General features: G+C 46.2%; 2 protein-coding genes and 4 long non-coding RNA genes across 21 annotated transcripts; 2 read left to right on the forward strand and 4 right to left on the reverse strand.

Moving 5' to 3' along the window:
* Window positions 1-7,164: 7,164 nt before the first annotated feature.
* LOC106831246 (uncharacterized) lies at window positions 7,165-60,875 on the reverse strand. 3 transcript variants are annotated; one of them, XR_011499243.1, is made up of 7 exons: window positions 59,947-60,875; window positions 55,524-55,588; window positions 25,818-25,978; window positions 14,809-15,082; window positions 7,891-14,057; window positions 7,669-7,770; window positions 7,175-7,332 (listed from the first exon to the last, which is right to left on the reverse strand). It is a non-coding gene; the product is annotated as an uncharacterized lncRNA (long non-coding RNA). The 3 variants fall into 3 exon arrangements; XR_011499241.1 differs by having other exon boundaries at window positions 7,165-7,770; XR_011499242.1 differs by having other exon boundaries at window positions 7,165-7,770; window positions 59,834-59,964.
* On the forward strand, window positions 54,110-73,654 carry LOC139042490 (uncharacterized). Its single transcript, XR_011499244.1, has 3 exons — window positions 54,110-54,250; window positions 56,794-56,916; window positions 72,900-73,654. It is a non-coding gene; the product is annotated as an uncharacterized lncRNA (long non-coding RNA).
* A 29,304-nt stretch (window positions 73,655-102,958) lies between these two features.
* On the reverse strand, window positions 102,959-218,920 carry PFKFB3 (6-phosphofructo-2-kinase/fructose-2,6-biphosphatase 3). Of its 14 annotated transcripts, none has more exons than XR_011499245.1 (17): window positions 162,200-162,666; window positions 154,381-154,506; window positions 153,362-153,458; window positions 152,162-152,228; window positions 151,542-151,616; window positions 151,119-151,175; window positions 148,994-149,118; window positions 148,038-148,245; window positions 147,668-147,814; window positions 147,385-147,489; window positions 145,758-145,887; window positions 144,829-144,891; window positions 144,638-144,702; window positions 142,763-142,936; window positions 141,149-141,171; window positions 138,655-140,470; window positions 134,348-137,120 (listed from the first exon to the last, which is right to left on the reverse strand). XR_011499245.1 is itself a non-coding variant. In XM_044762362.2 (17 exons), the coding sequence occupies exons 1-16, from the start codon at window positions 218,770-218,772 to the stop codon at window positions 138,665-138,667; spliced, it is 1,521 nt and encodes a 506-aa protein (XP_044618297.1). In that variant the 5' UTR covers window positions 218,773-218,920; the 3' UTR covers window positions 134,348-137,120; window positions 138,655-138,664. The 14 variants fall into 14 exon arrangements, 10 of the variants coding, with proteins under 10 accessions (XP_070357086.1, XP_044618296.1, XP_044618297.1 ...); XM_044762362.2 differs by lacking the exon at window positions 162,200-162,666 and adding an exon at window positions 218,757-218,920 and having other exon boundaries at window positions 138,655-138,707; XM_044762366.2 differs by having other exon boundaries at window positions 138,655-138,707; window positions 162,200-162,701.
* A 128-nt stretch (window positions 218,921-219,048) lies between these two features.
* On the forward strand, window positions 219,049-237,494 carry LOC123281988 (uncharacterized). Its single transcript, XR_006521818.2, has 3 exons — window positions 219,049-220,198; window positions 221,720-227,452; window positions 233,518-237,494. It is a non-coding gene; the product is annotated as an uncharacterized lncRNA (long non-coding RNA).
* Window positions 227,188-242,242, reverse strand: LOC123281987 (uncharacterized). The gene is made up of 3 exons (XR_006521817.2): window positions 237,507-242,242; window positions 229,854-229,941; window positions 227,188-227,416 (listed from the first exon to the last, which is right to left on the reverse strand). It is a non-coding gene; the product is annotated as an uncharacterized lncRNA (long non-coding RNA).
* Window positions 242,243-245,929: 3,687 nt separating this feature from the next.
* On the reverse strand, window positions 245,930-273,803 carry RBM17 (RNA binding motif protein 17). Its single transcript, XM_044762069.2, has 12 exons — window positions 273,590-273,803; window positions 266,113-266,250; window positions 261,697-261,813; window positions 258,346-258,512; window positions 257,093-257,190; window positions 254,067-254,123; window positions 252,702-252,843; window positions 250,449-250,600; window positions 249,259-249,332; window positions 248,655-248,753; window positions 247,476-247,548; window positions 245,930-247,339 (listed from the first exon to the last, which is right to left on the reverse strand). The coding sequence occupies exons 2-12, from the start codon at window positions 266,233-266,235 to the stop codon at window positions 247,236-247,238; spliced, it is 1,206 nt and encodes a 401-aa protein (XP_044618004.1). The 5' UTR covers window positions 266,236-266,250; window positions 273,590-273,803; the 3' UTR covers window positions 245,930-247,235.
* Window positions 273,804-276,227: the final 2,424 nt, after the last annotated feature.

The following is a 276,227-nucleotide window of genomic DNA, read 5'->3' on the forward strand; positions in this document are numbered from 1 at the left end:
TTTTTATTTCATTTTCCAACTGTTTGGTACAAGCACATTTGAAATATAATTGATTTTTTGCATTAACTTTGTATACTGCTACTTTGCTTAATTTACGTATTAGATCTGATAGTTTTTTGTAGATTTTTAGGGTTTCCTGTCTAAACGACATGTTATGTGCTAATGAAAACAATTGTACTTCTTTCTTTACGATCTTTGTGCTTTTAATTGTTTTCTCTTGCTTCATTGCACACTGGCTAGAGCCACGCAATACTATGATGTTGACTAGAAGTGGTGAGCACAAATGTTCTTTTCTTGTTCCCAATTTTACTGTGAAAAAGATGAATATTTCACCGTAAAGTATGATGTTAGCAATAGAAGTTTTGTAGCTGCCTTTGTCAGGATGAAGAATTTTCCTCCTATTCCTGGTTTATGAGATTTTTTTCATAAATTGGATTTTAATTTTGCCCCCCACTTTTACCGCCTCTACTAATGAGATGAGTGTACACTTTTCCTCCCCTTTTTTCTGTTACTGTGGTGACTGACACTGATTGGTTTTCAAATTTTAAACTAACCTTGAACTCCTTGAATCAACCCCACTGGTCATGATGGATTCTCTTGTTATATATGGCGGGATCTATTTTTATAAATTCTGGTGCAAGATGATGATGGCTCCTTATGTTCTTTCTCCCCTCCAGCCCTGTGTTTCAGTTTCCTGTGGCTGCAGTAACAAATTTCCACAAACTGGTTGGCTTAAAACAACAGAGATTTATTCTCTCATGGTTCTGGAGGCCAAAAGTCTACAAATGGCACCACTGGGCCAAAGTCAAGATGTCAGCAGGTCCGCGCTCCCTCTAGGGGCTCCAGGAAAGAACTCACTCCTTGCCTCTCCCAGTTGCTTAGCTGCCAGCATTCCTTGGCTTGTGGCTGCATCACTCCAATCTCTTCCTCTATGACTGTGTTGCTTTCTCCTCTTCTGTATGTGTCAACCTCCCTCTGCCTCCCCCTTATAAGGATACACGTGATTGCTTCAGGACCCACCTGGACAATCCATCTCAAGATCCTTAAGTTAGTCTCATCTGCAAAGACCCGTTTTCTGCCATGTAAGGTCACAGTTCCAGGGATGAGGATCTGGTTATCTTTTGGGGGCCACCTTTCAGCCTGCCACACCTACTTTAATGTTGTGGGGTTTTTAGCATTCTAAAGACATCGTTCTATTGTCTTCTAGCTTACAATGTTTCAGATGAGAAGTCAGCTGTAATCATTATTGTTTTCCCCCTGTACATAATCTGCTTTTGTTTTTGTTTTTTTCTGGCTGCACTTAAGACTTTATCTTTGGCTTTCAGCAATTTTACCTGTGCCTTAGTATGATTTCATTTGTATTTATCCTTCTTGGGATTTGTGGAATTTCTTCAATCTGTAATTCGATATTTTTCACCATGTTGGGAAACTGTTGTGGTCAGTATTTCTTCAATTACTGCGTGTCTCATTTGGATGTGGTTTCCTCATTTTAATGCTATTACCATGAAAGTTTGATTGCATGGGCAGTAGAATGGGCAAGGACTCCTTATGTGTTCTTGTTTACTTTCATTTTTGTGGCTTGAAGTAAATACGTCATTCCATCCTCCTGTCTATTTTCTGTCATTGTTTTAAACAGCTCCGCAGTTACTAGTGTCAGCATATGGGTGCCTTTCCTTATTCCCATGCAATAGATTCTCCCATCTGAATCCCCCCTCTGTTCAATATCTCTGATGCAATGCCCATGTCAAATACATGCTACAAACATTATCCACTACCTTATAACTCACCTTTTAAATTTGTCTTGTCTCTTTTCTTTAGAAAAATCTTTAATTTTAATGTAGTCAAATTTACCAGTCTTTTTCCTTTATGGCTGAGGATACAAGGATATGCTCCTGTATTTTCTTTTGACTTCAAAATGTTTATCCGACTGAAATTTACTTTGTGTGACATAAGTAGTAATATAATTTTATTCATTTTCTTCTATTTGGACAACCAGTTGAACTGGCACCATTTATTGAATGGAAGATCCTTTCCCTACAGCTTTATAATGCCATTCCATCCTTCACCAACTTTCCATACATCCACAGGTCTGTCCTAGCTCTTAACTTTGTTCTTTTCTCTCTCTCTCTTTGAACCAATAGCACACTTTTATAAATGTGGCTTGATGTCTAATCTCACAAATATTATCCCTTGTCCTATCTTGGTTTTTTCCTTTTTTTGAGGAAGATTAGCCTTGAGCTAACTACTGCCAGTCCTCCTCTTTTTTGCTGAGGAAGCCTAGCCCTGAGCTAACATCTGTGCCCATCTTCCTCTACTTTATATGGGGGACACCTACCACAGCATGGCGTGCCAAGCGGTGCCATGTCTGCACCCGGGATCCGAACCAGCGAACCCCGGGCCACCGAGACACAGAACGTGCAAACTTAACCACTGCGCCACTGGGCCGGCCCCTGTCTTGTTTTTTTATTAAAAATATTTCTTGATATTCTTGACCTCATATATGCATATGCATTTTGGGATAAATTTGTCAAATATTATTTTTAAAAACATCCTACAGTGTTACTGTAATGGAATTTATGGATTATGTGGAAAGAAATACCATCTTTATGAGTCTCTCCATCCACAATCATGGCATCTGTTGTTTTATTTGTTGAGGTCTTATTTTTTGTCCATCAATAACATTTTATACTTTTTCCATAAAGATACCCTACAGCTTTGGTTAAATTTATTACTAGGTACCGTTCATTTACTATAAATGGTGTCTTTTCTTCCTCATACATTTTATAAATGGTAATTGCTAACCTATAGAAAAGCTATTGATATTTATACATTGAGCTTGGGTCCAGAAATATTACTAAAATTTCCTATTAGTTCAAATAGCTTTTCTGTAGTTTTCTTGGATTTTCTATGTAGGTAATCAAAGTATCTCAAAATAATGACGTTTGTCTCCTTTGCTTTTTCTAATTCTTATAAGTTTTTCTTCTTTTCCTTGATTTTTAGCATAGGCCAGCACCTCTGGAACAATATTGAGTAATGGTAATGATAAAGCCTTTTTATTTCTAAATTTAAAGGAAATTCTTTTAAAGTTTCATCATCAAATATGATGTTTGCTGTAGGTTTTTATTGGATTAAGGAAATTCCCTTCTACTCTGGTTTGCTAAAAACTTTTTGTTTTGGTTTGGTTTATCATGAATGCTGAATTTCAACAAAAACTTTCTTTGCATTCATTATGTTGATCAAATGGGTTTTCCCCTTTAATCTGTAAGTGAGGAAGACAACATTGACGAATTTTTCTGAAGTGGAGCCATCCTCACATTTCTGGATAAATGTGGACTGTACATTTTAATACAATGCAAAACTTGATTTGCTGATTTTTTCGTTTCTAACTTCATCAATAAGATTACTGTATAAATTTCTCTTCTCATATTTTGTACATCTTGTTTTAAGACAATGTTATACTAGTCTCATAAAATGAGTTGGGTATCATTTGCTGTCTTTCTAGTCTCTGAAAAAAACTTGATAAGATAAGGATTGCATGTTCTTTGAAGGCTTAGAAGCCATCTAGACATTTGTCTAATAGTTAAATTCATTAATGATTATTGATGAATACAGAATTATTATTCACTAATTTTATTAATTTTTATTTTTCTCAGAAATGTTTTATTTAAGCTTTGTTTTTAAAGCCACAGGTATGAAATTTTTCAAAGCATATGAAACTCTGCTCCTTCAGGATATTTGGGACTGAAAGTACTCCATGCGAGAGACAGGGCTGGAGCCTGGTACCCTGTTTGGAACTAAAGTTTGACTGAGGTTTCTCAGCTCAAGAAAATAACCTATAACTATGGAACCAGCTATCCTCTAGGGAACATTATTTTCCTGTGATGCAGGATGCTCTGACGGATGACTGAAGGATGGATACACGCATGGGAAAGTTCTTTGCCACTGGGGAAAGTGTTTTGTGCCACCTACCCAGCCCGCCATCACTTCTTTCTGCTTTCACTGCTGCCTCTGCTAATGTCCACTCTTATTTTTCTATTTTGTTACCCCATTTTCTTTTATTTTTTCCTCTTTCACTCTCAAGCTTATGATCTTTCTAGTGCAAAGACTGACCTTCCAGAGTATAGGCCATCAGGAGCACACTACATTCCTCCTGAACAGTGAACCAGCTCATCCCAGTATATTGGGTATAAATTCAGATACTGACTATTTTCCCAATCTATCACTTTTTTCTAGATTCTTAGACACTTCCTCCATATTGCAAAAAAAAAAAAAAAAAACGGAGGAGGTTCTTTGGGGTTTTGTTTCTTTATTTCTCTCTTTTTTTTTTTCTTTTTCTTTTTTAAGATTTTTTTTATTTTTTCCTTTTTCTCCCCAAAGCCCCCCGGTACATAGTTGTATATTCTTCGTTGTGGGTCCTTCTAGTTGTGGCATGTGGGATGCTGCCTCAGCGTGGTCTGATGAGCAGTGCCATGTCCACGCCCAGGATTCGAACCAACGAAACACTGGGCCGCCTGCAGCGGAGCGCGCGAACTTAACCACTCGGCCACGGGGCCAGCCCCTTTATTTCTCTCTTTTTTATCTTTCTTTGTCTCGAGGGAAAAGATGTAGAATGCTTGGAAATGAAAGGAACATGGAGAGGTGAGGATAACGGTATTAGGTTAGTTCAGTTAAAAATCTGAAACATCCAGAAGGCTTTTGGAGAGCCAAAATTTAACTAAAAGTTTATTGTTTGGTTTTGTAATGTTGAAGGTTTGTACATTTTATTGATCAGCTTAGACAAAGTAATCTTATTTATTAAAGAAAGACTAATTTGTTACAAAGAAGTGGATACTATTTGGGGCCTGGCCCCGTGGCCTAGTGGTTAAGTTCAGCATGCTCCACTTTGGTGACCCAGGTTTGGATCCCAGGCGCGGACCTACACCACTTGTCAGCAGCCATGCTATGGCAGCAACTCATACACAAAACAGAGGAAGATTGGCAACAGAGTTAGCTCAGGGCAAATCTTCCTGAGCAAAAAAAAATAGAAGTGGATACTATTTGGTTTTCCAAATTTATTGTCCTTCATAAATCTATCCAGAGAGACTAGACAACTTCTTTGTCATTGAGTGAGTTACTTGGTGGCTCCAACTTATTTTAGAACTGGAATCACGGGAACGCCAGAAGGTGCTCTTGGGCATGTGTGCAGAAAACAATTTCTTGTAGCACATTGAAACTAAGTCCCAGGTCAAAATTTCAAAGGGGATGTAAATTGGCCCTGATTTATCATCCTAATCTAGCCATGCTTGTGAGCTTCCCCAAACTCCTTTCCTTAGTTCTTTTCTTGCCTATCTACATCACACACATTTATACACTGGCACAGGGACACACATAGAGGCACAAAGTCCTACCCATTAACCCAGCCTCTGAATCGTTTCTAGGGCTGGGAAACCTAGATGCCTGGGCAGGGCTGGGTCTGACCTAGAGACAGCTGAACTGGCTTTACTGAGCAGTCCTCACACCCACAAATCCCTGAGTCTACGGATAATCCGGAAGCTGCCATGATGGCCATCAGGTGAGTAGTCAAAGAAAAGCGTACTAGATGCAAAACGTAGGCAACAAAGAGGAAAGGATGAGGGGTAGCTGGTACTGTAGTTAGAAAGAGACCACCTAGAAAGGTCATTCACCGAGGCATCCAGGAACTCACGTTACACCCCACAAGGGACCAGCCAACTCCCAGGGTCTAGCCTTCAGTAGATTTCAGAGCAAAGAAGATTACCAGGGACAAAGAGGGGCATTTCATAGTGATAAAGGAATCAATTCATTAAAAGGACTCAATCATTCTAAACATTGATGTAGCGGATTATAATTATATATATGAGCTTCAAAATGTATAAAGCAAAATCTATGGGGCTTCAAGGAGAAAGACAAATCCTCAATTTTCATCGGAAACTTCAACACATTGCTGGAAGGATGTGAAATTGGAGTTTCTAGTGATCAGGAGCCCTAGACTCCACATGCAGTAGGAAACAGTGAGCCCAAAACACAAAGCAGAGTTGAGAAAATGAGCCTTAAAAACAGTGCTTGGGCCCTGGATGGAGTTACATCTGAATATCCTCTCCTGACCTTCCCAGTTAGGAAAACTAATAAATTTCTCTTTCATTCAAGTTAGTTTGAGTTGGATTTTGGTCAATGGCAAATGGATGATTCATCAGTAGTGTAACATGCAAAGTTCATTATCTTCTGCTGTGCCTGTCCACCTCATCCTGCACCACAATTCTTCTGTGTTCCTGCCCCCTCCACTTCATATTTCACACACACACACACACACAAACACTCAAGAAAACTTCATTCACGTAGCTCTCCAAACATCCCAGATGCTTTGTGCTTTCTTACTTCCAGGCCTTGTGCCATGGTCTGAATGTTTGTTCCCTCCCAAAATTCATATGTTGAATCCTAACCCCCAGTGTGATGGTGTTAGGAGGTGGGGGCTTTGGGAGGTGAATTAAGTCATGAGGATAGAGACCTCATGAATGGGATGAGTCTCCTTATAAAAGCAGCCCAGAAAAGAGCCCACATGCCATCTGCCACGTGAGGTTTCAGCAAAAAGACCATGATCTTGGACTTCTCAGCCTCCAGAATGGTGAGAAATAAATGCCTGTTGTTTATGAGCCATCCAGTCTGTAGTATTCCTGTTACAGCAGCCCAAACGGACGAAGACACCTCGACACAAGCTGCTGCCTGGAAACCTTCGCCACGCACTTGAACTTCTACTCCCCCTTCCGATTTCTGCTGAGGTATCACCTCACCCACATGCCTTTTATGCCCCCACTTAGCCCCTTCATGCACATCCACCTCCCCTTGCGCGGTGTGCACACCCTCACCACTGCATTCAAAGTTACTTTCTTACTTGTCTGTAAGCTCAGCCAGCAATGGAATTTTCTCTCATTTCTCTTGTATCTCCAGTCCATTACAGAATTCCTGATACAATGTAGGCACTAAGGAAATATTTATGGAATGAATGGTTGGATGGATGCATTATTATATCCTTTAGAGTGATCTATTTGAACTTACAACTCTTTTTGGACTTGTGAAATCAAGAAAATGGTGCCTGTGGTTTTTCAACTTAGCTCATTTATCTTCTCAAAGGGCTTTTACCAAGGAAATAAAAGTTACACTATTTTTTTTAAAGATTTTATTTTTTTCCTTTTTCTCCCCAAAGCCCCCCGGTACATAGTCATAAATTCTTCATTGTGGGTCCTTCTAGTTGCGGCATGTGGGACGCTGCCTCAGCGTGGTTTGATGAGCAGTGCTGTGTCCGCGCCCAGGATTCGAACCAATGAAACACTGGGCAGCCTGCAGCGGAGCGTGCAAACTTAACCACTTGGCCATGGGGCCAGCCCCAAAAGTTACACTATTTTGCGTGTTCAATGTGTATTAGTTCACTTCAACTTTATGATTGTCATCTCATCAAAACAATTATTCCAGTTTCTTGTTCATTCCGCTTTTTAATTGCATCAGGATTTTACATGTTAATTATGTAATTAACTGTGATTAAATCATCAAGCCTAAAATGAATATCTCCCCACTCACATGAGACTTCTTAATTAATCTTGTACGAAGTCAACCAACCATTTGCATGTTGTAGTTGAAAAGTGCCATTAAAAAGTGGCTAGAACTCTAGTTTCTCACCTGCCTTAGCAGCGATGCAGGAATAGCCATTCTAATAATGATGCATGAATTCCTTAGTGCCTCACAGAGTTGGTCTTCAGGATGAACATATCACCATTAGACCTGCACAGAGATATATATTAGTGTCACAGTATCTGCATTAGCCAGGTTTCTCCAGAGAAACAGAACCAATCGGACATATACAGATATACAGAAAGAGATTATTATGAAGGATTGACTCACGAGATTGTGGAAGCTGAGAAGTTCCAGGATCCGCCATGTGCAAGAGACCCAGTGGTGTAGTTTCAGTCCAAGCTTGAAGGCCTGAGGACCAGAGGAGCTGACGGCATAAGCACTAGTCCAAGTCCAAAGGTCCAAGAACAAGGAGCGCGGATGTCCCAGGGCAGGAGAAGATGGGCAGCCCAGCTCAAGCAGACAGAGTGCGAACTCGCCCTTCCTCTGCCTGTGGAGTGGACAACGCCGCCTACAAGGCTGAGGGAGACCTTCTCCACTCAGTTTACCAATTCAAACGCTCAGCAGACCAATAGCTTATTGGATATATAAGAGAAATGGAAAAATTATCTTTCAATGCTTGACCAATCATTTTAAACATGTAGGGGGAAATAGCAATATGGACGGAGAAAACATAAGCAAATGAAACACGGAACAATTATTAACTGGAGGAAAAATCGAACAAGAAGTTGTTTGAATAACTCGGCTGAACTGTAAATGATATTTGCATATTCAGAATAACGTAAACACTGATGGTTGATTTTGAAAAACTGGGATATGACTTCACTGAGGGGACAAGGGAGGAGGGGGCGTGGTGACACAAAAGAGCTAAATTTCTAACTATCAATAAGAGAAAGTCCATAAAGATTGTCAAATATTGGTAAATTAAGAAACGGCAATGTTAGCACATAGTTTACAATGGAAGTTAGAAATAGTTAACATGCTAGACTCTGTACTAAGAGCTTTACTCATTTGATCCTCACAAAAATCCTATGAAATTATTGAAATTATGAAATCCTGTAAAGTTATTATTCTCACTTTAGAGACAAGAAAACTGAAGCACGGCCAGAGAAAAGGAACTCAGTACACAGCAGTAAGTCACAGAGCCAGGATATTAATCCAAACAGTCTTCCCCAGAAGCTGTGCTCTACACAATACTGTCTATTGTGCTGGAAAAACTCCTCCGAGAGTTTCAACAGTTGCCTCTGAGCAGCGACCTGGAGGTTGGGGAAGGTGGGAGGAAGTAAGGAAGGTTGAGGCAGGAAATTACTCTCGTTGAAGAACTTTTTTGAGGACTATGACATTTTTAACTTTATCCATGTTTGCAGCAGTTATCGATCTATTGTCTCTCAGCTCCAAATTCACCCTTCTTCACCAAGCTTTGTGATCCTGCAGCTGGTCCCAATATGCATTTCTCCGTTGAAAGCTGCTGCAAATATTAAGCTTTGTCCATAGAGGGCAGTAGAGGGACAGAGTGGGAGGCATGTGGGGATGGGCTAGTCTTGGTGGTTCTGGTGTACATTCTTTCTTTCTACGGAGCAGCTGACGAGCTGACAGAGCACATGAGAGGGCTACTGGTGGTCACCCTCCTGAGAGATTCCCCAGACTCTCAGTGGGCCAGTTCCTTTGGGTCATCACTGATATGTCCACCATCCATCATATGATATGTCCAAAGCAAAGGTCTCTGTCAAGCAGTGGGCCACTTCCCACAGACTGGCCTACACCCTCAACAAGTTTCTCCACCACGAGCAAGTGCACTTTCTGGGGCAGCCACACCCTCTCCCGCTAGCTCTCAGCCTCGGCTTTGGGGTCTGCCTTCCAAGTTCTTGTTCCTTCCTTGTCTTCGCTCCCTCTCGTGGTTGGGGTAGCAGCTGCTTCCTGCATCTGGGATTCCCATATTCCTCAGAGTTCAGTTTCACTCTTTCATAACATTCTTTTATTAGTTAATAACTTCTTCGTATTAAATTTTCCATGTTCCCAGAGAGGAAAAAAAGATGGCAGATCTCCACAAATCAACCAGCAGATTAAACGCAATTTCATTCAAACTCTCAGCAGGGTTGACGTGTGTGTTGGGGGGCAGCGGGAGATTTTTGCTTGGGGAACTATAGTTAATTGATCTTAAAATCAATATGGAAGAGTAAAGGGCAAACACTAGTCGGGATAATTCTGAAGAAGAAGAACATGGCGGAGAGACATGCCCTATTAGATAAGGTACCAATTACGCAGCTGTAATAATTTATACCATGTGGCCCGGGTGCAGAAAACTAGACCAACACAAAAGAAGAGCGAATCAAGATCTGGACCTGGACACGTGAAAAGTTCATGTACAACAGAGGCAGCACAATAAATCTGCAATAAAAATAATAACAGCTAACATTTATTGAGTCTTAACTTGTGACAGGAACTAAGTCTTTTAGATTTAACTCATTTAATTCCCCCAACAATCCTATAACACAGCTACTATTATTACTCTCACTTTACAGATAAAGAAATCAAACCCAGAGAGACTGAGTAACTTTCTCAAGGTCACACCACTAATGAAAAGTGAGGCTGGAGTTCAAGCAACCTGATCCCGTAACCCATTGCTTTAGAAGGGGAAGAATTTATTATTCAATAAATGGAGGTAGGACAACTGATTATCCATATGAAAGTGTAACTCATTCCCTACTTCACACCATGCACAAAAATCAATTGCAGGTGAATTAAAGATAAGGACGAAAAAATTTTTTCAACTTTCCAAAGAGTATATAGTAGAATATTTGCATATCTTAAGAGTAGAAAAATGGGGCCAGCCCAGTGGCTCCCTGGGTAAGTTTGCACGTTCCACTTCAGCGGCCCTGGGTTCGCAGGTTTGGATACAGGGTGTGGACCTACGCACCATTTGTCAAGCCATGCTGTGGCAGGCATCCCACATATAAAGTAGAGGAAGATGGGCACAGATGTTAACTCAGGGCTGGTCTTCCTCAGCAAAAAGAGGAGGGTTGGCAGCAGATTTTAGCTCAGGGCTAATCTTCCTCAAAAGACAAACAAGGAGTAGAAAAGGACTACATGAACACAACACAGACAAGATAAAACAAGCCATGAAGAAAACAAATTATAAATTTGATTGCATTAAAATATAAAACTTCTGTATGAAAAAATAAGTCATTTTAAAAGTGAAAACAAGCCATACACTGGAAGAAAAGTGTATATCCACTGAAAATTTCTTATCTGTAAATAACTCATGCAAATAAACAAGAAAAAGACTCCAAAATCAATAGAAAAACAGACCAAGGACTTGAACAAGGCTATTCACAGAGAGGAAAATCAAATGACAAAAGTGTGAAAACATGCTTAACCTCTCTAGTAATGAAGAGAAAACTTATTTTAAAAAAATAAAGTAGAATTTCACATCAGATTGGCAAAAAAAAATCTAAATCAGACAGTTGCAAGTGTTGGTGAGTATAAGAGGAAATGGGAATCCTCATACACTGTTAGAAAGAGTATAACAGGTCAAACTACCTAGAAGGGTAATTTGCATTTAAGATGCCCAAAAATTCTGCTCCTAGGTTGATGGATGTAACCCTCAATGACTGATTTTCACTGGTGTATAGTATTTCATTTGGGCAAACTTGCTATTATCCTACTGATAGACATGTGAGCTGTTTCCAATGTTTTACTGCTACAATATTGCAGTCAACACACTTGTCAAGGTTTCTTTTTTACGCTTAGGTGAAAGTTCCTCTGGAGTGCTGTGAGGACAAGCTGTCCATGGAAACAATTCCCACCATTTACTGAGGGCTTGCGTGCCAAGTGTTGTACCTGCACCCTTTCATTTAAAAGAGTAATCCCTGTGTTACTGTAGAATTTAGGTCTCTTCCTGCGACCAGAAATTCCGCGTTGGTATAATCTGCAATTATAATTGTAGCCACTGGAGGGCGACTTAAGTTAACATTATTTCACAGCCAAATTCTGGAACCACAGGTTAGAGCTCAAAAGAAAACCAGGCCCCACTGTGCAAACTTATCCTTTTAGGGATGCAAAAAAAAAATCAACCTGGCTAGTAGGTGGTGGAGACTTGTCTAGAACACAATTCTCAGTTTTAAAAGAATCATCTCAGGATGCTATTAGGTATAGGTATGTTCTAAGATATCTCCAGTTCTAACAAATTAATTCTAAACCAAGGATTTTAAAAAATATCATAGATTTTAAATCTACGCCATGCTTTAGACTTTGCTGTTTTACAAACCGATCTCAATTTCAAAGGGCATAGCTATCATTATGCTTTTTCTCCACTTTAATAAAATATGAAAAGTGTTGGTTACTATAAAGTCCAAAAAAAACAAATGGCCACATTGCCCTGGAGGATGCATGCTTCGAGTGCACAGGCTGTAGATATTCATCATGCCTGACTAGGAAACTCCACCAAGTTGAACCAAACTGAAATCATTGTTCCAACCAGAGGGTCTCATTGGCAACAGACGCCTTAGGTCTTGGAGCTGTCACTGTTTCCACGGATACAGTGGGGAACACGGGCAGTTTCATGAAGCAGCCATTTCTCCTGCATCTGCAGTTCAAAGCCCGGTGCCTCCCCTACATCCAGAATCACGTGAACGTCCATTTGGAAGGAGCGGGTGAAGAACTGGGTCAGCGACCAGGAGTGGTTGGAAAACATCAGGCAAACGCCCTCTTCCAAAATTTCTGCCTTCCCACCCACCCACCTTAACATTTTACTATTAAACATCTTATTTGCTTGTATTTTTACTGAGATGTAATCGACAGATAACATTGTATCCGTCTTAGTTGTACAACATAATGATTTGATATATGTACAGATGGTCAAATGATGACCACACTGAGTTTAGTCAACATCCTGGATCAGAAAGATCTTCAAGGTGTGGGAGTTCCCTGGTTAAAAGGCCAGCTGCACGGGGTAATTAACACTTAAGGTATTGTCAGTATGTGATTTGAGGACCTGCCAGAAGGGGAGCAGTGAAGCCTTGGGTGGGGGGGTGGCCAGGACACAAACAAGGAGAACAGCTCAAAAAAGTGCAAGTGAGAGACGGCCAAACACAGAGTTGCCTAAATGCACAGATTTGCCAGAAAGAAAACTACTTCCAGGACAAGCAAATCTGCACCTTATTCAGCAATCAGTATGGAAAAAAGTCCACCGGCAAAGAATTTGGCACTGCAGAGAATTTTTTATCTGACCTTTGGGACAATTTGAGCAAGGCCTCTAGCTGTTGCCCGCCTCAGTTTCCGTCCAGTATCACGCTCTCTCCCTCACAATGGTAAAGATTCTGCCTTCAACCTTGGCAAGGAAAGGGAAGAAGTGTGTACTTTTTATTCTTACTATTAAAACTGTGACCATCGTGGCTGGATTATCAGAATCTGTGGGTACTTTTTACTAGACAGTCTGCTTTTTTGGGTTTTTTTGGGAGGGAGAGGGGTTTATTTGGGGGTTTGGTGGGTGTTTTTTTTTTTTCCGGCTTTTGGCTTTTGTAGCCTGGTGTCTTCTCTTTTCTTCATGTGTACCTTTGTGTCTTATCTCTCACCATGAAGACTATAAAATCATGAAGACTCTTCTCAGAAGCCTTCTTATCACACATCTCTGTTGGCCTAGAAACTGTACTTTAGAAAAAATAAATATTTGTGTGTCTCATTTTAAGAACAAAGTATTGCTGAGGCTAATCATTACTGATTCATTCATTCAAGCAGTTACTGAACACCAATCATGTCCCAGGCACTGAGGACACAAAAATAAATTTGCATAATTCAAGCCCTATAGCTGTTTCCATTCCACTCGGGGAGATAAACACTGGATTGCAATACAGTGCGCTGGGTGCAATAATAAGATGTCCACAGATAAAAATCGCCGGTATTCTATATGAAATATCCATATATTACCTCTCCCAGCTTCGCTCAAGCCACTAGCGTGGTGAGAAGCCTTTTCTGTGGCTATCAAAGGTCCCATCTGAGACTCCCCCTAATGTCAGCAGTGAGCTGGGTGGTCCAGTGACCCTAGGCAGCTCTGAGGGCAGCAGAGCAGTGATGGAGACCTGGATGCTAAGCCAGACTCGGGGTATCAGATGGTACACTCAAGCCACTTGGATCCTTCTATAAAGAGAACACGCTAGAACCCCTTGCCTCCTTTCCTGGTTTCCAAGTAGAAGACATCGCCCAGGAGGCAGCCTTGTCTGGTTTTGACGAAGTGGCTGGCAGCAAATTCCTCAGTGTGGGTTTGATTACAGTGTCCTGGAGAAGCTGAGCCCCTCCTCCGCCCCGGCTCTGCCTCTGGGTGTTTACCGTCTGCAAATTGCTGGAAACTAGATGTTCCGGCACAGAGGTGAGTGATCACTTTAGGTATGAGAGCCACCCTCGGGGCTGCGCAGTGCTCACGATGTCCCTGGCTTCCTCACCTGGAAATTGATGGGCAGAGGAGATAAAACACAAAATAAAAAAGCATTAATGAAGGAACAGAAGATTAGGATGAGAGAGGGGAGGGGAGGAGAGGTGGGAGAGGAGCAGAAAGGAGGGAAGGAAAGAAAGATGAAAATGGTGAGGATCTAAGGTGCGGACACAAAATTAAAAAGTGGTCCTATTCCCTTAACAGAAGTCTCAGGGCAACATTGTTAACATCTTAACCTCACATCAGAAAGACTGCAAACAGAAAGAGCGGTGTCTTTGACATTTTAAATTCCCTTCATTTCTTTTGGTACAAAGAGGGACTGCCCAAGTGTCCCAAGCGGGGAAACGCTGGGTCAGGCTTTTATCTTTGTGTCCTTGGTATTTAGTACAATGTTTCACATATATTAGGTGTGAGGGAGGAAAGGAAGGAAGGGGTAGATAAGGCTTGGCTTTTCTTTGTAGCTTCTGTGTTCTTACAACAACTCCCTGCTGTAATATGTATATACATATTGACATTACTATTAGATTACATATTTACACATACACACACACCACATATCCATATATCTATGTAGTAATTCTGGACTGAAGTCACTAGAGGGAGGCAGAGGAACGTGAGAAAACTGTAGGTACTGCCACCCGTGGAACAGGACTGTCTGAGACTTGATCCGAGAAAGGATGCACTCCATTGACCAGCAGTGATTAGAAATCAGAAGAAGTCGATTCTTCTGCTTTGCCCTCAATTCCAAATGTGTATCCTACCTTTAATCAGTGTAAGCTGCACATTTCTTAAGAACTGATAAGAAAAAAGCTGCTTATCGTCCAGCAATGCAGAATAGAGTCCAAGTCCTAAAGGGGCTGTCAGGTCCTCTGGCGACGTCTCAGCAGCCGGTGTGACTCAGCAGGAAAACGTGTAGGAATCAGAGCTTTGGGACCGCTGCTCCCCAGGCTTCACTGAGCTATTTGTCCTCCTAGAACCCGAGTTTTTCTTCATCAGTAAAGCAGTGACAGTAGTGGTTTCCACCTTGTTGGGTTGCTGTATAAACCGATAAATGAAAAACTTCTTCATAAAACAGCAAACACCTACATGGATGTAAATCCAGTCATTATTATTAACCATGTGCTCAAGTCATGAGGTTGTCAACTTAGTCATGTTCTTAAAGCTCTCCAGTGAAAGAGTTCACAGACGATAAGTTCTGGAAGGGAAGGAACTACGGCCACTGCTCTGAGCATCTAACATGGTACCTGGTAAACAGGTCATTTTTTTTTAAGTTTCTTAAATGAATGAGTAAAAACACTTACAGGTAGGAAACCATATAATTTAACATCTAAAACAAGGCTTTTTCTTTTTTTTCTGAAAGGGAGTACTATTAGTAATTACTTCAGGAAAAGGGGCAAAAGCAAGACTGTCCCACTTACTATGCAGTGGGCACTGCCCTGAACAAATTATAGTATTAACTCATTTAATCTTCACAACAATCCAGTTGAAGTTGGTAGTATTATTAACCACATTCAACAAATATTTATTGAGCACCCACTACGTGTCCCAAGTCTTCTAGATTCTTAGGATACATCAAAAAACAACAACCACAAAAGCAGAGATTTCTGTCCTTTTTGTTTTTGAGGAAGATTAGCCCTGAGCTAACATCTGCTGCCAATCCTCCTCTTTTTGCTGAGGAAGACTGGCCCTGAGCTAACATCCGTGCCCATCTTCCTCTACTTTATACGTGGGATGCCTTCCACAGCACGGCTTGCCAAGTGGTGCCATGTCCGAACCCGGGATCCGAACCGGTGAATCCCGGGCCGCCGAAATAGAACGTGTGCACTAACCGCTGCTCCATGGGGCTGGCCCCAAGATTTCTGTCCTTTAAGGACAGGGAATAAGAAAGACAGACAGTAAGCAATAAACACAATAAGTGAAAAAATTACATAGCATACTAAAAGGTAATCGTGTTGTGGATGACAGAAAGAGAGATTGGGAGTGCTGAATGAGAAAATTTGGGTACACAAATATGTAATTTGCCCATCCTCTCCAGCTGGTTGTAACAGAGCCCCAATTCCAGCTTGGGCGATCTGACTCCAGTTTCCTTTAACCTCAATGCTGTTCCCTCTTTCAGTTCTGATATGCACCTAACCTTGCTCCGTATTCCAAATTCATCTCCTCCGGAAGTGGCAGAGAGGAGCACACAAAATCTGGTGATCCTTTCTTGAACTCAACTCGGCATCCTCCCTCTAGGCCAGATGTTTGCCACCACTGATGACTTGATTTGGGTTACAGCTGAGCCCACCCTGGACGCTGGGCCCCTGGAATTGCTTGCCTACCAAGCAGGAATGAAGGCTCCGCCTAGAGAACTCTGTGTTGCTGAGTTTGGAGAAATGGCCAGACAAGCCCACCAGACAGGAGGAAACAAACGACTGCAAGGGGAAGGGCCGGACTTTCCAAAAGTCGAAATTGCTTGAACTAACACTGGCAACTAAGCAAACTTGAGCCACTGAAAGCACGCGATGGTGAACTTCCCCTGCTCTCCCCACACCCCGGCCTCCCCACCCTGCTCTCTGTCTCCTGTGGTGCTTCTGGCCCTTCCTCATCTTGTGACTCTGGCAGAACTCCAGGGTGGTTATTCAAACTGTCTCAAGACACCGAGGACCAAAAGAAAAACAAAGGGTAAGTGCAGCTACAGGGCAGAGCAGACTGCCAAGAGCGCTGTCAATAGCCCAGGCTGGGCACAGAGCACAAAGGGATCTTTAAATGGGAAGATCAGCGCCCAGAAAGAGACCGCGCCTGTTCTCAGCCTCTAAGTCTGCACTGTGTAGTGAGACGCCCCAGCCACTAGCCTTCACATCATCTAGTAAGTAAATCACAGAAAATATTTTTTGAGGACCTACTGTGTGCGAGGCACTGCACTCACAATTATTTACTGATGTGGACACTATAGCTTTCACAGAAATATCCGTCTTTCTCTAGGCTTCCTTTGCATATCTCTTAGGTTGACAATCTCTAGAAAGTCAGCAATGAAATTCTAGTTAGTTCCTTGCTAGACCGTGAGCATTCTTAAAGCAGAGAGGGTGCCCCCTTTATCTTTCTCTCCCCAGTTTCTAGTACAGACCAAGGCAGTTGGGAATGCTGGGTAAATGTCTGTTGAGCAAATCAAACTTCTGAATGAAGGCTCTTCAAGAAGGTCTCCACAACCAGCCAAAGGCTGGCTCACATGCCCACTTCAAACGTGTGAGAAAACATATTATACAATATTCTCACCGTTGGAAAGCTGGGTATGTAAAGCTTTTGACCTCCACAAAAGAGTATCAACGTATTTCTGCAAACCTTTCAAAATCTAAAAGTATCTACAAAGGCACAAACTGTATGACAAACCCTGCATTTAAAAATAGGCACCATTTTTTTGAAGAACTACTAAGTTAGAGGACTTACATTCCTTGATTTCAAAACTTACTACAAAGCTACAGTAATCAAACAATGTGGTACTAGCCTAAGGATAGACATGGAGGTCAATGGAATGGCAGAGAGAATTCAGAAATAAGCTTTTACACTAGTGGTCATTGACGTTCCACAAAGGTGTCAAAGCAATTCAATGGAGAAAGAACAATGTTTTCAACAAAGGGTGCTGGGAACTACTGGATAGTCACATGCAAAAGAAAGAATCTGGACCCCTACCTCACACTATACACAAAAATGAATTCAAAATGGATCATAGACCTAAATGAAAGAAATAAAACTATAAGACCTAGAAAAAAATACGGGAGTAAATCTTCATGACCTGGAGGTAGGCGATGATTTCTTAGATATAACACCAAAAAGACAGACGATAAAAGAAAAAACTGATAAATTGGACTTCATCAAAATTAAAAATGTTTGTGCTTCAAATATCATTGAGAAAGTGAAAAGACAACCAACAAACCAATATTTGCAAATCATATATCCAATAAACGCCCAGTATCAAGAATATATAAATAACTCTTATGACTCAACAAGAAAAAGTAAATAATCCAATTTAAAAATGGACAAAGGGTTTGAATAGACAATTCTCTAAAGAATATACACAAATAGTCAATAAGCACATGAAAAGACACTCAATCATTAGGGAAATGCAAATAAAACCACCATGAGATGCTGCTTCACACCCACTGGGATAGCTGAAATTAAAAAGATGGACAATCACAAGTGTTGACAAGGATGGTGAGAAATTAGAACCACCATACGTTGCTGATAAGAATTTAAGATGGGGCAATGACTTTGGAAAACAGTTTAGCAGTTAAATGTTAAACATACAGTTAGCATATGACTCAATTCCTCTCATGGGTATCTATCCAAGAGAAATGAAGACGTATGTCCACACAAAGATCTGTACACGAAGCTTTATTGCAGCATTATTCATAATAGACAAAAAGTGGGAACAATCCAAACGTCCATCAATTGATGAATGGATACACAAATGTGTTATCCATACAATGGAATACCTTTCAGCAATAAAAAGGCATGAAGTGCTGATACATGCGACAACATGGATGAAACTCAAGACCACCAAGCTAAGTGAAAGAAGGAAGTCACAAAAGACCACTTATGGTATGATTCCAGGCTTCAGCCTATCGTCCAGCCTAAGCAAATCTATAGAGACAGATAGTAGATAGCGGTTGCCTAGGGCTAGGAATTGGGGCAAAAGGAAGTCACTGCAAATGGATACAGAAATTCTTTTGAGGGTGATGGAAATGTCCTAAAATTAGATTATGGTGGTAGTTGCACAACTCTGTAAATATACAAGAAACATTGAATGTATACACTAAAGGGGTAGATTTTGTGGTACGTGAATTATAGCTCAATAAATTCTCTTTAAAAAAATCAACTTTTGAGGAGAAAAAGACCTGCTTTTAGCTAAGGTGTTAAAGTCTAGCAAATAAGTGGAATTAATCTGAGGGCTACAGTACTTATAGATGGTTTTTTAAATGTAGTATTCATTTAAGTGTGATCATACTAGCAGTTATGTTCCCAGACCAGAAATGATACCACTATCAATAGCTATTTGATATTGGGCAGTTTTAGTATTTGTAAGTTTTTGTCCCTTGAGCTGGAACGTCTTACTACTTGGGGATTCCACTAAGTCTTCAGGCATCTTACCAATAGAGAAAATTAAAAAAACATTACAGTGTCATGTTTAGCTATGAAAAGTGGGAGGAGGGGAAGCAAAGGATAACTTATGAAGAATATACTGAGCATAGTTCATTGACAGACAGGGTCTCAGTGACACTGATAATAATGACAGCAGCACTGTCCTGGCACACAGAAGACCTTCAGGAAATATTCATGAAAAGAAGGCATGAAAAATGCATTTCTGGAGAAAAAAATTCCCAAGTGTTCAACCAATCTGACATACTCCTCCTTTGTTTCGAGAAAACAGATTATAAAATTTCCTGTGTTCTTGGAAGCGACGTGGATTTTCTTTCTCCTCTTGGGCTTTCAGTTGCAACTTCCTTTTTTCATCAGTTGTTGAGCTAAATTCATTTAATTCAACAGATTGTCCAGTGCGTATTCCTGTTGCAACGATTTGGCGCATATATTTACAACGAGTGTCTGAGAAAGCAGGTTCCCTGGTCCATAACACCGCCAGTCCCCAAGCTGTGCTCACAGTCAGGAACGAGGCTGCTCAGTGAGGCTGACAGCCAGAAAGCTGATGACTTGGTAGGTCTCTCCTGCATTTTTAGATATTTGCGTTATAATTCTTCCCACTTGTACTCCAAATGAGAAAATTAGAAAAATGACGGATCTAGTTCAAGGCCCCAAGCCATCAATGGTATGTTGTCTGACCTTTGCGTCAGCAGGCAGACTGTGGAGACACAACACATCTCATCTGGAGACAAGGCCTCCCAGCCTCAGATGTGAGGCAGATGGGGGAAGGCCTAAAGTGTGTCAAAGTGAAACTCACTCAGGTCTGTGCTAAACCCCACTTACCACCAAAGATAAGGAATAGACTGAAGGACAGCTTCACAGGTAAACTAATCAGGTGGTAAGAGTCCCATATAAATGGCAGGAGCAGCTGCCTCTTCACATGCATTCCAAGAAATCATTTCTCCATGTTAGTATGTGGGGGATACTAGAGGTGTGGATGAGAGGAATTATGTGGAAATATACATATGCTGAGACCTGACCCCAGCCCTCTTTCCCTATTTAGCTCTCAGAAGTCTGAGTCAGGCCTTTACTCCCGGCAAGAGATGGGTTGAGTATTCTGTGGACGCTGATCCAGCCAAGAAGACAGAAGAGCAGGACAGCCAAGGGAGTTCCCAAACTGGACAGCTCACCAGACAGCCCTTCTGGAAAGTTCTGTAAACACACGCCATCCACATGCACAAAGCTCTACCAACGTGATGCCCTCCCACTCTAAAATATCAGTCACGGGTGACCAGACAACTGAAGAAAATCTCTAGCAAGGAAGATAGAGGCAAATCTAATAAATAGAAAAAAGAAAACAATTTAGAGAAAACAGAGCCTATGCGTGAAGGACGAAATCAACTTCCAAAAGAGAAGCTCTCACTAACAGCTTTAGAGAGTGAGAACAAGAAACAAGAACATGTACTACATAAAAGTGAAGCTTGAACAAAAAAAACCCAGAATTTTCGAAAATTAAAAATTTAATCATAGAAATGGAAAAAATAAATTAGAATACAAATTGCAGAAATATCCTATAAAGTAGAGCAAATAAAATAAAGAGATGGATAATAGGAAAGAAAAGATATAAAAAATCAGAGGATCAGTCCTGTAGGTCTGGTATCTGAGGAACAGGAGCACAGAGAGCAACAACAGAGAAAACGAGGAGAGGCAATCGCCGGGGAAGTAATTCTAGGAAGCAGATCGGAATTGAAGGACACGAATTTGAAGATTAAAAGCTATCACTGAATATCCAGGAGGATGAAAGAACATAGTCCCCGACCAAGACATATTGTCACACAATTTCAGAACCCCAGGAACAAGAGAAGGTCCTACAAGCTTCCGAGTGGGATGGGGAACAGGTTATTTTCAAAGGCTCAAGAATCAGAATGGCATCAGGTCTCTCAGTCACATCCCTGGAAGTTAGGAGCCGCAGAGCAACGTGTTCAAAATTCTGATGGAGAAGGATTCCCAACCCAGACTAGTATATCCAGGTTACATCCCTCAAGAGTCAGGAAAGAATACAGACATTTTTGGACATGCAAGGTAACAAAATGAAAAAAATGCACCCCCCGGGCACCATTCTCAAGAAGGCATCAGTGCATGCTCCACCAACTTGACAGAATAAGCTGAGAAGGAGGAACTCAGGAAAAAATGGGAAACAGAGGATCCTGCATCAGGGTGAGGAAGGGAATCCCCAAGATCACGGTGCAGAGACATCCCAAGATGCCGGCTGTATCCCCAGCATGGAGCTCACCTGGTCGAGGGGTGGAGCAGATCAGAAGGCTCCAGGAGAGACCCCTTTAAGAAGATGAAATAGACGGAATGCTTGAAGTTTCTAAACGTCTTAAGGGGAGATTGAAAGAAAAGAATTTGAAGTTCTGTGAGTGATAGGTACACAGAAAACCAAGAAAATGAAATATCAAGCTTGGTTTAACTTCAGAGAAAACAAAAAATGTGTCAGAAAAGAAAAATACATAAGGTTTCACATTAGAGGAAGAGTATATGTGAGCGCTCTGTACTATTTTTGCAAATTTTCTATATGTCTCAAATAATTTCAAAAGAAAAAGCAATCATACTGCATGTAGCAGACTTAAAATGCTCCCTGTGTTAGTCCATTCAGGCTGCTGTAATTCCAACAGACACTTGTCTTATCACTGTTCTTGAGGCTGGAAGCCGAACATCAAGGTGTCTTCAAGATTGCTTTCTGGTGAGACTTCTCTTCCTAGCTTGTAGATGGTGACTTCTCCCTGCATCTTCACATGGCAGAGAGAGAGATCTCTGGTGTCTCCTTCTTTTTTTATTTTTGCTGAGGAAGATTAGCCTTGAGTTAACCTCTATTGCCAATCTTCCTCTTTTTTGCTTAAGGAAGACTAGCCCTAAGCTAACATCACTGCTAATCTTCCTCCACTTTATATGTGGGTCACTACCACAGCATGGCTGACGAGTGGTGTAGGTCCGTGCTCAGGATCCAGGGCCATGAACCCAGGCCACCAAAGCAGAACATGCCAAACTCAACCACTACACCACCAGGCTGGCCCTCTCTTCCTCTTCTAATAAGGACATCAGTTCTATCTGATTAGAGCCCCACCCTTGTGAACTCATTTAATCTTACTTATCTCCTTAAAGGCCCCATTTCCAAACAGAGTCACATTGGGGTTAGGGCTTCAACATGAATTTTGAGGAGACACACTTCAGTCCACAACAGCCCCCAATAATCCCTACCTATAGCTATTCACACCTTTGTGTGATCCTGTGGTAGACCGAGTCATGAGGTGGCCCTATGATCCCCACCTCCTGGTTCACACCCTGTGAGATCTCCTCCCCTTGAGTGCAGGTGGGATGTGTGACTTGCTTCCAGCCAACAGAATGCAGCAAAGTTGACAACAGAATGTGTGGGATTACATCCCGGAAGGTTGTCATGTTGGTCTTGCTGGAGTCTCTCTCCTTTGTTGGCTTTGCGGGAGCAAGAAGCCATGTGAGGGAGCCCCACATGACAAGTAAGTGTGGGTGTCCTCAAGGAGCTAAGAGCGGTCTCTGGCAGAAAGCCAGCAAGAAACTGAAGACTTCAGTCCTGCAACCACAAGGTTGCAGCCTCATTGCAGCTTTGTGAGACCCTCAACAGAGGGCACAGCTCAGCCGTGGCCAGACTCCTGACCCACGGAAATCATGAGATAATAAATGTGTGCTGTCTTAAGTCACTAAATGTGTGATAATAGTGTTATGCAACAGTAGATAACTAACACAAACCCCATCCTATTAAATGTGGTTGGACCTAGTGACTCACTTCTAAAGCCTAGAATAGAAAAGTGATGGAGTGTCACTTCTGAGATATGGTGACAAAGACTGACCCGTCTTGCTCTCTCCTTCTTTTGCTCATAGGGAAGGCAGCTGCCATGTTGTGAGCTGCCCTATGGAAAGGTCCAGGTGGTGGAGTTGATGTCTCTTGGCCAACAGCCAGCAGGGACCTGAGGCCTGCCAACAGCCATGTGAGTGAGCTTGGAAACAATACCCCTTGGGTTTATCCTTGAGATGACCCCAGCCCCGGCCAGCAGCCTTCATGACAGCCTGTGAGAGACCAAGAGCCAAAGGTCCCAGCTAAGGCATACCTGGACTCTTGACTACAGAAATGTTGAGATGATAAATGTTTCTTGTTTTAAGCTGCTGAGTTTTAGGGTAAATGGTTAGGCATAAGTCAAAACTAATACAGTATACTACATGGCTCAGCATGTAGATGGTCCCAGTAAAGTAAACACTAAAAATTCAACTGACCGAAACTTGAGACAACACGGGATGAGGAAGTTGTGAATGCACAGTGGGAGGTTGTGGGAAAGAGTTAAAGGGGCAAGTAAAAAATGGTGTTGAGGAATAAAAAACAAAGAAGTAGAAATAAATGGTAAAAGCAGTAAAAGTGACAGCCTCTGCAAAGAAGATAAGAGAAGGGGAGGATAGGGAAATGTTGTTTTTATTATGAACCTAATACAACTGTTTGACTCTTTAAACACAGTGTGTGTATAACTTTGACAAAAATTTAAGCTTAAAAAGATTTCTCACCACACAATTCAGATGTGATTCCTTTTTTTCATCTTGTCTCATTGAAATTGCTTTTTCTGTCTTTCACGGAGTGGAAAGACTTGGGCAGTGTTTCTCTGAGAAACTTTCCTTTCTATTATGTTTCGACCCTTGAGTCCTCACGCAATCTTTTCTAATGTTTACAACCTCAAACTTTTTCATTCTGTATCAAAGCTTCTATTTTCCTAAATCCCTAATCCTTTTGTCCATTTTTTTCTTTTCTTTGGCTTCGTGGATGTGTGTGTGTTTGTGTGTGTGTGCATGCTCCACACTGGGTCCTTTCCATTTCTTCTTTCTTCCTAATGAAGAAGGATTTGTAGAGTCTTAACATCCCCCCTAGTGCCTGGCACAGAGAAGGGAATCAATGTCTGTTATATACGTGAATGAGCCTCTGAATGGAGCACCACAGAGGCCTACGAAGTTCAAGAATTGGTGGAGCTGAAGGAGAAAGGGTGAGAAAACGCCCTTGGCTAAGGAGCCCACTTAAGCCCTTGTGAGCAACTGTGGTTGTTTGGCTTCCTGGCAAACTCCATGAGGCAGCACCAGGAGGCAACAAGTTGATAGCCAAAAGGAACAGAAAAGAGGCCAGGACTACAGCCAAAGAGATGTTGTGTTCAACACAGGCCAGCGATCAGCTCTGCAGTGTCATGGAGGAAGAAGTACTTGTCACTAAAGATGGCATCCTCCCCTCCAAAACAAACAAATAACAAACCAGGGCAAGGGAGGGAGGCCAGGGACGGGAAGCAAGGAGCCTCCAGAACAACAGGACTTGACTTCTGCATGGGGTGGTACTGTTGACCAAAGCCAAGTCAAGGAAACTCTCCCCAGCCAGCTAGGCAAATTCCTGTTAATCTGGGTCCTTGGACTGCCAGGAATTGATGACTCTCCTCTTTAGGAGTTATGAGGTTCAGAGACTGAAGAGAACTATTTACTTCTCGAGAGCCACCTGGGACCTTAGACATCATCTATCTAATCCAGAGCCTTTCAGATTCTTTGATTGGTGTCTGCCTGTCTCTCTGAGCCACCAGCTCGAGGGGTGCAGTGTCTTTGTCTGTTTTTGTTCCTCATTGATTTTCCAGCATCACACTCAGTGCCCGGAACATAACAGACACCCAATAAATATTGGACGAATGAATGAATGAATGAATGAGATCCCTGAGAGCTTGTGATGGTTAATCTTATGAATCAACTTGACGGGCCACGGGGTCGCAGATTAAACATTATTTCTGGGTGTGTCTTTGAGGGTGTTTCCAGATGAGACGAGCATTGAATCCGCAGATTCAGTAAAGCAGGTTGCCCTCCTCAATGTAAGTGGGCATCATCCAATCTTTTGAGGGCCTGAATAGAACAAAAGGCAGAGGAAGGAGGCATTCACCCTTTTTCCTGCCTCATTGTTTGATGGAACATCTCATCTCCTCTTCTCTGGCCCTCAGACTTGGGTTTGCCCCATCAACTCCCTGGTCACCGGATCTCCAGATTCGGAATGAATTACACCACCGGCTGGCTCCCCTAGGCCTCCAGTTCGCAGACTGGCTGGTCATGGGACTTCTCAGCCTCTCCAGTTGCATGAGCCAATTCCTCATAATCGATCAATCAATCTATCCCCCTCTTTCTCCCTCTCCCTCTCTCTCTCGCTCTCTGGTGATGTGACAGAAACGAGCTGCTCAACCTCCCCCACGCCTACCTTGAGCGTTCTACCTCCTCAGAGAGCTGCTCCTGGGATGGAGTGAGATAATACCTTAACAGCACTTAGAAGAATGTCTCAGGTAAAGTCAATTCTCCACAAATGTTAACTATCATTGTTAAAACATAGTGCTGCTCCTTTAACACACACACACACACACACTCACACACACGCGCAGTTAACACTATTCATGGTTCATCCATAGAGAGCAATCAGCCCTTCATTAACACAAGGGCTGAGCTAATCTGATCAGTATCCATGACCAAGTCTAGCAGTTAAACAAATGAATGCTTTATACCTTAAAACAGTTGCGCAACTAACATTGCTGCTCTTAGAAATAGCACTAAAAATAACAAAACCTACCATTTACTGGAGACACAAGCTTCTTTTCACACATCCCTCCTTGACTGTCCAGCATAGGCTGTGTGACGTGCCGACGTTTCCTGCCTCAGTAGCACGTTTTACTTCCCCTTAGCTGCGCTCTAGTTATTTGCACAGGATCCAGCTTTCTCTCCAGACCAGTGCTATTCAATAGAAATATAATGAGAGCCATATATGCAATCTTAAATTTTCTAGTAGCCACATTCAAAAAACTGAAAGAACAAGTGATATTAATTTCAATAATACATTCTATTTAACCCATTATGTGCAGTATATAATTGGTCCAACATGTAATCAATATAAAAAATTATTACTGAGATATTTTACCTGTTTTTGTACTAAGTCTTTGAAATCGGTGTATATTTTATGCTTCCAGTACATCTTCATAGGAACCAGCCACATATCAAGGACTCGATAGTCAGAAGTTGCTAGTGGCTACTAGGGCACATCTCGAAGGGCCCACAAGGGTAGGAACCTTGTCTTTTCTGTTCACTTTGTAAACTCGGGGCCCAGCACAAGGTCATTATATAACATAGTACACAGAAGGAGCTCAATAAGTGTGTGTTGGATGATTGGATGGATGGACGAATGAATGGGATTCTAAATGCATAGTTGATATAAAACATTGACCCTCTGGTCGTAATTGTGAAACAGATCTGCATTGATCAGCAGTGTCACCATGATCCAGCAAGTGGGCAGTGTCATTCTGTTGTCACTTGTGTTTCTAAACAGAAAGATAACAGGCTTCAGTAGAGAGTAGAAAATAAAAATGTTTACCAAAACCATGTTCTATAGTGACCTGGAGTTCTTTTCAACATATGTCGAGTTTTCCCATCTTTGAAGGTTTGGGAGGGGAGGGGGGTGGTACAGCATGAGAAAGTTTGAATCCTCACCCTGTCTCCCTCGAGCTGTGGGAACTTAGGCAAATCACTTCACCCTTTTATATCTCAGTTTCCTCATCTGTAAAACCTCATTACGTTGCTATTGTGAGGGAGCAGAATTGGCCACCCCAAAACACGTCTCTTTGGCTTGATTATTTTTAAGAACCAAAGACTCTGAAAGAAACTTTGACCATCCCATTAACTTCCTGAAAGAACTGAATATAGAAGGGCTGTTCCTGGAAGGAGCTAACACTGTAAGATAACTATAGGATGATACAAACCAGATGCGATAGACAAGGAGGAACCTAACAAGGGCTTTTTAATCAAAGTCCTCTCCATCTCTCATTTTCTTTGCAAGGCATGGTCAATTTTTGTTTATCAAACACTTGTTTTTCCATCTCCACGTAAATTGCCTCCCTCCCCTTTGAAATCCCAAACCACTATCCCCAACATCCTCCTTTGTCCTGAGTTGAAGATGATATTTAAGGTAGTGGCTTCTGCCACTTTGGTGAGCTACTCAATTTTCCTGGGTTTCTTCCATGTATACACGTTATTAAACTTTGTTTGATTTTCTCCTGTTAATCCGTCTCATGTCAATTTAATCCTTAGGCCAGCCAGAAGGACCTACAAGGTAGAAGAACAGCCCTTCCTCCCCTACCCTATGATGGTTAAATAAAATAATCCAGATAACATCCTTAGAGTAAGGCTTCAATAAGGGTGAGAAGATCTTCTTCTTATTTCGCATCCTCCAAGGCCCTACATTGGCTTTTCTTTTCCCACTGCTGCAAATTAGAACTCAGGGCCAATGTAGCCACCAGGGCCTCTCACCTAGCCAGTTTCCTTGGCACTCACTTCCTCTTTTCTTCATCTTCTTTCATCGCTCAGTCTGCCAATATTTGGTCTTTTCTATTTGTCTTTTCTACTTACCTTCCTAGTTCCAGGACAACTCATTCACTAGCCAGGTAACTCTCCCAAACTACCTCCATGTCGCCATCTTCCTTAAGATACCTTGGGTAATCAGTCAGAGAAGGTAGGTTTTCCCTCAATTTACTATCATATTCTTGAGGAACAGGACGGATGAAATTCTCACCTGTGTCTTTATTCCCCTCTACTCAACAGCGCACCTTAGCTATCACTTGAGTGCAGAACCAGTCTCTGTCCAAGAGCTGAAATGATCCCTGAGAATGCGAGGTCGAACTGCATCCAGGACTACGGCCAAGAGGCAGCTATGGGAGAGGCCAGAGTAGCTAAGGACAAATGTCACCGGCCTGTGAAAGACACCCAGAGAGCCTGTCTATGAGAGCCGAAAACCCACCTCCTTTGTTCCGTTGGAATTTCCACTGAACAAGCCATCCCCAACTTCTCCTTCTAGCTGACTCCGTCCTTCTAATAGATTCTCACCTAAGGAAGGAAGGCTAGCTATTCTTTGAGCCTGAGAGGGCCACAAATCCACAAGTCACGTATCTGTAAGCTGGCTAGCAAGCCGTAAGTAACCTGACTCAGTGCAAAATATATGCCCAATAAGTGTGACAGTCATTGGTTAAACCGACTAGTTCGTCTCCTGATGAGATCTGGTGTAAATAATTGGCTCATCAGGAAGAGGAAGCCAAAGCAAAGACATGTGGAGAAGCAGCTCCACCATGATAAAGAAAACCAGGGTCTTCACTCTCCATGCCACCGCAGCTCTTCGGAGGCAAACTGAGTGAGAAAGGAGAACTGGGTGAGTTTGTTCATAGCTCCTGGTTACACTTCCAAACCTTCTGCAACTTTACAATAAACCCCTTCATAGCCTGTGCTCCCTAAAAAACAAATCCTGAGGCAAATGTGAGATGCTGATGCTTTATGGACAGGTGGGTGCCATCCCAGGGCAGCAGGAGCAGGAGGGAGGGAAGGGAAGGGAAGTGAGAATGTGGGAAGAGCAAATACAGGTGTATGCCCCCCACTGTCATGGCCTCAAAAGAAAACACAGCTGGTTGTGCAGTCATGTGGGACATTTCGGGGAAAGTCTGACGGCATCACTGCACAGCACCCATCAGGGGTGGGGGTAGGAGGGAGGAGGGGAGGGGAGGAAGAGGAATTTGCATGCCAGCTGCTTCCGATCTCCGGTCTCACTGGTCAGGGCTCAGGGCAGGGGCATTCAGTCTCACCACTCTCCATCTCGTACCTTCAGATTGTTTTCCCCTCCTGGCATGTGAACCCACCTGCACTTCCAGGTGGAGTCCCTGCAGTCAGCAACTGGGCGCCTGGATCCCACTGCCCACAGCACCGCACCTCCCCTCAGTCTGGATGTGCAGGGAGCAGCCGGGGCCACCCTGAGACCATCAGGTTGGGACTGCGGATTAGACACCAGAGCCGCCCCATCTGCCACCACTGAGAGAGCAGATGAGGGCTGGAGAGGGAAGGCAGGTGGGCCGGGTGAAACCGGGAGGTGCCTGCATCCACGCAGCCCAACGTACCCCTTTTTAGTGAGGTGAGGTGAGTTGTACTTTCTTAACATTCAAAAAGCCTAACTCAAATTTGACAATGTTATTATCACCCTCGTCATCTCATCATGCCCCCTCACCTCAGTGCCAGCTACGATGACTTCCAAAATCAACTCAAGAAGAAGGCTATTATAGCTTCACACATTCCAGATTCAAGTCATCTTATTAGATAGCAGCACCATGAACCATCAAAACTTCCCTGAATGCAACATTTCCAAATGCAGAGACTGCCTCTTCCATCCAGAGACAAAGCATTCCTGGTCAGACGATGCTACCCCTCAAAAGTGTATACATAGAGGGTTCATCTTAAAATACCTGGAATTCTGCTAGTTCTGCCCATCGGTTCACCATAAGAAAAACATAACCACCAAAAAGGCAGAATCAAAGATCAAATAAAACAAGAAAGAGAAGATTGGGCTCCACAGACCCGAGGCACAAAAGTAGGCTCGTGAGCCATGTGGGAGGGATGGGATAGGACTCGCATACCGTACAAAGGGCGTGGAAATGAAGCTCACCCATCCCTTAGACTCAGAAGTTGTCAGTGAGGGTCAGAATGCGAAGTCTGAGAGCTGCAAACCCATCAATGTCTTTTTGAAATCCCATTTGGGAAACGTTGACTTGGAGGGTGGGTCATGAAAATGTCATTCACTTCCACGTAGGGTTATGTCAGCTTTAGCAAGTATTAAATACAGTACCAGCTATGAATGGCTTACCCAGCCTTGAAGGAAACAGACACTAACTCTGGATAGAGCTTAGAGTTTCTTACAGGTACATGTGGAAAGCTTTCTCATTGTTCTCTATGGTTCTTCAAATCAAAAGAATACTCAGCAGTCTCTACAGATGACATAAAACTTAGGAATTTGTGTTATAAAGTAACATGAGACATGGCAAGGGTTTGGATCTCATTAAATAATGTTAGATTCTCAATGATGCATAGATATGCAAAGTGTGTGTCACTACGTTATAGAAAGTTCCTCATGTGTGGTTCTGCTTTTCTGAACTATAGCACGTGTGTTCTATTAAGAGCCTCTTAAAGCAGATGGATAATTGTTTGTGTTCAAATTTTAAGCACTTCCTTATATTTTCTTTACAAAGGGCGGGATTCTGGGGTGAGAAATATTTCCTAAATCCCTCACCCACAAGCTTATAGGCATTATTGCCAATGAGGAGAGAAACAACAGCCAGAGGCCAGAAATGATGGGCATCTTCCGGGCCAGGAATCATATGTGATTAGCCAGGTATCACTAAGACCTGTGCGTCTACGGTGGACTAAGGGATGATGCTGAACAATTGAAAAACAATGTAACACTTATGCTAGTGGAAATATCGCTGGACTGCAGCCTTGTCTCTACCACCTTCCTGTGCATGACCTTAGTCATGGATTCACTTTTCTAGACGTTAGTTTCTTTCTATGTAAAACGAGAGGATTAGATCATACGGCCTCTACGCTCTCTTCCAGCTTTGAAATTCTATTCTCTAGAACAACTTGGACTTCCCTGGACATAAACTGACACGTTTTCAGATAGCCAAAGGCAAGATTTAGCAAAAATTAGTCACGGGGATTAATGCAACCTTAGAAGTAGGATAATGCACCTTCTAGAATAATGTCCAGACTTGGGTACCCCATTCATCAATAGGCTGTGTAAATATCATTTTCCAAACTTTTTTTTTATAGATTAATGATGTCATAAGAAAACAGTGTGTGTGACTCGATGGAAAATGGTTTACTACCTGTGACTATATCAGGGAAAAGGCCATAATTCAGGAGAGGAAACCTTTCCACGAGACTCCACAATGGCCAGCCTTTCCAGCAGCTCTGTCTCCTTCTTTGTCTCACAACTTGAGATGGACATGGGAGTTTGGGGTCCAGAGGACCATGGCATACACATGTCAACCACGGCAAAGGGGACCCGGAATGAATAGTGATATTTGAGGAGGGAGAAGCCAGTGAGTGCCTTACTGACAGTAAGGCGCTGCTCTCCTGTCTACGCAGCAGGAGCCCTTGCTGTGGTTCTCCACCACTCCCCATGCTCCCCACGGCCACTGACCACACATGGGAATCTCCAGGAGAGCTTGCTAATACAGACACCTGAACCCTAGAAACTGACGGGTCAGTCCGACGAGGTGACAGCCTCAGGAACGGGAGCTGGCTGTGGTTGTTCGGTCCGGGTGGTTGGCCAGGGTTTCCCACTTATTCTTCACACTCTGCCCAATCTGAAACATAAAATGCTTTCTGAGACTGAGTCAGGTGTTCTGGAAGGCAAGGGCTTCTCAGTGATCTGCAGATCTGAGAGGCTCTCAGGGCGGCTTCCAGAGTAAAGACAACACCTCGCACCATTGCTGGTGAGTTGGACTCGCACACTCGCTAAGACAATTGTGGGCAGGAGTTCTGCATCCTTTTTCTTTTCTTTTATCTTGGCCCTCTTCCTCAGTTCTGCTATCTCAGGCAAGCCTGTATCTCAGAGTTTTTACCAACTCCCCTGTGGACTGGGAGCTCCTTGAATGGCAAGATGATGTCCCCATCCTCCTGCTGTGCATGTGAGCAGGTGCTGGGCCACTGTGCGTGTCTGCTCACTGCCTGGTGGAGAACCCAGGGCCCAGGGAGGCAGTAGGCAGTGACAGAGGATGGCAAAGCTGCAGCTGTCGCTCTCTCCATCATTCCAGCCAGAGGATCAGCACTGGAGACAAACAGAGGTAGTTTCCACTTCTTTGGGTGGGGAAAGTTCCTTCCTTCTTAGGCTCCAAATTGAAAGCAATCTCCCCAAACCCCGGCACGCTCATGCTGCCAGGCCCCCATGTACCCTCTGCCTCCTAAACCCGAGCGGTCCAGTACCCACTCCATCTCTTAAAGCCTCTGTCAGACCCCTCCAGGCCCTGCACACTCAGCCAGTCCTTAGCTCACCCTGTAGTGGAGCAGCAAGACGATCAACGAGGTCCTTCAAAGGTAGTCATTTAGAAATGGCGGGGAGTTGCCTCTCAAATCCTGAAGCGGTGAGAGGCATGGGAAGGGAGAAAAGCTGGCCCAAGGCCTCCCACACACAAGACTCTTAGTAGAGAAGGCAGCCATAGGATTGGAGGGGCCTCCAAAAGGCTCCTTGGCCGAAAACATCTCCTTCCCATCAGGCTTATTATTCCCGATATAACAGCCAATTTTGTCACTGCGTAAGTCACTAGGCACTGTTTCGAGCTCTATCCTTACAGTGTGTTTTCAAAGGTGCTCTATTTGGTTAGCTGACACAATGGCGAGGATCCATCTAACTGTTTAATTAATGACAACATATTGCAAGTGCGACCTGGAGCAGGATCTGAGGCCATGGGACAGAGGAGAGGCAAGCCAGTGGGGCTGTTGGAGGCAGTCTGCCTGGTAGGGCCATGGGGCCACAGACAGGGCAGGAGGGTGCTGGGCATCTGAGAGGGAGCAGGCTCTGGAAGCAGGCCTCGAGGGCCACAAGAGAAATCCTTGTAAACCTTCACAACTGCCCAGGAGGACTCTGTCCCATGGGGACATTCCGGCTCCCCGCACTGAACGCGAAGCCCTGGAGAATGAATGGGTTCTGTTTGGCTTTTCTGAGATGCATCTTAATTCAAGTCCTTTAGCCTGAGTGAGTCAGAGGCAGGAAAGTCTCCAGCTTCACACCAGCTGGTACTTTTCCATCCCTTCCCCTGGATTATATAACATGGCACATTTTCAGAAACTTGGTTCTAGCTACAGAGAACTCTGCGCTAAAATTTTAACTCCCCAGTCTTCATACTCAAAAAGTTTCAAGAAAGGAGATGCTAGTATTTTTTGAGCTATGAGGAGTAGGAGCTGGTGAATCATATAATCTTCCTCTATGTAAAAGGAATAAGGAGTTTCACATAGCCATCTTGAAATAGCTCCTTCCTCTGCCTCATGTTTATACAGGACAGAGGAGAGAAACTGCAGATGGCTGGGTTTTATCTTGTTGCACGTGGGAAAGACCCCAGCTTGGAGATTTGAAGTATAGGGTCATATATATGGAGGTAGAACATTAGCTTTAATTCATACTAACATGTAGATGATTGATAGAGCATCCAGAGTAGATTTCTATAGCAAGGAGTTTTCAGGAGGACTCTTGAGAGAACTGGGCTCCTGAAATAAGGAGAGGTTGAAGCCAGAGGAGAGAGATGGAGGAAACAGAGATGGAGGAAAAGGGGCTCAGGGTGAAAAGGGAAACTGAGGCAGAGACTGTGTCAATGACTGTGAAGTTCATAGTGCAAGACGACAAGTTAAAAGGACCAGGTTCCAGGTCTCTCGTTTCCCACCTCACTTCTTAGAATGCCCAGCCTCATCCTCTTTGAGCCCTTTGTCCAAAGCAACCCCTCGTCCCAAGTGACCGACTGTGACCAAGTCCTCAACAGTCTAAGTGCCCAGAAGGAAAAAAGCCACAGCCCATTGCCAACTTCTCCTCCTCAACGGAGCTCCAGGCACAGCCGTGTGCACAGGGAGAAGCGTCCCCTTGTTGAATGTCTGCTTAGCTGCCAAAGCTCACGAAACCTTAGTCACAGCCCAAAACATGGAGCCAAAGCCAGCCAGGAAGGGAAAGCAGCAGAGGCGAGGGCAGAACGAAATGGGCTGCAGCTGTGCTGACATCCCCTGCTGGGCCCCCGTCGGCTCACCTCCCTCCTCATGCCCACGAGCACCGATATCTGGTGTCCAGGCCGTTCCCCGAGGGCCTTCAAATTTAAAAAGCCATAATTTTCAGCTGCCCTGCAGGGAAATGATGTCACATAAACTACGCGGAGAGCTAGAGCTTGGTTCTGGCCTACAACGTTCTAAGGCACCTCATTTGTGCAGCAAGTGGCCACCGCGTTCCTGCCCCCTGCTCTTGCACAACCTTCCACGGTGCCAGTGCGACATCCCTGTGCCCACACTTTCAGCTGTAGCTACGTTTTAGATTAATGTTAATCTTAGAGGCTGAGAAGCAAACGGTAAGGAAGCAGAAGAGTCTTGATAGACAAGTCTTCAGACCGCTCTCCCTGTGTCTAATCCTTGTCCTTCATCACGTTGGGGAAAGCGGCTTTCTTTAGAGCGCCCTCTACAGGACAACCACAGTTACCCCTCCAAAGACTCATCCAGCCAGCTGGCCGGTGGAGCAATGTGGTGCTCCCCTAGTCGTTCGCATCATAAATATCGAGGAACAGGGGGCCGGCCCAGTGGCGCAGCGGTTAAGTTCGCACGTTCCACTTCTCGGCGGCCCGGGGTTCGCTGGTTCGGATCCCGGGTGCGGACATGGCACTGCTTTGGCAGCCATGCTGTGGTAGGCGTCCCACATATAAACTAGAGGAAGATGGGCACAGATGTTAGCTCAGGGCCAGGCTTCCTCAGCAAAAAGAGGAGGACTGGCAGTAGTTAGCTGAGGGCTAATCTTCCTCCAAAAAAAAAAAAAAAACATAAATATCGAGGAACAGCTACACACTGAGTGCTTGCTCTATGCCGAACACAGGACTAGTCACCAAAGATAAACAAGAACTGGTCCCTGTCTCCATGTCCTGAGTCCTTTGGCAGTCTACGTGAAGACTGCACGCATCTCTTCCCAGCTCGCATTCAGAAACGTCATGCTGGTAGTTTGAAACCAGCCAGGGTGGGGATATTTACACGATGGAAATTGGCAACCATTACAGATCAGAGTTTTGTCGTTGTCGTTTTGGTTTCTGTTGCATGGGCGGTTTCTTTGTGAGGGGGTTTACCAGCACACCACTGGCTGGAATGGTGGTGTGACTGAAGGGCGACAGCAGAGAGCACATTTTTCTGCTTTTAAGGGATGGGGTAAGGCTTTACAGAAGAGATGACATACTGGTTGTGTATTTAAAGCTGAGTAAGACTTCACCGAGCCGCCAAAGAGGAACTAAGAATTCCAGACAAAATAACAAAAGTAGAGGCGCAGAAGTTTCCAATTTAAAAAGCTCCAGGGAGTCAGAGAAGGAAAACAATACAACCAGCTGTGCTGCCCAGGGAAGGGCTCCTGGCCTTAAAGAATGGGTAAGTCTTTGGCAGGTGGCTTGGAGGGGCATGGAGGAAGGAGCTGAGAGGGGCAGGCAGACACTGCCATCAGCACGAACAGCACAGAGCCAAGCTGGTCAACTGAGCTGGGGCAGAAAAGACTGACATGGCAAAAGGCAGCATCCTCTTTCTTCTCTTCTTCCCACCCCAGGAGGGCTCGGCCCTACCATGAAACGGAGCCCCCGTGGGAGATTTCACGTGTAGGGAGGAACACTGAATGAAGTTGCACAGAAAAATCACAGCTTCCACGTGTCTGCAAATTGCGAGGATAGAGAAGGAGGATCTGTCTTCAGTTCAGATCCTCAGCAGAATTTCAATTTCCCCAAATTTGGCACAAGGTCACAGTAGCTCCCCCAGGTGAGAAATTCCTTCTTTGAAAAGCAACGCTCATTCCCTTCCTTCTCCCCAGTAACATAAATAGTGAGAGGAGGAATCCTGTGTTTTTGTGGTTTAAAAATTAGCACAAAGACCACTATACACGTATTAGAACGGCCAAAATCCAGAACACTGACAACACCAAATGCCAGCGAGGAAGTGAAGCAGCAGGAACTATGGTTTCCATAGCGTCCTTGCTGGCGGGAATGCAAAATGGCGCAGCCACCTTGGGAGACAGTTTGGCAGTTTCTTACAAAACTAAACATACTCTTACCATACAATCCAGCAATCAGGCTTCTGGGTATTTACTCAAACGAGCTGAAAACTTAGGTCCACACAGAAACCGGCACATGGATGTTTATAGAAGATTTATTCATAACTGCCAAAACCTGGAAGCAGCCAAGATGCCCTTCAGTAGGTGAATGGATAAACAAACTGTGGTCCATCCAGACATTGGAATATTATTCAGTCTAAAAAGAAATGAGCTATCCAGCCATGAAAAGACATGGAGGAACCTTAAGAAGTCAGTCTGAGAAGTCCCGATACTTCATGATTCCAACCATGTGACCTTCTGGAGAAGGCAAAATATGGAGACAGGGAAACGATCAGTGGTTGCCAGAAGTTGACAGGGAGAGAAATGAACAGGCGGAGCACACAGGATTCTCAGGGCGGTGAAACTCTTCTGTACGATACTATAATGGTGGATACACATCATCGGACATATGTCCAAACCCATAGAATGTACAACACCAAGAGTGAACCCTAATGTCAACCAAGAACTCTGGGTGATGATGACGTGTCCATGCAGCTTCATCAGTTGTAACCAACGTACCGTCTGGTGAGGGTCGTTGAGTGGGGGGAGGTTGTACACATGTGGGGTCAGGGGGCATATGGGAAATCCCTGTACTCTCCCCTCAGTTTTGCTGTGAACCTAAAACGGCTCTAAAAAATAAAGTGCATTTTTTTTTAAAAAAAGACAAAAACAACTTTAGCACAAGGGAAGAAGCCTGAGCTTTTAAGTGGGCCCTGCTCCTCCAGGTCATCCGCTCCTGGCTCCTGGGGAGGGTTTGTCCCCTCAGTGGTGCCTGGCAGCCACCAGATGGCACTGTGGCAGCCATAAGTGCTCCCTTGTCTTGGAGACCAAGTTGACCACCAGCCTGGGTTCAGGCAGCAACGTGTCTTAAGGATTCAAGTCAGCAGCGATGGACAGATTCCTCAGGATTGCTGAGACCTGAAACTGGGAGAGTGAGGCAGGAGTGGAGAAAGCAGGAAAGAGAAGTCCCATGTGGGAAGGAAAGCGATGGTCACCTGTGACAGCCAAAGGTTAGCTCAAAACGTGCGAAGCCATTTCATCGCTAAGACTTCTCTGCAGACATTTTTAGTTAAAAGTGTGGAAAGAACAGCAAATTGCAGGGGTGCATTTCCATCCAGTTTGTGAGTGACTTTTGAGGACGCTTTAAGAATCCCCACTGGACTGTGAGAAGAAGTGAACGCAGCTCCAGAGAAACCAGTTCAGCTCCAGAAAAACGGTTTGACGGGGCAAACAGTGCTCGGCCCCGGGCCATCATCTCCAGGCTGCAGCCTTCTGCCTCAGCCCTCACAGCCCAGGGGTTTGGGTACTGCCTCTGCCACATCCTTCCCCTGGCCTTGCCAAGCCTCAAATGACTCATTTGTAAAATGGGGACAACATACAACCACCTTCTCATAGTCATTCTGAGCTAATTTACATAAAAGTGCATAGTGACCTGGAAAGTACTTTGTAATCATTATTTTAATCGTTATGCCTTCTACTCCCTGGCCCCAACAGCTGCTCCCACACCCACAGAAGCAGTCGCATTCACCATGGCTGGGCTTGTAGGGGCCTGAAAGGCCCTCATTATTTCCCGGCTGGGTCACTGCAATAACGTCCTGACCAGCCTCCCATTTAGCATCTCTCCAAATCCATCCTAGGAAAGGCGGCCAGAATTTTAAGGCATGGCTCAAATCAGGCTGCCCCTTGCTGGGATGCCTTCATTAGTTCTCCCATTGTCTTGCCTACGCAAGAAAGACTCCTTGTCTTGGCTTTCGTCTTCCACCCGTGTCCCCAGCAGGTGCCCTCCACTCTTGGACAGCTCACTGTCCTGTTAGTCCAGCCTTTTACCTCTTGCTCAGGTCTGCCATTGTTAATTTGCTTCTCCTGCCCTCCAGCTTCTCCTGGCAAAACCATACTCATCCTCTCTCTTCTACAATGACCTTTCTTTAAAGAGGACTTTCATAAGCCCCGTTCCCTGATCCTGCCTGCCATTGAATCCCCCCAAATCATACAGGTTTCATTTCTATCCTGGCATTATCTAGCACAGTTTGCAGTGATAAAGCCTTAATTGAACTGATTTGAGTCCATGTGCTTCACTTATCTCCCTACCAAAGTAGAAGTTCTCCTGAGAAAGCATGCTGGGCTGGTTTTCCCGATGTGCCTACAGCATCCAATACAATGCTTTGCACTTAATAAGAGATCAATTAATATTTGCGGAATCGACTTGAAGAAGTAGCCTAGGGCTGGCGTCTCGGAGGACTTGAGCGAGACTGGTGAAGATCTTAAGGCTAATTGTTAAGAATTTGAATTCGATGTGAGGTGATTACAAACCACTTTTTTAAATGGTTCAGGAGACACAGTATTTGTGCAGGGGTGTTTTTTCCACCCGACACTTACTTTTTCTTCATTTTAATTGCCAGGACTGACTCCGTCATTTCTATGTTGCAGTGTCTCATCCACATAATCGATAGAAATCTAAGATGCTGCATTTCTGAGCCTCCATTTCTACAAGCTACTTTTGCTTCTCTCCAGATGTTTTCAGGATTTGATGAAAGATTTTTCTAGAACAATGTTTCTCAAAGAGCGATTCCTAGACCCACAGCATGAGCATCACCGGGGAACTTATTAGAAATGCAAACTATCAGGCCTGCCCCAGACCTACTTAATCAGAAAACCATGGGCAGGGGTGGAGAGGAGAGCAATGGGTGTTTTAACAAGCTTTCTGGGTGACTCAGATACAAACTAAAGTCTGAAGACTCTGCTCAGAAGAGTGTCCTTGGATCAGCAGCATCAGCGTCACCTGGGAGCTTGTGAGAAATGCAAAATCTCAAGCGTCACTCCTACACTGCAGCAGTATTTGCATTTATAACAAGACCATGGGTGACTCCTCTGCACACAAAAACTTGAGAAGCGCTATTCCAGAACGCTTTGAAAAAAACATGCCTTCCATTAGGAAACTGTCATCCAGGAGTGTGGCTGATTAAAAATGGCCCCACATTTCTGCCACTTCTTCCACTAAGAGATGGTATCTCTCTCCCAGCCGCTTGAATCTGTGAGTGCCTGTGACCTGTTTCGATCAACAGATATGGCTGGAGTGATGCTGTGTACCCTCCAAGGCTGGGTTTTAAGAGATCTGAAGTGTCTGCCTTCATCTCTTAGGCCACTTTCTCCTGGGACCCAGCCAATACACCGTGAGAAGCCCTGGGAGATGCCATGAGGAGGAGAACTAAGGCACTCTGGTCCCGCCCCAGCTCAGCTCTCCGCTAACAGCCAAGTGGCAGCCCTGTGAGTGAGCCATGGAAGATGCTCCAGCCCAGGTGAGCCCACATGGAGCGGAGAACATCCCAGCTGAACCCAGTCAAGCCACAGACTTGTGTAGGTAATAAATGGTTATTGTTTTAAGTCACGACATTTGGGGTGGTTTGCTATACATACAGCAATAGAAAACGGAAAGAGTAAGCCAATGAGTGAGCCAGTCATGTGCCTTGTGAAGGCATCTCTTTGTCCAAAGTCACTACTAAATTATAAAGTTAGGAGGATTACAACTTTCATGAATTTTCCCTGAAATTCTCAGAAGTAGATAGTTGTAGCTACTTGCAAGATGAATAAGCCCATGAATTGAGGACTGCGCCAAGGAAAACTGAATTTCTGATACAGCACAATTCACATGATTTGACAAGGGACATTCACAGACTGGGTGAGCGCAGCCAGCCAAGAGTTGTATTCCTTTGTCCGGAGACATCTACAATATATCTAAGAAGTTCCTCGAGAATATAAATTGTTCACTTGAAAATATCTTACAATGTCAGTCAGCACTTCTGGCCAGGAAAAAGTTTATCTTCTAGAAAAACAAATTCAGGAAGCACACTATTTTGTAACTCTGGATTTATTGATAGTTAAATTTGAGTCAATCAATTTGTGTGGAGCCCCAAGTATATGCAAAGCTTAGACCAGGTAGCGAAAGTTATACCAAGTAAACTAGTGTTGGCCGTCAGAACCTTTAAACCCTAGGAGCATAGGAGACCTAGTGAAATACAGTGGAAAGAACATAAGCTGCGTTAGGAGACCTAGTGGCTAGTCCTGGCTTTGTCACTGGTCCAATCAGCCTCTGCCAGGAGCATGGAAGAGACGCTGAAATTATCTTTAATTTAAGAAAACAGAGGGGGGAGTGGTCATCACTGGATACAAATGCTCTACAGTTGGAAGCAGAATATCCGCAGGAGCCATGCAAGGCTGATTCCTGTCTGTCCTGTGGGCCACATGATCTCCCCTTCAAGGACCTTGTTCTCACTGAATGTACTCCATTCTCCTCTCTCCTCTCTATTTATTCATAGTTTATGCTCCCTCAAAGCTCCAACTGGCATGGCTTCCCCATTGCTGTCCAGATGTGGAAACATTATGACATTAGCATTTTCGGCTCCCACTTCTGGGCTCATATTCCTAAGGAAGACCATCTGATTGGCCATGCTCATGGCTCAGAGGTTGTGGGAAAACCAAGAGATTGGCTGGGCATGGGTCAGGTGACCATCCCAGCTCAACTGACGATCACAGGGAATCAGGGTCACAAAAGATGACCCCTTCAGGCTGCAGGTGAGGCAGTTCCCTTAGAAGGAGCAGTAATTAGAGTCCCTTCATAGCCACTGACCAGCTGGGACATTTGAGGCAAACACTCAGCCTCTTGGAGTTGGTGCTGCCGACTGAAAAAGGAGCGGTTGAGCTAGAAGCTCTCTGAGCCCTCTCTCTTGCGGGACTAATCCTGTCCCATAGAAGCAATGCAGAATATAGTGGCAAATAGAAGGGAGCCAGTCCTCCTGCATGGATACAGGGACTGCTGGCTACCCAGGACTCAAAACCAGCAAAGAACCAGAGCAAGGGGTATTTGCGGGAGCACCTGTGAAAACCCAGGCACCAGCTACAGGCCTGTGCTTCTGAGTGTTCACATTCCTTGGACTATATGCCTCCGGGACAACATGACTTTAGCTAAACAGAGTTGGCTGTTAGCATAGCTATGAAAATGGTGACAGAAACTCGGGACCCCCAGCTTCCCAATCCTGCACCCCTCCCCTCTCCCTGAATCACGGCCTTCTCTTATGGGATCCCCAGCACACTGCCTGCACGTATGAAGAATTCAGTGGTCAAAGTGTCACTTTGAACAAGTTACTTTTTTCTGATCTTTCGGTTTCCTAATGCCTCATTCTCCCATTCATAGTTATTGATCGAAACTAGAATCTGAAACATATCTTTCACACTTTAGTGTGAATTTAAATCAATGCATTCCCTCTCCAAAGGTATTTTTGCCTTTAGCCACATTTATGGAAGGGAAGGGGTTAATTTTAGGCAGGTAGGTAAGCAGTAAAGAATTCTTTCTCTTTCTTATGGAAAGGGTCTTTCTTAGCGGCATCTCTACAGAGACTAGTGGGACCCCCGAACTCTATGCTGTACATATAAGAAGCATATGAAGTGTAGGCAGAGACAGCATTCAATCAACAAACAAAGGATGAAGTCAGCCTCGTGTATGTCACCTTGGACCCTATGCAGAACGCCGGCACTGAGAGACATCTTGTCTTCATGTAATAATGTGTCACCCAAAGAGAGATGATAGGTGTCGAGTCATCAGAAAAGCAGTTCAGGGACTGGCCTGGTGGTGTAGCAGTTAAGTTCGCAAGTTCTGCTTCAGCAGCCAAAGGTTCGCCAGTTCAGATCCCGGGTGCGGATCTATGCACCGCTTATCAAGCCATGCTGTGGCAGGTGTCCCACATATAAAGTAGAGGAAGATGGGCATAGATATTAGCTCAGGGCCAGTCTTCCTCAGCAACAAGAGGAGGATTGGCAGCGGATGTTAGCTCAGGGCTAATCTTCCACAAAAAAAAAAAAGAAGAAGAAGAAGAAAAGAAAAGCAATCAAAGCTGTTCAGGGCAGAACAGTGTGAAATCTGGGGAGAAGTTTATTCCCGTCACTGGTCTTTGCTGGGCTCCCACTGTGGCCAGCCGGAACACCCATCAAGGCCACCACGTGGCTTTGTTCTGGTTCTATAGTCAGCCAAAACACGGCTGACCAGCTGACCCAGGCGTGTGAACTAAATGGTTATTGTTAAATAGCCTCTGAGGTTTTAGAGCTGTTTGTTATACGGCATAATCACAGCAAAAGCCTAACACAGGAAAAAAAATCAAATTTTTCCGCAAAAACTTCAGCATCTTCAGGATGTCGGGCACATACACACCAGACTCCAACGCAGAGGAACTGCTCCTTAGGGAAGCATTCATTGCAAAGCCGCGTACGGATCTGAGGATCGTGCGGTCTATGGAGCGCAGTGCCGTATTTCAGCAGAAAGTCTCTCGACAGGCCTCTGCTCCACAGACTCAAAGGTTAACCGCAGTTCATACCGGGAGACTCGGCACAGAGGCGCGTGCTGCAGTGGGGTCCTTACCAGAGTCAATTATGGTCCTTCTCAACCCTATTCATGCCATTGTAATAAAACGTTACATCACGGGAGGAAATACGAGCACAAAAGAGAGCGTTGATTCCGCGAAAACCAAGTTGAATGCTTTGTAAAGACTCAGTGATGCAAACTGATTCTTTTTTTGACTTTAGAAAACAACTTGGCAGTTTCTTTTTTTTTAACTATAGTAAAATACATCTAACTTAAAATTTACCATCTGTTATGCACTGAATGTTTGTGGCCCCTCCAAATGTGTCTTTGAAGCCCTAACCCCTCAGTGAGGCTGTATTTGGAGATGGGGCCTCAAAGGAAGTAATTAGGGTTAAATGAGGTCATAACAGGGGGGTCCTGTCCGAGAGGAATAGTGTCCTTGAAGAGACACCAGAGAGCTGGTTTTCCCTCTCTGCCCAGTCACACAGAACGGCCGTGTGAGGACACGGAGACAAGGTGACCGTCTCCAGGCCAGGAAGAGTCCTTACCAGAAACGGAATTCCCCAGCGCCTTGATCATGGACTACCAGCCTCCAGAACTGTGAGAAAATAAATGTCTGTTGCGTAAGCCACACAAACTGGGGTTTTTCACAGCAGCCCCAGCAGACCAATACACCATCTTAACCACATTTATGTGTACGGTTCAGCGGCATTAGGTACAATGAGCAAAGCTGTTTTTTTTTTTAATGCTGTTTAATTAGGAATGAGGCAACTGTAAAAAACTGGGGATAAAATCATAAAATTCTAGAAGAACTCTGCATTCAGACTGCTTTTCAACCACCTTTAAATTCTCACTCCTTTATAAGGACTCAAACTGGAAGACAAAGCTTTCTGACTGTGGTTTATGAAGAAAGACAATGAGAACTTTAATCAGTGAAACCATACTTAAAAAGCCTTACCCCAAAGAGTCAATAAGTGAGTGTTCCTGATATGCTTAAGTGAGAATGTTTAAGTGGGTTGGTTTTATTTTTTAAATTTCCTTCTTTGACTCTTTCAGTTGATCAGCCATTGCGGGAGTCGATCACGTTCAATAAGGGAGTTTTGTACAGATTCCATTCCACTTGGCTGCGTCTTTAAGGATGGATGGGTTTCCACCAGGTGAAGGAGGGAGAGAATAATAATCCACGTGGCGGAAACAGGTTGAGCAAAGTCACAGAAGCATGAATGCACCTGACATATTAGGAAATTGGTGAGATATGAGGTGCAACTGGGACATTGGGTCACAAGGAGGAAAAGTCAGAAAGGGACGCTGGTCCCAGATTGCTCAAGGCTTTGAAAATCATGCTCAGACATTTAGGCTTGATCCTGTGCGCAGCCACTGCGGATTTTCCTTGGGTTTGGTTCAGGCGCAAGCCCTGATTAAATACAGCACATGAACTAAAGGAAGAGATGACTGGGATCAAGTGTTTCCTGCAAGAGTCCCTCTCAGAGATAACAAAGGTCTGAAATAAATAGTAGTCGCAAAAATGGAAATGTGGAAACAGGCAGGCATTTTTTTCAAATAAAATTGACACTTTGTGAAGAAAAAGACAGAAGATGTTTTCAAGGCTGGTGCAGAGGTTTCTGGTTTGTTTCAATAATGGTTAAGGTCAAACTGGCAGGAAATTGGCCTGTAGCTTTCCCCCAAGCCAGTATCTTTTTCATGTGGATAAGTTCATTCTAACTGACTGCTGCATACTCCTCTGATATTCTCACTTTGAGCAGAAAGTGAAAAAAGGCTTGAAGTGGGAGAGTTCAACACCCCTTCTGGTTCACGGCAACCTGAAACATCGAGCAGAGTAACAGCCAAGATTCTGAATAATCCTGGAACCAGTTGAGTAGCCAGGCAAGAGCTGAGGAGCTGCCTCTGTTGTTCCTGTAGCATGACTTATTGAGAACATCGAATGTGTACCAAAACACCATGCCCTCAAAAATCCTCTTCCAATAGAGTTGGACAAAAATGCCATCTTTCCTTGCACATAAGTCTATTGTTAGGTTGAAATCAGTTGACTTCCGTTGCCTTGTATGAAATCCAATACTCCAAGATAAACCTCATCCACTTGGATTCCTTTTCCATACAGGAGTCCTTGGAGACATTTCCAAGAGAGTTTGAGTCCTAAGCCCTTTTTCATGCCTCCAAGTATTCAACGGTGGTTCCTTCACCATGAATATTAGCAAGCGTGTCTGTCGGCTACATCTTTTAATAATTGGCAGCATGAAGTTAACAGTATAATTACGTTGATCTTGCCTGTGAGGTGCTGATAGAATCCATTAAGAGAGATAGGCTGATAGATAAATAATTATAATATAAATAAAGAGTTAAAAATAGCATAAGGAGGGGCCAGCCTGGTGGTGCAGCGTTTAAGTTCGCACATTCCGCTTTGGTGGCCCAGCGTTCGCCAATTTGGATCCCAGGCCTGGACATACACACCACTTGGCAAGCCATGCTGTGGCAGGCGTCCCACATATAAACTAGAGGAAGATGGGCACAGATCTTAGCTCAAGGCCAGAAAGCGGAGAATTGGTGGCAGATATTAGCTCAGGGCTAATCTTCCTCCAAAAAAAAAAAATAGCATAAATAGGGAAGAGGTGAAGTGCTCCTGTAATTAAGAGGAACCAAAATTTTATCATCTTAACCTCATGAAAATATTAGTATTGCTTTACTCCACACGTCCTCCTCTTTCTTTCTAATTCATCTGATTCTCCTCGCTGGCCACTCCAAATGCCATTTCCTAAAATGGCCTTCGTGTCTTGTGTAAAGGTCTTCCGTTCTCTCTACCCCAGCACACAGTCTGAGATAGGCCATCTCTGAAGGTCTGGAATGGATGTGCATGCGAGGACTGGTTGAGCCCATTGAGGGAGGTCAAGTCTCATTCAAGTCATGGTCCAGATGGGATTTTACTGGAAATGGTCTGTATTCTATTGGGCGCTAACTTCCTAAAGGTGGCTAGAAAGAATACATGTTATGGAAAAATCCAAGAATGTCTAGACGTGGTAAAAATTCTAATGTTCCTCTGGCATGCACATCCAGACTCTCATCCTGGAATAGGATGTTGATCTGGCAAGGAGGCCTGAGTTCCTCTGAAGCATCAACTTCACATTCCTTACGTCCTTCTTGAAAGCTTCCATTAGAAATATCTTTGTTACCTTTTCACGATAGCTTCTTGGTCTGCCAGCAGAAAAATGCACTGAAGTCAGAGCAGTTAAGGTAAATTCTAGATGAAGGTGCTAAAAGTCCTCTGAAATTGGGCCTACAAACTAAATGTTTTGGGTTAGTTTAGAGGGAGTTTTTGCCTGAGACCAGCTCGTTTGATCTTTTCCAATCCTGGAATTCTGTAATCTTGCACTTAAAGATCAATGAAAGGGCTACAATCTATTAAATGCTTAATATACACCAAGTTCTTTACAGACGGCCTTGTATTTAATCCCCACCACACCCCTATGAGTAGGCACGAATAACCCCACTTTAGAGTAAAGGATCTAAGACTCAGAGAAGTAAGGTGGCCTGGGAAAGCCACACAGTGAGAAAGTATCAGATCAGAAATCAGAACCCAGACCTGTGTGATGCCAAAATCTTTACATTTCTATTAGAGACAAGATCAGTTCTTGGTGTGATGCCAGCAAATTGAAGTGTTTGAACACTAACTGATAAAAACCTAGGATCAGAAGGGAGTTTGCATAATAAAATGAAAACATCTCCATTGCCGGGAACTTATAATCTATAAAGCAAACACAGGGCATGCCACCCGGTAAGAAGGAGCAGAAACTGAACGTCTTTACTCATCTCCTTCCTGTTCCCGTCCTGAGGGAGGGAAGTCAGGAGGTCACGGGCTTCTGGGGTCTTCTCAACCTTTTCCCCCTAGAGTTGTCCTTAAGCGACTATCATAAAGAGGTAATACGGCTCCAGGTTTCAGCTATAGGGCACACTAGATATGCCCACCAGTTCTCCCACTGAAGATGAGTAAAAAGTGCTGGCAAAACAGCTCTTCCAAAGCCAGCAAAAAAGCAAAGAACACGGAGGCCAATGGTAAGAAACTCAAGGAGACAAATCTGCTCTCGCCTTGATTTTCTATACCCAGTGGATTCGAGCTGGGGCGTGCACAAGTTCCCAGGGTACGTACAGTACAGGGGATGGGGACAAAGCCCAGAGCCAGCTCATGGTGGCAAGGACTCTTCCAGAAAACAGCCCCAATCACATTCACTGTAAGGTGAAAAACAAAGAAGCTCACGTCGGGCTCCGAGAGCCCGTTATGAGAGGGAGGTAGAAGCACTGTTCTAGTCAAAGGACATCTTCACAGTGACAGAGTGATCAACACTAACCAGTTCCTGCCCTTCCAGACCACACAGAACCCGGCTCTTCAACAACGCATCCCTTCTACCACGGCCAGGCTAGAGCAGCACTTCTAGAACTAGAAAGAGCAGAGAAAGCGCTTGGAGCTCTTGTTGAAACACAGATTCTGGTTCAGGAGGCCTGGGGTGGGGCCTGAGGCTCAGCATCTCTCCTGAAGCCGCAGGAGCTGCTGATGCTGCTGGTGCACAGACCACACGCTGAGCAGGGAGGTGCTAACATAGACATAACCTCTTCTTTACACCATCTCCAGCGACAGAAACAGTCCAGCTCTTCTCTCACTTCCCCCTCCTTTAGATCCAGGTCTTCACCTCTACCACATCCGCTTCTTCCCAACCCCGGCCCCACGGCTCAGCCTTAATAACGAATAAGGTCCAGGTTGAGACATTGATTTATCTACAAGGACACTCAATGGGAAGTCCTGTCAAAGATATTATATTCCATTATACCTGTCGACGTTCTGCACATGTTGTCTGTTATTCTGTCACTGTTCCTCTAACACCCCCCAGACGCATAGCTCTCAACAGCTTGGATCTGTTTTGTCATTGCTGTTGTTTCTGTGGCATCTTCCAGGTTTAATTATCTTATTTCCCCCAAATTACTATAAGCCTTCAAAGGCAAGGACAACAATGCCGCCACCAGCAATAATAATAATCAACATACACCAGAACAGTTCTGCAATATGTATATGGACATACTTTCAAACCGCCACCTGACACACATCTGTTTTTTCTTTTTTAAATAGTTTGCATGTGTTGACAGTGGTTACTTTATTTTACTATTTTTTTTTAAGATTGCCCTTGAGCTAACATCTGTTGCCAATCTTTTCTTTTTTTCCTTCTATCCCCGAAGCCCCCCAGTACTTAGTTGTATATTCTAGTTGTAGGTTCCTCTAGCTCTGCTACGTGGGACAGCACCTCAGCGTGGCCTGATGAGCGGTGCCATGTCTGCACCCAGGATCCAAACCGGCAAAACCCTGGGCCACCGAAGCGGAGCGTGTGAACTTAATCACTCGGCCACAGGGCCGGCCCCTGACACACATCTTTAGAGCGCCAGCTTAAGCTTCACCTGCTCTGAAAACTCTTCTCTAGGCGGACGAGGAGAGCCCTACGAGGCTGCGATGTTTTGCTTATTTATAGATCTTATTTCCCGCTATAAAATCCTCGAAGATGGAAACCGTCTCACACACTGCAGGTTTGTGCCGCTCAGAATATCATCTCAAGTGAATGAGTGAACTGTACACTGACAACGCTCACATCCACCCTGTGAACTAGATCACTTTTTCCTGTCCCCGTTTCGCTGATGAGGAAACCAAGGCTGAGAAAATAAGCACACTGCCCGAGGTCACACTGGTTGCTTCTTCCCCCTCTGCCGCATTATCTGCTCCCCCGTAACTGCCTGTGCCTTTACGTGATCCCCCAAGGCAGGTTTTGCTGGATTTGCTCTTCAGTTGAAACAGTTTGACACGTCCTGCCCCCCAGGTGACGACCTGGTCACACACAGAAGTGTCATGAGTCACCTGAGCTCCCAGAGCTGGCCACCGGCAGGTAGTGAAATGACTCCCAGCCTGAGTTCCCATGCGTTGCCAGCATTCGCCTGACATCTCCACCCTCACTGGGGCCCAGTTTACGCATAGGGAGGGTCCAGTCCTGGTGCGGTTAGAGAGCTTAATTCTCATGGTGACTATCCAGGGTCAACTGTCAATTTCGGACTTGGAATTTTTAAAAGTGACTTTTCCTGGCTTTCAAGTGGTTTGAGTTTGGCAGAAAAACACTTAAAAATGTGTCCCATGTAATATTTTTTCCCTTCTTTGGCATTTTAAATTTTCATGTATTTAAGTGAAATTCCACATGTGAGTAAGCAGAAATTAACTCATCAAAATGAAAGCAGGCAGAGAAGCCAGTTATTTCACAGACGTTTTGGCAAGCCTCTCTCTCCTCTCTCCGGAGAGGCAGAACTGGCTGTCTGTTGATATTTAGCACTCAGGTGACGACATTTTACAAACCCAGCATCCATTTTTAGTGAATTATTGCACATAAAAGCCCAAAAGAGGTGAGGCACTCCATATTCTTCTTTACTGTTTAATTTTTGCCTAAAACATGCGTTGGTTTTATAATTTTTTTTTAGAAACTGAAGTAAATAAAAGAGTTCTAAAAATAAAGTTTTCTGTTAACACGCCAAGTGACCTGAATCCATCCAGTCATTCAAAATTAACAGACTCTTTGCACATCCAATAACTAAAGGCGAGTGAGATCGACAGGTCTCATCTATGACCGGGCTGCTAGGAGAAGTGGGATTCAGACAGCAAACGCCAGCCCAAATTCTGCCACAAATCGAAATAGTCATTCACGAGTAGGCAGAAAAACAGCCAATTCCTGTAAGCCCAACGAAGCACCAGGGCTCGGACCCTTCCGTGAAATATTAACTCAAAACAGATGTCACCAGATTCTAGCAGTAGTGTTCAGTGACTGTGCTAGTGGACCCAAGCTGCTAGAACCCTCTGTAAATACCAGGACACAGGACAAATTGGTGTACCTGGCTTAGACATCACTCCAAAGTTTATAATTTGCTAGCATTACCGGCTTCCTAAACTCTATTCATGCAAGGACAAGAGCGTCTTTAAATAGTTCTAGCCAATTTACGTGTCTTGAAGACTGCTCAATCCTCCAATGAAAAAATAGCCCCATGTATTTATTAGCCTCTTTAGGGAGCCCTCTAGGACCGACCAGAGATAAAGATCACAACGCCAACAGTAGTCCCTCAATGCCACCAAGCACTCCTAAAGGGTGTGTCCAGTTAAGGTATCTCAAATGTTAGCTAACAACCCCATACAGGATTAAGAACACACACATGCACACACACACCACCGTCTCTACTGAAATATTTCAAAGTAAACCTTAAAAGTAAAACATTTAAAAGTCAATTTTATGGACAATATTGCAGCTAGGTAAAATAAAAGAAGTCGACAGTGATAGACGGATTTCATAAAGGCACATAAGAGTATAAGGATGGAGTCTCCGGGCTCCTTCCATAAAAATGAGCACATTTTTTTTAAATCTTAGTTCGGTTCTTAATTATACAAAGAATCACAGCTTGGTCTCTTCCTTTTAAATCCAAACAAACCGAGGCACAGGTAAGTGACATGACTTACTCGAGGTTGTCCTGAATGAATTAACAGCAGAGCCAAAACTGGCGCCAAACTTCAGTCTTTCCATGGCTGCTGTGCAGCTTCTGAAATACATATATAAAAGTCATCCATAACTCTTTGTAGAAAATGTGTAAGAAAAAATCAAAATATGAAGATTTAATGAAAGGTCTCCATACTTTCCGTGCTCAGAGCCACTGTTGGTGCAGCTCCTTCTAGATGCTAACACAGCATATTTCCACACCTGCTAATTCTAATTTACAAAATTTATGTGACACTGTATGGATGGTGTTGTGGACTGCTTTTATTTAATTTGGTTTTATATTTGAAACTATGTCCCATAACATGTAATAGCCTTCAAAAACGCGATTTCTGTAATGGTCTCATGACAGTTCATTCTATTATCACTTATTTATCCATTGTTGGGCATAAAGGTTATCTCTAAGGGCTTGTTATAATCATTCTAAGATTAAAAATTTGCCCCTAGAACATAAACACTCTGAAGGTAGGGAATTTGTCTTATTCATCACAGAACCCTCAGCCCCCAAAGAGTGTCCAGCACATAGTAGAAGCTCAATAAGAATGAAGGGATGGATGGATGGATGGATGGGTGGGTGGATGGATGGATGGGTGGATGGATGGGTGGATGGATAGGTGGGTGGTAGGAAAGAAGGAAGGATGGACATGGATGGGTGGATGGAAGGATGAATGGATGGGCATGAATGGGTAGATACGGATGGATAGATGGATGGACATGGATGAATGGATATCAAAGGATGAATTGATATGGATGGATATTTGTATGCTTCTCTGATAACTTCTCGAAACTTTTAAGTTTGAGCATTTTCTGGCTAAGGTTGCCACACAAATTATAAGATACTAATTTACCTGAAATGCTTCATTGTCCAATATTATATTAAAAGCATTCGTGCTTTATCTGAAATTATTTATTTACCTGAAATTCAAATTTAACTTGACATACCATGTTTAGATTTGCTAAATCTGACAAACATAATTCTTGATGTACCACCTTCATAGAACAGGCTGCCTAGAATACTCTACTGGTCCCTGAGCAAAAACTCAGTCCTAAAGAGTCTGAACCTGTTGGCCTAAGACAACCAAAGAGTGAGTGATGTAAACAGCCACTATATTTTGAGCCCTGATCTTCATTAGTCAAGACAAATGAGAAAAACAATAGGAAAGAGAACACCCCATAACGACAATGCAAAGAGCCAGAGCAGGATCTTTCCAAACACAAATAGTACGAGCACCTTCTCAGCATTGCTCTCTCCTCTCTCCTCACCTCTCCTCCTTGACTTCTGACATCAGTCACTCCTATGCCTTCCTTCTGCTCTTGTCATGGCCCAAAAGTAACTACATGGTCTGGTCCCTGCCTCGCTCTTCAACCATTTGCCTCTCCCTACTCATTCTGGGCACTCCAGTTACCCTGGACTTGTTTCAGTTCCTCCCACATACCAGGCTCCTTCCTACCACAGGATCTTTGCATATGCTCATGCTTCTGCCTAGAAAGCCCACCCTTTCTCCTCCTCCCTTTTCCTGTTACTTAGTTAACTCTTGGTCACCCTTCATCTCAGCTCCAAAGTCACTTCCCCAAGGAAGCTATCCCTGACTGACTTTGCAGACTAGGTCAGTTTTCTTGGTTCTAAGCTGTTAAAAGTACTGTGTACTTTTCCTTCCCAGCACTTACCACAGTTGACATTTTATTTTTGGTTTTGTGATTATTTAATATGTATATCTACTAGAATCAACACTCCATGAGGGCCAGAACACCATGTCTCTTCTTGTTATCAGTCTGTTCCCTGCACCTGGCAGTTTCTTCCAAAATAAAAACAACTGGACACCCAATAAATCTGTACCAAATGGTGAAGGAAATCCTCTGGGCTTGCAAACATCCTACCACACACAGAGGAGCCCAACAGCCACTCCTGACTTGGAAGATTGACTCAGTCTAGGCGGGCAAGAGGAGGGAGACCAAAATCCACCTTCTTCTCTGCGTGAATGTCTGTGGAGCTGTATACAATCCCCACCCGCCACAGAAGACATGACATGGCATATGACTACAACGTTTGTGTGGTACAATGTGATATGTTCAGAGGCATATAAGCACTGTAATTTAGGAAATATAGGAAAATATGGAGGGAAAATTAAGATCTCTGTCCTGCCATTCAAGCTCACTTTTCTTCCAGCTGAGAATTTTCAAACTTACAGGTCTGTGGGGATTGTCACTCCTCCGCGTGCCTCCATGGCACCATTTTATCCCGGTTTTTCTCCTAGCTTACCCCCTGCACTGGATCCTCTCCCTCTAGCAGGCGTAAGCCTCTATTCTCCTCAATCTAAATTATTACAGAAATGTTCGAATGTGCGTGAAAGTAAAAAAGACCAGCACCCATCATCCAGCTTCAACAAAGACCAACACATGTCCAGCTTTGTTTCATCTTATACCCCACCGACTTTCCCTCCCACCACCACTGGATTATTTTGAAGCAAATCCCAGATACCATATTATTTCATCCATAAATATTTCAGTATATATTGCGAAAAGATAAACATTTCCCTGAGTGTCTTATAAATTTTTTACATAAGTGGCTTGCTCAATTTAGGATCCAGACAAGGGCTGCCCATTGCTTTGACTGTTATGTCTCTTAAGTCTCGAATCTACAGGTTCACCCTCCCTGTTCTCCTTGCACTTCATTTATTGAAGAAGCAGGATCATTTGTCCTATAGAATGTCCCACATCCTAGATTTTATGAATTGCATCCCCCAAGGTAACATTTAGCATGTTCCCCACCCCACTCCCAGCCCCATGGTTCCTGCTTGTAAACCGGCACTTAGATCCAGAGGTCTGATCAGATTTGGGTTTCACCTTTTGGCAACTATATTTCACAGGCAGCTCTGTGTACTTCCAATTATATCACACCAGGAAGTGCAAGGTGTCTGGCTCGCTCTTGTCTGATGTTAAAAATTAATCAGTGGGTTCAGGTGGTGCCAGCTTGATGCATCCATTATAAAGTCCCCAGCAGCTTTTTCACCCATTGGCTTTAGCATTTCACCACTGATGGTAATTACCCAGCTCTAGTGCATCATTAAAGCTTTCAAAATGGTGGTGTTCTATCATTCCACTATATTTATTAGCTGCATTTTCCCATAAAGAAGACATTTCCCTGATCAACACTTTGCTTACCATGAGCACAATTCATACAGGAAAATAGAATAAATGCTTGATATTTTGCCCCTTTATTTTACTAGTTTTCAGAATAATCAAAGGTGTTAGACTCCTTTGAAGGAAACAAGTGAGTTTAGTTTCGTTGTTCTGAGTATCATTATGAATTCATGGATTTATACATGTTTATGTGTTTCAATCCATTGACGTCATTCTTTGTGATGCTCACATTGTCCCATCTTTGGCCAGTGGCAGCTTCTGTGCCGTTTCGATAGGACCCCAGCAGTCATTAATGGCTTCCTTGCTGCTATGACAAGGTGTTCTTGGCTCCTCTTGTCCACTTCCTGACCCAAATCTGGGTCAGCTATTTCTCCAAGGGTGCCTCGTCCCTTATACATTCTTATTCGCCTCTGGTTTCAGTTTCCCCATTCGATAATCAGAAACACTGCAGTGGAACACTCCTGTCGAAGGGTCCAGAATAAGCCACTGTAGCATAAAAATTATTTTAAGCTGAAGGCATCTGAGTTCCTGTAGTCCCTTATCTGCCTGAAAGAACTCAACTGTCATAAATCCCGTCTTTGAGAGCAGCTCTAATCCTCTTGGAGACCAGTCAACACCACATTCAAACAGACATTGTCACAAAATTGTCCTATCTCCCATCCATTTATCTTTCCAAGTTTTTCCTCTCCAACACTGTTCTGATTTTCCTCCTGTACTACAGATCTATATACATAACGAGTGACTGAGTATTGCCATCTCTACATCCACTAGACATGTTTCAAATTCAGCTTGTTCAGATATCAATTCATCCTCTTTCCCCCACCTCTACCCTTTATTATGCACTTCATCAGTACTTGGGTATCAGTACTGGGAGCGAGGTCGGAGCAAGACTCTGCTAGAAACATACGGATTTTGCCCACACCCTCGTGAAGCGGTCCCCTGCGTGTTCTGGCGAAACCAACCTTCTAAGACACAGCGTGATCCTGGGCTCTGCAACATTCGTGCAATGTTTGAGGATTCTGAAACATGATGAGGACTCTCAACCAGCCACATCCGTTAATTTGCATGAGGCTGTGAGAAAAAAAATCTTTGAAGAAGTCTGGCTGTCGGGCAGGCCAGTGTAGAAAATGGCGAGAACACGGTTTCCTGGAGCATGAAGCTGTGTCTGAGCATCTTTTGACACCGTCCCAGGAAGAAGAGGCTCAGTCAGCTCTGAGAAGCCCCTCTGAAAAAGCTGGTGTAGGAGGGAGAGAAGTACTAACGGGTACAGGACTGTCCAGGTGAGCCCGGCATGGACACAGCACAGACATTAACCTGGGGCAGGAAAGGTACCAAGGGAAGAGGGCAAAGCTGTGGGCAACAGAGCAGGACAGCAACAGCCCCGAACTGAAGGACAAACCAAGGGGGATGACTGAGTTGGGTAGGGTTCCAGAAAAAGATTGGACATCCTGCCAGACACTCAAATGGGGCCTCGGAGCACTGAGATTTTGATAAATGTGAATTCGTACTCACTCATAACTGACATCTGGGACAGCCTGGGCACAAAAGCAACACCATCGCCTCACTGCCCAAGCCACACCCCGGCGCTCAGCACCTCCACTTCCCAGACCCCACATCCTATGGGTGACCCTGACTCCTTCTCCTTCTCTATAACACAGGTCTCTCCTGGATTACTGTGCCGCCTCCCAGCTGAGCTTTCTGAATTCAGTCGCACCCCTGCAAGTCCTCCTCTATTGCAGAGTACTCCAAACACATTTTATTTTGCCCTCCTAAATAAAGTGCAAAGATTTGAGCCCAGCCCCGAACACATTTATATTTATGCACAAATCGAAAATGCCCTCCTGAACCAAAATTTAGTTATATTTTAGAACATGCACAAAAGAGAAATTAGAAGAGAATGAGAAAAATAAACAGAGGGGTGCTAACATTTTCTTTGATTCCTCCCAATTAATTGTCTTACCAACCTCACCTGAAAACCACCTGCAAAGTAACTGAAGGAGCTCTGGGCTGGATGTGGGGTTGATGTCTTGCTTAGACTGGACTAGACTACTGATCCCTGAGAGTGAGTCTCAATTATCCAAAAAGAGATTATTCTTAGGGCTAAAAGTGACAGGAAACGGATGAATTAATAAATCTGTCCAAGAGGCCAGCCTCGTGGCCGAGCGGTTAAGTTCTCGCGCTCCACTTTGGCGGCCCTGGGTTTTGCTGGTTAAGATCCTGGGCGCGGACATGGCACTGCTCATCAAGCCATGCTGAGGTGGCGTCCCAAGTAGCACAACCAGAGGGACCTACAACTAGAATATACAGCTAGTTACTGGGGGGCTTTGGGGAAAGGAAGGAAACAAAAAGAAGATTGGCAACAGATGTTAGCTCAGGTGCCAATCTTAAAAAAAAAAAAAGAAAAAGCAATCTGTGCAAGATGTCGTTTGACAGCAGAGACTGAAGATAAATAAATTCATTTCCTGGTCCTACCATCATTAAATCCAGTCTATTTAATATACTCTTTGCCCAAAGCTAAACTAAGTCTTTCTGGCTGGATTTCAAATTTCTTACCTGGCTCTGGGAAATACACAGAATTGGGTGGCTACACAATCTTCAGGTTTGCTTGGGTGGTGACTCTGCAAAGCAAACATGGGTATTAGAGGCACAAAAGCAAAGGAGAGGGCTACCCCTCCTTGTGATGGGGACCCTGCTCCCTGGCAGCGGTCCCACCAGCCTACAGGCATTAAAAGGCAACAACAGTTCCTGCAAAATCAAACAGCAACTTAGCTGATCTCCAGCCTGGCTCTTAAACAGATCTACAGGCATTGTTTAAGACTTAGGTTTGCTTTTCCTGTTTTCCCATCAAAGGAAAATAGCCTAAAAAAAATAGCGTTCCAAGTGACCAAAGGTTAGAAAAATTGTCATGCAAGTGTTTTAAATTCTTTGTCATCCCTGATTTCTTTCACAACTGAGTCCAGTTCATCAGAGAGGTTACTGGCATAGGGCTTGACAGCTTAAATGGCAAAACAGGATGTGTCCCCACCAACGCCCCCGCTTTGCTGCAATCTACTGGAATTAATTGGTCTTGGGGTTTTTTGGTTAGTGGTGACAGTGGTTTTTTTTTTTTCCTTCTTTCTTTTTTACTTAAAGGCCTCAGACGGGCAGACATGTAAATAGCATCTCATTTGCATAGAGCTTGGCTGGGCAAGGTGAGATGAGGACACGCCGAGCTGCCTTCTTGGCAAGGGCAGGAAGTCAGCTGCAAGAAGCTACCACTTTTCAACCCTGGGTGGCTGTTTCTTTTTTCTCTCTCTGTCATTCACTTTGGAAGAAAACATAAGTCTAATTTCAAACAGAGCACAAAAACTTGGAAGGGGGGGAAAGGAAGGCAGCCAAATGCTTCAGGCGGGCCCCATCATTCTTGCCACCAATTTTTTTTTCTTACTTAATTAGAGATGCCAAGCCGTCAAATTGGAAATGTCAGAGGCTAGTTGAAAAGGACTGGGCTAGGAGTCCTCGGCCATGCCAACGATGGGTGGCAACGATTAACCGTGACAGACGGTGTCCCCTTTGCACACGCTGGGGAGTTAGCACCACGGGTGCGGTACCCTCTCCAGCCACCTGGGCAAGTCCAAATCTGAGTTTCTTTGTCATTCCACCTCAGAGAAGCCCCTTATTTCAAGGACCACTTCTGCATGAGTGGGTGAGAGGTTTGAGCAGAATGAGCCAACACTGAGAGAAAGGCTACACCATCTCAAAGCAAACTCGCTCTTTCTCACCAATTTTCAGATGTAGTTGAGTTCTCCCCAATTTTTTCTCTCGATTTGAATCTCTTTCACAGATAACTGCCTCCTTTCGGCTGACCCAGTAATTTGCAGCTCTGCTTTCTGGTCCCTGACACTTCAGCTAAGATGTGCCCAGAGACACAAATGAACAGCCTTGCTCTGATACAGGTGGCACAAGGGTAAGCAGGCACATATCCAAGGAAATCATATTTCTGTGGGTGGTATCTGACCAAGATTCATGTCATCTCTCTCAGATAAAACAGTGGATCCTTCTCCAACAGAAATGTATAACACAGTACATTAATATGTTGGCCTGTGACAAGGAACAAAAACTAGTGGGAAATTCCAACGCAGTAATAAAGTATGTGGTCATATTTAGACATGCATATAAACTTCATTTTTCTGAGAGCATTTCATCGTTTTTATAACAATCCTGAATTATCTTGTTCTCACGTCAGAGTGCGATGGACCTGGTACACTGGTAAAGGAAGCATTTTGAGACCTTTAGAGAGCTCCAAATGATGGAATCGAGATGTTTCTGCGGGTTCCTGACTTCCTCAACAGTCACATGCCCACTGAGTCACAGTTCTAGAAATAGCCACACCCCGCAAGTTGTCTTTTCAACTTACATTAATATTCTCTCTTGTATCAGATGTTTCTAACAAGAAAGAAATACTTTATGACCTGAAAAGCTTCATAGGATCTGCCGGTCCCCTCAACCCCTCACTAGCTAAATGTGTAATCCCAGATATCAGATGGACACTGTGTGACAGAGCACATAAAACTGTACCTCCAGAAAACTAAAACAAACTACATATTATGGACTTTCAGAATTGATTTGAAGATCAACACCAAAATACAACGCCCTTCAAAGGGCCAAGGGTACATGCTAACCTATGTAGTAGAATGAATTTGTAACTAAGATATCCAGCAAAGGACTAGCATCTAAGACGGAGTTCATCTGGCTTTCTTCTTCGTGGCTGTATCTGAGGAAGACAAGATTTGGCAGGTGCATATATTGGAACTGATAGAACAAGTCATAATCTAGCAGGGTTCCATTCTATTGACCATGGAGATGTGCATTTCATGAATCTTTGCTACTAAAAGGATTTCCGCTCATCCAATTTATCCAACAACTTTTAACATCACACCATTTTTCTGGGCTTCTTAAGGAGGTTATTAGAGGACAGAGTAAATAAAGATAGGTTTGCACAAGGCTTTTTACATCAAAGGCCATCAAATAATGCTTTTATAAAATCCGCCTTGCGTCTGGACAATCAACGCACGTTGGCTGGGATGAGTTCTCTATCTGCTTGTCATGCACACATATAAGCCACTGCAAGCCAACCTTGGAAAGTGTTCCAGGATGTAGGGTTCTTTAGAACTAGACAGACACATCCAAATCTTATTCTGCATTTAGCTCTTTGACCTTAGGCAAATCACTTAACTATTTTTAACCTTATTTCTTAATTTTTGGAATGGAGATAATAGCATTGACCTCATGGGGTTCTTGTGAGGATTATGTATAAAGTGTTTAGCACAGTGGCTGAAACACTCAATAAGTAGATGATGGATGGATAGCTAACTGGATGGATGCATGGATGGATGGATGGATGGATACAGAGAGAGAGAGAGAGATATTCAAATTTTTGGAGGAAAAGGTAAGCTTATTTCTTAGAAACTCTTCCTGCGTCAAATCATCCAATTACCCAAATGATAAGATAAATAGTTCTCAGTGTTTCACACACTGAAGTATTATTAATCTTCAGCTCCAACCTGATAATCTCCATTTCTTTACGGGAATTGAACTCATAATTTTCTCTCATTATTCTTGATTATCTCCTCCCCCATCCACAACTCAATTCTGCATGGGGAAATAACACTCAGAGGAGACAACAGGAGGACCTAAATTTTATTCCTTTCTTTGCTATCCAATTTCACCATGTCATAGTTATCCAACCTCATTTAGTCGCTGTCTATGAAAAAGATAGTATTTTTCTAGTTCATTGGGACAACAATAGAGAGAAATTTGACCATTTTTGCACAGAGCTATTGACTCCTTAAAATAAAAGAATATATTCGTTTTGACATATTGTCATCAACTACCGTTTGTATCTTCCACTACTTGCACAAGTCTATCCTCTCCCAGTCTTCTCCCATCCCCTCCAAACCTCCTTCATCTTTATCCTTAAATCAAACTCTACCTGCCTTTCTTTCATTGGCATCAGTGAAGAAGGAGTCACCACTTCTGGGATCTGATGCTAAATGACTGAGGCCAATTTCATAGGGCAGTATGGTGATGAATAAGAAAAGAGGGAAGTGGGAGCTAAACAAATTAGATGGCATTTAAGGTCATTTTCAACCCCCTGATTCTGAGATTAAGATGGATATTGAATAAGCAAGTAACAGCCTCTGACACAGTTCCTTCCCCGAACGATCTTATGAAGGCCTACGAGACAGTGGGGGCTTCTCCATCTGGCTCCACAGGCACCCTCCACCCCTGCCCACCTTCATGCCCTTTCCTTGTCTCCTCTCTGGTACTTAGAAGCATTCCTAGTCTCTGGAGGCAGCCCTCTAGCAAGCTTCTGTTGCTAAGGCTTGACTTCAGATGTGGCCAAGCTCCGCTTTCCCTGAATGAGACATCATCTCAAAACTCTCGAACTCCACTTCCTACTCCCATAGGGACAAACTGACAGAAGGGGAGACAGACAGGGAGCCAGGCAAGGAAAGGGAGAAGGGAATCTTTGATCTTGCTCCTAGTGTGGCATTCCTACCACTGAATTTTAATAAAACAGACTTCTGGTAGCTATGTCCTTTCCTTTGACCAACCTCAGAGCACGGCAAGCCCTTGCTGCCCTTTATAATTAGGAGGAAAAAAAAATATTACAACGCAAGAGCAAGAAAGACAACCCCACCCCGGCCCCCACCACCAGTTACTTCTTCCTTGCTTAGCCCTGAGATCACAGTGAGATAAAGCAGACCCAACCCTCGCCCAGCAGTGAGTCAGACTGTCTCCTACGTCCTTTATCAAAAATTCAAATGAGCAAACTGGCTACAGTCCTCCTCCTCCCCAGGGGCCTGGAGCCCAACACGGACCTGATGGAGCCAGGCTGGGCGGAGACAGAGCAAAGACCCTGTTGGGCTGACCCTGGAGCCAGTGACTCCACGTCTGAGAGATTCTGCTGTTTCAGACTTCACGCTGCACTCACTTTGTCGCCAGAGCGCTCTTTGCAGACTCACGGGGTCATATTATACGACCAGACTGGCACCGACAGAGCCCCTAGTTCAGCTCCAGCCTCCAGGTGAACCTGCTTCTAGACGCACCGGCATCACTGAAAGCAACACGTATACGCGCATGCTCACACACATGCATGTGCGCGCACCCGCATGCGCACATCCTTCACTCCCCTCAATGGGTCCTGTCTGTCTTCACCCTGCGTGAGTCCTGCCTACACTCTGGCCTCGGAGCCAGGGCCGGGCAGCAAGCAGGGGGGAGGGGGCTAGCATCGGGACAGTCTGCTTCCCCACTGCTTTCTCACGCCCGGGAGCTCTCAGGGTGCAGCCCCCAGAATCTGCCACCTCCCTCCATCACTGAACTCCTAGCACCCTTAGCCTAGTTCTAGGGACTGCCACCTCCACCTGTCCACCTCCTTGCCCACAGTGCTGGCCCTCTTCTTTCTATTGTCTTCTTTTAGTCTCGGGTCCTAGGACCGTCTGTGCCCTCCAGCCTGGTCTAAATCCCTGGGCTTTACAGCCTGTCTGCCCATATTCACAGCCTCACTGACGCCGGCAGCTGAGATCTTTCTCCATCCGGGGTCCCCGCTTCCATCACTCCCACCGGCAGACGCCGAGTCCTCAGTTTAGACAGGTCATAGATTGTTACAGGCGCTATCCTAGTCCAGGTTTCTGAGTGGTACCTTCTCCTCAACTGGAAATACCAATTTTTAGTAGCATTTTTCTTTAGAAAGTTCTTACATATTTAGAAAAATCATGATTATTTATTCCCAAACTAACTCCTCTCTGATACCCATTTCTGGGCCAACTGGAGCGCATCCAGGAAACACAAACTAATTGTAAGCTCCAAAATAAGTCTCCTGTAATGAGAGAGAGAAGGAAGTCCTGTAAATATACGTGCGTGGTAAAGTAGCTGACGTTTTTATGACTGTTATAATATGAGACTGGTATTACATCTCACTTAAAGATGAGAATGTTTGCCGTCTGGGTAGTTCACTCTTTCGCCTGCTAATATCTAAGCTTCAGACAGACTAGTTACAGGAAAAGGCCGGCGGGGGGTGGGGGTGGGGGGGGGGAGGGTTACAATTCAAACAAGTAGAATGGAATGGGAAAAGCCTTCATAGTTTGAGGTACGTGGTGGATCTAGCTACTCTGCTCCCCTTTCCTGGCCATCATGGTTGGTTCTTTTTCTGTCTCTTTCTCATGTTCAGTTTCCCCAAGCATAGTGGAAGTGCTAGGACAGTTAAGAAGGCTTGATCCTCAGAGCGCCCCTGGGCTCAAGCCCTGACCTCTTCTCCAGGCACCCAGACAGCTGGTAGTCTCCATTTTGCAACTGGGAGAATCAGGAGTCCGTGTGACTGGCAGGCACTACGAGGCTTCAGGGTCTGCCCTGTGCACTTGGTTTCCGTGCATTTTTTTATATCTAGGCACTGGGGACTCTCATTCAAGTGCTCACGTCTCTGGTTAAAGAGAAAAGTAAGCTGATTCACTGGAATTCAAGGTCAACCTGTCCGATCTGGTGTAGGCATGTTGCATTTCTTGAGCTGCATTTCTTCTCACTGGTTGACACTCTTTGCTTGGGCAGCCTCATCTGATTCTACGGTTTTCAATAGTATCTCTCTTCTGTCGTCTTCCAGTGCCTACCTCTTATGTCGTTCTGAGCTCCAGTCCTGTATATCTAATCCTTATTGGACAGCCACACTTGGATCTTTCATAGCGACCTCAAACGTAATGTATCCAAACCTGATCACCTGAACCCCCAACTCCCAGCCTCCCTCCGGTTCCAATTAAGTTCCTCCTCCAGTGTTCAACATTTATAAATGGTATTTTTAGTTTCTCACTGCTCATGCCAGAAACCATGGTGATGTGGTCCCCGACACTTCCCTCTCCATCTCTCTCACCACTACCCCCATCTAGTCCAGCAGAGTCACCCTCACAAGTGAATTAGAGATCCGTCCACTTCTCCTGGTCTCTGCTGCTCCATCCTGATCCGAGCCATCCTGCTCTCTTTCTGGGGCCACACAAGAGCCTGGAGGCAGGTCTCTCCTGCCCCCTATTTTGCTTCCCACCCCCACACCCCATCCCCAACTTCCTGTGCAGCAACCATAACAAACCTTTTTTTGTGGTGGTAAAATATACATAAAATTTACCATTTTAACCATTTTTAAGTGTATGGTTCAGTAGCATAAGTACATTGTTGTGGAACCAGCATCACCATCCATCTCCAGAACCTTTCATCTTTCCCAGCTGAAACTCTGTACCCATTAAATAACAACACCACCCCATTCTCCCCACTCACCCACCCTCCAGCCCCTGGTAACCACCATTCTGCTTTCTGTCTCTACGAATTTCACTACTCCAGGAACCTCACGTAAGGGGAATCTTCCAGTATTTGTCCCCTTGTATCTGCCTTGGTTTATTTAGCAGAATGTTTTGAAGCCTCATCCGTGTTGCAGCTTGTGTCAGAATTCATTTCTTTTTAAGGCCAAATAATATTCCATTGTACGTATAGACCACATTTTGCTTATCCATCCATCTGTTGACAAATATGTGGGTTGTTTCCACCTTTTGACTACTGAGAATAATGCTGCCATGAACATGGGTGTACAAATATCTGCTTGAGTCTCTGCTTTCACTTCTTTTGGGTATATAACCAGGAGTAGAATTGCTGGAACAAATGGCAATTTTACATTTAATTTTTTGAGAAACCATTACAAACTTATAAAAACAGTTGGATTATGTCTTTTCTTTCCTTAAAGTCCTTTGAGGACTTCCCATTGCACCTGGTAAGCAGGTTAAATGGATGTTTGAATTTCACCTGATCTGCCCTGGGCTTTCCCGCCTTTCCCCATTTCTCTCAGCCCCTTTCTCACCTTGTTCTAGCCTCACGGGTCTGCTTCCCATCCCTCCAGGACACAAAGCTCTTTCCTAGTTCACATCCTCACACAGTCTTTCCCTAGGCCTGGAATTTCCTTCCTTCCTCTCTTCCAGTCTCCTCCGGGTCTCAGTTAAACTATCACATACTCAGCACTGTCTTCCCTGAGCTGGTCCTGGGCCTCCCGCATCCAACCCTGATGCTCTGATACAACCTGTATCTCCCAGTTGACTGCGCAGGGTCATGAGGTCCGGGGTCCTAACTCCCCCCTGCTCATTCTTATCCACAGCATCGAGCACATGGTTGAATGCAGGAAGAGTCCTGTTACGTTGTACGTATTGTTGTTGTTGTTACTTTCCTTGCTATTGTTTTGGAGCAGAGCTAGATCTTATCATCATGACAGCAAGACGCACTTGTCTTCATAAAATGCTGGTTGAGCTTCTCCTATTGGTGTTTGTGCCCTTTTTATATACCACGCCATCTGTTATGGACTGAATGTTGTGTCCCCCAAAATTCATGTGTTGATGCCCTAATCTTCCATGTGTTGGTATCTGGAGGTGAGCCTTTGGGAGGTGATTAGGTCATGAGGTCAGGGCCCTGGTCTGATGGCATTAGTGCCCTTATAAAAAGAGAAAGCAGAGAGCTTGATCTCTCTCTCTCTCTCTCCCTCCGTCTCTCTCTCCGTCTCTCTCTCTCTCTCTCTCTCTCCCTCTCTCTCTCTCTCTCTCTCTCTGCCTCTCTCTGTCTCTCTGTCTCTCTCTGTCTCTCTGTCTCTCTCTCTCTCTCGTTGAGTGCACTAAGTAAGGAAAGGCCATGTGAGGACACAGTCAGAAGGCAGACATCTGTAAGCCAGGAAGAGGGCTCTCACCAGAAACCAACCATGCTGGCCCCTAATCTTAGACTTCTAACCTCCAGAACTGTGAGAAAATAAATATCAGTTGTTTGAGCCGCCCAGTCTATGGTATTTTTTATGGCAGCTGGAGCTGACTAATATCCCCTCTACCTCAAACCCGTCACGTTACACTCAACTGGCGTAACCTGAGCATGTCCCCTCAGCTCCCCTTTGGGACTGCTGTCCCCCCATCTTGTAATATAATTAGTTGTTCACGTGCCTGTTTCTGGGACCGGACTTTAATTGGGGTGGGAACCTCATGGGATTTATTTTTTTGATCTCGCCTGTTGTTAACCCAATCCAGAGACGTACACTTAGCAGGCCTGCTTTTAAAAGTTGGCTGAAATGGTTCGGCGCCTTGCTTTGAATACGTCTCTAGAAATTTTACCATTTATGAACATATTCTCTTTCCAAAAACAGTTTCAAGTTGACTTGGTTTCTCAAATGTTAGGTAATTGTCAAATGTTTTAAGTTGCTATCTAGCCTTCCTGGATTAGAGCCAATATATAAAGCATCAGTTACGCTGACTGGTGAGCAGTTTAAGTTATCACGTTTCTCTCTACGTGTGTGAATGTCTCACCGGCATCTAGACTGTGTGCCTAAGTTATCTCAGTGCCTCTATGTATGTATACATGAATGTTCATAATAACTACCTTTCACTGAGGTCTTACATCTCGTAAGCCCATAGTGTTGGCTCTTACGCTATGCTAAGTGCTTTATATGTATGATATAATTTAATCTTCACATGATCCTGTAATATAGGTATTCTTATCCCAGGTTTATGGAAAGGAAAATGGGCTTCCACAAAGATTGATTAGCTCCCTAAGGCTATCCAGCAGAGGACCGCTAGCACCAGGATTTGAACTCAGGGCTGTTGGATCCCAAAGCCTGCGCGCTTGCATTTTTCCATGGATAATGAGAGTCGGCTTTATTTTCACTGAAATCCGTTTCCTTCTCTGCATCCTCAGTGCGATGGAAAGCACCAGTATCTTTGAGGTGGTCTTATTTCTCAAGCTGGGGAGGCCTCCCTGAGGACAGAAGTTACAATTTAGGGAAAATATCAGGCGGTATAGCAGTCAGGGCAGGCTAGGTCATGCCGCAGTGAGAAATAACCTCGAAATCCCAAAGGCAACAACAACAAACAGTTTATTTCTAGCTCACTCTATGTCCGTTGCGGGTCAGTTGAGGCTCAACTCCGCATCAGGAACCCAAGCTGGTGACAGTCTCTATCTGAAACATTGCCTATCTTCAGGCAGAAGGAAAGGGGGACAGTGAGAACCCACAATGACTTCATTGGCCAAACTCACATGGCCAAGCCTGGTGTCTTGGGTAGGAGTTATAATCCTTGCCTAGAAAGGAGCAGCAACTACTTTGAACAATATTACAGTCTATTATAGAATTCTTTTCTACTGCAGAAGAAACAGATTATTTCAATCTGGCAAGAACATTTTTGTTCTTTATTTCACAAATCCATGGCACTGCTGTTCTTGCCAGAACACTACGGTAATTACTTTGTTTTTTTTTAATTTAAAAAAGCAACATTTCTTCTAAGAATTTAGAATTCAGAGTATACTTATTTTAAGGGGTATGAAACAGAGGCCTGTTGAATAAATACAACCACATGAATATAATAAAACTAATTTTCTAAAACTCAATTACAGACTCTTCTATAGATGTGTACATTATATTTCCTGAATAAAAGTCATGAATTCAAAAATTAGAGATATTTTCACCACTAAGTTTTGGCCTTATAGTTTCACTAATTCAGTATTCGGAGTGTTCTTTTATTTCTCACGGTTCTGGAGGCAGGAAGTCCGAGATCAGAGTCCAGCAGAGTCAGCGTCTGTGAGGACCTGCTTTTCGGCTCATGGATGGCTGTCTTTCCAATGTAACATCATATGGCAGAAGGGGCTCAGGAGCTCTCTGGGGTCTCTCTTACAAGGGCACTGATCCCCTTCATGGGAGCTCCACCCTCATGACCTCGTCACCTCCCAAAGGCCCCAGCTCCTAATACCATCCCATTGGGGGTTAGGTTTCAAGATAGGAATCCTGGGGGACACAAATACTCACTCTCTAGCACTGGGTGAGATTAACATTTGAATTGATAGACTGAGGAAAGTGGTTGCTCAATCTCCTGCCATGGGTGGGCCTCATCCAATTCACAGGAAGCCTGACCACAACAAAAGGCTGAGTCAGGGACAATTTGCTGGCGAGCCCACTCTCTCCCCTCCCTCATCTCTCTTCCTGCCACCCCTCTCCTCTCTCTCTCTCTCCCCTCTCTTTCTCCCTCTCCCCACCCCCGCCCCATCTCCCTCTCCCCTCTCCTCTCTCTCCTCCTCTCTCTCTCCTCCCCCTTTCTCTTCCTTCTCTCTCTATCTCTTACTCCCTCTCTCCTCCCTTACTCTCTCTGTTCTATCTCTCTCTCTCTCTCTCTCTCTCCTGTCTCTCTCTCCCCCCTCCTCTCCTTCTGTCTCCCCTCTCTCTCTCCCCTCTCTCTCTCTGTCTTTCTGTCTCTCTCTCTCTCTCCTCTCTCTCCCCCTTCCTCTCTCTCTGTCTCCCCTCTTTCTCTCCCCTCTCTCTGTCTCTGTCTCTGTCTCTCAGCCTCACTGCCTTCAAGCTCACACACGGGTCTTCTCCTGCCTTGGGACTTGGACTGGTACTGGGATTACATCATCCACTCTCCTGGGTCTCCAGCTGTCAACTGCAGCTCTTGAGACTTCTCAGCCTCCATAATTGGCATGAGCTAATTTCAACAATTTTTATATATATATGAGTTATAAATAAAATATCCCTTATAGTTAATATGTGTTCCTTATAACTTATATATATTTATATGTGTATATGTATATATGATATATATGACTCCAGACTCCAGATACCCAACCTGGACCGAGCCAGCAGCAGGGCAGAAGCCTTGCCACGCAATCTAAAACTGGCCAGCACCCCCTTCCACCCCAAGCCCCAGGGGCACAGGCCAGCCTGAGGGCTGTGTCAGAGGCCTGCCTGGCCATCACCAAGTGCAGGGGAGGGGCCCTGCCTCCCAGTTAGGCTGCGGCAGGCACGAGGCAGCAGGCAGCGAGCTTCCGGGGGTTTGGCTCTTAGGAGGGGATTTTCAAGGACAAGGTGAGAGATTAGTCTGGTTGGCTTTCTCTGTTCCAGCCAAAATATTCTTAACTATAATTAAAACAAAAATGAAAAGAGCCAAATAAAATGTGCAAGGGCCGGGCTTTCCATGCCTTAAACCTGATAACCTGTTTTAAGACCAAGGAATCAAATAAGGTCAAGGAAATTATTTCGTTCGGCTGAAGTGACCCCGCACAACTTTCTGCTGCATGGAGGGGTCTAATCTAAGCGGAAGCATGTGGGAAATGTCCTGGTCGCCCTTCCCACTCCGGTTCTACATGAAGCTAGCCTGCAGTTAGTGAGCAGGACGTGCAGATGGCCACAGCACGTGAAAGGGAGCTCATATCACCAATCATCAGGAAAATGCAAATCAAAACCATTATGCGTTCACATATTTTTCAAATGTGAAGAATTTACATGTGCATATGCATATTTTAGTCCATATCTATTTGTTTCTGAAAGCATTGTATACTCATACATCAGCAAATGTATAGGGAGTCATTTATTTGTATAAATTTGTTATCATATTTACACCTTTCTGCACTTGGAGGAAAATATTCAATGACTTATCACCTCACTTCTGTTAGGATGGCTTTTATCAAAAAGACAAGAGATAACATGGTACTAGTACAAAAACAGGCACACAAAACAGAATTGAAAGCCCAGAAATAAAACCACACATCTACAGACAGCTAATCTTTGACAAAGGTGCCAAGAACATACAATGGAGAAAAGATAGTCTCTTCAATAAATGGTGTTGGGAAAACTGGACAGTCACATGCAAAAGGATGAAAGTATACCGTTCTCTTATGCCATTCACAAAAATAAACTCAAAATGGATCAAAGACTTGAAGCTAAGACCTGAAACCATAAAACTTCTAGAAAAAAATATAGGCAGTACACTCTTTGACATCGGTCTTTAAAGGATCTTTTTAGACCTTAGTGTACAGCATGGTGACTCTAGTTGACAATATTTATTAAAAACCTGAAATTTGTGAAGAGAGTAGAGCTTCAGTGATCTCAACACAAAAATAAAAAGAAGATAACTATGTGAGGTGATGGATGTGTTAATTAGCTTGATTTGGTAACCATTTCACAACTCAAGAGCAAAAAATCAAACAACCTGAACAAAAAATGGGCAGAAGAAATGAACAGACATTTCTCCAAAGGAGATATACAGATGGCCAATAGCCACATGAAAAGATGCTCAACATCACTGATCATCGAGGAAATGCAAATCAAAACTCACTTAGATATCACCTTATGCCCGTTATAATGGTTATAATCACCAAGACAAAAAATAACAAATGTTGGAGAGGTTGTGGAGAAAAGGGAACCCTCATACACTGCTGGTGGGAATGCAAACTGGTGCAGCCACTATGGAAAACAGTATGATGATTTCTCAAAAAACTAAAAATAGAAATACCATATGACCCAGCCATCCCACTACTGGGTATCTAGCCAAGGAACTTGAAATCAGCAATTCAAAGAGACTTATACACCCCTATGTTCCTCGCAGCATTATTCACAATAGCCAAGATGTGGAAGCAACCCAAGTGCCCACCGACTGATGAATGAATAAAGAAGATATGGTGTATATATAGAATGGAATACAACTCAGCCGTAAGAAATTATGAAATCATCCCATTCACAACAACATAGGTGGACCTTGAGGGTATGATGTTAAGCAAAATAAGCCAGACAGAGAAAGACAAACACTGTACGATTTCGCTCATATGTGGAAGATAAATAAACACACGGACAAAGAGAACCATTTAGTGGTTACCAGGGGAGCGGGGGTTGGGGGATGGGCACAAAGGGTGAAGGGGCCACCTATATGGTGCCTGACAAATAATAACATACAACTGAAATTTCACAACGTTGTAAACTATCATAACCTCAATAAAAAATTAATTAATTAATATTTTGAAAAAGACGAAAGATAACAAACATTGGCAAGGGTGTGGAAAAAAGGGAAGCGCTATGCACTATTTCTGGGAATGTAAATTGGTGCAGCCACTCTGGAAAACAGTAGGAGGTTCCTCAAAAAATTAAAAATAGATCTATCTTATGATCCTGCAATCCCACTTGAGGGTATTTATCGAAAGGAACTGAAATCAGTATCTTGACAAGATATCTGTACCCCATGTTCATTGCAACGTTATTCACAGTAGCCAAGACGTGGAAATCCTGCCATTTGCAACAGCATGGATGAAGCTGGAGAATATTATGCTCATTGAAATAAGCCAAACACAGAAAGACAAACACTATATGATCTTACCTATATGTGGAACCTCAAAACATCAATCTCATAGAAGCAGAGAGTGACACGGTGGTCGCTAGGGCCTGGGAGGTGGGGCAAATGGGGAGGTGTTGGTCAGAGGGTACAAAGTTTCAGTTATGCAGGATGAAAAAATTCTGCAGATCTAGTGTACAGCATGGTGTCTCTAGTTAACATATTTATTATATACTTGAAATTTGCGAAGAGAATAGATCTTCAGTGATCTCACCACAAAAATAAAAAGAAGGTAACTATGTGAGGTGATGGACGTATTAATTAGCTTGATTTGGTAACCATTTCACAATATATACATATATTAAAACATCACATGGTACACCTTAGAGATAGACGATTTCTATTTTGGATTCCACCTCAATAAAGCCGCGGGGGGAAAAACAAATAAAAAAACCCCAGCTTAGCATGAGATGCTTGGTTTTGTGTTTTACGACCTTGAATGAGTAATTCATCATCCCCAGCCCTCGGGACCTTATTGGTAAAGGAAATGTAATGATGTCTAACTCATGCAGTCATTGCAAAAATTCCAAAAACTTAGAGATCCTGTGTATCAGAGTTTCTCCACCTCAGCACTATTGACGTTTAGGGTAGATAGTCTTTTGCTGTGGGGCTGTCCTGTGCATTGTAGGATGTTTAGCAGCATCCCTGGCCTCTCCCCGTTAGGGTAACACTCTCTCCAGCAGGGACGACCAACAATGTTTCCCAAAACTGCTAAATGTCTCCTGATGGGGATGGGGGAGGTCGTCCCTGGTTAGAACCACTGCTGTGTATGAAGGCATTTTGTAAAATCATAAAGCATTGCCCAATTATTGATTATTATTAACATGTGATGGTTTTAAAGTAACCACTTCCCAATCTTGACTGGTTATATTAGTATATACGGAAGAGCAGTGGCATCAAAAATGTAAAAGCCACTGAGATTCTCTCTGGGCATGTCTCATGGTTGTTGTGTGGCAGGCTGAAGTCCTGGTTGTTTTGTGTTTCTACAGTTTGAGCACTTGGTGACTGTTAACAGAGTAGACAGTCAAGGGGTGCCCAAGCATGGGAGCAGCATGGGAGAGCCAGTGACCAAATGCACAGGGCTCTCCTCCATCTTTGGCTGAGTAGCCCCCAGCCTGTGTCCCCTTCAAGCACTGGGACCGTTTCTTCATCTTTCTATGCTCACCTTCTGTCTTAGTTCATCTGAGCTGCTTTAACAAAAATGCCACAGACTGGGGACCTTAAACAACAGACGTTTGTTTCTCACCTATTGGAGGCTGGAAGTCCAAGACCCAGGTGCCGGCAGATCCAGAGTCTGGTGAGAGCCGCGTCCTGATTTGCAGATGGCCCTCGTCTGTCTTGTTGTGTCTTCACGTGGTGGAGAGTAGAGAGAAGAAGCAAGCTTCTAGTAGCTCTTCTTATCAGGGCGCTAATCCCAACATGGGGGCTCCACCCTCATGACCTACTCACCTCCCTCAGATCCCACCTCCAAATTCCATCACCAAAACCTTCATTGACATATGAATTTGGGGGCAACATAAATGTTCAGTCCATAACAGCATCTGACACAGTACCGGACACGTGCCTGACACATGAGAGGTGCTTAATAAATTATGAATTTTCATCAAGGAGTTCTCAACCTTGCCAGCATATTGGAATTACCTGGGCAGCTTAAAATACACATGCTGATACACGGCCGTACCCAGAGACTCTGCTATGGGGCATTTAAGCTCCACTGACGATTCTAACATGTGGTCAAAGTGAGAACCCCTGGCTTAGAAAGAATATAACAGAGCTGTTGCTGTTTGCCGCACAGATGAACGTAATCCACAGGAGGCCTCTGGGCTGGGCAGCTGCTTCCCATTTGTCCAGTGTTTAAGCTGTCAGGGGTGCATGCCAACCAGCCCGATCTTGTCAGTAGGTACAGTCTCCAGTGCGCACTTTCCTCCTCTTCTGTTTTAAATTCTCCTGAATGAGTTTCTGTGTCGTTGGTCTTCTCTCGAGCTAGATGCTCTTAGTTTTTTGAAAACTTTCAGCACATACCAGTTATTAGCTGAGTTTTTCGAACTTCAGATTATTGAACATTTGGTGATAAATAGCCTGAGTAGATGTATTCACTTATACTTTTCACATATGTAGATCTATGACCTGCTTTGTGCTCAGTGTCTATCTGAATTAATGCCTTCCAGAAAAACCAGATGGAAAATGGAGATAATTTTATCAAATTCTGTCAAAGTTATTTCTCAATTACCTTGGAGAAGGATTTTTTCACCCCTTCTTCTTTGATGAATGTGTTGTTGGTTTTAGCCAAGTGCGAGAAGAAGAGGCATGTGTGAATAGATCTGTAAAAAGTTTACCCACCATGGAGATCTTTGTTAAACCCGTTGGCAAGATAGCGATCAGACACCACATTCTTGGTGGAAAGCCTCTTTCACGGAGAGAGTGCATTCAAGAAGAAAATAAAACTTGAATTCCTATTTATAAAGCAGAGTTTGAAAGACAGATGGAAGGAGTCGTTCCATGGGAAAGGAAAGAGGGAAAGAAAGGGGATGGAATGACTTGCCAGGGTAAAGCTGGCTGTGGCTTAGAGTTCTTTCAAAAATGCCGGGAACCTTGGGAGTCAAACGCTTTTCTCTCCTGGGAGGAGACCCAGGGCAAAACGATGGCTCAATAACTGGAAATGCACTTCTCCAAGGCAGAGCCCCAGTTGGAAAGCACTAAAAGGGTTAGCTGGAGGCCTTCTCTCCTTTAGCGAATCCATTGTGGAAGGAGTAAGAAGTGCATAAAAATCTTAGCCTGAACTCTGTGACCCTCTAGAAGGAACCTCTAGAATGAGCTCTAGGGGGTCTGTGAAAGCTCCAGAATTTGGGCTACAGCTGAGCTCAGAGTTCAGAAGTGGTCTGTGCCACAGAAGTCCTATTTAGAAGACATCTTCACCCTATAACCCTTGTTCTGCATGCCCATTTTATTCTTCACTAAGGCACATGGAGTTGACCACAACAAGTACTTTTTTGAGATATCTGATCTTTCCTGATGCTCTAAAGTACCTGAAAAATGTGAAAAGCACAGCAGTAAAGTGACACATTTTCTAAATGTCTTTTTGTTAAGATTCATTAGAAGCAGTGTCCTTAGGAAATGGAACGGCCTCTTTGGACAGGGCACATTGCCTTTGTGTCCCGGTTTGAGAGAAGACAGATGAGAGGGAAGAGCAGAGGGCTCTGTGCCAACGTGTCTGTCGTAAGGCGAGCTTGACCACTGTCCCGTGGGTCTGCATTTCGTTTTCCTTTGCTGTGCATATAGTTTATATCAGGGACAAGTGAGTCCTAATTTTATAATACCCAGTCTTTCTAGATGTTAAAGAGGTTGCCAGTGCCTACAAAAGTAGAGTTAGTAAGCTGGTTTGTACATTTTGTGTTAAAATTCATAGGAAAAACAGTCTTCCAAAAAGTGACTTGTGGAAATTGTTCAAATTCCCTCTAAACGTCACAGATGCGTATATTTACTTGCCCACTCGGCTGACAGCAGTGAGAAGGGGAAGGTTCTGGGCCAGAATGTTCCTGCTGAGAAGACAGGTTCAGACCGCAGCCTTCGTTCCACTGCACGTATGCCATCTGTTTGATGTTGCTGTGGTCCCCATCTTAGGTCTGTATCTGAAACATCTGAAATACCCAGTCTTTTTAGATGTGCAGAATTGCATAACCTATGTTAAAAGCAGAGAATGTAAAATAACACCCTTCTGCATTTTTTTTCTGTTAATTCATAGGCACGATTATCTTTTGAGAATGGAACTGTTGAACTGTTGAATGGAACTTGATCTCCTGAAGCAATAAACTGACTGTCACAAGGAAGGGGACGGGTCGATGCCCATGAGACTAATTCAGACTGTCTAACCACGGTTCTGCATGTGCATATGAGTTCATATTCGTGTCCACGTCAGGGACAAACAAGCCCTAAGTGCCCATAGTATATTCAAAGCCGAGGCAGCAAAGAAACCCCTGTATAAATGCCCTTTTGTTAGTCTATAGGAGGGACCCTTGTTAATCTCCCTCTCAGATAGAGTCTTTTTTTTAAAGATTTTATTTTTTCCTTTTTCTCCCCAAAGCCCCCCAGTACATAGCTGTATATTCTTCGTTGTGGGTCCTTCTAGTTGTGGCATGTGGGACGCTGCCTCAGCATGGTTTGATGAGCAGAGCCATGTCCGCGCCCAGGATTCGAACCAACGAAACACTGGGCCACCTGGAGGGGAGCGCGCAAACTTAACCACTCGGCCACGGGGCCAGCCCCTGAAGTCTTTTTATTATAATTAACAGAAAAGAAGCCCCATAGATATGGCATTGTTAACCCACTTTTCAGCAGCGTATCTCAGGACCACTCCATTGGGTTGGTGGTAGAGGGGCAGAAGGACGTTCAAGGAAGGAATGAGGCAGATGTGGTCGTATTTACGTCGTGATGATAACCCTGGATGAACACGTGCATCTCTATTGTCAGTGCTATAAAACATACTGTCAATAAATCAATGCAAACGCACCTTCTGGCTCCTGTTTCCACAGGATGATCTGATCACGCCTTAGCAGCCTTACACTTACTGCACCCTGCTGCTCTACGTCTCACTTTAAATTGCTCGCTAAGGGGAGGTGGTATTTTCCTTTAACTCTGTCAACATCTTTATTCAGAATCCTGCTGCCATTTCTGTCTTTTAAGCCATTTTTGTCTCCATAAAAAGGCAGGATTAGCTTTTTTCCTGAGGGAGTTGGTGTGGTGTGTTCTTGGTTATCAAAATACTCATGGCTTGTCCTGGGCTCGCACTGCTATCTGAGAGGTCAACACCCAAGGCACCGCTTCTACTTGCTGTGCTGTCCTCACCCGGGGGTTTCTTCCCTTCTCTGGCATATGTCAAACCTCTCCCTGAATTTTCTGGAAGGATTTATGATCCTGCAGGTCCCAGGGTAACTGGAAAACCTTATGTAATGCTCCCTTGAAGGGTGACCTTCCAGGTAAGTCACACTGAGGTCCCTTGTGTCACACTCTGAAGTAATGGAACTCCATCCAGGTCACACACACAAACTCACAGCGTTGGGACTTTGGTAAATACTCACGATGTGTGGAAAAGCATGATCCGTGCTACGTGATCTCAACTACACAAGAAGATGTGTTCAAGCGTGTGTGTCCACGTGCGGAAGAACTCAGCAGGGCAGGGTCAGTGTAAACTGCTCGTGATGACGGCTGATTTCTGTGTTCTTCGCTCTTTGTGTTTTTCATTTTCAATCATGCACATATCATTCATTTTTGAAAGTTTAGAAACAATACATTTTATTTTTAAAAAACGATACGCTGAAGCTTTTATGTATGTGTGCATATCTGCAGGAAGAGGATTCGTAGCTTTTATAGACTCAAAGAAGCTGTGAACCACCCAAATTAAGATCAACTGTGCTTTCTCAATGCTCTTTTTTTCTGTTCTTTTTTGCAGTAAAATATAAATAACGTAAAATTTACTATTTTGACTTTTTTTTTTTTTTTGAGGAAGAGTAGCCCTGAGCTAACATCTGCTGCCAATCCTCCTCTTTTTGCTGAGGAATCCAGGCCCTGAGCTAACATCCGTGTCCATCTTCCTCTACTTTATACGTGGGACGCCTACCACAGCATGGTGTGCCAAGCGGTGCCATGTCCACACCCGGGATCCGAACCGGTGAACCCCGGGCTGCCGAGAAGCAGAACATGCAAACTTAACCGCTGCGCCACAGGGCCAGCCCCTGACCATTTTTAAGTATAAGTTGAGTGGCGTTAAATATATTCACACTGTTGTACAAGCATCATCACCATCCATTGCCAAAACTTTTCTGATCTTCCCAAACTGAAACTCCGCCCATTAAATAATGACTCCCTTTGCTGCCTCCACCCCAGCCCGTGACATCTAGTATTCTACTTTCTGTCTCTGTGAATTGGAGGTACTCTAGGTACCTAACATAGTAGCATCATACAACATTTGTCCTTTTGTGTCTGACTTATCTCACCGAGCATAATGTCCTCAAGCTTCATCCATGTTGTAGCATCTGTCAGAATCTCATTCCTTTTTAAGTTTGGGCAGTCCTGTTGTGTGTATATACTACATTGTGTTTTCGGTTGTTTCCACCTTTTGGCTCTTGTGAATAATGCTGCTGTGGACATGGGTGAACAAATACCTGTTTGAGTCTCTGTTTTCAATTCTTTGGGGAATATACCCAGAAGTGGAATTTCTGGATTATATGATAATTCTATGTTTAATTTTTTGAGAGACCGCCATACCATTTTCCACAGCAGCTGCACCATTTTACGTTCCCAGCAGCGAGGCACAAGAGTTCCAATTTCCCCACATTCTCACCACCACTTGTCAGTTTCTGTTTTTTTGATAATAGTCGTCCAAATGGCTGTGAAGTGGCACCCATTCTCTTTTAATTGTATTGCGTACCTTTCTTCCGTCTTTGCTTCATTCTTAGTCACTAGACCTACATGTACTCATAAACGTTATCTTACACAGTCCTCACAACAATGAGACTATAAGTATTATTCTAATTATTTTTATAATTTTGGAAACTGAGGCTCAGAGACGTTAAATAACTTGCCCAGTGTCACACAGCAGAGCCAGAATTCAAACCCAGGACTAAAAGACTCCAAGATCCATGATCAGTCCATTTTATCAGTTTATTTCAGATATATATATATTTTTTAAGTCATTGTTGAAAATCAGTAATGTCTTCTGGGGGTTATTAAAAGTTAATTTTAAAGTGAATAAAAAAGAAGAAAATACTTTGAAAAATATAAGATAAATGAAGAAGACAGCATATCTTTACAGCCCTGAGCAAAAGATAGCACAGAGGAAAAGAGAACTGAGCAAGGATGAAACGTTTCTTCAGGACTGTTCTTGATGTGTTATAAAAATTCATTATGTGTCCTTAAGAGTCGTAGTAGAATTACCTGTGAGAAGAAGTCAGGAAGCAGGAGAGTAGTCAGCAAAAGAGAATGAGCAGGAGCAGGGTGGATGTCCCGGATGGTGGAAAGCCTGTAGGGAAGAAGAATGTCTATGTGGAGCTGAGCTCTCACTTAAGGTTTACAATTTATTGTGAGGCCAGTCAGTGAGTTTCTCCAATGATATTCAGTAAGTTTGGTTCAAGTACAAAGGAAGTAGATCACTGGCTTCAATCAGGGTTGAGATTTTGCCAGAATAGTGCAAAGGAGAGAAAGGTAGCTTCTTTTTTACCTTTCTTTCTTTCTTTCTTTCTTTTTTTTTTTTGCTGAGGAAGATATGCCCTAAACTAACATCTTCTGCCACTCTTCCTCTTTTTGTATGTAAGCCACTGCCACAGCATGGCCACTGACAGATGAGTGGTGTAGGTCTGTGCCCGGAACCAAACTCAGGCTGCTGAAGTAGAATGTGCTGAACTTAACCACTAGGCCACCAGGCCTGGCCCGAAGACAGATTCTTAATATATGGTTATTTACCTGAACGAGAATGGTCCCTCTATAGGGTATTTTAGGTTTTCTTTTTTTTTTTTCCTTGAAGGGGAAGAAAACCAAATTAATTGATGTAAATACAGAAAGATTATAGAGTATACCAGAGAAGAAGAAAATATGTCAAGGGAGGTCATTTATCAGGGATCATCAGAATGAGCAACTTTTGTCCATTTTGTTCACTACTGAATCCTCAGCATCTAGAAGGTATAAGGAGCTCAATAAATGTTTGTTGAAAGGCTTCCTGCCATGAGTATCCATTGAATACCTGTTGTCAGGCATCGTGCTAGACACAGTGGGAAATATGGGTCTCAGATGGCAAAAGGCCGGGCGGTGGACCACGCCTGCAGTGGAGTGACGACCAAGCACATGGAGGCAGCCTTGGAAAATCTCCCTCGGCCTCCACACCTTCGCCGGTCTTGGTCGTGCTTGTGCATGACACATCCCCGTTTCACCGCAAAGCCGGAGCTCCGTGCAATGGCCCGAGTCCACAGCCCCAGGATGGACTGCCTGCTGTGAATAATGTTTTTCCCCTCTACACAAACTGTCAGTGGCCTCCCACATGCTTTCCTTTCGGCCCTTGATCTTTGAGGCTCCTGAGATTTTTCCACAGTGGAAGAAGTGACATCAATCATTCTGAAGCCACAGCAGACGGAACCTAGTGGTCAGGCATGAGCATGGAATGAGCATCAAGTCAAAACATCACAGGGACTGTCGGCAGGAATGTGGCCGGCCACGGTCTGCTAGCGGAGGCTGAAGCATGGCTCTGGAGACAGGCAGGAGAACTCACGTCCTTCTGAATTTTTGCTCCTATCTGAGCTTCCAAGAGACAAAACTGTCAGCCAATTGGGCTGTCGTCGAACCTCAGGGCCATCATGGCATGCCTACCATGAAAAGGAAAGAAGGCAGGCAGTGTGATCTCCAAACTCCTCACTCTGCCATTAGGGGGTTCCTTCACAGAGGAATCCTTGGGGCGACTGCAAGACACACCTGCCCACCGGGCCAGGCTTGAAAGGGGCAGGTGGCCCAGTGAGGACATGGATGGGGGGGTCCTCCAGACGCCCTCAGGGATCCTCCCCGCTGAAGGAGCCCTGCACCCATCCCGTCCCCCAGAGTGAGATGGCACAGAAACTCCAGGAGGACGCACCCCTGTCCACAGCGCTGATTCTTCAGGAAGTGGATTTAGGGTGAAGGGCCCACGGTGCTGTCCTATAGCTAGGAAAAATATCTTTCACTTACCACATGCCCTAGAAATTGTGCTCCTGGGCATTTATTGCAGAGGAATGAAAATTTATGTCCACACACAAAAAATGTACACAAACATTCATAGAAATAGCCACCTACCGTGGGATGCTCAAATAGCGATACTACCTGAAGCTCTGCGAGAACACAGGCGAACCTGTACCTGCAGTATGTGTCTATTCCTATCAGGCAAACCTCCAGCCCTCCTGTGATGGAAGGGGCCCAACGTAGTAAACTTGCCACCAAGCGGCCAGTTGGTCTCCTCAAGGTGTAACACCTAATCAGGGGCTGGGCGTTGGTCTCCGTTGCTGGCAGGTTGAACATTTGACAGTCACAGTAGCTACAACAGCCCTGGTAAGAGGGAGTCTGTAATTATGAGTCCATGCATAGCCTCCCTCTCTGCCACATGGCTACCCTGTCCATGTGCCAATTGTGGTTGACCTGCACTGAGGTTGACCAGTGTCAACTGGCCAAATCACTGATGGCTGTTCCATGGTGGACGTTCCCTGTTGGGTGCTAACATGTGAGAAAATTATCTTCACACTTCGTTCCACTCTCACATGTGCATCCTCATGCCTCTACCCCAAAATTCTGGTCCCCAGTCTTCCGGTCTCTCTCTCTCTTCTTCTCCTGACTAGCTAGTCATGCCATTTGCCACTTTGAGTCCACACGTATTTTAACCTCGGGCCACTTCTCCTTCAGCACAAAGTAGGCAAACAGGTTTAACACGCAAAGTTCTGCCCATGGGGAGGATCGCCCCTCACTGCTGTCTTTCAAGGCCACTCCTCACATGCTACAGCATAGCTACAGGCCACTTGGGCTTTGCACCCACACACCGCACTGATATGTCCATAGACCAAGCTCAAAGGTTTTCCTCTTCCATTTTTCTACTGATTCTACGGACTTCTGTCAAATCCTGTTAGTCAGTTCACGAGGCCTTCAGCCTTTCGATTCCAGAAAGCCGTGTCTCTGTCAGCCGCCCATCTTCATCATCAAAACTGTCAAAATCTGTGAAGATATTTGAGATTTTACCCCTGCAAGCTAACAAGTCAGCCAGATGTAGCTCCATAGATGCCAGCACAAAACTCCTAGGTCAGAGAAAAATGACAGTTTATCACTCACGGTCATAGTGGTAGCCAGAGTACCAGCATTTCCACGCATCCCCCACACCCGAGTTCCCAGGAGGCCACAAAGTGATAGCCAGGTGACGTGTGCACGCACATTAGGTTTCATCGCAGGAAATGAATCCTGAGTTTAGGGAACCCAATTCTTTTATAATAGGCAGGAAGACCACCTGACCATCATTCCACTGTCTTTATTATACTGGACAGTAATCAATCTGGCCTTTGCTCCAGAAGGGGATATTGTGTCTGTCTCCCAAGGCCATGTACTAGACGAACATCCTTGAAAAGATAATCTGGAGCAAAAGCTGTCTGTGCCTCTGCTCACAAGACAAGTAAAAATGTGAGAGGCCCACGGGGAATTGTCTCCCAACACAACCCAGTAATTCTATTTTCAGGATTTATCTTACAGACATCATTGCACGTGTGCAAAAAGATGTACGCACAGGGATGTTGATTAATGCACTGTTTCTGATAGCAAAAGATCACAAACCACAGACATGACAATCCATAGAGCACTGATTAGATAAATGATGGTGCATCCAAACAGTGGAAGGGAATACTATGCAGTCACTAAAAAGAAAGAAAGAAAAAAAACTGAGGGCCGGCCCCATGGCCAAGTGGTTAAGTTCGTGCACTCCACTTCTGCAGCCCGGGGCTCACTGGCTTGGATCCTGGGTGTGGACCTACACACTGCTCATCAAGCTATGCTGTGGCGGTGTCGCACAGAGAACTGGAATGACTTACAATCAGGATATACAACTATGTATTGTGGCTTTGAGGAGAAAAAAAAAAAGAAAGATTGGCAACAGATGTTACCTCAGGGCCAATCTTCAAATAAACAAATAAATAAACAATTGGTACTATTTGAAAAAGAAATAAAAAGAAAAAAATAGCTCTATTTGTGCACATATGGAACAACTCACAGTATATTAAGCAAAACAAAACACAAAAAAACAAGATATAGAGAAGGATGCATAGGAAACTATATTTATATATAAATGTTAAGAAAGTATGTTGTAGATATTTGCATGTACAGAAAACATCTCTGAAAAGGTACATGAAAAACTAGTAACTGTGGCTGCAGCCGGGGAAAGACGTTGAGAGGGGTTGGAAGAAGGCTTATTTTATATTATAAGCTCTTTTGTACATTTTAAACTTTTGAACATTTGCCCATGTTCATTATTCAAGATGATTATATTTTTTTAAAGTAAACTGGAATTTCAAATCTGATGGCTCTACATGTTACTGTGGATGGAGTGTTGGAATTAAGGGCTTTTCAGCTAAGGGCAATCACCTGGATGGGCTATCTTGATTGAAAAAAGTAAAAACCCCCTGATAATGGCCTAGAAGGGAAAGATGGCTCTGCGTGATAAAGCAACACGAATTTTTTATTCTTCTAGTGAGAATTTCAAGTTTTCCAGGAGAGGGGTGAAAGGAGGGGCTCTCAGAGTTTTTGAACTGAGAAAAAAATAAAAGGTTCATAGTCATCCAATGTGGCAATAATGGTATCTAAGGAGACAGGCTGCCAATGAGGATGTCCCTGTGACATTTTGAAGCCATCTTCCATTGAGTTGTAAACTCTTTACTTTTCTGTTTTCTGCTCTAATCCATTCTATTATTCCCAAATTTTTAGGATTATAGTCCATTACACGTAATTATAGATAGTCCATTATTTATGCATATAAACTCCATTACATATAAACAGACTTGTATTGATGGTTCTTTGTAGAATGGAGTAGAAAGAAACTGTTCTGGGCTCTATTCTCACAGTATCAAATTTAACAAATCTGTCGTTACTAATAGTAGGACAACCTGATGTCTTGAGCCACCTGGTACAACACAATATGAGCACAATAACACCAATTCTTGCCAAAAATGTTTAACGTGAATCTAATCAGTTTACAGAAAACACTGGGGATAGAGAAACAGGTTAAATGACGCTTCAGAGAATAATCAGGCAGCGCAGATCTAGAATGTGGAATGCTCTGTGAGACAACTGGCCTGGTCTCTTCAAAAGGTTACTGTCAGGGGAAAAAAGTGGGGAGACTATTCTGGCCTAAAAGAAATTAAAGAGGGGCTACCCCGGTAGCATAGCAGTTAAGTTCGTGCACTCTACTTCGGCGGCCTGGGGTTCGCTGGTTCGGATCCTGCACCGCTCATCAAGCCATGCTGAGGCAGCTTCCCACATAGAGGAACTAGAAGGACCTGCAAGTAGAATATACAACTACGGACTGGGGCCTCAGGGAGAGAAAAAAAAGAGGAAGATTGGCAACAGATGTTAGCTCAGGGCCAATCTTCCTCACACACACGAAAAAAGAGAGAGATTAAAGAGACACCAAAATACAGTGCCATGCATGGATCCTGGTTCAAAAAATACATAAAAGACATTCAGGGGCTGAGCGAAGAAATCTGAATATGGGCTGAATCTCAGAAGATAGTAAAGAATTGTTCATTGTTTTAGACGACATCATGGTTTTGCAGTTATGTAGGACAATGTCAATATTTTCAGGAGATGTATGTAAAGTAGTTAGGAAAGTCATGTCATGTGTAAATATTCTATACATACGTGGACAAAGCAGATATGGCAAAATATTAACAATTATTGAATTCAAAGGTACATAAGAAGTGGTCCTATTAGTCTTTCAATTTTTTAGCACGTTTGAAATTTTTCACCATAAATCGTTGAGGGTAGAAATCAGATTTGAGCAGGAATTCAGTGCGGGAGGCTATAGGAGAAGCTGAGCACAAACTCAGGAATCTTCAGAACTTCCCAGAAACTCTGGGGTGAGCTCTTGAGCCGTTCTTTTGAGTATTTTTTTAAAAGGTGCCCCGAGAAGGACTCCATTCAACGAAGACTTCATTAGGCATCTGCTCCAGGCAAGCACTCTGTTAGACCCTGAGTGCGCAGGTCAACGAGAAGGCAGACAGAGAGCACTGAGGGAGTTTCCAGCTGGGGAACATCGGGCTTTATGCACACTCCCTAATGGCATGCCCCATGGGGAGCTGGCAGCCCATCCTCCTGCCCCCTTTGTTTAAAGACCCTGAGTTGGTTCGGGCGGTTTGTGCCAAGACCTGGAGACCTGTCATGCTTGAAGAACATCAGTCAGGGTAATTCCATTCCCCTCCACCACTGCCCGCGCCAGGCGTGAGCAGGTGAGCCAGGTCTGGCTAACGCAATGCAAGAGAACGTCTTGTAGGTCAGCCTTTCCTCCTTCATAACACAGGGAACAATGTAAAGGAAAGTCCTTTGCCCAGGCCCTTTCCTTCCTGCTTCGGCTCTGCCATGTGAGTACATAATGCTTTGGCATCTGTCCTTACCTGGGACAGGAGACATCGCCAACACACGAAAGATGGCAGAGCCGGAAGAAGGGAGAGCCTGGTCCTTCGTGACTTCATTGGGGCGGGAACTGACCATGGAAGCCCCTGCTTCCAGGTCAGACTTCTTCTTATGTGATGGTGACTAACCCACGTGAGCCCTTTCAGCCAGGCAGTCTAGTCCTGCAGCTTAACAACGCTTAACCTTTGATCCAGCAATTCCGCTTCCAGGAATTTATCTTCAGGATATGATGAAGCATTTGTTCAATGATTCACCTATGATTGTAAAGAACATAGGTGTTGTTCTTACCAGTAAAAATGTTTACAACAAACTTAAATATCCATTAATGGAATATGGATTGAAGAAATTATAATGTAATTTTACAGGGCAATACTAGTCAGATATTAAACATAATACTGTGAAGAGCACGTAACACCATGGAAAGATGCTGATGATGTAGCATTAGGTGGGAAAAAATCAAGTCACGAAACAGGATGTATGTTACGGTTCCCTTGTGTAGAATACACACACATGCACAGAGACACAGAGAGAAAAAGACAAATAAAAGATATAAACCAGGGGCCGGCCCGGTGGCACAGTGGTTGGGTGCGCACATTCTGCTTCGGCGGCCTGGGGCTCGCCATTTCGGATCCCCGGGTGCGACATGGCACTGCTTGGCAAGCCATGCTGTGGTAGGCGTCCCACATATAAAGTAGAGGAAGATGGCATGGATGTTAGCTCGGAGCCCATCTTCCTCAGCAAAAAGAAGAGGACTGGCAGTAGATGTTAGGCCAGGACTAATCTTCCTCAAAAAAAAAAAGAAGAAGAAGATACAAACCAAAGTCCTAATGGCAATTATCTGTGGATGAGGGGACTATGGATTTTTTTTTCTTATTTTCACCTATTTGTCTTTTCTAATTTTTCTGCAGTGACCATATGCTTCTTTCTTTGTATTTTCCATAACGCCTAGAAGGGTGTTGGACCTTAGTATGAATTCAACTCATACAAAGTTCACGAGTGGGGTTACTAAGGGAGAGCCTTCTGCCCTTTTTCCTTTCACTTTATTCCTATTCCTTCACTCAAGGGTCTCAAAAAAGAGAGATTGGGCCTCACCCAGAGTTTTCAGGGATTCTGTATAATTTCTAGAAGTTTGGATCACAGAATCCCATGTCTGTTCTGCCTGTCCCACCTACCCACCACCTCACGATGCTGTGTGTGTGGCTGTGGTCGGGGGAGGAACTGGGGGGCACGGGGCGGGGGAGTGTGTTGAGCTGTTGACCTCACGGGACAGAAAAAACTTGTATAAAGAATGCAGTCTCCAAGCCAAGCCCAATTCAACAGCTACCAAGAGCTACGTCATTCTTCTTTCCCGTCCTTCTCTCCTTCATTCCAAGTCATTATTTAGCACCTATAATACGCCAAGGATTAGGCCAGGCACTGGGGATATTAAGATGAATGAGCTCTAGCCTCTGCTCTTAATTAGCTCCCCATCTAGTAGCAGAGAAATGTACAAATACATCATTAAAATTCAGTACTTTCAATGCAAGAATAAACTGGGGTACAAAGAATGGTAAAGGCAAAAAAAGAGGGAATAATTTGATATTTGGGTGCGATTGAATCAGAGAATTTCCACAGAGAAGCTCATGTGTGAACTGGGTTCTCATGTCTGCATTCCACTCAGAGGAACAGCCAGGAGGCATAAGACAGCGCCCAGGGGCACTGGGGACTCATAGATGGCGCTGTGCCTCGAGTATTCAGAATCTGGGGCGGAACATTTTTTAACATCCCCTCATACACCTATTTTTAGCAATAATCAGGAAATTGAATGAGTAATAAGAAAGGTCAGAGCAGAAATGCAGAACGTGACATTTTCCTTGTATTGAATTTTGTGTGTATAATCACACCGTTATATAAACCATCAGTAAATTTTAATAAAATCGAAACATTCACAAAGGGTATCATTTAGGCCATTACTAAATCATACTACTAACGTTTAATTTCTTGATTCATTCTCCAGTTTTTTTTTTAATTTTTTAATTTTTTTTCTTTTTCTCCCCAAAGCCCCCCAGTACATAGTTGTGTATTCTTCGTTGTGGGTCCTTCTAGTTGTGGCATGTGGGACGCTGCCTCAGCGTGGTTTCATGAGCAGTGCCATGTCCGCGCCCAGGATTCGAACCAACGAAACACTGGGCCGCCTGCAGTGGAGCGCGCGAACTTAACCACTCGGCCACGGGGCCAGCCCCAATTCTCCAGTTTTTAAACAAACCTTAACGATTAAAAAGAAGTTTTCATTTTAAAGATATTATCAAATTTGGTACAATATTTCAGGCACGAGCTAAAACTTGCTCTCACCAAACAAAAATATTATACTTCCCAGTTCACACTTCTTTACCGGCTAAAATTTTAAACACCAATTAACAACTCCAGAGGCCAGCCTGGTGGCATAGTGGTAAAGTCTGTGTGCTCTGCTTCTGTGGCCTAGGGTTCGTGGGTTCGGATCCCGGGGCTGGACCTACACACCGCTCGTCAGGCCACGCTGTGGCAGCATCCCACATACAAAATAGAGGAAGATTGGCAGAGATGTTAGCTCAGCAACAATCTTCCTCAAGCAAAAAGAGGAAGATCAGCAACAGATGTTAGCTCAGGGCCAATCTTCCTCACCAAGAAAAAAAAAATTCTGCTGGTCACATAGAATGCCAAAAGTGAAATAATTCGAGTTCTGTTTCTCTGCCTTTCCAATCAGACTATTTCTGTTTATTTGAGTGTACTACTTAAATATAAAAATATATAGTACCATACGGGTTGGAGACAGTAACTGTGACCACAGTGAACCAAAACGCTTCTGAATCACTTAGAATTTATTCCTGAGACAAAGGCAGGTTGAGACTGACCACATAATTGGGAGTTCTCTGAATTAACTTCCATGTGTAAAACAATATTTATCAACAAACAAGTAATAGAAATCTGCTCATCTGAAACTTACATTATTAAAACCCAACCATAACAGTAACCATTGTTTAGAACTTATATTAACAAATGCTCTTTTTCTGGGAGGTATAGTTTATCACAGACATTGTTTAGAATTGCCAGTACCCGGTGATAATCAGTAGCAGGTGCAATTGTAGTCTGTTCTAGTATTGTTTTAAAAATTCTCTGCAGACATCGTACCCGTTATTACTTGTGCCTGGGGCAGATGCCTGCACTGTGCCATCCTTGGCATGAGTATGTCATTCCAGCTGCAAGCCCGGGTTAGAGATGAGTGGAGACAGAGGGGCCCCCGTCCCTTAGTATCACGTGAGCGATGATGACGATGACAGGTGGACAGGTAGATAGAGCCAGGAAAAAAAACAGCTTGGAAAGAATTTGCGTTTTATTCCCCTGAGAGATCATCACCCCGACAGATGGAGAGGAGGGAGCCTTCCACCTCACTCTGCTCTTTACGGAAAGTTTGGCTAATGCTTCCCAGCCCCACGGAAGGCACAAGCCTTTGTCTGCATCAGCAGGACCCTCCGGGACATGACAACAGACGGCAAACACGAGAGACCAGAGGGACGCAGATGCCACCTCCAGCACTGAGGATCAATCCACGTGGGCTTTCCCGCAACCTGGTACTTGGCAACTTGGTCGTTTTCTTTCATTGTTCCGGATTGTTCCTGCCCCCTTTTCTTGCAGACAAGGCTTTGCTTAAATGGAGTCCGCGCCTCTGCTTGCGGGTTAGGACGATCTGGGAGCTGTTTCAGGAACCTACTTCACACAGAAGCCCTCAGGCTTTATAGGGACAGAGCCGGAGGACAGCAGTGTGTCCCAGCAGGCATGACCTGGCTTCAACCCTTCCAGGGGACTCTGATGACATCACCGCTGCCCACCGCACTGTGTCCACACCCGGCCAAGCATTCCCACGACCATCATCTCTAACAGCTCCCCCGGGGGCTTCCTCAGGGAACATTCGTGAGACAAGAGGAATCAAAGGAACCATGCTCTGCATCAGGGAGAAGCAAAAGGCCGCAGGTGACAGGAGCAGAACAGTGGGACGCTACGTAGACAAGAGGTCAATTTATAGTGATTTTCCATAGTGGCCGGCGCAGGCAGACCAGTGAGCATGGACAACGGAAAAAAACAAAGTCAACTCAGGCTCCCTGTTGAGAGGATCTCCTCCACATCTGAAAAAGAGATGTATGCTTTCCTCTTCCACCAAGGGCAGGATAAAAAGAGGTTTTGATGTAACAAAGAGGCTGCGAAGTCACAGACATGTGCTTGCACTCACTCTGTTATTTCCTAGCTGTGTGGTGTTAGGCAGAAAACAACCTTTTTGATTCTTAATTTCAACATCTGTTTTTAAGAAGATGCAATTAAAGGATGTACGTGAAAAAACCTGATGCCTGGCACACTGAAGCTGTTCAGAATATATTAGTTTACTTCTACTCACGTGAATGAAGCCATATAGAATAATTCACTTCACGCATCAGTGGATCATGAGAATTGGCCAACGTGTTTTTAATGTTTTATTAAGGAAGGTTTTGAAGATGCATAAAAACAGAATAGTACACGGAGTCCTCAGATACCCATCGCTGAGTTTCAACAGCTATCATCTCCTGACTAATCTTGCTTCATTTACACTCTCTCCGCTTCCCTCTTCCAAATTATTTTGGAAGCAAATGACGCCAGACATCATATCATTTGATCCATAAATATTTCAGCATATCTCTAAAAATAATTCTTTATAAAATAATTGTAAAACCTTTATTATATCTTTAAAACTACCGTAATTCCTTCACATCATCAAAAATCCAATTGGTGGGGCTGGCCCGGTGGTATAGTGGTTAAGTTTGTGCACTATGCTTAGGGGCCCAGGGTTCGCCGGTTCAGATCCCAGATGCGGACCTACACGCCACTCATCAAGCCACACTGTGCTGTATCCCAAATACAAAATAGAGGAAGACTGGCACAGATATTAGCTCACCAACAATCTTCCTCAAGCAAAAAGAGGAAGATTGGCAACAGATGTTAGCTTAGGCACAATCTTCCTCACCAAAAGAAAAAAAAACATCCAATTGGTGATCAAATTTCTAAGTTTCTCATAAATGTCATAAATGTATTAGGGTTTCTTTTTTTACAATTTGTTTGTGTTCAAATGTTTGTCACATTGTGGTTGAGGATCCGTGTCCTAAAATCTCTCTGTAGATTCTATACCCCATCTTCCCTCACCATATTTTGTTGAGGAAGTTAGGCGGTTTGCCCTGTAGGGTTTCCCAAGGTCTATATTTTCCTGGTGTCTTCCCATATGTCTTTAACTTGTCCCTCTGTTCTCTGTGCATCTTGTGAACGGGTGGTTTGGTTTTGACAAGACCACTTCACAAAGGTGGTTGACCAACATTTTTAAAATGATGTTTATAAAATGATTTTCTAGGAGATTCCAGAAAAATGAAAGATTTATGTTGATCAGGAACATAAAGACATAGTCGTGGCCAGATGTCCAGTGGTGATTAAATGACACAGCTGACTCTCGTGGGTAAGTGTTAACAGACGAACTTACAACACAGTTAGTAGGAAGTATAGAACTGAGTCTAATTGTAGGCAGCAAATTTTTTTAAAAAGGTGATCATACCTGTCGGACCTGTTTTTATTACCTAAATAAATTAAAGAAGTATAAATTACCTTCGCTGATCTTTTCTTAATTGCAATGAGGTTTATTCACAGGTGCTTTCTTTTCTGAAAGTTTTGGGGGGGGGGCGGTGTGAAGGATGTTGAGAAGGCTGGATGTGAAGTCAGTGGGATCCAAAGCAAACAGTGACGCCGTCTCCTCAGGGGCTTTTCCACCAAGAAGCTAGTGAAGGATTTCGTCACCTGTCAGGCTGCGGCACCAGACTGTGGACCCGCAGATTCCCAATCTGGGTTATGCGAACTTCCGTCATGACCAAGGTGGTACAAGTATGTAATTGTGATGGGAGGGAGGGAGGAAGGGAGGGAGGATGAAGGGAAGGAAGGAAGGTAGGAGGCACGGAAGGAAGCTGTTTTAAGCCAGTCTATTCTCAGGGCATTGAAATTATCATTTGTCTAGGGCGACCCTTGGTAGCCATCTACACCCTGGCTATATTAGTCAGGATTCTCCAGAAAACAGAACCAATAGGATGCACATATAAAAAGAGATTCACCATAAAGAATTGCCTCGTGTAATTATGGAGGCTGGCAAGTCCAAAATCTAGAGGGTGGGCAGGGAGGCTGGAGGGCCCAGGAGAGCTGATGTTCCCAGTTGAAGTCCGCTAGCCATCTGCCGTAGAACCAGGAAGAGTGGATGGTGCAGAGGTAGTCTGCTGGAGAATTCCCTCATGCTCCAAGGAGGTCATTTCTTTTCTTAATAATCAGGCCCTCGACTGATTAGATGAGGCCCACCCACATTATGCGGGACAATCTGCTTTACTCTGAATCCACCGATTTAAATGTCAATCTCATCCACGAACACCCTCACAGACATGCCCAGAGTAATGTTTGCCCAAATATCTGGGCACGCAGTGGCCCAGCCACGTTGACACATAAAATGAACTATCACTCTGAGGAGCTGAGAACGTTGCCCTGCTTCCTGCCTGTGACCCCCCCAGCTTAGTTACCCACATCCTGTTGGAAGAGCCTCATGAGAAAACTGTGAGTGTGTCCCCATGTGTGGCCAGTCCCTGAGACCTGCTCTGCTCTGCGGGGCCTAGACAGGGCCTTCCTGTGGAAAGTCCTGAAAAATAATTATTACACCCCTGACATCATCCCCCCTGGCCTGGCCCACAAAGCCACAGAGAAGCTGCGGGAACAGTCCATTTTCAGCTGTCTACAGGACTTGACACCCCCAAAGACACTCCCAGTGGAAAGAACCAAAATGCTAGGCTGATTCAACAAGTGGTTTTAAGTGTCCCTCTGAGACATGAGACAAAGCCACAGCCAGCTCATCTGCTGAGTTTCTGCTTTGGGGGATGCACGGGGCCCGGGGACAGGAGACAAAGCCCAGGGCATGCTCAGGGTAGGGAGTCTACCAAAAAACTGGGACCTCCCCCAAAGGGCAGATCACCAGAATAAGAGGAATGAGAAATTGACCCAATACATACCTGAAAAAAAGGGCACAGAACTTGCTTATCTTGATCTTGGCACTGTGTCGAGAGGGGGAAAAAAAAATAATCTGCCCTTAGAAGTTATTAACAGAAACCAGATTTCAGGCAGATTTTGAATTCACATTACCTGTGTCCTCTGAAAAGACTCATTTGGATCTTTAATTTAAAGCGGTCAGGGTTGGTAGCACTCCCGGGCAGCTGGCAGAAGCAGACGTTCTCTAGACAGATACACTTCAGCCCAGGCCTCCAAGAAACCCACAGGTAGAGTCACCAGGAAAAGCAGCAGCCCACAATAAAAGGACCTCCGAACACAGAAGAGAGCAGATCAGAGCATCTGAAAGGAAGCGAAGAGCCACAGAGAGCAGAATCAGGCTGGCCGGGACTTCCTAGACGCTGGAATTATCTGCTACAGAGTATTTTTTTAAAATTGTTTCCTATCCTTCAAGAAATTAATGAGAAGCTTGATAGCAAGAACAAGGAACAAGACATTATAAGGGATGACCAAGCATATTTGAAAAGGGACAAGTTTCATACATGTAAGAATACATGACAATTTAAATTAAACGTTTTGAGAGATTAAAGAGCGTGTTAGATACAATCGATCTAACTGTAGCAGCGTCCTGGAGAGAATTACTTACTGGAACAGAGGCCTGAAGGATGACGCGGGATGCAGCCCAGAGTAGGCTAAGCTGTGGGGATGCATGGACCAGACTGAAATGCACAGTGTCTCAAACATAACACAGCTTTACTTTTTGTTCAGTAAACTGATTGAAGTAAGTGCTCATTGTCCGTGAGCATGAGGTAGTTCAGGGACCCAGGATCCTGCCATCTTGTGGTTCTGTCCTCCTCTGGACTTTCCTTTTCATTCGAGTCCAGCCAGCAGCGAATGGAAAACAGGGCATGGCCGTGCACCTGGGTCACTTCACTCTGCTCCCCGCGCACGGGCAAGGACTCACTGTAACCGCTTACTTCTCATTTTCCTGATTTCTTTTCTTGTAATTAAGAGTAAATAAACGCTATTTCAGTGTTTACGGAAGTCATGAGCTTTTTGTGCTGAACCCATCTATGTGATATTTAACTTAATAAAACTTTTAATATTAAACCTTCATTGCATTCTTTAATACTAAACTATCATTGCATGGAGCAATAATGCAATGTGGTCCCATCTAATCATATTTTTATTAGAATTTTCACTTCTCTATTTATAAAGGAAACCAGTCTAGACTTTTATCTCTTTTTTCTTCTTCTTTTTTGTATTAGGTTTCTGCTAGCTTTGTAAATGAGTCAACACAATATATAACATATTTATTACTCTTATAAGACTATAGCAGTCCATAAATCCTTAAAGATGTTAAGCTGGTTTAAAAAAAAAAAAAAAAAGATAATGAGTAAATAGTCGTTAAAAACCAAATATTTGTGCTTTCCAAGGCCATTCTTATGCTTGATTTTGACAACATGTGCTGGCCCAGTCATCAGGAGGACTGATTGCAATCTCAGCCCTGTCCTACTGTTACCTGCGGCGTGTCCCAATGTCACATCACCTTGAGCTTCCTTTTTACCCATGAAGAAAGTACTGGCATGTAGGATATCCAAAAGCCCTTCCAGCCACCCTAGGTTTTTTCTGAGTTCCACAGATGACTTCTCCAGTTCAGAAGCCAAGAAAGGACCACTTTAAAACCAAGATTCTTCTTTTTTTTTTTTTTTTTTGCTTTGGCTTCCTACCCGAAGGGAAGACAGGTATGGGAAAAGACTAAGTATGTCAGCTTTGTACAAATAATAAAACTAGCACTCTTCTCTATTCCTCTCCCATGAGGAAGTAGAGAAAGCACAATGACAATCCAGTCGCTAAACTGCGTCATGAGGAACTTCCGAGGTTGGTCAGCCGTTAACCACTTAGGGCAGATAGCAAAGCAAGTGACCCTCAGCCCAGCTCTTGGCGCTGGAATCAGGAGGTCTCTCATTTCCTGCAGCTTCATCATAACAGAAGGAGTGATTTGAAGTGTGGCTCCCCTTATCAAGATGGAGTGATGTGATAAGTCAGAACTCTATTTCCTCTGCGGCCTACCCCCATGACACAGCAATTCCCGGGTGAGACCTTGGAGCTGAGCTGCTCTTTAAGGCAGACTCATTGTCCTGCTGAGTCAGGTTATCACTCACAGTCACATAAGCAGTGCTTTTCAAAAAAAAAAGAATAAAAGACAGCTTTCTGTAATCTCCTTGTTATCACGTTAAGTGAACTATCTGAAACCCCAGATTAGCAGAATTCCGTTTAAACAAGAATTCTTCAACAAGAATTCCTCACTTTAAGAAATGAGGTGCTTCCCTAGTACGTTTAAAAGAAGTCAATTTTTCCCCCAAATTTTGATCAACACTCAATATTTTTTCAGGATGTATCTCAAACAATCAAAGAGTATGCGTGGACCATTCCCTACAAATAAAGGTGAAGGAAAATAATCTTTGTCAAGTCCCTTAAACATCCAGGAACCGTGCCAGATGCCTCACTCACGTGCTGGGAATAAATCTTAGTCTCGTAATCTAGGCATCTATGAATCATCACATTACTTTATTTTCTTAAATCAAAGTCAACTCCAAGTCACTAAGATGGTGAAGAGTCAAATTGTGGTGCTTCCTCCTGTTCAACATCTTCTCCAAGTTTATAAAAAGGCGCACAGAAGAAAACATTCATCTGTTCACACCCACATGGCCCACTGAAGTCTGGCAGCCTGTGGCTTCCTCGCCAAGCTCAGGCAGAGGAATCTGCAGCAAGATGGTAGCTTCAAGCTGCTGGGGTCCAGCCTCCATGGTACACCACATAGCCATTCCCCTCAGTGGCCTCCCCACCTTTCTGGATGTTGCCAGAGAGAGAAGACCAGGGCCCCCCATTCATGAGATCCACAGATTCCTGTCCCTTTCCAAATCCTGAGTAATTATCCTTCTCTCAAAGGCAACAGCTTCTCTCTACTGCCTATGGCGTAATCCCCTCAAGAAGCCAAGGCTTCTAAAACTCAAATCCAGGAAGGAATCTGAAAGGAATCCAGAACTCAAATCCAGAAAGGACTATGAAAGGAATCCAGAACTCGAATCAGGAAGAAATCAGATCCAATTGTACACAACTCCTGACTTCTACCCTTCATCACAAGACTGACTTTGCTGAAGCGCAGGCTTCTGGGTGGTGGTGAACAATAAAACAGCATGAAAAGTTGCTTTGAGATGAGATGCTTAGTTTCCTTTTAGTTTCAGAGCTGTTCTGGCCCCAGGAGAGTATATGGGCTGCTTTCTGGAGATGCCAGATTTGACGTTTCAAGGTAGCCTATGCTGATAAGCGTTTCACACCTACAGAGGAAGAGAGCTTCATGGGAACATTGAGCAAGATTTCACTGGAAAACCGATCTTGAGCTGAGCTCCCCATGGCTCCAGAATCTACTACTTATTCAATAAATACAAATATTATTGATCACCACTTATGTGCCAGGCACTATGTCAAATGACAGAGAAAGTAAGGCGAGTAAGACACAGTGTCTTGAGGACAAAGGCAGAGAGATCCATCATGTAGTTTGTACACAGTGAGAGAGGCATCAAGGGATGTATGACAAGTTTAAGGAATCAATTCTGCTCTGGATGAGCTTACAGCCCATCTGAAGAGATAAGGCACACAAACAACTAGGGAGCCATTTGTGCTAAACCATGGGTATTAACTCAGACTACAACAGGAATTCTGAAAAAGTAGAGCATTTTTAAGGTGATCCTAATAGTCAGCCTCAGTGAGACTTGAATTGGGTTTTACATTGCTCTCTCTTCCTAAAAAAGTTTTAGTGCCCATTATGAGCAGGCTCTGTGCTAGGCTCTGGGAGTACGAACATAAAAAGTCAAAATTCATGCCTGAGGATGCTCAGCAAAGAGCGAAGGAGGAAGCCAAGGAAACAGACCTCTCAAACAGTGTGGTAGTGCTGCAATCCAAGCCTTTTCAGGGTTGGTGGGATTGTAAAATGGTGCAGATGCTGTGGAAAACAGTATGGAGGTCCTTCCGTTTGATCCAATAATCCCGCTCCTGGGTGTATATCCAAAAGAATTGAAAATAGGATCTGGAAGAGATGTTTGCACCCCTATGTTCATTGCAGCATTATTCACAATAGCCAAGAGGTGGAAGCAACTCAAGTGACCATCAAGGGAGGAATGGATAAGATGTGGGATGTCATATAGGCATATAATGGAATATTATTCAGCCTTAAAAAAGAAGGAAATCCTGTCATATGCCATGACATAGATGAACCTGGAGGACATCATGCTGAGTGAAATAAGCCAGTCACAAAAAGACAAATGTTACATGATTCCCCTTATATGAGGTATCTAGAGTAGACAAATTCACAGAAACAGGAAATCAAAAGGAAGTCTCCAGGGGCTGGGGGGAGGGGAAAAGGGGAAGTTGGTACAGTTTAATGGGTAGAGTTCCAGTCTCCCGGATGCAAAAGTTCTGGAGATGTGCTGTGCAAGAGTGTGCACAGATAGTCGTACTGTGCTATACATTTAAAATTGAGAGGGTAGGGGCTGGCCCCGTGGCTGAGTGGTTAAGTTCGCACGCTCCACTTAGGCAGCCCAGGGTTTCACCAGTTCAGATCCTGAGTGTGGACATGGCACTGCTCATCAAGTCATGCTGAGACGGCGTCCCACATAGCACAACCAGAAGGACCTACAACTGGAATGTACAACTCTGTAGTGGGGGGCTTTGGGGAGAAGAAGAAAAAAAATAGCAATAGATGTTAGCTCAAGTGCCAAGCTTTAAAATAAATAAATAATAAAAAATGAAATTAAGAGGGTAAATTTATGTTATATGCTTTTTACCACAATTTAAAAAAAAAATAAAACAATTTTCAGGCTTTCACCTTGCCTGGGATTGGGGGAGTTTTCAGAAAGGAGGTGCTGTCTCTGCCGAGCTCTATAGAAAGGGTAGAAGCTAGCCAGAGAAATAACGTGGGGGAAGGGGTTCTAAGCCAAGGAAACACCCCTAGCCGGTAACATTGGGCAAATTCTTGAGAAGCCAAGTTTGAGCAATTCCTATTTAAGGAGCAAAGTAGTGAAATCAAAGAGAAGAGAACTTGAGGTCAGTAACTTATTATCCCTTATCTGCCCTTACAGATGGGAATATATCCAAAAGAATTGACAGATATCCACAGTCTGTCCCTGTGAAAGACCAACGCCCAGGAGGGGCTCAAGTTCACTTCAATTGCTGTACGTGACCCATCTCCACGGAAGGACATTAGCACCGTGAGGTGACCCAAAGCATGCCAGCTAATCTTTGTCCTGCTATGGAAATGCCACCTTCTGTGGTCAGATGACTCATGCCTGCCTATAAATCCTGGTGGGGGCAGAGGCAGAGGGAGCATGGTATAGACACCAGCCTCTGAGTCAAGACAAGCAAGAGCAAGGACTGGTTCATTATTAGCAGCAACACAGCCATCATTGAAAGAAGCACGGGCCCTTCCTGACAATTACAGGCAGAATGCCTCCCTATAGGATTGATCAACTCATGTGTCTCCCCCAGTGGTGTGAGCCATTAATGCTCGGCTAAGCACAGTACTAGCAAAACCATCGTTTTCAGTCCTACAAAAGAGAGCGCTAGGCAAAAACAAAATTTGAAAGTCATGTGTGTGAAGCTAAGGATGAGTCAATAGATACAATTTGGGTTCTTTCACTTTATCAGAGAAAGAAATGAAATCAGTCTGCATTCGCATGAGTTTTGGGCTATATGGTAAATACAGAAATGGAAGAGACATGGCCTCAAGGAGCTTAGATTCAGGCAGAGGAAATAAGACATTATACAGATTATCAGAACGACGGTTGGTACAGCACAATAAGCTCTTCAGAATGATCAGCATCACTCACAGTCACCAAATGCTGGGTTCTTTTTGGCACCAACGGATTTGGGAAGCCTTCAAGGATCATGTGCTTTGGGGTGTACTGCCGAGATCCCTCTGAAAGGTCACCGAAGTCATTCAGGACCATTCACAACTGGAATGCGCCTGAGCAGCCGCCTGACATAGAGAATGCCCATGAGGATGAAGAATGCACCAAACAATGAAGAAATAGATGATGGCCTCTTCATTCTCCCACATCCTTTTTCAAGCCAGCTTCCATGGGCACCACCCAAGGACATTCTGTAACCGTTACCATGGAAGGAACAGCACCAAGCTTGTCGAGCCGAAACACAGACATGGGTTTGGCTCGGCATATGACCAGATGTCTCCAGGCTGAGTAACAGCATGTACCCCTACCTTTTCTTTTAGCTTTTACTCAGACTAATTTATAAGATAAACAGACTGCTGGCCAAGAAGTCTCCTTCTTTTTGTCCTGATAAGTTCCTTAACTAAATAGAACATAGTGACTTATGGTACCAGACCAATTATTAACAGCCAGTTCAGTTGGAAAACGCAATTTCTATGTCTGTTCCTCCACATTCTTGACAGATGAACAGACTGATGCCCCTAGAAATTTGTCAGCAGAGGGAAAAGAGACTGGTCTTTTTTTTTTTTTTTCCTGATTTTTTTTCTCCCCAAATCCCTCCAGCACATAGTAGTGTATTTTTAGTTGTAGGTCCTTCTAGTTGTGGCCAGACTGGTCTTTAGAAACACTTGTGACTCAGGTGTTAACCAAAAATGGGGGTGCGTGGAGTAAAGCTTGAAATACCCTCAGACGTGAAGGAGGACCCCTCTGTGATACGGTGAGAAGAAAAGGTATTCTCCTCCCCCTTCACACAGCCTCCAACGTGCCATCATCGAGGCACTATTCACCCACACCACGAGCCTCCTGCTCAAATGCAAACCTCTGAGACAAGTGCCCACGTGTGCTAGAAACAGGTCTGCTTGCGCTCCATCCTCCATGCCACACAAATGAAGTCTTTTCATCTTTTACCTACTCTCTCTGAGACATCATCCCTGTGTCCTAGCTTGGGGACAAGTGGCATATTCCAATTTCTCCCAGGACCTGTACAAAATAATTTCTCCCATGAAAGCCTCTTCCTTTATACATATCAACCACTGCAAAGGCACAGCAGACAGGAGGCCACTGGGCCACTGTTCCAGCGCTCACTCAAACTTTGAATCTCAGTCTGTGCTCTGCAGGGACACACAGGGATGTCCTCAGGTAACCAAAAATCCACCACCCAATTATGCCCAGGGAAGTCTGATCGGTGATCAGAGACCCAGATTCCATGTCAAGATTCTGTTTCTGTCTTCCCTACACCTTTGTCACATACAGGTGAGGTCCATTCTTTAAATGTCCCTTTGCCTCAGGTTCCTATAAACTAGATCTGGGAGACCACTGTATGAATTGAATAGCTGCCAGGGAATTTTCAACAATACCCATAGAGATCAGTCTATGTGGGTACAAATCTCAGTCCACAAACTAAGATGTACTAAAAAGACGCCAACTTCTGGTTTCTGATCCAACATGTAAAGAGAGCTTGGAAGTTGTCACTACCATCCTCACAACAAGAAAAAAAGCTGAGAAAACTGAAGATCAACAACTCTTGTTAGATCCATTAGAGAATGGAGGTTGCAAGGCAAACAGCTTCTCCCCAAAACTGGAGAGACAGGCAAATGCAAATAGTTACAGCTTACCCAGAGCAGAAACCCACAGCTGGAGTGAGTATCCATAGGAACACCTTAAGCTGTAATTGAATACTTGCTGGAGGCTCAGTCTGAGCAAGCTTGAGAATTAAAAACTCTAAGGGGACCCAGTCTCAGGGGGAATCCTCAGACTTTGGTGTGTTTTATCTCCAAGAATCCTGCCAGGTTCTCTCTGTGAAGAGCAGAGAAAATTCCCTGCTTGCTTCCAGCAGGAGGAAGGGAAGACATGCTGTTATTGTTAATAAGCCCCACCCTCAGGAGGAACTATTTGTCACAGTCTGACCAACTGGGGCTTTACCAAACCTAACTGACATGGGGGAAGAGAAATATCAGATAACTGAGGCTCACTAAAAGACTGGGACTTCATAAAAGGACTAAGGAACCCTTCCTCTCTCCGACACCTCACCAGCACATCAATAGGGCTCCTGTGTAATAACAGAGGATTACAGCCAAAAACACCTGCAAGCCTCAGACCCTATTCAATGAGTTTCTAGGAAAATCTAAGACAGGAGAGGAGACAGACAAGAACATTAGAGGAAATTTTAGCCTGTGCCCCCACAGCTACAACAAACAGTAAACACAGCACAACTCCTAGCCTGATAGACATAAAACTCACACCAAAGACCTATCTACCTCAGTCCCTTTCACCTGATACATCATATCCGACTTGCAACAAAAAATTACAAGGCAGGATAAAAGGCAAAAAACACAGTCTGAAGAGACAAAGAAAGCATCAGAACCAGACTCAGATGCAACAGATATTTTGGAATTATTAGACCAAGAATTTAAAATAACTAGGATTAATGTGCTAAGAACTCTAATGGAAAAGGTGGACCACACGCAAGAACAGATGGGTAATATAAGCAAAGAGATGGAAACTCTACAACAGAATCAAAAGGAAGTGCTTGAAATCAGAAACACCACAAGAGAAATGAAGGATGCCTTTCATGGGTTCATCAGCAGATTGGACAAGGAGGAGGAAAGAATTAGTGAGCTTGAAGAGGTGTCAACAGCAACTTCCAAAACTGAAAAGCAAAGAAAAACAATAATGAAAAAAATGGAGCAGAACATCCAAGAGCTGTGAGACAATTATAAACAGTATAACATACACGTAATGGGAATACCAGGAAAAGAAAGAGAATATGGAACAGAAAAAGTATTTTAAGTAATAATAGCTGAAAATTTTCCAAAATTGATGACATGCCCCACACCACAGATCTGGAAAACTCAAAGAACACTAACCAGAATAAATATTAAAAAAAAAAAATCTACACCTAGGCATATCATGTTCAAACTGCAGAAAATCAAAGAGAAAGAGAAAGTCTTGAAAGAAGCCAGAGGAAAGAAAAAACACTTTACCTACAGAGGAAATAGAATAAGAATTACACCAGACTTCTCTTCAGAAACCATGCAAGCAAGAAGAAAGCAGAGTGAAAGATTTAAAGTGTTGGAAGAAAAATAATCTACCTAGAATTTTGTATCCAGTGAAATTATCCTTCAAAAATGAAGAAGAAATAAATATGTTCACAGAAAAGCAAATAATGAGGAAATTTGTTGCCAGTAGAACTGCTTTGCAAGAAATATTATAAGAAATTCTTTAGAAGAAAAATGATATAGATCAAAGACTCAGATCTATATAAAGAGAGGAAGAGCATTAGAAAAGCAATAAGTGAAGGCAAAATATTTTATTTTTCTTATTCTTAATTCATCTAATAGATAATAGTTTATTAAAATAATTACATCAGCTATGTATTTGGTGATTACAGCTCATGGATAAGTGACACGAATCACAACAACATTATAAGGGACAAGAGGGAGGAATTAGGTCTCCTCTGTTATAAGCTACTTGCACTAACTGGAAAGTGACATAGTGATTTGAAAGTGGACCTGAATTAGTTTTAAGTGTATTTTGCACACTCTAAGAGGCAACCGCTTAAAAAAGTAAAAAAAAAAAATGTATAATTGATATGCTAAGAGAAGAGAGAAAATAGAATCATATAAAATGCTAATTAAAACCAAAGAAGACAGAAAAAGGGCGGTAGGGGAAAACAAGAAACAAAGAACCAAGGGCAATAAGGCAATGAAGGGAAAACAGTTACAAATATGGTAAATATTTAACCAACTGTAACGATAATCACTTTAAATGTGAGTGGTCTAAATACACCGATTAAAAGACAGAGACTGTCAGAGGGGATTGAAAAAATGAGACCCACTTATATGTTGCCTACAAGAAACCCACTTTAACTCTAAAGAGACACGGAGATTAAAAGTAAATGGATGGAGAAGAAATTGAAAGCCTTGTGCGTTGCTGGGAGGAGTGCAAAATGATGCGACTGTTGTGGAGATCAGTTTGGCAGTTCCTCAAAAATTTAAACATAAAATTACCATATGATTCAGTAATTCCACTTCAAAATTTATGCACAAAAGAATTGAAAGCAGGGACTCAAACAAATACTTGTACACCAATGTTTACAGCAGCATTATTTAAAACAGCCAAAAAGGTAGAAACAACCCAGATGTCCATGCACAGATAAATGGATAAACAAAATGTGGTGTATACATACAATGAAATATTATTCAGCCTTAAAAATGGAATGAAATTCTGATACATTTTACAACATGGATAAACCTTGAAAACATTATGCTAACTGAAAAAAATTAAAGACAAAAGGACAAATATGGGCCAGCCCCAGTGTCCTAGTGATTAAGTTCGGTGTACTCTGCTTCAGCAGCCCAGGTTCACTTCCCAGGTGTGGACCAACACCACTGATCTGCCAGTGGCCATGCTGTGGCAGCAGCCCACATACAAAAAGAGGAAGAATGGCAGTAGATGCTAGCTCAAGGCAAATCTTCCTCAGCAAATAAAAGGACAAATATTCTACAATTCCACTTACATGAGGTACTTAGAATAGGCAAATTCATAAGAATAGAAAGTGGAATAGAGGCTACCAGTCGGGGAGGAGGAATGGAAGTTATTGTTAAACAGGTACAGAGTTTCTGTTTCCAAGTTTGGGAAATGAATAGTGATAGTTGCACAACATTGTGAATGTACTTAACGTCACTGCGTTGTACACATAAAAATGGTCAACATGGTAAATTTTATGTTATGTATATTTTGCCACAATAAAAAAATATTTTTTAAGAAGCAGGATAGAGAAAGATGTACCATGGTACGACTAAGCAAAAGAAAACTACAGTAGCTATAATAATTTCCAAGAAAGGAGACTTGAGAGCAAGGAAAATTATCAGGGATAACAAGGAGTATTATGTAATAATAAAAAGGTCAATTCTCCAAGAAGACATAATAGTTCTTAATGTGCATGGGCCTAAAATGGAGCATCAAATATGTGAGGCAAAAGCTGAGACGTGCAAAGGGAAATAGAAGAATCTACTGTTATAGTTGGAGACTTCAACATCCCTCTACTAGAAATGGTCAGATCCAGCAGGCAGAAAATCAGTAAGGACATAGTTGAACTGAACAGCACCACCAATCAACTGGATATGATTGGCATTTATAAACGACTTCATCCAGCAACAACAGAATATATGTTCCTCTCAAGCTCACATGGAATATTTCCCAAGATAGACCACATTCTGGGCCAAGAAAATATATCCTACAAAGTATGCTCTCAGGACACTGTGGAGTTAAACTAGAAATCAACAACAGAAAGACAGCTAGAAAATCCCAAAATAATTGAAGATTAAATAGCACACTCTAATTAACATACATCAAAGAAGAAGTCAAAGGAAAAATTTAAAAATGTTTTGAGGAAAATGAAAATACAATCTCTCAGAATGTGGAAGATACAGTGAAAGAAGTGCTTAGAGGGAAATATTTAGCATTGAATGCATATATTTAAAAGAAAGACATATAATCAATGATCTAAGTTTCCACCTTAGGAAACTAGAAAAGGAAGAGCAAGTTAAATTCAAATTAAGCAAGGAAAGGAAACAATGAAAATCACAGCAGAAATCAATGAAATTGGAAACAGGAAAACAATAGATAAAATCAATGAAACTCAAAGCTGGTTCTTTGAAAAGACCAATAAAATTTACAAACCCCTAGTCAGGCTAACCAAGAAAAAAAAAGAAGATACAAGTTACTAGTATAAGAAATGAAAGAGGGGCCATCGCTACAGATTAAAGAGGCAATAAAGGAATATTATGGATAACTCTATACTCACAAATTTGATAACTTAGATGAAATGGACTAATTCCATAAAAGACACAAGCTACCAAAACCCACACGAGAAGAGAGAGCTAATCTGAACAGGCCTATACCTGTTAAAGAAATTGAATGGGGCTGCCCGGATGGCAGAGTGGTTAAGTTCCCACGCCCCACTTTGGTGGCCCAGGGTTTCGCTGGTTTGGATCCTGGTCGTGGACATGGCACCACTCATCAGGCCATGCTGAGGCGGCGTCCCACATGCCACAACTAGAGGGACCCACAACTAAAATATACAACTATGTACCAGGAGGATTTGGGGAGGTAAAAGCAGGGGAAAAAAAAAGATTGGCAATAGTTGTTAGCTCAGGTGCCAATCTTTAAAAAAAAACAAGAAATTGAATGAATAATTAATAACCTTCCAAAACAGAAGCACCAGGCCCAGACAGTTTCACTGGTTAATTTTGACAAACTTTTAAGGAGTAAATCATACCAACTATCCACCATCTGTTCTAGAAAATAGAAGCAGAGGGAACACTTCCTAACTCATTCTATGAGATTTCCCCTAATACCAAAACCAGACAAAGACATGACAAGAAAAGAAAACTACAGACCAGTATCTCTCATGAACATAGATGTAAAAAGCCTCAAAACATATTAGCAGGGGCTGGCCCCGTGGCTGAGTGATCAAATTCACGAGCTCCACTTTGGCAGCCCAGGGTTTCGCTGCTTCCGATCCTAGGGGCAGATACGGCGCCGCTCATCAGGCCACCCTGAGGCGGCATCCCACATAGGCAGCTAGAAGGACCTGCAGCTAAAGTATACAACTGTGTACTGGGGGGCTTTGGGGAGAAGAAGAAGAAAAGAAAATGAAAAAAAATTACATTAACAAACTGAATCAAAAAATGTATGAAAAGAATTGTACACCACAACCAAGTGGAATTTATTCCAGGCATGCAAGTTTGGTTCAACATTTGAAAGTCAATTAATATATTCCATCTCATCAATAGGCTAAAGATATTATATTATATATATATTCTTATAATCTTTATATTTGATATATATCCTATAATATCATATGTATATTATAATAAAGGGCTGTCACCACAGAGGAAAATACCAAATAATTCTTTCAGGTAGAGGTAAAGAAGGCATCACACAGGACTTGGCATCAACTGGTTCCTGAGGAATGAGTAGAATTTCTCCAGGGATGGGCATTTTAGGTAGAAGAGGAAGCTGACCAAAAATACCAGGGCAGGAAAGTACCTAGTCAGGTGTGGCCTGAGTGATGTGGACAAGCTCTGGAACCCCTTATCTCCCATATCTGTCTCTTCTATCCTGCAAAGCCCAGATTCCTCCAAGAAGCATTCCTTAACAACCTTTCCTACACACACCGCGTCCTGACAGGGGCAAGCACAAAGTCTAAGTAATGTTGATAAACCCAACAATGCCTAGCACAACACCTCCCTCACAGAAGGGCCTTAGTGTGTCTGGCTCCATTTATGTAATGGTAAATATCACTGGTCTTTATCTGTCAAACAGCTGGAAACTTGACTCGCCTCCGCCTGCCCTGGTAGCTAGTTAATGGTTAGTTTCTAATGGCTGCCTCAAGGAGTGTGGTGGGAGGGTGCCTATGACTCAGGACTTCACTGACATTCCAGGAGGTCATTCCTCCAGGTAACCAAGGAGTGTCCAGAGACACTCCCCCGAAACGTGACCCCAGGCACACAAGCCTTGAGCACAGCAAGACAGGAAAAGTTCCTCTCCCCTCTAAGCATTCAGACAGCAACCAAATTTCTGAAAAAGAAAAAAAGAAAAGGAACCAAGACACTTTCTGTTTATCCAAATGAATTTATAATCTGATGAAAAGGGAAAAATAAATTCTGTTCAGCCCGTTTTCACAAGAGCAGAGGCCATTTTCCAAGGATGACAGAAACCTCTGAAAGGCTGCACAGAAAAGAACATTTCAATCCTTCCAAATGTCCAAAGATATGCCTGTTAGTTATATTTGGCCATTAATGTTCATAAGATAACATCATAAGGTTAAGCAAGAATTATCATTTTAAAAAGAAGGCACTTAAGATATTTAAAATATTTGCATATATATGAACATGAAACTTAAATATGCATAAATATCAACTATAATCATATGGCTTCATTTGAAGGATAAAATCATTTCAGAATAAAAGCAATAAAAAGCTATTAGCTATTATATCGTCATGATCTTACATAGTTCCACAATCTACTTACAAATAGTAGTGATGACTGAAATTTATTAAGCAAGTACAGCATAACAGTGACACTGGGAAGAGCTTCCTTCATTTCTTCATTTAATTCTCACAGCAGCCCTGCAACAGCCATCCTGTTATTATCCCATTCTACAGATGAGGAACAGAGGTCTGCGTTAGATCAGCCAGGAAGTGATAGTCAGGCCTCAAGTTCTACTCTGCCTGAGTCTAAATCTTTATTTTTATTTATTTATTTTTTTTTTGAGGAAGATTAGCTCTGAGCTAACATCTGCTGCCAATCCTCCTCTTTTTTTTGCTGACATCTATACCCATCTTCCTCTACTTTATATGTGGGATGCCTACCACAGCATGGCTTGCCAAGCGGTGCCATGTCCACACCTGGGATCCAAACCGGCGAACCCCGGACCACCGAGTCTAAATTTTTTATTTTAACCACCCCACCGGACTGTCTCCTTGAAATGTCTGCTATGCATCTATCCACTCCCTAAACAAGCATTTATTGAGCATCAGGGCGCAAATTCTATGCCACGTTACTATGGGATAAAAATGTGTATAAAATGCAGCGTGCCCTCAGCAAGCCTTTGCTCGAGTGGTTAGTATCATTTTTTAGCCTTAAAATTGTCATTCAGATAGCAGCTTTATTCATAATAGCCAAAAACGAAAAATAACCCAAATGTCCTTCAGTGGATAAATGATTAATAAACTGTGGCGCACCCATGACATGGAATACCATTCATCAACAAAAAAGGAACGAATTATTAGTACACACAACATCTTGGATGGATCTCAAAATAATTATGCATAGCGGAAAATGTCAACCAAAAGGTGACGTGCTGTACGATTCCATTTATGTAACATTTATGAAATAACAAAACTATAGAGATGGAGACAGGGTTAGTGGCCACCAGGGGTTAGGGAGGAGATGGGGAGGCGGCCCGTGAGGGGATGGCATGAGAAAGCCCTGTGGTGATGGAACTGTTCTGTGTCTTGATTTTGGTGGTGGTTATAAGATCTACACATATGATAATACTGCATAGGACTATTCACACACACACACACGAATGCATATAAAACATCGGCAATCTGGATAAGCTCTGTGGAGAGATGTCAACACCCTGGTGGAGATGTTGTACTATGGTTATGTAAGGTGTTACCATTGGGGGAAGCCGGGCGAAGAGTACAAGGACTTCTCTGTGTATTTTTTTTTTTTTGGCAATTTCCTTGAATCTATAATTATTTCAAAAATTTAAAAAAATTCTAACTACTATGCAAGTATTCTCCTCTTTTGGAGACAATTTAACTCCACTAGCAGCTGCAGTCTCTCTGCTGTTGCCCTGAGGCCGTTGCCCTGAGAAAGCAAAGATTTCCTTGGTCCTTGGCAGAACTCAGATGCAGGTTACCTTAGCTGATGGTCAATAAAGTCAGCAGTTAACATGCAAGCAGCCTGACAGCCGCCAAAGGACAGTTGTAGTTTTTTTTCTTTAAGCATGATCCTCTTATTAAATAGATCCACAAACACACATTTTGCACTTTAATATATTTCCTAAATTACGATCTAAAATATATTTATGACCCAAATATACAATAAGTAAGAACCCCCTCCATTGCCATGTCATGCTTCTTTTTGAAGATTTTTCCCATTTGTTATCTTATCTATAAAACATGCCACCCATGAACCTAATTCAAAGGCCAAAAATCCAACAAAATCAAGGTAGCGTTTGGCTGGGGGCCCACTCTAAGTGACAAAAGGCTTCTCTAGGGCTGGCAGAAGCTGTGTGCTGTTGTTACCCAAATTCTCTAATTCCCTGTCCCCTCATCCTCTAATTCTCTGTTTATGCACCCTATTTTGTCAAATACAAGACGCCAGGGATTGAAAGAGACATTCTGATTTCAGAGCTATTCAGGCATGAAAGAGGCTTGTCTTAGAATGGATGCAATACTGTAATATTCCATCCAAATTCCTCCAAATGGAGATAATGGAACCTGCGCATTTATCTGAAGAACAGGATCCTCCCTTATGCCGGAAGGAGAATGTTTCCATTGGTGGTGATCTAATCCCTGCGTTCAAAACACGAGATCCAAACCAAGGTTTCCTTTTCTTGAGATAAGAACCTGTGTGGGGAAAGGGGAGTGTGTGGTTACTTGCATTAACTAGATGAGCTCATGCGAAACTTCCAGGAGACCTGGGCCCTGACACGTGTGTGAGTGGAGACCAGCTGACTGGAGGGCCGTGATTCATGGACAGCTGGCTCCATCACAAGGCTAGGAATGAAGTTCCTGGGATAGATAATCAGCTACTTCCTGCCTGTGCGGGATCCCGGGAAGGGTTCATCTGAGTCACACAGCAGGGACCTGGGTGGCTTTGCCAAAGGAACTGACTCGAGGCTCCTTCTCAATATACCTCCTTTGCTGACTCACAGACCAGCCATAAGGAGCAGTCCTCAGGAGCAGCAGCAATGCCCTGGTGCCTTCAACTGAGTATGGAGCAACTCCCAGAAACCAAGTAGGCCTGCTGCCATGAAAACAAAGAGGGCCTGAGAAGAGGAGGGTATGGCCACGACCACCAGCCCCTGGGGCCATGTCCCCAAGGCCCAAGCTAGAGGGTTAATGGGACCCAGGCAAGGAGCCACAAACACCAGCCCCAGAGTGCAACCAATCCAGTCACCTAGTCTCAGATCTCAAAAGGCCCCTAGACACCGTCCAGTCCAGGAATGGATAGAATTCAGGAAGGTAAGCTTGGATGAAAAAAATCCTTGCTTCCGCTAACCAACAATGGATATTTAGCATTTTAACTTTGCATGTAGGCAACAGATCACGTCGGCAGCATCTGTGTCTGCCGCCAATAAAAATCATAATATGGTCGTGTCACATTATGGCCGTTGCAGATAGCTTGAAATATCATTCACCTTTCACCTCTCCTTGGGACTGATGCTTGTTTTAGACTTGCCGCTACGGCTTGCTATTTAATCCATTATTAAAGTAGTGCATACGTTACTACATCACAAATGTCTATGTTTGGTATTTTGATAATGGTATTTCCATAAATGTTCTTTCCTTTGTAATCTGATGTATTTATTTTTTCCATTTGAGCATTATTCTGAGAAGGGATCCAAGGTTAACGCTAGACCATCAAAGGGGTTCATGGCTCGAAAAAGCTTAAGGACATCATATTAGCTTGCTAGGGTTGTTGTGACAAGGACCACAGGCTGGATGGTTTAAACAGCAGAAACGGATTGCCTCACAGTTCTGGAGGTTGGAAGTCTGAGATCAAGGTGTTGGGAGGGTTGCTTCCTTCTGTGGCCTCTCTCCTTGGCTTGAAGATGGCTGCCCTCTCCTTATGTCTTTATTTCATCTTCCCTCCATGGGTGTCTCTCTCTGCAAATTTCCCCTTTTTATAAGGACACCCATCACATTGGAGTTGAGCCCACCCAAACGATGTCATTTTAACTTCATTACCTCTGCAAACACCCCGTCTCCAAAGAAAGTCACATTCCGAGGTCCTGGGGGTCCGGATTGTAACATATCTTTTTTCGAGGGCACACAATTCTACCCACAGCAAACACTCACTCTAGTAATCTCCATGTTTTCCTCATGAGGAGTCTCAGGCCCAGAGCAGTGGAGTGACTGACAGAGTTGCTAACAGAACACAGGCTTCCTGACGCCCAGCTCAGGATTTGAAGTGCTTTATAAACCACACAGGGCCACACAGCTGTAGGTGAAATGGCCGCAGAATCCCTGGGGAGAGCAGGGAGCAATCTCTCCCCGTGCAAATGCTCTCAGAAGCCTGAGAGGCCCAATCAGAATGCAAAGCTTTTCCATCCAATGGGCAGCCAGTTCGTTGGCTCCCAGAAGAGGAGCAGGGAAGACTTCTGGGATAATTCCTTTCCTTTCAGTTGACGGCTCCTTCCAGTCTCATCTTTAATTTTTACAGCTGTTATGATCATCTGCATCACACATATAAGGTGGCAAGTGATGGGCACAGAGGGTCCACTTGTGACCTCCAAGAAAATGCCTGCAGCCTTGACAGAGCTTCCTGTGTAGAAGACATTTGAACACGTAAGGAGAATGGGAAATGTTTTCTCACCATGTCTTTTCTCTCTGAGAATCTCTCTGATAGATCCTGACCTCAGGCCTATTATCCAATCTGAAATCCTGTCTGCACCATCTGACCTTGTTCTCATGAGAGCTGAAATGGACCTTTCCACATGACTGCTGGCATGCACAAATCCAGGATGTGGACAAGTTCGATGGAAACCAGTCAAGAAGAGAGTTTCTGGGGCCCCAATAGGCCTACTTCAATATGGTGGTCAGAACCCATAAATCTGATGTGCCATTCAGAGTTTAGTTAAGAAACCCAGCGCCCCCATGTCCTAATGGAGCAATTGGAATGATCAACTTCTCTAGATAGCTTGACGTCAAGGGAAGAAACAGGGGAGACTATGACCTGCAAATCCTAAAGTGACATCAGGGACATTTATCATCTCTGAGCAGCCACTCCCATGGGCCGTTCATCAAAGCAAACTAGCCTCCTTACAGCCCTGGTGTCACATGAACTCAGGGCACATTGCACATCTACATAACATACAAAATACATACCCAATGGTAATCAAGCACGTAATTACTGCTTCCTATCTGTCTTCCCCACTAGACCATAAGCAATATGAGGGCCGGGACCATTGCGCATCATGCCCACCACCGTACTCTCAGTGCTAAGTGCAGAGTCCCACAAAGGGCAGACACTGGTCAATATTTCCTCAGCAAATCAATGACTGCCTCTCCCACCTCCACACCCACCTGTCCAATAGCCTGTCACCCTTTTGCAACACTTCTTCCCCTTCCAGGTTACCCTCGTTCATTTAAATTTAGCTTTAAAAAGATAAAAGCATGCCCAGAGTGTGGCAGCAGAAAGCACACAGCAACCTGCGTTACAGACCTCACCGGCCCGGCAGAGGAGGCCCTGTCGCTCTTTGGGGTAACAGCATCCCACTGCCTTCATGGAACATTGCCTTTCTATCAAGGGTTGCATGTACACTGCCTCATTTATTCTGCACAATGACCTTATTCTAGACACTCATAGGCTAAGGGGTTGAATGTCTTATTTGAGGTCGCAGAGCTGGAGGGTATTTGTGGCATAATAAGAAATATATTTGGTCTTTGTCCCCATCCCTGGCACAGAGCTTCTAAAACCCTTGGAATTTCCTGAGTGGTAGGAGTGTCCTGTTACTGATCACCCCTGAGTTTATGCTAATGAACCTAAGCCCCCAGATAGGGGGCTGGTCACCGGAAAGAACAAGTAAGTAAAGGGTTGGAACTTTCAGCCCCACTCAGCAGCCTGCAGGAAGGAGAGTTGGGGCTGAAGATTAAGCTCTATAAAAACTCTTGGGCAATGAAATCTGATGCGCTCCTGGGTTGGTCACAAACCTTGTCCTGTGCATCCATCCCTTCCATCCGGGCGTTCTTGAGTTGAATCCTTCACAATAAATGGGTCATAGCAAGTAAACTGTTTTCTCTGAGTTCTGAGAGCCGTTTTAGCAAATTATCGAACCTGAGGAGACAGACTCCCCCAAATTTTTAGCCAGTGGGTTAGAAGTACAGGTAACAACCTGGACTTGCGATTGGTCTCTGACCTGGGGGCAGTCTTCTGGGACTGAGCCCTTAACCTGGGGGGTCTGCACGGACCCCAGATAGATTGTATCAGAATTGAACTGGATCATTGGACACTCAGCTGATGTCAGACAATGGTTTGGTGTGGGGAAAACACCCACACATTTGGTGTCAGAAGTGTGCTGTGGGTAGAAACAGGGTTGGAGCTCAGACAAGGCTGATTCAAACACTGGGCTTGATCAGCTTGTTGTGCAACCTGCCTGGAAGCGGCTTCATTACTTTTAAGAACTTTGGGCTTCCCGGCCCTTCTCTGAGCAGTGTTTCCACGCTGTTCATCTCCATTCCATAGCCACCTCTGAAGTTTGGCTACTTGCCTCTCAGCTCCCAGGCAGGCTGCCTTCAGAGCTGTTCGGTGATCAAAGGGCTTCCCAGGCTGTCACACACACACACCAGGAAATAAACTAAAAGGAGAAACTTCTCTCCAGTTCTCAGTCCTACCTCATCTGAGGTGTCAGAGACCATGGTGACACTGAGAAAGCACCAGCGCCAAAAGCAGCAGCAACCAGAACTAGTTCATCTGTTCATTCAGCTGATTAGCAAGTGGCAGGAGAGGTCTCATTTCCCAAAAAAAGGCCAGTTTTCCTTTCTTATCCTGGCAGATCCACACTGCAATGCCTGCAGGTAAAAAAAAAAAAAAAAAAAAAAGTGAACAAATGAAGAACAGAGACTTTTTCATCCACACAGCCTAGCTTGGATATTTGAGCAATTGCGTTGCTACTGGTGTTTCCAGGAGAATCCGTCTAAATTCTAAACACATTTTCTCTTGGCGCTGGAAACCAGGTTCCAGACGGTGGAAGTGGTTGAATACTAATTACTTGTAGCCAAGGACATTTGAAGACCATCTTTTGCTTTTTTCACAATCTAAATCTTCTGTTCCTAGGGCTTCTGGCTCCAACCCGCTTTTCAGAAAACAAGTTAATAAACTGGCAAAATCGACAGCTAGCATGAAATTAACACGATTTCTTTCCATCTTTCATTTCTTTGACAAATATTTATTGGGTGCTTACTATCCCCCGGCAGTGGGCTAGATGCTAAGGAGACAACAATGAGCAAAATGGCAGTTTCTACCCCCAGGTGCTTAAGTCCAGTGAGAGAGAAGGTACCAACAAATGTAAACCCACAATTCTGGGGGTCCTACGGGAGAGGGGCACATGGTCCAGTGAGTGCCTCTCACAGGATCTGAGCTAGTTGTGAGGTTGGGAAGACTTCCAGAACACATGGTACCACATGCATCAGGATCTGGCTGGGCGGGAGGGAAGGAGGTCACTGCCTGGCCAGAGGCAACAACGAGTACAAAGGCCTTACAGGGGAAGGGAGCAGGGCAAGGACAAGGAAGCAACAGGAAGTCAGAAAGTCTGTATGACTGCAGGAGTGCGGTCTAAGGTGAGGCTGGGGAGACAGGCAAGGGCCAGGCTCCCTAGTGCATGGTGAGCTGAACTTACAGGGTTTGTCGCTAAGCCCAAGAACAATCAGAAACCATTGAAGGGCTTTAATCATTGGGATGACGCAAAGTTACCTCAAAAACATTCCTCTGGTTTCACGGTAGAATAATGAGTAGTATCAGCTCTATTGCACTTTTCATATGAAATAGGAAAAAGTAGGAATTATTATCTCCATTCGAGATGACAATATTGACATGCAGAGAAGTAAAGCCACTTGCCCAGGTCATAGTGTACCAGAGGCCAAAGCACAGGGCTCTTGTCTCATGTCCCCAAGTCTTTAAACATTCATTTTCAAAAGAACAGATAAAAAATTGGTCAGATAGTCACATTGGGTGACCCTCTTCTTTTTTGCATTCTGACAGCTGACTTTTGAAGTTGTCCAGGTACAAAGGACTCAGCCAGTGGCCAGAAATACGAGCCCCCTAATCTCTACCCCTAGGAATGGTTAAGCCCTACGACCTCCTCTCTCCACACGAGAAGCCTATTTCTCCTCCCTTTTCTCCACACTAAGTCCCTCCCAATTTCTTAACTGCCATGTCTTGCCTGTGGCAAAGGCTATGTCCACTGCACTTTCCTCATGACCCCATCACCACAGGTAAACAGAGCCTAGCATCTTGAAAAGAGAAAGAAAATGTTGTGTGTTACTCCCTAAGACAAACTCCAAATCATCCCAGACCACTGAGTCTGTAACTCAGCCTTCAATTTGTTTAGGGGACGTTAGTTATGCTAAGTCTCAGTATCTTCATCTGTAAAATGGAAATAATAGGGGCCAGCCCAGTGGCACAGTGGTTAGGTGCACACGTTCCACTTTGGTAGTCCGGGTTTTGCAGGTTTGGATCCTGGGTGCAGACATGGCACCGCTTGGCATGCCATGCTGTGGTTGGCATCCCACATATAAAGTAGAGGAAGATGGGCACGGATGTTAGCTCAGGGCCAGTCTTCCTCAGCAAAAAGAGCAGGATTGGCAGATGTTAGCTCAGGGTTAGTCTTCCTCAAAAAAAAAAAGGAAATAAAAAGATCTCTGCTCCCAATAACAGAGAACAGGCAATTCCAACCAAAAATTCTCCTAGGAACAATTAGAACCACTGGAAAACCATAAAAAACAGCTACTTGGACATATCAGGAAGCTAAAAATACAGTAAAGAATTGCCATCTGGGGCAGACGAAGGCCCAGGGAGATGTGCCCACACATGTTTAGACCTGCTTTTCTCCAGGAGGTGTTTGCTCATTCTAGAAAGGTTGGCCGGGAGGCTAAGCAGTGATTCTGAGAGCCTCACCTTAGGGCTTGGGGTTCAGGGACAGAAATAAGAGCGGTTTATGGCGAGTGTCCCTCTCTTTGGATTGGACTCTCACAGGTGTACACAATAAAAGTAAGGGTGGCCATACAGAACTGTGGCTCACTTTCCAATGAGCTCAGTCACTGAAACTGATTGAAGGAATTGCTGACAGTTAGTGCTCTCAGGCACCTGGCAGAAGAAAACGTGAAACTTTTCTGGAGGAAGATAGCAGCATCATAGGAATTATTTCTACAAATAATTTTATCAGAACAATGTCCTGCATGCAACCAAAAGTAACAAGGCATGTGAAGAGACAAAACCAGAGAACTGAAAATCTGCAGAAACAACACACAGTGGAAATAGACTCGGGGACTCCAGTGAACATGCACAAGCTGTTAAATGCTTAATATCTTCAAGGAGATAAGAGACAAGACTAAGAATTTCAGCAGAGAAATGGAAAGTATTTCTTTTAAAAAGAACCAATGGAAATTCTAGAACTGAAAACACAATAACCAAAATTAAAAATTCTGTGGACAGCTTTAAGGGAACATTAGTAACCTAAAATATAGAGGGGAAAAAATAAAGCATAGACCAACAAAAAGATGGAAAACACACAGAGCAGGTAACAGAAATAGAGTGCACATTGAGAATGTCTAGCGTATGTGTATATGAAATTCTAAAAGGAGGGAATGGGGGGAAATGCAATATGTAAGAAATAATGGCTGAGAAATTTCCAGAAGTGATGAAGAATATCAAACCTCAAATTCAAGAAACCTTAAGAATTTCAGCAGGATAAACAAAAAAAGAAATTCACCCCAGGCACGTCATAATGACATGACGGAAAATCAAAGACAAAAGTAACATCTTGAATACAAGCATATTACCATAAAAAGACCTAAAGTAAAATGACAGCTAACTTCTCAACAGAAGACAATAGAATGGTATCTTTAAAGTGCTGAGAGATAGCACTTACACAGTGTCAGGAATAAAAAAGAAATAACACTGCAAATCCCACAAAATTCTGTAAATTAAAAATGTGCTAAGGTATTATGAACAACTCTATGAAAATTCAGACATCGCCAAGCCATGCTGTGGTAGGCGTCCCATGTATAAAGTAGAGGAAGATGGGCATGGATGTTAGCTCAGGGCCAGTCTTCCTCAGCGAAAAGAGGAAGATTGGCAGCAGATGTTAGCTCAGGGCTAATCTTCCTCAAAAGAAAAGAAAAGAAAAGAAAATTTAGACAGAGGGTCAAATTACGAGAGAAATAAAACTTACCAAAACTGGTATGATAAAATAAAAAATATAAATGGTGATATAATTATTATGGTAGTTGAATCCATAATTTAAAACTTCCCAAAAAGAAAGCTCCTGGTCCAGATGGATTCACTGAGAATTCTACCAAACACTCTGAGAAGAAATAATGCTACTCTGAGACCATCTCTTTCCAAGAAGAGAAAAAGAGGGAGCCTCCCACTCGGTTTTTTGAGGCCAGACTAAGTGCGATCCAAAAGCTCTTAAGAATATTACAAGAATGGAACGTTTCAGGCCAGTCTTCTTCATGAACACAGACGCAAAAATCTTAAAGTAAAGTAAGGGTAAACCAAATCCAACATTACATACACACATCCCAGCCAAGTTAGGCTCGTTCCAGAAATGCCAGGTTTGTTTAACATTCAAAAATCCATCGGTCAGAATCTATTGACATCTCCATAGACGCAGAAAAGGCATTTGATAAACTTCATCACGTATTCATTATTAAAAACAAAAACTCATAGAAGACTAAGGAATCGAAGGTAAGTCCTTACTTTTACGAAAAAACCATAATATTATTGGTGGAAAAGTTAAATGCTTTCCTTCTGAGATCAGGAATGAAAAGAACGCCCGCTATCACCACTTCTATTCAATACTGTACTCGAGGGCCTAACAGCAATAAAAAAGGAAAACGGATACAGGGTAAGAGCTGGAAAGGAAGGAATAAAACTGTCAGCGTTCTCTGACCGCAGGACTGGTTTATGTAAAGATTCCAAAAAAAAAACCCACTGCAGACAAACCAGTAGAGCGGTTAAGTGAATATAATAAGGTCCCAAGGTACAAGGAAATTTTTTAAAAAGCAATTGTTATTTCTACACAAAAGCAATAAATAATTAGAAAATGAAATTTTTGATGATACCTTGAACCTCTTTATGTTTGTATTAATGCGTTATCCAGTAAAAAGAAAAAATTTGTAATTAAAGTCTTTGTTGTGAAAAAGGAAAGATTGTTTTTAGAATATCATCAAAAAAGTTCCTACTCTGAGGGATAACAGCAGCCACTTGACTTCAAAACTCTTTACACAACCTCCAAAAAAAGCCTAAGATTATCAAGGAGTGAAAACACACCACACACACCTTCAGCATCACCAGGATATGGAGGAACCTCAAATTGCACAGAGAAGTATGCACCTAATCGCAACAGAGCCATCGATGGAGCTCCGCTGTGGCTTCAAGACCTTGGGAGTAAAGAGTGAGGAGGAGAGTCTTAAGAAAACCTTTGAAAAATAAGAGACCTGGGAACTCTGTAGTCACACAGGGACCTGTGCTCAGAAGGACTCTGTGCTTGGTTTAACACTCTGTTAAACTGGAAAACACAAATGTCCAACAACAGTGGAATGGAAAATAAATTGTAGTATATTCATTTAATAAAATACCATGCAGGGAAGAGAATCGACTGCAATTAATGCAACAATAAGCATGAATCTTAAGAATTTAATGTTGAGTTCAAAAAAGAAAGTCACCAAAGAAAACATACCATATGATTTTAGGCAAAGTTTAAAAAAAAAAAAAACAGGCAGTACCAAAATATAGTGTTTAGGGATGCATGCTTAGATGGTAAAACAAAAACAAAAGCAGAAACCATTATCATATATATCAGGATGGTGGTTGCTTTGAGGAGGTAAAGAGCGGGTGGCAATTAAAGTGGGTATGGAGAGGACTTCTGGGTGCTGGCAATGTTCTATTTTTTACCACATTATGTATGTCTTTGCCTTTTGATACATTATAGAACAATACTTTGTTTTCTGTGCATTTTTCTTTATATATGTTGTATCTCACAATAAAAAAGATTAAAATGTAGATGATAATATACATTTCTTAGGATCACTGTAAGGATTAAATGAAATAGGGTGTACAGAAGGCTTTGCAAAGTGCCCGATGTATAATAAGCATTCAGTACACGGTACTTATTGTTATCTGGAATAGTACTACCGCGAGATGAAAGGAACCATTAACCCTGACCTCAGAGAAAACAAACCCTAACGAGAAGGAGTGGGAGGGCCTAAAATGGCTTCAAATACATACTGAAGCCTGTAGGTAGAGGTTTAGAGGTGAGTTTTAAGAGTGTTTGCTACAGATAAATGCTGGGATATGAGGAATAGTGCCTACCACAATGCCTGGCTCATAAGAGTCTCTCAATAATTATTAGAAAGATAAATGGATGGATGGATGGATAGATGGATGGATGAATGGATGGGTAGGTGGATGGGTGGATAGTTGGATGGATGGATGGATGGATCTATGGATGGATGGATAGATAGATGGATGGATGAATGGATGGGTGGGTGGATGGATGGATGGATGGATGGGTGGGTGGATGGGTGAATGAATAGATGCACAGATGGATGGGTGGTTAAATTGAAACAAGAGTTAGTCTAATGCAAATCTTGCAATTCTAAGAGTGTATAGACTTTCTCCATGAAGTTCTCTTTGCCCAGAGCTTAACACACCATCATATACATTAAGGTTTCAGGCTTTGTGATAACATGGAAGTTAGTGCCATTTTTGCAGGACTTTTCATGGTCCTCCTGGTTGTTTACTGGCCACGGGATGAGATTATATCAATCTGGATCTATAATATCTACCATCAAGTGGGTAATTTATTTTACCTACAAATTAAGCATTCTGCCAGGCTCCCAATCTAGGCTGACGGCAGAGTATGAGAGTAGCTTTTCCACCCAGACAGTCTCCCACAGGGGGCAGAGGCTAAACTAACACACATCCCATGGACAGGGATTCAAGCAAGAAGAGGAGGTACTAGCCTTAAAAATATGTTTTCCTAAGACGGTCTAAAATGACAACCAGGCATCCGGAATGGAGACCACTGAAGCCACAATTTCCAGTCAGTATTGCATGTAATTGTAGACTTCAAAGTTTTGTTCACTGCAGGGAAATATCACTATATTCACCAAGCAGTCATGCGCTCCTTTCACTCAGTGTGGCCTGTCTGGTTCTTAGAACTGCAGACCGAGAAGCCCTTTGACTCCAGAGGCATACGCTAGAGTCACATGGCAGAAATCTTGTACATTGCATTATTTTTCGTTCCTGTTATAAAGCATAATACGCTTGCTCATAAACTCTGAACGTCTCCACCTACCTCTCCACCCCTCTGCCCCAGTCCCAATCTCTCCTGTGGTAACACAATTAACAGTTGGGTCCATTTCTTTCCAGACTTTTTCTTTGTACACACACATATACATACACATTTCTTTTTATTTAAAAAAAAAAACAATATCTAACTGTATATGTATAGTATAATAAGCAATAGCCGGCCCTGGGGGTCTAGCAGTTAAGATTCGATGCTCTCACTGCCATGGCCTGGGTTCATGTCCCGGTCAGGGAATCGTACCGCCCATCTGACAGTTGTCATACTGTGTGGCTGCATGTTGCTGTGATGCTGAAAGCTCTGCCACTGGCATTCAGATACCAGCATAGTCCCCCATGGTGGACAGGTTTCAGTGGAGCTTCCAGACTAAGACAGACTAGGAAGAAGGACCTGGCCACCCACTTCCGAAAAAATAGGCCATGAAAACCCTATGAACATCAACAGAGTATTGTCTGATACAGCACCCGAAGGTGAGAGGATGGTGCAAAAGGATTGGGCAGGGCTCTGCTCTGCTGTCTACAGGGCACTAGGAGTCAGAATCTACTCAGTGGCACTAGCAACATATAATAAGCAATATATTTGATCATTGTCCCTGGCTCCTGGCACAGAGCTCCTAAAACTCTCGGAACTTCCTGAGAATAGGAGCATCTTTTTTTCTTCGTAAGCAGCCCTTTTTGATCACATCTAAGTTTATGCTAACAAGATGATGTAAGTGGGGCCCCTAGACAGCCTCAGGGTGGACCTGGGCACCAGAAAGACCAAGTGATTAGAGAGTTGGAACTTTCAGCTCCATCCTCCAACCTAGGGGAAGAGGGCAGGAGAACTGGAGATTAAACTCTAGAAAAACTCTTGGACAATGAGATTTGATGAGCTTCTAGGCTGGTGAACACATGGCGACGCTGGGAGGGTGGCACACCCAGAGAGGGCCTGGAAGCTCTGCACCCCTTCCCACAGACCTCGGACCTTGCCCTGTGCATCTCTTCCATTTGGCTATTCCTGAGCTGTATCCTTTATCATAACCTGTAAATGTAGGTAAGATGCCTTCCTGATCCCTGTGAGTCATTCAAGCAACTTATTGAACCTGAGGAGGGGATCCTGAGAACCCGATTTATAGCCAGTCAGCCAGAGTACAAGTGGCAACCTGGGACCTGAGACTGGCATCTGAATTGGGGGCAGTGTTGTGGAACTGAGCCCTTCAATTTGTGGGATCTGGTGCTAATTCCAGGTAGTCAATGTCAGAAGCGAACGAAATCATTGAATACCCAGCTGGTGTTGGAGAATTGCTCAGTGTCGGGAAACACCCCAGAATATGTTACTCAGTAACTTGCTTTTTCCGTTCACTGTTTATCATAAAAAACTTTCAGAGGAAGGACTTCACACTCAACTTCATCCTTTTCGATGGTTGCATAGTAAAGCAGGCACTCTAACCAGAACCCTCCAATCCCTTCACCATTCCAGCATGTGTCCATGCCCTGGCTTGTGTGTGCTGATCTTAAGCTACCTGCACCTGCACCTCTCTTCTGGGGCTTGCCCTTGGGCTTCTGGAGCCATTTTGCCTGAAAGCACCAAGAACTGGGGCGGTCTGCAGAATTATGAAAGCCCAGCTCCTTGCCTCCATTGGTATAATTTATATGCCAGAGTTCCCCAAAGGGACCAGAAGAGTGCCGGAACTTTATCTGAAATCACTCTCTGACTTGGTTTTTTTCTCTTCCCCACTCTTGCCTGCCCCCTGCTTGTCTAGGAACACTTCTGTAATAAATCACATGCAGACGAATCCTCATCACAGGTGTGTCTGGGGAAGATGACCCATGACACAATATTCCATCGTACAGGATGTGCCATAATCTACCTAACCAGTCTCCTATTGATGGATTTTATGTTATTTCTGAAGTTTCCTATCCCAGACCTTGCTGGACACATATTTACACATTAGTCCTACCGCACAGTCCTTAATGGCCCCCTACTTGGCTACTGTTACGAGTTGCTGTGGTGGTCAAGTCAGTTGTCTGGTCTCTTGCCGTCATAGGTTAAAAATAAGAATATAAACATGACTGCAAGGAACCCACTACCTTTATTAGCAACTGTGAAGATAAATGACTCAGCATGCTTGTTTATTTTTCCTGTAGTTAAGTTAGGATCAAAAAGCTCAGCCCACACAACTTCCTGAACCGCCCTGCTCTCAGATTGTTAAGTAATCAATGGTTGTTATCACATGCCGTCCTCAGAGGCTGGGTCCTATAGATGTATTTCCAGATCAATGACTCAGAAGGAGTCCTTTGTCTCAGAAATTATGGGGTCTTACATCTCAGTGTCTAACCTCTTCCCAACTCCTTGGATGGCCCCAATAAAGAAGATGAAATCTTAATGACAGAGAGACTTCATTTGTGATGCTACTGTGAAATTTTCTGGGAATTTCTGAAAGGAAAGAGCTCCAAGTGGGTTGAATATTTCGTTTTCAAATAAGCAGCTAGGACATATGGAAATCTATTTGGATTCCTTTTGTTCAGGAAACCTCTAAAAATAAGCTAAACTATCTTACTCTCCGGGGAATCACCAGAGGATAGACTTCCTCCACACAGTTCTCTTGGCACAGAATCTAACGCGACAATAATTTGATTCCTTCTTTTTTCCCTCCTCGTGGGTGAATTTGATCTATCCATGTCTGAAAGGCCCCTCTCATCTCTGGCTACAGATGTCCACTCACTGAATATTTCCAAATGAAGTTGAAGGATGACAGTCTGTATCACATTAAATATACCTGGGAGAAGCCCCATCTCATTCTTAAAGCTTTCCAGGGCAATTAATGAAGTCAGTCCACTTACAACACGCAGCCATCACATGAAAAAAGAGGTGTGGTGGTTGCGTATCCAAGTTGCACAACATCTTGGCTGGGAGATGGAATATGAGAAGGTATTGCATTACCACAACCCTGGGACCAGCTGGGTACAGACATCGCTGTCTCCTCTGTGTGTTATGATTCACATCCTAGCAAGGACAGACCCTATCTTTTTTTTTTTTCATCAAGGATGACAAAACTTAAAACAGGTTGATTCATCTGCATTTCTCAAGGTCTCCTACTGACCCACTTCTTACTATACTGGAAAAAAAAAAAGTCTTCAATTCCTGTCCTCTGGTTTGAGGACTACTGGGTCAAACCATCCAGGAAGAGGAGAATGAAATCTTCCCTGGGACGGCACCTTAGTCCTGATGCTGAGAATAAAAGACAAAGTAAGTTCTGAGGGCACAGGCCTCGAAATCTTAGAGGTGGAAGGGAACCCAGAGATCAGACTATGATGAGATAACAGACAAAAGTAATTCTTCAGAGTTGAAGTGGCTTCTCAAGAACCAGCTCCTTAGTGGCAAGTCAGAGACTGCAGCCTGCTTTCCCAGCTCCTGGCCTGGGGCTCTTTCCACTAAAATACATTGCTGATGTTGTTAGAAGCATGAAGAGCTCAGGAGAGAGCAGAAGGTAATGTCAAGGCCTCTCTGATCACCTGCCAACACTTTCTTTTTATTATTACTATCACTATGACTATTATTACCATTATTATTATGTTATTGTTACAGAATGCTGTCATCGCATTTTTTCACACATGTGAAGCGAAGGCCCAGAAGGGGAAGCAGCAATATCACTTTTCCATCAGCTTTAGCATCACACCTACCCAAGCCGCCCCCTGGGCCGAGCATTTGGAGCATTACCAGCCAGACTGCTGTCCTTTGGGTCGTGGAGCCTTCGCCTCAGGAAATTCACACATGCAGACTGGCTCACGGCAAAGCCTGCCCATCAAGCACTGTCGTTGGCTTGACCTGACAGACTTCTGTGTGCTAAACAAAATGAACCCAGCAAAAATTACTCTTTATTCCCTTCAATTTACACAGTCAGATAATGGAAATACCTGTCGAAACAATCTTAGCCAGAAAAAACATATCTTGCATTTTTGCATGAAAATTGGTTGATTTTTAAGAGGTTGGTTAAATTTTATTTCATTTACATGAGGATTAGAAAGAAATAGAAACAGATGTAAATTCCCACCATAATGCTATAAAGGGGGCCTCAGAGAGCTAACAAAAAATACCAGGCAGTGGTTAAGTGCACACGTTCTGCTTCGGTGGCCTGGGGTTTGCCCATTCGGATCCCGGGTGCGGACATGGCACCGCTTGGCACACCATGCTGTGGTAGGCATCCCACATATAAAGTAGAGGAAGATGGGCACAGATGTTACCTCAGGGCCAGTCTTCCTCAGCAAAAAGAGGAGGATTGGCAGTGGATGTTAGCTCAGGGCTAATCCTCCTCAAAAAAGCAACAACAAAAAATGCCGGGTCGTGTTACTGCCAGGTTAATGGAAAACAGTTATTTTCGATTGGTCTGTACTGACACAAAGACACAGAAGTAAAGACACTAAAGCTTATATTTTATTGCAACTAACAGTGATCTGAGAAAGTGCCAAATGACCACAGAACAAGAAAACCTCTTTGAGCCTTATCTTTGTCTGGTTAATGTGGTTCTTTCAGCCGGGTATCATTAGGGGCTGCCTTCAAGAGAACTAGAGAAGTGAAGAAGCAGGAAAGCACCATTCCAGGCTCCAGGATGCTGAGAGCAAGTCCCAGCTCTGTGCCTAGATGTCGGTCACCTCTCCAGGTATCCACTTACTGCCCTCCCAGTCACAGGGGTGGACCCAGGTCCCTTCCAGCAACTCTGCTCTTTAACTCCTAAATAGGAAGGAGCACACCGTGGGTTGATTAGCTTGAGTGGAAAATCAGAAGAGGATAAAGAGGAAAAACTAACCATCATGAACTCAAAGACACTGTGTTCCTCTTCTCAAGTGAAACATGTCGCTCTTTAGTAAAGGCTGCTGAAAGACTGTGCTCTTTCTCTCGTCTTGGTGCAGCACCAGCTGCCCTCCCTGCGTCACCCCCCCGACACCAGGCTGTGGCAACACCTTTTCTTTCTTTTTTCTACACCAGCGACCAAGGTGGAAGAATGTTGGAACCAAGGATGGGGGAGCTCCTTCTGAGCTAACAACTCGTGTCACAGAACACACCACACCCCCCTGGCTGTTGAACGATGACACCATCGTCCTCACCTGGAACAAGCCATCTGCATTAGGGAACCACATCCTGCCGCCCACAGCCATCGATCGACCTCAACACAACTTGTTAGCCATCTCATTGGGTAGCCAGTTCACCTTAAAAAAGTGGCCTAATTAGTTAAATTTTATGATGCTCCTTTAGATTTCTAGAAGAGACAGTAATTTTGTTTTCATCTTTCAATAGGCAGCCAAGCTTTAAGAGAAGGCATATAGGAAGAAAACTAAAAGTCAAGCTTTTTCAAAGGAGCAGTTAAGATTTTGTTATTTTTAATTATATATGTAGTAGATGATAATGTTCTCATCGTAAAAGATCCAAATATAGAAGTTTATAGAGTAAAACGTGAAGCTCTCCTTCATCATCCCCAGACACTTCACCTCCACAACTAACTTAACTCTATTAACAGTTGGATATGTCTCCTTCCAGTCTTTTTTCTATGCATCGGCATATAATATATATAAATGACGTATATACATATAAGTGGGACATAAATGGTATCATCCTATACAACAATATGTATGAGATATTTTCAAATCTGCACATATATGTTCATCTCATTTTTAATTGTTGCACAGTTTTCCCTAATACGACCATAACATAATTTTTTGAACCGTTTCCATATTGATGGTCATTTAAGTTGTTTCAGATATTTTTATAATCATATATACATGATTTTATATATATGTATGTTATATATCATTCCCATAAGACATTTCAATCATTTCTAAATTTGTCATTATCATAAATATCTTTCTGTACAGATCTTTGGACAGATTTCTAGAAGCTGAATCAAGAGTCAGAAAAGACAAACTATTTTTTTAAGATTTTTTAAAAAAATTTTTTTCCTTTTTCTCCCCAAAGCCCCCCGTCCATAGTTATATATTTTAGTTGTGGGTCCTTCTAGTTGCGGCATGTGGGATGTTGCCTCAGCATGGCCTGATGAGCAGTGACTTGTCCGCGCCGAGGATCTGAGCCGCTGAAACCCTGGGCCGCCGAAGTGGAGCGCACGAACTTAACCACTCGGCTCGGAGCCGGCCCCAAGACAAACTTTTTAAAACAAAAGTCTTCCATCTCTAATTACCCAATGACCAATCAGAAAGTATGCAGTACTGTTAATCACCAAAAAAATCACAAAGGTAATTTACAGAGAACATTCTGGAAATCTGCTATTAATTCCACCCCGAGTTTTGGCATAAGTTTTCTGAACCATCTCATTCAGTCTCAGACAAAATGAAGCTGAGTGTAGGCGTCCCAGCATACCCCACAAATACAACAGGATGACAACTTAAGCCAAAGAGTATTATTTCTATGTTAACCATTAAGCAGAGGCAGTGGCCAACTGCACAGAAGATAGAGACCAAAGAGTTCAAGCTTTGGAGTTAGACGTGGATTTGAACCCACTGCTACAACTTGAAGCTCACGGCCTCACAATCTCTCTCTGGTTCATCAACTTCTGTTTCATTCTTACAATACCCCCCTCTGCCCCTCTCCTGGCCCTCCTAAATTGAACTCATCCTGCCTTTGCCTACACCAATGACGTCCCTCCCTCTGCAGGACCTCCTCATGCCTAAGAGAGAGAGTTACGGTTCCAACTAGAAGGTAGAAGCTTATAACAGACCATCACGCCCTCCCACCACAACACTAGAAAAAGAAAAAGAAAACCGGATAAACTAACAAAAATTATTTTTGAAAAAGCTATTGGGAAGTCTGGATTCAAAGAAGTCTAAAGGAACTAAATTGTAGAGAGAGCAAAGGGCTCTTCCCCAGGAATGGAGATGGTACTTTGTTCTGGAGGCAAGGACTGCAGTGGGGATGGGTGGGTCGGTAGAGGGGTCTGCCATTGACTGAGGGGAGGTGATGTATAATCCTGTGAAGATTAACTGAGATAAAATACAGAAATCTGGTGATTTCCTCCCACCCCAACCCCTGCCCTCTGAAGATCCAAGGTCTACTCACATCGATTCATACTTACACAATCAAGGAATTGTAAGAGATAGGTTATTCTAGTTTGATGGTTCTCAACCTTGGCTGCATGTTAGAACCAACCAGGGAATTTTTAAAAATATCCTGGGGGTGGAGGGCAAAGGGTACCCAGACCAATTAAAACAGACGCTCTGTGGGGAAGGCCCAGACCTCAGCACTTTTTAAAGTTCACAAGGTGATTCTGGTATGCTGCCAAAATTAAGAAGCACTGGCTTTATTCAACCCGCTCAGATCGCTTATACTTTTGGTTAGATTTTTATGTCTTAAACTATCTTACCTCCTTCCTGCTTCTGGCTACTTCTAGGTCACCTTTGTACCTTTCACAGCATCCATCATAGTACTTTAGATGTAGTTGATATTCAATAAATATTCACGAGGTGATTGATTAAATGCACTCCACAAGAGGTAGTCTTTAGGAGCTCCACTTCAGGAACAAAGTGCATTTTCTAAAACTACCGATTTAATGCTTCAAATACAGGAGAGAGAACTGCATTTCCGAGCCAGAAAAATTTCACACCTTACACTTTTATATTGGCCCAGGAAAATGGAAGTGAATACATTTCTAGGGAAATCACATCAATAAAAATGAAAGATTGGGTGGCTGTGCAGCTTCTCATTCCACCCTAATCCTTTGTGAGCTGTGGTTTTAAAAGACCAAGAATTGCTTGTCCAGATATAATCTGCTTGCCACAGCGCTAACTTGGTGTTGTATAAGAAAACCCAGATTCTTGACTGAGGTAAGGTGAGCCTTAGGGTCAACGGACCCAGAGCGCCTGCTGAGAACAACTTTCCTGGGGACCAAGCCCACCCTCTCAGGTAGGTTTTTCCATCTCAAAGGTAGGTTTTTCCATCTCAAAAGATTGTTCCCACAGGGTTTCTCCTCTTTCTGGAAATTCACTGACTTTTCTCCGATCAAGTTGGATCCAGCAAAACAAACACATTGGCTCCCCAGCCACCTGGTCCCCATGGTTAGCTGGTTTGATTTCCCCTCTGTGTGATCCGGGGCAAATGGTTTCACCTCTGAGCCAGAGTTTCCTCACATATATTGTTAAAAGATAAACTGGGGCCTATTAAAATTCTTAAGAGTTTATTTGAGCACAAATCAACTTAAATCAGGCAGTACCCAGTCTAGCAGATAGAAAGGAACTCCGCAGAGCTGCACAAAATGAAACACTGCTATAAGCAGAAGGGAGGGGGGACAAGGAAGTTATACCAGGCGAAAAAGCAGTTGATTATGCAAGGTCACTGTCCTTAAGAAGATGGCAGGGGTCTATCAGGTAGATTTCCCAACCAGTGTTGATCAGGAAGTTCCTAACTGACCGATTTCAGGTTCCATTTCTGGGGAAACTGAAACTGTAATTAAGCCTCGGTTCAGTGACGGGGTACTTAGCTTCAGCAACACCATTTGGGGCCTGTTGTCTTGTTTTTAACAGTATAAATTGGAAAAAAAAATATATAACTAGCTTGCAAAAGTGAGAAGATTCAACACAATGTTCTGTGACTAAACATCCAGCCCATAGTGGGCGTCCAGATATGACTTCTGTTTATTCTTTGGGACCATTGCTTCGTATACGCCCTCGTAGGAAAATCAAGTTACGTACTTGCCCCCACTCCTGATTCTCAGAACCCTTCTAACACCAAAAGTGACACTGAAGAGACATGAGAGTCCCCTGTCAAGACGAGAAGGGTTCCATCAGGATGGTCTGGGAGATTAAACATCCCAGGGGTGGAATGGGGTCAGAGATCTGACCTGGCCTGGCCGGGGAAAAGAAAGATGAGTTTTTCTCTTGATGAACAGAGAGCTGAACTCTTGAACCAGCCGGACATGTTTTCCTCCTCCTGGACTGGCCAGAAGCCGTGGGCGGAGGGATGTCACTGCTTATTTCCTCCAGATTGTTTTCAGAGACCCACATTTTGAGAGGACTAATTGTGGGAGTCCTCTTCTTTCTTCCCCACAAGAAGAGAGCTTTGTTCAGCAATTAAATCAGGCTGTCTGCGATGCAGAGCCTTTCCATTTTAGATCAAGGTTTGGCCCCCAAAACAAAAGAAACATTGCCTCTTTTTCACTCAGCTGACAAGGCTTTCCCCCTCAGAGACTGAACTGGAGTTTTCCACTCAAGAGGAATACTGACCCCTCCATGATGTATACAGATGGATAAATACTGGGAGGTAAGACACCTGCTAGCAAAGCAGAGCGTGAAGACAATGATTAGACATCTTGTTTCTACTTCCAGTGAGTGAATACAAGCAAAGATCACCTTTGGTCTGTCTACACGCTGGCCTCAGAGCTCTCTCTTCCTTTGCTTGGACTTAGTGCCTTTCAGACTCAGGGACAGGCAACCCTGCCAGCTGCTGGACTGGTTCTTGCCACCTCAGGAGATTTCTTTGGCCCCCCTCTGATGTTCTAGAGCCCCTGAGAACTTCCCACTGTCTCTGTCTGAAGTGATTGCCTGCTCTGAGATGAAAGGGTCGTTTCACGTGCGTGTAAACTGTGTCAGTCCTTTCCTGGCGAAACCCTGCCCAAGTTCCTTGGTGCAGGACACATGGCAAAGTCACCCTTCAAACAAGAGGCACTAAGGAGCTTGGGTCCAGCGGGGTAGACAGCCGGCACCGAAAAGCAAGCCAGCAGAACAGTGGGGCTGCGGGAAGGGAGCAGGACGCAGAGGGATCCCGTGGGGAGTCTTGGAGAAGGGAGAAGAGGAGTCAGCTTTCAGGAGGGGAGTGAAATTGCCCTCTTAGCACTTACTAGTACAGTTACGTGTCACCTAAGAACAGAGAACCTTCTGAGAATTTTGTCATTGTGCCAGCATCATAGAGTGTACTTACACAAACCCAGATGGCACAGCCTCCTACCCACCTATGCTGTGAGGTACTAATCTTATGGGACCACCAACACATATGCGATCCATTGTTGACTGAAACGTTACGTGGTGCATGGCTGTAGTTGGCTGCATCTGGCAGCTTAGCTCTTTTCTTTTTTTTTTTATTTCATGAGGAAGATTGTCCCTGAGCTAACATCTGTGCCAAGCTTCCTCTATTTTGTATGTGGGATGCCAGCACAACACGGCTTGATGTGCGGTGTGTAGGTCCGTGCCCAGGATCTGAATCCGCAGGGCCGCTGAAGCAGAGCACGTGAACTTAAGCACTATGCCACTGGGCTGGCCCCAGGGCTTTTTTCTTGATGCCCCACGGAGCTTCTCACACATCCTGTGGCACTGTTTTCTCTCTCACTCTTTCCAGGGAAGGCACTCTCACTGAAAAAAGAGCTCGATCAGGAGTCCAGTGGGTTTAGTCCCAGCTGCTCTTACACCTGAAATTGCTTGCCCTCTTTGAGCCTCAGTTTCCTCATCTGTAAAGCGGTGGAGTTGAACTAGAGGACCCTGACAATCCCAGCCCTAGCGATCTAGGCTTCTAAGACTAAAAAGTTTACATTATGATGCATTGACACTTCTCTTGGATGGGAACTAATGTTTTTTTCCCTTCATCTCCCTTAAAAGTTCCTCCTAACATTTAGCACAGGCTTGGGCCGTAATAGGAACTCCATAAATTCTAAATGAATAAATGGATGAAGGAGCCTAATTGAACCCAGCTCTTCTCACTTCCGCACAGCACCGTCTCTGAGTGACGAGGGCCCCAAAGAGTGGTGCAACACGCCTGTGTCCTTAACTGCCCTGTGCAGCTTCTCATTCCACCCTAATCCTTTGTGAGCTGTGGTTTTAAAAGACCAAGAATTACTTGTCCAGATATAATCTGCTTGCCACAGCGCTAACTTGGTGTTGTATAAGAAAACCCAGATTCTTGACTGAGGTAAGGTGAGCCTTAGGGTCAACGGACCCAGAGCGCCTGCTGAGAACAGCTTTCCTGGGGACCGTGCCCACCCTCTCAGGCCTGGGCGGAGGTGGAATATAGTTAGCGTCTTTCTAAAACAGGGTGAGCAACTTGACTGCTCCAGAGAGCCCACAGTCTCCCCAGAAATGCCATTCCACTTTGACCAAACTCATCTTCCCGCGGCCTGTGGTGGTTCAGCTACCTTGAGGAACTGAGTTTGATCTTTACTAACTGGACTTCGCTTACTCTCCCTGTGTGTGGTCCCTCCTAGTCCTGGCAAGTGATTAGGTGTCATGCTCTTCGTTTGACCCCTGAGGCCCAGAAAGGCCCAAACAGCTGAGCCAAGGCCACGCTGTCCCCTCAGATGGGCTGAAGAAACAAAGAGTGGACATGTTTAAGTGCAAAGCCCTGGAGTTATAAAATAGGGAGAGACAATCTGTCTCACACCTTCTTCCCCACTCCATTGAAGGAGATGCAAAGTGAATTAGAAAAAGAGAACAGGCCCCTAGGAAAACGCCCAGCCCCTACGGGGAGCGGCCCAGGAAAACGGCTGCCTTGGGTTGATGGCTCAGCTGTGCAAAGGAGATCAGAGAGACAGCACCCAAAGGCCAGCCTGTTCAGGGCAGCCGTGTCCATGCTCCCTTTCAGAGGGAAGGCAGGGTTTCTCTGGAGCTGTCACAGTGGGTTTACTTCTCCTTTCTTATTCCTCTCTCTGTCCTTGTCATTCCTCATTAACTTCGCCCACGGATACATTCTGGGATTTAAGAACAAAGTGCAGAAGTCTTGGATGGAGTTACCCTTGAATCTTGGAGCTGGGCTAAAGATGCTAAATTTGTTGTCCTGGGAGCAGCAGCTGCTCCCTTTCCAATCATTACAATGTGGTTTTTAAAGGAATCTCTCTCTCTCTCTCTCTCTCTCTCTCTGTTTTTTGTTTTTTAAATGAGACACTCTGAAGCTCCTGCTTTCTTCTCTACACAGTTATGGTGGCCATTCTTGGATCTTTAAGGAACTGAGCCTGCTTAGTGAGTCAGTTAGATGGCTGGCTCTGAAAGGATGCTGAATACTTAGAACAATGACTTGCATGTAACAGGCATTCAACAGATACTTGTCGGTGGGGATACCCCCCTTCCAAGTCATATTGTAAAAGCTTCATTAAAATGACCCCCTCTAGGCTGGACAGTAACTGAATCTGCCGTGAGAAAACAAACAAAAAAACTGTTATTGGGGCATTACACTGGGAATGCTTTCATCCTGCAGGCTTGTCCCAAACACCTGAGAGAAATCTTCCATGCTCGTTAAAGCACATGACAAAAATGTGAGGGAGAAGGATGCTGACCTGTGGGGCAGGGTGGAAATGCAGGTAACTGCTTTCTCCTTGTCAGGAATGCTACGTGCTCCATCTTCTGGGTAGTGGTAGTCAAGTGGTTCATGGAGATCAAAGAATTGCTGAGGTGGTAAGAAACTTAAAACTCATCTACGGAGGAATATCCATGAGTCCGTAGCGATATAAAGAAATGATTGAATAAGTAAATAAATGGAAAGAAGGGACAAATTTTCCTTACAGAAGAATTGCAAAAAATAAATGTAAAAGGAGTGAGGGAAATAGAAAATTATCATTAGAACACCACAGTAATAACTACTGCAAAGAAAATGTACTAAAGAATGCCAAAAACCAGAGGGTGAAACTTTAAGAAGAAACAGGATGTTGGTACAGCCTCAAAATGTCTCTCCCAATATATTGTATTTATTCATTACTGTAGTGGTTTTAACATCTGTCCACAGGTTCTTTAATACTCCTGCCTTTAGGAGATGGAGCTAAATATATATTTGTATTATATATATAAAGATATTATGAATTTAGGGGGCCGGCACAGCGGTTAAGTTCGCACATTCCACTTCTCGTCAGCCCAGAGTTTGTTGGTTCGGATCCCGGGTGCAGGCATGGCACCGGTTGGCAAAAGCCATGCTGTGGTAGGCGTCCCACATATAAAGTAGAGGAAGATGGGCATGGATGTTAGCTCAGGGCCAGTCTTCCTCAGCAAAAAGAGGAGGATTGGCAGTAGTTAGCTCAGGGCAAATCTTCCTCAAAAAAAAAAAAAGATATATATAACAATTTAAAAATATATAAATTTATATATTTACATATAAATATATAATATATAAAAATATAAATATTATAATATAAATATATATCTATATATTATACATATTTAATATATTATATATTAAATAATTTTTTTTAATTTTGCAGTTTTCATTTCAAATGTCAAAGCCAGATAAACAAGGGCTCTTCAGAGCTTTAATAAATTTTAAGACTGCAAAGTAGCCTTGAGACCAAAAAGTTGGAGAACTGTTGCAGAAGCCACTACTGCTTCAATTGTTCTAAATTCAACACATTCCCATCTTTAACAGAAAGAGAGGGTGGGAAAGAAATCCCTGGGGGTTTACAGTACCCAGTTAATCACGGAAGGGGCATCCCTTCGTCTGGTGCCAGGAGGTGTTTCCACCCTGGGGGCAATGCCCTGTAGCCAGAGCTTTTGGGGTGGGTGGGGGTGTGCCTTTTGCTTGCAAAGCAGAGAAAGACTCCTAGGAGTGTAAGCAGACTTCTCAGGCTATTCTGGAAAGGGTGACTGTGGAAGCTGAGGACCTGGAAACCTGTTCCCCTAAAACTATCTGTGCAGGTGTACCCCTGGGAAGGTCTTCAGGTACCCCAGGAGGAGGGCATCCCAAAAGATGCTGTCGAGGCCCTGCTTTGGGGGAGAGAAGGGGAGAGCAGAGAACCTTCGTGACTGGATGTCTGGTCTCTAAGTTTCCGTGGGCATCTTGAATCACGACCCCTGAAAGAAAACCTGGAATTCATTTGGACGCAGACAGACCTCTCCAAAGGCCCAGGGACACAAACGTCTGTTCAATAACAAACATGTGACTCAGTCCCATTCCTGTGGTTGGCGATCCATCCAGCAGAGCTGGGCTCAGCTGTGCGGTTCTTAGGCTGTGGGATCTGGCAGTCTGACAGACCCCGGGCTGACCTCCATCCAGCTGGGGCTGGGCCAAAATCAAGCAGGATCCTTATGTTCTCCTGGCCTCAGTTCCACATCCACCAAGTGGGGATAACAGTATCAACTTTGCATTTCAAGCACCCAGCAGACATCGTTCGAGCACTGCCACGTCCGTGCTTCCTCTGTGCCAGGAACAGTCCAGGACTCTTCATTTATAAGATTTACTCCTCATAAAAAGCCTGAAAAGTAATTGCAGTACTTCTTCACTTCCAAGGAAAATTTCTGTCTCCATTTAACACATCCATGATGGAATTTTGTCTTGCATTGGATGTGCATATGGTTTGTTCCGGTTTGCATGAAAAGTTAATACATTGAGGCTGCCTCTTATAATGAAAAATATAGTCTGAATTTCCCCATTTTATGAATGGGGGACAAGTTAAAAAACATGAAATATCTTGTTCAAGTCCACACATCTAGAACGTGGTGGGACAGAGAGGTGAACCCGGGACTGTCATCTCCACGGCCCGGTCTTGTCTCATTGCTTCATTGCACTGGGCTGGCTGCCTCCCCTCTTCCCAGCCCCTTCATTCCTTGATTCCACTACACAGCCAGCACTGGTGGAAATGAACCAGGTCCCACCCAGACCTCGAGTGCCTCCCCTGCCCCTTTGTTCACTAAATGTAGTTGCCAGAATATGCACGTGGGTCATCTTCTGTTTAGTTAATGCAACATGTCGGACTCTGATCTAGCTACTCTGATGCCTGCAGCTGAAGTTGAGCCCTCAAGGAGCTGAAAATGGATGGCTTACCTGTACCCCCAAGATCCCCCTGCGTCGAGCAGTTACTGACAATGCAATGTTACGTAACACTTTATCTATCGGGGGCACTTCTCCACTGTGCCCACCTTCATCCCCACCACCATTAGGTTTCTAACAGTCCACCAACGCAGCCTGCCCCTAATCTTCATTTCACCCTATACGTTGAATCTCACGTGGCTAATGATCCCTGTGTGTGAAAAGGAGATGGGGCTTCCAGCACGGGCGCCCACATTGTTAAATGCATCCAAGACCTCTCTCAGGGAGTGTGCGAAGGGTCCTCTGTAGTCCTAAGTGGCTCAAGTACCGTGTTCGAAGTGCTTCTGTTGTCTGTATGGGGGTGCTCTCTTAGTATGGTGTTAGGAGTAGCTCAGAACCTGTAGGTTGAAACCAGAGCCTTTACAGGTGTCCTGAGCCATCGATGTAAAGAGGTGCTCACATACCGAGAAAAAGCTGATCCAAACCCACACACACTGTCTCGAAAAATGTGAGCTCAAAATGAAGTTTATAAAACAACTTTTAGAGCTTAACTTCACCAGCCTTCAGTTGGCTCATCTTTAGTCTTTAAAAGGTTGCAAAGGTTTGTAGTGAGGATTGAATAAAAGCCTTCCCCAGGTAACAAGAAGGGTGTCCGTGTTTTTCTTATCGCTGTGGCTGTATTCCCAATCTATTTTAGGATAATTTAGGGGTGGAATTCTTGCAAATACTTTCCTGGAATGTTGTTTGCCTTTTGCTTATGATGCTTTTTGATGACCTTGAACTTAAAATATTTACATTGTGGAATCTCAATATTTTCTTTGCACTTCCTTATATCGCTTTTAAGTTTAGTCTTTTCCCACCCCCAAATTGGATATTCACCAATATTTCCTTTTCCTTTTCAATAGTTTGATTTCTTTTTAACACTTAGGTCAATATGGGTGGTGCAACACTGTGATCTAATCAGCTTTTCCCTCCCAAAAAGTTGACCAATTCTCCCAGGACTATTTCCTAAGTAATTCCAAGTTAACACATTCTCAACCGCGCCCGCGAGAAAAGTGGAAAGTGAGCTGGGGGCCAAGTGAGGTGAGAATCCCTCTGGCTGGGGGCTCCTCCTGGCCACCCCGGCCTGCTGGTGGGGAGTGCGTGGCAGGAATGCAGATGCAGCCTGGCCCCAATTCTGGGCTACCAATTCCATTTTCTCCAAAGTCATCTCACTGCAGCAAACCCTTCCTGAGCACTCTCTTGCTCACTCCCACCCTCCACTCCCCACCCACCCTTTAGCTACGGTGCTATTTGCAACCAGTGAGAAGTGCTAGTAAAATTCTTGATGTGAGAAGCTATTGCCAGGACGGATTGGGGCTCTTACCTGGGAATTTCCAAAATCTGGGCTAGGGCTCCCAGCTTCTCCTGGTGGGCTGCTTATGACTGCCCTGAAGACTCTGACCATTTGACCACCAGCTGTGCACCTCGGGGAGCATGGTGGGAGGCACCACCCAGCCTCCTAGCCCAGCAGGCAAGGAGCTTAGAGCGGACCTGACTCTCGCCAGTTCCACTGCTAATTCACACTGGCTGTGAAAAAACTCACCTTAGCTCTGCGGAAAGACAGAGTAGAGGTGGAGGTGGAATTTCATAATGGTCAAAGCCACGAACGTTACTACCTGGATTTGAACCCCTGAAATTTACCTGCCAAGTGGTTTCCGGTAGGTTATTTATGTTCCCCGAGTCTCAGATTCTTCATCTGTAAAATGGGTGTGAGAATAACACCCTCCCCTCTCTGGGCCCTCGTAAGGGTGGCATAAGATCAAGTCCTTAGCATCTCAGCTGTTAGTATTCAGCATAGTGACTTTGTCTGCTCCAGGGGCATTCCTAGTCTGCTTTTCAAGGTACAAAGACCACAGATTGTCTGGCTCACATTTAGGACCTCAGTAATGAATGAATGTTTCTGGCATGCACCTTCCCGCAGCCCTCTGGGCCTCTTCTCCGAAGACTCATCCAGTTGGTTACTCATTCAATATTTATTCAATAATTATAGCCCTTGCCCAAGGTCACACACAGATGCATCTCAGGTCACAGACCTGTTGCAGATCCCCACCCCCCTGCAGGCCCAGGACTTCAAAGTATGTGTACCTCCTCTTTCAGGGCAGACTTCCAAATTCCTTGGTAGATAGCCTGAAAGCCTGGCCCTGGGGAATCTGGGGGCAAAGACCCTCGTCTGTGAAGGCCACCTCTCTAAGCCCTGCACCCAACACATAATGAGCATTCAAACATGGGCTCAGAACTTGGGTGCTGGCCTGAAGTGTGGGTCGGCCTGACGGGCAGCGGGTGTCCACACTCTAGTTGCCAGGCAAGATCCTTCATCACAACCCTCTGTCCCATCGTACTGGTGACAGATGATAACCTTGGGAGTCATTTCAAAATGGAGGTGCCAAATTGCTGCCTCCTGTTCTCTTCACAGCTAGGGTTGGGAAAGCAGAAGGGATGCAGGAAGACTAATTTGAGTGTAAGGGCTATTTCTGGAGGGTGGCAGTGGGGGCTATGGGAAAACAAACCAGACCCAGTGCGAGCTGTGCCGGTCATAAATACTTCACCTGGAGGAAATGCTCCAGCTGCCTTATACTGTATGAATGTTCTCATTCAACCCTCAACCTTGCCTGTAAATAGTGTGCTCCTCTGCAGCGAGGAAGATGCTGAAGCTCAGAAGTGAAATAACTTCTCAGGTTGTGGCGAAATAGTCCTAGAAGTTCGATTGAGTCTTTTCCCAGTGGAACCTTGAAAGGAGCTATGACGGGGTCGGGGGGAAGGGTGGAGAAGTGAGAGGAACCCAGAACCTAAAACAAGAGCCTTCCTGTCATCCTGCCCGGGGCCCTGTCCTGTTCTGCAACACTTGCATGAGAACTGCTGCTGTTTGAAAGGGCTTCAGAGAAAGGGTATGGAAGGAAGGGAATAGAAATTGATGGAGCATTCTGTACACCGTCATGACAGATACTTCTCAGTGGCATTTGTCAAAACCCACAGAAACGTACAACCCAGAGTGAACCCTAGTGCCGACTATGGATCCTAGTTACTAGTAACCTATCAATATTAGCTCATCCATTGCAACCGACGCACCAGACCAGTGCAAGACATTAATAATACGGGACACTGTGTGCAAGGCCAGAGGGGGCCTCTGGAAATTCTCCGTACAATCTGCTCTGTTCTGCAAACCTAAAACTGCTCTAAGACATAAAGTCTATTTTTTCTAAGTTGACACAGCTTATTGTTTCCCAAATGCAGGCACCAGTCAGTCAGCATCTGCAGGTCCTGTTTAGAGGAAGGTGATGGCGTGCTAGTCAGGAGCTGAGTGGTAGAAACGTGATGCCCTGACCACAAGTGTCAATCAAAGATGCTTCCTCCCCTCCAAAAAGGCCCAGAAGTGCATTTCATCAGTGTATTTCAATCAGGTATTTTATTGGTCTGGCAACTGCAAAATATACAAATTTCTGAAAGGCGACCCCTGTTGGAAAGCTGGCACAGCTTCATCCCGGATAATTAATTCAGACAAATGTACAGAACACAGAGAAGTCATGTGTCACACGTAAGAGGCCCCCAAACCAACGAACGACTACACCCAATCTATACAGCTTTCTATTTTCAGGCTCCCTTATACATATTAAATAAATAAATAGCACATCTGCTATCAAAATAATAAAAAAATAAATTTCAAGTATTACAAACGAAAACGTCATTGGCGTGGTTCTAACAGTTTTTTCTTCTCCCCCCAAATGAAGAGCTTCGCCCACTGTCTCAGGACAGAATAACAAGAGAGTAAGCCCACCCAAACACAAATAGGCAGAGTTAAAAAAAATTGGTCCCACATATTTTCGGGGGGTGAGAGTCAACAGACAGGGCAGCAGAGGCTCCGGGACTGCAGCTCAGACACACGCTCTGTCCAACACGCCTCGGCGGTCAGCTCGCTAGCTTTCAATCAGGCAGCTTTCTGCTCTCTCCGGGGTCTTCCCTCCTCGGCCATCTTTCTGTTCCATCTCGTCATGTAGGCCCTTGCAATCTAGAGGTCTGCGTTAGGCAAAGCCTTGTTCATGTTCGGACTGATGTCAGGCACTCAGGCCAGGGGTGCACCTGCGCAGAGCCCCACTCGGACCAGCCTCGAGAGTCGAGATTCAGAGTCGGCTGGGGCAGCCAGAAAGAGGAGGTGGTCAGAAAGTGAGACCTAAGAAGGCCACTCTCTGGAGCAGAGCTGCAGGCCCCTCTGTCTACAAGTACCACCAACCTACAAACATACACTGGTGTGCATGCACGCGCAAGCACACACACACGCACACACGCTGACTCATTAGACTCAAGATGGAGGGGAAAGAGGGAAAATAACCTAGACTCCAGCCGCACAGGAATGTACACAGACATCCTCTCAGGCGGACTGCCCGTGGTCGGGGGGCAAGTGGGATTTGAATGGTTTGGTGGGAAAACCACAAACTCGATTGTCCGGTATCTGAAGGGTGCGTGTCCCTGTGTCCTACTTAAACTCAACCAGAGAAACGTACATTCCTTAAAAGCTGTTCTCAAACAAAACAAAACCAGCTCTTCCCTCTGCTCGCAGCTCCAGCCGTCGAAGCCGCCCCAGCCCCAATCCCCAGAACCATCTCATACGCTAGGAGGGCTGACGATGTCAGGCTCGAAGGTGGAGGGCAGGAAAGGAAAGCGAGCTTTGGCACGACCTCTAGAGATCCTTACACGGGTCACTTGGACGAACCCTACTGCTGAGTCTCCAAATGGCTTCTTCTGGGCCTCAGGACACCGCCTCCTCCCCCAGGACTTGGAGGCAACAAGGAGAAACCAGCAGGCAGAAACTACAGGTATTTAGAACCACATGTCCCACCAGCCCTGCTTTGAACGCCCTCAAAAAATGCCACAGGTGCCACGAAGGCAAGCGAGGACATTCTCTTCTGCGGAATCCCCTAAGGAACCCAGCCCCACAGCAGATGCTCGACAGAAACATGCGGAGTTTAGCCGAATCCTGCCGGGACACCACCGACAGCCTCTTGGAGGAAGTGGCCACGAGCGAGGCCTGGCTTGGGCCACTGTCCCCACCTGGGAAACTTAGGAGGTGATGAGCGTCCTGAAAGAAGGAGGCGGATCCTCGTTCTTCTCCACGCCAGTCTCCCAGCCTCGGTGTTGCAATGATCCCAACGCGCTCCCAGGCCGGTTTACTGGGGTCCCTCTGAGCACCCCATTCATGGGCTGCCCGACTCCCCACATTCTTACAGAGCTCCAGCCCCCTCCCCGCCAAGGGCACAAAACCCAGACATCGAAGTTCCTGAAGAGAAGGTGCAACGTTCAGGCCACACTGTCTGCCACGAACAAAGTGCAAAAGCCAGCAGCCCCCGGAGAGCCAGCTCTGACGCCCCTGGTCCAGGCAGGAGAGCAGAGGGACCGCGTGGAGGCCCCACTGTCAGTTCAGCAAATTATCCCCTCTTGCTTAGACAGCCAGACTGTCCTTTAACATGGTTCCAGGCAGGACACGGCCTGGGAAGGCGTGTAGACATGCCAGAGGGCCGCTGCTCAGGGACCAGCAAGTCTAACTCAGGGACTTCTCACTCTACCACCGGGACTGGCTCTCCAGTGACCCCTGACGCCGTCCTTCACAAGTCCCCGTCCCAGGCTGAGATGCACGAAGGAGGCTCGTGAAAGTTTTCAACATCCCTTCAGCAGCTGGGATCTAGGCCCCCTTTAATTTTAGGGTTCAGAGCAGCGTCATCTCGCCAGCTGAGGACATATCAGGCCGAGACCACAGAAAGGCAGGGAACCACCACGGAGGCGCCCGACGTCCCGCCTCGGGGTCTTCTCTCCTCCTCCGCTGCCCATCGTCCTCACCAAGCCCTGTGGAAGGGCAGGGAAGCCACACAGCCCTGCAAGGCCGGGGAGGGCAGGGGATGGGGTGGCCTGCAGCTCAATGCCAAAGCGATGGATTCCCCACACGGGCAAGGCCACCCCTATCCGATGCTGTCGGGCGCACGGCTCCTCTTCAACCGCAGACCCCTCTTCTACACCACCCTACCCTATTCTGGAGAAGTCCTTGGGGGCGTCTGGCCTCAGGGAGAGGGAAGAATGCTAGCTAGGTGCAGAAATGGAGATGGAACGGGACCGACGGGCTGCCTCAGTGCGTCCTGGAGGAGTCGGCGCTGCTCTGGGAGGCCTTCACGTTCTGGGCAGGAGAAAAGAGGCGGAGAAGGGGAATTATGCTTACTGTCGACCAGGTTTCTAAAGCAAGACTCACAGCCATGCAATCGAGACTTCTCCCCCGACAAAGACCACGACTGTGGAAGAGTGGTATGGCCAAACAGGTGGAAGGAAGCCAGGGAGGTCCCAGGAACGTGGTAGAGATGAAGCCCAGGGTCACACAGGAGAAGGGCTGGGCGCAAGGCCAGGGGGCAGAGGCCCTCGGAGGAGAGAGGCCTGTCATCTGCCTGGAGGAGGCGAGGAAGGATGGGGGGAGAGTTGGCAGCACACGTGGGTCAGAGCTGTTCTGGGGAGCACTGGGTGCCAGCACCTAAGGGACCCTCCTGTTCACGACTCTTTAGAGACGAGTGGCTGCCCCCTAGCCCCCACCCGGGGGACTCTCGCGGGCGACAGCCAGAGAGGGGATGTACCAGGGTCCCTCTAAAGAAGCATAAGGACTCTCCTCCCGACTCGGTTCCGGCAAAGCAGCATGGCCCAGCCCTTGGGATCCAGACTCTGGGAAACGGGCTCGGCAGCTAGAATGCAGGTGATGCTGGACGAGGCAGGGGAGGACCCAGACAGAGAGGGCCTGTGTCACTGACGCTCTCTTCCCGCTAATAAAAGTGATCCTGGCTGGAAGCCCCACCCCTAAGGGCTGGCTCAAGACCCCCTTAAAACAAGGTTTCCAATCAGCATTGGACAGATGACAGCTGCCACTGCACGGTAGTGGTCTCTCGACCTAACCTCCTTCATCCACCTCACAAAAAAGGAAATACAATTTTTAAAAGCATTCTCTCCCATCCTCAGTGGGAGGCTGTCTTAAAGGGGGAGGGGGAGTGGAGCCCACGCAGACAGAAATGCAAGGATCGCTGAGGCCTAGCCCCCTCTGCATAGAACCGAGGGCCCACGGTGGAGAAATCTCTAGAGAAGAGAATCACAGGGCTGATAGCCCGGAAGCCAGCGCCCAGATCCGAGCTTGCTATGAGCCGGATTCAGGAGCCCAGGCAAGTCGAACCTCCAACCACGAGTCCATCAGACAGACTCTGTGAGTTGGGGGGAGGCACAGGGGGCTCGTCTGGAGAGGGCCCTGTAGCCTGACAGCCAGAGAGGACCCAGCCACCCTGTGGGGCGTGAAGGCGAGGTATTGCCACGTCTCTGCAGCTGCGGGCTCCAACCCGCCCCCGGACATCTCGAGCCCAAGGCTTCGAGCACCCACAAATGATGGAAAGGGAACAATGACACTGGGACTGCAGGCACGGGCTATGTCCACATCATTCACTCATGGTGCCCCGGGCTCAGGACACATGGAGGGAAAGGAGGAAACGACAGAGAGAGGACCTCCAGACAACGGTGCTGCTCTTAAGAAACACAAGTTCTCTGGCACTCTGGCATGGGGTGTATGAGTCACAAACTTCACGATGGCCAGTCTTCACACAGACCAAGACGCCCTGACGGGCTGGGATGCCATGACTCGGAGAGATGTGGAGGGGACAGAGAGGGGCATGCACCGAGCCATTTACCTTTCCAAGGTTAGTAAGGAGAAAACTTTGAGAAAATGTGACAGACAGTTCGTCTTTCAAGCATAGTGGGGAAAAGAAAGAAACATGTCGGAAAAGAAAAATAAAACAAACATCTTTAGCAGTATTTTCTCTTCAGTGTGCATTTGAAAGTTAAAAAATTAAGGATGCATCCTGAACGCCAGAGGGTCTGTCGGCCCTGAGCAGCCGATGCAGTCCTGGCGAGGACAGCAGGGTGGTGCACCCATCCCAGCTGGGGGCCCGTTTTACCGGGAAACCAGGATCACATCCTGCGGCTCCCTCACTCCCCAGTGATGCTCCTGCTGATCGTGAGAAGAAATCCCACTGGCCTGGTGCAGACGGAGCAGGAGGGCAGCCAACTGCACAGTGGTGTGGCCCAGACTAGAGGGCCCTGGCTGCACCACCAAAGGTCAGGGCACCCTCTCTCCCACAATGACAGCATCGTCCGCCAGGCACTGACTGTGTGCCAGATATTTTCTAAGTGCTACATCTATAGCCTCATTATCAGACCACCTCACGATGTTCCTCTCCCCACGGCATAGATGAGGAGTTTGCAGTCTGAGAACCATGCTACCTCACCCAGAGCTGCAAAGACAGAGGGTAGTGGAACCAAGATCCAAACCCGGCTTGGTTTGACTTTAATAATAAATTTTGGTATCTACAATCCCAGACACAAGCTCATCCTCCCAGGTTGGGCTGGATGCCGGGACCCCAGAGTGGAAGGCAGGTGTGAGGGGTCCAGAGGATATATTTTTGCTGAGCTGCAGGGATTCCATCCCAAGGCACTGTTAACCTTGGAGACAGGCAAGTTCAACCTTAGAAGGTGGGGGGATGTGCCCGAATGGCCCCCTCCCACTGGGAAGCCTTCTTTTCTGGCAGTGTCAGGCCATGGGTCAAAATTAACAGGATATGCACAGATGCAAGACCATAAGGCTGCAAATCCAAAGGGTAGTTTTCACACAAGGAGAACCTTGATCCTGAAGCGTTGCGAGGACAACGCCTGGCTTCAGGGGCTAACAGACACGGGACTGTTACTCTTCAAGACTGAATTTAATGGACAGGCCCACTGTTAAGTAAACACGACCGAGCCACAGGAAGCAGCTGCGAGGGAGGGGCAGCAAGAGCTAAAACGGCAGTCTAACAGCTCCGGGCAGCGCCCTGCAGGCTGCAGGCGTCAGGTGCCCAGGACGGGATGGGGGTAGGTGAACAGCATCTTGGCTGTTCCCAGAAACCAGCAGAGAGCAAGCAGCCAGCCTTCAGAACTGGGAGGCCCATTCCCCCCCTGGTTCCGCGGCTGCCAGCTGGACGACTGAGGGCGAGTGGCTTACCCTCGGCCCTCATCCGGTAGACAGGGATAGTGCCTGCCCTGCTGACCTCCTAGGATTATTTTAAGGACAGAAGACATGGGATATTCGCAAACACATTCTCCATGAACTGTAAAAGCATGACGGAAGGTACTTCCCTACAGGTGGTGTCACCTAATCGAAGCACGATGCCCAAGAACTCCTATTTTCCAAGAACAAGCCATGCTTTTAAGCTTATCAGGCTGCACTCTGCAAGCCGCTTCAGTTTCTGCATGAATTAGAAAAGGTCATCTAAGCAGCGAAGGGAACACGGACAGACACAACTCGTGGGGTTGGGGAGGGTGGTATTTCATGGTGGCTGTTACTAAAACCCTGCCGATAGAAAGGCCTCGGTTCCTTCCGTGGGCGGGGACCACCGGAGCCGTGGGAAGGCGGGGTTCTCCAGCGGCTGCTCTGGCTCATGCTGAACCACAACTTTCTGCAGAGAGGTCCGGCTGAAGGAAAGGGAGAACCCGGGGGGTCTGATTCAAAAGCTGCACCCAAAATTCTGAACTTGACTGTTAAGGCTGAGCAGGTTCCCATACAGGATAACCCGATCCGGAAGGATGTCAAGAGACCTCTCCAGAGCGGGGGGTCCTTGGGACCCCTGGTGGGGAGGGGCCCCTGCCAGGACAGGGAGGGAGAGGCTGTAGGGCTCCAGTCCCCACCAGTCCTGCTTGATGTGTTCTGCAGATCAGGCTCTGGGTAAACTTTCTTTTCAAAAGGAAAGGGCTCTCCTGGGACAGGCAGAGAGGACTCAAGACACCGGCAGCAGCAGAGAGCTAGCTCGCTACCAAAATCGAACGCTTAAGAGGGAAAAACTGGATTTCTGTCAAGCCACAGACGATTGCCAGTATTAAGAGTAATCTAGGGTCCTGGGAGGGAGTGAGGAGAAGCCAGCTGTAGCCGTGGCAGCATCAGGATGCTCCGAAAACAGCTGGGCCGTAATGACTTCCAGCATCCTTCGCCAAAAATTCACCAGTTCCCTCCTCTCCCCCCTCCCATGCCCATCCTCCTCCTTCCGATTTCACAAAAATCGTCACTAGCCTCAACATGGTAACACACAGGAGGCCAAACTGGCAAGCAAGAGAGAGAGACACAAGCAGCAAAATCATTCAGAGGAAAATACTTACAAACAGGCCTTCCCTAGCAAAGGCTGCAGAGAGAAAGGTCGAGAGAGAGAAGTTAGTAGACGGACAGGGAAAGGGGCCCGAGTCATTCGAACCCAGGACATCCTCTGCTGGGATGAACCCCCGTCAACCCCCCGACTCCTGGCCCAGTCAGTGGCTTCCAGCCCCTCCAAGGATTCAGCTCGGCAACCCCAAAGGACTGTCCTGGCAAAGTCGCCAGCCATGCATCCTCCGTGACCCAGAGCAACACAGCCCCACGCACCACCCAACCCCGGCCCAGGCCAGTGCCCCCAGGTGCCTGTGACAGCAGCCTCTAAACTTCCTATGACCCTACAGTTTCCTCCAAAACAGAATGTCATCGAGACACCACTTCAGCTCTCAGTTTTCATAAAAAAAAACACCTCTGAGGTTAGACCTGAAAGGAGTGTTAATTAGACGTCTCCCAGTGCTACCCTTCATTTTAAAAGATAAGGAGACGGAAAGCCAGGGAGATGATGTAACCTGACAAGAAAATCCTACAGCGGCGGGCAGAGCCACAACCGGAAGCCAGATCTCCGGGCTCTGGTTAAACACCGTCTGACCCTACGGAGCCCCGAGGTGCGCCACATGCTGTGAGAGACGCTGAATGACCTCCTTTGACCCGCCTCCTGCAGGAGGTGCTGTCTCCCATTCCACAGATGGGACACCTGAACCCATGAGAGGCCACGCAGCCGTCTCCCCACATCCCATTTCCAGACGCCACCAGGTTTCAGTAAGCTTCAGGGGAAATACGGGCAGAGTTTGCGGGCCTCAGCGCCAAGCTCACAAACAAACCAAGCCGAAATTTAGGCCGTGATTATATTTGTAAGAAACCAGGCGTGGTGGGTGGAGGTGGGGGAGACCCCTGGGTGGGGCCTAAATTTGTGCCCAGGAATTTCGATGTCTCCCATTACGGCAAAGGTTCCTGGCTGTCTTCGAGAAAAAGACTGGTTTAATGCCCTATCGCCACAGTCTTCCAGCCGTTAATCTTCACAGTGAATGAAATCAGTGAAACCTACTTGGTTTTTTAATACCTGCTGAAGTCACTATGTGATATGAAAGGGTGACTATTTCCAGGCCATCCAGCCTTGCGAGTCAGGGTTCTAATGGGGCCTGACTGGCTCCGGGTGAGGATACGCTCCATGGGCCCCGTGTGTAAGGGGAGCAATGGCAAGGGAGGAAAGCAAGGAAGAATACTCAGCCATGGGCCTCGGACAGGAAAAACGGCCTCAGACCCCAAGGAAGCCAAGGGCCCAGAGCGGAACGGAGACTCTGAACTGGGGGTTTGCCATCGACTTTGTTCTAGAAAAGTCTATTCATGCATGTGAACGGGACACTCTACTAGTTCTTCTGCTCTGCCCGGTTCTGGCCTCAAAGATCACCTCCTAAGACAGGAGGTGTGAGCACTCACTGCCATCGCCAGCCAGGAGGGACCTCCAGGTGTCCCCAACGTCAGAGGCGCATCCCCAGGCTCTCCCGCTCCCCCATCCACACGCACAGGCAGGCCCAGGTCCGAGGCCACGGCCGCACCCACCGGGGTGCTCTCTCCCCACCCAGACACGGGGCTCGACGGTGAGGGCGGAAAAGGGGTCAACGCACTTGTCCGGGCAGCTGCGTGGGCACTTCCGGGGGCAGGCAGTTGGGCAGGGCAGCGGAGGTAGAGGCCACATGCTCCTCAAAGCTGTTGATGCGAGGCTTTTTGGTGGGCTCGGGGCTGGCTAGTGGGGTGACACTATTGCGTCTCATGAGCGGGTTAGGTCCCTTCTTTGCATCCTAAGCGAGACAAAGACAAAAGAGAGAAGGCGACAGTTACAAGGAAGGGGGAGGTAAATAAGCCAAAAATAAAAAACCAAAACCAAACCAAACACGTTTCTCTGCTTCTGGGTTTTACTGATACAAGACTGACCACGGTGAGCAGCCCCGGGACCGCGGGGTTGCCCTTCTGTCCTGTGTCTCCCAGTCGGCAAGAGCAGCGAACGACCCCCTCCCAAACCCCTTTCCCAGATCATCCAAGACGCCCGCCCGGACAGACGTGACCCGCTACACAGCAGGTGAAGGAAGAACAGCGGGACCAGGTGTGCAGAGTCATCCAATACAGCAGATAACGAGGGGGGAGAAAAGAACTTTGCTACCAGCCTCCAAGAGAGCCGAGGGAGGGGAGAGGAGGAGATGCCTGGGCGTGAGGCTCAGGGAAGCACTGAGCGGACAGCGACAGGGGCACGGAGGAGAAGGTGTCGGTGCTGGACTGCCTCGCACTGACCATGAGCCAGGATCTGCAGAGCAGACATGGGGCAGCTCATGCTCCCCATCACTCTACCCGCACCTAGGGCAGGAAACGAGGCTTCAACCGCGGCTGGGAGACTGAAGACGCAGAAAACCGGGGGGTCGGGGGGCGAGGCATGACCGGCCAGCCAGGGCCAAACACTAGCCTTCCGATCATGTGACAAGGACATTGGAACGGGGACATCTGAAGTCCCATGGCCCATCGCCCTGCAGCTCAGGAGCCAAGGAGCCAGGCTGGGAAGCAGCACCAGCCACGGGCTGCTCCTCGCAGAGCAAAAGGACATACAGCATCCGGCCACCTGCGTTCAGAAGGGGGCCTGTCACGGGGCCAGGGGAAGGCGTCCTTCCCCGATTCCATCAACCAGCCACTGGAAGCTGGGGTTTTAATGCCACAATGTTCTGGCCGAGCTCCTCGGGAATGGGGAAGTCACATGCAGGGACGGCACGTCACACTGGGTGTACAAGAAAGGGTCGGACGGATGCTGGCAAAGTGGTGCATTTCGACAGTCGGTATAAAGTAAACTCAAACTTTCTTTCACAACATAGGCCCAGGCAGGTCTGCTCTGCCCTTGGGAGCCCCAACCAGACCAACCGCCACACTTCAGACCTCCCAAGGTAGAAGTCGGGGCCGCCGGAAACACTTTCCATCCGCCATCCCTCATGTTTCTAATTCCCAAATCATATCTGCCTCTCCGGCCCCACTGCCTTTCTTGGCGTCATTGTCTTCTGGGTAATTCTGTACCTAAGTGCATGTAGGTGACTGAGGGGATTTGCTGATCCTGTTTTAACCAGTTAACTCGGGAACTTGAAAGTGGTTTGGGCTGACTGCCCCAAAGGGAGAGGCAGCAGCCACAGTGTGGCTACGTCTGAAGGGGCAGACTGCGTGTCTTCCTCTTTAACACTCACTGCTCGGGTCAAACAGACGTGGGGAATGAAAGCATGGACAGGAAGGGAAAAAAAGATGCCCAGAAGCCACAAGAAAGGGACGCCGAGAAAAGGGAGGGGACAGTCACCCAGGCTGCTGAGTTCCAGCCAACTCCTCCAGCGAGAACCCACTGAAGGACACAGGTCAGCACTCACAGGCAATGCAGGTGGGATGCCCCACCACGGGTCCCGTCCCTCGACAACCCTGCTCGGGATGGGGGACGGGACAGCAGGGTGGAAGGGCCAGAGGAAGGAGCTCACACTCACCTCGGACCTCTCCCGGTGTGTGTTCACTGACTCCACGTTCAGGTAGATGGATTCTACGCGGCAACCTAGGCGAGAGCGGGGAGAAAGGTCGGTTTCTGGTTAAAGGGGACAGCGGCTCACAGCCCCACAGCCGCGAGGAGCCGCCGTCCCCAGGGAAAAGGTCCCGGCAGGGGCTGGGCCACCACACTCACCATAAGCGATGGGCGTCAGCTTCAGGACAGTGTGGAGCGGGCATTTCAGGTAAGGCATCTCCTCTGAAAAGAGGAGAAAGCACCCACGGTTAGATAGGAGGCTCGAGGACGGGCACCTGCAGGCCCCTGGCGAGGGCTCCTGCCACCACGGCACCCTCAGAAGCCACCCCCACCCCTCACACGGGCCCTCGGGCTGCCCTAGAAAAGACATCTAGTCAAAAGAACAAAATCAAAACAAAGCCCCAAACCCACCCTCACGCAATGAGTTAAGAGAAAAAATGTTTGGGGTAGTTGTGGACCACGACCTTCAGAATAAAAAAAGCCATTCAGGGGCTGGCCTGGTGGTGTAGTGGTTAAGTTCTGCTTCAGGAGCCCAGGGTTTGCAGGTTTGGATCCTGGGTGTGGACTTAGCATGGCTCATCATTTTGTATGTGGTGGCGTCCCACATACAAAATACAGGATGATGGGCACAGATGTTAGCTCAGGGCCACTCTTCCTCACCAAAAAAAAAGGACATTCTTTCCTCAAACAGTTTAGGCATGTCGAGATTCAGCTGAAACTCAGGCAGACACAGACTTAAACTGTGAGAGTATTGTTAGAGTGTTGTAGGCTGTCTGTTCCTTAGAAGAAGGCTGAGGGGAAGGGCTATCCCCTCACCAGCTGACCCAAGGCCCCCTCGAGGCTGTTTTACCAAGCTGTTAAGCCCACTGTGCATCAAACTGTGCTCTGAAGAGTTTCCCAGGGGCCGCAGGGAGGCGCTGGGTGGAGAAGGCCCCTGTGCAGCTGGGAGGCCCTTCCTGACAGGCAGCAGCACAACAGACAACCACGTGGGCTGGGCGAGGAAGCGTGTGGCCCACAGCTACCCCAGACTCAGGCTGGTTTCTCCTCCCTCCCTCCCCTCCACCAGGGAAGCAGCGAGGATGGTGCACCTGCACTCTTATCCAGGAAGTAGGCCAGGAGGCAGCGCAGGACGGCCTGGTGGCAGATCACCAGCACGTTCTCCTGCCGCTCCAGCTCCATGATCACCGGTTCCAGGCGCTGGACCAGGTCCTGGTAAGACTGCAAGACAGAGGGATAGGGGTGCCGCGTTGGAGCAAAGGCGCATGCGGGGAGGCGGGGAGCTCTGCCACCGCGGCCACACCTCTCCATCATAGAAACGGAGAGCGTGCAACCCGGGGTGGGGGGCGGGGGGAAGTGCTGCATCCCCTAGGGGCGCTGGGGGACCCGCCTCCACCGGCTTCCTAGAAAAGGAAAGCGTCTGTGTCGATAAGGATTTGGAGAAGCAGTGCCTCGAGAGGAACACGACCCCGCCAGCGGCTCTCTCTCCACTCCTTCCTTTCCTCCTCTCTACACGGGGAGAGAGGGAACCAAGTCCTGACTCACGCTATGATGCGGATGAACCCAGAAAACGTTTACCCTAAGTGAAAGAAGCCAGACACAAAAGACCACAGCGTGAAGGATTCCATTTAGGTGAAACGTCCAGAACAGGCAAATCCAGAGAGATGGAAGGTAGATTCCTGGTTGCCAGGGGCTTGGGGTAGGGGAAATCGGGACTGACTGCTAACAGGCTCGGGTTTCTTTCTGGAGTGATAGAATGTTCTAGAATTAGTGGTGATGGTTGCACAGTATTATGAATATACTAAAAAATCACTGAAACTGTATACTTTAAGATGGTTAAAATGGTGAATTTTATATTATGTAAATTTTATCTCAACAAAAATAAACTCAAAAAGAAGGGGGTAAGCCTGTGACTTTTAAGACCACCAAGGCTCCCACACACGCCGGTGTGTCCCTCTGCCTGCCCCCTTCCTTATTAGCCAGGTGCCAAGGGACGAGGGCCAGGGTTACACCACAGGACAGAGCCTTGGGCATGAGGGAGCAGAGATACGATAAATCCTGAGATGGGCCAAGACGGCAAGGACGCCCGCTAGGTGTCACCATGCCGAGGGCTGCAGAGCCCCGAGCACCAGCTGCCTTCTGGACTCTCCCTCCAGAGCTCCAAGCAGCTGCTCACTCAGCCAAAGTGGGTCACACACGACATGGGGAACGCCCGCCATCAGTGTCGATGCGGGCAGCACAAGGGACGTGAGAAGACACGTCTGCCATCTGGCCTACAGTCAAGGGGAAACCCTTGTGTCAACTGAATCATCAGCCACGATCACCCTTTTCTCCCACATCTTCACGTGTCATTAGAGAAACGCATGGCTCAGGGGAAAATACAGCTGTGCTTCCTCTGTTTCTGCTTACAGGCTCGACTCAGGAAGACCTGACGCAAAGGGGAGTGTGCCAGGGACAAGCATCCAAAGAGAATGAGGACGCTGGATGCAAGAGCCCTTCTGGCCCGGAGCTCGCACAGCGTGGTTCGCTGTGCACCATTAGTCACCACTAACGGTTCCGTGTGGGTCCCCAGCAGTCCCCTCTTGGCCCGGCCCACACCCTTGGCCTTGGAAGGACCATCGTGAGCTCCTCAACACCCAGCACAGACCAACAACACCCGACCATCATCCACAGGATGAACAGCTGACTAGAGACGGAAGTGAGGGCGGGCACACGTACCTCCCCAGTGGGGTAGCGGTAATAGTACTTGTCCTGCTCGCGCAGAGCATATTCCTCGGGGTAGGTGTCCTTGATCTCCTCGTAGGTCATCTCCTCACAAACACCCTGGTGGAAACACCCAGAGGTCACCTGGGGGAACACGCCCCTAACAGCCACCTCGAGCTGGTCACAACGCGGCACGTGCGGATCTGAAAGAGCTCTCAGGATTTCTAGGATTCGACGGGAAGAGGCCCCCGTGCCCTCTTGCTCCCACCCCCACGGCCCGGCCAGACCCGGGACTCACGGCATCGATTTCGTTGAGCGCCTTCCACTGCTCGTAGGGCAGCCGGAGGGCTTCGGCGGTCTGGATGGTACTTTTCAGCTGGCTGGTCCACACCTTGAGGTCCTTTAGGTTCTGCTCCTCCACGAACTTGCTCAGGGCGTTGGCAAACTGAGAGGGACGAGAGGGACACACACTGGACTCCAGGCTCCTGCCCCTCCTGGGGCAGCAGAGGACTCGTGCCCGTTCACATTAGGGACGGTCGCTCTGCCGTCATTAGAATGGGGAAGAAGAGCCTGAAAGTAACTCCCCAAAGCCCCAGGAGGCCCCGCCCTTCACACACACACCACCCCCCACCCCTCAGCTTCCTGCCTTGCCCCTGCTCCCCTCCTACCTTCCTGCCCCTGCTGGACAGGCCTGAGTCCCCTCCAATCTTGCCCTGGAGGTTGTGCTCGCTCTCGCCGTGCCGACACAGGTAGATGGTGCGAGGCTGCACGTGGATGTTCATCAGGTAATACACGATGCGGCTCTGGATGTGGTCCTGGACTCTGTTCACCAGGAACCGCCGGCCCACGTCGATCACCTTGATCAGCGACAGGTCCCTGCACGGGAAGACGACCAGCGGGTCAGAACACCCCAGCGGGTCAGACCAGCAAATCCTCCGGCCCCGGGCCAACTGCAGAGAATCAGCCCCAACACGACTCCAGCGGCTGGCTGCAGCAACCTGAGGGCACAGACAGAATCTCCTTTCTTGGAGAGTCAGAGAATGTGCGTGGGCAGTACCTACAGCAGTGTGTGGTCAGGAGGCTGGCTGGCTCCCCAGAAGAGGAAGAAAAAAAGCAAGAGAACAGGGGAAAAAAAACCCGGAGGGGCTGGCCCCATGGCTAAGTGGTTAAAGTTCTACACACTCCACTTTGGTGGCCCAGGTTCGTGGATTCAAACCCTGGGCATGGACCTACTCCACTCATCAGCCACGCTGTGGCAGCATCCCACAAAGTAGAGGAAGACTGGTACAAATGTCAGCTCAGGGCTAATCTTCCTCAAGCAAAAAAAGAGGAGCATTGGCAACAGATGTTAGCTCAGGACAAATCTTCCTCACCAAAAAAAAAGCAAAAAACAAAGGAAGGAAATATCCAAGTAGCAAGACTGGGTCAGATATTCACTTCCCAGGCTTTTACACAGTTAGGGTCTGAAATATCCACACTGAATACGGAATCAGGGATTTTCTAAAAGACATTTTAAAAGAAACTTTGTGACAGTATTCAGGAGCAAACGCGTTGTGGGAACATCAAGAAAACATTAAGAGCCCTAAAGCAGGTGATCTGGGGACAGTCAGCTCTCAGGAACTACCTGTCGCACTGATCGGGGTCGAGGGGCTGGTAGCTGGCTTCGTAGCAGGTAATTCTCTTCATGAAGTCCTCCATCGCTTCTGCCGAGTTGCAGTCTCGGTAATCCGGGCTGGAGATTTTCACTTCCTGGAACACCACAAAGAGGCAGCTGATGAATCACGCTGGAAGGCTTTCTGCTTACAGGAAGCAGGATTTGGGGCTTGCAAACAGGGAAAGCACAGACAGGCGCAGAACAGCGATGATCCTACCCAGCGTTTAAGAGAGAAAAAGAGACGCCTCGGATCGAGTCATATCCTGATGATGACGTGGGAAAGGCGGCTGCGGCACAGTACCGCTGCCTGGAAGGATGGAGACAGGACACCCACGAGGATTCTAATGAACGCCTCGGGAGGCGCCACAATTTGGGAGCAATTCAGTCGCCAGTCACCCCAGACAGCCCGCATCTCCACCTGGACCACACGCCCAGCCCTCCGCAAGGTCTGCTCTCGTGGGAAGGAGATGGGGAGGACCGATCCTCGGGCCCGCCTTTCCCGTGACTGAACGACAGGCCTGAGAAACCTGGCAGATTCAGGGGGAACTTAGAATTTTTTAATGCATCTGCTCTTCCACCTCAACAACTACCACAGCCATGAAAGAGAGGCAGCCACTGTCCAAAAGTTCAAGGTCACCGGGGAGTTTGTGTTTCGTGGGTGCAGAGGTTCAGTCTGGGAAGATGACAAAGTTCTGGAGGTGGATGGTGGCGGCGGTTGCACAACCACGTGAATGTGCCGAATGCCACAGAATTAACACTTAAAAATGGTGAGGATGGTATATTTTATGTTATGGATATTTGACCACAATAGAACAAAAAAATCTAAGTTCAAAAATCCGTAGCTAGGCCTCCTACATAAGGAGCGCCGTGGAAGGGCCCAAGCTGCACGGTTGCTTTGAGGCTTAATCAGAGAAAGAGATTTCCGAATACTGAGGGTCGGGGCCAATGACTAAATGCGTTGATGGGGTACAAGATAAATGGCGGGCTCTCAGCCAAGCTCGCGGCGCCTGCTCACTGGGGAAACGATTCTGCAGCTGCACTTGGCTTCACTACCAAGTGGGACTAGTAAAACCGAACCAAAGAAACACAGCGAAACCCTTTGTTTCAATCACGGCAACTTCTGTTTTCTTGTCCTTTGAGCCTCTTCCTTTGGACCGGCTGAAACAACTCTGGACTGATTTCCACAATCTGAACAGCCCTTCCTGAAATATGAACTCATGTCTTAGAAATGCGTGTAAATATTCCCACTGCCTCGGAGAAAAGGCCAATAGCAGAATCTAATGAACGCTCAGCATCCCTCGAAAGATGCCACCTGTATGAAGCAACGCCACGGTGTGCCCTGGAGGAGGATCAGACCTGCCTGCCTCATAGGTACGTCTTATCCTGATGCATTTAAGCTGCAGAGAAAACGTTCTTCATCATAAGAAGGTGACTCGTGGTCAGGTCATTACAGTAACTGTTTCTGTTTACGATCTATTGCTATCAAGTGATAAAATTTAAGAATTAATCAAATTAAGCTGCCAATTACCCTTAATTTATTGGGGCTACCTCCCCTTGGCATGGGGAGGGGAGGAGGGTATGTTGTAGACACATCAGCCAGAAGGTAATTTTACCACACCCATTTTTCCCAAACTTGGGGATTCTGCCTTTACTCTGCTGGGTCCTGTGGGCTTGTCAATACATGACCATTCTTACCTACCAGGGACCTCCTTCACCTTCTGGAGGGGTGAGGTGCCTTTGCCCCAAGCAACCCCGTCAACACCCCATGGCCAAGCTTCCGCCACCCACAGAAACTGTTCCAGGTCCCCCACTTTATCTGCTGTACCCCACAAAGACTCCTTTCTGCCGACTGACTGAAAGGACCCCAGACAAGGTCAGTCCAGGTCACAGAACAAGACTCTAAGTTAATTACCACAGCCGACCACCTGGACCCCACCTCTCAGACAACATCAGCAACAAGCTGGGAGAGCCAGCTTGTTCTCTGAGTTGAGCCTGCTTCCCTCAACTCTCAGGTCTAGTTCCGTCTCCCGGCCTGACCTGGCTTCCCACTTCTCTCAGATTACCACACTAGAGTGGGGGTCCTACGTTGTCTTACCATGATGTTGGAGGCTACAACCCTAGGGTCATCGCACACGGACTCGATGAAAAACACCTGGGAGGAAGCCAGACAGAAACGTTAGGAAGCAACAAATGCGGTAAACACAAAGGGCCAAGTTTGGTATTGGCTGTGATATTCTCACCACATTCGAGGAGGAAGGACTCCATTCATTCACGAATCCCCCAAAACATAAAAAGGACCACCCCCTCAATGCCAAGTCCCCTCCCACCCTCCCTAGTCATGGCAACCCTAAGAGCCTCACCAGGAAGACCCAACCTATAGACAGCAAAACAGGGCAGCTGGGAGTGGAGGACCAAGCACGGAGCAAAGCCAGGCGCTCCAGACACAGGAATCTGCCCATCCCTGAGGGGTTTTCCTTGCTCCTGAGCACTCCGAGGCAAGATAACAAGTTTGGCTCACCTTGAAATCATTTTCTTTGGCAAAATGAAGGATCATGTGTCTCCTCTCTCTAGTAGTATTGGTGGCATCGAAAACCTGATCATGAGAAAGACGGGCATCACAGACAACATGAGTTTAACAGTATTTGCCAAACCAGCAAGCAGGTCAGGCCTGACACTTTCAGGGAGAGGCCACAAACGGGGTTCCAGGGGAGAGGCTGCGCCCTGCCCTCACCCCGCCCTCTTTCTTCTGTCTCCCACCCCCTCCAGCACTCAGGGACAGAAGGGGAGGGCGGGAACAGTCATTAAAGCAAAGAGACTACAGTAATATGCAGGGGAGGGTGCGCTGAAGGGACCCTGGCTACCACGTCCGCAGCCGCCCAGGGGCCGGGTGCTGCCCGGCTGCTCACAGAGGAGGACTGACCACCCGGCTGTTCCCGAGGCCACCCCTGCCAACCGCCTTCCGGGTCCCTGTGCTGCTCTGGCCACCTGCTTCCCTCAACTCTCAGGCCAGAAGCATGTGTCCCGATCTGATGTGTCCCCACGTGGCTCTCGGCACCACTCGGGCCAGCGCCTACATCTCTCCAGGGCACCACCCCGCTCCGGGATGGGAGCAGGAGCTGGCACGTTCCTAGAACTTACTGCAATTTGGCCGCTTTCCTTCGTCAGGTAGCTTTTGACGTCCCTCAAGGCAGCCAGAGCGCACTGCCTGCAACACACAGGGGAAGGGCCCTCACATCAGAGCCAGCTTGTCTGCCCGGGGCGGCCCCAGCAACCCCGCTCCCCACTGAGACAGAGAGACTGCCCTCTACTGCTAAAGCGCTCTGCCAGCCAGGGTGGCCGGGCCCAGAGGCTCCCAATCGGAGCCCCGGACGGACGGCAGTTGCCCTTGGAAGTGGGGCTCATGGCTGGCTGCACACTGAGATCCCCCAGAGCTTTTAAAAAAAGCTGATGCCAGGGCTGGCCCTGCGGCTAGCAGTTAAGTTCATGTGCTCCACTTTGGCAGCTCAGGGTTTGCCGGTTCAGATCCTGGGTGTGGACCTATGCACCACTGTCAGGCCATGCTGTGGCAGGCATCCCACATATAAAAGTAGAGGAAGATGGGCAAGGATGTTAGCTCAGGGCCAGTCTTCCTCAGCAAAAAAAGGAGGATTGGCAGCAGATGCTAGCTCAGGGCTAATCTTCCTCAAAAGAAAAAAAAAAAAAAAAGCCGATGCCCAGGGCTGGCCCAGAGATTCTCACTGCACTGATCTAGGGCGGGGCTGGCATCAGGATCTTTCCAAGCTCCCAGATTCTAAAGGTCAGCCAGGGTTGAACGCGGCTGCACTAGGGTTTCATGATCACCCTGGGCTTAAAAAAAATCCTTTTCAAATGTAAACAGATGATGTCCCATGAAAACCCTTTTGTTCGTTCTTAATGAGCCATTGTCGTTGATCTGTATCACAGCGGCTGAATGAGACCATCTGGGAGCGGATGAAAGCAGTGAGCCGCAGAGACTCGCCCGTACACACGGAGGTGGGGCCGGAGCTGGGGCCGGAGCTGACGGCCACATCGCAGGCCAGCTTCCTCTTTCTCTTACAAAATCTAGCTTTAAAAAAGCAAAGCAAACTACGGCCTACTGCTTAAAGTTCGGTGTTCTCACGGCTTCAGCGGCCTGGGTTCAGTTCCCGGGCCTGGAACCACACCACCCGTCTGTCAGTAGCCATGCTGTGGCAGCAGCTCACATGGAAGAACTGGAATGACTTACAGCTAGGATATACAACTATGCACTGGGGCTTTGGGAGGAGGAGAAAAAAGCAAAGCAAACCCAAACCCAAGTTCCCACGGCAGCTCGGGCCTTACTTCCGGACTTTCATGGCCTCCTCATTGTCAGGGCGAAAGAAGTTGTAGGAACTGTACTGCTTCACGGCCTCCCGGCGGTACTCCCCGACGTTGAACACTGCGGACAGAGAGGACAAGACCCTCAGCTGACCCCAGGAAGAAGGGGCCACTATCTCCAAAACAGGAACCCAAGCCAACAAGCCAATGCTAACATGAGCGAGATTCTGACAATTCACGGAGACCAGAGAGTGGACTCCACGTCCAGTGCTCACGTCCACCTATACGGCAGCCCAGCTTCCCCAGACCAAACACTGCTCGCGGTGGCCTGCTGTTCTGGAGGTTGTTTCCTGTGGCCTAGTCTCCAGTCCAGCCTCAGGCTTGAGGCTGAGACCATGAGAACAGGTGGTAGCCACACATCTAGCAAAAACAAGGGCAAGGATTTCCGCCAACAGTACCCGGGAGAGAGCGGGGTCTCACACACACACACGGGTCCAAACCAGCCATTCTTCTGACGCAACAGCCCAATGGGCACTTACTGGACACCACACAGTGGGGGACAGCAAATGTGAACATTAGTCCCCATCCTCGAGACGTTTCCCATGTACTTGGGAAGAGCAGGCAAAGAGTCATAAAAATACAATCAATGGTATAGAGCACGTTGTGACAGTCAGTAGAGGAAGGAATGTCACAACGGAGTGCCAGGGGAATTTAAAGGAAAAAGAACTGCACAGACCGTGGTGGCTGGAAAAGGCATCCTAAGGAATTGGGGCGGGGGTGGTGGTGGCAGGGTTCAGGGCCGTGGGAGTAAGAGAGGCCAGTGAGAAAAGTCCCAACACAAAGTCAGGGTGTGTCTACCACGTGGTGGGTGATGCAGCCGAAAACAGTCCCCCCACTACATAGGACAGACCAGCCCAAGAGTGGCCCCCAAGGGGAGCCCCAGCAGCTGGAAATGGAAGGGCCATTTTCTTGGGTCGCAGGGGGCTAGCGAGCAGGGTCCCGGTACCTGTTGGGACCGCCCAGGCCCTCGGACAAGGCCTCACCTTTTGTGGGGACACCAATCCAGTTGAGGTAGCGAGTCAGCTTCTTGGAGATGTACGTCTTACCCCGGGCTGGGAGGCCCACCATGACGATCACCGTGGGGGAGTTGGTCAGCTTCGGCCCACAGGCTGCGAAGGGCAACAAAGAAAGGTGGCATGGATGAAGCGGCGCGTGGTGACGAGCAAATTCCTGTGCCCCACAACAAACTCTAAAGGATTCCACAGAAATTCCTGTTTCATTCCCACCTCGGAGGCCCTGGCATTTTACAATCCAGCGGGACTAGGGCCCCCTGGTGGCCAGAGCCCGGCCATCACACCTTGCAGCTCCATCTTGTTTTCAGGAAATGCGTGGTAGGGACCCACTCAACCCCAAATTCAAAAAGGCAGCCCTAAACCCAGCCAGGGAACTGGTGGCCAACCCCAGAGTGGAAAGCACCCCTCGGAGTGTAAGCAAGGGACTCCCAACACCAAGGAGGGTGAGGTTAACAATCGGGGAGGGCTTTCCAAATGCAATATGTAAATCGAGGTAGCAGGTAGCAACAGGAAACGGGCCCCCGGAGTCAAAATACAGAGAGAAGCCAAGCATCAATTTCCCACCCTCTACACAGTAGGTCTGAGCGGCCTTCTTAAAAAAATAACTTTTAGGGGGCCAGCCCCATGGCTGAATGGTTAAGTTCACGTGCTACGCTGGCAGTCTGGTGTTCTCGAGTTTGGATCCTGGGCACGGACCTGTGCACCACTCATCAAGCCGTGCGGGGTGGTGTCCCACATAGAAGAAGTAGAATGACTTACAACCAGGATATACAACTATGTACTGGGGCTTTGGGGAGGAAAAAAAAAGGAGGAAGATTGGCAACAGATGTTAGCTCAGGGCCAATCTTCCTCACCACACATGCACAAAAAACCCCACAACCACCTTTTAAAGAAGGCAATTGTAAAAAGTAAGAGTTTATTAAATGAAAGTAGGTCAGGGACCTAGAATGCTGGCTCCCCAGAAAGGGTGACAGATAAAGTCCTGTCCCTGAGACTCTCCTGCCCTTTCCTGCTCCTCCCTTTCCAAGTTTCGATGGATGCCAGAGCCCTGTGGAAGGGCTGGCAGGTCACTGGGCCTCCGAAGCTCCAGGTCACCACACCCCAAGCAGGGCCCTGGGAAGCTCCATGTTCCTCGTAATCTCAATAAGCAAAACGCCAGGGAGAGAGGCTTTCACTGGGTTTTCAAGAGAGCAGCCCAAAACTCTGTTCCGGACATTTAAGCCACTGTATTTCCCTGGCTGGCATCTTGCCCTGAGACTCTCAGGCAACTCTGGCATCCTAGTGACAAGGGTGCTCACTGGGAGCAACAGACCGGCCACCCGCTCCCAGCCAGGCAGCACTGCCCAGCTCTCCTCATCAGCCATGTGGCAGCGCGCCCAGCACCGGCCACACGGGTGCAGGCCAGGCTGCTCCGGCTGCACCCAGGCTAGGCAGACGGCAGACTCAGAGAGGGCTGTGCCTCTCTCGAAGCAGGTGAGGGCCCACGGGGGAGGAGAGAAGGCCACCAGGCCACCGACAGGCACAAGCTCAAAGGAAGACGCCTCCTCTTAAGCTGGACGCGCCAACATGGTCCCACACTTGGGCTGGTGACCAAACTAAGGTCCCACGCCCTTAGTGCTGGCCTAGGATCTGCCTCCTGGACCTGGAGGCTGGAGGCAGAGAGGAAGCCAGCACGACATACAGAGCTGTTCCTCCTTCCATCTTTGCACACCATCAGCCACCTTCTCCATGCAGAGAGAGGAAAAGGAAGACAGGCCAGCAGGAGGCCGGGAGACATTCCGGAGCCACAAAGCCCTTGGCTGGATTCCTCGGCTCCCAGTGGCCAGGAACAAACCAGTTCCTAGAAAACAGAGGAGCTGTCCTGCCCGGTGTGAGCGTGTGAGTGGAGCAAAGCAGTGCCCTGAGTCCCAAGGGGCAAGCAGAGAAAGGTGACGGCCTCCGGGAAAACCGCGGGGACACAAGACACACCCTGCTGCACACATTGTGGCAGCTGCAGGTGACAAAGGAGAAGACTGTTGAAGAGTCCTCCCGGGTTCCTGGAAACAATACTCCACTAATCCTTCTCCCAAGCCACTGGTTTTCCCCTCATCTCATCTGATGTCCCCACGGTGCCACTGCTCCCAAGGGCATCTGAACGTGCAGAGATGGACGGACACACGCTCTCTCTCAGATGCGCACAGGCATGGCACACTTGCGCTGGCCTCACGCCAAGGAAGCGCAGACAGGGGCTGACCGACTTATGCAATCAGGGATTCGTTCTATGATCCACTAGTCATCTGCACAAATTCCCTCCAGCAAGAGAGGCTCTGGGAGAGGAAAAAGTCATAAAGACACGGCAGAGTAAATCTCTTAAGCCAAAAACGCAGGTTGAATCTCAAACCGAAATAAACCATTGCTCCCTTATTTGGTAAAGCAAAAGCCACCCTCCCTAGTCCTGTGGCTTCTGGCAGAAGTTGAAGCAGCTGTAGGGGATACCGTCAGAGGTGGCTGCAGCCATCGCTCCGCCCAGGAGTCCTGGGTCCCCAGCAGAGCATGGAAGCCGCACCACATTTTGCCGAAAGTTTTGAGTCTTACTCTCCTTCGTCCTTCCCTCCTCTTTTTAAAACTCACAGCACATCCCAAGGGCTTTTGTGGTCCTATAAGCACCTGCCTCTGCCTCAGTTTCCCCTAGACCCTGAGTTTCTTCGTCTCTGTGGACCTTTTTGAAAAGGAGAGCCCCCTCCCACCTCTTGCACCATCTTCCCTGGAGCTCCGCCTTTTCCTCCTCTTCCCCAACAGCACAGGGATGAGGGGTGAGAAGTACAGAGTCGAACACAAGATGTTCCAGAAGGTACTTGCGTGTTTCATCTCATCTTATACAACTGTTTAATATTTTAACTTCTTTTTCACAAAAAGAAAAGTTTTTATGCTGAAACGTGATGTTGGCATAAATGTGTATAAGGGGATGCAGATGTTCACCATGTTTCGGGTATAAAGAAGCAACTACAGTTTGGGGGGGGGGCTCAGGCTAAAAGTGTCACCCGTGGTTAAGGCCATCGCTTGAGTAAGAGCTCATGGAAAGTCACCGAGGTCCGGGAGCTGACCCTCCACTCTCCAACGTCATTACAAGTACTCCCTCACTCAGCGGACACACGTGCCGGGTGCCCTGTGAGCACAGAGCACGTGAGCACGTGTGGACGCAATCACTGTATGAAAAGCTTCCAGTCTGGGGTCAGGGGCAGACAACATACAAGCAAAGAAACACACAAGATCATTTTGGAGCATGACAAATGCCACGATGACAGCAGAGCAGACGTCCGTATAGAGAGCGCTGGCCCTGGGGCTGCGGCTGGCTGTGGGGCTGGGCTTGAACTGGGTAGCTGGGTCAGCGTCCCCGGTAGCACCTAAGTTAGGACCTGACCGACCACCGCCAGCCACTCGGTTGGGCTGGTCCATAATGTGCTAGTTCCCTGCACATCCGTGGATCCAGGAAAGCAGAGGATGACCAGGAGCCCAGCTGGTGAGCGAGGCGAGCAGCAGCCTATGGTGAGCTGAGTAGCCAATCCTGGAAATGATCAGCTGGATGAGTCAGGGCCCTGGACACAGGCCACATTCTCGGGTTCCGATTCCAGCCCTACTCCCCGGATGAAGCTGCTAACTTCTCTGATCACGTGTAATTCACTCACACAGGCAGGCCCTCGACAGCCAGCCTCACCCCCGACACTGACACCCACAACTCAGGCTCAGAAAATAAAATAAACCGTTGGAAGGCACTTTGCTGTTGCTCCCGTAGCTCCTGCAAGCTTTCTTCTACCCAGAGGTGCCCCGCCATGGTGACCTCAAAAAGACGCCAAGTCATTGGTGCTCTTTTCTACCGCAGACAAGTTATGGATCAATGACGACTTCCAGGGGAACCAGTGGAAAGGGCTGTTTCAGACAGATGGTGAGTGGCATCTACACACAGGGTCAGGCCCCCGAACTGCCTGACGGGATTTCGATTGCCCTGACCTACCCCCACCAGGCCAGGCAAGCGGATGCAGCACAGAAAGACCTGCTGTGCCCTGCAGCTACATCAGCACCTCCAAGGGGCTCTCTGGGAAACAGGCTTCACGCGCTTGGCCCTGGGAGAATGGAATGCAAGCCCAGAAAGCGATGATGGACCCTTGACTGTCGTCCACTGGACACAAACCCTCTCCTGGGCCCACATCAGCCCAGGGTCTGCTTACTAGTTAATGTTAGGAATCAACATGGAAGTGAGCTTGCCCCAGGGGGCTGGGCCTGAGGACTTGCGGGATGGGGACAACTCAGCTAAGCGAAACCTCTTTGCAAAGCTCTGCTATAGAGTTTGATGCGTACTGTCCTCATTCCTTCCTTTGCATGCACATTTTAATTCATACTTTGCCCAAGAAATGGCCCTTCCAACCCGAGGTGGTCTCTGCCAGCAATAGGGAGGGGCTGGGCGTTTTACTGACTCATTTGACAATATGTGTGAAATGCCTCCTACCAGCGGCCGCCCGCCCAGGCAGTATCAGCCATGTGGCTTTCATCCTTCTAGACGCGGGGAAATGAAGACCCACAAGTGATGAGAGTAGTAAGGAACAGAACTGGGGCTCACCTAGGTCCTTCTCACCTGAAATCCTTCGAGGGCTCTTTCCTAAACTAGTGGTTCCCCACCAGCGGCTGGACCTAAGGAGCTTTTTAAAAATAGGATGCCCGGGGCACAGCTGCAGCAAGTCTAACTCGGCTTGGGGTACCAGTATGGATTTTTTTTTTTCAAAATCTCCCCCAAATGATTCTAAGGTGCAGCCAGGGTGGAGAATCACCATTATAAACTGTAGTGGCCGCCCAAGGATAAGGCAGGGATTTCTCTTGAACATCCCCCTCTTTTCCTTATTTAAGTTAGAATACCATCAGAGGGTTTAAGACTCTATTGAGATGAAAATCTTTCTATCCGTGGACAGGATGTAACCTACTTTATAGATGAAGAAGCTGAGGTTCTGAGTTGATCAATAACTCGCCCAAAGGAGCAGGGCCTCCCACGCAAAGGCTCTCGACTTTCAGCGATGACAAACAGAAAGGAGAGCCAGCTGCTGTCCGTCAATAATTTACTTCCTCATCGATGAAGCTGATTCACCGATTCAGGAAGTCTCCCCGAGTTACGGCCTGCATGTGAAGGAAGCTGCAGGTTTTGTAAGACGCATTTATCACAACGTGAGTGCAGCAATGGGGCACCCAATTGACATGCTTCGGAGGAAGGAACATCACCAAACGAATCCACCTGGGGCTTTCTGTTGTGGTCTTACCGTTCCTGGTATGTGGACAGTAAGATCCTTCACACCCTCATTTTGTTAATAAACCTCAGGGGCATCTGATGCAGACCCCCGATTAGGACTCCATTTAGAAAGACGGTAACAGGTTTTGGAATAAGAAAATCCATCCAATGTTCCAAGTGGCAGTAAAGGGGCAGGGGGAGAATCAGGAAAAAGGCTGAAAAAATAAATCCTCTTTTCTCTATTCCAATGAGAGCTAACGGTGACTACATAAACCAAGAACGAGACCACTACTCGAATAAGGGCATGTAATAAATATCCAGCTGCAGATATTTTTATAAGGCAGATGGTGTCAGAGCCGACAGCCCAGAGCCAGGCACAGGGATTCCAGGAGAGGGCGGAGACAAGCCTTAATCCATCAGCTTTAGCAAACCGTCCCCCCCACCCCCCCACCGCACCAAACTCTGAATGGTTCTGACAGGGATTTTTAAGCAAATCTCTCCTCTGCGTGTGAGACGTGCAGACTGATAGAGTCTAATGGATGGGTCTCCGAAGCCTGGAGGCAGGAAACATCGCTGCACACTTGTGTCCCTTGAAATTACACGGCTGAGCGAACGCCAGCCAATCTAATCTCAGCAGCCTCTGCACCGAGCCTCACGGTCATTGCTCCCAGATGCCACCCCGCCACCATGAACCTCAGGGGACTACCAAATGTGTGTGCGTGTGTACACACATACCTACAGATGCATTTATACAAATTTACACACAGAGGGAACCAACGTCTAGTTGTATGACCAATGACAGTTTACAAAGTGCTGCATAAATATCTTTTATTCAAAAGTCAAAAAGGGCGGGGTTGTTTCTGCAGCTCACGGTGGCCAAACCTCCCTCAGGATTTAAGGCGCTGCCATCCTCACGAGCAACAGGTTTTACAGAAACACACCCAGACCGTGGTCAGCCCCAGTTTAGCAAGCTGTTTAAGAGTCTATCCAAAAGGGTGGCGGAACAAGAAACAGACCTGAAAAAGCCTCTAGCCTTGGCCACCGTGCAAAGAAACCTAGAGCTCCTTAAGGTTTCTGCAGCCCCCAGAACCCGTGGGTCCTGCAGAAGCGACAGGCTGATGAAGGAGCAGCCCTCTGTGTCGGGAGCGCTTTGCCAGGTCCCGTCACCAGGATGACGTAGCAGCACCACAGGGCCAGAGCTCCCCACTCCCCAGGGCAGGTCTGGGGGGCGGGAGGTGGTGTTCAGACCTGGGCAAAGCCAGAGGCAGCGAGCAGTCCTGGTGGCCTCGGTGACCATTCCCTGAGGAACGTGGCAGCAGAGGCCAGCAGGCTGCCTCGTACTCAGGCACCAACGATGCCTAGAAGCCACCTTGAGGGTTTGCCCCTGGGGTCCTCCGTTTACTGTCAGGCAAGGTGACTGGGCCTCCAGAGAAACACCCATCACTCCTGCTAGACCCTATCCACCTGATGGGCGGGTAACCTGGAGAAGGTGCCACTTTCAAACCTTTTTTCTAAGAGGTGGCTCTCTCCGCAGCTAGGGACCCAGCCCAAGATAAACCTTTCCAAAGCGTTTATGGCCCGAGACAGGCGGGGAGGGGAACTGCCAGCAAATTCCGAGCACGGAGGAGTGTGTGCGTGCGTGTGAAACGCTGCCAAGTGTGCAGTCACCGACCCACAGACCCTTCCCAAACCGGGGGCAAAGGCTTGCTTTCCAAGCAGCTCTCTCGTGGCCCCCAGCACAGGAGCTGGAGGTGGGAGCGGGGAGAGGGAGGGAGGGAGAGAGGCGAAGGAATAGAATACAACGAAGGAAAGAGAGAAAGTGGAGAAAGAGAAGTAAAAAGAGAGAAGATAGAAATATAAAGAGAAGTAAAGGAGATTAGAAAGGAGGGGAAAGAAACAAGAGATGGAAATACATAGAAAGGCGGAGAGCGGGTGGAAATAGAGGAGAAGGAAGGAGGGAGGAGGGGAGAGAGACAGAAGAAGGGGTGGAGAGCCCCGAGGAGGTGCGGCACGTGCGAGCGGCCGCGTCCCTCGGCCGTTCCCGGCCCGGCAGGCGCCCAGGAGGGTGGCCCGGGCTGGCGACACGCGGGCGCCCCTTCCCAAGCGTCCTCGCAGCAAAGGCTTTCCGCAGCGCCTTGCGCTTCCCGCCGCCGGCGCTCCGGAGCGGAGACCCGGGGGAGGCGAGCGGAGCCCCGCGCTGCCGCCGGCCGGGCCACAGCGCCCCCGACGCCGGCCAGGGGAGGAGCAGCGCCCGCGCCCAGCCGCGCCGGAGCCCGCGCCGTCCCCGCCCCGCGCCACCGCCGACCCCTCTCCGCCGCGAGGGTGGCGGAACCCGGCGGCGCGCTGGGGAGGAGCAGGGGTCGTCCGGCCCCGGCCCGCGGGGACAGCGGTGGAGGGCGGCGCCCGGCTCCGCACGAGAGCGCCGGAGGAGGAGAGTTGGCACAAAAGCGCCCCGCCGGGGCCGGCCACACAATGGCCTCGCTCTCCACGCGGCGCGCTCTTCCCCTGCAACCCGGCCCCGCGCACATCTGCACTCACATCTGGGCAGGGAGGGACGGTGGTCGACGGGGATCCAGATCTTCTGCACCCGGCTCTGAGTCAGCTCCAAGGGCATCTTCACAGCCCAGCCTCGGCGGCTCTCCGCCCCTCGAGAAGAATTCAGACTTGGGGAGGAAAGCAGCGTGTCGACCCCCGAAACAAAGGGCAAGAGGGGGTGCGTACGCGGGAGCGCGGCCAGGGCGCTCTCCCTAGCGCTGCTTTTGGGAAACGTGCTTTGTGCTAAATCACGAACGCTCGCCCGGGGCGTGAAGCTGCACGCGCGCTGCGAGAGGGGCAGAAGGCTGGGGCTGCAGCCGCAGCTCCCGCAAGGCCGGGCTCGTCCACTCGGGAAGCCCCCGGGATGCTCGGAGCGCAGTGACAGCCGCGGTCCCCGTGCGCCAGCTAGAGTCTGCCGCCCTCTCCTCCCGCTGGCCTCCTCTCCAGCTCTGCTAGGATGCCCCGCGCTCCACCCGTGCTTTTAAGAGTCGCGGCGGCAGCGACGCACCCGCACACGTCAGCCTCGGGGCGGGGACGCATTCCTCGGGTTTCAGCCCCCTTGCACGTGGGGAGAGGGGGTGGGCAAGCCAGGAGATGGCCTGGGGGCGCCCCCTGCAGGCCGGCGACAGCAGCGCGCCCTACTCCTGCAGTCCTTCTCGTAACGCCCTAACCCGAGCCCTTGCCGAAGGTCTCTGAGCCAACTCTTATCATCCCCTAGAGACGACAGGCACAGCTTCCCAGAATAATCATCTCAACGGTGCTGGGAAGAAAGAAGCGGCGCCGTGCAGTGCGGTCCGCGGACGTCCGCAGCTGAATCACCTGGGATGCTGGTTAGAATGCCTCCTACAGACTCGACCTCTCTGGGAGTGGGACCCCGATACTCCACGTTCTTAACATGCGATCCGAGCCAGGCACAGTCAAGTTGAAGAACCGGGCTTAGGGTTAAAGGTTGGAGGGAGGTTAGGGGGGACGGGGAATGGGGGATCTCTGCTACCCTAGATGGCAGCCCGAGGGAGGATGCTGAGAGCGCCCGTGGTGCACAGCTCTCCGGGTCCCTCCTTGCAAGAGCTGCTCCCTAATAATTCTTGTGAGTCTGCCCCACCACGACCCCCACCACCCGCGGCGCGGTGGCTTCCTTTGTCCTTCGTCCTCACCCCGCCCACTTTCCTGAAGCCCTTAGAAACCTTGACTTGTGCTGAACATTGCTGCCCCAATACCCAGCCCCAAGAACTGGAACCCCGGCTCCAAGACCGGCCGCTGAGGGGCCTGGGGTGCTGGGCAAGAGGAGGGGGCGGGAAAGCCCCGGAGGCCGGACTGGAATGAAACGAGGCCGTTTACAATATTTTCAATATACCTTTCTCTCTCCGAGAAGAGTAAATAAAACTAAATCCTATTCTGACCCGCAATTCATTACCTGACTATAAACCCCGGAATAACTATTGGGAGGAGGCACCTTGATTATGAAAACCCCTAAAATTCATGACATTTATGGGGCACAGCCCTACTGCATCTCTTCCTTGCCGATTTTTGGTGTGTATGTATCCTTTCTGCCTCCCTGGTACTCGCAGTTTTGTGTCAGCTCGAGACATGTGACAATTATGTAGTCAAGCCAGTGCGTGCCCTGGGAAGATCTGGGGTGCTTTTAGCAGGGACTGCAGCCTGCACAGTGGCATTACATGGATGTGACTTGAGCACGCGATACATCAGCACGGAAGCGCTGCCCTGCCTTGCAGAGGTGCATCCCTCACGCTGAGGTTGTGCTGTGATTGGAAGGCAGAAGGCGGCGCTCCCTGAAACCAAGCTGCAACGGAGTAGTCTGCGCAGAGGCTGCCACACGTCGCTCACGTCCCGCATGGCTCCGCTGGGAGGGCGCCGGCTCCCTGGCTGCCGGCGCGGCTGCTCCCGCCCCGCCTGCCCGCCCCGCCCCACCCCGGCCAACCCCCCTCCCTACACCCCAGCCCGTCCAGAGGCTGGGAGCGCCCAGGTCGCCCACCAGGCTGGTGCTCCTACCCAGTCCCCTCGACCCCCACTCCAGGCACCCCGCCCCCGCCTCCTCCCCACTCCCTGCACCCCAGCCAGCCCAGGGGCTGGGAGCGCCCAGCATCGCCCAGCCGGCGGGCGTTCCCGATACCCCTCCCCCGCGCCCCGAACCCCACTCCGGGCAACCCGCCCAATCCGGGCATCCCCCCTTCCCCGCACCCCAGCCCACCCAGAGACCCGGAGCGCCAAGCGCCACCCACCAGGCAGGTACCCTCTGCCCCCGTGCCCCGCCCCCTCTTCGGGCACCCCTCCCGCCCCCGCCCTTCCCAGAGTCGCTGCTCTCCCTCGAACAGCTTTGCTGACTGTTTGGTTTCCGGAGCTCGGGCAGCTGTTCAGAAACCCGAGTGCATTGCATTGGGACTTGTTTTTCTGCAGTGGGAGCAAATGCCAGACGTGACACCCTATAACGCCCCAGGGAGAGTCCCACTCCACTCCTGAAATAAGAGCGGGCTAATCCCAAGAGAAAAACAGCAGCGGGCGAGCGCCCGCGCCACGTGGTTCGCTGGGGTCGGAGAGGGGGCCGGCTGTGCACCGGGGGGCGGCTGCACCCTTGCATGCTTGCCACTGCTTCTCCAGGAAGAACCAGGGTAGCAGCATGCCTGCTTGTTTTGCACCGGGTTTTTTTGCACACACAGGCAGGGCGAGCCTCGAAGCTTGCGGACAACTGTGGGGTTCAGCTGAGGGGGAGAAGGGTTCCACGCGAGCTGGGGCACCGCTTTCCTCTCCTGGCCTAGATAACGGCTCTGACCGGAGGCCAGCTCTGAGGACCCGAGGCAGCTGACGTTCCTCGGAGATCCCAGTAAGCACTCGCCCTCGCCACGCAGCCCCCGCACTTGCCAGCCCTGTGTCCTCAGGCGTCCATCGCTGCCCAGCAAGAACTAAGTTCTGCCTCATCACCTCCTGCACCTGAGGGCGGGGCGGAAGCTCACTTAATCCCTCTCTGCCTCTGATATCTAAATGCAAACGAACAGCTAGTGCGTGGGGGGACAAGGACAAATCCACACTTTAAAATAAAGGGGGAGGGCAGCCAGAATTGGTGTCCCGCTGGCAGCGCTGAAGAACACTAGAGTAGTGTCCTCATGGACGATGAAACCACTCCACTGCAGAACCGGGTATCAACAACCCACCTGCAACCGAGTTCCAGGAACGTCCTGGTTCAGGGTTGACTGTTGTAGACATCCTCCTAACTCTTTCCTAGTTCCGCTAGGGGCCCCATTTCACCCATCTAGGGCTCTTACCAAGCCCGCTGTCCCCAGTCTGGCCATCAGGAACACAGTCTTTCAGAAAAGGCTCCAGAGGATGTAAAAGTTTCTCCAACACAATAAGCTTTTGACAGAAAGCACGGCTCCAAGTACTGGAGGAGATTCTATGATACATGTCCTAGGGACTACTGAGGAACCTTCCAGACAGTCCAGGCATCCGCTTGTTTTGAGTGAGTAAAGGGAAGATTAGAGCGGTTAAGGAACTAGGTCAGAGGTCAAGGAACACAGCCAGTTAGGGAACTTTTTCCCCTACTTGACACAGCAGCTAACTCCCCAGTAGACTCGAACCCCAGGGTGCTGTGTGCAGTTCTGATGGAGGGGGAGACCACAGGGTGACTCAGACCTTCTCACCCAGAACAGCTGAGCGGTTTGGCAGAAAAGAGCAGAGAGAGAGACCTTCTTGTGCCCGGTGGAGGTGCTTGGAGAGAAGAAGTCTTGAGCTGGGTCTACTCAGAGAAAGGATGGAGGAAGTGGTTTCTCTCCATGGTCTTCTCTGTTCCCACTTCCCTCTCTAGCGGATGTCTCTAAACCCTGCTCCCTGGTACTGTAACAACAGCAAAAAGCAACCCCATTTCCATGATCCTGTGCCAGTTAGCCAGATTTAAACATTTCAACCATGCTCATCCCAGCAGGAGAATGAGAGGCAGAACAAGCCATGGCAGGCCCTGGGCAATCAGAAGTTGCTAATTAGACATCAAGTGTCGTCATGTGCTCCCGTGCACGATCTCATGTCTGAGAGAATGAAGTGAGACACTAAATGAAAGACTGAAATAAGCCCTTACCTCACCACCCATCCAAAGAGAGGGGAGAGGCGATTTTTTAAAAGTGAAATGTTTGTCACTCATACGTGAATGGAAACACAGACGTCCACACAATGCCACATCGATGGGCCGAGCGCCCAATTCAAAACCTGCACACGCAGGTTTAGAGCAGCTCCTTTCATTATCGCCAAAACACGGAAGCAGCCAAGAAGTCCTTCAGCAGACGGATGGATAAATAAACTGTGGTCCATCCAGACAATGGGATATTACTCGGCGCTAAAAAGAAATGAGCCATCAAGCCATGAAAAGATATGGGGAAACAAGTGCATATTACTAAGTGCAAGGAGCCAGTCTGAAATGGCTACATGCTGTATGATTCCAACTCTGTGACATTCGGGAAAAGACACAGCTTTGGAGATGGTAAAAAGATCAGTGGTTGCCAGGAGTTCGTGGGGAGGAAGGGATGAACAGGCGGAGGATTTTCAGGGCACTGAATCTACTCTGTACGATACTATAATGGTGGATACATGTCATCATACATTTGTCCAAACCCATAGACTGTTCAACACCAAGAGTGAGCCCCAAGGTCAGCTATGGACTCTGGGTGATGATGACGTGCCAGTGTGGGGTGAGGGATGTTGATAATGGGGGAGGCATGCATGTGTGGGGGCAGGGGAATATGGGAACTCTATATTTTCCTCTCAATTTTGCTGTGAACCAAAAGCTGCCCTAAAAACTAAAGATTATGAAAAAAATCATAATTTTCCTACGACTGTCACATACACTTTTCTCCAATCAACTGGACTTAGATGTCTCCTTCTCAGAATGTGAGGACAGGTCCTCCGTGGCCACAGCCTGGCTCTGGGTGAACAGATGCAACAAAAGTCCCACTGAACCTTCCAGCACGTCTCCATTTCCCTCTGCTCATGTTACTCCACTTCTGACAGGACTTTCCTTCTCTTTGGGCACACTCCTGAGGTGTGACCGTGCTCTTCAAACCACCCACTGGGGTCTCCTGTCCAGCATCACACCTGGCTACAGCTCTGATTAATGTTATCCTCCTTGTCAATCGCCTCATCCAATATCAAGACATATATTATTTGTGTTTAAAAGTATTATTTTATAACTTCAAAATATTTGTGGTTTTTAAAAATCAGACTTTCTGCAGTTAACTGTTAACCATTAACAGTACTGTACCAAGGTCGATTTCCCGGTTTTGGCATTTTACTACAGTCACACAAGATGTCACCATGAGAGGAAGCTGGCTGAAGGGTTCATGGGACCCGATGTACTATTTTGTAACTTCTTGTTTTTCAAAATAAACAGTAAAAAAACAAAAAACTTAAAATCAGCGATAGCTCAATTTGCTCAAATTCTGAAAGAAAATGCATAGATTGTGTAGATCCAGGCCTTTAGGGAGAAGGAAACTGGCAGAAAGGTGGTCAAGAACTCTGGCGATTTGCATGTGTTCCTAACACCTTTGCTTTTTGCAAACGACACACATATACAAACAGAATTTGCATGACTCCTGCACCGCTGGGAAAAGGGAATCACGCTCAAGCTGTGTTTTAATTTGGGGAGGATGATTGTATTTCTGGGCTTTGCATAGATCTTTGGGAGAATATCAGTGGGTCTGTAGTCTTCGTCACCAATTTGCATGCACAAAAAAAAGAAGAGAGACAATCACGCAGAGTTCAGTTGAGGATGGCAAGAGGGGAAAGAAGGCACAAAGATGCGTAACTACTTCAGAAGCTCACTGTCCATCTTCTTCCGGTACGTAGCATTCATTAGATGCTCACAAACAGAGCTGTGTGTCAGACACTGCGAGGAACAAGCTGCACTGGATCTCAGTGATCTTGGGTCCAGCCAGGGAAGAGACGTAAGTGACCAGATAGTTGTCATCGTGGTGTTCTGCCAAGCCTCACGCTGAGTTTTACAACTAAATAGCTCCCACGCCAAGAGCTTGTCATTTAAGACCACAGAGAAAATGTACAGAATGTATTAGAATAAAAGTTGGGAACTAAGAGAGAGGGGTTAGGTAGGGTAAGAGTATGCCAAATGCAGGCTAAGGGTAAATCCATACTGGGATGATAAGAAAAGTTTGCACATAATTGGGGGCAAATCAACTGGGAATTTCACATATCTCATTGTTCTTCGGTTTTTCTCTGCTGAGTCCAAGAGGACACATGGAACTAAAACTTGAGACCTCCCATTTCTCCACACATTCAACAAGGACTCAAGGCTCAAATATTAAATGACTTGCCTGTGATCACAGAAGCTACTAAGCCAAGGAAGAAAAAAAACAAGATCGTTGACTAGCGTGGTATTCTTTCAAGTTTCTCCCAATTAAATTACTTTCCAACCAGAATGCCGTTTCCTTCCCGAGAACAATGCCAAGAACACAATTTTCCCGCAGTTTCGATGACAATCTCTAAATTACTCAGTATTGGGTTATAATGTGGAAATATAAATAAGAATCATCTTAAGAAACTATTATGAAGATTAATAGCTAAAAACTTCAAACGACCCTACAATATAAAGTGCTACTGAATATATAAAAGCAGGGAGCCAGCCTCCCAAAGAGTCAGAGCCCTTCATGTTTTAGCATCATACCCGGAGAGCCTTCCACTGTTATGATGCAGAAAAGGCACCTGGTCGCTACTACAGTAGAGCCAGTTTAAAAAGGAATACCAGTTTTATGAAATGAGTCTCAATCAGCATTGAAAATGACAAAAAGATGTGCAGGAGGCCTTGGGCTTTTTATGTACTTCTCACAGGTTTTAAGATGTCCTAATTTAGTAGTGAAGGGGAAAAAAGAAAAGGAGAGATACTCCTATATCTCCAACATCATTCAGATTATTAGCTAAATCTCAAATTTCTATCACTAATAATACATTTTTACAGAACGGCAGTCTCACCAGGTTTTCATAGCGTGACATCTCCGTGTCCTGTGGGGCAGCACTGTCCCCGGGAGCTACAATCATAGCTTAAGTCTCTAGTAGTAAAAAGAAACAGGTGAAACTAATACCAGTAACATATTGTATTAACCTCACCTATCCAAAATATTGTCCTTTCAGCATGTTATGCTATGACAAATAATTGAGATGATTTACACTCCATTTTTTTATCCTACGTCTTCGATCACTCTTCCAGGTATCAGGAGGAAGGGAGGTCAGGGTAGAGGAAATAGGAATGAGGGCCCTGAAGTGGGGTCCTGAGTCAGAGGAAAGCTAGGGTGGGTGGAACAGAGAGGGCTGGAGGATGAGGAGGCGGGAGGGGCTGCATCACAGAGTGCCCTGCAGACCATCAGGAAGACTGGCTCCTCTCCTACGAAAGACAGGAAGCCGCCAAAGGGCTAAGAAGAATGAGCAACAGAGTGGACGACCCGCCAGGGCAGGGAGGGCCCTTCCTCATATTCACTGAAGTATCCACGCAAGGCGCCTGGAACAGAGCCGCCAGGCTGGTGGAAGGCACCCAGTGAACACTGGGGGACTGGATGAGAGTTTGTTTAGAGTGGCCTCTGGTGGCTGTGTTAAGAACAGATCATAATAGGCAGGCATGCCCTTGGGACCCTGAAATACCGTAAGGTCCAGAATCTCTGGTCTGGGTTTGTAAAGAAGAAGGATGAAGGACAGCTCCAGAGGCAGGGCCCCGCGTGGAGATGTCTTTCAAACGACTTGGCTCTCAATTTCTCTTCCATCCCTCCCCCAAATAGAGTTTATCCTTATGAAACTGAAAGAAACCTTTATTCTCGAAAATTCCTTTCAATGGCTTGAAAACAAAAGGTGGGGGTGGGGCAGAAAAAGAGCCAGATGCTCAAACCCACAACGGTGTTACTAAGCAGTCAGGGGCCCTCATATCCTGGAAAAAGCTACCATCTGCAATGAGAATAAATTAGTGGATAATTTATTGAGAAACTGATGGATCAGGCTGCCTTGACTGCGAGAGAAGCCGTTATGGTCACTCCCTTCTCCCTTCTCTGTTCCACCACACACAGCAGCTTCTCATTGCCATGCACCTTCTCTCATGGAGAGAATCACCATTTCCCTTCTCTGACAGAGAATCCCCTGGTAAGCTGACTGGAAGGTTCCTTTCTACCAGCAGTGTGAGCCTCCTAGAAATGTATCCAGTGGGCATCCTAGTTTATATACCATTCTCTTGTCAGTTGGGTTCGTGACTTGGTCTCCTTAACTTGATGATCTCTGGGTGCACTACCAAAATCCAGCCTCTACAGATGAAAATCGGAGGCCCAGACCCTGGGCCACAGGGACCCTACACAGTTAGGGCCAGCAGCCCAAGGAGGCATGGCAAGGGGCCAGCCAGTTTCCCCTCTGACACCCAGTCTTGCTTCTTTCCATTGTAAGCATGAAAATATGCCCTAGAACACTTGTGGCTTTGTTTCCTGCCAGAAAAGTTTCCCAACGACAATATTTTATAGACACAGACACAAAACAGAGAGTTGGAAGAAGACTCCAGAAGTGTAGTAAGACCCAGATAAACCGAGGTAATAGCTCTGGGTAGGCGCATGGTGGAGCAGGGAGAAACCACGGCAAATCCTGGTCCGTAAAGCCCCCAGATGTCTCCAGTCTAAGGGTCTCCTATGACCTTCATGACACTTCCTCCCAAATCACAGATGGAGAAGCAGCAGGAGCAGAAGACTGACCTTTGCCCTAGGAAAAGTACTACGTGACTTTGAGCAGGTGGAAAATTTTCAGAGAGCATCACTCGATAAATTGTGTATAGGTCTGTTCAAGGGGGTAAGTTAGACAATTCTGGCATTATTGTTTGGGCTGTTTCCTCATCAGTTAGAAGAACTACCACTCAGCCACCAGTCATGTGGATAAAGAGGCCAGACAGATGCCAGGGACAGAGTGTCACCCACTGGACAGCAAAGCCTGCTGGAGACTCAACAGCCCAGTGATCCTCCACCGCCCCATGGCAAGCTCACAACACAGCTCTTCACCAAATGCCCAGGTACTAGCTTGAGGAGGGGCACCGGGGCCAGCACCACGTGATACAGAAAGCTGGTCTTCAAATCTGCACCCAGCCACTTACCACTGCTGTCTGGGGAGTGTGTACACACACCTCCTCACGGGGCCCCCTTTCCCACCCATCCCCCAACACCAGTACTTTATGTAAACAGACAGTGGGTGTAGCAGCATTATTCACAAGAGCCAAAAGTCTAAGCGCCCATCAACAGATGAACGGATAAACAAAATGTGGTCTATCCATACAATGGAACATTATTCAGCCACGGAAAGGAATAAAGTTCTGATACACACTGTGACAATGGACAAAACTTCAAAACATGACTGTTATGGGCTGAACTGGATTCCCTCAAAATTCGTATGGTGAAACCCTAAACCCTAGTACCTTCGACTGTAACTATATTTGGACATAGCATCTTTAAAGAAGTAATTAAGTTAAAACCAGGTCCTTAGGGTGAACCCTAATCTTCTCTGACTGGTGTCTCTATGAGAAGAGGAGATCTGGACAAACAAGGAGACACTGTGGATTCTTGCACAGGGGGCAAAGGTCATGTGAGGACACAGCAAGAAGGCGGCCATCTGCAAGCCCAGGAGAGAGGCCTCAGGAGAAATGAAACCTGATCTCAGACTTGCAGCCTCCGGAACTGGGAGGAAATAAATTTGTTGTTGTTTAAGCTGCTGCGCGTCTGTGGTGTTTCGTTATGGCAGCCTGAGCAGACTAATGCCATTATGCTAAGTGAAAGAAACCAGACACAAAGGTCATCCACTGTATGAGTCCATTGTTATGAGATATCCAGGACAGGTAAATCCATGGAGACACAGAGCGGATTAGCGATCGCCAGGGCCTGAGCGAGGCAAAGATGGGGAGCGGCGGCTGAACGGGGAGGAGGTTTCCTTTTGTGGTGATGAAAATATTTTGGAGGCAAACAGAAGTGATTTACAATATCGTCAATGTACTAAAGGCCACTGAATCATGCCCTCTAAAATGGTTAACTTTATGTTCTGTGAATTTCACTTTAATTTTTAAAAAAGCAAACAAAAAAAGGATGAGGACAGACAGAAAGCTATCTTAAAATGAAGACATTCATCTGTTGCAATTAGGACAGAGCAGTTTACTAGACAAGGAGAAAGAGGGGCTAGAAAGAGTAGAAAGAAGCAAGTCCAAGAGACTTGAGATCATTGGGAAAGACATGGTCAGCCCAGACCTCTGCCTCCACAGCCGAGCTCTGGCATCCGTCCTCGGACTGCCAGTCTTCCCCAGTGGGGGTCCCTCAGCATCAGCAACATGAGGGCGGGGGAAGGAGGAGAGAGAGGAGTCTCAGGACTTTGAACAAAGCACTTCACATCAAGCGAGTTTGACCCGCTGTACCATAATGAGTTTGCTCAACGATCAATGGGGAGGATGCCTATAAAATAGGGGTTTTGTATAAAAAGTGCATAGCAGAGCACCTGGCATACAGTATGCGCAATATTTGGTAGCCAATAGCTCCATCCAAACCGAGTCTTCAGCTTTCTGCAGAATCCATCTCTCTCTGAAGTCTAAACCAGGAGGGGGCATCCAAGCTAGAAGAGGGTGGGTTTCCTGGATTTCTCCCCCTCCCCCACCTTTCCCATTCCACCCAACTCAGCTGGGCTCATGCAGTTGTAGAGGTCAAGAAGTCCCATAGTCTGCCATTTGCTTGCTGGAGACCCAGGGGAGCTGGTGGTATAATTTAGTCCAAGTCCAAAGGCCCGAGAATCCCAGGACCGATGGTTTGAGTCCATGTGAGTCCAAAAGCCTGAGAACCAGGAGCGCCAATGCGCAAGAGCAGAAGACAATGGAGATCCCAGCTCAAGCAGAGAGCACGAACTCCCTCTTCTTCTGCTTCTTTGTTTTAGTCAAGCCCTGAATGGATTGGATGATGCCTGCTCAAACTGGGGAGGAAGATGTTCTCTACTCAGTTCAAATGCTCATCTCTTCTGGAAATGCCCTCACGGACACACCCAGAAATAGTGCTTTACCAGCTATGTGAACATCCCTTGGCCCAGTCAGGTTGGCACACCAAATTTTTCGTCACACTTCCCCCTAGCCACTCTCCCCGTCTTCCTTCGCAGGAGAACCTCAGTTTTTAGCCCCCCAGCTAAGCGATCTTTCTCAGACTTGCAGGGGAGACATGGCCAAGTTGCTAAGGCGAGGCTGGAGAAGGTCCCCAGCTCCCAAGTGCTCCACTTGCCCTCTCCTGGGCATCTTCTCCTGCTACTGGAACAGCTTCTCAATGAGGAGCAGCATCGGTGAGGTGCTCCCAACAGTGAGCTCACCTTGCTCCTTCTGACTGTGTCCTTTGGCCCTTGGACGTCCCCTAGGCCATCTCCCCTCGAATCTAGAAACCCCTCCCTGACTGCCCTCCTGGGTAGCCTCAGCCTGGACTTGTGGCTTCAGGCTGTTTGTTCCATTATTAGACAGGGCCATTGGCCAGAAAGATATTTCTTACACTGAGCCAAACATATCCTCTACCTTCCCCCATTGGCTCTCAGTCTGTTCCTGGTTACATAATAAGCCTGTGCATTCCTCCAGCAACAGATGCTTGCCCTCGAACAGTTGTGGGCAGCTATCATGTTCCCATTAAGACATACAATCTTCCGGCTGAGAAGCCCACTCCTGGACTTCACAGCAGCGTAAACAGGGTCAGCACCTGGCGCGCAGCAAAGCCAACGAAAGAGTGAATTCGCCTCAAGATGTTCAAAGAATCGGGTTGTAGGGAGAAGTTCATGTTGAGCGACACTATAGACCTACGGTAAACACCAAAGTGAGTGAGGCATTCAAAATTACGACGAGAAAAAGCAATTCTATGGAAGCTATGGATGGTCGAGGATTCGATTCTCAGCTACTGAGAGCCAGACTTGTCTGAGCTGCAAAGTTTGTCCAGTGGGATTAGGGAGTATGGAAGGAACACTACAGGCTGGGGAAGGGGCCGAGCGCTGGGAGCTGGGAGCATGGACCCTAGTTCTGACCCCGTCTATGCCGCGTTGCAGGTCTTTCCTCACTGGACCCCAGTTCCCTCAACTGCCGAGGGTCTCTAGGCATCTCTTCCACTTCTCCAGTGACTGTTCCCAGTGAAATACAGGTAGAAACTTGACAGTAATTACAGACTAGAAGCAACTTAAAACAGGGACAGCTGTCCACCTTTGTCTCACCGGGAGCTTATCACAGTGTCAGGACATGGGAGGTGTTCAATCTATGCTTGATGAAGAATGCTTAGATTTGCAATGTCTCAACTAATCAACAAGTAATCTCGAGCAGGAACAAGCATGGCTCACATCGTGGGCTGGAAGCAGCCTCCAGAACTGCTCCAGGAACCACAGGGCTTGGAGGCAGACAGAGAGCCGCTCATTGTGGCCATCAGTGGGTTCATCTGTAAAATGAGGATAATAGTGGCCCCGTCTACCTGAAGAGGTGGCCATGAGGGTCAAATCAGATATGAAAAGAAGCGCTCTTGGAAACACTGTGAAGTACTCAACAAGCGTGTGAAGATCAGCATTTTTGAATCGCCCAGGCCCCCTCAAGGTGGGTGACGGACATGTCTGACCAGACTTCCTCCAGTCTTGACTGTGGTTTGGTCTCCATCCCTTGGTTTTCTCAACAGATCAGCTAAATCCCCCAACACACACACAAGGGGAAGGAGGAGCCCGAGTCAAAATAACTGAGGCTCCTGACTAAGGACTTGGGTGAGAACAGAAGCTGACCACCAGACAACCCTCTGCTGAGGACAGGAAGTACACGGTGGCGATGGCAGAGCGAGGCTGTGGTTGAGAAAGTGGGGAATGGGCGCTGTGTCGAAAGGCCGGCTGACGCCGTGTGCTGGGTGCAGCCCCACGGAGTGGCGCAACGCCAGGGTTGACACATCAGAATTGGCGCGCTTTCCCGTCTCTGTTCCCCCTCACGCTTCTTCCTTCTCCCAGTGGAAAACATTCTAAAAATAGAGCCAAATCAAGCCAAAAAAATTTTTAAATGCAGGTTTTGGAAAACAATGCTGAGTAGATGTTGGAAAACCTACCCCAGTCGGGCTGTGTGAACGCGTAGTGTTCAAGCGAGAGGACGGGTGGTCTGGAATGGCCTGTGGTGAGACCACACTGCAGAACTGTGCTCAGTTCTGGGTGACGCCTTTTAAGGGGAACGTTAACAAACTCACATGCCTCCAGAGAAAGGCCGTTGGGATGTTCGAACCATCTGGAAGCCATGCTCTGTGAGGAGTAGCCAAAGAACTAGATGCAGGTTAAGGAACAAAACTATGAGATACTGTGATAACCACGGACACATGCAGGAGGCGGTGATTGCACTGTGTTGCTCTCATGAGCAGAAACCAGACTGCTGGCTGGACGATACAACGGGGACACCACTGGCTGTCCCACAGCCCACGACCATGGGACCCAAAGATAGCGACGGCCTGCCCCATTAGGACTCCCAGCAGCGGCTGGATGCCCATCGGTCAAAACCTTTGTAGAGGGGTTCCCACAAGAGCTGGCCGTCAAACTAGCAGCCTCTGGCTGGGCCTGCCAATGGGGCATCCTGTGATTCTGCGGGGCCTGAGCTCCAGGCCTGGCTCACCAACTTGGTGATTTGGGGCAGGACACTTCTCTGCACTCCAAGTGCAGAACGATCTCGTGACAGCAGTCCTTCCCCCTGGTAAAGTCTTTGAGTCCAGAATTGCAGTATTAAGTGAATCTGGTATACGGCTGCTCACCTAGCTTTCGGTGGTACATCTGATCAACCTGGGTGGTCAAGGGGCCGCAGCCATAGATGGGGGGACATTCCTTTGATGAGCCCCTGGCAATGCAGCGGTGCTTGAGCCATCCCTGCTGGCCTCGCGACGTGAACTGTGCTACCAACTCTTTGCATTCATACCTCGGGACAGGCGGAGACAATCGTGGCACCTCTCAACCAAACCAAAGACTCTAGCTCGAAATGCCAGACTAGAAAGAAGTCCGACATCTACACCGGCATTGCCTCCCTAGGGATTACTGGAACCTCAGGGATCCACAAAAGCGTGATATGGGGTTCACATCCCAAGTAGAAATAGTTCTGCTTCGACTTCTAATTTTTAATCAATAAACAAAATCTTTAAATATGTTTCCTATGGCAGCCTTAGAGGTATGTCACTCTGAGCTCCCTTTAAGAAAGAACTTGCTGGGGCTGGCCCAGCAGCGTAGTGGTTAAGTTTGCACACTCTGCTTCATCAGCTTGGCGTTCACAGGTTCGGATCCTGGGCATGGACCTACACACCACTCGTCAAGCCACGCTGTGGCAGCATCCCACATACAAAATAGAGAAAGCTTGGCACTGATGTTAGCTCTGGACAATCTTCCTCAAGCAAAAACAGGAGGACTGGCAACAGATGTTAGCTCAGGGGCAATGTTCCTCACCAAAAAAAAAAAAAGAAGAAGAAGAAGAAGAAGAAGAAAGGAGAGAGAGAAATAACTTATTTGTCAGCTACAGTTAAGAGTCTCTAGCCACAGCACCCCGGGATCGGAAGCAGCCTCTCAGCTGAGGCCATGCTCTTCCCAGCAGCTCCCAGGCAATGACTGAGCACTGCAGGGTCCCGGGGCCTGGCCATGTCTGCCCAACATGGGGCTCCTGCACAGGCGAGCTCTGCACTGGAGCTGCCCATGGGCGGCTGAGACTTCTCAGAGCTGCCCTGCAGGATGAGGCTGTTCCTCCCACTCCCGCTCCCTCCCCCCTCCCTCTCACAGGTGTCAGAGCTGCAAGCCTCTCCTGTACTCCCACAAGCACTACCCCAGTAAATCTGCCTTCCAACTCCATCTTAATCCTGCTTCCCAGAGCACCCAACCAACACATGTGCCTTTAAAACTAAATAAATAGCCTGAGAGCTTCTAAGTGTGCTCGGAGTGTGCAGAAGTTAGGGTTCAAGATGGGTGTGCTCCTGACAGTCGGCTGTCTTATCTCCCAGATGAGTTGTCACCAGCCACCGGGATGGGTCTGGACATTGTACAGCTTTAGGCAGATTTAATCTTAGTTATTTACTATTTAACGTATACCAATAATTGAGCAATGTCTAAAGACAAGAAGCACAGGAAACCCTGAGGCTGAAACATGAGTTAATGAGGAAATGATGAGGACATGTCAAAAAAAAGAAACAAGAGCCCACTTTAAGGGGTTCCCGCTCGCCAGATCTGGTACGATCTGAGCAACAAAATGAATGGCGGCAGTAATAGATGATACCCCAGAGAGAAAGGAGAATCCCCAAATCCACTCAAATGTAGATAAAACAAATGACCGTAATAGATGATAACCCAGAGAGAAAGGAGAATCCCCAAATCCACTCAAATGTAGACAAAACGAATGAATGAATGAATGAGTGAGGAGGTGAGACAGCTTTTCCTCATAGTGGAATGCCAACAAATCAATGTAGAAGGAGGGATGGAATTCCTAAGTCGCCATTCGGCAATCACCACAGTAATAATGATTTCAGGCAAGAGTCATCAAGGGGGTGAAGGTTTGACAAGAAACAGAGTCCCTAGTATCTCCCCACAAAATACTTCTTAATTAAAAAGGGAGAGAGAGCAACCTTACAGGAGAGAAACCTGGCAGACACCATCCTGAGCAAGGGATCTAAGCTAACCTCACGGGTAACGAAACAGAGATGTCACGTGTCTCCCAAGATGATGCACTGAGGACACTTCACTACTTCCCAGGTACTCCTGCCAAAAATGCAGAAGCCGTACCTAATTGTAAAGAAGCAATAGACAGGGGCTGGCCCGGTGGCGTAGTGGTTAAGTTCACACGCTCCACTTCGGTGGCCCGGGGTTCACCAGTTGGGATCCCACACGCAGCCCTATGCACTGCTCCTCAAGCCATGCTGTGGCAGGTGTCCCCCATATACAGCAGAGGAAGATGGGCACGGACGTTAGCTCAGGGCCAGTCTTCCTCAGGAAAAAGAGGGGGATTGGCAGCAGGTGTTAGCTCAGGGCTAATCTTCCTCAACAACAACGAGCAAAAAAGAGGCAACAGACAAACCCAAATTGAGGGATATGCTAAAAGATAAATGGCCTGGATCTCGAGGAGATATTTGCATACACATATTCATTACAGCATTATTCACGGTAGCCAAGAGGTGGAAGCAACCCAAAGGTCCATCTACAGGCAAATGAATGAACCAAATGTGGTCTACACATACAATGGAATATTATTCAGCCATAAAAATGAAGGAAATCTTGTCATTTGCTATAGCATGGATGAACCCTGAGGGCATTATGCTAAGTGAAATAAAAGACACAAAAAGACAAATTTGTCACAAAAAGACAAATACTGTACGATTCCACCTATATGAGGTACCTAGAGTAGTTAACTTCATAGAAACAAAAAGTAGAATGGTGGTGACCAGGAAAGAGGAAATGAGGAGTTGTTAATGGGTGTGTTGGGGGCCGGCCCGGTGGAGCAGTGGTTAAGTTTGCACTTTCCGCTTCGGCAGCCCAGGGTTCTCTGGTTCAGATCCAAGGTGTGGACGTGGCACTGCTTGGCAAGCCATGCTGTGGTATGTGTCCCACGTATAAAGTAGAGGAAGACGGGCATGGATGTTAGCTCATGGTCAGTCTTCCTCAGCAAAAAGAGGAGGATTGGTGGCAGACGTTAGCTCAGGACTAATCTTCCTCAAAAAAAAAAAAAGAAGAAAAACAAAAAAAATAAATCATGGGTGTAAAGTTTCAGATTTGCAAGATGAAAAAGTTCTAGAAGTCTGTTGCACAATGTAAATATACTTAACAGTACCACACTGTACACTTAAAAATGGTTAAAATATGTCTTTTTACCACCATTGAAAATAAAATAAATAAAAAAATTTTAAAGGTCAAGCTGGTAAACTTTACGAGTTTTTACCACAATTAAAAATTTTTTTAATTATTAAAAAAATAATAATGAGTGCCTAGACTCTTCAACAATACCAGGGCCAGGAGAAGAGGCTCCAGTGACGTGATGACCAACTGCAACCTGTGAGCTGGCTTCAACCTTGCGTCAGCAAAAACTGTGCTCTTTGCTAGAAAGAAAGGACATTAGTGGGAAAGTTTGTGAGACACATAAAGTTGGCATATTAGATAATAGGACTGTACTGATGTTAATTTCCTTACTTTGATCATCGTACTGTCCTTGTTTTGAAGAAATACCCTTCAGATATTCCGGCGAAAGGGACACCATCTCTGCATCTAACTCTCAAATGGTTCAGAAAAAAAAAAGCATTTGTCTCTCTACGCACACACACACACCCACATATATGTATATATGTATATTCTCTTTCCCTCTTCCTCCCTACAGATGAGACAGAGACAGATAGGTAGATAGACAGATAGACAGACAGACAGGGAAGGAGTGAGGGAAAGAGGGAAGGAGAGAGAAAGACAATGATATAGCAAATAGGGTAAAGGTTAACATTTGCAAAATCTGTGTGTGTGAAAGCTGTCTGGGAATGCTTGGGGCTATTTTTGCAACTTCCCTTTAAGTCTGAAATTATTTCAAAAAGAAAATTAAGACTCCAAAATTTTTAAGTTCAAGATTAGTGGTTACCAGAGGGGAAGGGGTTGGGGGGTGGGCAAAAGGGGTAAAGGGACACTTACATCTAGTGACGGATAAAAATCAGACTATTGGTGGTGAGCACGACGCTGTCTATACAGAAACTAATAATAACGTACACCTGAAATTTCACAATGTTATAAACCATTATGACCTTAATAAAATAAAATAAATTTTAAGTTCAGGAGTCACGTAAAATGGTAATAATTCTGCACATTCACCCCAAAAGGATCTTCCTCCAATTTGAACATTGCATACCTCTAATCAAAGGTGTTATACCACGAATCAGGGCATCGCTAATCTTTCAAAAGCTAATGTTGAAAGATGAAGTATGATGGCAATTACATTTAATCTGACTTTTCATTTGTTGACAACAAAGGACCTGGTGCACCTGAATCGGATAATCGGTGGAGGAGCAGCCCGGAAGTGTTGCCTAAGGCTTCCCTCCGGTGAACGGAGGCCACAGGCTCCCGACACTGAGCGCCCAGATCTGGGGCAGAGGTCGGACCATTCACCCTGGATGCTAAAGCCTCCTCGCAAAGGGGATGAGTGGAGCTACTGGCAGAAACAGCCCATCTGGGATGCCTCGTAAACAGATGACCGATAAAACCAGTAGCCACTTCTATAATCCTCTCAAAGCAACGAGGGATCAGATGCGGATGTCTGGAAAAGCCTGGAAATCCTTGTGGGTAGATAAGAGATGTGATGAAACGACAAGCAGGAAGCCCTCTGGAGCACAAGCTGGTCACCTAAGTATTTCTTCCACTACAGCCCTCCTGTCAAGCAAGAACCTGACCTCCTGGCTATTTAAATCAGGATCGTCACATCTTGGGTTTAATAAATTAAGATCCCAGGCCGATACGCCAGATAATCGAGGAGGAAAAAAGAGCAAATGCGCAAAAGTGACTACCTACCCGGAATCATGACCTAGCTCACTGGTCTTCACCATCAACGGCACGCAAGAACCATCCAGAGAACCGCTAAGAAATACCCAATGTGTAACCCCACCCCAGACCAATTAAATCAGAGCCGCCAGGTGGGGCTTCGACTTTGCAGTTTTTTCAAAGCTTCTCAAGCAAGCGAGTGCAGTGTCTAGCCATATAAAGGTTCCGGTTTTCAGTTTTCACCCCACCCCCCCAGCCACAGTGTCAGTGGTGTGCCAGGCTTCCAGCTGGGCTAATGGGAATAGGGAGACATATATGGCACCTCACTACAAATATTCCACACTTTGTTGAGAAGATGTGGTACATATATACAATGGAATACTACTCAGCTGCAAAACAGAACAAAATCATTCCATTTGCAATAACATGGATGGACCTTGAGAGAATTATGTTAAGTGAAATAAGCCAGCGAGAGAAAGATAATCTGTGTATGACTCCACTCATATGAGGAATTTAAAATTATGGACTAAGAACAGTTTAGTGGATACCAGGGGAAAGGTGGGGTGGGGGGTGGGCACAAAGGGTGAAGTGGTGCACCTACAACACGAATGACAAACATTAATGTACAATTGAAATTTCACAAAATTGTAACCTATCAATAACTCAATAAAAAAAAAAGAAAAAAAAATATTCCACACTTTGTTGAGGAAACCAGCGACAAATGCATGGGAAGCAATCTGTTCGTGGAGTTTGGAGGTGCATCAGAAAGATCCACCAGCGAAAAATCAAGAGTCTAGAATAAGCGAACCCCTGGGAGCTAGTGTTCCTGCTGTGTCCGCAGCCCTTTTGTTCTGTGTGGTTTGTGACAAGCCATTGAGAAGGCTTGCAACCTTTTTTTGTTTGTTTTGTTTTGTTTTTGAGAATGAAGAACTGGGTTGACCTTCTTGAAAGAAGGGTGGATAAATTCTTAGGATAAAAACTACTAGGTAGTTTCCAGAGAAAATTCCCACCTGCCTGCTCCCGTAGGCGGGAGAAAGTCCCCTGAGAGGTCATTTATCCCTTCACTCAACAGAGGAGAGGAGAGCCCCTGGAAGTCCCCCGGTGACAGCAGCAGGTGTGGCCTATGAGGACTTAGTCACCTGGGGACGAGCTTGGGTGCCTGTGCAGGTTGGTGTGTGTACGTGCATGCGCTCAGGGCTCTGGTGCCCCAGACTCTGCTGGCCTCGGCCACGACCACTTTCCAAGCCTGAGGCCAACAACCCGGGTCCGAGGGGATGGACAACCACTCTGGCTGACCCTGCTGTGAAGCAAGCGGGGGCCCTGGGGCATTGGCAAATGCGTTGCACCATCTGGCAAAGACTCCGCCCTCTGCTCTCTAGGTCCAGGCCCCAGACCCTGGACAGGACAACAAACTTCACCCACATTTGGGCATGGTCCAGCCGAGACAGAGAGACAGAGCACACAGTGGTCTCGCCTCCCTCCTCCACGGGCTCCCACTGGCCCCACAAGCAAGGCTCCATATCCTCAGCCTGAGGCAGCAGGAGCCTAGAGGAGGACTGGGCCAGGGGTGCGGGGCAGGTGCCACGCTGCATTCGCATTACTGGCCCCCCAGATGGAAGGCTACAGCTCTGCCAGACCCGCTGTACTTTAGAGGGACACACAGACACGGGCATGAGAGCTGGCCGTGGAGATCCTGGGGAAGGCTCTGCTTCTCCCGCAAGTGGCGTTAAGAGTCAAGGCCACCCCACTTGTGCACCAGACTCCCATCAGCTGCTTTTCCTTCCCACTCCCCTCTTCCCACCCGGCGTTAGTTGCAAGACAGCTTGTTCATGACCCACAGACCACTGTTGCGCTTCCCCACATGAGGCCCCGGTCTCACCCCTCACGTATCTGATGCAACACAGGCAGAGTTTCCTGAGCCTCAGGCCCATCCCCATCCAGGACCTCTGCCGGGGCTGTGTATTAGGAACATGGGGGTGGAGAGGCAAGAAGGAGGTGGGTACTGGGAGCCTAGCCGGCCTTCCCCCCAGAGGACGGGTGAGGGAGGAGCGGCAGGGAGAGTCAGCCAGAGCCGAGACCAAGGACCTCGGCTCCAAACTCTTGCCTTTTGTTTTGTTTTGTTTTATTGTGGTGAAATACACCTAACATAAAATTTACCGTTTCTAAGTGTGCAGTTCCTTTGGCATAAAGCACATTCACGTTATTGTGCAACCATCGCCACATCCATCTCCAGAACTTTGTTGTCTTCCCAAACCGAAACTTGTGCACCATGAACAACCAGCCTCCACCCACCCCAGCCCCTGGCACCCACCCTTCCACGTTCTGTCTCTGAATCCGACCGCTCTAGGCTCCTCATATTAGTGGAATCACAGTAGTATCCTTTCGTGACTGGCTTATTTCACTTAGCATAATGTCCTCAAGGTCCATCCATGTTGTTGCATGTGTCAGAATTTCCTTCCTTTTCAAGGCTGAGTAATATTCCACTGTATGATAGACCGCATTTTGTTGTCCATTCATCCACTGATGGACACGAGTTGCTTCTACCTTTTTGGCCCTTGTGATTTATGCTGCTGTGAATGTGGGGCACAAGTCTCTGTCGGAGTCCTTGCTTTCACTTCCAAACTCTTATCTTTTAAAAAGGTCAGGATCAGCCTCTCTGTGATATGATCAGGATACGTCAGTTTTAGGAACTCATTTGACAATTTCGCTGTTTTCCAGAGAACTAACAGACTGAGTAGAACGTCTTAGTTTGAATTATTAAAAGTAAGGCAGTCAGAACACAAAATCGAATACAACTTATCATCAATTATACTGAAAACAAACTAGAAGGAAATACATGGAAGTGTTAACAACACCTACTTCCATGTTCTGGAATTATGGATGATTTCTTTCTTTCCATTTTCCTGTCCTTTCTAGAGCCTGTACTGTCGTTATCATTAGGGGGAAAAGTACTATTTTTTTTCCCTTAGTTCTATTGCTTTAGGACTTGTCTGCGGACCTGGGGTCCACACTGACTTACACAGCCATCATTCATTCATTCATTCAAAACAATGCTAATTGCAGACAGTTCTAAAAGCTGCCTTTGCATGGCTGAATGTCACGAGTCCAGTAACTTGCAGTCATGACTGTCGCTACCAGCTTGTGAACAGATGCTCAGAGCTGGAGTTAGTCACATGCTGGCTGTCACTCAGAGGGCTCCGCGGGCGGCTCGTGGCTCACTGGACTAGAAGGAACACTGGGTTAAGCACCGCCAGGGCCCCCTCTGCAGCCAGCAGCCTTTGGTTGAGCCTGGCTCACAGCCAGGTTCCCTCTGCACCTCCCTGTATCCGTTATTCCAGATCTACACGCGCAGACAACAGGATTCCGTCCCTTCTCCCAGCTCCCCAGTTCACCGTCCGCAAACCCAGCACGTGCCAGCTGGAAGTCAGCGGGGACGGGTTCCTTCTCTTCCCACCTTCCGCCTGCCGCCTCCACACCTGTCCCGTGACGTCCCAGAGAGGAGGAAGGAGGAGTGGAAAATTCCTGCTCGCGGGAGCGTGTGGCTGACACATTTTCAGCCTCCGCCCCACTCTTTCTGCTGGTAAACGTGATCTTCCAGCACGTAAGGGCACAAACCTTTAGCTGATAAAGGAGCAGAAAACCGTGAGTCAAGAGCAAGCGAGCTGGACACGCAGCGCACTGCTGTGCCCTGCAAGCTTACCCGCTTCACCTTCGTCTGCTCCTCCTCCCGTGGGAGCCAGACACCTGGGTTCACATTTCAGCTTCGCCACTTACTCTCTGTGTGACCTTGGACCCAGAACTTAACCTCTCTGTGCCCCAGTTTCTCCACTGGGAAAGGGGAGATAAGAGAGCCAAGAAGTATTAGCCTGTTTATATTCTTAGCAAATTCATAGCAGCTCCCTTTCATTGAATGTACCAGGTGTGGCCTTAGGTCCTTTAAACAGATTATCCCTAATCTTTAGGATGACCCAACTGCTCTTCCAGAGATAAGGAAGCTATCTCGGAGAGATTAAATCGCTCGCCCCAGGACACTGCCCGGAGTGGGGGTGATGGGGCTTTGACAGCGGGTGCGGGAAGGAGAAACGCCACTACAGACCTTTCCCCAAGGCGGTTCGTGACAAAGGTCGCGACAGTAGGGACCAAAGCCGTCCCTCCCCGTCCCGCCATCCCGCCTTCCAGAAGCAGAATGACGGGCGTCCGCAGGGGCGGATGGAGGTGGCATGCACACTGGGACCCCCAAGGGCTCCTCCGCCCTCAAATTCTGCCCCACCTGCCCCTGCAAGGCCTGGAATTACTCTAACAGCCATAAAGCCCACAATCCCACAAACGGAAACCAAATTTAAGGCCGAGGCCCTGTCCCCGCCCGCAGAAGAAAACAGCTGGCTGCATTCCAGAGTCGTCTCCGGGGTCCCCTTTTGTCAGGGTCTCCCCCGCAGCCCTCCGCGGCGCCCCCTTCCTGGGATCCAGCACCTACACACGACGCTCACGTCCTCTGTTCCTGCTGTACTTTTCTCCCGAGCACTGTCGCCATCTCCCATGCCGCGTGTTTTCTTTATGCTCTTGTTTATTGTCTTGTCTCCCCCACAGCCTGGGGGGTTTTGTTTGTTTTTGCCACTGATGCAGCCGGGATCCCTAGAAGCAAGCCGGGCACAGGGTAGGTGCACATAAGCCTTTGTGACGGCGGATGAAGGAAGGAAGGAAGGAAGGATGGTGGTGCAGGCCAGCGTGGACCCTCAGCTTCGCAGACAGGCCTGAAGCAGTCGGACCCAAGGAAAACTGGGACCTGGAAAAATGTGGCTCGCCCTGACGGACTGGGAACGGCTGATTTTAGATTCCTTAAATTCCCCGTTATTACCAAGGCTGGAATCACATCATCCGGCACCTTGGCCCCTCCCATATTTGGTGTCTTCACACTAGCTCCCAACGCAGCAACCACCCTCATACATCCACCCTTACATCTGTCCTCCCAGGTGCGCGAAGCTCTCAGCGATGTACTCCTCCTCCCACGCTCCCCAACCCACCCTCACCCTAACCCAGCATCAAACACTTTCCATTAACTCCATTTTATTGAACTCTCTTATGTGTAGTGGGGGAAAAAAAAATCTGTTAGAAGAGGAATTCATACTAAGATGTGATTGGCTGCATTTCAGTCATCAAGGAGCTCCTGAATTTTCATCCTGTTCGCTAGGAGGAAAACCAAAGAAGGGAGAGAAGCCCTACTGTGTTAGAGTTTATTGTAGAGCTCAAACAGCTGCCAGGAGGAAGCCATCAGAGAACAAGTAAGTGCTGAAGTAACCCTGTGTAGGCTGAGTGCTAGAACCCCAGAGTCGCAGGATCCCCAAGCTGGCTGGGCCCTCGCTGGTTGCCTCCCAGTGCAGGAAGCCCAGCTCTGCAGTCGGGTCAGGGCACGAAGTCAGGGTGCTCCTGCCTGCTTCCTGGAGCCCTGGCCCACGGCACCTGGGTCTTCTATCCTGATTTCATCACAACCCACAGAATCTGTTCCCTGTATGCAGATTTCAGCTGCGTTCTGATTGAAGCGATGGTTCTGTGGAGTGATCTGGAGAGAGGTTCTTGCTGGAGGCACTAGAGGTTAGAGGCAGCTACGACTAGAATCAGCTTTCCTGTCGCCCAAGTCGTTTTCTAAATAAAAATATCATTGAAGGGGAACATGCATGCAAAATCACACAGCTCGATAAACACTCAAAGTGAACACACCTGCATAACCACAGCCCAGCTCAAGGACAAGGTCACCCCTGGAACCCAAGAAGCCCCCCCGGTGCCCCGTCCCAGTCAGCACCCCCGAGGTAACCAGGATATTGACTTATAACAACACGGATTCGTTGTATGGCTTGAACTTTGTATCAGTGGAATCATATATACGTCTTCTGTCGGGTCTGGCTTTCTTCACTCAACATTTCGTCCACAAGATTCATTCCTATTGCCTCTTACAGCTGTGGTTTGTTCGTAATTGTTCTAGAGTATTCCACTGCATGATATACCACAATTTATTTATCCATGTTGATGGAACACTGAATCGTTCCCGCTTTGGGGCAATCGCAAGGAATGCTGCTGGAACATTCTTGTCCGTGTCTTTAGTGCACACGCACAGCCGTTTCTGTGGGGTCTACACCAAGGAGTGGAACTGCTCGATCAGTGTGTGTATATGTTCAGCTTTAGTAAATAATGCCAAAGAGTTTTCCAAGGTGGTTCTATCAATTTTCCCGCCCACATAAGAGTTCCTGTTACTCTGAAGTCTCACGGATACTTGGTCTTTTTCTTTTCAGCCATTCTGGCTAAAATAGGTATATAGCAGTATCTGATTGCAGCTTAAATTTCTATTTCCGAGTTGATTAAGGAGGTGGGGTAGCTTTTCATTGCATCTTGGCCATTTGGAAATCTTCTTGTATGAACACCATAAAAGTCTGTCTTTCCGTGTTAAGCTATTTTTGGTTTGCTTGTTTTTTTGGGTTTTTCTGTCCTTTCTCCAGTGACTTTTGTGGGTCTACACACACAGAGGAACAAAACTGTCTCCTGGGTACGGGCTCTGGGCCCAGACTGCCTTGGTCGTTTCTTCTCCATGCCCCAGCTATGCCATCTGTTCAATGGGGGTGAGGATAATGGCACCTTACTCTGTAAGCTGGAAGGAGCGAATGCATGCAGAGTCCAGAACAATGCTGGGCACATCTTAAGCGCTCCGTACATTGGGGTTTTTACTGTTATACCTAGCATTCTGTACCTAAAAGTGCCCAAAATTGCCAAAAAGGGGAGAGGGCACGGAGCAGGACTGAGAGACGCAATTTCACAATTTGTTGGTAATTTATCATTGCTTAAACAGCAACCTCATATTTCTCCCTACTAAAAAGATATTTCCTGGGGCCAGCCCGGTGGAACGGTGGGTTAACTGTGCACGTTCCAATACGGTGGCCCCGGGTTTGCTGATTCGGATTCCGGGTGCAGACACGACACCGCTTGGCAAGCCATGATGTGGTAGGTGTCCTACATATAAAGTAAAGGAAGATGGGCACAGATGTTAGCTCAGGGCCAGTCTTCCTCATCTGCTGCCAATCTTCCTCAAAAAAAAAGAAAAAGATATTTCCTGCGTGCATGGGAACCAAAGAAGAGGTGAAACTGGTGTTTGAGTAGAGAAGCTGGGGCCAAATCATCTCAATTAGAAAGAAACAAACAGAAGCCACCTGTGAGGCTCACAAGGACCACACGTCCATCTGGGCATCACCCAGGAAGGCTGCAGAAGAGGAAGACTGAGCCCACGCAGCCGAGGAGACTCCTGCAACCTGAGCGCCAAGCAGGGGCTGGACCCCACCCTTCCTCTCGCCCCGTGAGGAGCTCAGAACCGAAGGAGCCGTGATATTAGAGGAGGGACTTCCTTCTGGGCTCATCCTCGCTCACCCCAGCACCTGCCATTCCCCAGGTCTCTGCAGTCCAGTGTCAGCAAGCTGGCTCCACGGGGACAAAGTGCTCCTGACAAGTGGGCCTCAGGTCTCAGCTTCCTTGGCCCGCAGGCAGCAGGCCCAGGAGCTCGGCCCGGGAGTGGAAGCCCTCAGTCTGCAGAACTTGAGCTGCCCACCGGGAGTGCCCCGCCCGAACAGCGTGTGACGGGGCCAGAGCAGGTGCTGGGGGCAGCGTGACCTTTCTAAGAACCCGGACACTGGACTGGAAAAGTAGGTTATGTGGCTAGACAGGGAAAGGCCAGGGAGGCCTCAGTTTATTCTGGTAAACAGGGCTGGGTCGGGAAAAGGATGTAAACAGCAGGTCTGCGCCAGGAGACCAGGTCTAACATGGGATCGGAATGAGTCAGAGATCCAATTCCCTTATTTTATAGATGAGGAAACTGAGGCTCAGAGAGGTCAGCAGACAAGCGTGGGGTTTGGAGTAAGGCCCACCTGGGGATCACCGATTCATCCTTTTACTGTAACTTGCCGCTTCAAGTCCTTCCAATCCCCCTAGCGATTAGTCACCAAATGCCACCTTACATGTTTCTCACGTAAGCAATCTGTGTTCTTCTTGCTCCCACTGTCTCCACCTCGATTTAAGCCCTAAAACCCTAACCTAGACCACAGACTATCGCTTCCCATCTCTTTGCCTCCAGCCTGTCCTATTCCGACCCGCCGAGCACACCTGACAGATTCATTTCCTGAAACAACACTGTGGTTCTGTTCTTCCCCTCCTCAGAAACTATCGCTGGCTCCCCACTGCCCCTCAGACCACTTTCAACCCCCTCAGTCTTCACTGGGGCCTCAGCAGGGGGCTCTCCTACAGCCCTTCTCCCTGGGGGCCCCTCCCTTCCAGCCACTGGATCTGCTTCATCCCCCCAAACACGCCTTTCTCCCGCCCGTCTCTGCTTTTCCTCCACCAGAAATCTCTCTTCCTCCTTTCTGGCTAGTTCCACCCGGTCCTCCGTGTCTATTTGCATCTCCCTCTTGCTGCGCCCGTAGCTTTTGTTTCCCGTGCTGCATCGAAGACTGGTGTGTCATCTGCACTCTTCCTGTGTATGTCGTGCGTGTGTTCACACACATTCTCCTCTTCTCTGATCCAACCCGGCACGCAGCACAACCCCTACAGAATGCAGGTGCTAAAAATATATGTTGATTGACTAGACCACAGAAGAAGCCAATGATATGGACAGCCTTTTAACAAGCTCTCTCTGCAGTTTAGGAGTATGTGCTTGGCCTGGGAATGCAAAGGTTACAGAATAACCGCCTCCACCCTTCACGAGCTCCACCAGTTGGGGACCTGAAAGCCAGCAGTGACAGCGACGGCACAGCTTCTGTTGTAAAAGTGTATAAGGGCCTGGAGGAACTACCAAGAATGAGCCTCCAGCTCTGCCAAAAGCAGTCAGGGAAGGCTTCATGGAGGAAGCGGTGTGAGGGGAGTTCTGAAGTGGTCAAGTTAGGGGGGCAGCGGGGAGGGGTCAGGGGTGAGAGAGGAGGAGGTCCCAGGTAGGAGGAAGCGCGTGGGCTGAAGATGGGACCAGAGATCACGCAGGAGGGGAGGACTGGGAAGAAATGAATGATGGTGTAGGCGATGCTAATGGCAGTAACGTGAGGCTTCACAGGCCGTGAGGACAGAGGAATGTCACAGAGGGGCCCTCATTCAGGGAGAACGGGCACGTGTGACCCCACGTCTCAGGCAGAGGTGGAAGACGGAGTTGTCTTCCTTCTTCCTGGACAAGCTGTCTGGCCTCGGGCAAGGCTGTAAATTGCTCTGGTCCTGAGTGCCTCCGTCTTTAAGATGGATATTTTTATCCTGTTCCCCACTGACCACAGACGTGACTTTGAAAGAGTCCAACTGTGCATCAGGAGCACCTCATCTGAAGAAGCCAGCTGTCACCTGTGGGCATCCCGGGCCCTGGGAACCCTGGCTCTTCAGCTCCAACTGAAGGTAAGGGAGCTGTGCCTGTCTGGCTCCCAACCAGGAAGGAGCCATTCCCGCTGACCACTGGGTCTCCTTAGGGATCTGAGAACTCAGTGGTTGACTGCAAGGTCACTGAGCAAGGTCAGGGCACATCACCAGGACATTGGGATGTTACCTGGACAATGGCCTTCCATGTGGATGGTGTGGACACAGAAGTGGACGCCCACCTTTCCCACAGCGAGGGTCAACCCCTTCTGCTACAGGACATGCCAACCCTGGCCTAGCCACTGCATTTCTGGGTTGAGGTAAGGGGGTACAAATTCTGTTCTCAAAGAGATCTTTGTGGTGCTGTGTCAGGACTGCCCAGCACACCTCCAGACCACAAGGTTTACATTGAGGCAGTGTCCTTTATAGAAGCAGACCCCTCCTGCAAACTGACGAGCTCTTCATCGCCGTAAGGTGTCATCAGGAGGCCAGTGGGCTCTTTCAGGCCAGAAAGGGGTTACGGGGCAAGGCTGGAGGCCCAAAACGGTGGGCTGTGGGCAGGAGGGCGGTGAGAGTGGCTCCTACGCTGACTCTGCTCCCGACACCAGCGCTCCAGACCTGCGGACCCACCTCCACGAGCTCCCCACCCTGGAGCCACTGAGGACATCTTTAGAGCGGGCAGGCCAAACCCAAATCCAGACTCTGGCTCAGAACAGGTTGGAAGAACAACCCCTCCTCTTCGTTCCCCTGAGGGGAATGAGGGACAGAGAGCAGGGCCTCAGGTTCCTCATTTACAAAGTGGTAGCAAGAATATTGACCTCATGGAGCTGTCGTGCTTAAGCGGCAGTGTTTACACCTGCTTTACCCGTGTTCATTAACACTGGGAGCAGTAGGTACCGTGTTACCTGTTTTACAGGGAGCCGGGGTTGAGGCAAAGAAGGGGAGTCAAGTACCAAGTCCATTGGCACAGAAGGCAGCAGGGGACACGCTCCACGAGGGTGCCTGTCCGCCCACCTCCTTCTCGGAACTTCAGAGGCCTCGGCTGTTCTCCGGCTGCACCTGGCAGCTTCCCTTCCTGTGAAGCGGGCAGCCGAAGCCATCTGGACCAGGAGGCAAATGAACATCACACGACACATGCCTTATGGGAACGGATGCCTGCAAGTTCCCTGACTGACAGGAGCGGGGACTTCCTTGCAGTTGTCAGAGCATCTGTTCCTGACCCCCTGGTGACTTTCGGGTTTCCCTCTGTGACTAAGACACCCAGTGGAAGACTTGGGCAAAAAAGGGGAAAAACACCATCCCGCTCCTTCTGAGTCAGCCTTCCAACGGCAGAGTTTTGGGCTCCAGCCCAGACTTACTGGCTACAAATTTGCATTTTAACAAGCTCTCCAGTGAGTCATACACACTCGAGTTTGAGAAGCATTGGTTCTCTCTCTGCTCTGTCATCATTTCTCTGAGCAGTGGCATCCAAACTTTTTTGATCCCAAACCACTACCTCCCAATAAGATATTTCCTTAGTTGTAAATTACATACACGTCCTACCGCACGGATCTATTACATACATTATAAAACTTAAAAAGTAGGAATTAAAAAGGATGAGTTAAAAATAAGGAGAAAGAGAAGCTGTAATATTTTCTTCCTGCACACAAAGTAATGCTTTCGGGGCCAAGGAGAGACCCGAGGCCTACCCCCCTCTCTCAGCAGCTGGATTACAGGGTGAGTTCTCCGTGCAGAGCGCCCGGGTCCCGGTATTGGGAGTCAGCCCTGGCTTTTCAGAAAGTCTTCCCTCCTCTATAGGCCCCACCCCACGGCCCCACCCCACCCCTCCACTCTTGTTCATCTTCTCACTTGCACCATCCACGGCCCCAGGAACTTTCGTGGCTGAAAGTCTCGAGTCCCATTTAAATTGATGTCTTCTGTATTTCGTGTGTTAGAGGAACAAGAAAGCAAGCGTAAACGAGGGGTGCAGGGGGTGGGAGTGAGTTTGGCAGGTAGATTTCGTTTTTTGTGTGACAGCAATTAGTATTCTTTCTCATTTCTAGATCGGCAAATGGTCCAAGACGTCACTCAAGATAAGGTGACGGTCGAGCTACAGAGGTTTCAAGTTGCTTCTAGGCATGCCATGCCTCCCGTTTTGGGACAAGTGTCTATTTCTGGAGCTTTAGTAGGAGGTAAACATGGTTCTGCTTGAAAGCAAAACCATGGTTTCCTGATCAGAGAACCAGAGGCTGGGCCCCCAAAGCACGTCCCCCCCACTTCAAAATAACCACAGACAGAAGTCCAGGAAATTCAACGCAAAAAAGATTCCCAAAATGTTACTAATTTAAGGTGCCTGCAAATAGGAAATTGAAAAAGTAAAGTTTTCAGAGAGCAAGCCATTTACCACCAATAACCATCTGAATCTCCTCAGTGTCTAGACCTGGAACCTCAAAGAAGCTGGGAAAGACTTAAGGGAATGCACATCCATGAAATAAAAACTTTATAAAAACATAACCCCGGGCGTCAGGCAGGGCCAGTCTTCCCTGGGGTCTCTGATCCTTGTGGGCGATTTTCTACACAGAGCTCCGGCCAGGAATTTCGCCCCAGGGCACACAAATTTAGAGGATGCAGAAGTTTTCAGAAGGATTTTTAAAGATTCTGCACACTTGTAAGCCTCTCTCTAGACCTCAGCAAATAACGCCCTTTCTCCCCGTTCCTCGTCGCCTCCCCACCCCCACCGCCCATCGGCAGGGGCACACTCACCTCTGACAAGAGATTTTCACACATGGGGGCATATGGGGTCGCTATTCCAGTTCTGATTCGGCTTGAACTAAAGAAGCCTGACTTATGGCCAATCGAACATACATTGCACATGTGCTTTAACCATTAAAGAATGCATTATGCGTTAACTCAAAGTAAAAGAAAGCACTCTCTTAAGATAAGAATGCTCACTTCCCCTCCTACCCCCACCAGCATCCCACCAACGTCAGCAACACCAGTATCAGTACTCCTGAAGGTAAGCTCCCTTTCCTGGACATCAGGGTCATGTTGACCTGCTAATTTGCAACCGAATGCCTCTTTGAAACTTTGATGAGCATGTATCCTGGGTATGCTTAACGTATGTTCTTTGTTCTAAAAAGGTATAAAACTGTACTGAAAACCAGGCTTCTCCGGAACACTTTCTTCCTTTGTGGAAACTGCCTTCCTGGGTTATAATCCTCACCCTGACTCAAGTAACACTCACCTCCTCTCTCTCATCTACAGAATGATTATTGGTTATTTTGTGTCAACACCCTCAAGAGGACACCTCCAAGGCAGCCTGAGGAACAGAGACAAAGGCCCAAGATTAACATCAAAAATCCCGCCGGAAGATGCTCTGTACCTGTACCTATCGACAAGTCTGACCCCTACCCGCTGCCGACAACTCGAATGACGTGGCCCAGTTCTGAGCTGCCTTCATGCCCCATTTCACTAAAATTAAGATCTGCTTGTACAGACGAATGGATAAAGAAGATGTGGTACATATATACAATGGAATACTACTCAGCTGCAAAACAGAACAAAATCATTCCATTTGCAATAACATGGATGGACCTTGAGAGAATTATGTTAAGTGAAATAAGCCAGCGAGAGAAAGATAATCTGTGTATGACTCCACTCATATGAGGAATTTAAAACTATGGACCAAGAACAGTTTAGTGGATACCAGGGGAAAGGTGGGGTGGGGGGTGGGCACAAAGGGTGAAGTGGTGCACCTACAACGTGACTGACAAACATTAATGTACAATTGAAATTGCACAAGATTGTAACCTATCAATAACTCAATAAAAAACATTAAAAAAAAAACAAAACAGCTGGCTGGGCTCCACCTGGAGAGGTTTATTCGTTAGGTCTGGGATGCAGCCTAAGAATCTGCATATCTAACAAGTTCCCAGGTGATGCTGATGCTGCTTGTCCTGAGGACACGTTCCAAGATCCACTGGGGTTTTTAGCTGAAATGGGTATGTAAACACCCTAAGTAAAATGGAGAAACCAATGCAGTGAATTATTGAATAAATATTTGTCATATAAAAAAAAAAAAGATCTGCTTGTAGCCATCGGAGACCCCGTTACAACCCTACAGGTAGGAGAGGGGGAAAGAAGGGAAAAACTTCTCTTCCCCAGATGCGTCGACCACCCAAGCAGCTGCATCATGGCCAGAAAGTCTGAGGGGGACCATGTTAGAGAACTCCGAGGGGGACAGAAAGAAGCGTTCAGCTTGGCACCACTTGGGAGACGCGGTATGGGGCATATAGATAATTAGGAAGTTTCCTAGACACAGTCCTAGCACTGCGGACCGCCTGGTTTCCCACGGGCAGGCCTGCAAGACCAGGTGGCACTTGGGGTAGGGGCAGCCACTGTGCTGACCACCATCCTTGAGTTTCCCAGCCCATTTAAGCTCTTACAGAAGCAGGTGGTGGCAGCATCCACAGAGCTGTCATGGCTGGACTGAGGGCTCCTTCAAGACAGGAATAAATGGCCACTGTCTATGGAATACCAAGCACATGCCAGGCCGTGTTTGGAGTGCTGTGTACTTAATCCTCCCAACCATCCCACACAGTTGACAGGTGAGGAAACTGAGGCAGAGAGACATGAAGAAACTTCTCCAAAGTCACACAGCTGCTAAGCGATGGAGCTGGTGTCTGAACCCAGGAAGTTTGACCCGAGTCCACTCGAGACACCCCACCTCTCTCTCTTGCATTCACAGCCTCCAGCACAGAGCCTGAGGGGGTTGATCTTATAGAACGAATCCCTGCCCCCTTATAAATAAATACAAAGATGGCCAACTAGGGCCTTGGCTCAGTGAGCTGGAGAAGCAGAGGCTCTCATGAGGAGCCTTCCACAGCACTCATACCGCAACCTCCAGAAGCTCCCTCCTCCTCCACGCAGCCCTCCCTGAGCTGCCCTTTAGGACGAGAATGTCGGGGTCGGGAGGGAAAAAAGAACAATGAGTTACCCTTTGCCCCCACCCTAACCCTATGATGTTTATGCCCTAAAGTCCTCATTAGGAGACCATCTCTTGAGTTAAAGATCTCTGAGATCAGTTAAAAGGCAAGCTGAGCGAACTATCGCTTAAAGATGATGCCAGTGAAGGATCTGAGGATTTGCCAGGAGGAGAGCAGCGCAGGAGAGCATCTGAGACCCAGGGACTAAGGCAGGGGAGAGAGGGACCAGAGGAAGCAGCCCCACAGAAACGTCACTTTCCCTACAGCATTGCTTAGAGCTAGCTGGGCTCCCTGGGAGCTCTCCAACGCCTTGTTACCTGGAGGCAGAGGAGAGAAGACCCTGGAGGTTAAGGAAGAATGATCAGGGGACTTACTGAAAGGAAGGAAAGTGGACCTTCTGCTAGAGATCCAAGACAAAACAGATCCTGCCTCTTTATACACATTCCACATCACTACCTTCCTCCCAGGGATGCGGAAATGGGTTATATTTGACAATTTAATACATGTAGTGGAGGGGCTGGCCTGATGGCACAGCGGTTAAGTGCGCACATTCCGCTTTGGCGACCTGGGGTTTGCCAGTTCGGGTCCTGGGTGCAGACACGGCACCACTTGTCAAGCCATGCTGTGGCAGGCGTCCCACATATAAAGGAGAGGAAGATGGGCATGGATGTGAGCTCAGGGCCAGTCTTCCTCAGCAAAAAAGAGGAGGATTGGCAGCCAATATTAGCTCAGGGCTAATCTTCCTCAAAAAAAAAAAAAGAAAATACTTGTAGTGGGGACACAAATAGACTCCTAGAGCGCTCTTGTCTTTTCACAAAGTATGAAGCTATTAATTCACAAAATGAACCCAACCCTCAGGGAGGGTTACTTCCTCTACACATCTTCCCTACGGGCTTCAAGTCTGAAATATCAGGCGCTGAGGGTCACAGAGCATATCAGAGCAGCCCAGGTCTGATTTTTCAGCCCTCCTGACTTTTCAGGGCAGTGTATCTGGTGTTGCCTGGAGGTCTGAAACCTCAGGTGAAAGAAACTCACTCCTCCAGTCCTCAGCTCTTCCTGCAACTTGTCCCACTTTGAGCCTGGTCTGGGCAGACAGGGTGGACCACGGGAAGAAGCATTAGATACGGCTGGGAGGCAATAAGAAGGATGGATGACAGTCGGACACTGTGACCACATTTGCTAAACTCAAGGTTAAGATTATTGTTTTAACAAGTGCGAGAGCACTTATAGCAACAATGGGTCAGAGACGTGCCCTGCTAGAAAATCTGACTTGCTGGCGAGACAGGAGGCCGCCGCCATCTCAGGCAGCCCTGGCATCCTCGTTCACCTAGGACAGCCTCCGTCCTCATCCATGTAGAGAATCAGCGATGAGTCTCTAGTCCACGCACTCAATCTATGCAGAAACCTTTTGGCACTATCATTACTCCCAAAAGAACCTGTTCCGTTAAAACAGAGCACCATGAAAAGGCAAGGGCTTTGGAATCTGGCAAATGAGAACTTGAATCTCAGAGCCACAGTTTTCTTACTGACACATGCGTCAAGGCAAATAATCCATAACCATTCTATAAATCAACACTGGGGTGTGTTTATTATGAGCCAGATCTGAGGACTCACCCTGGGCCTTCCTTCCCCAAGGAAGGAAGGACACCAAAGAGGGGGGGTGTACAGTGGTTATATACCATCTTGGAACAAAGCACATACATCATATAGGACAGGAATGTCCCTTTTCCAATAGTCACCAGATTGCTTTGCTGGCTCAGAAGATGGGTGAACACAGCAGGGTGGTGGTCACAAGGTCACAAGCAGGTCAGTAATTAATCCCTAGTTTAGGGAGAGATGATTATCCTAAAGGAAATGCGGATATGGGGGAAGTTAAATCCCTATCTGTAAGGGCATCATTCCTATCTTTGGGACGCAATAAATGTTTAAGGCAGATGTACAACACATGCTCAACAGGCCACGTCAGGCCCACTTAGAAAAACAAGGTCAGGCCAAATTAGCTTTAAACCAAATGGCTTCCTCATATACTCCAACCTATCCTATTGCTTTTCATTTATTTATCAAGTGTAAACACTGAGCTGTACCTAGTTCCTCGGGAGAAGGCCATAAACGCTCATTCCTACTCTGTCTCCGTAACTGACCTGAAATTCACCTCCTCTTAACATCTCTGTTTTGTCCCCTCAGGCAACAGGGGGACCAGTCTAATCTCTTGTTCACATGAGTGTTTTCAAATAGCTGCGGACCACTAAACATCCCGTTCTCCAACCACGCCTTATGACTTGGTTTCCTGACCTTGACTGGCTGAGTCACTCTCGGCAAGTTAACCCAGGCCCTCTTAAGGAAGAGGCGGATGGAGCCAAGGTCCCAATGCATTCTAGGCCTGGGGGTAGGGGGGTTCCTCAGCTCGGTTTGGGAGAGCTTGCAGCCAGGAGGCGGCGGCGGGGGGCCCTGGACCCTTGGGAGGCGTCTGCCTGCAGCGCCCGCGCGCGCTGTTTACAAGATGCTCCACGGAACATCGCGTCCACGACCAGCAGGTCTGATACGTCTTTCTGCCAAGCAGAAAAAAGCAGCGAGGGGCACTTACACTACTGACTCTAATCAAAGATAAAAACACTGCATGCTCTTATGCAATCGCCCACATTCAGGGCTGTTTTTAGCGCCGCCAGGCATCTCCTTCCTCTTCTGCAGCGTGCACGCCCGCTCCGGCCCCGCCGGACTCGCTTCTGCTGACCACCTGCTGGCCAGTTTCCTCTGGGGCGCGTACACAGCGCGGCCGCTCCCAGGCCTTCCCGGAAAAAACCCTGCGCCGGGAAAACGAAAACAGGGTGCAGGGAGGGGGAGCGCCGAGTCTCCGCCGGGCGGCCCCGGGGTCCACGCCGAGCCCACGTGTCGACCCGGCGGCGCGGGGCAGGCTGGGGCGGCGCCACGTGAACGCGGCGTGCGGGCCGGCGGGGCGGGGCGGGGCGCGCGCTGACCGGCCCGTGCGCCGCGCCTGCAGCCAATCCGCGCGCCCGCCCGCCCGCGCGGCCCCGCCCACCACCCAGGCCCCGCCCCTGCCTGCCCAGCCCGGCCCGGGCCGCGTGTCCCCGGGTGACCTCTCCCGGGCCAGCCGGCGCCCTAGCGAGGGACAGGCGGGCCGTCTGCGCCGGTGGCGCCCCCGGCTGCGAGGCGGCTCCTGCTCCACGCCGCGCTGTGACAGGCGACCCCTGGTACAGGGACCACCGGAAGGCTGGTGCGGGCGGGGTGTGACCCCGAGCTGCTGTCCGGGGCAGGGGCTGGAGCACCCGCCGGCTCTTCCCTGACCCCCCCCCAGCCGGGGAGAGCCCTGCCCTCGGCCTGCCCCCATCCCTGACCATCTCTGTGCCCACCGCGCCGGGCTCCCAGGGTGTGACATACTGAAGGGGAGCAGAATATGCACCCCAAATATGCCTCTTTGCATAAGGATTATTTTGAGCTGATTATTTTTGAGAAACTGCAGGCGCAGGGGAAGCTCTGAAAACAGTAGGAGTTAGTTACCCTTTAGTAAGGGAAATTTACACTAGAAAGGGGGTCTATACCAGAAAGAGAGCCGGTACCAGAGATCACTTGTCCACCTGCGAGACTTACCTGCAGGGCAGGGCAATCTTTACCCTGCGCTTCCTCCTCTCCCCTTCCTGTGCATTTCCTGCCTCTCCTTTGATGCCCAGACGCCCTGTCCCTTTCCTTAGCTCAGGATGCTCTAGAAGCCTCAATTGCCTGGCAGCCTTTTGAGTCTCGTATCTTTGTGGCGGTCCCTCTCTCCTCTCTAGATTAATTAGGGTTAAGATATGATCATAATTAAAGTTGTTTTTTTTTCCTCCTGCTAATCTGGAGGGAATAAATGGGAAAATTTGGGTTTTTTCCTCCTATTAATCTTTCTATTGGGGGGAGGGGCACCCCCCCCAAGAACTGGAAGGGTAGAAGGGAAATTATGCATGAAGGGAATATGCACGAAGATGGTAACTTTTCTGACTCTTTGCAATCCTAAATACATCTTTATTTTGCTCTCATTTCACTGGAACTTTATATACCAGGTATAGGATTCCTTTTTTTTTGTTTTTTGAGGAAGGTTGGCCCTGAGCTAACATCTGCTGCCAATCCTCCTCTTTTTGCTGAGGAAGACTGGCCCTGAGCTCACATCTGTGCACACCTTCGTCTACTTTGTATGTAGGACGCCTACCACAGCATGGCTTGACAAGCGGTGAGTAGGTCCATGCCCAGGATCTGAACCAGTGAACCCTGGGCTGCCGAAGTGGAACGTGCAAACTTAACCACTGTGCCACCGGGCCGGCCCTAAGTATAGGATTCTAACAATATTTTTTCCTTCATTTTTTTCTGACGTCTAGTTTTGCCAGTGAGAGCTCAGATGCGGTACTAAAAGAGACCACCTCAACTGGGACTTTTCACTCGCTCGTTTTCAATTCAGTTGAATCTGTTTCTGCTTTCCAGTCCACCCATCATTTTCAATAATCGAAATTTCAACCACCAAGCCCTCCAGCTCGGTGCTCCAATAAGGTCGATGGGCATACAACTCGCCTGTGGGTCTTCTAAAAATACAGGTTCTGTTTTGGTCCTTCTGGGGTGAGCCCTGAGATTCTGCGTTTCTGACAGGCTCCAGGTCGTGGTGATGTGAACCGTACTTTGGGAGCAAGGCTCCTGCTGCTCCCTCCTTATGATGTGATGTTCCCTCTAGTCTTTCTGAAGATGGTAACCGTGAGTCTGTCACGGCTTCCTCTGTGTTCTCTAGTAACTGTTTCTCGAGTGTTAATACTTGTATTTGTTAAGCCTGTGGCTTCTCTCCCTTCTGGTGTTGGTGTTCCTCAATGTTCTTTTCTTTTCCTTTCTCCTTTTCAACTTCTTGGTTGTCAGAGCTTCCTGCGGCCTATCTACTCCCGTGACTGTGGGCAAGGAGCAGGTCTTCTGCTCAGAGGAGTGCACAGTGGGTGTGGGGGTTCTACACCCAGCCCCCGAACTTGTGACTTAATTCCTACTTGTTACGTGTTGTTTAAAAAGTAGTAAGAATTCATTGTGAAATGATGGGAAAATATAGAAAGAACATAAAATATTCCTGGTTATGTTTCCTTCCAGACTCTCCTGTCTGTGCAGATGTTTTTTTAAAGCCCCAGGAGGCTTGGTTTTAGCCCTTACCTCTGCACTGAATTTATGATCTACCCAATGTCATCGCTCATGGGGAATTAGATAGTAATCATGAGGAATGTTATTTTCCAAATGAATAATAATCTCTTTTACTCTGGAGTAAAAGAGATTCAAGATTTAAAAAAACATTCCTGGGGCCAGCCCTGTGGCCGAATGGTTACGTACGTGCTCTCCACTTGCAGGCCTGAGGTTTCGCTGATTTGGATCCTGGACGCAGACCTGCACACTGCTCATCAGGCCATGCTGAGGCAGCAACCCACATACAAAGTAGAGGAAGACTGGCACAGATGTTAGCTCAGGGCCACTCTTCCTCAAGCAAAAAGAGGAAGATTAGCAACAGATCTTAGCTCAGGGCCTATCTTCCTCACCAAAAAAAAAAAAGAAAGAAAAGAAAAGAAATAGCAGCATGAATTTATGATTTTTAAAAATATCTGTTTCCTGCCTCTGTCCATTGAAAAGGCCCTAGAAACAATGGGAACAATGGTACCCCGGTACCAAGAAGCAAACCAGAGCCCAGACCGTGGTTTCTAACTACCACTCTCCACTAAAAATAACCAGGGCTCCTTGGAGAAGGAGCTGATCCCAAAGCGGAGACTGGGAAGTAGAGACAAGCCTGCAACTTCTGGTTGTGCCGGAAAGTAAGGAAGAGCTCAAAAACTGATGAGAACGTGTCCAAAAGACACAGCAGCCAGCTTGAAAGAGCTCTCAGCCAAATTTGGGACAATTTGAGCATGAGAATGAATAATGTCAGGAATGGACTATAACACGTGCAATGATCATTTTAAAAACCCCTGAATCCACACTGATAATTTATGAGAATGTTCCTGTTCTTGAGAGGAAGATGCTGAAGTCTTCAGGCCCAAAGTGTCATGTTGTCCGCAACTAATTCTCCAATGGGTCGATAACAACAAAACGAGTTGAGAGAATGCCATGGTAAAATGCAACAGTCGGTGCTTCTAGGTTATATAAATTGTTCACTGTGCCATTCTTGCAACTTTTCTGAAGGCATGACAGTTTTTAAAGTAAAAAGAGACACAGAAATGGAAAACTTCCTCAGGCAACAAGTGTCCCTGGACGTCTCAGACACTGTTGTTTTCCTAACATACACAATTAACCCTCATCGGAAAACTATTTCTGAGTCATCCAACATACTCAAGTCAAAGATGGTATGTTTGTGCAGACACAAATAAAATACATTTGAAGTGGAAGGGACAAGTCTGGCCAGTGAGTCACTAAGTTCCAGGTGTTTGATGCAATGCTCAGTGCAGAAAAATATTTCCCATCTGCCTGCTGCGGGCCTTTCCCTCTCTGGGGGGCCAGGGCACAAACACGAGTCAGGTCGTGGGAGAGTCAAATGGCTCAGAAAGGGGGGCCCACTTTAGTAACTGACTTTGCGAAGGAGAGCAGATTCTGCAAATTCTGTTTCAGATCAAAGAACGACGTGGATATTGATTATTAGGGCACACAGTGGGTCAGGGCGAAGCTCTCTTGAAATCCAGGTCTGCCTCTGGCCAGTTTTGCTGTCACACATTTCTACTGTCATTTAAGCACATAAGTTCTCCTTTTGTTACGTGAGGCCAGGAAGGCCTGACTCATCCATTCATTCAACAGACATCGGCAGAGTTTCTCCAGCCTCCCAGAAGAGATCTGTTACCAGCTGAACTTTGTTACTGTGCATCATCCAGGGCTGTCCTCTCCGAGGCTGGTTCATTTTAATGTCCACCCAGACACCCTGGGTGATTGTGATGGACAGTGTTCCCACTGGGAATAACTTAGGACCCAATCTGAGAAACTGGGGAAAAGCAGCAGGTAATCACAAGTAGTCTCCCTCTGAAAAATAAGTGTTTGGCTTGTTAGAAGGGGGAAGAATGAAGGAAAGATGCAATAGAGAATAAAACAAAAGGAAATAACCCAAAAGAAGTCACCGGAACTATTTTATAGGCTCACCTACACCTGGAGGCCTGGAGGCTGGGAGTTCCATGAGCCAGTCAGCTGCAGAGTCCGACGACCGTGGACAAGTGGCAATCAGGAAGAAAGAAATAACCTCAAGCCAGAGAATGACCTTCTTTGAGGCCTCTTCTGTGCACTCAAGTATTAATGTTCCCATGAATGAATTAATGAATTCAATATATAGCCCTCAGTCTCCTCCCAGGCACCAGGCTGGACAGTGGGGACACTGCACAGGGAGTTCACAGTCTAGCTGGGGAGACGGAATGAGCATAGCTTATAGCCCAAGAACCAGGATTACCTCCAGCTTTCAGACTTTAAGGCCATCTGTGCTTTAAGCTGGGCCTTGAAGAGTAGGGCGCAAACGCATCCGAGGAGAGAGCCGACGAGACACAGCAGAGCTGGGAAAGTGAGGGGTGTGTGCAAGGAAAAGCAGGTGAAACTGGGAGGAATTGCAAAGAATTATAAAACTTAATGTTTCACGAGCGAAAACAGAATGGGAGGATGTGAGGGGGAAAAAGCCTTCAGAAGGCAAACTTTTCCTCAGGAAGAGAGCATCTTTCCTCTAGATCAGAGAGACAACACAATCTCTTATTTGCAAAGGAGAAACTCAGCTACAGCAAGGGGGTTTGGGAGCTAAACTTACATTCCATTAATGACAACCCACAGAAATGCATGTTTTTACCAACCAGAGACAAGAACAAATAGAATGTTCTGGGCTTAATAACCGCAAACCAGAAACAAGCCAATGGCCACCAACAGAAAGGTCAAATGGTAGTCTATTCTCATCATGGAATACTGTACAGCAATGAGCATGAACTAAATACTTCCGCACACAACAACATGGAAAAATCTCACAGAACATTCAGTGAAAGACGCTGCATGCAAAAAATACATAATGTATAATTCCATCTATGTGAGGTTCAAGAACAAATAATATTTGTAAGGAGAGAAGTCAGAATAGTGGCTACTGGTGGGAAGATTTTTGAATGGCAAGGGCACCCAGGAGCCTTCTGGGGTTCTGGAAACATTCTCTAGCTTGATCTGGGTGGTGGTCACATGGATGCAGACGTATGTAAAAACTGATTGAGATGTGTAAGCTTACTCTATATGTGTTAGAACCTCAGCTTGAAAAAATGTAAAATGTAAGCCAATAAAAAAAGAGAGACTTGGGTTGTGCTGGGAGCCACATTCTTGAAATCACTGAAGATGTAAGATGCAATGACCCCAGATTAGGGTAGAGAGAAGCCAGTTTATATATGGAGTAGGAGACTGGCCTGTCATGGTCTGTTCCAGTCGGCATCTACGCACGCTCTTCCCAGAGCTCAGTCTGACACACGCTTTGTAGAGGGCATGAGGAAGACCTATTAATTAAAACTAATTTTTTCAAGATTTTCATGCTAGCCATTGAGATAACTAAACACACTCTGTGTATCACCAATCAAACTTAAGAATCATTACTCTACCCTTTTGGGGACTAAAAATCAAATTCGTATTTAAGAAACCAATCATAACAGCATGAGAGATGACAGAGAATCTCTAGAATCATAGAACGTAAATGCGGGAAGAGAGAAGCCAGTCAACGCTTTCATTTTATAGACGGGAGAATGAAGGTCCAGAGAGGTGAAGTGACTCGGGGGGCACGCAGCAAGCAGAGACGTCACAGGACCAGAACACAGGTCTCTCCTGCCTGCCCAACACGCTCTCTTCATGCTCTCTGAGGTCCCCATGCTGCTTCTGGGGCAGCTCCAGGTCAAGGACCACCGTCACCCCTGCCCCAAGGGTGGCCCCCATGGAAGAAGGACAAGGACATGACCAGCCAGGCAGAAGTCGAGATGGAGCCTGGAACCCAGGTCCCAGCCTCAGCCGTTCCTCCTGGTCATCCATCACCTTGACAAGGTCTCTAAAATCTGTATCTTTCTGCTCCTATACTAAGTGGAGACAGAAGCCTTCCTTCTCGAAGGCTGAGAAATGGGCCGCTATGGAGGACGATGAATTCTTTTTGTTTGTTTTCTGGAACAGCTTTCTTGAGATATAACTCACCCATTTAAAACTACATAATTCAATGTTGGTTAATATATCCACAGACTTGTGCAAACATCACAATTTTAGAACCTTTCCATCACCCCGAAAAGAACCCTTTGGCTGTCACGCCCCCATTTCCCTCCTCCTTCAACCTCTAGGCAATGACAAATCTACTTTCTGTCTCCGTAGATTTGCCTTTTCTGGACATTAAATATAAATGAAATAATACAATCTTTTGTGGCTAGCTTTTTCACTCAGCATGTTTTCCAGGCTCATCTGTGTGGTAGTATATTTCATTCCTTTTTATTGCTGTGACATTTCATTGTAAGGATACACCACATTTGATTGACCCACCAGTTGATGGCCATTGGGTTGTTTCTACGTTGGGGGTATTGTGAGCAACGCTGCTATGAAAAGTCACATCTATCTTTCTGTGTGGACGTGTTTCCATTTCTCCTGGGTATATACCTAGGAGTGGAAGTGCTGGGTCAAGCAGTCAACGAATCCTTTGTATAAAGAGTGCCCTTGCCTGCACCCTTGGAAATGGGGTGAGGAGAGCCGAGAAGACAGTGATGGAAAGGGGAGGGTTCTTAGCTTGATGGACAGGGAAGGCCTCTCTGAGGAGGTGAGAATGCAGCTAATGCTTTGCAGGAAGCAGCCGTGCGAAGCTTTGAGGGAGGAACATTCCAGGCAGGGTGAACGGTACTTGCAAAGACCCCGTGCCATGAGCCAGGCACACTGGAGGACAGAGGATGGGGCAAAAGGACCTGGGGCCCAGGGCAAGGTAAAGAGGCTGGAGAGGTGACCACGCGCCTCTCATTTCTGCTTTAACTTCTCACTTGGCCATAATTTCAGACTTACAGAAAAATTTCAAGTAGCACCAAGATTTTCCATGTATCCTCCACCCAGAGTCACCAAGGGTTAACATTTTGCCACATTTGCTTTATCGTTTTCTCTGTGTATGTTATTACATTTTTAAAATATATATTTTATATATGCAAAATAGTACAGAGTATTTTTTAAATTTTTAAAAAAATATTCATATTCTTTTTTTATGAACTGTGAGGGTAAAATTTGCCCCAATTTCTCCTTCATACTTCGATGTGGATTACCTAAAAGCAAAGATGCTCTCCTACACGCATGACCACAGTATGACCGTCAAAAGCAGGAAATGCACTCGAATGGGATACAGACTCCAAGTGGATGTTGCCGACTGTCACGGTCACGTGCAGGTTCCCGCCCAGGATCACAGAGTGTATCCACAGCCCCCTCTCTAATCTGGGTCTCTACCTTCAAGGACCTAATACTTAACGTACCTACTACCTGAAACGGACTCTCCCAATGATTTCATTTCTCTGTTAAAACTTAAATATAATTGGTAACAATTGAAACAAGAATTTAAAATTTAAACACATGATTTCACATTCTATTTTGATGAAGAGCGACATTCAGTCTTAGGTTTACGGTACTCTTCTTGCTACGTATTCATTTCATTAAGAAAACAATCACTTAGTGGTTAAGTTCATGTACTCCCCTGGGGTTCACAGGTTCGGATCCCAGGCGCGGATGTAGCAATGCTCATCAAGCCATGCTGTGGAGGCATCCCATGTAAAATAGGGAAAGATTGGCACAGATGTTTAGCTCAGCCACAATCTTCCTTGTCAAGCAAAAAGAGGCAACAGATATTAGCTCAGGGCCAATCTTCCTCACAAAAAGAAAAAAAAAGGAAAACAATCACAGACCAGCCCCAGTGGTCTAGTGGTTAACATCAGCACTCTCCACTTTGGTGCCACGAGTTTGATTCCCAGGCACAGACCTACACCGCTCTGTTAGCAGCCATGCTGTGCTGGTGGCCCACATACTAAAAAACAGAGGAAGACTGGCATGGATGTTAGCTCAGGGCAAATCTTCCTCAGCAAAAAAAAAAAAAAAAAAAAAAAACTACTGTAAGGACAAATGGCAATCCAATTGCCTTAAAACTATTTTATAGGGGCTGGCACTGTGGCTGAGAGTTTAAATTTGCACACTCTGCTTTGGCAGCCCAGAATTTCGCCAGTTCAGATCCTGGGCATGGACATGGCACCACTCATCAAGCCATGCTGAGGCGGCGTCCCACATAGCACAACCGGAAGGACCTACAAGTAGAATATACACCTATGTACTAAGGAGCTTTGGGGAGAAGAAGGAAAAAAAAGAAGGTTGGCAACAGATGTTAGCTCAGGTGCCAATCTTAAAAAAAAAAAAAAACTATTTTATAAACCATGAATGCTTCCAGCTTTGGAACCCATGATCTCTTTAACAAGCAGGAGGGAAATGCTGCTTCATTCCTTCCTGGTTTTTGGACCTCAGGTGTAGAGAACTGGGTTAATCATAATCCTTGGTCCATCCCACACGCTCATCACTGATCCTAGAATGGCCCACTTCTGTATTTGTTTATTCAAATGATAGGATGGACAACCAGGAATCCATCAGCCGTTGGGTTTCTGACTCTGTTCCATCCAGCTGTATACCCCCCACCCCCTGCTCCCGCCCCCCTCCAAAGAGAAGTAACCATTATCCTGAATCTCATACAAGAAATATGGTTTTGTTATATATGTATTCCTTAAAAACATATTGTTTCATTTTAGGTGTTTTTATTGTTCTCATGTTTTGGGATTTTCTTGACAGTCATGGACAACACGGAAGGTAGCTGTCTACCAGAGTCTAGCATGTTCAGGCTGCCGTATGACATTCCATCATGTAACTATACCCAGAATTCATTCATTCTCCTCCCGTCCGTGTGCCTTGGCTTGTTTCGAGGGCTTTCCTAGGAGACTGCTGCTGGGAATGAACGGCATCTGAACAGAAGTTTCTCCCAGTGACACACCCAGTTCCGGGGTATGTGAATTTCAGCTTCACAAAATAATTCCCAACCGCTTCCGAGGCCCTTGTACGAGTTTCCACGCCCGCCATGATGCATCAGAGACCCTTCTGAGCCACATCCTCTCCAACACTTAAGACTGCCCGACTTCCCTTCTGCCAACCAAATAGGCATAAAATTGTCCCTCCCATCGCGGTCTCCATCTGCATTTTCCTGGTCACGGAGGAGGTTACATTTCTTTATTTCCTTATCTTATGTCTACACATTTAAAAGGTTTTACCAGTTATTCGGTTATTTCTAACAGAAGCCAGAGAAAGGAACACAGCCACAGAGAAAAAGGAAGTGTCTCCTTGCCGGGTACTGTCGGTTCTTCTATAGCGTGAATTATGATTTTTACTGTCCTGCCGCGTACTTATTGTATGCATTCCAAAATGAATTTTTTAAAGTTCTATAAGATTAAGAAATCAATTTGCTACAAAGCAGTAGGGACAACATGACCTTGTGCTTCATTCAAAGGACTTTAAACAAAAAGCCTTTTTGTCATCCACAATTTGCATAAAACAGGATTTCAGCTGGAAGTGGACTCCATTTTTTTGTTCTCCGTTTCTATCTGGGAAGTGATGTAACAACAGTAAACATGATTTATAGTAAAGGGGACGTTAACTGACTCATTTTATTATAAACGGATGACGTTCAAGGTTTAGATTTTTCACACAGAAACCAGGCAATTTGCGGATTCAGAGCCCTTTACTGTTATTCTGAGACAGGAAATTGATGATAAAATTCTGGTTTGGACTTTCTCACACATCTGTTGCTTTGAAACGTATCTTCCATAGTTTCAAGTCTGTGGCCCAGGGCCATAAAATTCACTTGAATTCTTCCTTTTGTTGTCCAAACATTAATGAGGCTACCTAGCTGTCATCAAGCCTATGGCACAGGGGTTGGCTGGAAGAGAGGAACCAACCATCCTGGCTTACCTGGGACATTGACCTAAGGAGGTGCCAGGCCTAGCAACTTTCCATGCGGAAACACGGAAATCCTGGGCGAACCAGGTGGCATCGCACTCCCTGTCTGGAGGCTAATTGGGCCAGGTGGTGGCTGGGCTCTTTGCTCAGGAAGCTTTCCTGGAGTGCGGTCCCCCTACCCGCAACAATTGAGCCCTTCACAGTTTAAGGAAACTGAGGGACGGACAGAAATTTCACTGGTAATTGGGTACCACCAACATGGAAACACTGGCAAAGTGGCAAACCCACCAAATGCTTCCCTACCAGCTTGGAAAATACCCGAGCTCTGCTTGTGAAAGCTAGTTTCTTCTTAAAAGAAGCGTCTGTCTGGCAATTGGCCCAGAGCATGATGGATCTTTCTGGAAGGCTGCCTCCTGAGGCCCAGTCCTTTTGAACCACGGACAGAAACTGAACCGCCGCTCGGGGAGGTCTGCGGCTCCAGTCACCGAGCTCCGCCGACCTCACGGTAACCTCCGCCTCGGCTGGGGTGCAGCTGTTCCAAAACCCGTCCATGCTTTCGGCATCTCCACGCGCCAGCCGGAAGGCAGCTGGAGGAGTCAGCCACGATTGCTCTTTCTCTCATCCACCTCCAATCCATCAACAGGTCCTGTCTCTCTATCTCCTAACTATATTCCGAATGCAACCTCTTACAACCACCTGCCCCTCCACCACTCTGACCTAAACCAGCATCACCCCCCACCAACGGACTCCTACCTCCTCTCCTGGATTCATCCTCGTCACCCTACTATCTCTTCTCAGGAGGGCGGCCACATACTGTATACGTGGTTTATAATATAAAGTTAATTCATGCCACTCCTTCACAAAAACCTGCCACAGCTTCCCATCCTCCTCAGAGGAAGGGGCCAAGGCCTTAGGACAGCCTTGACCTACCGGATGGGCCTTGTAACCTCTGAACCATGTCCCACGCTCATTCTGCTCCAGCCTCCCTGGCCTCCATATGTCCCTCCAACACTGAGCCTACTGAGGCCACAGGGCCTTAGCACCTACACTCCCCCTTACAGACCGCTCTCCTAAGATATTGCAAGGTCCACTCCTCACTTCCTTCAGTCTCTACCCAAATGTCACCTCTCAGTGACCATCCTACTTAAAACAGCAGGCCACGTCCTCCCCCACTCTCCCTCCTCTTTCCTGCCTTATTTGTCCCCACCCATTTCTTATACCCATTGGGCACGCTCTGTATTGACTCACTCCTCTGCTCATTGTCTGTCTGCCCCGTCAGAATGCAAGCCCCCGAGGGCAGGTGTTCGAGCTGTACCCTCAGCACTTCGGGTCCACGGGGCCTCGAACAGACCTTTGCTGCATGATTGACGGGCGATGGAAGCACAGAAGGAACCTCACGGGCCAGGCAGGTATCAGCAGGCAGAGGGGGCCTCCAGATGTGTTTCTTGCCATTTCTACTTAATTTCCTCAGCTATCGAGTCTATAACCCTCCCTTTCCCAGTGTTCCCCAAATATTTCTTTTGTGAATATCCCCAGAGAAGTGTGGCCCCTGCCGATGGCTGGTTGTTGTGGGGCCTCCATCCATTTATCCAGGCTCACTGCCTCCTCCCATGGCTCCCATGGCCTCCTCGGAAAGTCCCCACCGAGAGCTCGGACGCCTCCACAGCAGGGCCTGCCAGCAGAAGCCCCGAAGCGGGACCACCCAGATCTTGCCAGAGACCCTAAATCACACCCAGAACCCTCGCTGCAAGGGAGTCTGGGAAATGTAGTTTTGGGCTTCCCAGCTTCCACAGGACAAGCTGTCGCAATGCAGCAGCCTTCTCAGGATTGTGGTTCCTCCGCATTAGTGGCCTTGAAATCAAGTGATCGGAACCAGATCAGAATCTTTTTCACTGAAACGGAACAGACGAGAAAATATCAGCGTGTACTCTTTATTCTCAGGATAAGTATCGTGAATGTTTCATGAAAATTTCTGTACAGGCATCAACCCAGAACTATGAATCAGGATTTCTGGAGCATCAGACTTTTTTTAAAAGCTCCCCAGTTAATCCAAATGTGTGCCAGGAATAAGCCATGGGGGGGTCTGGTTTCGTTCTTAGACAAATGATGCTTCTGTACCCACTGTTCCAGGCCAGCATGTGGCCGCCCCGACAGTCACGTGGCCACGGTGCTGAGGGCCAGGCCTTCCCTGGAGACTGTGCATCGAAACGCATCTCTCTCATGGCCAGCATCTTCCTCTTTCTCTCCTCCTGCTGGAAGCGCACACGGCCTTGGAGGCACCGCTCTAAGCTGTTCGCCACCCACTCACTGATGAACCCTCACTCTTCCTGCGACTGGGCTTGCCCGCATCCCCACGTCCTGGATTCCTGACTTCAGCAGCCTCAGAGGGAGGGCTTCCTGAACCCGCTTGCTGGGGTTCCGTATGTCAAGCAGACAGTCAGAATGCCAAAGCAGTTCGGCCCTAAGAAAGAAGACAGTTGTTTCCTCAAAACCATCTGCACAGCTCAGCACCTCTCATCACGGGAGGAAAGCCAGGATGAGGGGCTGCCCCTCTGGAGAAGCTGCCGAGGACATGGGGACGCGGGAGGCTCATTTTCTGACAAACCGTGAACACCCAGGCCAGGGGAAGTGTGCTTGCTGAACTGTCCTGTCAGATGCCTTCCGGAGCGACATCTGGAGAGGCTGCCGGAGGATGGAGCGGGACAGCCGCAAGCTTGTCCACGCCTCAGATGTCCCCTGCCTGGCCCCTGACCAGGGCTTTGGACATCCCCGAGGCCAGGCCCCCCTGCTCAGTCCCTGGACCCAAGATGCGGCCAGGAGCCGTACGTGCCATTTGGGGCCACCCTTCCCTGAGTCCCCCTTACTGTTGTCCCCCACTGTCCCAATCACCGGGAGGAAATTGTGGAACTATGCCTCTGCAGGCCAGGAAAGGATGAGCAACTTCTGTGTCCTGCTTTAGAACACTTAGAAAACATTTAGAAAATGTTTTCTGCATTTCCCAAGTTGCTTACAACTGAAGAGACATGGAGAACTCCAGGGCCTCCGAGTTCTGAAATAATTAAATCTCTTCCCCTTGCCCCACCCCCCTTTCCTGGTGCTCCGCATGGGAGGACCTGCTCCTAGTGGTTTCTTTAGACTCTGGGGAGACTAGCAAAGAGTTCTTGGCCCTGGGGCTCCCTGAAAAACCCGCCGACTCCTGATTGTGATGGCCTGACATCAGAGACAGAAAGTTCTAGACTGGCTTAATAGGGCAGAAAGAGATAACGTGCATCCACGGAAGCTGGACTCCAACACCCACTTCCTTTTGGCACCAATTTCCATCCTAAAGTCGAAGCCGAAGGAGCACAGAGACCAGAGAAGCCAGGGCCGTCTGAAAACTGGGCCTCTCACCGGGAGACGCTGGGAGGGACCAGGCCAGGGTGCACGAGACAAAGTCTTCGGAGGACAAAGACTCAGAGGGACTCCCTTCTTCCTCCTGCTGCCAGCTCAGCCAAGAAGCCTGGGAGGGTGGAGACGCGGTGTATGTGTGACACCGATTCCCTCTGAGTTGGAGGGAATCTCAGTTCACCTCCTTCTTTTACAGATGGGTAAACTGAGGCCAAGTGCTCTTCGGCGGCTTCCTTGAGATCCCCGAGCCAGTTACTGACACAAGTGGACCTGTCACAACCTGGTCTCTGGGCTCCCAGGCCAGTGTTTCTCCCCGGGGCCACGGCACTTGGTACACATTCAATTCCTAACGAGGGGCGCGCCCCACACTCCTCAGAGGCTCCAGACAGCTGCCCTGTCCCCACTTCTACCGCCCGGGGGACCTGCTGGAGCCACTCTCAGAAGTGTCCCGACAAACGATTAGAAATGCTTAGAGACTAACCAAGCTGTGAACACAGCCACATTCCTGCCGAAGGAGTGGTGTCCCGTGTACAGTCACCTGGGAGCCATTGTGGGGGGACGGCAGATGTTATAAAAGGGTGGGGCTCCCTCCCTCCTCCTTCCCCTCCCCTCCTCCTCCACTGCCTGGGCCTCTCCGCTGCCCTTCTGTTTCTCCTGTGACCTTGTGACTTCTTTCCTGTGTTCTGGTTACCCAGCTTTCATCTAAATACAACACTGGGAGGGGCAGGAAGACTGGCCTTCCTCGGGCCCCCAAGGGCCTGCTCCCCGCACCTCCAGGGGAGGGGTCGGCTGCAGATATGGAGGAAACAGAAAGGCCACCAAGGTGTGTGCTGTGTGCTGGGACACAGACGAAGATACATGCCCTGCCCTCGGGGAAAGTCCTAGCAGCCTGTGAGATTAAGGGAGAGAACGACAATTCCCCGCAGGGGATAAGGAATGTGAAGGATGCTTGAGCACTTCCAACAGCTACAGTTTCTGAGCCCTTCCGAGCACCTGGTGTTTTCAGCTCTCTCCAGGTGGAAAGCCACCTGCAGGAGAGCCCTGGTCTGAACCAACCAAAACGCAGACTGCGCGCACGCTCACAGCACCAGCTGTGGTTGCTATTCTTGTTTAGAACTTGATATTCCCCACAAGTACCAAAATGGTGCCATCGTAAGAATCAGGAATGCGTCTGCCTTGCTTACATTTATGAGCTGGTGTTGTCTTTATTTTAAATGACTTGTGGGGGGATGACCACAAGTTTTCAGTGACCGGCATTTCTGATGGTCTTAATTTGGCTCTGCAAATACCCATTCCAGAAGAAACTAGAGTTTTTGACAAATTAACCAAGCACAAGAACTTGTGAAGCACTTGCTGCCACGTGGCCCTGTGAAAGTATGAGACGGACCCTCCCCCAGAGAGCTGACAAAGGAACATCCAGGGCGCATCCGAGGACAAGGACGTTGGAAGCTCTGGTTATGGGACAGGACATACGTGCAAGGCCCCAACTGCACAGAGTGGATGGGAAAGGGGGCGGAGAGGACTGGAACTCGAGCAGGGCCCTGAGGAATGACCAGAAGCATGCACATGCACGCGTGCATGCGTGTGTGTGTGTGTGTGCGTGCGTGTGTGTGCGGGCAGTAGCGTGAAGGGTGGTGGGTCCTTGGAAGGTGCGGCGGGGTGCGAGGAGAGGGGAGGATGCACGAGGGGAGCAGCAGGAGCAAGAGCACGTGGTGGCCCTAGGCTGGCCACTACTGGACGCTGAGGAACACACCTGACCCCAGCAGAGAACGCGCTTTAAGGAGTCATGGGAAATGTCAGAAGAGTGCAGCTCAGTGATCAGAGGCCCACAAAGACACAGCCAGCAGAAGATTTGCACAATACACCAGAGAGGGGAAGCCCGGAGACAGCAGGGCCCTGATGGGAAACTGAGCTGGCTCAGCCAGGCCAGCAGGTGCTTCCCAGAGCCCACGTCCCTCGGTCCCCCTCCTCGGGGAGCGTGCTGCAGTCACGGCAAGGGCAGAGCCCTGAAAAGGCCAGGGAGCCGCCTTCTCATCCAGAAAGCTGCTAGGCCCCAAGAGAGGAGAGACAGCCCCAGAACAAAGACCCAGAGCAGAGGGTACTGCCCAGCACAGCAGAGGAGCTCAGGAAAGGAAGAAAAGAACCGAGACCCAGCCCAGCTCCTCCTGGAGAGGGTCTCAGGATCTGCTCTTTGCCCTCCCGCTGGGGAGAGAAGAGGAGAAGAGGTCCCGGCTTTGTGGTCCACAAATGCCGACCTATCTCCGACTGAGGGCCTGTGGCAGGCAGCGGACCTACAGGAATTCCGTAGGTGCTGCGCCCCTTGCCATGGCGTAACTTGTTTTTCCCTCATGTTCCCTGCATCCCTGGACCTTCTGTGCCCAGCAGGGGACTGTGCAGCTGTGGCCCAACATCTGGCAGGCTTGTCAACGCCACGACAGCCGGCCCAGGTTACAAGATCAACACCTGAAAGCAGTGCCCTTGGGGCCACCCAGAGAGAGGCTGCAGGACCCCAGCTGTTTCCACGTGCTTCTGCTTCTGGATGAGTCAAACATGTAAGTGTGCCTCTCTACTTGTTTCTACTGTAAAAGACGATGCTGATTCATAATGGCAGGTATCAGACCACATGGTTTCTGCCTGATATACATCATATCATATGATACATATCATGCATGATATCATATCGTGCATATCATATCACATAACATACATCATATCATATCGTACATATCATAGCATGTATCACATCATATCATACATATACATCATATCAAATCATACATTATACTTCATACCATACATCATATATCATACTTCACATCATGCATCATATATCATACCTCATATCATATATCACATATCATACATCATATCACATCATGCGTATCATATCATATAACATGCATCGTATCACATCTACACATCATATCATAGACATATCACATCAGACATCATGTATCATACCTCATATCATGCATCATATCTCATACCTCATATTATATATCACATATTATACATATCATGCATATCATATCACACTTATCATATAACATGCACCACATCGCATTGTACATATCATATCCTATATCATACCATACATCATATATCATATCACATCATATCATATGACACATCATATCGTACATATATCATATGACACGTCCTATCATATATATCCTGCCCCATCATCGTGGTCCGTGCTGGAAAGGCGCAACACAGAGGTCTAGGTCCCAGCTCTGTTAGGCACGCAATGTGCTGAAGGAACTTAGTTACGCAACCTAAGCTTCACTTCCTTTATCTTTACAACGGAAATAATAATACCACACACTTCAGAGGGGAGTTGTGAGGAGAGAGGAACCCGTGTAAGCACTCAGCACAGCACCCAGGACTTGGAAGGTGCTCACCAAGTGTTACTTCGGTTTCTTACTGTTATCTACTGTTAGAACCTCCGCCGGCTCCTCCTCCTGTCCCTTGTGAATACTTGAGTCAGCGCTGTCTGAAGACATTTTTATAGGCATCTCCACCCAAAAGGAACCTCGAGAATTTAGTCTCTGAGCAGAGCCACACCTAAATCACCTGAAAAATCGCCATCCCTCCTATTTTTAAAGGTTTCCAGGGAAGAAGTGCGTCAGCCTCCCTCTTAGCTGGTTTCCAGATTTAATTCCCGGGTCATGACCTTCCTCCGGGGATCTACCCTGAGTTTTTCCTGCCCCTTCTGTTCTCACGAATTTCCTGTGTGTTCGTTTCCTTCTTATCAAACCAATCTCCAAACCTCCTCTCCACACCTCCTTCTCCAGCAGCTTGGCCAAAGTTCCCCACCCCAGCACCATCCTCCTGCACCAGCCAAGAAGAGCTGTGAATGCGAGCCTCGCAGCTCGCATCTCATCCCCGCCTGCCGGCAGGAAGGTCACTGCCAACTGCTGCCGGGCCAGCCTCGGCCGCCTCCATTCACTGCCCTCATGCAAACCGCTTTCTGCCTGACACCGTCACAGCGCTGTGGACCATGCTGGAGAGAGAGCAGGGAGGAACTGCCCAGTCTCTCTCTTATTCACCTGGCACCTCGTGCATGCCTGGTGCAGAGCAAGCACTCAATCTAGAGAATGAACGAACGAAAGAATGAATGAGTGAGTGAGTGAATGAGGAGGCTGCAATCACTAAAGCTGCCCTAATCCAATTTGGTGGACATCGATTCTGCTCCTCTCAAAGCTGAGGCACAGGGCCAGGACCTAAGACCCCGTGCTGGTTATCTTCTCACCCATCCACGCTCCCCAAAAGGCAAATGCACCCAGCTCTGCGGCTCAGTGGGCCGGCCTGCATGGACATCAGCTGCTCCTGGCCTTCCGGCGGCCGATGCCATGAGGTCAGAGGGCGGGAGGCGTGTGAGCGCCGGTGGTGATGTGATGCTCCCAGTTTGCTCTCTGAGGGGCTATAAGCAGCTGGCATCCTCGAGGAAGGAGCAGCTTCCATCAGGCCGCAGGCTCCAGGGACCGCTCGGTCCCTCCATCTTTCAGGCCTGGGGTGGTAACGCACCATCCCTTGTGGTTTTCCTACACCTGACCCAAACCTTCCTAAGTTTCCCTTCATTAAACTCTTCGCAACTTGCCCAACAGAAGTGAGCAAGCCAAGCGCTTCCTGCCAGGCCCCCAACTGAGCTGCTCCCAAAGTTTTACTTGTCGAGACACAGAAACTCAGCATAGGAAGGGCATTGGCAGTCAATTAACCTTCCAGAAGGCTAGAAGGCAGTCCTCCATCTGGCTTCTCTTCGTTTTGGGAGGAGAACAGCAAAGTCTTTCCATTTCCTATTTATTTTATTACCTTTTTGAATAGTTAATACATTCAGATGGTTCAAAATTCAAAAAAATATAAAAGCACATATACACTGGCGTCTCCACCATCTAACGGTTCCAGAGATGGGGCACCGGGCTCCCCTCACCTCCAGGCAGCTGCAGATGAGGTCTCATCACGCTGCTGAACAAAGCCGGTCTCCGTGACATTTCCACTTGTGTTTACTTCTAACAGGAGATCACAAGTCAGTAAAGTGGGAAGTTCTGCCTTTGCCTCAAAGCCCGCCAGAGTCCCTGCCCCTTCTGACACCGAAGCTTCTGGAAAACCCAACAACGACTGTTGCTCACACCTTGGGACCTTGGAGAATCAGCACCCACAGAACAGAGGGACGGTACTTCCCTCTCCAGGCAGCAGTGTTCTCTTCAGATTAAAAAAAAAAAAAGCCTCACACGGTTGGCAGTGTGTAAATGTTCTGCCCTGTGCGACATAATAGTACACTATGCTGTCATAAAGTGAAATTTCCACATACAAAAAATCATTTAACAGCCCAGTTATTGAATCCTTTTTCCTTCTTCTTCTTCTCCCCAAAGACCCCCAGTACATAGTTGTATATTCTAGCTGTAGGTCCTTCTAGTTGTGCCATGTGGGATGCTGCCTCAGCATGGCTTGATGAGCGGTGCCAGGTCCACGCCCAGGATCCAAACCGGCGAAACCCTGGGCCACCAAAGCAAGCACGTGAATGTAACCACTGGGCCACGGGCCAGCCCCTAATCCTTGCTGCATAAGGCTTCCCCGAGTGCTGTGACAAGCAAACGGATGTCTCTGCCTTCTAAGAGTTTGAGCCAGAGACCACAAAGACACAAGTGGGCAGCGGAAGTGATAAACTCAGCAGATCAATGACTGTTCGCAGCAGTTAAACGAGGTGGGGTATCACTCGGAGAGACCCTCCAGAGAAGAGGTGGCCACGTTATATGTGGAATAATGGAGACCTGAGGACAGTGACCGGGGACTAAACAGGACCGAGGACCCACAGAACTTAGCCCTGTTCTTAGCTGTCACCTTCCTCTCATCATCCCCAACAGGACAGGGATTGCCAACCACCCCCTCACAACCAGGAGCTCATAATCGCATCTTAGCAACCTCTGTTCAAGGGACAAAGGCCAACAGGACGTCACTGGCAACCCCACAGCATCAACCTGACAATCAATGTGAATTATGAGAGAAGGGGAGGGGCGGACAGAAAGGTGGGTGGAGGGGGTGGGAGGAAAGCTCCCAGCATGGCCGCAGGGCCCAGGGCCCCGGCAGTCTAGCCTTCCTCTTAGTTAGTTTTCACTTGTTCACTGTACCCAGCGGCAGTGGGGAAGCCTTGGGTCGAGACTGACATGGTTCACCAGAGCCCAAGCCTCTCCCAACACAAATACAAAAAGCGGAGGAGTCAGACAGCGCTGACTGGAAAGTGAAACTGCGGCCCCCTCTATCCTAGGGTCCCTCCCACCTGAGGGTGCCGGAGGGTCCCAGCCCAGCTCTACAGTGCCTTGGGAGCGGCAGGGTCTCCATCGCCCTGCCCCTAAAATAGGGCCAAATACAACCGGCTACCCCCTTTCCCGGCAGGGGAACACGAGCATCTGGGACTTTCTGGCGGCCTCGCGCACCCACCACCTCACCCGCCACCCCATGCAGAGAAAGCCCCAGGGATGGAACCTAAATGCGAGTCGTCTTCGCCCCGGTAAGGGCCTGCAGGGGGCCAGGCACACGGAGGAAGGTCTTGCCAGGGGGCCCCTTTCTAGGCCGGGCCCATCTCCCCTCACGTAGTCGGCACACAGTCATCCCTATCCTGGCGCTCACGTTGTCAATGAAGACACGAGGCTCTGCGTGCTTAAATGACTATCCAACGGTCAGAAGGTAGAAAGGGCCGCAAACAGGGCTCGCACTCAGATCTGCCTGCCACCAGCCTGCCCCCGCACCCCGAGTCTCTCTCCTAGACGCAGATGCAATCAGAGTGCGCAGCGGGGATCCAACAGAGCTGCGCCACCGGACAACCCCAAATCGCCAGCCCGCCGGGCCCACACCGCTCCCCCAGCATCTGGGAACTTGAGGGCAGCGCGATCGGGGGATTCGTTCAAAGTGCCGCTCGGCGCGCCGCCCCAGCTACCCCGCGGGGCGCACCGGCTCGGGCACGTGGCGTCGGCCCCAAGCGGCCGGAGGGGCGGCGCGGGCGCAGGGGCGGTAGGGGGAAGTGCGAGATCGGAGGGGGCGATGCGGGATCAGTGGGGCAACGGCGGCCGCAGGGGCAGGGCTGGCCCGGAGGGGCGGTGCGGGGCCGCAGAGACCACGCGGGACTGGAGGGGGAAACGCAGAGCTGGGGGCGGAGGCCCGAGGGGCCAGGCGGGGCGGGAAAGAGTTCGGCGCCCAGGGGGGCGATGATGCGGGGCAGAACAGGGGGATAGCTCGGGGCTCCGGGGGCGGGGCGGGCCCGACAGGACCAAGCGGCGCCGGTCCCGGCCCCCGCCAGCCCCGCGCGGCCGCATCCCCAGGCGCGCGGGCTCCGCACCTGGCGCGCGCAGGTCCCCGGCCCGCACCGCGCTGGCCCCGGGGGGACCGCCTACCTCTCCTGAAGGGCATCGCGGAGGAGCGCTCGCGGCGGGGCCGGCCCAGGACACCGCGACCAGGCGACGTCCGAGTGCCAGCCCCGGGGCTCCCGGGCGCCTGCGGGCGCGGGCCCGGCGAGGGGGGTGGGGGGGAGGGACATATTTGGGCAAAGGCAGGGCGCGTCACGGGCGGAGGGAGGAACCGCGGAGCGGCGGGAAGCGCAGGGGCAGGGCGGGCCCGCGCGGCCACCACTTAACTCGTGCGCTGCCGGCCGGCCCGGGCGCGGGCCTGCTCCCCGCCAGCGCCCGGGGGTCTGGGGGGCGGAGCCTGGCACTCCGGTGGCCCCCGAAGGGACAGAAGCACCCCCCCTCCCCCCCCGCTCAGGAAGAAGATCAGCTCACTCATCAGCTCCTTCGGGCGTGCGGGGACATCACCCCTGGAAGGATTCGGGGGACTTCATCCCATTTTTATCCTTCTGTCCTCCTGGCACACGGGACAGGCACAGGGGACTGCTCACATGGCTGGTTGGTTTGAATTGAAATTAAATGAGGGCTGGAGGGAGTGAAAACCCTCCCCCCCCACCCTCCCCCACCCCACCAAAGTGTGTCCCTAAGCTTCCCCGCTACCCTCATTCAAAACCCTCCCTACTCCCTCTGGTCCTGCCCGCTTCCTTTTTCTCCACAGACTTACTACCTGTGATGAACTTTCTATTTTTCTCTTTTGTTCACTGCTGTTTCTCTGGAGCCTAGAAGAGTACCTCACACACAGCTCAATAAATGTGTCAAATAATAATAATAGTGGGACTTAAGGACTTGTGACCTGAGAAATGGGGAGGAGACCCTGCCATTGCCATTGCCGCCACTTTGCCTCGGGGAGGCCGGCCCCTGAGAAAGTGCTTTATTATCGGGTGGGCTCAGAGGTGTCCAAGGCAGGTCATCTTTCCGGTCAGGTCGGAGTTTGTGCCTGTGGAAGTGCTCTTTTTCTATTGCAATTTGAAGAAAAGATGTTTGGAACGGTCTCCTGATGTAATATTTAAAGCGCACACGCAAGTAGCAATTGGCTCACTTTCTAAGTGGTGAACAAACGATCCAGGTGAGCTGAAAAGTTGGAGCCAGGGGTTTTTTTCTTAATCAGAATCAGCGGCTTAGCCTGCTGTCTTTTTTTCTTTTTTTTTTTTTACTGATAATTTTTTTGTTTTGCTTTGTTTTGGAGGAAGATTAGCCCTCAGCTAACTACTGCCAGTCCTCCTCTTTTTGCTGAGGAAGCCTGGCTCTGAGCTAACATCCGTGCCCATCTTCCTCTAGTTTATACGTGGGACGCCTACCACAGCATGGCTGCCAAGCAGTGCCATGTCCGCACCTGGGATCCGAACCAGCGAACCCCGGGCCGCCGAGAAGCAGAACGTGCGAACTTAACCGCTGCGCCACCGGGCCGGCCCCTAGCCTGCTGTCTTTTATGGGTAAAAGTCCAAACTCCTTCCCCCTTTCAAACAAAGAGGATGCTAAGGAGAGGGAAGTAATCACTTGGATCAAATATTGTCAGAGGGCTTGGGAACACTGCCCTGATAGAGCCTTCTGGAAAGACCCTGTTGCAGGGGCCTGGCTGAAGGTGGGGATCGTGTGCCATGGCCTTGTGAGCGTGGGTGTCCCTCTGTGAGAGGAGTGGGAAGTGGGGGACGTTGGCAGAGTCCCAGATTCAGTGCTGTGAGCGACCGTCAGCTCCCTGTGCCCTTTTCCCTGCCGAAACCGTGATGCCCGGTTGCCGTGCACTTTGCTCCGTGGACTTGGTGGCCACGGAAGGCATATTTTATCTCAGGCCAGATAAAGTGCACAGGACTGCACGTCTCAGACTTGCCTGGCTGTGGGTCATAGCGAAACCACAGGACATGCACTATGAGGTGGACGGGCCTTTATTCCTTCTAGCTGTCGCCTTCACTGCCCTGTGGACTCTTGTGGCTGATTGTGACACAGTAAGAAATACATATTTGGTCTTTGTCCCCAGTTCCTGGCACACAGCTCTTAAAACCCTTGGAATCTTGGGGGTGATAAGAGTGTCTTTCATATGCTAATGAGATGCCTGTTGGCTGGGGGACCCTGGATGGGATGGGGGCTGGTGGCCAGAAAGACCAAGGCTGGGTGAGAGGGTTGGAACGTTCAGCCCCACCCCCACCTCCGGGGCTGGAGCTTGAGTTCTGTCACCAAGGGCCAATAATTTAATCAATCGTGGCTCCATAATGAATCCTCGGTGAAAGTCCCTAAATGGTGGTGTTTCGAGAGCTTCCCGCTTGGTGAACAAAGACTTGGAGGTGCTGGGAGGGTGGTGCGCTCAGGGAGGGTGTGGAAGCTCCGTGTGCCTCTACGCTCTTGCCTTGCCCTCTGTGTCTCCTCACTTGGCTGTTTCTGAGTTGGACTCCCTGTAATAACCTGGCAATAGCACGTAAAGCATTTCTCTCAGTTCCGTGAGCCTTTCCAGCCGATGCTCGAACCTGAAAGAGAGGGGGGTGTGGGAACCCCTTTCTTTGTAGCCAGGTTGGACAGGTTGGGTACCCTGGGCACCCGATACCTGGGACTAGCATCTGAAGTGGGGACAATCTTGTGGGACTGAGGCCTTACCCTGTGGGATCTGTGCTCACTCTGGGTAGGTACTATCAGAACTGAATTGAATTGCAGGACACCCAGGAGGTGTTGGGAGAGCTAGAGAACTGGTTGTTGGTGTGGAAAACCCACACATTGGTATCAGAAGGGTTGTGAGTAAAAACAGCTCAGACTCATGCAGCTTGATGGCCCCACTTTGAATATAATCGTGTGCAGGAAAAAGCACCTGGGCCTCGTTACTGTCGTCTCCGCTCTGTGTTCAGATGTTTGTGGTGGTGGTTTAATAACCCTGGGAACATTTGTTCTTTCATTACCTATCAATCAGCCAACAAGGATGGATGTCAACGTTGAATAACTCGAAGAGTGTTTCTTCTTGTCCTTTGCAGAAGGGAGGAAACAGCAAGTTTCTGGGCAAGTTCTCACAAGAGCTAAGAGTGGCGTGGACAACCGGATTTGCCGAAGCATGAACTCATGGCAGCCAGTGCCGCATCGGGAACGTGCTGGGGTAATGGGACCTGGCCCTCTGGTTGTCAGACGTGGAGGAAAGATTTGAAGCAATTTTAAATTGAGAATATATTCCTGGGCCCTGTCAACAATATAGCGTGAGTCAGAGAACCAAGTAATTTTATCATTATTCACCAAACTCAATTGCAACTGCTGACATTTCTGTTCTCCGTCTAATGGACTATTGATTTCACGCTGCTCCTCTCCCGAGGAGCTCTTACCACATCAGCGCGGTGTTTTTAAAGTCTCACCTAATTGCTAGAATCATGAGGAAACAGCAAGCGGTGCCTGGCCAGGCTCAAGTCTTCCTCCACGCCCCCGTTTATCATCATTTTAGAACGGTCACCATCAATAGCATAGTCTGGTCCTCTGAGCTCCCGAGGACAGAGGTGCTCAAACTTGCAGGCAAGAGAACATGCTGGAAGGCTGGTTAAACAGAATCGCTGGGCCTCAGCTCCTGTTTCTGATTCAGTAAGTCTAGGGCGGGGCCCCATAATTTTCATTTCTAGCGAGATCCCCTAGTGATAAGGATGTTGCTGGTTCTCCTAGTTTCAGACTGCACTTGAAGACCCAAGGGGAAAGTGGAACCCAGCTGTGAGGTGAGGGGCCCCCCCCCCCCCCCCGAGAGACTAGATCAGAATCTGTGCTCCTTTCATCCAGGGCCTGAGCTGCCCTTCTCCCCTGGCACTGATGCCCAGCTGCGTGCCTCCGAGCCCAAGCCAGGCTCTTGGGGCAGGAGGGGCCAGGGCCACAGCCTCTGGTGTTCTCACTGCAGGAAGAAAAGGACCCCCTCCCAGATTTCTTTTCCCCCTTTATTGGCCGAAGGCTTTCATGCTCTCTGCAAAGGGAGAGTAACCCTCACATAGGAAGAGATCAAGCGCTTTTATCCTCAGAAACTCCTTTCCTAAGCCAGATATTCGCATTTCCAAGCCTTTCCTCTCTAACTGTAGGAGGTGAGGCTTTGTCTCCAGTGAAGGAACTCGGGCCATAGGAAGCAGGTGGGGAGCCTTTTGATGGGCGTCAGGGAACCGTGGTTAAAAGGACTGTGTGTGAAGGAGGAAGGAAGGACCAGGGGTGTCTGGGGGCCGGGACCTGCAGGGCCCATAAAGGACTTGAGAGCCACACCCCACCACTGCCAGACTCCCTGGTGAGGAGAGTCCAGAGGCTGTCCCCCTGCCTGGCCATCCCCTGCCCCATGCTTCTCGGAATGGTATGGCCCCCATGGTTTAAAACGCCCGCTGCCTCAAGCTTCCCACCCCGAGGGTGTTTGCCTAACGGCAAACCTGCATCCAGCCATAGGGCAGGGTGTATGGAAGAGTGGGGTGGGGCGGAGACTGCGGGAGGATCCCTGCCATGTCACTGCCTGTGCTGTGCGCCATACCCTCTTTGAGCCTCAGTATTTTGTCTGTAAAATGGGGATGATGCGTTCTTCATGGATTGCCCTAAGGATTCCAAGAAATCGTGTTTGCCTGGAGCACAAGTGCTCAGTCAAAGGTAGCTGCCATTATTATTATTAATGTTAATGTTATTCAAACAGGAAGCAGGGAGAGGCTACTTTTAGGGTCCCGGGTAATGCATGGGAAGGGTCTCAGAAGAGGAGGGCACAGGGTGGGAGCATGTGAGCTGGACCAAGGAAATGTTGGGGCTGAGGTTCAGTGGGGTCAAGAGAAATCCCACTGCCAGGGGATGAGCTCCTTGACTCTGTCTTTTATCAAAATAGGAGTCTGTGTGTGTGTGTACACACAAGGATGTGACTGTGAAAGGATTAGTGATCCATGTTATTGGAGAAAACTACAGACATTGGGAGTGGTTATATGGACACATCTAACGCACAGATCTTGGTTTCTAAATACCATTTTCTGATGAAAGGAACCAGGAGACCTTGGAGGGTTGAAGCAGGAAAGTACAAGATGAGCCTGGAACATCTTGTGGTGCCAGAAGATAAGTAACCATTTTGCTGAGATGCCAACAAATGATGGGAACTCGTCCAAGAGACACAGGGGCCAACCTGGAAGGGCTTCTGAGGGACAATTGGAGCAACAAGATAAATCATGGTAGTAATGGATTGTGAGCCATGAATCCAAATCTACAGACAAATGAACAATAGAGGAGGAGGGGAAGCTCCTCCTCACAAATCCTAGAATTTATAGAAATTATTAGAATTCTAGCTAATAAATGTTGAAGGAATCATGGAACTGGAAAAGTCACCGTTTGGCGATAGCACAGTAATAATTGTTTCACAGAAGAATGGTCAGTGGATGTTAAAATTAGCATAAATATGATGAGAAAGGATTTTGTGTGTGTGTGTGGGGAAGATTGTCGCTGAGCTAACGTCTGTTGCCAATCTTCTTCTAGTCTGTGTATGGGACGCCACCACGGCCCAGTTTGATGAGCAGTATGCAGGTCTGTGCCTGGGATCCGGGTCTGCAAACCCCAGGCAGCCGAAGTGGAGCTTGCGAACGTAACCACTACGCCACCGGGCCAGCCGTGAGAAACAGGATATTAACAGTCTCAACGTATTGTCCACAGGTTAATGATTAATTACCAAAGGGAAAATGGTAACTTTACAGTGGGGAAATCTGGCAGCCTCCTTAACCAGGTGATCAAAGTTTATGTCACCAGTACTGGACCAAATCAGCATGGTGTGCCTCTTGATATAACGTACTGAGAAGGGCACAACATCACATCTATAGTATTCTTACCACAAATGCATAACATGAATTTAATGGTAAGGAAACTCCAGACGCCTAAAATAAGGTACATTCTACAAAATAACTAGCAAGTACTTCTTCAAAAATGTCAACATCATGGAAAAGGAAGAAAGACTAAGGAAGTGTGATCCTGGCCTGTATCCTGAACCACAAAGGGGACGTTAGTAGGGCAGTTGGTGAAATCTGAATAGCACTGAACCAGTATTAATCTCCAGACTTTGATAATTGTGCTGTGGTTATGGAACAGTTGGGGAATTGGGGTGAAGGGTATATGAGAATTCTTTGTACTCTTTGCAACGTTTCTGGAGTCTGAAATTAATTCAAAATGAAAAGTTTAAAAAAATTAAAAGGTAATTATAGATGCCGGAGAACTCACTAAATGGGAAGAGAACACTCCCAAATTGATTTGGCCGTGTAATCAGCTACTAATTACCATTAATGACGGGAACTGCCTAATTTCCAGGCAGCACAATGAGGATCAGTACCTCAAATTTAGTAGCTTACAATACCACTCATTTATTAGCCACACAGCAAGGGGCCAGCCCGGTGGCGCAGTGGTTAAGTTCGCATGTTCCGCTTTGGTATAGTCCAGGGTTTGGCAGTTCAGATCCTTGGTGTGGACCTACACACCACTTATCAAGCCATGCTGTGGTAGGCATCCCACATATAAAAAAAAATAGAGGAAGATGGGCACAGATGTTAGCTCAGGGCTAATCTTCTTCTTCTTCAAAAAAAAGGTACTCACACAGCAAGACTGGGTTCTCTGTTCAGGATCTCAGGAGGCTGAAATCAAGGTGTCGGCCTGGCTGAGTTCCCATCAGGAAATTGGAGAAAAACCCGCTTCCAAGCTCATTCTCTTTGGCAGATGTCAGTTCCTGTGGTTGTAGGAATAAGGTCCCCATTTCCTTGCTGGCTGTCAGGGGGACCACTCTCGGCTCCCAGAGGCTGCCTGCATTCCTTGCCATGTTGCCCCCTCCATCTTCAAGACAGCCAGGGTGAGCTGAGTCCATCTCATGCTTTGAAGTCTGACTTCTTCTGAGACTGGCCCAAGAAAACTCTCTGCCTTAAAGGACTCAGGCCCACCCAGATCATCTCCCTTTCTTAAGATCAGCTGATTTGGGACCTCGATTCCATCTGCAAATTCCCTTCATTACCCAGATGAGTGTTTGACTAACTGGGGAGGAGTATATGTACATGAGGCCCAGAATCTTAAGGGCTATATGCCTACCGCAGCAAGTAATTTCTTTTCTATTTTTGAGGAAGATTAGCCCTGAGCTAACTACTGCCAATCCTCCTCTTTTTGCTGAGGAAGACTGGCCCTGAGCTAACATCCATGCCCATCTTCCTCTACTTTATACATGGGACGCCTACCACAGCATGGCGTGCCAAGCGGTGCCACGTCTGCACCCGGGATCCGAACCGGCAAACCCCGGGCCACCGAAGTGGAACGTGTGCACTTAACCACTGCACCACCGGGCTGGCCCCGAGAGTAATTTCTTAAACCAAATAAATGGCCAAGAATTGGCCACAGGCTTATGGATGGGGGAATGGGCAACCTGCAAAGAGGATGTGGGCTCCTCAATACCCCCAAAGTCAGGCTGACCTGGCTCAGATAAAGGATGATTCTCAGAAAGGGCCGCCTTTTCCTCCTAATAATTCTCCTGTTTGAACTCTTCTGTGTCCAGCCCTGACCGTTGGAATGTGGTTAATTATCCTCTCTCCTCCTCTCAGTTGAAGCTTCAGAAATCAGGATTCAGTCTCTAGGGGACAGATGCTTTTCAAATCCTTGATTAATGTCCCAGATGGAAGGAGAGTACCATTGTGTTTACTGTCCAGCTGTCCTTGCATCTTCCGTGAGCACGGAGCAGCGACAGCGAGGCAGCTGGGCATGTGTGCTCCAGGGTGACCTGCTCCCTGCCGGGTGGGATGATCACCCCTTTGTTCAGAAGGAAAGAGTCGCTGAGGGGAGGTTCTGGTCAGTGGGAGGCCTTAGTGAGCTGTTCACAGAGTTTAAACCCACCTTTGACACCCGCTGAGCCCAAGGATGGGGTGCCTTGAGGATGGAGCCATTGAAAACATCACAGCCCTAAAGGACTCTAGAGTGTAACCAGACTGCTCCTCAGAGGCCCATCCCCATGTCAAAATATAACCAGGGTTCTTTTTTGGGCTTTTTTTATGCTACAAAGAACTTTCGTGTATTTTTATCAGAGCAGCCTGACAAATTTTTGAGTCAGGGAGAAGCAGGCATTCACCCATTTCTCTGATGACAGAGCTGACCTCAGCTAGGGGAAGTGGCCTGTCCGGGTTGCCGGGCAAGACCAGGGCAGAGAGAGCCCTAAATCCAGGCCTGACCGATGCCGCTGTTCTCGCCGCATCCCGGCCTTCCTCCAGGAAGCTGTGCTCTCTCCTCCCTTCATTGTCCTGCACCCGGGACAGCACTGTCCTCAGAGAGTTAGCTCAGCTGGGAAGCGAGGGCTATCCGGTCTCAGTGTATTTAGTCTTAATAACCCATTTACGGCTGCGGAGCTGGGCTGCCTCTTTCCCAGAAATCAGGCCACACTTCTCTGGCCAAGTGGTAGCTTTCCACCCCATTATGGTCCTAGAATATGATGCTGAAGAGGAAAACGAGGAGCCATAGAGAGTTCAAATGAGTCACATGATCCCTTCTGGAGATAAAGGGTGTTTCTTTGTTTGGGGTTTCACTTCACCTGGAATCAGGACACTTTAGAGGCCAACTAAACAGTGGACGAGCCTGGCCAGTGGGGACGGGGCTGGGGACACGTGATGAAGTCCAGCTCCGGCTGTTGTTCTGCCTGCTGAGGCCTCTGCTCTGGCCACTTCCTCCTTCCTGTGCTTCTGCTTCTCCTTCTGAAAAATGCAGAGAAGACCAGCTGTTGGCCAAAGGTAAGGAGCAAACGACTGCTTAAAAAAGAGAAGCATTGAATTTCTAACATTAGACAAACATATTTTTACTGTAATTGAAGGTGATTTTATATATACAAAAGACTGCTTGCAATTATTTTTAATTAACATTCATTTTATTCAAATTCAAAATTTTAGGTTTTCGTTAAGCTTTTAACTTAAAACTGCATTATTCTACTTATGACTTTATTTCATAAAATATAGTAAAATTTAACAGTCACTGTTGAGGGAAACTTTGATGACCGCCCCCCTTCAGAAATTTAGTTATTTAAACTAGCTCAACAATTTTAAACTGCATTTATAAAATTAGTGCTTTACACTTCAGAATACTGCACTTTCCTCACAAGCCTTCCCAAGTTCTCAACCAACTAAGTATGCTGAATCTTAAGTTCTCTTAAATGTTCCCTTTCTGCTTAGAATCTTCATAAAATTGTGTCGCAGCTTTCAGCTTAAATGACGTCTCCACCAATTACTCACTTACGTATTTTTAAACTGGAATCACAAGCTCGTCCATTGGATACTCAGATATGCCCCATTCTCTTAAAATTGCAAGTTCTTAAAATACCAAATAGATATACATCACCTAAACTTAACCCAAAAATACCAAAAGTCTGAGTTTAATTTACTTCGCATTCCTCTGCTTAAATAGCGACTTTTCCAAGGTCAAAACCTAATAAAGAAACAACTATGGCATTACCAGCAAGCCAGGGGGCCTGTCCCAAGGCACTGTGGTTACTTATAGACCAGAAAGACCCTGATTAGGATAGCAAAGCATATAAAACATAACAATGTTTTTCCAGACTTTCTGAATTGTGGGTCATTTTATTTTGCAATGAATTGTTTAAAAAGAGCTAATTTACAGATCTGCTGCTGGGGAGTTTCTGGACAGGATTCGAGAAGAGCTTTTAAGCTATTACAGGGCCTTTGTGGCTTACTTAAGGATGGCATCAAGAATTAGCCAGGGAATTAATTTCTAAATGGCATCGGCCGTGTTCTGGAGGCATCCAGAGGTTGTGGGCCTTGCCGGGGCGCTGTGCAGAGTGTCCTGGGGCGCAGGACGGCAAGCATGGAAGGACAGCTAATGGCTGGTGAGCAGGACTGGCCTGAGGTCAGTGAAAGAAAAATCGAGTCAAAATCCAGTCCCCTGGGGGTAAAGGCCCCTCGTTAGCGCCACTGAGGTAATCAGAGCTCTCGGTTCTGCGACAGACACCTAACTCAAAGGAGCTTAGGCAAAAGGGCAATTTCAGGGAGAATGCTGAGATCATTCAGGATGAAAGGCAGAATGTACAAACGAAGGAAAAGAAGACTATCTCGTGTGGGAACAACTGGATACAGCCAGGAGCCCGCCCCTGTCTCCCATCGCTCCTTTCTGCCGACGTGTCGTCATCTCGTGACCACCCTCCTCCGTGTGGCAGGAACACGACTGATGGCAGATGGCAGGGGTTCTTGGGACCCCATGACCCCATCACCAAGGTCCTAAAGAATGAGGCAGCTCCCACTGGAACCCGCCTTCCGAGCTGGAGGAGAGCAGTTCCCGAAGGATGGAGCCGTTATTCCAGCAGGAGGCGGGCTGTCCAGAAGGAGCAAACCCGGTCAGAAGAGCAGCTCGTCCCCTGGGCTTCGGCAAGCAGAGCCAGCGAAATTTTATCAGAAGGGACAGGAATCGGGAGACCTAGATTCTGGTGCCGACTCCTGTCACCAACTGACTTGCTGGCCTTGAACAAGCCGCTTCCTCTCTCTGGGCCTCAGGTACCTCAACTCTAAAGAGACTGAAAGCCCTTGAAGGAGGCTTTCAGGCCTGACATTATAGTTCTCAGAATTAGGGGCGGAAAGGCAGAGCGGGGAGCAAAGGAGTGGGGATAGGGCACTGGGCAGAGCATGGAGGTGTGGCTATCTACACAGCAAGCACCGTAAAGGAAATAGGGCTGCAGGCAGAGGGACGGCTGGCCAGCAGAAATTGCTTGGCCAGGCACGAAACTAAGAAGAGGGAGAAAAGCCCTCTTCTCAAATTGTAGCCCAAATTACACCGGAGCGCCTGGACACCCCAAAGGGAGAGAGCCCCAACCATTCATGCTGGTGGACCCACTGAAGCACCTCAGGCCAGGTCCCCCCACCCCTCATTTTATTCCTTCCTGAATCCAACTTCTGGCACCTATGAGACTATTCAAAATCGGAGTGACTTTGTAATCCTGAGCCTGGTATATAGCAGGTCCTCAACAAACCCCCTCACATTGGATGGATGAAGGATGGATGATTGGAAGATTGTGCTAAAAGTTTAGAGCAGTGCCACTCATCTTTCTATCTTCAGCTCCAAAAGCCTGGCTCACTGTAGATGCATCATAGTCATTTTTTAAATGAGTGAGTCAATCGACCACAAAGCTACCTTTGCTGCTGAATATGGATTCCGATTTCTGCATGGCTTGGACTCCCAATGTCTTCTCCCTCTTTGTGTCACCCATCTTGCACCATGCCTGAAGTGCAGAAAATGCTCAGTAAACATTTGTTAAGATGCAGTTAAATAAACAATACTTCCTAAGCTCTATATTAAAATTTAAAAAAATAATCCTAGAAACCACTCATTTTCAGATGCCAAATTCTGTGTCACTTCGGGATGCTTCTGCCCATAAACAATAGAAACCCTAGTCTATTGTGACTTAAACAAGAAAGGACGTAAGAAGTCCAGAGGTAAACAGCCCAGGGCTGGTGCGATGAATCTTGAGGGTCTGTTCCATCAACCGTAGCAAGTGGGCTTCTGGCCCACAGTCTGACCCCTGCTGCATCTCCAGGCATCAGGTCCACATCGTTCAAGGTTGAATTGCGACAAAGACCAGCACCAACTCATCTTTCCCTCTTACCAGGAGAGCAAAAGCTTGCCCTGAAAGACCCCTGATATTTCTACTTGCATCTCATTAGGCAGAATTATAAGCTGGGTGCTGGGAAGCAGAAAATGTGTTTCTTGTAACGGGGCAGGTGGGAAAGGAAGGGGGAGGCATGGCGTGTTACCGCAGGGCTCCCGTATGGAGTGGGGGGCGTTTGAAGGCCTTCCCGTCCTGCTCAACAAGACCCAGTGTGGTTGGGAGAAGCCTTCTCTGTGGGATATTTGAGGGTCTTCGTATCCCAGGCCTTAAAACTCACTCAGACCAAATGTTTTAGACAAGCACCAATCTTGGACTAAGGATTTTAAAACATTTTACTAGATGAACTCTTTCAGATTCCCAAGGTGGATTTGAAGTTCACAATCGACACGCCGTCTTGTAGGTGAGTGCAACAGCTCAGCATTGCCGGCTGGCCGAGGGTGCTTAGTGGCCTGTCTCCGGCTGGCTGGCCTGAGAACCAAAAACTGATGAGGACTTGGAGCTGGAAGCTTCGTCCACCTCTGGCTAGGGAGCATGAGTCTACCTGCCTTTGAAGGAAAACCGTATGAGCCAGTTAAGCATGGAAGTTTCCGTGTGGATGTGAGTGTTCAGTGGCTTCAGGAAACTGTTCGTGCTTTGGAATTTTTTGTTTTGATGTGCCTCTAAGAGCCAGAAAAAGAAAAAAAAATCTTTTCTCTAAGCTCTGAGTGTGTTTTTCAGGCCATTTCTACCTTCACCTGTTTACCAGCATTATTGTTTACATACTTTAGAATCGTACTTGTGCCCGTATTTTCAACATGCTTTGGGGCATCTGATAGATATATATTGTTAATTTATCATAGTGCCTAACAGAATGGTAAGCATTTAATAAATACTGTTTCAATGGATAACTGGCATAGAAATATATAATTTGCCTGAATGTTTTTTTCCACCTACTCTAGTCAACAATCACATAATTTAGCTGAAGTGATTTTATAGATAAGCAGAGAGATGGCAGAAAAAGCCAATTATTTTACCATTTCCCCCTCCCCCAATATTTCCAAATTGACCTGTTTCGAAAAGAAGTTCAGCATCTTACTCCAGCCTCTTCCCCTTTGAGACCCGGGAAGATGAAACGTTTCAACACAAATAAGCTTGCTATGGGCAATCACATAGCACAGTGGATATGATGACACCACCCAGCTGGAAACATTATTTCAGTCTTTGGAAACAACTTCTGCCCAAACGGTTTGTCATTAGTAGGAAGGGACTAGCTGTTCAGAATGAGGGCTTGTGTGGGTGATCGGTGGGAAACCTAAAAGGACATGTGAGGGGAAGATTTATTTTTGTCAGAAAATAAGCATTTGTCTAATCGCTTGGAGGAAAAAGAGTTGCCTTTATTTCTGCACAGTCATTGTTATAAAAATAATACAATTGGTTCAAGGTAGCAAAATGTGGAAATTATACACCGCCCGAGTTGCTGAGCTGAATGCATTCATGAGTCTTATAAGCAGTTGTCCAGGATGAAGTCTATGGAGAAGCTGGGAGTCTTTACTGAACTGAAAATTGCTAGTTCTTATTTTCTCAAGAAGGAAGGATTCTTTGGTTAGAAGCTCTCAGGCAAAGGCCATCCTACACCACGCCCTGCTGTTCGGAGTGAATCACCCTCCAAGGTAAGGAGCAGGTGAGAAGACAGAGAAGAACGCATCCCTTCAGGCCAAGGAACGCCACAATCGCAGGCGCCCCACCTGCCTTTTGCACTGTTTCCGTCTACTGGTCTCCGTTCTCATCCCTCCCTTGCCCACCCCCCAGGGTCTGGACTTGAGCTGAGAAGTGACGAGAGCCTCCTTGACAAGGCATACTGAAATACGGTAATTGGCGGGGCAGAGACAACCGTTCGTGCTATTAAGGCTAAAGAGAAGACAGAAAGGTGAAGAAGAGCCTAAGAGAGGAAGATGGTCTTTGTAGCTGGGAGGCTCCCCCAGCGGGCAGAGAAATAAGCAAAGTGAGTCAGAGACCGTGAGTCAAAGCGAAGAGGATGACTCACTGGACCAAGGCAGGTGCAAGGCGACGGGAGGTGAGAACATTCTCCTCCTCCGTCCTTGTCCCTTCTCCGTGAGACTTCCTACAGGGCTAAAGGTTTTATTTTTAGGGAATATGCTGTCTTCACCAAAAAAGGTCTTCCCTTTTGTTTTCTCTGATAAGGTCCAGATTTCTTAGATTGTGGCAGAAACCCTAACTCTTTTCAGATCTTTGGATGCTTAATAAACACGGAATAACAAGGGGAATGAAGGAGAACGAATTGGGAAGAAGACTGGCACTGAGGAGACCCTGTGACACGCGCGTGCAGGCAGGCGAGGGGCATCGACTGCTAGGAACCGAGGGAGTCTTGGGCAGGCTATGGGAGGCTGGGAATTAGCTGTATGGTTGTGCTTGCAAAAGAGTACACGTTAAGCATCATAACTTCTCTTGAGCTTGTAAAGTAATGCAGCAGCTCTGAATTTCACCTAAAAAGTCAGTTCAGGAGTTCTTCAGCCATCTCTGATTCCTACAAATATAGATCACTTTTTAAGAGAAAATACTGTCAAGACATTTAGAAAGTTATTTAACAGTCATTTTTGGAAATTAATTTAAGAAACTACTTTCTAGGGGCCGGCCCCGTGGCCAAGTGGTTAAGTTCACGCACTCCGTTGCGGTGGCCCAGGATTTCACAGGTTCGGATCCTGGGTGCCAACATGGCACTGCTGGTCAGGCCACGTTGAGGTGGCGTCCCACGTGCCACAACTAGAAGGACCTGCAACTAAGATATACAACTATGTACCAGGGGGATTTGGGGAGATAAAACAGGAAAAAAAAAAAAAAAAAGATTGGCAACAGTTGTTAGCTCAGATGCTAATCTTTAAAAAAAAAAAAAACTACTTTCTATACATCTTGTGGGGAAATAAGGCAAGCCATCCGGACTGTGGATGGTTTCTGGTTGCATCCCTAATATACATTCACCCTCTTTGCCTTACAAAGTAGGCTTCCAAGTGTGGGCGGGACATACAGCTGTCTGAAAAAAGCCTACATCCCCAGGCTCCTTTGCAGCTAGCTACACATCTGACAAAGTTCTGTCCAATGCGATGTGAGTAGAAATACTGTATTGAAGTATTAAGGAGCAACTGGCGTGCACCTCATAAACTCTTCTTGCATCCCTCTTTCTCCTTCTTGCAGGTGGAAGGCAGATGTGATGGGTGGGACTTAAGCGTCCTTTCACAGACCATGAAGTGCAAAGCACAGGCTAAGGACGGCAGAGCAATCTGGCTTCTGGATACCTTCACTGGCCACCTCTGAACTGCTTATTTTGGAACTTGTCTGGGAGAGACGAAAATGCTCTCTTATTTAAGCTACTGTACTGGGTTGAATAGTGTCTCCCCAAATTTATGTCCTTTCTGGAACCTCAGAATATGACCTCATTTGGAAATAGTGTCTTTACAGATGTAATGGGTCAAGGTGAGGTCATACTGGAGTAGGGTGGTTCCTAAATCCCATAAGACTGGTGTCCTTCTAAGAAAAGAGACACCAAGAGAGAACCCATGTGGTGACAACCGGACACGTCTGTAAGCCAGACAATGCCAAGGACGGCCAGCAACCAGCAGGAGCTGGAAGAGGTAGGGAAGGCTCCTCCCCTAGAGCCTCCAGAACCGCACTAGCGACACTCGATGTCAGCTTATAGCTTCCGGAGCTGTGAGAGAATAAGTTTCTGTTGCTTTAAGCCCCTCCGTTTGCGGTAATTTGCTATGGCAGCCCCAAGAAATTGCTATGGCTCCTGTTAGAGTTTGTCTTCGTTATGCGAGGCCTCACCTAACCCTTATGTACTAATCATGCACAACGCGCCGCTGCTGTTTCCATTCGACTCTAACGTCACCCCTCACTCGGGAACTGGGAATTTTACTGGAAAGCGGCTGATGAGTTCCACTGATTTATAGGAGGTAAAGACGGTTTTATTACCAGCTCCACTCTAACTCTGCCCAGAACCTTCCTTTCTGCACCTCCTAGTGAGATTCAGCAGAGTCCTCTGTGACCACCTTTCTTCACAATTTGATTAAAAATTGCATGAGGTAAGGAGGGCAGAGCAGGAAAATGGACTAATTAATAAGATTACTCAGAGCTTCCTTTCTATTACATAGGTTCTCTTTCATTCTTGTTCCGTCTTCCCTCTTCACCCTCCTCCCCTCTCTGCCTACCCCCTCGACCCGTCCATTCTGGGCAAGGAAACTTCGGGCCATCCCAGAAACAGATCTCAAAGTGCTGAGTGGAGAGTCTATTTTAGACCCGTCTAAAGGAGCTACGGTAACGGGCCTTCTACACTCCCAAATTTCAGATAGATAACTGCGTTAATTCCAAAAAGAGACCAACAATAGCCAGAGTTCGAGTCGGATAATTGCCGTGTCGGGTTAACTAGGTAAGAGGTGCTTTCAGTGCAACGAGCAAGATCTTTGCTCTTGGCTGCTTCTCATGATGTAAAGGCCAAGTGCTAACCTGACGAGCAGACACAGCCTTTGCTGACAGCCTAATCCATCAGTGCCTTCCTGTTGTGGCAACAATGGACCAACGAGAACGTGCGTGTCAAGTTTCTCCTTTTCCAATACTGTATGACCCCACTGGTCTCCCAATTTTCAATTACATCGATGCCTCAGGTGAATCACTGCCACACTTCAGGGGTCCCCCTAGATAGAAAAACCCTTTTTTACTGATGGCAGAGGTTAGAAGAAAGCCTGCAAAAATTAAAAAAAAAAAAAAATCGAATATTTCCTTTGAGTTCATTGATACATATTAATTCCCTTAAAACATCACAAGCCTTAACTTGCTGCTAAAAAAAAAAAGTCAAGGATAATTATTTGTCCAAAAATCACACCAAAAATGTTCAGAGCTCAAAGAAGTTGTCATTCGTGCATTAAACAGATATTAGAGAGCCTACTGTGTATCAGCTGATCCTGGACACACTGGCACTATAGACACTTGGTGCACTTGTGACTTTTACGGTCTGGTGGGGTACAGACTTGCAGCCACACAACTCCACAGTGTGACAAGTGCTATGCTATAGCTTGACAGAGGGTGTAATGGGTGCGGAGTCCACACCTAGAGTTCAGTGTGGCTGCCCCAGCACAGGCATGGCGGGTGGACGGTGGAAGGTGAGGATGGCCAACACACAGGCGTGTGATCTGGGCTTCGTCGGGCATGTGAAGGACAATCAGGGCAGCTCTGGGCTTGAGGACACCGACTTAACGCGGGCTCAGGTCTAGGCCTCAGGCTGAAATCAGAGAGTTCAAAAAGGTTTCGGAATTAAACAGGGGGAACCCCAGCTCACCTCCCAGAACACTAGCTGGGGAATGTAGCCTTGTTTCGGACAGCTTTGTGTCCAGCTAAAACTTAGAAATCTCTCTCTTTTTTCTTTTTAAGATTGGCACCTGAGCTAACATCTGTTGCCAATCTTTTTTTTTTTCTTCTTCTCCCCAAAGCCCCCCAGTACATAGTTGTATATTTAGAGAGAGAGAGAGAGAGAGAGAAAGAAAGGAAGATCATATCAAATAACATTTCAACAAGAGTTTAACATCCAGTATTTGAGTAATTGGAGTTTCAGAAAAAGAGAACAGAACACTAAATGATGGTACGTAAGAACACATAATACAAGATTAATTTCCCAGACCTTAAAGACACAAGTCTAGATTGAAAGGGCCAACCGCCTCGTGACATTTCTGAACATTGGAAATAAAGAAAAGATCCTAAAAGTTTCCAGAGAGAAAAACACACATCACATTTAAAGAAAAATCAGAACAGCACTAGGCTTCTCAACATCAACCATAGGAACTAAAATAAAATGGAGTAACAGCTCAGAAGTCTAATGGAATACAGTTTAAAACCCAGCCACATATATAAATAAAAATCGAAGGCAGAGGTAGAATAAAAACATTTTCCAAAATACAAAAAGTAACAAAATTCTCATGAAGTTTCTGAGGGGATGTATCTGTTAAAGCAAGAACATGGAAGATAAGAAACTAAAAATAAGGGACCCAGCACCATAACACACCAAGGGAAGCCTCAAGATGGCAATGGGCAGCAGACCCAGAAACTGACCAGTCCGGATCCGGGCAGAAGGTCAGAGGACTCTGGAGGAGGGTTCTCCGAAAAAATACGAAACTGATAGGTTAATTGATATGGCTGACCTGGGGAAACAGTATCGAATGGCAGATAAAAACCACCGGAACAATTAGGACAGAACTTAAAATAAGTACTCAACACTAAACAATTATTTAAAACTGGGCAATTATTATTAACTCTAGGAAAACCCAAAAGTTATATAAGAAAATAATCGTAATATACGGACCATAAGTGAATCATACTTATGTATTAGGAAGTTAGTAGGGAGTGACTCTTGCTTTAACACAAAATTTTGATGTAAGTATATTAGAAGAATTGGGGAGGAGAAATGAGACATGAGAATTGGCTCAAGAGAGCTAAATCCTCCTTCCCCATAACAGAAAATCATTAGAAAAATGTCTAAAAATAACAAATCAAGAAGTAGTATTATGAGCAAATGAGTTAGAAATAGGGAAATAAACGCCATAAACAGTTACAAGAGTTGAATGTGTTTTCCTTTGGGGAACAGGACCAGTGGGGCAGAGGGCTCTTCTTATTTGCTACGAGCCTTGAACACTTACTTGATTTTATAATTCTGTGCATATATTATTTTGAGAAAAATTAAAAACTGAAAATAAGAACAATAGCCCTGAACTTACTTTTTAACCCAAATTTTGGTGATAATTATGCAAAATTCAGTTCAGAATTACTCAATACGGTTAGTCCCTCATAAAACACTCACCCTAGACAATGGTTCATTGACTTGCCATCGGTTTACATCTAAAGGGCTGCAGCATCAGCGTGATTTTGTTTCTTAGCTCTTGACTATGACCTAAGAACAGTACTGCACGTAACTGCAAAGTGTGTCTTTGCTGGGTTAAGGTTTTTTTGCCACATTATCAGATTTTGATTCCATTTGTTCATTCTGTTTTTCCAAGATAAATCAGTAATACAATTCCCTTAGCAACTCCATTCCGTAGACCCATATCCTGCCCTCACAGAAGCTCTGGTTGCAGCAAGCCGCAGACCCGCCCCACAGGCTCTGTCACACACCCGTCCACGGGGACAGTGCCTCAGCTTACCAGAAACCTTGACAACTTCATGTGTTCCCTGCTTAGACGGGACACTTCTGCGGTGGGAGAAAAGCACAGCCAGAAGAGGATAATAGAAGAGATTTAAAAAAAGGTATTTTTAATATCATGTCAGAGGGCAGAAGAGGGAAAAAAGGTGGTTGCTAAAGAAAAAGACCCAGCTGTTACCAAATCTGGAAGTCACTGGTATCCTGAAATGTGTTTGAAAATATCTGCAGACCACATAACTTTTAAAGAGACAGTAATGTAACAACACTGTCTTTCTCTGTTATCATAGTTGTATGAACCCAAGGCATTCTCATGTAAAATATTTCCTTAATCTTTCCCTTTTCACACTTTTTTAAAAAGTTTTAGGTTACTTTTTAAAAATTAAATCTATTTTGTGAATGTCCAGCTGATAACCAAAACAAAGGAAATTTACTAAACAGCATTTCACAGAATAGGGTCTGTGTTCTGCTCTTCATTTAGCAAATAATATCTGTTATCTTAATACCTGAGTACTGAATAAGAGGATGTGCTTCTAGAAGAAAATTGCTAATTTTCCCATACTGTCAATGTATGTGCATTTATATAAAATATCATTATTAAATTCATTGTCCTTCAAAAGGTCTGAAAATATTTAGAATGTGTCACTTTACAAAATAAAGCAACACAGGAAGCTCCATAATTTAGATACATCCAGACTCTTGAGGCTCCGATCCAGGACTCAACCGCTTCTGTATCTTATTGTCTTAGGTCAGAGGTCAGCAAATAAGACAGAAAAGAAAGACCAATCCAGAAGCAAACTGACTAATGAAAGCTCCAGAAAGAGTTACAATGAAGAAAGATACAATGAAGGAAGGGGAGGAAATTATCAAAGAAATATTACATTAAAAATTTCCAGGATATGAATTCAAAGTATGTGAATTTTCAGAGTGACAGAGTCCATCCCAAATGCCCAGCATAATGAGTGAAGAGATGCACACCAAGACACATAATCATGACACTTGAGAACAGTGGCTCCAAAACCTTCCAGAGAGAGGAAAAACACATCATAAAGGATGATACTGATTTTCTCAACAGCAATATAGGAAGACAATGTAGCAATGCCTTCAAAATGCTGAGGGAAAATGGGTTTTAACCAAGAACTCCATATTTGGTCAAATTATCAATTAAGTATGATGACAGAATTAAGATATTTTCAGATGCAAAGCCTCAAAAAAATGTATGCCCCATGTCTTTTTTTCTCAAGAAACTACTAGGGGATAAGGTCCACCAAAAACACAGAGGAAATCAAGAAAATGAAGGTAGAGGATCCAGCACTGGGAGGATCCCAGAGGAACCTGGGAGAGACAAAGAGAGTTTTAGTAATCCACTGATTTCCTAGAAAATGGAAGAGTTTAGCCTTCAAACATCCCTTCCTACCCCTCTCTATTCATACTTTCACATTAGTGATAAAGCAATATTAAAAAAATTAGTAATCAGTATTATATCATTATGAGATTTTGTATTTTATTCTCAGCTGAGCCAGCTGCATACCACAGTTCATTTTCATTACTATTTACAACTTTTCTTGGAATTCATTGAGTCAAGTTTTTCCGGGAATTGAGTCAGCGTATGTAACAAATAGATTCCATCTTCCCCCTTGGAGACGTCCTGCTGAGAGCCCTCATCTTCCGGCTCCCATGACACTGAGTTCTCTAGGCCTTCCCCACAGCTACTGGATCAAGACTTCCCTTCGCCGTCATCTTGGGAATTTCTTTTCCCTCTCTCCTGTGTTGGGTCCCCTACTGCCCTGAGTCAATGTCATCTTTTTCTGGATTTACTCCTTGAGTTGTAGTGGGTTGAGGTGTGAGTGGAAATTAAGGAGGTGGAGACTGAGCTCACGCTATTCTTAGACACTTGCTTAGGAAGAGAAGGACGAAGAATGGGAGCAGGGGAGGGAGGGGAAATTAGCCTCATGAGGCTGTATTTAGACATACAGAGGCAGAGCCCAGAAGCAACCCAGCTAGAACTGTGAAAAGTAATCACCGCTGGGGAGATACAGGGCAGAGGACTGCTGTTTTCCATTATAAGGCTTGTGGTGCAAATAAACCTTGCATGAATAGCAATTAACTGGCTGCAAGATAAATGTTGGAAGAATAGGGAGAAAAGGCCGATTCTTCAGGCAGAGGGAAGAACATGAGCAAAAAACCTGCCAATGTTCCTGCTTGCTGGAACATAAAGGAAGGTGCGGTGGGAGAATAAGCACGAGGGTGGGGAGAAGGCCCCAGCTCACTAGCTTACGGAGTCTAGACTTGGCTGGAGAACAACTGATTCCTTTCTACAACTTTTAAATAACTTGAATAGCTGAGGTGTTACTTTGGCAGATTGGGAGTGCAAGATTAGAGCAGGGAAACGAGTTGCAGACCACCGTCTATTCTAGGCAAGAGATGATGAGGGTGTGAAATGAAGTAACTCCTCTGCGTTGATGTGAAAGATGGGAAAGAAAAGAGAATCAACAGACTGGGTTGGGATCCAAGGGAAAGGGAGGAATCTAGGATGACTCCCAGGTTTCTGACCTAGGTGATGAATTTCCCGAATTAGAGAACTTAGCAGGAGTTTTGAGCGGGGCAAAGTGAGTGAAGTTTGGAACACGTTTTAAGTGGGAAGGGACATCTAGTAGGCAGCTAGATAGAGATCTGAAGTTTTGTCATGAGGACTGGCTGAGATAAAGATACGGGTTAGTCATGGCAAAAACTGAAGGTCAGCAGAGCAGACACGATCTGCTCTAGGAAGAGCATGAAGAGCGAGCACAAAGGAAACACCAACAGGAAGAGTGGTCACAGGCCTCAAAAGGGAGGAGTTAACAGCATCAAATGCCGTAAAAGGTCAGGAAAGGGAACTGAAGAGATCCCAGTAGATGTGGGTCGCAGTGATCTGTAACAGAGCATTTGAGGAAGCCTGGTGGAAGCAGAGGTCTAATTTGTGATCAATTACAATCCCCGTCCTTGAAGTGTGGGCTGAATTGAAGGGGTGATCAAAAGTAAGGAGGTGGTGGTAGAGAGTAGGGGATTGGGAAGCCCGGCTGTGAAAAGGAGCACTGGGAAGGAGGAAAGTCAGCTAAAAATTCAAGGGTTAGACTTTTCCCCCTAAGAACGGAGAGCTTTGAGAACGTTTGGATGCTTCAGAAAAGTCGGCAGTACAGGGAGAATTTGAAAATACGAGAGAGGCACAACAGTCTTACCGTATAATCCAGCAATCACACTCGTAGATATTTACCCAACTGATGTACAAACTCACACCCACAGAAGACCTCCATACAAACGTTCGTAGCAGCTTTATTCCTAATCGCCAAAAACCAGAATTAACCAAGATGTCCTTCAATAGCGGAATGGATAAAAAACTGTGGTGCATCCAGACAATGGAATAATAGTCACTGATAAAAAATGAGCTATCCAGTGACAATCTTCCTCAAGCAAAAAGAGGAAGATTAGCAACAGACGTTAGCTCAGGGCCAATGTTCTTCACCAAAATAAACAAATAAATAAAACCTTACTAGCAACAAAAACATTTAAAAAAATGAGCTATCAAGCCACAAAAAGATATGGATGGATCTAAAATGCACAGTGCTAAGTGAAGGAAGCCAGTCTGAAAAGGCTGCATACTGAATGACTCCAATTCTATGACACTTTGGAAAAGGCAAAACTCTGGAGACAGTGACAGGGCAGTAGTTGCCAGGCTGAGGGAGGGTTGAGGTGAATAGGTGCAGTACAGGGGATGTTTTCAGGGCAGTGACACCATTCTGTGTGATGCTCTAATGGTGACTACAAGACAAAAAGCATTGTCAAAACCTGTAAAACTTTACAGCCCAAAACATAACTTAGCGTACAGAAATTTTAAGAAATTCATTTAGGAGGTTGGGGGAATCCCAGGATGAAAATGCAGAATGTGACAAATAAATCCAGAAGTATCACAGACATATAAAACAATCTTACTGAAGGCTGGATGAGGGAATAAAGTGTTGAACTGAGTGACTCTGGAAATGAGTGACGTCTGTTGAGACCAAAGGCACGATACACTGTCATGAGCACTGTGCTCTAGTGGGAAAGCTGTTTCCCACAAAGGTATGGACTAACAATTCCGAAAGTGCTACCTGCACATCCTGGAAGCGAACAATGAATTTGAGTGACAAAGTGATAATGGATTATAACCCAAAGAGTAAGATAAATATCCATAAGTTCACACTGATATAAATGGTGGAATAAACAAACAAATGGGGGAAGAACAGACAAGTCTTCCACGGGGAATTCCAAATAATTTATGTAGCTACTCCACCCTAGGAAATGGGATTCCTTAAGTGTGGACTGTGCTCAGTGACTTTCTTGCAGAGTAGAGTACAGGAAGGGAGAAAAAAAGAGTTGACTGCACAGTGGAGAAACCTGGCAGACACTTTCGTCAGGGGATCAAGGTCAACATCAGTACTGATAAGTCATGTTCAAAGTGTTGATGAACCCATGATGTGATGTGATGAGAACGGCACATCACCTCTCTGGTCTTCCCCCCAGAAAACATTACCCCTGTCTAACCATGAGAAAACATCTGACAAATCCCAATTGAGGGACATTTTACAAAATACTTGACCAGTACTCAAAACTGTCAAGGTCATCAAAAACAGAAACTCTGAGAAACTGTGACAACCAAGAGGTTGACTGTGGTAGACACTGCATATCCCCGCACCTACTCCCAAACCTCCTTGCTATCTTAGGCCTCTATTTTAAAGGCTTTAAGACTAACTGTAATGTAGTAACCTGAATGGGAGTCTAAAACAAAAAGAGGACTTTAGGTAAAAAAAAAGAAATCTGAATAAAGTACATAATACATATGAGTAATATTATCATTCATATATACATTCTATAAAGTATATAATAATGTGCCAGTACTGGTTAACTGTGACAAGTGTACCATATTTAACACATTAGTAATAGGGGAAACTGGAGTGTATGAGGGAACTCTGTACTATTGTCACAATAATTCTGTAAATCCAAAATAAAAAGTTGATTTAAAAAAATCTGGGAGAGGAAGAACTATAGAGGTGGGGATCAAATCATCAGAACTAGCCCAAGGTCAGAAGGCCTCAAGGTAGCGAGAGACAGACAGGGTGGTGCCATCACTCCTTTGTCCTCCCCTCGCAGTTCTCTGGAAAGCCCTCCTCTTGCCTTTCCAGCTGGCATCCCCACTCCCCCATCAGGACCTAGCACAGATGACCTCATCTTTATTGCCGTCTGACTTCACCACTCCTAACAGATGTGCTCAGTCATCTATGGTCTCTCGGTACTTTCATACAGTCAGCAAACTTGCTGCCAATTTATTGTGTACCAGATACGTGCTAGATGCTGGAACTAGAGATAAAAAATCTCATTAACCCCAAAGAACTCAGTCAAGTGACATCTTGTGTTAGCACCTTTCACCTCGCACTGTTCTTGCTTTTGTCTCTCTCTCTGAAATAAACTATGAACTCTTTGAAAGCAAGATTACTACCTTACGCATTTTTTCATTCCCAGTTCTAAAAACAATACCTATTCATAGCAATTAACAAAGAAATGCTTGTTGAGACAAAACAAACACTGAATTCTCTTTCACTTTATGTAGGGACTACTTCAGGGAAAGGAAACTATGAGAAAAGAGTCTGCAAGGCTTATACTAATAGGTGATTTTTAATTATTGGCAGAAAGATTTCCCCCCAGCTTCTGAATATATTACACACATATATTTCGGGAAGCAGACAGACTCTATCAGCAAGAGAGGAATTCACCTTCAAGCAAAAGCGAAACCAGCCAACAGTGGCTCACACAGTTTCCCACCCAGGAGGGCTGTGCCAGGGCTTCTGCAGCACCCCGTGGACGCGACGGCCTTGCCTCCTGCCATCCACGGCACAATGGCCCATCACTGAAGTTCACTAAATGGCTGTCCTGGCTTACTTGGGAAAGTAAAAAGCATTTCTAAAACTACCTAAAAGTAAACTACCTGCCACTCACAGATCACTGGGCAGAAATGCCACATGGTCGCCCCTAGATCCAGGTAGGAATTTCTCCAGCCTTTAAAATAGAGGCCTAAGATAGCAAGGAGGTTTGGGAGTAGGTGCGGGGATATGCAGTGTCTACCACAGTCAACCTCTTTGGCTCCCCGCAGAATACACACTGCCCTTTGCATACACACACTTGGAAAGCACTCACCCCGACCAAAGAAGGATGCCTCCGTCTCTTCCAGTTACTGATTGCAGTCTGAAATCTCCAGGTGAAATGCAGTTTTCTCCATCTGGTCTAAATGTGGCTCTACGTGGTGCCCTCCTCCAGCTGGAAAGCCAGGTTATCTGCCCTGAACACAGGCCTTGCCCTACAAAGGCAGCGAGGGATAAGGACTCTCCATACACCCCAGGCTCGAGCAAACAGAGATCTCGCCTACATGCTCTTTACACTGAGCATTTGATCTGGGAGCAGCTGGTATCCGGGACTCTGTCCAGTACCTTCTCCCTTAGTTTACCTGCTACTGTCTCGGGGCAATTCACAGCCATCACTTTAAGTGGGAAAATCCCACATTTAATGCCCTTTTGGCAAGGCCAGTCTTCAGTGTAAACTCCTGCTGAGGCTGCTGCAGGCCACTTGGTGGAGTTTCCATTTTGCTAGGTTTGCCCAAACCAGGACTCTTGGAACTTTCCATCAACTCAGACTGCAGGTTGCAAGCAGAGAAAGCTTCTCCTAGCGAGGCTCTATTTTCTTCTCCACTCTGGTTTCCACCCAGTTTCCTTTAGTCTGGCTGTATTGCTCTTCTGCAGGACTTCGCAGCTTGCATTCATTCAACACTTCTGTGACACTGCTTTCCAGGTATGATTCACTTAATCCTCACAGTCCTAAGTAGGTATGATTATCATTTCCATTTTCAGCTGAGGAAGCTGGTCACACGGTGAGTAAGCAGAAGTGGGGTTTGAACCCACGCAGTCTGGCACCAACCCCACAGTTGCCTAGGAAGAGACCAGCACATGCCGACACTCTGCAGCTCCCTATTATCTCCCTTAACACCAGTCTGGTCTCTACCCTAAAGTACAGTCAGTCAGTCTGGCAAAATGTTTTGCTACCAAATAACTAGGCTCACCAATTTTTCAACTCACCCAGGACAGTGGGTCTTCTCCAACCGTGTCCTACCTCCTGCATCTTTTAGCATTTGTCATTTGCAATTCCCGATACCAACTTGTTTCCGGCCAGTCGCTCTTACTTGCAAATGAGAGAACTCATTCTGGCTTGTTTAAGCAGAAGAATTTATCACAAAAAAGCAAAGACACAAGATAAACAGAATCTCCAACAGGCTTGTTACGTTTGGAGGTTTAATATAAAGCACGAAAACTCCCACATCACACCTGGAAACTGCTCCAAAGACTGCCCTGCCACACAAGTGACCCCAGCATAACACATGCCACCATGGGATGACAAGGTCTCTGCCACCGCTGCCCCAAAGCCTCGAGAACACTGTGCCTACCCTCTGCAGTACGAGGCTGGCTTCTTTAGAAGCTCTGCTCCAAGCCGAACGCTTGGGGTGGCACATCTGATGCAAGAGCCCAGGGCTGGCGGTCTTAGCTGCCAGGCAGCCCGGGAAAGGAAGTTTCCAGTCACTGCCTTAGGGAGGGGTGAATGCGGGACACTCCCCATGCACAGGAAGGGCTTTCCGATCACAGGTGGGCCACAAATGACAAATGTCTATTACACTAAACTTTTCTACTTATACTGTAGCTTCACTGATTTTTTATACGAAAATTTTCACATTGAAGTTAATTTGAATTTTAGCAAATATTGAAAATTAATTTCAAATTTCTCAGGCACTATCTTGCAGGAGACTTAGAAGTTATTTCCGTATCAGAAGTTCATTGCAAATAATGCACTAAGTGATTAATGAAGTTATGGATAGTTTAGAAATTAATAATTAGAGAGATTAGGGAGGAAGTTGTACCCATGCTAATAAAAATCAAAGCAGTGGAAGTGATTTGCATTTCTCTGGTTGTTGGTCATGAGAACGCTGGGAAAAGCCCCCTAAATGCAAATAAATAATGATGTTATTATAAAGTGTAACAATAATACAGGCATTAAAGGTGGTTTCGAATGTATACTTCAAGAATATTAGAGTTTATACAAATTAAACTAAGCCATAATAAATACTCGGCATAAGCACATTAGGTACTTGTAAACCCAAACGTGGCATCCACATTGGTGCTAAGCAGCTAAGTCCACAGGTTGCCCGGTTCAAGTTTCAGGGCTGCTGTTGACTCTTATGTACTGCAAAATATTCAGTTACATAATTCTTTTATCTTATATTCTTTAACCCAAACTTTTTTTATAGAGTATGTGCACTTTCATCACAAAACGGAGCCTTAATTCAATTTCACTCAGTAAAATAATACCACAAAAGAGAAAATGTTATTCTTTATTTATGTTAAATAAAAACATGAGAAAATCCTTTTTTAAAAAGGGTCAGAATATTCCTTATGTCTCCAAACCAAGTCCATGAATGCAAAGAAATGGTGAGTGCTTCTTCACAACACACTTTCATGTCGTAATAACCTAAAGAGACAACACAGGTGCATGTCCTTCAGTTGCCGCTTCAGGAAAGTCACATGCAATATTCCGGCAAGTGAGGAACAGAACACAGGCACAAATATGCTCTGGAAACACTTCCTGCTCTGGCAACAAACCTCAGTACCAAATATTTTTATCTGTTTTCTTTTTTGTGGTCCTGCTAAATTTTTAAGCCACACACACCACTGTACCGCAATGCTAGAATTTTTCAAAATTCCAAAACTATATTAATCGGCAGTACAGTTCAAGCAGCTGATGTGGCTAAATTTTATAAATTTAAAAGTTACACATGAGAACTGACACTACTGCAAATTTTGCCAGTAGAAACGTGACCCCAAGGAACCACCATTTCCAAAACATAACTGGATACACATTTACACGGTACCTGCGAGGTTCTGAATTAACTTGTCATTTCTGATCTACGCTAAAGACTATGCTTGAATCTCTGAAAACAAATGCTAGATTCATGATTTCTATACCCATATACCCCTAAATCCATCACAAACCATAATAGTCTGACTCAGCTTAACCGAAAATGACTCATCCGAACAGGTCATGGAAGGTTCAGTTCTTCAACCTTAGTTCAGGCCGTAAAGAGCTTTTTCTGTGACTGGAGTCAATAAGAAGAACTTCTCTGTTAGAGAAAGCAGGCATTTCCACCTTTGGCAGACTGCCAAGATGACACTTTATTACACAATTTATGAAGCTACAGTTTAGTAACTTGCAGGTTTTATTAAAATGAATCGAAAAAAGAAAGAAAGAAAAGCAAAGGATAACTTAATACAACCCCATACCCCAAAACTTTCTAGATTTTTTAGTGCAAGAAATGCTGTATCACTGAAGCACTTGAGAATTATCATGAAATCCTAGCAAAAAATGTAATCACCTCAGAAGTGGTAATAAAAAAGAGAAACAACCAGAGAGGCACACAGATTGTTTTTTTTTTTTTTAAAGAATTTTTATACTATATTAAAAAACCACAAAATAAAAAAGGGATCAGTCAACATATATCTTAGAAGTTCTTTCAAGAGTCTCTGTACCCAACAGCCATGGAGGTGGCTGCCACCTTTTTCTTCTCTGCTCAGCTTGCAGCTCACTTAGGGGTCACTGGAGATGACTTGCGCTCTAGTTCTTAAAATCAAACTTGTTCTGCCAAATCCAAGACCCTGAATTTATCCAAATTGTAGAAACATGCTTTTACCACCCGTCCACCAAAATACCTCCCGTTCAGATCAACAACAGCTAAAAGGCAAACAAAAAGACAGTCAGTTAATACAGGCTTCCTCTAAGACATTGCAAGAACATGTTTTCATTACCTAACAATTAAGAACACAATTTGACTGTTTTATTCTTTCTATTATTTAGCTGTACAACTTACCTTTAATTGCTGATTCAACTCTTTCAAATTCTAAAAATATTCGTACTGCTTCATCATCAGGGGCACCAGGAATCTGGAAAAGAAAGAAAAGTGCAATAGGTAAAGTTATCATCTGAGATATCACTGAAAGTAGGTCTTCTTCCTTAAATGATTTTTGCCAAAGTATCCTAATTACCACCATGTACGGACAAGTAGTAGCCAGAAACCAAGGAAATAAGTGTAATTTGTTTGTCACCAAAATCTGTTGACCGTTTGTTTATGACACACACTGTGTTAGGTGCCAGGAACACAGAGCTAAGCAGGGCAGTCTGTGACCCATTGGAGGGCCTGTGCCAGCTGCAGATAAACAAGTAATTACGTGGTCAACAAACAGCATCACGACATGGAAGAGGAGCATAAGTGAGAGCAGAAATTGACGACAAAAAGCTTCGCACTCTGACTGCCTCTCACAGTAGGCTGAACTCCTCTGTCGCGCTTTCTAAGCCCTGCAGAACCTGGCTCCGCTCCATCTACGTAAGCAGGTCTCCCAGTAATCCCCACACACCCAACCATCCCATTTTGCAGCCTTCCTCAGTCTCCCAGAAGCTGTGACCCTGATCTGAATACTTTTTTCTATCCAAATCGTACCACTTCATTTCACAGCTCACATCCGATACTGTTCACAAAGCCTTCTCCAACTATTTTTGTTGATTTAATCCCTTTCTCAACTCCTGTACTTATAGTCAAAACTACTGAAATCTAGCAACTGAATATTCTCTATTTTCACATGTGTTTGAACACATCACTGAAAGGACAGAACATGTTTCCTGTACTCCGAATGCTCTCAACACAGTGTGGGGCATGTGAGAGGCACTAACTACACACCCGCCAAACGAAGGAAACCAAAGGCAGGTCCAAGTAACCAAACTATTGTGCACACAGCAAAGTCTCTAGTCACCAAACTAAACCTCAATCATAAAATGAAAAATTTTAATTCTTCATCTAATAAAATCTGAAGTCCTTGTCTTTATGTTCAAAATTGTTATAAGTGAATAAGAGAAGTATGACTAACCAACATCTGTCACCTTCTGCAGTAGACCGTATGCTACTTGCAGCACGTCCTGTCGCTATTTGTAGAAAATGTTCTGTAATCTGTCAATTACAACTAGGGGTACAAACATCAAAAGAAAGCCCTCTTACTTCAAATATCACACATTTTCCAACTTTGCCATATTTTTCACATTCTTCCTTGGTTTCAACTTCCAAGTCTTCATCTACCTCTCCTGCACCAACCATGTTCTATAAACAAAAATAAATAAATAAATTCAAGTATCAAGTGTAATTTACAAATAGATAAATGAGATGTATAAATAACTTTTTTCCATGATGGCAAATGTTCTCAACCCCAAATGACACAATGAAAATTTTCATCCCTGTAGTACCTGAAGTTGGTATTTCTTAAAAAACAAACAAAAATAAATATTAAGCTTCGTAAAGAAGTACAAGATCATCTATGCAAGCATCAAAATGTAAACTAAGCTGAACTTCCAATAATTTCAAATATTTTAAAGTAATTATTCACTGTAGCCTTACATACTGTACTCAGCAAAGAAACATTAGTGAAAAAGGAATCTAAAATCAGTCTTATACAGAGTCTATCCAAAAGCATCATTTGCAAAAGTGCTGTTTCCGTGTTCTTCAACCGTAATGCCACCAGTGGGGCTGGAAGCACGCAGGGACAGGTTAGGGTGCAGGGACACACAAGTCAAGGTAGGCACTCAGGTTTCTTTCTTCTCCTTCTTACCCTTAGTAGGACCACTTTAGTAGGACACTTCAGTATTTCAGTCAATGGATTTGAATCCGACTTCTTGGCTGCATCTGTAGGAAAACATATCATCAGATGCAGACATGTTAGGGCACTGAGTCCCGTTAAAATGAATAATTTAATTTCAACAGCAATCCCCACTATGTCCTAGAGTCGTCTATCAGCACCTATGCAGTCTCTGAGCAAAAATGTACTACTATCTGTAATAAAAGCACCCACTGTGCTTTGATATAGGTTTTTACCACAATTTCTGGAAGTCTTCAGCTTCCCAGGCTACCTGCAATTTTTGCTTAGTTCACTTCGACAAGATGGACAGAACAAAACAATCACAACCCTTACAGGCGAGAGTCTTGGCCTTGGCAGGAGCCGAAGGTCACTAGGCCAGTGTAACGAGCAGTTAATTAGCCAGCCACAGGCTGACTCACTTCAGATACTCCTATAATCGGGGTGACATGGTTTTTGGTACTAGCCCGTCAGGCTGACTGGCCGCTTCCTAAAGCTAGACATCGACAGGGCTGCCAGAAAGCTTTTCTTCCTTCTTTAGGAAAGGGAGTTCAGCAAGGCTGACTCAAAATGAACTCAAATCTCCTGCTTAAAACACTAAGATATGTTTGACTCCTTCCAATATGCCATCAGTAGACAACAGGTTCTAAGAATCAAATGAAAATAAAACACCAAGTAGGCATCCTCTAGCAACAGATTGCAAAATAACATTAGATCTCACAGGGCAATTGATCTGTGAGAGAATCAGAAATCATGCTTGTGATGAGAGGGCAGGGAAAGGAAGAGGAGAGAACCATTCCAGGAGGGACAAGAGCAGCTATCATCACTGACATGCTGTGGTACACAGCTGTCTTTCATGCTATAAAAACATAACTATGATTTTATCAATTCGACAAGGTTCTTTGCCTCATACAAGGAGGCACGAAACTATTTTCTGAGTACTTTCATTTTCTGCCAAAGTCTCGTCATCCTTTTCTCCCATGGCCTTCCCATCTCTTCTGAACAAATAAAGACGAGCCTCAGGACTCTCGGTTTCCACAGCACAGAACTGGACAGCACCATCATCAGGACTCTCTCGTTCTACTCAAGAAGAGGCCATGCTCTCCCTCTGGACCTCACTTCCCCCTCGCTCCCACCCTGAAAACAAGCCTGCTGGGGGGACGCACCTTTCTCCGTGGCGTCGCCCACAATGATCTTGCCGCCTCGCTTGCTTGTCTTCTCCACCGACAACGCTGTGCTCAGCCCTTGCTCATGCTTCCCAAGACCCTGGCCTTCCCGGAAGCCATACTTCTGCATGATTTTATGTGCTACTGTGCCACTGGGAGGGGGAAAAAGAGAAAGATCTCTGCGCTTGAAGTCATCAGCTATAGCACAAACCAGGTTTTATAGCACAATAATCTCCTGCAAAGAGGGCACAAATCCCACAGAGGCTTCGATGAGGTCACATATGATTAACCATGGGCCATTAGATGGAGGCTGTGGGGTGTTCAGGATGGAAGAAATATAAAAAGCTAATGCGGAAATCCTCGACACCCGGAGATTATCTCTGAGGGAAGGGAAACACTAGTTTCCCTAACAAAATTTCCCCAGTACCCCTGCTAGAAAACACTAGACTTTTTGTGTGCTCCAGCATCTGCAATGCTATAGCTCATGACCACAGTTTATTTAAAAGCATGCCTGTCAAAAAATAACTATGAAGTTCATGTAGTGACAATGATAGCATTTTTTTAAATAGCAGAGTTTCCAGTGATAGACTTTATAAATGAAAGAACTCTTAGAGGTTATCTATTTAATAGATGGGAAAATAAGGAAACAGAAGGCCCAGATTAGCTGACTGCTTAGAGTTGACTAGGAGCAAAGCAAGACACATTTAGAAATTATTTCTATAGAGGTTAACAGTAGAATTGAAACTGGAACCCATGACTCTTGATTCTTAGTCTACTGCTCTTCTCTAACACCATGAGAGCTTTCAAACCACACTTTGAGGTGCCTCACAGGCCTCACGGATGCCCCCCAGTGGCTGCTGCTACTTAGGGCTTGAACCACAAAACTGTGTGCTTCAACGAGAATTGCACTTACATTATTTCACGCATGTAATTTCCTTAAAAACTTCATTTGAACAAATTTCCCTTGAACTAGGGCTAAAAGGAAAAGACTGAAAACTGCTGAATTGTACCATATTGCATCTTCCTTAGGCATAAGTTAACAATTTAGTTCTTGTTTAAAAGGAGAGTCAGCAAAAAATCAATTTTTATCATTACCAGAAAAAAGAAAGCTTCCTGTCTGTCCACCCCCCAGCATACATTCCAGGGTGACCCAATGAACCTTTCTGCGATGACGGGAACGTTGTCTCTCTGCACTGCCCAATACAGCAGCTGTCAGCCTTGTGCAGTTATTGAGCACTTGAGACGAGACTAGTGTGATCAAGGAACTACACTTTAACTCTGTTCGTTTTAAGTTACTTTAACAGCCCCTTGTGGCCAGCAGCTACCATAGAGAACAACGCAGGTCTAGGAGCTGGATACTAAGAAGGTCAGAAACTCAAAACCCTCTTGCAGCGCACGAAGCCCAGCCACCTACTCCAACTGCCTGGTCACCTCACCAAGGGCTCTGAGAAGCAAAGCAAATGCACACAGGCCAGGGCAAACCGAGGTGATCGCTACAGTCATAGGACACAGAACAAAGGACTCAGGGCAAGGCTGCCTCATCGGACAGTGCTCACAGCATGAGCGGAACAGAGTAAAACAACACAAGACATTCTTTAACCAAAATGCACGGCAAATCCAGTGGAGGTTACAAAAAATCCACATGCCCACCTGAAAGTCAACCTCAAAATTGGTTTTTATATGCTAGCAAACAAATTTCTAATTATAGTTAGAATGACTAAGAGTTTTCAGACCAAAGGAAAAGAATCATGACCTTAAAGCAAATGGCTCATAAAGAAAAAAAAGATGTCATCCACCCTTTGGACAGAGGGTAAGGGAGCTCTAACTCATGTGAGCTATTTTATTTGCAAATGTTATGAAAATAAATGTAAATAATTATCAGAAACTCTTCCTACCTGGAGAATATAATGTTCAGCATCTAAATCATTCAAAACTTACATTAGACATACAACTAGAATATACAACTATGTACTGGGGGGCTTTGGAGAGAAGGAAAAAAAAAAGATTGGCAACAGATTTTAACCCAGGTGCCAATCTTAAAAAAACAACAAAAACCCTTACATTAGAAGGCTTTATGTTTTGTACAAAACATGTCTGCATCACGCTGGATCACCCTCCATGTGACTCAGCACTGAGCACACCAAGCGTCTCCCTATAAACCCGAGAATGCCCTCGTTTCAAACAAGCTGCATCTACTGAAAGGGCTGGAGTCCTCCCTACACCTGCTGAGATGAGAGCACTTGGAACCATTACCCCATGTTGGCAAGGAAGGAGTTGCCAGGTCCGGTCGGTGATCGGGGTCTGTCTTGCTCCTCGTACACCGGGGGAGGGATGGCAGCTTTGGAAGACTGTGAGCGAGGTCTCGAATCCTCTTCATATGGAAAATCTCGGGGTACTGTTGCATGAAAATAACACAGGTTTACCAAAATACTGCAAAACAGTTCTCAACTGCGCTAGTATAAATCAGTTATCTTGAACTAATGTAGCTGACATTTTTAGTTTACTACAAGGAATGAGAAAAAACCAAACCAATTCTATAGCCTTTACAGGACTTTTTTAAATCACAGAGGTAGAAGACCATTTTTCTGATTCTAGCTTTGCGCCTGCTCTTACATCTCCTCAAATGTCTTTTTCACATCATACTGAAAAGCTACCCTCCACAGTGCTCTTAAATGACAACTCGTGTCTGAATCTTTAAGATTTTCTGCACATCCCAGGCAGCTCCGACTGAACTCTCTCGACTCCCACAGCACACTGTGTACCTGTCTTTAGATTCTAATCTTACCACCTCGTTACCCGAACAGACAGTAACGGTCTCTGGGGTCAGGGACCATGTACCACCAGAGCAGTGATTTTCAACTCCAGCTACACGTTAGAATCAACAAGGAAGCTCTAAAAAGATCCAGATGCTTGGGCCCCACTCCCAGAGACTGGTTTCAACTGGTTTGTCAGGTGTTTTCACACAAAAGGTATTTAACAATATTTTTTGAATTATCTTCTTTAACAAGATAATATAAATAGTTCAACAGATATTAAAGAGCACTAGAGATGATTATATTTTCTTGGGATAGTTTAGGTGTGGTCTAACCCAGAGAAGAGGAAAATGATGTAGATGATATATCAAAGTCCAATTCCAACCCCAAAATTCTAGAACAGATCACTGGGAGAAGAAACAGCGGGTGGGCATGTTTTGGCAACGGAGGTAAATGTACAGTGAAATAGAAACTGAAGGCAGAGAAATCTAATCAAGGAAGGCACTGCCACCTTGCGGAAGGTCAAGAATTTAACAGCCTCTAAACACTGAGTACACAAATTGTAAACTGAGCTGTTTTAACCTAATTCCTAAGAGAAAATGTCGGAGGGAAAAAAATTACACCAAAAAATAGCACCTCACTGTATAAAATCCAAGCCTCAGAGCCGGCACATAAACTTCTCCAGTAGGAGGGGTGGGAGAGAGCAGCCTCTGGGACCCCACGTGGCCTCAGCGTCAGAGGCAGAGGTGCGGTTTTGGGCCATCTCCCTTTACACTCAGGAAACCTGGCTGATCCCAGCTACAACTTCCCAGACTGGGCTAAAGATCCTATCAGCAGAAAAGGGGAAGAAACCCATAATACATACACTCTTTGTCTTTCTCTACAAGAGAAGTGGGTGGTGCGATGGCAGCTCCGCCCATACCTGCAAAAACATAAATTCCGCCGATTAAAGGAGGGAAGATGGAAGACATGTCAGATGCCAGACTCCAGGGCTGTGACACCTACCATTTGTCACCCCCCGCCCCCTGTCCCCCCCCTCCCCAGCCACATGCCACCCCTGCAAAGAAAGGAACTAAAAAGGAAAAGACCTGCTTCATCTCCTCTGAATCTAGGATTAAAAATGTAGAAAACTGGCAAAACCCAGATGGACAAAATTATTTTTTTCAAAGCAGGCATTCATGAACCCCAGAATATAGTCAATAAATGAATTTTAAGGTAAAAGAGCCCAACCTGGAGAACTAGCAGTTACTCAGAAAACAGTAAGATAGCTATTTACTGAGAGCATGGGCCCCAGAAGGCACTTTCACCTATGTTCTCTCATTTAGGCTTAACAAACCCCTGAAGCAGGTACTACTGTTTCATTTTCCAGATGAGAAAAGGATCAGAGGAGAGTTAATGGGCAGAGAGAATAAAGCCCAGCTCCCTGTGATGCCAAAGCTTCCCTTGACAACACAGCACACTCCTTTCCAGGGTACAAACCATTGGATCCAAACACCTATTGGAAATGTGGGTACTTCTGGTTCCTAAAGAGTCTGTTTTGTGTTGTCACCACTCCTGCTCATGCTTCCTGGACAGAGAATTGTGGACACAAATGAACCAAAACAGACTCCACTTGCTATCTGACAACCAGAAGAAAAACACGAGTGGAGAATATAAGGAATTTTTCATTACACATAGGCCCTAACATATGTATTATAACTTAATCACCAATGAAATATAATCCAAAAAATAAAATGTAACCAAAAAATAACCTGATTATAAAACCATGCTGCACCAGCATGAAATGTTTCACCAAAAAAAATCCTCTAAAGCCAGTGTACATTCATCATGATTAACAGGCCTGGGCTAGACAAATACTTGAGGAGAAATATGAACCTATATAACACTTTCTTATATTTCTTTTGAAATACCTATTACCATTTTTTAACCTTGTCACTAAGACCTAAGCAATTATTGATTCTGAAAAGATTAGCTCTAATGAGTTCAGCATAAAAAATTCTGGATGATTACTGGAAATTTGCTACTCAGCAGTTAAAATATGAACATCAATCTATTAACAGCAGTACACATAATGGATATAATGCCATTACTTCCCTCATATTAAATTGTACAGCTCCTGCTAATGTTCAAGAAAAAAGTAAATGTCCTTAATATACAAGGCACACCTCCTTACAAAAGGACAGCTGATACGTAAGATGGAAAAATGAGATCAACAAATATTCAATCTACATACTGGATTCTACAACAACTTAGTAAAAACTAAACATTTGGTGATTCATAAGATAATGGACATGAAATGTTTAACATAATGCCTGACACACAGCACACTCAAATGTTTACTCTTTATGAGAAAAACAATGTGGTATCTAACAGCGCTCAGCATGTAGTCAGTATTCTTCTTTTTGAAGAATAATTGAGATATGTTAGTTTCAGGTGTACAAACAATGATTTGCTATTTGTATATATTTCGAAATGATCACAGTAAGTCTAGTTAACATCCATCACCATATGTAGCTACAACATTTTTTTCTCCTTTGAGGATTTTTAGGATCTACTCTCTTAGCAAGTTTCAAATATGCAATATAGTACTATTAACTATAGTCACTATGCTGTACATTAATCCCCTTACTTATTTATTTTATAACTGCAAGTCTGTACCTTTTGACCCCCTTTACCCACTTCTCCCACGCCCCACCCTCCACCTCTGGCAACCACCAATCTGTTCTCTGTGTCTATGTTTTTTGTTGTTCATAGTAAACAGTCTATAAATACTCATTTCCTATCTGGAATGAAAGATTAAGAATTGTAAATTACTACAGACTCGCTCTTTTCCAACTCAATCAGTATTTGAAAGATTTTAAGATTTAAATGAAAGCCTGCAACAACCGTGGCTGTGCACTTGGGAAGATCAGGCTTGCCAAACTGCTGATCATAAAACAGAGTCCACGTTATGTGGAAATATACTCCAGCATCACGATAACATTATTCTTAGGTCTCACGTTAAAGATAACCATATTACAATGACGTTTTCGGGCAAATGAAGATCTTGGAGAAAATGAACAGTGGACCTGTACTACGTAAAGTAGCTGGTCCCTCTGTGCCTCAGATTTTTTCACCCTTAAAATAGGGATAATCACAGAGCCAGGTCGAGTTGTTGGGTGGTGTAAAGGAGATAATTTATGACAGTGCTTAGAACAGTGTCTGGCATCTAGCAGACAAGTAGAAGATTTAAAATTTCTCACTTACTTCTCAATCTGTCAACCAAACTAGCCACCAACTCAAGGAAATCTCAGCAATCAAAACAAAATGAAGGTAAAATAAGCAGCAGCCCATTGTCTTAAGAATGAGCACTGCTTAACTATCCCGTGGTCACTAAGAATTCAGTTCTAACACAATTACAATTCTGCTTGCAAAACTGTAGAGATGGGAGGGGCCTTATGAAGTACCTAGTTCAAATTCTCATCTCCCAGCTCACTACATGACACTGAAAGAAGCCAGCATCTAGGGAAGTGCAGGGACCTTTTCAAGTTCACGCATGTTAGTGGCAAACCTGGAAACGAGCACCTTGACTCTCCATTCAGTACTTAACAGAAATGCAGCTTGATACAAAGAATAGGCCAACCGTGCAGCAGGTAAAGAAAAGTCTATGTATTTCAAGATATGTTCAAAGTATTCAATAAATAAATGTTAGAAGTGGTTGGGAAGCTCCAAGGAGCACATATGTGAAAACACAATGTAAATAAAAACTGTTATGCCAGTGTGGATTGCTGGAATTCTAGAGAGAAAACCACCCAAATCAATGTCAACTGAACTATTCATCAAATTAAATACGGAAAGCAAAAAACGGAATTGCACTAGATCTGAAACATAACATTTCTGTTCATGCCTTACTTCTTTTCCTCCTCTCCCGCTCATAATCTTCATCTTCATCAGAATCTGGATCTGGTCGCCTTGAAAACCCACTAGCTTCATGTCTGTCTTTACGCCTCCTGTGATAACAAAGGAAACAAATATTCATCACAGACAAACCAACTTAGAGATGTGAACCCAAGGACGTCACCTTGACTTTCTCTTGGCTAGAAAATACCCAAATCCTCCCTTTCACACTAAACTATAAATTTGGGGGGTGGCGGCATGCAAAAAACTGGCTGAAGACTAAAGTAGCAAAGATATGAGAAGTGGGAAAAATCCAGAAGACAAATTGAACAAATTTACTAAGTACATGAGTATATGTAGCAAGAAAAAAGTTTCCTTGATATTTACCTCTTTCAAGTTTAAAGCATATATATCAACATAGGCAATAGTTTAATAATTTCAATTCTCCAAACATGCTTTCACTTTATGAAATGATTCAAAAATAAGGAGAAATAGTATATCAATATTTTATAACTATTTAATAATTAATATTCAATATTTTACAAAGAAGAAAATCAAATAAATCCTTGTTACCCACACTTTTAAAAAACATAAATAAAAGATGAATGTAAGTTTCGAAAATTCCATCTGGCTCAAAAATAAAGAATAACATTTTAGGCATTTTAAATAGCTAGCAGAGTCATAGCACAGGGAAAAAAACTATTATTCAACATCAGGTTTCTAAGTTACTTTTCTAACAACTCACCTAAAATGTGCACTTTAAGTTTTCTGCATCTATACATGAAATTTGCTCCAGAGTTTGTTTTCATGCTGGGATGTAACAAACTACAAATTCTTTTTCATGCTGGGGTGTGACCAACTACACATTCTTTTTTTTTTTCTGGGAAAGATGTCCCTAGTTAACATCTGTTATCAATCTTCTTTTTTTTCCCCTCCCCAAAGCCCCAGTACACAGTTGTATACTCTAGTTGCAAGGCCTTCTCGTTCTTCTATGTGAGCCAGCACCACTGCATGGCTACTGACAGAGGAGTGGCATGGTTCTGCACCCGGAAACCAAACCTGGGCCACTGAAGCGATGAGAGCATCCAACTTTAACCACTAGGCCATCAGGGCTGGCTCAACAACCACAAATTCTTAAAAACAATCTGACTCCTTCTGATGACTGCTCAGATCAACCGTGAAAACTAACTTCAGCTTTACAGACAGCACTAAAGTTCATTCGTTAATATTTCAAACGTATAATATCCCAAAGCCAAACAAAGCCTTACTTTTCTCTCTCTTCTATTTCTTTTTGTCTTTCCAGCTCCCGCTGTCTCTGTCGTTCTTCTCTTTGGCGCTTCACTACTTTCTCATAATCATTAGGAAACATAGGATCATATTCATCAGCTAAAGGAATCAGAACTTCTCCTGCAGAAAATCCACTGGGAACAGGATCCTAAGAAAGGTAAAAATGCCAAAGTACATACCATCCTCATGTCTTAGAATTTAATTCAAAGAATTAAAGTGAAAGAAAATGAGGTTAGAAGGGGCCTTGGAGGCCATCTGCTTCCTTTGTTTTGTAGATGAGGGAACAAATGCCTAAGGAGGTTTCACACCTAGGGCCACACACCTAGGGAGGGAGCAGCAGAACCAGGACAAAGAACTTCATCTCTTAGTTCAGTATTAATTCCATAAATACCCTACGGCATTCTCCCGGAATTCCTAAACAAGCTGCCACCACCTAAAGCTTTAAGCAATAAATTTGATTATTTATAGTAAACACTGAATACTTCTGTTTTTATATATCTATGAAAACTTAAAAAAACAAAACAACCCATGACTAATAATCATTCTTGTGGTCATTTAATAGAATAACTAGATTCTGATTACATAAGAGACATGATATATTAAGAAATTTAAAAAAAGCAAAAAGCATCCTCTTGGGCTTTTTGCAATTCCCTGGGATACACATCCCTTCCCAGGTAGGCTGCATTTCAGGTGCTGAGTCTGACACAGGTGGATGTAATTCCCTTCACATCATCATTAATTTTTCAAATTTTTCTAATTAATTTTCTAATTAATTTTTCACAGGTTAAGATGATAACATTTTGCATTTCTTGTCTATACGTTTAGAAACTGGGGCTACTCTTGGAGAGAAAAGTAGTAGCCTTAACAAAGAAATGAGAAAAACCAAAGGCAGACAGAGCACAGCTGACTAGAAGGGTCTTCCCTCTAGGTGGGTGGTCTTGACCTCCACATGGCTCTGGTGAGCCCTGATCTACCGCATGGTCAAACTCTGCTAAACCTCCATGTGTTCTTCCGTTAGTGTTCTTAGCATAACTCCTCCTTATCATCTGTAAAAAGAGGATGCCTTAACTGGCCCCACAGATACCTTGGGCAGCGCAGGTTAGGACAAGGGCCCACGCTGCACCTCTTTCAGGAGGGACACTGTGCAACACTCCCAAAGGCAGGAAGGCTGTTTGTCAACTGTATTTTGTATTGAACACAAAAATCACATGGTCAAGAGAGTTATAAATCTAACAATGCCTGTATTACACTGTTCAGTTTGACATTTTGCATTAGAAAACAAACATCTCATTGTTTCCTGTTAACTAAAAATCAGGAAACACCATGATGAATAAAAGAAATCAGAAAAATAACTATAATCACCACTGAGGGCCTATCACTGGAAAATTTATACAAATCTGTGTAACATAGGGTTCCCAAAGGGTAGTTATGAATCTGTTTCATATGAATTCATATAAGAGACATGCTAACAACACAAACGCACATGCACAAGATTTCCTTTCAGTTATTATTAAGACCAGAGAGAAGCTAACAAAGAGCTACTCAATATACACAATACTATTATCGCAAAGTTTCTGACAGAACAAATTGCCAGTATGAAGGTTAATTCTTTGTCATTTCAAAATTTGAAAGCAAACAATGCTTACTGTATAAACCCTGCTAATAAGTTTAACAATGAGCCATGGTTCTCTACATGGTTATCAAGTATAAAGCAGTTTGTTACATTAAAAAAATTAAAATGTTAACACTCCAATGCTGGGGAGGGTGGGGAAAACTAAAACTCTCATAAATTGTAGGTGATAGCGTGTACTGACACAACTCTGCTGGGAACAAGCTGGCACTAAAACAAACTGTCCATTAAAATGACTAATGTCTTCATGCCATCTCTGAAAATCTATCCTAAGAAAATAATTTTAAATGTGAAAGCTCTTTGTAGAGATATTCATTAGAGTGTTATTTATAATGACAACCTAAAAGCTGATTCTAGATGGTTCTACACTTAGGGAATAATTGGCAAATAACCATACATTCACTTGACGAGAAGACATTACAATTAAAAATTCGTTATGGAAACTATGTAAAAGAAGGAAAATGCTTATTGATTAAATTTGTGGGGGGCCAATACTATAGATTCTACAGTCAATACACAATAACAGAAGATGATCAAACAGTTTTTGACTAGACGTAGCGAGAAAAAATTAGGTAGGGAATTTGTGGGTAAAAAAATGTTAACCAAGAGTCCCCCCAAACACCTCCACTGTGGGGTGCCGTTCCTTCCTGACAGACTATTAGCCTGCAGGAGCAGCACCAGGTCTTCGGGCAAGAAATCCCACAAGAGCTTCAGCTGTGCCCTGTCTCAGAACGAAAGCAGGGTGGAGCAAGCGGATCCCAAGCCAGGACAGCCAGAACACTGTGAGGACAGAGAAACTAGACAAATGGATGGGGCCTACAGCTGGGACTGTCTCAGCTCAACGTGGGTCCTTTCCAATAGTCTGAAGGGGCGCAGGAGTGGGAAGAGTACCTTGCTACCAGTCACGATAACCACAATCTATCTATTACTAACCTCTCGGTCATTTTTCATCATGCAATTCGTGTGCGTGGTGCTGTTTAAACACGGCAGTCGTGTTATCCGAATGCCATCTGCGAAGGCTAAATGTATACCTAAAGAGCAGGTGTAGTTTTAACTGCAGTTGACATTAGGTTCATCTGTCCCTCATTCTGTGTAGTTTTAACTATGATTCTGAGTAACTTTCCCAGATCTTCCTCATCCTCACACTCCATTTCCAGAGACGACCATGTCTGTTTCTTTGTCTTTAAGCTCATGTAAAATCACTCGGATAATAAAAGTTAGGGTAGTAGAACTGTTCATTTTTTTTTAACCCTTTTCTCTATTTTAACCCGCAACAAAATAATAAGCACTAACATTCTTGACGATAGCAAAAAATACAGTGAGGCCGTTAAAACGATCACAGTCCTATACTTTCTGACACAGACAGACAGTCACAACATATTAAGTGAGAAAAGCAAGTTAGAGAACAGAAGGTGGAGGAGGCACAGAATGGAAAGGCATTCCAAAATATTCAGTTTTAACTTCCGGCGGGCAGAACTGAAGTCATTTGTTTTTCTTTTTGCATAGCTCCAGTTACTCATTTTTCTATAATGAACTATTTTAAGTAGATAAATACTTTCAACTTGATAAAACAAAAGTAAAAATTAAGTTGAAGATGATACTGACTAAACTGCGAAGGCCTAGTGAGGCGGCTGTGTTTGGAGAGACACGAGCGTACGTGAGACTGCAGACGGCAGGAGAGCTGCCTCGGGCAGGAACTCACCTTCAGGCCGGCGGCTACGTGCGGCGGTGTGTCCACGATCTGCCGGTCGTCTGAAGAGCCACCTCGCTTTAGGTCGATGACTGGGGCGAGGACTGTGCTTTGTTTTGTCCTCTGGCTCTAAAGTCACGGAGAAACAAAATAAGTGTACTGAAGCTTCACATTAAAATTCCTCCTATTGTAACAAAGCTTTTTCTCATCTCTGTAACAAACCTTTCAGATAAGAGAAAACCATCATCTTAAAACAACAGCCTTTTAATTCAATTATTACTATAATAATACACTAGTTTCTTTAACCTTTTTTTTACAACACGAATTTCCTCCATTTTTATAAAAGGTTTACAGTAACTGTGGTCACTTTTATTTAAATTTGCATGTGCCATAATGTATGAAAAAAGCTCTACACTGGCTTTTCCCTTTGACCACAGGAGGGCAAACCTGTGACAGCATGTTAAACTGTGACTAGTGTGGACCCTTCACAGGAATGGGCATGTTTTTACACCCTGGACAAAAGATGCTTGTGCATTAGGGGTGTTTTCCTCCTCGCAGGATACAAAATCTTCCCCTACTTCTTTTATTATGAGAACACAGAAAAAAATTTTAAAAAGAGAACAATGATCATTCATATACCATCAACCCATTAACATTTTATCATATTTGCTTTACCCCGCACCTACATTCTGTGCTGAACCATTCGAAAGTTGGAGACACCACGACACTTTACCCTTAATCTCCTAAAACTACAACATTCTCTTACTATAACCACAATACTATTACCACATGTAATAAAACCCATAATGCCCTCTATCATTTCCTATCCAATTCATACTCAGATTTTCTAAGCTGTCCCCTAAATGTCTCTTAAATAGCTGATTTTATTTTGAACCAGCATCCTACCAAAGTGCAGCAATGCATGTGGTTTTAAGTCTCTTATTTACAACATTCCCTTTCCCTGCCATCGTTTCATCACCATCACAGCATCAGCATCTTTGTCTCCTACCTTTCCTTTATCCTCTGACACTATCTTGTAAAAGGTTGCATGTTCCAGATCTGTCTGATAACTTCCCGGCGGTCTAGTTTCACTTATTCCTCTATGCCCTACAATTCTCAAAACCTGAGTTAAATCTTGATTAGATTAGGGTAGTGCTTTTTAGCAAGAATACTTCATAGGTGAGGTGGTGTGCTTGTCTTCCACCATCCCAGCAGGCCCACAAAGTCAGGCTGTCTGTTAGTAATGTTAAACACGATCAGACAGGTATGGTGACCATTTGATCTTCTGGTTATAAAGGTTTTAATTTCCTCCCTTTGCAATTTAAAATGTTATACATTTTCATTATTATCACTACAAAAGGCTCAAAATAAGCTACCATCTCTCCTGAATTTAACAGTGCTTATAATTTTAAGCAAACAAATTTAATCCAATCATTAAATACACAATTCACAAGTTGAACACCAAAGTTTAAAGGACAATAGGGGGATCATCAGGAGCATATATTTTTCTATTATAATTTTTTATTTTTTCAAAATGGAAATATAGATGAAATCACAGCTCCATCTTTCATTGTAGGTACAGTTTTCTCTACCAAACACCTTTACAGATTTGGTTAGGCCAATCTAGTAGTTATTAATTAATAAAACAGCCTAAGAGTATCTTCACTTCCCTTCGAGAAAAAAACAATACTAACTTCACACAGCAATCTCAAAAGATGTTAGAATGTTGCAGAAATTATTTCACAATCATTTTATTTTGATCAATCAAAAATATCTATTTGAAATCTCAAGAGATTTCCCAGTAGCTAAAATTAATGTATTTGTATACATGGAAAGATAAGCATAAATTAAACAGACTGAAGCAGATACTGAAGAGGATGTCTAAGAGTCTAGATGTCACATAAAAACATAATTCCTCACTTACCAGCATCTAACTCTTTACTTTCATGTGAGTAAAATAATAGTACAGAAAATTACTATGTGATCCGTAAACCGTATTTGACTTTTTAATATATTTATTTTTTGGAAGGATCTAGTGTCTCAGTTGTACTTTCTATAAGCTGGTTTATTAACCTATAGTTTAAAAATACCCACCAGCTGGATAGAGAAAGTGATCCTGAAGCACACTGGGCAGGAAGAAACAAAATTATCCAGGATTTTAAAAAACTGGCTGCAAGTAATTCACGAAGCTGACAATTTTTAAGCTGGTAATAAAGAATTATCCCAAACAATTTTTAATCTGTATAGATCTAGTACATTTTGACTTCTGCTTTTCAATTAATTATCTTCTGTTGAAATAAGATTGCCCATTAATTATGTCCACTTAAAGTCTGAGTTTATGTTATTAAGTATGAGAATTCCCTTGGAGCTAGACATTTTATAAAAGAGAAGATCAGCCCTTCAAGAGTAAAATACATGAAATGGTATTGGTATTGGAATACAAAACCTTATTTATACACCTTACGTGCAAAGCGAAAGTTACACAAACTTACCAAGATTTTAAAAATTAAAACAATTAAAAAACAATTAAAAGGAAAAACGAGACTTGTTTTGTTAATCTTCCTTCCACGTGGGATGAAAGCTTGTTTTAAAAAGACAAAATTCTCTCTCTTTAAATACTGGGATAAAAAAATTTAAATCTGGTGGCCAGCTCTGTAGTGTAGGGGTTAAGTCTGGCACACTCTCCTTCAGCAGCCTGGGTTTGCAGGTTTGGATCCCAGGCGTGGACCTACACCACTTGTCAGCCATGCTGTCGGGGGGACCCACATATAAAGTGGAGCAAGATTCGCACAGACGTTAGCTCAGGGCGAATCTTCCTCAGGAAAAAAAAATTAAATCTGGGAATGGTGAATTTGAAAAAGACAAAAGCTTTAATCAACAGAATTGACAAAACAAATTTAAATTTTAAGATAGCGTTGCTTTACGTGGGTATCCTAACTCTAAAAACCTTTTATAATACTGTACAATCAGACATAAACACCTCAGTTAAAGTATCTATTGATAATGTAGTAAAGGAAAAATAATTCTCACTTCAAAAACTACTTTTTATGGAAAATTTCCAACATAAAATTAAAGAGAATAGATTATTCTTAAGTCTTAAGAGGTAAGATTCTTAAGAGAATTAAGTTTCTACTGCCGACAACAACTATGACCAATTTTGTTTTATGTATATTCCTACCCCACCCAATGGATTATTTTAAAATAAATCCCAGAAAATATATCATTTTATCAATAAATATTTCAATAGGTAGCTCTAAAGCAGTATTTCTCACCTTCTTTTTTCATTACTGCCTCCCCACTCCAAGAACCTTTTAACGCATTTCCCCCCACCCCTGAAATTTTGATACCATAGATCCGCTATATCTGTTCATGTACTTTATGTCTATCTGTGCTCTACACACGAAAAAAGCAGGAATGTTTTTACCCCCTCAGGACCAATATTTGTCCTGTTTGGGGGATGGAGCCTCCATTGGATATGCAGGCTCTACAACACAACGGCCCTAAAACAATAAGCAAAACATAACCCATTCTCATTCCTAAAAGTATTTGACAGTCACATTTTAACAGCAAATATCCAGTGGACAACTACGTTTTTAATGTTTTACACACTGAATAACTTCAAGGATGTTGCCAATGCCCAACACGTACACACCAGGAACAAAAGCAATTGCCCCCAGACTACAGCCACCTGACACCCTGACGAGGAGCCGAGCCTGCAGCAAAGCACGCAGATCCTCACAGCTTAGTAGTGACCGCGGAGCCTCGCTCCTCAGAGCACCGCTTCCAGAGCGCCTACAGCAAACGGCAGCAACTCTACCAAAACACGCAAACTCTGGGGCCCCAACTCAGAACCAGAATTGACCAGAATATCAGGAATATGGCTACTGAAGCAGCATCTTAATCAAATGTTCAGCCAGTCTTAGACAGACTGAAGTTTGAAAACCAGCATCACTGCTGGAAACTGAGAGTACTGCTTATCTTCATTCCGATTCCCTGAAATAGTTCTATTCCCAGGAGTCAGGAGAAGCAAAATGACCTTAAGCTCCTTATTCCTCTCTCCCCAGAGCCTCTCTCTCTCTGAGTGTTTCATCCTACATGCTCAATAAAAAGGCAGAAGAGGCGCCAGCCTGGTGGCAAGGTGGTTAAGTTCGTGCACTCTGCTTCGGTGGCCCAGGGTTTGCAGGTTCAGATCCTGGGTGTGGACCTACACACTGTTCATCAAGCCATATTGTGGCAGTACTCCACGTACAAAATAGAGGAAGACTGGCACGGATGTTAGCTCAGGGCCAATCTTCCTCACCAAAAAGAAAAGAAAAGAAAAGAAACCAACAAAAAAAACGCAGAAGAGCAAGCTAAAACCAAATTACTCTTAATCCTGAGGAGGAACCTGCTCTGCAGACTTCTGCTTTCACTGTGGGCTTCTCTTACCTTTGCCTGAGTGAGAGCTGCCTTCTTCACCTGAAGCTGAGACTGCAGAAGTTTGAAGTTTTTGGACCAGCCTTCTGTTTTCGAGTCACTGGTCTCCACTCCCAGGTCGTCATACAGGGACATCTTTTCAGTTTAATGCTGAAAAGCAAAAGGGGTGGAGTTTAAAGAATGCAAAATATAGTAAAGATTTCAAATCTTCTCATGTTAAAATCACTCAGTATGAAGGAATTTTAGAGGTAAAAGGTATCTGAAGAGATCACCTAGTCCAGGGACCTTCAGTGACAGAAGCCAAGAAGCCTGATGTCACCAATCAGTGCCCCTTCTAATACACGCAGCTAGACCCGTGTGTTACTTGTAAAATAAACATCTAGAATTAATTTTCCTATCTAGAGGATCATGTGGTCAAGTAATTCGTGAGTGAAACCATTCTGTTCTATAGCATATAACGAGGTAAGACAGAAGTTCTAGATTCAGGGCATTGTTAATTACATATATCCAATTTTTAAAAATTTTAGTTTGCCTCAATAGCAAAAAGTAGAATCCCTACAAAAACACCAATTACCAGACTGACTTAGCACAATAAGCTACGCTTTTTTGGGGGCTACCCTTTCATAAAGAAAAAATTTAAACATACGCCCAGAAATAAGGAAAAAAAGCCGTAGAAATGATCTCACAAAGGCAGTATTTTCATAAATTGTGATTGATTGTTGCGGGGAGAGTAGAGGGTTACATCTTAAAAACCCTGACTTCTTCATGTCCCACCAAGCAGAGGTTTGTCATCTTCAATAACACTGATCACAAAGAGACAATCAACAACCTCCACGTGAACGGCCAGCACATACTATCCGTGCAGAAGAGGAATACCAGACAGCAGTCCCCCCTTCTCAGCCTTCTCAGGCGGGCGGTGGTCAGGCAGCATCTGCTGTGGAGGTCCACCATGAAAGCCCAGGGAGGGACAGCCGGAACCGGGACTCTGGGGGACACCTCTGCCCAAGGGCATGGTGGGAAGACCCATTGCAAACCCAGTCAGAACTCCGCAGCCCCTGGTGGTAAACACCTACTGCCACCTCTAACAAACCTCAGCAATCTGAAACCCACGACATGGCCCGCTTCTCAAAATAAGAAATCAATCTCTTCCTCACAGATGTAAAGAGAAAAAAATTCTGAGTGAAATTCCTAAATTGCAAAAAGAGCTTAGCACAGGTAGTTTCTGCCTTAAGAGCCACGTTCCAAAAGTCTGTCCGTTCCCAGGCCCAGACGGCATTCTGCCATAGAAACGGCGTTACACCAATCCTGTTGTGCCCGAGTCTGTCTCAGGAAGAGAAGGTGATTTAGACGAGAAGGAAAATATTTAGTTCCCCCCCCGCAGGTTACGTCTGACTTGGGGCAAAAATTCCTCTGGTGAATGCTGACTTCTCCACCCTCCACGAATGGAATCCTAAGACACTGCTGCCCAGAACCTCGGCTGACCTGGTTCCACTCTGCGTGGGGCGGGGGCGACAAGGGTGGGACCAGCTTTACTCCCCCAGACTAGCTGTTCTGGTTTTGAGCAGGGCAGCTCTCTGCCTGGAAGACAGCACCCCAATAAACTTGCTGCTTTTCAGTTTTTTCCATTCCTTAATATTTGAACCCTCAGATCACCTAAAAGCTCTCAGTTTTGATTTCTAAATGAAAGGCCCCCAAGGGAGCGCAGGAGAAGGCGGATGACAGCAGAGCCCAGGGTTCTGGCGCTCACCGACATCACCGAACGAACATTGACATCATCGAACACTGACATCACCAAACGAACATCAAACATCGAGGCATGCCTGCAGGCTCCCCTCCTCACGGCTTGTGTGACAACTCACCAGCTCAGCCTGCGGCAGCTCGGACAGAGCTTCCTAGAGAGCACATCCAACAGGGAGGTGCCCACTGCCATCACTGCCAAAGCAGACGTTTTATCCAGGAACTTGGCATCGTGGTGTCAAGTTAAGTTTGAGTCACTGAGGCAAAATGAAGAACAAGTAATGCCCTCCATTTCCTAACTCAGTACGGCTGCAATGCGCCCATGTCTTCAAAGCATGGTAGGGAATCCCTCTGGGGTCCACCTGAGAACCTATTTTAATCCACGCTACTTAAACTCTGGGAAAACCTAGAGGCAGTTTGTGGAGCCCTCTGCTCTCTCCCCAGACTCAGATCTCTGTCTGCCCCAGCGCTGAGCAGGAAGTCAGGCCGACTGCACAGTTAATGCTCTATTTGCAAATCCACTCCCAGTTCATCTTCCCAGAAATTTCTGACAACAAGAACTTTGGCCAGAAGGAAGACCACCACACTAAAGAGCTTCAAAGGCTTTCCTGTACTTTTCTCCCAGCCTGCCTGGTATTCAAAACGAATCGTTCTTATCTAGATACATATTCTTAAACTTTAAATTTAACCTGAAAATCTCAAACAGAGCAACAGCAATGAAAAACAACGCTGAATGTCCAGCTTACTACTGTGGCTCTCAAAAACAAACCTAACCTAGTTTCATTTTTTGAGCCCTCCTCATTCAACTGGTCACCAAACCAAAGCCTAATAAACTGCAGTTTCGTTTGTTCCATCTTTATTCTTATAAAGGCAAGGAAAGACCAACACATTCTGGGAAACAAACATAAACAAAGCCCTCTGGGAACTTACTAACAAAGATAAACTATCAAAATTTGTTTACAATCCAGACTCCACTTTATTTCTCCTAATATCTCTTCATAAGAAACTTGAGAACTTCATCAAAGAAGGTATCTACCAGCACGTTAGTGCCAATGGAACTAGGTTAACCAAATGCCCGCTAAACAATGGAGGGAAGAGATGCGCTTATTCATTTTTGCACCTCTAATTTCTAGCACAGAGTAGGCCTTTAATAAACATTTGTTGAAACAGTAACAATCAAATAAGATCTATGTGGCCACAGGAATTAGCAGCGAAATGACCCAACGCCCAGGGGAAGCCTGGTTCCGGAGACGGAGGGTAGACAGGTAGCAGAACATGAATGTACTTAACGCCACCATACTGTGCACTTAAAAATGGTTAAAATGGCAAATTTTATGTTATGTATATTTTACTCCAATAAAAAAAAATAGGTAAGAGGGAGGGGAGAAGCAGCGCTGGGGGAGGGGTTGTGAGGTAACAGGCTGCTGTTTAATGAACACTAGCAGCTCTCCCTACCCAGAAGAGTAAACTGATAGAAAGATTTCCCCGAATTTCGGGGCCAAAAATATTAAGCAGTGTAGAGGATCTCTGCCTCCAACAGAGTTCTTCCACCTAAGAATCCAATATTTAACAAGGACATCAGCGCTGAGCTAACGAGGTTTCACAAGATCATACTTGCTCTGATTCCATTTCATTTCTAGATAGAAGATGGCATGTTGACAATTCCATTTGATTAAGTTCACTCTGCAAGCTTCGGAAATCATTATGCAGCAAGGCCTTATGTTCATTTAAATTTCCTGTTTCTGTTCTCAAAAACCTTCAAAAACACCCTTTAAATATTAAAAACTAATGTCACCTTATCAGCATCTGCTAGCTTTTTCTGTAACCAGAACTTATAAATCAGATCTCTGCATCACAGTAAATGTAGAATAGCTTTCTTTGCCTTTCTCATTTTCACTGAACTTCAGATTCACAGAACTGGATTAATCACAGCAACAACATACTTGTTATCCATCCACGCATGTATGGCCTGCTTTTAATTATTTACTACAATGTGACAAGCGCCAGCAAATTCGCCAAACAGCAGCCAGGACAAGAAACCACACTCAACCCACACAGTCCCCCATCCCATTCAAGTGATTTCCCCCACCCAGGGGTGAGAAGCAAACTGAATCCCACTCTCATTAATTCCTAGCTGTCCTCCTTTCTTGTAACTTCATTTACATAGCTTTATTCCATCTATTCCTTAAAGGATGTGTATATATTTTTTAGCTGTTTTAATCACTTATAAATATACCATAGTTGATTCATTCCTTCTCCCCACTGCAACCACTGAAATCTAACAAGTGCATTGACAAGACTCTCCCTGGACCTGAGCTTAACTTAATTAATGCTGAAATGGTACTTAGATGATATAACACCTTTATTTTATGAAGCATGGTGCCAAGTAATAAAAAGCACTGCTTCCTAACATTTGGATATACCTTAAGAAGCCAGGATCGAATGCAAATACAAACAGCTGGTTTTTATAACTTCTTTAAAATAACCTGCTATTTACTTCTTTTTTATGCTTTTTTTTTCTTAAGAAGAAACACAGAAAACATGGTTCTGCCAGAAAAATGATGGCTTTTCAAGACTCTACCTAAGCTGGCGAAGTATTTTTTAAACACGTGCAACTGGTAGACAAAGAACACAGAAGTCTTCACAGAAGCGCCCACCTACTCATCCTTAAAGGGCATCTCTGAAGCCTTTGGCAGCTATTACCCCGCAAAAACACTATCCCCAATTTGTCTCCCCTGAACATGCTGAGACCAGAGCAATGTTCACATGTTATGCTGCCTCCACGCCCTGCTGCCCATGGCTGACACGACTGTCTTACTACATCTTAAGCCCCCAAAGGTAAGGGCTGTTTTTGTCTTCATCCTTGTATCTCTAGCTTAGCATCATTCTTGGAACAGTGTATGAACTTTATATTTTCTTTTCATTTTTTTTTTTAAGGATTGGCACCAGGGCTAACAACTGTTTCCAATCTTTTTTTTTTTCTGCTTTATCTCCCCAAAACCCCCTGTACACAGTTGTATATCTTAGCTGCCAGTCCTTCTACTTGTGGGATGTGGGACCCCGCCTCAACGTGGCCTGCCGAGCGGTGCCATGTCTGCACCCAGGATCCGAACCCTGGGCCGCCGCAGCACAGCGCGCGAACTTAACCACTGGGCCACAGAGCCGGGCCCCTATATTTTCTAAACATATCAGTGAGCGGATGGAAATGTTAATGCACCCACTTAAATCACATTGTTATGAAACAGTAAGATATGCAGATTTGCCTTTAAGGACAAAAGTTATGGTAAGTGGGATGTGACATAAGAATGGTAAATAGGGGGCTGGCCCCGTGGCCGAGTGGTTAAGTTCCCCGATCCACTGCAGGCGGCCCAGTGTTTCGTTGGTTCGAATCCTGGGCGCGGACATGGCACTGCTCATCAAGCCACGCTGAGGCGGCGTCCCATATGCCACAACTAGAAGGACCCACAACGAAGAATATGCAACTATGTACTGGGGGGCTTTGGGGAGAAAAAGGAAAAAATAAAATCTTTAAAAAAAAAAAAAAAAAAAGAATGGTAAATATTAGGAGCCAGCCCTGTGGCCGAGTGGTTAAGTTTGCGCACTCCTGTGCAGTGGCCCAGGGTTTTGCTGGTTCAAATCCTGGTCACAGACATGGCACCGCTCATCAGGCCACACTGAGGCGGCGTCCCACATGCCACAACTAGATGGACCCACAACTAAAAACACACAACTATGTACTGGGGGCTTTGGGAGAAAAAGGAAAAATAAAATCTAAAAAAAAAAAAATAGTAAATATTAAATTATCTACCATAATTAACGGGAGAAAAACTACTACCACTGCACAACTAACAATGAGTCAAGGTTTAAACAGGCAGCCTTGGTAAGAGAAGACCTTTTTATGACTAAATAGATAGTTCATGTAGCAAAAGTGAAAACGAAGCCTAAGGAATGCGGGAAGTACATGCAGACAGAAAGGAGCAGGAAAGGAATCACCAGGGGCGGTGCATGTTGCTGTCCACCAATAAACAGGGAAGAAAAGGCATCTGCCTCATGTATAAGATTTGTAAAGACTTTTTAAAGATCTGAAAAAAATTTTGCCTAAAATTCCACCTCTGGCACCCCTATCATAGTTTAGTACTTCCATCCATTCTCGTAGACTCTATTATCACCAAAATACCCTAGGCTGGAGTGTATTGCAAAGTCCACGGGAGTCACCTGTAATCTCGGGGAATAACAGAACGTCCTTCACGGCTCACTACTACCAAAGACGGCAGAGATTACCAGCGCTGGATCAACCGTTCCCAGAAGGTAATTTACAACAAACCAAGTAAAAAGAAACCCACTTTATCAAGTAACATTTGGGAACAGACAACAATTCTCCCCAAATTCTTATTTTCCATAAAGGCTCTCTCTAGTTATTATAGAACTCCACAGTCAGAACAGCTCTTCACTGCTAACACTTCTGTTACACCCTGTTATATTTCTGTCTCTCACAACCCACTCTCTCTATTCTAAACTGCACAGCATGCAGCACATTTCTTAATAAAATTCTAAAAATAAAACACCCTCGGTTTAAGTTACTAATATACTACCCCATATTCCCTAAATATCCTTATTACAGTCAAAATGTCTGCAGCCTTTATACCGTAAAAATGTTGAAACTGAGTTGCATTCTTTAAAAACTCCACCAACTGTTGGCGGGAGGCAGTCTTCATCCACCTGAGTCTATGGAGAATTTTGCCCTTAACCAGAACATCCTGTTTTGCACCCATACGCCTGGCTCTACCAGTAAGCACCTCCAAGGGCTCTCCTTTACTAACTTCCCAATCAACCTTCTAGATCTGACCTGAGTGCCCGTCCCCAAACCTCTCTCTGCCTTACCTGCGGCTTCCAGAATGCACCACAGTGCTTCACCTCTGCCACCTTATTTTCTCCACAGGGAACCTCTTCGCCATCCTGCACATTTAACAAAACACCTCCGAGACTCAGTTATAAGCATCACCCCGTCTTGGAAGCCTTTCCAGACTCCACTCGAGCCCCTCGGGTCAGCCCAGGCAGGGGTTTTTACGCCTGTGTCCCTAGAGACCAAACTCCGAGACTACGGAATCTTATTTATCCTGCAACCGCTGTTCATACCATATGGTCTGGGCAAGAGAAGATGCCCAAAAAATGCTCGATGATGGAATATTAGAGCTAAAAACCTCGCTTTAGGAGGACAAGGACGGAGGGAACGCCGGAGTCGTACCCTCCTTCACCTGTTCAGGTAAACCCCGGGCTCGGAGAGCTGTCAACCTCTGGAGTCCACGTCCTGCGGCGCGGGAAGGAAGCGGCTTCCTCCCTGCCCACTGCCCGGGCCCGGGAGGGGTGCGACGTGCTGGGCCACAGGTGACACAGGATGGCTACCCGGATCTAGGGACTGAGCAACTTCCTCAAAAGAGGACCAACGGAAAGGAGGAGAAACGTCCTCGGGTCCGAAAGGGACGGAAACAGACAGCCGAGACGGGGAGAGATCGAGGGCCTGGTGACCCGAGGCAAATAAAGGAGAGCGGCGGGGGGCGCGAAGGGAGACGCGGAGGGTCGCCCGAGCCCGGGGCCCGCCTGGAGGCCCAGGGCGCCAGCGGCTGGGGGGCCGACTCGGCCCCTCCTGCACCCCCGGCGGCGCGGCCTACACCCGAGGCCTCGCGTCCAGCGCCGCCCGGGGACGCGCGCCCGCCCCGGCTCCCCGCCAGGCCGCCCGCCCCGGCGCACTTACCCGGCCCGCCCGGCCGACTCTCCCCATGGGCCGCGGCGGCGCACCGGGGCCGAGGCGCCGCGGAGAGGCCAGGCTGGGCGCCCTCGGCGTGACCCGCGACGGCCGGACCGCAGCCGGCGCCAACTCCTACGCCGAGTCCGCAGGGCGCGCGCGGCGCGGGGTCAGGGAGCGCGTGCGGCCGGAAGAGAGGCGCGCCTGTGCCTGCGCCGCGGGGGCCTCGCAGCCGCGCCCCCTGCCGGCCGGAGGACCGCACTGCACCTCCCCTCCGCGGGCATCCTTCGCCGCCGCCAAGAGGGGTCGCGGTGGCGCCAATTTCTGAAATTTCAGACTCTCAGGAGAGCCTGGCAGTGATCCCAGAGGGTGAGGACGAGAAACGGTCCAAGGCTGCGAAGATCGTCTTGGGAGCCACCTGCGTTCTACTAGGAGAGGGTGAGAAACCCTCCTAACCGTGCCCTCTCATTCATTCAAAACCATTCATCTCTATGCACGAAGCTGAAAAAACGGGAAACTGCTGCGCAAGAATTGGCAAACGGCTTTGAATTAGGTGCACGACTAGAGAAACAGCAGGCATGGAGTTTAGGGTTATAGGAAAGAACCTAAATAGCCTCACAATTTAGAAATTATATAACAAAAGTGGGGAGGAAAAGAGAAAATGGGATTTCGTGTCAATATGATTCTCACGACTGTGATTGGGGGTAAAAGTATTTCAAGCTAATAAAGCAAATAGTAGAGATTTAAGTATATATGTTAGTGCAAAGGAGCATGCTAAGAAAGAATAAAATCAACTAAAACCTGGTGATTAAGAAAAGGGAGTTAAAGGAGAAAAGAAAGAAATACAGTAGAAAATCTAAAGAAATAGATGATTAGGACATCATGTAATGTTATAATTATTATGGCAAGCCAGAACAAAAGTATACACCTTTCAAATTATCAAAACACGTACACACAACTACAACAAATTAAACAAAACCACATAGTGAAATATTTGAAAAAGTCACAAGACAAAACGTCTAACAAAACAATATGACAGAACTAAGACCAAACATCTTACATGAATAAACGTATATGAGCAAAATTTACCTATTCCAAAAAATACGACTTCAGACTGGAACACAAACTGTAACACAACTCTTAGGTTGCATATGAGAAGATGTATAAAATAGAGGCATTCTGATAGTTTGAAAATACAAGAATAGAAAAGATATGCCAGGAATATGGAAACATAATGAAATCACAGATCACAAACTTACTATTACACAGGGTTGATTTCAGAGCAAAAGTAAATGAGATTAAGAACAACATTTTACAAGAGTTACAATTTACAATGAAAACTAAAATAGGAATATCTATGCACTGAATAACATAATTTCATTATTCATAGCAAACAGAGATATAGAGAGAATGAATAGACAGAAATAATTGGTATAGTCTTTGCCAGATTAAGGGCACAAGAGGTAAGTGAGGATAGAGAAGACCTAAAAATCTAATTAATATGGTAGATCTAATATAGCAAACTCTGTACCCTGAAACAGAGATTATATCTTTTCAAGTATCCTTGGAACATTCACAACAATTGGCCATATTTTAGGCCACAGAGAAAAATCTTAAAATATTCCAATAAGTGGAACCATATGGAGAATATTATCTGATCACAATTCAATAAATCTAGAAATTAATGATAAAACAGAAAATAAAACATTCCTACCCCTTGGAAATTTTTAACTATTTAGACAACATTTAGACCAAAAAGGAAAATAAAAACAAATAGATAATACTTAGAAAAGTATGAAAATGGCATATCAGAAGCCATAGGATTTAGCTAAAATAGTACTAAGAGAAAATTCGTACTTTTAGATGATTACATTAATTAAAAAGTTAGAATAAACTAAATAAAGCATCTATGCAAGAAGTTAGAAATAGAACAAAATATATCTTCAAGAAGCAGAAGGATGTAATTAATAAAGATAAAAGCCCAAAATGATGCTGTATAAGATAGAAAAATATAGAATTAAAAAAATAAGTCCAAGAGGTGATTCTTTGAAAATAAATAGGTGAGCTGTTAATTAAACAAGAAACAGAGGAGAAAGCACAGATGTACAAAATATGGAAAAGGGGAATTCACCACACATAGAGGAAAGTAAAATTATCTTTTTTTTTTAAAGCTTGGCACCTGAGCTAACATCTGTTGCCAGTCTTCTTTCTTCTTTCCCTTTCTTCTTCTCCCCAAAGCCCCCCAGGACACAGTCGTATATTCTAGTCGTGAGTCCTTCTAGCTCTGCTATGTGGGACGCAGCCTCAGTACGGCCTGATGAGCGGTGATGAGGATCAAGGCTGCCCCAGGGAGAGAAGCCCCAGGCATCCTGCCCTACATACCGATCTATATCATCCTCTGGGAAGTATAGGACGTCCTGACCTGATTGTATCCAAAGTTATAGGACCACCCACTAACCAGACCCCACCTGCACTGACACCATTTTAATGACATTTTTAACATAATCTTTCCTTTGTCTTGTAAAGAAATAACTCACATACTTATGCCTTATAAATTTAGCCTTACCCTCAACACATTGCAGCTCTTCACTGCCCATGGGTCCTGTCCCCATGCTACTCCATGCTAGCATGGAATATCCAGAGAATA

Source organism: Equus asinus, chromosome 29 (assembly GCF_041296235.1).
Source record: "Equus asinus isolate D_3611 breed Donkey chromosome 29, EquAss-T2T_v2, whole genome shotgun sequence".
NCBI classification, from domain to species: domain Eukaryota; kingdom Metazoa; phylum Chordata; class Mammalia; order Perissodactyla; family Equidae; genus Equus; species Equus asinus.

Excerpts from the sequence above, each read along its gene's own strand:
- RBM17 (XM_044762069.2), bottom strand. The coding sequence starts at position 266,235 with ATGTCCCTGTATGACGACCTGGGAGTGGAGACCAGTGACTCGAAAACA. Across the intron at positions 257,191-258,345 it reads GAAATAGAAGAGAGAGAAAA|GAGGCGTAAAGACAGACATG; the intron begins GTAAGGCTTTGT and ends TTGTTATCACAG. Across the intron at positions 249,333-250,448 it reads GGGCGACGCCACGGAGAAAG|ATGCAGCCAAGAAGTCGGAT; the intron begins GTGCGTCCCCCC and ends GTTTTCCTACAG.
- PFKFB3 (XM_014841328.3), bottom strand. The coding sequence starts at position 162,275 with ATGCCCTTGGAGCTGACTCAGAGCCGGGTGCAGAAGATCTGGATCCCC. Across the intron at positions 154,507-162,199 it reads CCGTCCCTCCCTGCCCAGAT|CCTGTGGGCCGAAGCTGACC; the intron begins GTGAGTGCAGAT and ends TGCCCTTCGCAG. Across the intron at positions 145,888-147,384 it reads ACCGCTACCCCACTGGGGAG|TCTTACCAGGACCTGGTCCA; the intron begins GTACGTGTGCCC and ends TCTGTCTTGCAG.